General features: G+C 41.4%; 12 protein-coding genes and 3 long non-coding RNA genes across 50 annotated transcripts; 2 read left to right on the top strand and 13 right to left on the bottom strand.

The window, feature by feature from the left end:
- Positions 1 to 16,999: 16,999 nt before the first annotated feature.
- Positions 17,000 to 47,866, bottom strand: LOC116715650 (NLR family CARD domain-containing protein 3-like). Of its 3 annotated transcripts, none has more exons than XM_032556204.1 (7): positions 47,746 to 47,866; positions 46,605 to 46,724; positions 44,763 to 45,110; positions 43,605 to 43,931; positions 43,439 to 43,528; positions 41,898 to 42,218; positions 17,000 to 18,744 (listed from the first exon to the last, which is right to left on the bottom strand). In XM_032556204.1, exons 2-7 carry the CDS (start codon positions 46,645 to 46,647, stop codon positions 17,000 to 17,002), a joined length of 2,874 nt encoding a protein of 957 aa, XP_032412095.1. In that variant the 5' UTR covers positions 46,648 to 46,724; positions 47,746 to 47,866. The 3 variants fall into 3 exon arrangements, with proteins under 3 accessions (XP_032412095.1, XP_032412093.1, XP_032412094.1); XM_032556202.1 differs by having other exon boundaries at positions 46,605 to 46,792; positions 47,746 to 47,865; XM_032556203.1 differs by having other exon boundaries at positions 46,605 to 46,773; positions 47,746 to 47,865.
- On the top strand, positions 20,433 to 28,050 carry LOC116715706 (uncharacterized). Its single transcript, XM_032556329.1, has 2 exons — positions 20,433 to 21,553; positions 26,638 to 28,050. The coding sequence occupies exon 1, from the start codon at positions 20,434 to 20,436 to the stop codon at positions 21,178 to 21,180; it is 747 nt and encodes a 248-aa protein (XP_032412220.1). The 5' UTR covers position 20,433; the 3' UTR covers positions 21,181 to 21,553; positions 26,638 to 28,050.
- An 11,056-nt stretch (positions 47,867 to 58,922) lies between the features above and the next one.
- LOC116715739 (uncharacterized) lies at positions 58,923 to 59,732 on the bottom strand. Its single transcript, XR_004338232.1, has 2 exons — positions 59,325 to 59,732; positions 58,923 to 59,290 (listed from the first exon to the last, which is right to left on the bottom strand). It is a non-coding gene; the product is annotated as an uncharacterized LOC116715739 (long non-coding RNA).
- A 26,482-nt stretch (positions 59,733 to 86,214) lies between these two features.
- LOC116715503 (uncharacterized) lies at positions 86,215 to 96,348 on the bottom strand. The gene is made up of 6 exons (XM_032555914.1): positions 95,994 to 96,348; positions 91,204 to 91,327; positions 90,658 to 90,731; positions 89,236 to 89,517; positions 86,674 to 86,902; positions 86,215 to 86,245 (listed from the first exon to the last, which is right to left on the bottom strand). Exons 1-6 carry the CDS (start codon positions 96,013 to 96,015, stop codon positions 86,215 to 86,217), a joined length of 762 nt encoding a protein of 253 aa, XP_032411805.1. The 5' UTR covers positions 96,016 to 96,348.
- Positions 96,349 to 99,359: 3,011 nt separating this feature from the next.
- LOC116715666 (glutaminase kidney isoform, mitochondrial) lies at positions 99,360 to 110,650 on the bottom strand. Of its 2 annotated transcripts, none has more exons than XM_032556262.1 (17): positions 110,265 to 110,650; positions 106,558 to 106,654; positions 106,366 to 106,484; positions 104,736 to 104,865; positions 104,582 to 104,661; positions 104,334 to 104,497; positions 103,406 to 103,464; positions 102,719 to 102,751; positions 102,453 to 102,511; positions 102,302 to 102,368; positions 102,183 to 102,233; positions 101,937 to 102,113; positions 101,737 to 101,868; positions 101,282 to 101,374; positions 100,958 to 101,096; positions 100,808 to 100,871; positions 99,360 to 100,470 (listed from the first exon to the last, which is right to left on the bottom strand). In XM_032556262.1, the coding sequence occupies exons 1-17, from the start codon at positions 110,492 to 110,494 to the stop codon at positions 100,311 to 100,313; spliced, it is 1,854 nt and encodes a 617-aa protein (XP_032412153.1). In that variant the 5' UTR covers positions 110,495 to 110,650; the 3' UTR covers positions 99,360 to 100,310. The 2 variants fall into 2 exon arrangements, with proteins under 2 accessions (XP_032412153.1, XP_032412154.1); XM_032556263.1 differs by having other exon boundaries at positions 106,558 to 106,648.
- Positions 110,651 to 114,159: 3,509 nt separating this feature from the next.
- nab1b (NGFI-A binding protein 1b (EGR1 binding protein 1)) lies at positions 114,160 to 126,915 on the bottom strand. The gene is made up of 8 exons (XM_032556911.1): positions 126,458 to 126,915; positions 121,119 to 121,921; positions 120,905 to 121,038; positions 120,345 to 120,396; positions 119,194 to 119,313; positions 118,158 to 118,332; positions 117,404 to 117,571; positions 114,160 to 116,422 (listed from the first exon to the last, which is right to left on the bottom strand). Exons 2-8 carry the CDS (start codon positions 121,917 to 121,919, stop codon positions 116,346 to 116,348), a joined length of 1,527 nt encoding a protein of 508 aa, XP_032412802.1. The 5' UTR covers positions 121,920 to 121,921; positions 126,458 to 126,915; the 3' UTR covers positions 114,160 to 116,345.
- Positions 126,916 to 147,966: 21,051 nt separating this feature from the next.
- On the top strand, positions 147,967 to 153,791 carry LOC116716021 (uncharacterized). Of its 21 annotated transcripts, none has more exons than XR_004338363.1 (6): positions 147,967 to 148,204; positions 148,282 to 148,428; positions 150,769 to 150,844; positions 151,292 to 151,380; positions 151,843 to 152,063; positions 152,133 to 153,791. It is a non-coding gene; the product is annotated as an uncharacterized LOC116716021 (long non-coding RNA). The 21 variants fall into 21 exon arrangements; XR_004338368.1 differs by lacking the exon at positions 150,769 to 150,844 and adding an exon at positions 148,557 to 148,598 and having other exon boundaries at positions 147,968 to 148,204; XR_004338366.1 differs by lacking the exon at positions 151,292 to 151,380 and adding an exon at positions 148,557 to 148,598 and having other exon boundaries at positions 147,969 to 148,204.
- Positions 150,692 to 166,306, bottom strand: LOC116716018 (major facilitator superfamily domain-containing protein 6-A). 3 transcript variants are annotated; one of them, XM_032556742.1, is made up of 8 exons: positions 166,070 to 166,306; positions 163,748 to 165,212; positions 161,314 to 161,411; positions 157,019 to 157,180; positions 156,846 to 156,944; positions 155,785 to 156,074; positions 154,807 to 154,840; positions 152,123 to 152,226 (listed from the first exon to the last, which is right to left on the bottom strand). In XM_032556742.1, the coding sequence occupies exons 2-8, from the start codon at positions 165,208 to 165,210 to the stop codon at positions 152,219 to 152,221; spliced, it is 2,154 nt and encodes a 717-aa protein (XP_032412633.1). In that variant the 5' UTR covers positions 165,211 to 165,212; positions 166,070 to 166,306; the 3' UTR covers positions 152,123 to 152,218. The 3 variants fall into 3 exon arrangements, with proteins under 3 accessions (XP_032412632.1, XP_032412633.1, XP_032412631.1); XM_032556741.1 differs by lacking the exon at positions 154,807 to 154,840 and having other exon boundaries at positions 150,692 to 152,226; XM_032556740.1 differs by lacking the exons at positions 152,123 to 152,226; positions 154,807 to 154,840 and having other exon boundaries at positions 155,571 to 156,074.
- Positions 166,307 to 166,730: 424 nt separating this feature from the next.
- LOC116716019 (insulin-like growth factor-binding protein complex acid labile subunit) lies at positions 166,731 to 170,975 on the bottom strand. Its single transcript, XM_032556743.1, has 2 exons — positions 169,948 to 170,975; positions 166,731 to 168,981 (listed from the first exon to the last, which is right to left on the bottom strand). The coding sequence occupies exons 1-2, from the start codon at positions 169,976 to 169,978 to the stop codon at positions 167,900 to 167,902; spliced, it is 1,113 nt and encodes a 370-aa protein (XP_032412634.1). The 5' UTR covers positions 169,979 to 170,975; the 3' UTR covers positions 166,731 to 167,899.
- An 80-nt stretch (positions 170,976 to 171,055) lies between these two features.
- On the bottom strand, positions 171,056 to 173,146 carry LOC116715806 (uncharacterized). The gene is made up of 3 exons (XR_004338258.1): positions 172,669 to 173,146; positions 171,427 to 171,621; positions 171,056 to 171,227 (listed from the first exon to the last, which is right to left on the bottom strand). It is a non-coding gene; the product is annotated as an uncharacterized LOC116715806 (long non-coding RNA).
- Positions 173,147 to 177,198: 4,052 nt separating this feature from the next.
- Positions 177,199 to 197,211, bottom strand: LOC116716247 (aryl hydrocarbon receptor-like). Its single transcript, XM_032557164.1, has 11 exons — positions 196,789 to 197,211; positions 195,721 to 195,908; positions 191,585 to 191,700; positions 190,397 to 190,486; positions 188,240 to 188,363; positions 187,808 to 187,938; positions 186,441 to 186,634; positions 186,252 to 186,361; positions 184,850 to 184,991; positions 183,519 to 184,773; positions 177,199 to 180,561 (listed from the first exon to the last, which is right to left on the bottom strand). The coding sequence occupies exons 1-11, from the start codon at positions 196,839 to 196,841 to the stop codon at positions 180,415 to 180,417; spliced, it is 2,550 nt and encodes an 849-aa protein (XP_032413055.1). The 5' UTR covers positions 196,842 to 197,211; the 3' UTR covers positions 177,199 to 180,414.
- A 1,196-nt stretch (positions 197,212 to 198,407) lies between these two features.
- ahr2 (aryl hydrocarbon receptor 2) lies at positions 198,408 to 239,842 on the bottom strand. The gene is made up of 11 exons (XM_032556511.1): positions 239,377 to 239,842; positions 231,582 to 231,769; positions 206,704 to 206,870; positions 206,539 to 206,628; positions 204,949 to 205,063; positions 204,127 to 204,266; positions 203,850 to 204,052; positions 203,664 to 203,773; positions 203,155 to 203,296; positions 201,759 to 203,076; positions 198,408 to 200,781 (listed from the first exon to the last, which is right to left on the bottom strand). Exons 1-11 carry the CDS (start codon positions 239,433 to 239,435, stop codon positions 200,695 to 200,697), a joined length of 2,619 nt encoding a protein of 872 aa, XP_032412402.1. The 5' UTR covers positions 239,436 to 239,842; the 3' UTR covers positions 198,408 to 200,694.
- A 13,207-nt stretch (positions 239,843 to 253,049) lies between these two features.
- Positions 253,050 to 272,320, bottom strand: LOC116716100 (uncharacterized). Of its 11 annotated transcripts, none has more exons than XM_032556896.1 (25): positions 272,254 to 272,320; positions 271,496 to 271,549; positions 270,837 to 270,930; positions 270,650 to 270,730; positions 270,140 to 270,547; positions 268,432 to 270,022; positions 268,076 to 268,339; positions 266,247 to 266,675; positions 265,759 to 266,163; positions 264,995 to 265,432; positions 264,441 to 264,875; positions 264,057 to 264,338; positions 263,432 to 263,860; positions 261,757 to 262,209; positions 261,073 to 261,534; positions 260,258 to 260,686; positions 259,473 to 259,928; positions 256,037 to 256,300; positions 255,687 to 255,938; positions 255,361 to 255,609; positions 254,998 to 255,255; positions 254,595 to 254,897; positions 254,239 to 254,508; positions 253,876 to 253,959; positions 253,050 to 253,755 (listed from the first exon to the last, which is right to left on the bottom strand). In XM_032556896.1, the coding sequence occupies exons 5-25, from the start codon at positions 270,528 to 270,530 to the stop codon at positions 253,689 to 253,691; spliced, it is 8,211 nt and encodes a 2,736-aa protein (XP_032412787.1). In that variant the 5' UTR covers positions 270,531 to 270,547; positions 270,650 to 270,730; positions 270,837 to 270,930; positions 271,496 to 271,549; positions 272,254 to 272,320; the 3' UTR covers positions 253,050 to 253,688. The 11 variants fall into 11 exon arrangements, with proteins under 11 accessions (XP_032412787.1, XP_032412792.1, XP_032412788.1 ...); XM_032556901.1 differs by lacking the exon at positions 272,254 to 272,320 and adding an exon at positions 271,886 to 271,980 and having other exon boundaries at positions 259,473 to 259,705; positions 260,491 to 260,686; XM_032556897.1 differs by lacking the exon at positions 272,254 to 272,320 and adding an exon at positions 271,886 to 271,979 and having other exon boundaries at positions 261,073 to 261,523; positions 261,755 to 262,209.
- Positions 272,321 to 273,431: 1,111 nt separating this feature from the next.
- gypc (glycophorin C (Gerbich blood group)) lies at positions 273,432 to 276,652 on the bottom strand. The gene is made up of 4 exons (XM_032556907.1): positions 276,478 to 276,652; positions 275,702 to 275,801; positions 274,477 to 274,518; positions 273,432 to 274,046 (listed from the first exon to the last, which is right to left on the bottom strand). Exons 2-4 carry the CDS (start codon positions 275,793 to 275,795, stop codon positions 273,850 to 273,852), a joined length of 333 nt encoding a protein of 110 aa, XP_032412798.1. The 5' UTR covers positions 275,796 to 275,801; positions 276,478 to 276,652; the 3' UTR covers positions 273,432 to 273,849.
- A 2,052-nt stretch (positions 276,653 to 278,704) lies between these two features.
- Positions 278,705 to 280,576, bottom strand: s100b (S100 calcium binding protein, beta (neural)). Its single transcript, XM_032557162.1, has 3 exons — positions 280,437 to 280,576; positions 279,234 to 279,378; positions 278,705 to 279,157 (listed from the first exon to the last, which is right to left on the bottom strand). The coding sequence occupies exons 2-3, from the start codon at positions 279,369 to 279,371 to the stop codon at positions 279,011 to 279,013; spliced, it is 285 nt and encodes a 94-aa protein (XP_032413053.1). The 5' UTR covers positions 279,372 to 279,378; positions 280,437 to 280,576; the 3' UTR covers positions 278,705 to 279,010.
- Positions 280,577 to 286,677: the final 6,101 nt, after the last annotated feature.

Raw genomic sequence — 286,677 nt, 5'->3', positions numbered from 1 at the left:
AGGGTGTAGAGAAGTCGGTTGAGCACCCAACCCTGTGGCGATCCGGTGTTCAGGCTCAGAGCAGTGGAGGTGTGGGGGCCCAGTCTGACCCTCTGGGAGCGACCTGTTAGGAAGTCCAGGATCCAACTGCAGGTGGCTGATGGGAGCCCAAGGTTTGCTAGCTTGGACACCAAACGTTGGGGAAGTATAGTATTAAATGCTGAGCTGAAGTCCACGAAGAGCATTCTGACGAAGCTCCCCTGCTTCTCTAAGTGGGTCAGGGCAGCATGAAGTGCAGTGGATACAGCGTCCTCTGTGGACCTCTTTGCTTTGTAGGTGAATTGGAGAGGGTCCAGCTCAGCAGGCAGGCCAGCGAGAATGTGACTCTGCACCAGTCTCTCGAAGCACTTCATGATGATCGGTGTGAGTGCCACTGGACGGTAGTCGTTCAGGGTGTTGATGTTGGTTCTTTTCGGCAGGGGGACAATGGTAGAGGACTTTAGGCAGGGAGGGACAGTGGCTTGAGACAGGGACTGGTTAAAAATCTTTGTGAAGATTCCAGCCAGTTGGTCTGCACAGTCTTTAAGCACCCGTCCCGACACACCGTCGGGTCCCGCAGCCTTCCTTGGGTTCACCTTCCTCATCACCTGCCTCACCTCACACTCCTCTACTGTGAGAGCAGAGCTGCTGTGGACAGGCAGCTGTGATGGAGCTGTGGTAGGTGTCGCCTCAAAGCGGGCAAAGAAGATATTCATCTCCTCTGCCAGGGAAGTGGTTCCCTCCGTGCATGGCTGGTTGCTGGATCTGTAGCTTGTGATATGCTGAACACCCTGCCACACCTGCCTGGTGTTGTTGCTCCTGAGCTGCTTCTCTATTCTCCCTCTGTATGATGCCTTAGCTTGGCAGATGCCTCTTCTCAGGTTGGCTCTGGCAGAACTGTAGAGTGCTTTGTCCCCAGACCTGAAAGCAGCGTTCCTGGCTTTCAAGAGGCCCCGGACCTCCTTAGTCATCCAGGGTTTCCTATTCGGATAGATCCTCATGAGTCTGTTCCTGGTGACATTGTCCGTGCAGAACCTGATGTAGTCCAAGACTGCTGAGGTGTAGTTCTCCAGGTCCTGATGTGCAAAAACCTCCCAGTCAGTTCTCTGGAAGCAGTCCTGTAGTTGGTGAGAGGCATCCTCAGGCCAGATGGTGTCAGTCCGGGTTGTACTGGGGACACGTTTCCGCAGGGGAGTGTAAGCAGGGATCAGTAGCAGGGACACGTGATCAGACTGGCCAAGGTGTGCTAAGGGTTTAGCCCTGTATGCTTGTCTGATGTTTGTGTCCAGCTTGTCCAGAGTTTTATCACCCCTGGTTGTACACTTTACGTGTTGATGGAATTTGGGGAGGACTGATTTCAGATCGGCATGATTAAAGTCCCAAGAGACGATGTGAACAGCCTCGGGGTTCTGGTTCTGGTTGTTGCTGATAGTATCATGCAGGAGTCCCACGGCCGAGCTAGCGTTAGCATCCGGTGCTATGTAAACCGCAGTGAGTAGAATGGCGTTAAACTCACGTGGGAGGTATCGGGGTCTGCATTTAATTGTGATGAACTCCACGCCTGGAGAACAGTGGCTAACAACTACTGTGGAGTTTGTACACCAGCTGTTATTTACATAAACACATAGTCCACCTCCTCTTTTCTTACCGGAGCTCGCTGATTGGTCCTGTCGGTGTGCTGTGTAGCCTGCTAGCTCGATCTCCGGGTCCGGTGTGGTTGGATTTAACCACGTCTCCGTGATCAACAGAATGCAGCATTCCCGGATGAGGTTGTCAGTTGCAATCCACAGCTTCCATTCGTCCAGTTTGTTAGCGAGAGACCTCACGTTGGAGAGAAAAATGCTTGGTAGCGGTGGTTTGTGTGGCTGTTTCCTGAGCCTCGCTTACATGCCGCTGCGACGCCCCCTCTTTTGTTTACGATCTCTGCGCCGTCGCCCTGTCGTAGATACTGGGATTGTAATCCAGGGAGAGCCCGGAGTCCGTGCAATATCGACCGGAATGTTGTTGTGGACACGGAAAAGCTCCTGTGACAGACTTCCCCCGATTGCTTGACCAATGGCCAGTAAATTTTGTCGGTTGTAGGTGTTTTTAACCGCGCAAAGTGGAAAAGACAAACTTCGACTCGGTGAGCACAAAGCCGCTGCGTCTACGCGCGCCGCCATTTTGGAAAAAAAATAAATAAAGCAAAGTCAGATTATTACCTTGCTGAGATGACAAAAAATTTAATGATCCAAAGAAATTTAGTAAAACAGTGAATCAGCTGCTGAGCCACTGAGGGACTTTCCAAGGTTTGTTTGGATAAAAGTAAAATGGTTTCTGATAAATTAGCAGTTTTAAATTATCTTAATGAGCTTTTTATCTCTGTAGGCTCTCTATTTAATGATTTAAATTCATTCGGCCAAATGTAAATACTGATGAGCTGTTTTTGAATAATGATTGTAATTCCACCACTTTTAACTTTTTCCCTATTTGTACAGCTGAGATTATTAGAGAATTAAAAACAGACAGCAGAAAATCAGCAGGGCCAGAAAACCTGGATCCTTTTTATCTAAAGTTGGCTGCAGAGTTTATAGCAGAGCCATTGTCTCATATTTTAATCTAATCTCTAACAAAATCCCTAGTGTCTGGAAATCAACATTTGTTTTGCCTCTATTTAAAGGTGGGGAATCGTCACAGGTAAACAATTACAGACCAATTTATAAACTATGAATCCTAGAAAAAATCTTTTAAAAATTAGTTTCAGATCAATTGAAGGTTTTTTCAGATTCAAATTGTGTTTAACAAAATGTACAGTCTGGTTTTATAAAGAAACATGGTGCTGTTAGAAGAAGAAGAATTACTTTATTCATCCCAGCAGGGAAATTATTTCGCAGTTATACACAGATTAACACACACGACGTGAGCTGCGTCTGCAGGCAGCCAGCTGAGCCGGCGCCATTTTTGAAGGCATGCGGCAGGTCGTCGGGACCAGGAGTCGAACCCGTGACGTCCGCGGGTCTAAGGCCTCCAAATGTGGGGCGTGCTAACCCCCTGCGCCACCACAGCACGCCCCACTTACTGCCACTTTAAAGGTTTTTAATGATCTTATCCAGGCTCTTGACAATAAAAACATTGTTTTGCTTTATTTATTTATTGATCTATCAAAGGCATTTGACAGTAAATCAGGCTTTTAATTGAGATTCTACACAGGATTGGCTCTAGCATCAAGCCACCATGTTGGTATCTGATTATCTGTCAAACAGAACCCAGAGAGTTCAACTGGCTTCACTTCTTCTATCCTTACTATTATAAATGGTGTACCACAGGGCTCAGTTCTGGGTCCACTTTTATTCTCTATCTACACTGCTCAAAAAAATAAAGGAAACACTTAAACAACACAATATAACTCCAAGTAAATCAAACTTCTGTGAAATCAAACTGTCCACTTAGGAAGCAACACTGATTGACAATCAATTTCACCTGCTGTTGTGCAAATGGAATAGACCAGTGGTTCTCAAATGGGGGTACGCGTACCCCTGGGGGTACGTGGAGGTACTGCAGGGGGTACATGAAGCTTTTCAAAATATCTTTAAAAAATCAGTAGGCTCCTCATAATAAGTCTTGGGAAAAATTCTTTTTTGTTTAACCATGCAATGTTTGCAATATGGATGTATTTGTCAGGTTCACTGATATAAGTTGTTTGGCTTTAATAAATCAGACAGTGATTTTACAGCACTGTACCTCTTTTTTATTCCAAAAATGTTTTGCCCGTGTCAGGGGGTACTTGACTAAAAATATATTTTTAAGGGGGTACAGCACTGAAAAAAAGTTTGAGAACCACTGGAATAGACAACAGGTGGAAATTATTGGCAATTAGCAAGACACACTCAATAAAGGAGTGGTTCTGCAGTTGGGACCACAGACCACTTCTCAGTACCTATGCTGTCTGGCTGATGTTTTGGTCAGTTTTGAATGTTTGTGGTGCTTTCACACTCGTGGTAGCATGAGACGGACTCCACAACCCACACAAGTGGCTCAGGTAGTGCAGCTCATCCAGGATGGCACATCAATGCGAGCTGTGGCAAGAAGGTTTGCTGTGTCTTTCAGCGTAGTGTCCAGAGGCTGGAGGCGCTACCAGGAGACAGGCCAGTACACCAGGAGACGTGGAGGAGGCCGTAGGAGGGCAACAACCCAGCAGCAGGACCGCTACCTCCGCCTTTGTGCAAGAAGGAACAGGAGGAGCACTGCCAGAGCCCTGCAAAATGACCTCCAGCAGGCCACAAATGTGCATGTGTCTGCACAAACGGTTAGAAACCGACTCCATGAGGATGGTATGAGGGCCCGACGTCCACAGATGGGGGTTGTGCTCACAGCCCAACACCGTGCAGGACGCTTGGCATTTGCCGGAGAACACCAGGATTGGCAAATTCGCCACTGGCGCCTTGTGCTCTACACAGATGAAAGCAGGTTCACACTGAGCACATGTGACAGACGTAACAGAGTCTGGAGACGCCGTGGAGAGCGGTCTGCTGCCTGCAACATCCTTCAGCATGACCGGTTTGGCAGTGGGTCAGTAATGGTGTGGGGTGGCATTTCTTTAGAGGGCAGCACAGCCCTCCATGTGCTCGCCAGAGGTAGCCTGACTGCCATTAGGTACCGAGATGAGATCCTCAGACCCCTTGTGAGACCATATGCTGGTGCGGTTGGTCCTGGGTTCCTCCTAATGCAGGACAATGCTAGACCTCATGTGGCTGGAGTGTGTCAGCAGTTCCTGCAAGATGAAGGCATTGAAGCTATGGACTGGCCAGCCCGTTCCCCAGACCTGAATCCGATTGAGCACATCTGGGACATCATGTCTCGCTCCATCCACCAACGTCACGTTGCACTACAGACTGTCCAGGAGTTGGCGGATGCTTTAGTCCAGATCTGGGAGGAGATCCCTCAGGAGACCATCCGCCACCTCATCAGGAGCATGCCCAGGCGTTGTAGGGAGGTCATACAGGCACGTGGAGGCCACACACAATACTGAGTCTCATTTTGACTTGTTTTAAGGACATTACATTAAAGTTGGATCAGCGTGTAGTGTTATTTCATTTTAATTTTGTGTGTGGCTCCAAATCCAGGCCTCCATTGGTTAATAAATTTGATTTCCATTGATGATTTTTGTGTGATTTTGTTGTCAGCACATTCAACTTTGTACAGAACAAAGTATTCAATGAGAATATTTCTTTCATTCAGATCTAGGATGTGTTATTTGAGTGTTCCCTTTATTTTTTTGAGCAGTGTATATAAATAACTTATGTGACAATGTTAGTAACTTACTGCTATTATTCATCACTTTCACAGACAACACAATATTTACAGTCTGCTGTCAATGTTGTTCAAACCTGCTTACAAACTTTAAAGTTGGTTTTGAATGTTTATAAGACAAAAGCAAAAGTTTTTTTTCACACTCTAGAAAACTACCAGAAATCCCTCTATTGCTGACCACTGCTGCTGGAGCACAAACTGAGTTTGTCTGTAATTATAAATATCTTGGTTTTATTCCAGATAAAGAGCTTTCTTTTAAAAATCACAAGTTTGTTATGAACATTGAAAATAAAGATTGGGTTTTATTACCAAAATGGATCTTGTTTCTCTCAAAGCTAGAAGTAAATTGGTAGCAGCAACTTTCTTGCCTCTCCTGGGTTATGGAGAAGTTTTATATATAAATGCTTCAACCTTAAATCACTGAATATTGTGTATCATTGAGCTTTAAGGTTTCTTTTTTTTTTTTTTGTTTATTTGTTTATCAGGAGAACATACATACATTGATATTACATACATTTTGCAAAGCTTACATGACTTCTCCTATTTTTTTTTTTTTTTTTTTAACACACAACGAACATAAATCCCCGTACTGACATAACAAAAACGAGACCAAATAAGTAAAATTACATAAAAATAAAAAAATAAAAAATAAAAGGGATGAGGGGGTTGGACGGCATTGAGAGCCTAAAAGGCAACAACACTTTACTCAATTGTTCTGTAAATTTTAGCCCCATGACATGATGGGTCAGTCACATCAAGATATGCATTATAAAGGCAGAGATTTTAAGTATGTCACAAAAGGTGCCCACTTGTGAGTAAATTTTGATGAACTACCTTTCACTGTTAATAAAATCTTTTCTATCCTTAAGCATGATCTTACAGTATTAAGCCATTGTGAAGTAGATGGAGATATAGGAGATTTCCAGCAGAGTAAAATGCAGCGTCTGGCAAGGAGAGAACAGAAAGCCAAGACCTCCCCCTGCAGGGGCGACAGATTAAGTGAGGTCCCTGGAACTCCAAAAATGGCAATTAGTGGATCACTTCGGATCTGGATTCCAAAAACCCCTGAGAGTATGGAAAAGACATAGTTCCAAAATTTTTGTAAGCTTGGGCAAAAGAAAAACATATGACTTAAGTTGCAGGGAGAGGTCTGGCATCTGTCACACTGGTCCAAAATCGAAGGAAAAATTGTAGATAGACGGGATTTTGAGAAGTGGACTCTGTTTATCACTTTAAACTGTACAAGCTGTAATCTGGCACATGGTGTGCTTTGACGTATACTGAGAATAACTTTATCCCACCATGAATCAGACAGTTCAACACCCAATTCACGTTCCCAAAGAGTTCTGGTTTTACCCGATGAATCGGGCTCAATTCCCATAAGCTTTCCATATATATTGGAAAGGGGTGATTTCAGATTGGGTGTCAAAACCAGAAGGTCGACCCATGGTGGATCAACAGGAAGAGTTGGAAAATTAGGGAACAACGAAGAAACACAATGTCTAATTTGGAAATAGAAAAACAGATGAGAAGTAGGTAGGTTAAATTTCGAGGACAACTCCGAAAAACCAAGAAATAGACCATCTTTGTAGAGATCTCTCATTGTACAAATGCCTCTCTTATGCCAAACTCTGTAGCCAACATTAGTGGTCGCAGGAGAAAATAAAGGATTTTTTAATAACGGCATTTTAATAGAGGGAGACATAAATTTAAAATGGGACCTAAATTGTGACCAGATCTTAAGTGTAGAGAGCACTATAGGATTTGTAATAACAGAGGGTAGTTTAATTGGTAGTGATGAATAGATAATTGAGGCAGGTGAAAAAGATGTAGAAATCGATTGAATTTCAACTTTACACCAGATCAGATTAGGTGAATTTAGCCAATAAATCAATTTATGAATATGTGAAGACCAGTAATACATTGCAAAATTGGGTAAGGAAAGACCACCACTCGTGGTGAACTGCTGCAATAGAGAAAGCCTCAATCTGGGGGCCTTATTGTTCCACAAAAATGAAGAAACCATCTGATCGAGGGACTTGAAGAACTGTCTAGGCAAGAATAGAGGGATACATTGAAATAAAAAAAGAAGTCTAGGTAGAACATTCATTTTAATAACATCAATCCTGCCAATTAGTGAAAGAGGGAGAGAGTTCCATCTCTGAAAATCTGATGCAATTTGAGAGACTAGGGGGGCAAAATTCTGAGAAAACATTGAGGGCAGAGTACGTGTAATATTAATTCCCAAGTACCTAAACCCTGAGGGGCTCAGTCTAAAAGGAATGTCAGGAAGCCCAAGTTCCAATGCCAATGAGTTTACTGGGTAGCATTCACTTTTAAGCAAGTTAATTTTGTAGCCGGAGAAAGATCCAAATTTTTCAAGAATATCCAAAATAGGAGGAAGACTATGTAAAGGATCCAAAACATACAAGAGAAGGTCGTCTGCATATAAGGACAGTTTAAGTTCAACACCAGAGTGGATAATTCCATGAAAAGAAGAGAGGGATTTTGGCGCAGCAGAAAGAGGTTCAATGGCTAACGCAAACAAGAGAGGAGAAAGAGGACAACCCTGTCTCGTACCGCGTCCCAACGGAAAATAATCAGATTGGACGGAGTTGGTGACAATACAAGCCTGAGGAGATGAATAAAGTAGCTTGATCCAGGCCAAAAACCTCCCCCCAAAACCAAACCTATTGAGAACGGCAAAGAGGTACTCCCATTCTACTCGATCAAAGGCTTTCTCGGCGTCAAGAGAAATGATCACCTCCGGAGACGTGGGGGAATGAGCTGAAAAAATTGCATTCAATAGTGTACGAATATTAAAGAACAAATGACGACCTTTGATGAATCCATTCTGTTCATGCGAAATAATCTGAGGAAGCACCATCTCAAGCCGAGTTGCGAGTATTTTAGCTAAAATTTTAAAATCCACATTCAAGAGCGACAGGGGCCTATAAGACTCGCAAGCAGTAGGATCTTTACCCCTCTTCAACAGGAGAGAAATTGAAGCCTGAGCCAACGTGGGGGGCAACAGGCCACGCCCCAGGGACTCATTATAGACCTCGAGAAGAAGAGGGGCCATCTTGTCTTTAAATTTCTTAAAAAATTCGGCAGGAAATCCGTCCGAGCAGGGGGCCTTACCACTCTGCATATTATTGATTGATGTAAAAATTTCTTCCAATTTAATGGGAGCATCAAGATGATCAGAAACCAATTTATTTAACCTAGGGACGTCAATATTCTGAAGAAAGGCAAATAACTCATCTGAGCCCGATTGCAGTTCAGATTTATACAGATTACAATAAAATTTCTTAAAAATGTCACTGATAGAAACAGGATCGGAAACGAGATTGCCTAACTGATCCTTGATTTGTGATATTGTGCGAGAGCTAGCTTTGCGTTTCAGTTGGTGTGCCAGGAGCCTACTTGGTTTTTCTCCATGCTCATAATAAGAGGCTCGAGATCGAATCAAGAGATGCTCCGCATCAGAAGTTGTTAGGAGATCAAGTTCAGTTTGAAGATCCAGTCGTTGCTTCAGTAAAGCGAATAACGGATTAGTGGCATTTTGCCTGTCGATTTCCTGAATTTTTGTTGATATTTCTGATATTTTAGTATGGATATTTTTATTAGCATTAGCTGAAAAAGAAATAATCTGACCCCGAAGATAGGCTTTTAATGTTTCCCATAATAATGAGAAAGAAACTGTGTCGCTCTTGTTAAACGTAAGGAAATCATCGATTGTTGATAGGATAAATTTATTGAATGCTTCATCTGATAACAGGAGACTATTAAATCTCCAACAAGGGCAAGAACGAGGTTTATTCATGAAGTTTATATCAAGGCTTAAAGGGGAATGATCAGAAATAATAATCGGATAGTATTCAGAAGCTTTAAGGTTTCTAACCAGTAGCAGACGTTTTACTCATCATTGTGAGTTTATGCAGAAGCTGATTGGCTCCTTTATGGAGAAATAATCACCTGATGATCCTGATCTATAAATCTCTACTCGGCTCGGCTCCAGCATACTTTAGCTCTCTCTTACATAGATCTGTTATTTCCTATTCTTTACACTCTAATAACATTTTTCTTTTGCATTTTCCACGTGTTTGAACTGAAAAGGGGAAGCAAACATTCAGTGTTTTGGCTCCTTCAGCCTGAATCAGCTCCAGTCTGAACTCAAGTTATCAGAACTGATTTCAATGGATTTATTTCTTCTTAAAAACAGGCAACAAGATCCTATTAACCAGTGTCACTGCTTTTAAATTGTTTTATATTGTTTTACACTTGTGCTTATGTATTAATTAGTTTTAGTTTGTAACCAGGTTGCTGTGTATCGCAGACTTTCTGCCCAGGTTCCTCTTTAAAAACAGATCCAGATCTCATTGGGTTTACCTGCTTAAATAAAATAAAGGACATTGAAATCTCAACCCATAATCAGAGCAGATATTCAGTAAAACCAGCACTGCTGGGTCAGAGGTCAGAGGTCATCAGCTTCCATAAAGTGATTGACCAGAGTGTCACCGATCAAACATCCAGTTTACAGAGGTTCATTTCTTTTGACAGGTCGTCCAGGTCCAAGTTAAACAAGGCAGGTGGAAGAAGCGAACCCTGACGCTCAGCGTTACTCACAGCAAAGGAAGCAGAGAAGTTATTGATGGTAGAAATACAGAAATCAGTTCCCAACTTGGCTTTGACACCAAACTGATTGATCAGCTTCAACATGGATTCAATGTTTCAATGTTGTTTCACTGATATGGTGTTATCTGGGTAATCTCTCTTTACTCAGGACATTCAGCTCTTACTCTGGCTATGAATTCAATCTACAGAAAACAGCTTCTTTCATTAACTATCAACAATCACTAAGGATGTTTCTCCAGGTTTAATTGATATAAAAATCTATCAGATATTTGGGAGTTTAAATTCCTGCAGAGTTTTAAAAACCTTTTTGAATTCAATTCCACCCACTGACAGCAGAGATTAGAGCAGATCTACAGCATTGGTCATTATTACCCATAAATCCACATAATCAGATATAATAAAGATCAACCTTTTACCAAGGATTATTTATTTCAGGCTTTGCTTTACAGGAACCTGCCAAACTATTCAATGATTGGGACAAAATAAACACTAATTTTATCTGAGCTGAACAAAAAAGGGAGTAAAATTTCAGACACTAAAACTGTCAAAAGTAAAGGATGGATGGACTTTAAAACATTTAGAGGATTATTATAGAGCAGCACAGATGAGAGTGATAATTGGTTGGTTTATCCAACATGTGGAGCTAAATGAAACCAGAAAACTCTCCGCGAGTTTTTTTTATTTTGACTGAGTCCAAAACCTAAAAACTACTCTGGGATTTTTTGATTTTTGGGAACTTATCATGTTGCCAGAGTAGCTTTAACAATTACTAGCAGCTCAAAGAAAGCTGTAACTCACAAGTGGTTGATGTGGAACCACCATCATCTTTGGACTGGAAGGAAATAATTAAGGAAATTCATCCAATGGAGAGACTGACTTTCATTAAGACTTTCTGCTGATAAATAAAAAATATTGGAAGAAATGAACCGTCCACCTGAACCTGGCACCAAATGTAGGATCAATGTAATTATCTCTTTTTTATTGTGAATGTTCTCACTTTGGGTTTTACCCTTTTTATTATTTAATTGTCTTTGTTCAACAAGATACTTTGCAGGTTTTGTTAGTGGAGATCTGAATGTTCAATGTATTTATATCTCTAAAACTGCAAAAATAACAAAATATAAAGTTAAATAAATAAAAAATAGTCCAATGGACTTCCGGACCTGACCACCATCACAATGGTCGCATAGTGAGAGCCTCCTGGTTGAACCGGAGTAATTAGAGAAATTCTCCCCATAGAACCTAAGTAAATATAACAATATAATAACTTAAAAAGGGGGTCAAGATTGTACCACTATCTCGAGAAATAAACGCCGACTGAAGTCAGGTGGGTGAGAGAGAAAAGACGCAGCAACAATTAGCAGCTAGCGGGTTGAAGCTAACAAGCCACGAGGAGCAGCGCCTGAAAATGACCGACACTGAACTGATCCTGCGAGAACTAAAAGGGTTTCGCCAAGAAAATAAAGAACAATTTGAGACGATAAAAGAAGAACTTGCGAAGGTGAACACCAGGATGGAGGAGGTGGAGGGACGTATGGAGAAAGCAGAGGAAAGGATCCTAAATACGGAGGAGGTTATCACGGCTATGCTAAAGCTACACGCTAAGCTGGAGGACAAATTGATGGATCTGGAGAGTCGATCCAGACGAGAGAACATAAGGATATATGGGGTACCGGAGGGATCCGAGAAGGAATCGACGATGATCTCATTTGTCGAAGCTCTACTCCGTCAAGGTCTCGAGTTAAACGAAGACACCCCTGAACTCCACACTGAAAGAGCTCATCGGTCTGTGGGGCCGCAGCCGCCAGCCGCCGTGCCACCACCTCCATCATCATCAGGTTCTTAAGCTTCAGTACGAAAGAGATGATACTCCGTAAGGCCTGGCAGAGGAAGGGGTTTACATGGCAAGAAAATCACATCAACCTGGATCATGACTATCCACCTCTCATACTTAAAAGACGAAGGGAATATAAAGAAATCCGCAAAGTTTTGAAGGAAAATAACATCCACTTTCAGACCCTCTTCCCCACGAAGCTGCGTGTTGGATACGAAGACGGAACCAGAACCTACGATACGGTGGAGGAGGCATCAGAGGACCTGCTGAGACGAGGCTTCACCGTGCCAACCATCAAACCTCCGGAGACGCTCATGGAGCAGGTGCAGCAACTGTCCTGGACGAAAGTGGACCGACGAGCGACGAAGGGCGTATTTAAAGCCGGCTGGGGGTCCAGCTACAGGGAGAAGCTGCGGGCCTTCAGGAGAACACCTGCGGGCCCCTACGGGACCCAGCGGATCTTCCCCAGACCGAAGACGGCGGGAGGAACTGTGAAATATCTTCAACCAAATCTGTAACTAGTGGTGGAAACAAACTTTTGAATAATCCGGTTCATTCAGGACCTTTTTTCCTTTGGAAACTTTTCTCGGTTTTTTCTTCTTTTTTTCAGCCATGCGACTGTTGCAGGTAAGGGCCTCTCCCTCTGCACCGAAGAGGGAGATTTTTCCTTCGAGCCCCTTGTGGGGAGTCAACAGGGTCGGGTTAATAGACCCCTACCTAGGAAGTTACATGGACAAATTATGTTCAGTTTTATGTGTATTATGTTAATTGTTTGTTCCCTGCCGGTTCTCGCGGGGAGGGGGAACTGCACCAGGTTTCTGAGTGAGAAGGAGGAGGGAATCACATAGATGCAAAACGGATCTTTAAAAATAGCATCATTTAATATAAATGGAGTACTCAATCCAGTTAAGAGGGAAAGAATCTTATCAAAATTAAAGAAAGATAAAATCCAAGTCGCTTTTTTGCAAGAGACACACCTCAACGACTCAGAACATGCCAAATTAAATAAACAAGGATTTAAACATGTTTATTTCTCTTCACATGGCTCGGGGAGGCGGAGAGGAGTGGCGGCCCTCATATCCAAGGCTGTAAATTATGAGCACATTTCTGAATATAACAACAAGGAAGGCAGATTTGTTATGGTTACAGGTAAATTAGAAGGAATCGTGATAACTCTCCTTAACGTGTATATTCCTCCTGGAAGTGACTGGTCCTTTTATAAACAAATAGTCGATATAATGACAACAAAAAGTCAGGGGATTTTAATATGCGGCAGAGACTTTAATGTCCGATTAAATCTGAAAATTGACTCTTCAAATGGGAAACCCGACGCAAAAAACATTAGCAGAAGATTAAATACCTGGATGAGTGAGGTGGGGGTCGTGGACGTTTGGAGAGAAAGAAACCCAAAGAGTTGAGATTACTCTCACTACTCACATGCTCACAACGTCTTCTACTAGATTACTGCTTTATGTTCAGGGAGATCTTTTTAGGGTAGACAGCTGTGAAATGGGACCCAATACTCTTTCAGATCATGGTCCCATTTACATCTCAATCCGTCTGAATAATAAGAGGAGGTCCACTCTGTGGAGACTGAACTCTAACATTTTGAACAAATTGGACATTAGAGATAAACTAAAACGTGAAATTAATTTATACTTAGAAAATAACGATAATGAGGAAGTGACTCCTCCTATAATCTGGGACGCGTTAAAAGCAGTGATTAGGGGTAAAATTATATCCATAACCTCATATGAGAAGAGAATCAGAGAAAAAAAACTCCAGGAATTAGAAGAGGATATGAAACGATTACAGAGAGAACATGCAAAATCTCCCAAAGATGACAACACCAAACATAAGATTATAAAACTAAAGAAAGAAATAGAAGAAATAAACATTCAGGAAATCCAAAAAAAGCTTGTTTTTATAAAACAGCAATACTATGAGGTAGGTGGGAAATCCCTGAAACTTTTATCATAAAGGTTAAGAAAACAACAAGCCTGCAGAACTATACATAAAATAAGAAACAACGTAACAAAGGCAATAGAAACTAATCCGGAGAAAATCAAAAACTGCTTTCAAAAATACTATAAAACACTATATTCCCAGTCACAGACAAGCAGTGACAACCAGACCGATGCCTTTCTGGAAAATATCAATCTTCCAACGATCACTGATGAACAAAATAAAAAATTAATATCCAAAATTACAAAAGAGGAAATTCAATCAGCAATCAAGAGAACTAAAACGGGAAAGTCTCCAGGGACAGATGGATTCACTACAGAATGGTACAACATTATGCAAGACCAACTAATCCCAACATTAGAGAAAACTTTCAACTGGGTTTTAGAAAATAAAAATATTCGCCCTCATGGAGAGAAGCAGTGATTTCAGTCATACTGAAGGAAGGGAAAGACAAACTGGAATGTGGGAGTTATCGTCCTGTAAGTCTTCTAAACAATGATTATAAACTTTTCACCTCCATACTGTCTAAAAGAATAGAAGTCATATTACCAGCTTTAATACATAAAGATCAGACTGGCTTTGTCAGGCAAAGACAGACCCAAGACAACATTAGGAAAACACATTATGAGAGAAGTCACTCAGCAAAAACTAGAGGCACTGATATTAAGAGAAAGCATTTGATTCGGTCGTTTTTATATAAAGTGCTTTCAAAATTTGGATTTCATACAATGATAATCGACACATTTTTATTATTTTTTTTAACCCTCCAGGGGGTCTTTTTGTGGGCTCTAGTGTCCCTTATATGACAGTAGGCTGACAGGAAACAGGGAAGGAGAGGGGGGAAGACATGCGGCAAATGTCGTCAGGTCCGGGAGTCGAACCTGCGACGGCCGCGTCGAGGACTCAAGGCTTCCAAATACGGGTCACGGTAACCGCTACGGCACCACGGCACGCCCCTAATTGACACATTTAAATCATTATATACTAAACCAACAGCTAGAATTAAAATTAATGGAGATTTGACCGATTCATTCACTTTGGAGAGAGGAACGAGACAGGGGTGTTGTGCGTCGCCGCTTCTCTTTGCCTTGTTTATTGAGCCCATGAGTCAACTGATCAGGCAGAGGTCAGAGGTCACCATGACATCTGGGGAGCAAAAACTATCCTTGTTCGCTGATGATTTATTGTTAAGTATAACACAGCCCACACAGACAATCCCAAAACTGATGAAGTTGCTCGAAGAGTTTAGTTTAATCTCTGGTTACAAAATTAATATAAATAAAACTCAAGTATTAACATTTAACTACAATCCACCGTCTTCAATAAAGACTGTGTACAACTGGAATTGGGAGGCCGAGTCTATCAAATATTTGGGTGTTTCACTACCGAGGGACTTCTCAAAACTGTTTGATATAAATTATGGCCCACTAAATTTGAAAATAAAATCAGATTTACATAGATGGAATGTTATTCCCTTTTTAAGTTTGAGCTCCCGGATAGAATCCATCAGGATGATTATCCTTCCACAATTATTGTACTTATTTCAATGTCTACCAGTCAGAATCCCACCTAAACAGTTCTTAGAATGGGATAGATTAATAGCGAGGTATCTGTGGCAGGGTAAAAAATTAAGCTTAGAACTCTGCAACTAAAAAAAGAAAAGGGTGGAACGGGCCTTCCCTGTTTACAGGAGTACTACCATGCAGCCCAGCTGAGACCTTTAGTCTGCGTCTGTTCACCATCATATACTGCAGCTTGGAAGGAAAGAGAAGGAACGACGATAACAGGAATCCCAATAACAGCCCTACTTAGTGATTATAAATTACAAGAAGAACAGCAGATCCCAGAAGACTCCATAACAGGTACCTCTCTCAAGTCCTGGCAGGAATTGGCTAAAATCTGCAGAATAAGAGATGCATCTAAAATTATGAGGTGGTGCGCCTATGATTCAGATTTTACACCAAATAGAATTGATAACAGATTCAAGTTATGGACCTCAAAAGGCTTAACTGCCTATTATTCATTTGTCCACAAAGGGACATTTCAGAGTTTTGAAACCTTACAGACGGATCATGGACTGGAAAAAGATGATTTTTTTTAGGTACCTGCAGGTGAGACATTGTTTTAATAGAAATTTTAAAGAGGTGTTGAGAAAAAATGATTCAAGTTTCATGGAGGTATTTCTAACACTAATTAAACCCAGATCAGACAGCAGAATTATCTCTAAGTTATACAATGCCATGCAGCTATCTAAACATGAGAATACAGAATACATAAAGAGGAAATGGGAAAAGGAAATTAAGGTAATAATCTCACAAGAAGGCTGGGAAGAAATATGTCAACTTCAGTGGGTCTCAACTGGATCAAACACATGGTGGGAGTTTTGTTGGAAAAACGTCGCACGATTTTTTGTTCCACCCATTCAGAGACGATATGAAAACAACGGGGACGCCTGCTGGAGACTCTGCGGGTCTAAAGGAGCCAAACCACTTCCATGTTTTTTGGGACTGCCAAGTAATAAAACCATATTGGGAAGAGCTCCACAAACATATTGAAAATATATTCAATGTAAAAATTTCATTCAAATGTGAAACGTTGTACTTGGGCAACCTACAGTTGGACACATGGACCAACCAAGACAAAAAACTTCTAGCTATACTGGCAGCCAGTAAGAAATACATCACAAGGAAATGGCTAAAACCAGACCCACCCACCATCGATGAATGGATTGAAATTGTTTATCAGATTTATGTTATGGAAAAGATTTCTTTCTCCCTCCAAGTTGAAAAAGGAAAGTTTTATAAGATCTGGACCAATTGGACTGTGTATGTAAAACCAATTAGATCCGACTTCATTTGATTGTTCTTGTGAACTATGTGCCCTTGTATGTTATTGTGTTTTTTTTTATTGCTCGAGATGGTGCATTCCCCGTTATTGTTCAATTCTGTTCATTTTTGTTATTGTTCACAACTAAAATTAGTAATAGTCTGTAGAAGAAAATACCAGAGAGGCAGTATGGACAAAATCACTTGGATTCTCAGGTTGTATATTTATGTATGATCTTAAATGGGTAAAGCTGTAATTAACGAATGTGATGGAAATCTGTCTTTCTAAATAAAAAAAATAATTACAAAAAAAAAATAGTCCAATGGATGAAGGAAGTAGTTAAAGACCAAAAACATCCAGAAGCAGAAGAAGAAGAAACAGGAGGACAATAGAGCTGAATCAGCATTCACACAATGAAAACATCTGGACTCACCGAGCCTTTCTGCAGTTCCTCACAGCTGGAACCAGTCTCCGTCGTCCATCTGATGATGTGTTGTACTTCTTCAGGTCCAACTCATCCAGAACCTCTGATACCTGCAGCATGAAGGCCAGAGCTGAACAGTCAGTCTCTGAGAGCTCCTTCCCTGAATCCAGCAGCCGTTGGATCTCCTGATAAAATGAGACGTCGTTCATCTCCACCAGACAGTAGAAGATGTTGATGCTTCTGTCAGGAGAGATTTCATCAGTGTTCATCTCCTTCAGGTTGGTGATGATTCTCTGGATGGTTTCTGGACTGTCCTCTGTCTGACCCAGCAGATCTTCTAAGACTCTCTGGTTGGACTCCACAGTGAGACCATGAAGGAAGCGGACAAACAGGTCCAGGTGGCCATTTTCACTGCGGAGGGATTTCTCCATGACTTTCTCCATGAACTCATCTAGAGATGTTTCTCTGTATTCTTCTCCCAGAAACGTCTTGATGACCTCTGACTTCCTGCTGGTGAAACAGTGGAGCATGTAGACTGCAGCCAGAAACTCCTGGACGCTCAGATGAACAAAGGAGTAGACGGAGATGTCGCACGTCCCTCTCTCTCTTTTAAACATCTCAGTGAACACTCCTGAGAACAACGCAGCATCTTTGATGTTGATGCCGCACTTTTTGAGCTCTTTGTCATAGAAGATCAGGTTTCCCTCCAGCAGCTGCTCAAAAGCCAGTTTTCCTAGAGACTCAATCAGCTTCCTGTTCTCTGGATCTTCATCAGCTTTTCCAAAATACTTTTCCTCCTTGATTTTGAGTTGAACCTCCAGGAACTCTATGTACATCTCAGTCAGAGTCTTGGGCAGCTCTCCTCCCTCTCTGGTCTTCATCACATCCTCCAGAACTTTAGCAGTGATCCAGCAGAAAACTGGGATGTGACACATGATGTGGAGAGTTCGTGATGTCTTGATGTGGGAGATGATCCTGCTGGCCTTCTCTTCATCATCTCTGAATCTCTTCATGAAGTACTCCTCCTTCTGGGGGTCAGTGAACCCTCTGACCTCTGTTACCATGTCGGTGAACTCAGCAGGGATCTGATTGGCTGCTGCAGGTCGTGTGGTTATCCAGAGGAGAGCAGAGGGAAGCAGTGTCCCCTTGATGAGGTTTGTCACCAGAATATCCACTGAGCTGGACTCTGTAACATCAGTCAGGATCGGATTGTTGTTGAAATCCAGAGGAAGTCGACTCTCATCCAGACCATCAAAGATGAACAGAACCTGGAACGTTTCAAAGCTGCTGATTTCTTTGGTTTTAGAAAATAATTTATGAATCAATTCTAATAAGTTGAACTTTTCTTCTTTCAACATATTCAGCTCTCTGAAAGTGAATGGAAATATGAAATCAATGTTCTGGTTGGTTTTGCCTTCAGCCCAGTCCAGAGTGAACTTCTGTGTTAACAGTGTTTTCCCAATGCCAGCCACTCCCATGGTCATCACTGTTCTGATTGGTTCATCTCTTCCAGGTGGGACTTTAAAGATGTCTTCTTGTCTGATTGTTTCTTGTTTCCTGGATGCTGTTTCAATGTGTCTGACCTCATGTTCCTGGTTGACCTCTCTAGTTAACCCCTCTGTGATGTGGAGCTCTGGGTAGATCTGGTTCAGAACGGTTTGATTTCCAGGTTCAGCGACGCCTTCAAAGAGACTCTGGAACTTCTTCTTCAGAAACTCTTTAAGGTCAGGCTGATACAGACCAACAATATCTGAAGAAAGAAAGAAAAACAAACAAAATAAAAACAATTTGCAATATTCTATCAAGTAACTGGAATAATAAAGTGGCCAGTTTGGTTCTTCTTCATAAACTTCTATGAAGGAAACATAATTCAATAATTAGAGAAAACTCAATGAAAGTTATTCCAACATCAGTCTCAGGGCCGGCCCAAGGCGTAAGCAAACTAAGCAGCCTCTTAGGGCCCCAGAGCCACCAAGGGGCCCCATAAGTGGAGCTGAATTTTTTAAATAATTTCTATGTCATCACAATAACAAAAACACCCAATTTCATAAAGAAGTGATTTGTTTTTACAATATATTTGATAATGTAAGTAGAAATAATTATTTTATGGACAAAAAGAAAAACAAATTGCTCTTGGTTCCCCTTGGTGCCGCGGTAGGTACCGCAGCTTCACCGGTATCATGAGCTGCAACATGCAGAGGGGATCCAAACGTCCAAAGCTCCGGTCAGAAGATAAGTTGGCAAAACAATGTCTCAAAAAAGGACTTATCCTTCAGGGAGAAATAAAAGAGGAATAATAGAAAAAAAACAAGATAAAGGTTTGTTTATATGTTTTTTGATAATGTAATGTTTATAAAAGAGATTTGTGAAGCTGCTAATAGAAAATTAGCTTGATAACGACCTGGAACGGTTCAGTTCAACAGCCAAACATTGAAGCTGAGTCTAAACTTGAAATAAGTTGATTCTCCTGCTTTTCTCTGTATATTTCTGAGGATTTTTGGCTTCAAAAAGTCGTGTTTGATAACGTTTGATAAGAATAATTAAAACTTCTCAATGTTTGATATTGTCTAGCAAAATGTTTTCCATCAGGCTACATGGCTGCTGCATTAATGTATCAATAAGCTGCTCTAAGCTTTAGCTGGTGATATGTTGTTTGCTGCTGATTATAATCATTTTGTGGCTAAAAACAAACAATATTTTTACATCAACTTCCAAGTTATGTGAAACTTCAGTTAAAATCATTTGGAGGCTCAGAATCAACCTGGTACTGGTACCGGTCCACATTCTCAGGGGAGAAAGACTCACCTGGTGTAAATTAAATTTTTAGCTATTGGAGTTATGCTTAAGACAGGGGTCGGCAACCAATGGCTCCGGAGCCACGTGTGGCTCTTTCATCCTTCTGTTGTGGCTCCCAGTGACTTTGGGAAATAGAATATTTTATTAAAATTAAATCATTAAAAAAATTATAAATTAAAATCATTTAAAAATAAAATTCTAGAACAGCGATGGCGCTGAGGTGAGCAGACGCATTGAACCAGAGCTCCCAACTCGGTCGTCTAATTCCCCCTTGCCAGAGCTGAATTAACCCTCTAAAATCAATTATTTTATGATGAAAAGGGGAAAGGCATCAAAAAGTAACGGTAAATCAAAACAAACAGACGAGAGAACTTTTAAAACACTGTTTGACGAAGGCGAATCTGAGCAGCACGTGGCTATGGAAGGGCTTCAGGCTAGCATCGGAGCTATCCACAAAGAGATCGTAGCTATCCGTGCAGACATGAAGGAAGAGCTGAGCTGCTTTCGTGACGACTTCTCCGCCGACATGAAGAGAGATTTAAGACGTTTTCAAGAAGAGATTAATGGAAGACTAAACGAAATCGTGTCGGACATAAAAGAGAACCAGAAGAGAACGAAGGAGTCGTTAAAACGTGTGGCAGAAATGGAGGAGTGGACCGCGGCGGCGAAAGAGGTGCTGTCTCAAACTATAAGCAACCAAGATCAAATTCAAGCCAAACTGACTGATTTAGAAGCACGCTCACGCAGAAACAACATCCGTGTGTACGGGATTCCGGAGGACACAGAGGGAGACAATTTGTTGGAGTTTATGGACGGTTTCATTAAGGCAGAGCTGTCACTCCAGGATACAGATCTAGCTATACAACGCTGCCACCGGGCTCTGGGTCCCAAACCGCCGCAGAATGCGAGCCCCCGCTCCGTGGTGATCGCCTTTCTGGCATTCAGAACCAGGGATTTGGTGCTTCGTGCCGCGTGGAAGAAAAGAGAGGTACACCTCAACCAGCAGCGGGTTTATTTCGACCAAGACTACCCGACAGAGACCCAAAAGAAGAGGAAAGCTTACGCCCCTATCAGAAAACTTCTGAAAGAAAAAGGTCTCCGTTTCCAAACCCCGCAGCCAGCGAAGCTCCGAGTGTTTTTTGACGGTGGCCCGGTCACGTATAGCAGCGCGGCGGAGGCCATGAAGGACCTGCAGAAGAGAGGTCTCGCTCCCGACGGCAATAGCAACGAAGGTTATCCCACGGCAGCGCCGATGGAGAAACTGGACAGACTGTCCTGGGTGATGGCGGAGGCCAAACGACGGAGCTCCGATGCACACGGAGAGAGAGCACGGAAAAAACTCAGCGGATTTCGCCATGAGGCTGGAGACGCTGCCGCTTCTCCAAGTTAAGCGCCGCTCGGTAAAACTCATGCGGTAAGATGAGCAATCAGTGATCTGATCCAGCGTGTGGACTAAGAACTGAATATTTCTGTAATAGAGACACTGTCGGACATAATATCCCTTCATTCAATCTTCGCTAATGTTAACTAGAAATACGTTACTGATAAAAAAAAAAAAAAAAAATAGATAACACACGACCGTAGTTTTGGGAGCCGGTTTAAAGGCTCTGATTGTGCACTGAGTTAAACTCATACCGAGCTATGTCAGTGTGGCCTAAGTGTATCTGATGGCTTCTTGGTGCAGAAATGAACGACAAGGAGCTCAATCTGGCATCAGTTGTTTTCTTTAATTCTCCACCTGCATTTCACACATGGGCACCGAGGTAAAGTCAGTCTCTGGCATGAAAGAAACTCCTCGACAGTGATCCTCATGGCTCTGAGGATTACCCATTGTCATGGTATGAGGGAAGACAGGAGAAGCTATCCGGTTGAAAAGCCGTGCTCTTTATTGTTGCTTCTAACATCAGGTAACAACATGAACTCCTTCTTATTCGAACTCGTTTCTGTCCTTTCCTAGGGCTCCCCCAGTGGTCAGGAAGTGTAACTACCGTTACTCTAGATGTACAACAGAAACTAATCTCGCGACATCTCCCTTCTTTTAAAGTTAAAGATTGCAAGATCGCAAAATCTGCAAGTTATTTCAATGTCTTAAAGGATAGTAAATAGTACATTCTCTAATACAATTAATTACTCCAATTAACTCAATCTTTAACTGTCACATTTCTTTCAACAAAGGCTTCTTGTTTTCAGAACTTTTTTTTTTCATAACAGCCTTAACAAATTCCATACAAAACAATACAGGACATCACAGGGGTAGACTGCCCTCAGCCCTGATAGGGATTATTATGCCCTTTTAAACCTTCTAGTCTCTGAATCTCAGAGGCAGCTTTATTTCGCGTCCCCTGGAAGTTGTCCTCACAGGAGTAGATGGTGGGAAGGAAGATTCTGAAGGAGGGCTCGCTACTGGCTGATTTGATGGCGGTTCAGATGAAATGGCCACCTCTGTAGCTGGGGATCTGCAGTTCTGTTGTGGCACTGCAGACTCAGCCAAATGCTGTGCTACAGGAATATCGGTCGCAGGAACCTCCTGAAGGTGACGTCTGTTGCGACGGGTCACGCTCCCGTTGGCCATTTCTACAAGATAGGATCTTGGCTCTTTGGACTTGCTGATGACTTTGGCAGGCGTTGTCCACCCTTTTTCCCCATCAAGTTTCACTCTCACATTTTGACCAGGGAGAAGGTCGGGAAGAGGGCGAGCTGAGTATCTGCGGTTGTAGAAGGATCTGTAAGAATCTTTAGCCTTGGCATCCTTTAAGTAAACTAGGTCTGGGTTGACTGCGCTTGGCATCAATGTTTTTTCCAGGACAGGAACAGTGGTGCGGATCTGTCGGCCAGTCATAAGTTGCGCTGGACTGTAACCTGTTGCCGCTACCGGTGTGGAGCGGTAACTCATAAGGGCTAAGCAGGGGTCAGGTTGTTTAAGCACGTGCTTAGCGGTCTGAACAGCCCTTTCTGCAGCTCCGTTAGATTGCGGGTAATGGGGGCTTGAGGTTATGTGAGTGAACCCATACCTCTGCTTGAATTCTTGGAACTCTGTCGACGTAAACTGTGTCCCATTGTCGCTGACAAGTTCTAGTGGGATGCCCCATCTCACAAACATGTGTTTGAGCTTGTTGATAACTTGAGTGCTGGAAGCGGTGGTGAGGGAAGCGATTTCAATGTCCCTGGAAAAATAATCAACAGCAACAAGATACGTCTTACCCTCAAGCACAAACAGGTCGACTCCAATTCTCTGCCATGGACCACTGGGCAGGGAAGTTGTCATCAGTGGTTCATGTCTCTGTGTAGGTTTGTGCTCTCTGCAAAAATCGCAGAACTTCACCTTGCTTGTAATCTGTGCACCAATCTTCGGCCACCACACTGTCAACTTCGCACGCTCACGACACTTGGTGAGGCCCTGGTGGCCTTCATGTAGTTGGTCTAAAACACCAGCTCGGAGTGCTGTTGGAACTACAATGCGGTCGTGATAAAGGACCAGCCCATCTAACTCTGATAGGTGACTTCTGACTGCATAGTATCTGTGCAGTAGTGAGCTCTCTGCCATATAGCGAGGCCACCCTTTTCTGATAAACATGATTACTTTTTGAAGTTCAGCATCAGTTCGTGTAGTCTGGCGGAGTTCCTCCAGCTTTGGTGACCTGATTGGCTTGCTAGCCACCATAGTGTTGACGTATGCCTTTACTTGTGTTTCAGTTTCTGGAGTAGAACTGTCTTCCAACGGATGTCTGGAGAGTGTGTCAGCGACTACGAGCTGTTTACCGGGAACATGTTCAGCAGTGACATTGAACCTCATAAGACGCATAAGTAGTCTCTGGCATCTTAGTGGTGTTTTGTCAAGATCATAAGAGTTGATCAGTGGTACCAGTGGCTTATGATCGGTTTGTAACCGGACGTGGCCCATCCCTTGTATGTAGCGAGCAAAACGTTCACAGGCCCAGACTGACGCCAGACACTCTTTTTCAATTTGTGAATACCTCTTCTCTGTATCCGTAAGTGTGCGTGAGCAAAAGGCAACAGGACGCAACTCCCCCTCATGGTCTTGTAACAGAGCAGCACCAAGGCCATAACTGCTGGCATCGGCGCTAACCACTGTCAGTTTGTTGGCGTCGTAGTAGCAAAGGGCTGGCGCAGCTATGAGCATTGCTTTGGCCTTGTTGAATGCTCGCTCCTGGGGTTCATCCCAAACCCATGCAGTCTCTTTCTTGAGCAGATTAGTCAGTGGGTACAACACTGTAGACAGACCTGGCAGGAATTTCCCCACATAGTTCACCAGCCCAAGCACCTGTCTCAGCTGCTCCACATTTGAAGGACAAGGCATTCTAGCAATAGCATCCACTTTGCTCTCATCAGGCTTTACACCGTCAGCACTAATGATGTGTCCGAAGAACTGCAGTTCAGTTTTCCCAAAGTGACACTTGGCCCTGTTCAACTTAAGACCGGACGCCTTGATCGTCCGCAAAACTGCATCGAGTCGGCGGTCATGTTGCTCTTTGGTAGATCCATAAACCAGAATATCGTCCATCACGACCACAGTCCCTTCCAGGTTTTTAAGTAGATTACTCATCAGTCGCTGGAAAATCTCAGGAGCAGATGTAATCCCGAATGGTAAGCGTTTGAAGCAAAACCGGCCCATTGGGGTAATGAATGTGGTCAGTCTTTGGCAGCTGGGGTCCAATGGAATTTGCCAAAACCCACTAGAGGCATCCAGAGTGGAGAAAATCTTGGCTCCCGCCAGTTTAGGTGTTATGTCATCTAATGTAGGTAAAATGTAGCGTTCCCGCTTAACGCCCTTGTTCAATCGTTTTAAATCTACACACACCCTAACTTCGTCCTTGTTGCGTTTTGGAACAGGCACCATTGGGGCACACCAATCTGTTGGTTCGGTGACCTCCTCAATGATCCCAAGATTTAGCATCCGCTTTAGTTCTTTCTCCACCTTTGGAAGGAGGGGAAAAGGGACTCGGCGTGGCGTACTGACGCTGTATGGAATTGCCTCTTCCGCCAGCTCAATTTGAACTGCCGCACAGTTCAGTATTCCTATTTCCCCGAACACGTCACTGGATAACAAATAGTCACCACTGATGGCATTGACTCGTTTGACCAGTCCCATTTGCTTTGCCACTGCTCTGCCTAATAGGTTACTGACAAACTGTCCTTTAATAACCGTAATCCAGTACTGGTATTTCTGACCGTTGTGTGTGGTGGTAGCGAGGAACGTGCCCACGCATCTGACTTTTCCACCTGGACTGTACACTGCTGATCTGGATTTATGCAGTTTTGGTTTTTTCTGCAGATTATTGAAAGTTGCGTCCGTCATGACTGTGGTATCAGCACCAGTGTCGATTTTAAAATTCACTGGGCTACCATTCACCAGCAGCTCTATGTCCCAGTCGATGTCTGAGTCTGACTCCTCGATGACATTTGACTTTGCTGCTGCCCTAAGGAACAGTTCACCAATAAAGAATGAATCCTCATCCACACATATAGCATTTTCAGCTCTGACTTGTTTTAGCATTTTAGTTTTACACACAGCCTCAAAATGTCCCATTTTGTTACACTTTCTGCATTTTTTATTTCGGGCAGGACAGTTTTCTTTTCTGTCGTGCATCCTATCGCATCTCTGACAGTTCTGTCTTTTCTCGCCATACGTCTGTGCTTGTTTCTGCCGTGGTTTCACGAAGCTCCTCCTTGTGCTGCTAAACTGTTTCTGTCTCACCTCATTCACTGTAGTTTCCAGGCGCTCCGCACTTTGCTGTTTCACTTGTTCACTCTGACGTGCTAGCTGGATGGCTCTCTCCAGAGTAAGGTCCGCTTCTAGTTGAAGTCTTTGAGAAACCTCTTTATCCATTATTCCAATAACGATCCGGTCCCGAATCTGCTCGTCTTTCCCCACGCCGAACTCGCAGTGCTGCGCGAGCTCATATAAGCTCCGCACGAAAGCTTCAACTGTCTCACCGGCCCTCTGGCTCCGTTTGTGAAAACAGGCGCGGTCGTGGATGACGTTTCTTTTCGGAACAAAGTGTTCGTCAAACTTCTGCATCACTAGGGCGAACTCATACTCTGGATGTGGCATATCCTCTGTTGCAGCAGGAAACACGAAAGAGCCGTAAATAGGTTCGGCATCCCTCCCCATGGAGTACAGGAGCGAATTTACCTGCACCTCGCTGCTCTCCCTGTCGAGTTTCGACGCAACTCTGAAGCGGGAGAATCTCTGCCGCCATGTCAGCCACTCCGCAGGCTGCGTAAAGTCAAACGGCTCCGGAGGTCCAAACTTTGCCATTGTGCTCTCTCTGTAGGCGTTTAAGTCCTTAATTCTGACACCATGTCATGGTATGAGGGAAGACAGGAGAAGCTATCCGGTTGAAAAGCCGTGCTCTTTATTGTTGCTTCTAACATCAGGTAACAACATGAACTCCTTCTTATTCGAACTCGTTTCTGTCCTTTCCTAGGGCTCCCCCAGTGGTCAGGAAGTGTAACTACCGTTACTCTAGATGTACAACAGAAACTAATCTCGCGACACCCATCATACAGTAACCAAAATAAAATCATTGAAAATTACAGTGATCGTATAGTGGATTTGGTTTACATCAAAGGAACAACCAGTGAGTGTCCTTTTTAAAGAAGGTAACACAATGAATTAAAATGCTCTGAAAAATAAAATAAAATGCTGAGATTTAATTTACTAGATGTCATTTTTATATTTTAGCTTATACAAACTTGCATCTTGGGACAATGCAAAAACATTAACCATATCTATATAAAACTATTAATATAAAACTGCCTTATATTAGCCATCTGCTACAGAGATTTAGTAAAACATACCTGCATTTCACACATGGGCACCAAGGTAAAGTCAGTCTCTGGCATGAAAGAAACTCCTGCAAGGAGGAGCCATAATGTTAATGTGTGGGAAATTCCCGCCACACTTTCTCACGAACTAAACATTTCTATAACGCAACAAAAACAATATAATAGCAAAGCTAACATAACATGGATTAAACATATTTCAATAATATGCAAAAACGAAAACCATAAACATCTTTTATAAATAATGTTTCTTTATCACATCGCAGAGACACGTTACCTTGACAGTGGTCCTCATGGCTCTGAGGATTACCCATAATACCCCGCTCTTTCTAGGGTGAATGCAATACCCCGTTTTACCAGCAGATGGTGCATTTTAGCAGGATTTAACCTGAACCATTTTAACTATGTTACATCAGTTTGCACCGGAGAGACCCCCCATGGAAAGAGCCTCATGGGGATTTTTCTCTCCACCCAGGACTCCTTAATGAGTCATTTTGTTTTGGAAGTCGTTCCTTTAGTATGTTTTCAAGTTTCAGGTTCCTTGTTTTTGATTTTTACAAATGTTTTATTGTTAAGGTCACCTTGGATGTGTAAGTTAGAGGGATTTATCCATTTAAAGATTTATGCTCCAACAGCAATATAAATTTATAACTATTAATGTGCACGGGTTACAGAATCCAATTAAAAGAGGAAAGCTCATAGCTAAGATGAAGAGAGAACAGCAACAAATTATCTTCTGGCAAGAAACCCATTTAACAAAACAGAATCATGAAAAATTTTAAAAAATGGGGTTTAAAAAGACATTTTATTCCTCCCACTCAAATGGAAACACTAGGGGCGTGGCAATATTAATTGCAAATAATGTGGACTTCCAGGTATCCAAACAAATTACAGACAAAGAAGGCCGTTTCGTTTTGGTGAGGGGAACACTAGACTCAAACAAAGTAACTTTATTTAACATATACAGGCCTCCTCCAGGACATGACAAAACATTTATTGATAAAATATTTGATCTTATATTGACTGAAACATCTGGCGTGTTGGTATGTGGAGGGGACTGGAATGCACAACTGGATCCTTCCCTGGATTCTTCAAACCCTTTAAAAAAAATCAACTCAGAATCCCTGTATATAAACAAAATGATTAAAAGGATTGGCTTATTGGATGTCTGGAGGGAATGCCATCCGTTGGCTAAAGAGTTCACCTTTTTCTCCCACCCTCATGGCGTTTACTCAAGAATTGATTATTTTTTCCTATTTAGAGCAGACAGATACAGGGTCCTAGACTGTACTATTGGCACTAGGGATGTGTCGGATCACTCTGGGGTATACTTGAAACTACATTTAGACTCTCACCCTAAGACAACAATATGGAGACTTAACACAGCTCTGTTGAACGATAACAAATTTGAGGAATTCATTAACAAGGAATTTACAGAATATGTTGAATTTAATAACAGCGAAGAAATGTAACAGCGAAGAAATGTCTCCAAGTATATTATGGGATGCGGCAAAAGCAGTACTGCGTGGAAAAATTATAATGTGGGCATCAAGGAAGAAAAAAGAAAAATCTGAGCAATTCAATGACCTGACTAAACAACTAAACATTTTAGAGCAGAAACATATTGAAACCAAAGACCCTGCTCTGCTACAGCAAATAGCTGCAGTAAAAGTAGACCTAAATCGGAAGCTCAACGACAAAGTGATACTTAATCTCAAATATATTAAACAAACTTAATATGAAAATGGACCCCGAGCGAAAAAAATATTAGCCTGGCGACTAAAACAACAACAACTTGACAGATCCATCTTTAAAATTAGAAACCCCATTTCCAACCAGATGTGTTTCTCCCCAGATGAAATACATAAATCATTTGAAATATACTACAGGAACTTATATAGTCAACCCGAATTAATTGAGCTACCCTCAGTAAAACAGTTTCTAGATTCTTTGGATCTCCCCTCAATTGGCAATGAGCAAAATAAGTGGTTATCTGCAGATATAACACCAGCAGAGGTCGATAAAGCCATCTCAAAATTGAAAGCAAGTAAGTCACCAGGAGGAGACGGATTACCAGCTGAATGGTATAAAATCTTTAGGAGATCTATAACACCTTTGCTGTTAAAATGTTTTAATCATGTGCTTAAAGGAGGGGAGACTCCACCATCCTGGAAACAAGCGATAATATCTGTTATACCAAAACCAGGAAAGGATAAAAGTGAGTGTAGCTCATACCGGCCCATTTCAGTCTTGAACATTGATTATAAAATATTCACTTCAATAATTGTTAGTAGACTAGAAAATATTATCCCCGAACTGATTGATACAGACCAGACAGGATTTATCAAAAATAGACGTACACAGGATAATGTGAGGCGAGCGTTACACTTATTCGACATCATGAACAGAAATAATTTGAAATCTTTAGCAATCAGTTTTGATGCTGAAAAAGCCTTTGACTCTGTACGATGGGAATACTTATATCTGGTTCTGCAGAGGTTTGGCTTTAATAATACAATCATAAATTGTTTAAAATCAATATACAGTTCGCCAGTAGCCCGGATCAAAATAAATGGAGGCCTTTCAGGCACAATTCCTCTGAAACGAGGATGCCGGCAAGGATGTCCTCTGAGCCCAATTCTCTTCGCACTTTTTATAGAGCCACTTGCCCAAAAAATTAGGGAAGACCCAGAAATTAAGGGAATCATATTTAAGGGAAAAGAATACAAGTCATGTCTATACGCCGATGATGTCCTGGTGACCCTATCTGACCCAGATGCCAGTCTACCTAACCTCATGTCCTGCCTCTACCAATTTGGACTTTACTCAGGTTATAAATTAAATATTGGAAAAACTCAGACCCTGTGCTTTAACTACTCACCCAGAGAAGATATAAGTAATCGGTTTAAATTTAATTGGAAAACAAAAACCATGAAATATTTAGGTGTTAATATTACTAAAAATTTAATCAAAATATACAAGGCAAATTATGGTACTATAACTAATAAAGTTAAAAATAACCTGAACAAATGGGCTCCCCTGACGCTCGATTTGTACAACCGAATAGAAATCATAAAAATGATAATTTTACCTCAACTGTTGTTCCTTTTTCAATCTTTATCAATAGAAATTCCTATCAGGGCGTGCCGTGGTGGCGTAGGGGTTAGCGCGACCCACATTTGGAGGCCTCAAGTCCTCGACGCGGCTGTCGCGGGTTCGACTCCCGGACCCGGCGACATTTACCGCATGTCTTCCCCCCTCTCCCTCCCCCTTTCCTGTCAGCCTACTTCATGAAAAGGGACTCTAGAGCCCACAAAAAGACCCCCTGGAGGGGTTACAAAAAAAAAAAAAAAAAAAGAAATTCCTATCAAGCAATTTAACGAGTGGAATCGGATCATCTCCAGGTTTATATGGCAGAATAAGAAACCAAGGGTACGCTATAAAACGTTACAATTACCAAGAGATAAAGGAGGAATGTCACTCCCATGTCTGGAAAATTATTACAGAGCAGCACAACTGCAATTCGCGGTTTACTGGTGTGAAGAGGGTTATGAAGCAAAATGGAAAGAACTAGAATTAAGTCAAATTGACATCCCCCTGCAAGCTCTGCTGGGGGATAAACACCTCAAGACTATGTATGCAGATGAGTTGAGTGTTTCCACAAAAGTCCCTCTCAGCATCTGGTTTAGAGAGTTCCGAAACCCACTTTTAGAGAGGAAAACTAGATTATTAAGATGGATTGAACATGATAGGGATTTTGTGCCAGCACAACTTGACTCTACATTCAATCAACTAACCAGAAAAGGCATGACATCATACTGTGTGATTTCTTCTGGAACTGATCTGGAAAGTTTCCAACAACTGCAGGAAAAATTTGACCTTGACAAACGAGACTTTTTCAGATACCTGCAGCTCAGGCACCACTTTAATAAAAACATTAAAATATTGGAAAAAATGATCAGGACCTCATTAATATCTTTATTGATGCTTATAAAGGTAAATCTTATAAGAAGAGGCTGTCCAGACTATATGAGTGCTTAGAAAATAATAAAAAAACATCTACATTATATATTAAAAATACATGGGAAAAGGAGGCTAAAATAACGCTGACGGAGGACGAGTGGCTAAACATTTGCCAAACGAACTCCACCACCACCAGCTCAGGACACTGGAGGGAATTTTCATGGAAGAATATTGTTAGGTTTTTTATAACCCCCAAAAGAACATTTTCTCAGACCGGAAGAGCTGAATCTGGGCAATGTTGGAGACGATGTAACAATATAATGGCTGACAACTTTCATATTTTCTGGGACTGCCCATTGATTTATCCCTATTGGCTAAAGGTAGCCAAAGAGATAAAAGTAATTCTTGGTTTTGAAATAGAGCACAATTTTAAAATTATATATTTAAGTAATTTACCAATTGAACTCAACACTCAAGATAAGTACCTTCTGAAAATACTACTGATAGCAGGAAAGAAATCAATAACAAGAAAGTGGCTTAGTGGAAGCCCACCGACATTGTGTGACTGGTCAGCCACTGTAGAAGAAATACGTGAAATGGAAATGCTTACCTTCTCCATAAGACTCCAGGAAAACAAAATTCAAAAATATTGGTCGAAATGGTTAACTTACAGGAATGCGAAAGCAAGTTGAGTATCATTAATTAATTATTCGGGGTGGTAATTGAGGTTTGGCGCTGTAAAGTTTTGCAGGACTTGGTAACTATGCAAAGAAACTCTCTCCTGTTTGACTCTTCATGGATCTCTTCATACATTGTAACCTGTTCACCTGAAATCTGTCTGTAATTTAATTTTATTTTGTGTGTGTAGTATTGCTGTCCCCCTCCCTTGGTGACCTTTCAGTTCTGTATGCAGTTCATTGTACTTGTTGTGATTTTTTTTTAATTTTATTTTATTATTACTATTATTTCCTCTCCTTTTTTGTGTTGTGGCTGTATTTTGCCATGTATAAAAATCTGATCAAAAATAAAGTAAAAAAATAAAAAAATAAAAAATAAAATTCTAAATCTGAAGATTATGGTAAACTTGTAACATTAAAACCAAAAGTTTTGAACATTTTTAGCACCCAAAATATACGTCATGTCCGCCGATGCGCGACAGGCATTCCTGGCGAACCCCACATGTCTGGCAGCCTGCATTTTTTTAGCGCACTGATTTATTGACTTTTTGATCCTTGCCTGGAAGATACATCATGAATAAATCCAAGAAAAGGAAACATTCTGAAGATGGCAGAACATTTAATGCTACGTGGACAGATCATTTTGCTTTCACCGCTGATGAAACTGGTTCACCAGTCTGCTTAATATGTGGCGACAGACTGGCAAACAACAAGAAGTCAAATGTTGAAAGACATTTCGAGAGCAAACACTCTGTCTTTGCTAAAAAAATAACCCGAGGGAGAGGAGAGAAAAAAGGCCGTTTCTGAGCTGATGCGTTTGGCTGAAGCGAGCAGGAGTCACTTCAAGAAGTGGATTAAGACTCAAACTCCACTACATGTGCCAGTTTCGTGGCTACTCAGGAAATAATCAAGCATGGTAAGCCATTTACAGATGGAGATTATCTACAAATATAAATACATAACTATATATTGTTAAGTGAAATAGTCTTTTTTTTTTTAATTCAGGAGGACAGGTGATGGGACACAGAAGCAGACTCATTTTTTGGTTTGCTTGGTGCGTTCAGTGCCGGTGGATAATATTTGGATAAGTTTTGATTTTTATCTCCTGAATAAGAGGAGGACAGGTGACTGCATTCTGTTTCTGTTTCTCCTTCAGTGCGGGTTGGGTAAGTTTTGATTTTTATTTCTTAAATACAAAGACCCAAATAGACAGAAGGTATTTTGTTTGAAATTGAGCATCAACAAAGTGTAAAATGCGTTTTGTTACATGCAGAAATAAAATTTTGTGTTCTCTGCAGCAGTTCGTTGATTTCATAAACGCAACATAGTATCGATTTTTGTACATAGCATATAGGTTTTATATATATGACGTCAAAATGGGTTGTGGCTCCAAGTGCTTTCTTTTTATTGGGAGGCGGTCCCAAATGGCTCTTTGAGTAGAAAAGGTTGCCTGGCTTAAGAGAAATTAATTTAATCAAAGAAGGTCATGAATATGTGTGTAGGGCTGCACTGATTGCAGTTTTCTGGCCGGTTACCGATCTTTAAAAAACCTGACCTGCCGATTTTGATTTTGGCCGATACCGGGTTTTTTTTTGTCTGAAATTTTGCTAAATATAGGAAGAAAGTCAGTGAGTTTGCAACAGTGGGTTGAATATTGTTAACTGTAAAGGTCCTGGTGGGTCGGTCTGTCAATCAAACCTCTCACTGCAGAGCAGAAGAGGACAGAAGCTGATTTTTAAACCTTTGCTGACAAAAATAAGGTCAGGGAATAAGATGGGCTTCACTTGTAAGTATCGGCCAATCGCAATCCCCCAAAATTAAGGAAATTGGCCCCCAGAAATCAACTGGGCAATAAATGTATCCTATATTATTCATATATTCTAACTGTTGATTGCAGCCAGTCCACATTGTTAGCAGAAACAAATGGCCCCAAAACTAAATTTCGCTTAGGGCCCCATGGAGGCTTGGGCCGGCCCTGGTCAGTCTACAACGTCTGTAGTCTGTAGTCTAGTCTGTAATCTTCTTTTGTCAGCCACCAAAACCTTCAGGATGGAGCCCCATTGAGTGAACTGGAAACTCAGTCCCTGTCTGACTGTGAAGTGTCTGCAGGATTAGCAGCACATGATGCTTTGACCAAAGAGCAGGGTGGTTTTTGTGTTCAGCTAACAGTTATTTGGCAATCAATTTGATTGAATGGTTTCCACATACATAAATTCAAAGTTTTTAAATTATTTAACATTTAAATGTAAGATTTTAAGGAGCTGGCAAGTTTACTTCGAAAAAGTTAAACAAACAATTTTCATAGTTAGATTGTTTGGTTACCATAGCAACAATCTGATGTGTTTTTAACATCCGCCACAAAAACTGTTTTGGTTTCTGAATTTATGGAACAAGATTTTCAGATCTCCGCACAGCCGTGGGAAATAACTCTAAGTAAACAAAGCATCTGATAAGGTTTGATGGATCATATAACAGGAAAAATAATATAATAAAATAAAACCAGCGTGATGTGTGGCTCTGAGGCGAAGCTCCTTTACTGATGTTGCACAAGTTTTAGTAAAGTAGCTGCAGCAGCCGAACAGAAGCTGCTGGTCAGATGTGTGCTAATGCTATCTCTCCCTCAGTAATGTTTATAACATTAAAATACTTTAAACTGTTTTTGTGTTGCATAAAAATATAATGTCAACTGTTTCTAAGTTGATTTAAAGAGTTTGTGTTTGGTTAGAGTGAAACATTGTTGCTTTTATGAAGTTTGTCTGAGATTTTCCCTCCAAAATGTTTTTCTAGGACAGTGTACAGGATCTGCCTACGTTCTGCCCGCTGGCTGAATGTGTCCCCCTGCTGGAGATTATAGGTATGTGCTAAAAACACACTGTTACCTGTTGTGGTTTTATATCTTTTTATTTCAGGACTGCATTTTAGAATATGCCTCTTGTGCATCTTTTTACAATTTGAGTGACATTAATACTGTCTTAATATTAAATATACTCATTGTATTATTATCTTTGTTTATCTGGTGTTTAGTGAAATTTCTTTATTATATATTCATTTGGCTCATTATGCTGGGAATTATTTTGCATTTATTGATTACAGTGATATGATTTAACATTTTTCCTATTTGTTGCTGTTGACCTATATTCCCAGTAACAGACTGGTTTAAAACTATGGCCATATAGATGGTTGAAGTGGAAGCTGATACATGAAACTTCATGGTGTGTGAAAAGGTCAAAGGTTATGAGTTGTTTCCATCATGAGGTGAGGTCCCAGAGTTCTGCTGGGCTTCTGAAGGCGTCTCAGAGTCTGGAGGTCCGTATTCAGCAGAGATCCGCTCTATGGAGGCCGGAGACGATGCTGTGCTGCAGCTTGCAGAGATCTTGGTAAAGTGCAGCTTGATGAGCTGAACCTGCAGTAACCTCACTAAGACAATCAGCTGTTTGAGGTGAAACTGAACGTTGACAGCTGGTGATAACAGACTGATGGTTCCCTTCATCTGCAGCTGATCCACAACAGCGACTGATGCAGGAGGAAAACATGCAATGATGTTGATGAATGTTGTGATAAACCCTGCATTGCTTCCTCTTATTATGCATATTGCATTCATTGACATTGGGACTATAACAGAAGAGATAATTTTACATTTAGAGTTTTTGCCATCTTGGAAAATGTTTAATGCACTTAGCTTCCCCTAAACCAGTGCTTCTCAATTCCAGTCCTCAGTCCTGATGTTTTAGTGTCTTTATTTCAGAACAGCTGATAGAAAATGATTACATGAAATCTTCTGCAGTCATCAAATCCTGCAGAAGCCTGTTAATCATCACAGATTCAATCCAGGTGTGTGGCAGAAGGGGAACAACCTAAAACATGCGGGGCTGGAGGGCCTGAGGACCAGAATGAGAACCACTGCCCTAAACTAATGTTTCTTCAGTAAAGTTTGTCTGTGTTGCAGTTTTGGTTATTCATGCTCTTATTTTGAAGTGGCTAAAGAATGTTAAAGCAGTTCTGTTTCCTGTCTAGATATTTCGGGTTCTGAGCCTGCAGAATCAAGCGGAGGCCAATGCCAGGCTGATCAGCTGCTCCTAGCAGATCAGGGAACCCTGTTGTTTTCCCATTCATGTTTCCTTTTTCCTCATTTTTCTTCTTCTCTGAAACTCATATTGCAGCCTGAAATTTATTACAACTTTTATTTGTTATTCGGGTTCAGTACCCACACCACTCAGGGTTTCCCCCAGGGTATCATGGGCCTGGCAGCCCACCATGCTTTACATGCCCAGCCGCCAAGCTAGGCTTTGTGCGTTTTTGTTTTTATTAAAGAGAACAAAAATATTTTTGTTTAATATATACTGTATATTCTTAAATAAACCTGACTGCAAGTGTCTCTTCTGTGGTGAGCATTTTACTGGCAGGGCAGAATTATTCCTGAAAGAAAGATGCGTTTATAGTTTTTAATAGTAGATGAATTGAACAAGGAGCCACCAATCAGGCCGCTGGAGAAACTGCTTCACAAGGTGTCGCGGTTTGATCTCTGAACTTTACAGGTGGCTCATATAGGCTGACCTATATGGACATTTATATCAACCACCTGTGAGGATGAGAATCCGTGTTTCTTTTTGAACTTATCAAGGAAGAAGTCAAGTTTAAATCCATGGCTTTTGCTCTGTTCACGCAGCTCAATGTGAACCGTAAATGTTCACAGTGAGCTGCTCTGTGTTCACAGGTACATTTAGATCAGGGGTCACCAACCTTTCTGAGACTGGGAGCTACTTCACGGTTCCAGAGCAACACGAAGAGCTACTTGTTTGATAGACATAAATTTTCATGGCTCAGCCTTTATAACAATAGTATATATATGTATATATATGATTACATGCTGTCTGATCATATTAATGTTAGGGACTACTGACAATAGTTATCAGTAATAATTTATCATGGCAGATATGGTTAATTGCTATTATGTGATCAGAAGTTCTTAGTTCAGAGTTTTAAGTTTGATTCCCTTTTGGAGATTTTCTGTGTGATTCTAAATTTCCCACAAGTCACAGAGTTTGAATTGTTGCAGCAGCAGCTGCAGCTGAACAGCTGGACGTACTGGGAGATTTTCCTTTAAATAAAAAAAAGAAAAGAAAATTATTGTATTTTTTGTTATCAAACCCTCTTTACTATTAACAAAATTGTAGAGAGAAGAAAAAGTTCTTTTGTGCCAAAACATCTTGTATGTAGCAAACAGTGTGAGTCTGTGGGGGTCAAAGGGCAGCCAAAGCCTAAATCTGATTGGTCAGTTTGCTTTTTCTGTGAGCTAAAAATGATGAGTGGAGTTTGAACCTCGTTGTTCTAAGATCCTGAGCTTTTTACAGTGTGCAGTTCTGGCGGGTCGCCGGTTTATTAGCTTTTTTTGTGGTTTCGCAAACTTAAAAGCTGACGGGTCACCAGCTGGCTGACACCAGCAGCTGTCGAAAAAAAATGTCTGACAGAACAGAAGGTACAAAACTATCACTGCACCTGACCTGCAGGAGCACAACCACCTCTCCAACGCATCATGTGGCGTCGCACAAAAGCAGCACAAACCTAAACCACTAAAGCAGCGCAGCCTTTTTTTTTTTTTACACAAACGATGCTAAACAATAAAGACATGGAAGCGAAGCCTATAAACCCGTGAGATCCACGGAAAGAGGAGGATGTTGATTCCCAGGTTCAGGTGGAGTCAGACGTCCAAAGGAGGAGAAGGTGAAGCAACAATGTTTGCTTAATTTTTACTCTTCTGGGAAACGTTTCCACTAGATTAAATTGTTTAACTCGCAGTCTTAGCGCGACGCTCAGGAAGAACAGCAGATGTCAGCTAACAGGTGACCCATCAGCTCTCCAGTTCTGGAAACATCAAAGAAGCTCAGAAACTGACGACCCACCAGAACCACAACCGGGATCCAAACCGCTCTTAGAACTATGGGAGGTTCAAACTCCTGCCTAAAATTCACTTTTAGCTAACAGGAAAAGCTCCAAGCCACCAAATAAACAAACTGACCAATCAGATTTAAGCTTTGGCGTGCCCTTTGACCCCCACAGACTCAGACGTGGGCTACGTACAAGATGTTTTGACACATAAGATCTTTTTTTTCTCCACAATTTTGTTAATTGTAAAGAGAGTTTGATAATAAAACTTTCAGAAATTATTCTTTTCTTTTTTTACCTCAAGGAAAATCTTAAGGTATACAGAGCTGCTGCAGTCGTCCAGCTGCAGGCGCTGCTGCCCTCCGATAAAATCCTGCAGGCGTCTGCGCAGTTCTGAACTTTAACCGTAGAAAAGAGTTTTATGCATAAAGCAATTTATTTAAAAAAAAATTTTTATCATAAAAATTGTATCACATTTGTTTTTATATAAACAAATGTTATTAATTCAATGTAAATACATTAAATTAAATCATTTCTTTGGCAGTGCTCCCTAATGACAATGGTTATTTTTAGAACTTGCTCCGAGGGCGACAGGGTCCCCTCGGGCGGCAGGGTCCCCTCGGGCGGCAGGGTCCCCTCGGGCCCCGTGTTGGTGACCCCTGATTTAGAGCTTTGCGTTGAGCATGTGGTGAGAATGTGCAGCCTGTGTGTTTGCGTCTCAACATGCTGACTCTGTGTTTCTGCTCTGGTAAAGTTTCAGTTCCCGGTTAGCCGGTGCGTTATGACCAGCCCATTTATCGGTGCTGATTACCTTAATTTTGGGAGATCGGTAATCAGCCGATTTTTACATGTGAAGCCAATTTTATCCACCGATGTTATCAACCTCAAAAAAGTCTAAACATCAACCACTGTGCTTTTCTTTTCTCCTGTGAGAGGTTTGACTGACAAATCAGCCAACCAGGTCATATCTGCACTTTTACAGTTAACAATAATCACCCATTGTTGCCAATTTAGCAACTTTCTTGATAATATAGAGCAACATTTCAGAAAAAAAATGGTATCTGCCAAAATGGAAATCAGGCAACCAAAACAGTCTCTGTGGTGCTTAATAAAAACTCAATAGACACGAAATGGAAGAGCTACTAAAGCCACATAAATTAAATCTCCTGTTTGTCCCTCTACATCCAGCAGCAGAGATGCCTGTGCAGCGGGTCTAGCTCATCACGCAGGGCCGGTCCAAGGCTTTATGAGGCCTTGAGCAGAATCTGACTTAGGGGCCCCTCTTGCTGCAAAGAACATCAGCACCACTAACAACATTTCACCATGAATTTAGTGAAATCTGGGAGAGGGGGCCTAGTTTGGTTAACTTAGCAGTCAAAGGTAGTTGTAGTTTACTAAGATGCATTAATGAACATCTGAAACCCAAAGATTAATCTGAGAGCATCAGATTGTTGCTATAGTAACAAAACAATGTAACTATGAAGATTGTTCTTTGCATTTTCACAAAGTAAACTTGGCAGCTCCTTAAAATCTTAAATGTTACACAAGGAGGAGAGATGCTGATTCCTCTCCAGGTAACGTTCCAGGCGAGAGGCGGGGTCACCTGGACAGGTCAACAGTCTGTCGCAGGGCAACTCAGAGACAGACAGGACACACAACCATGCAGACACACACACACCTAGGGAGAATATAGAGAGACCAATTAACCTGACAGTCATGTTTTTGGACTGTGGAAGGAAGCCAATGATAGGTTTATTTTAGTTCCTAACTTGCAAAGAATCGACCAGAGACACAAATTACTTTTCTGCAGAAGAGGAGAGCTGAAAACAGACGCGGAGAACCGCTGTCAAACACTGTCTGGGATCAACTCTGCCAGATCTTTTGTCCGCACTGCTCTTTTATTAGAAAAATGAGGTTGGGCTTTTTCACATAGTCACACAAAGAATTTGACCAATGACCTTTACTACAGGATGTTCTGGAACCTTCTGTGGACATGCCCTTACAAGGGCATGAGGCTGACCGCAACCAATCAGCCCCACAGAAAGCTGACAATACAGGAATGTGCAAATGTCTCTAGCCTCCAGGCAAACATCCTAAAAATAGTTAATAGTGTATCACAGAAGAAAAGGAGTCAAGTAAACAACACACAAAATAATAATATGAAAACATAACTTTTCAAATAAACTCACAAGTAAATGAACTTAGATCATTTTTCTAACAGCCAGAGAACCCGCAGAGAACCCAGCATGCACAGGGAGAACATGCAAACTTCATGCGTAGGCCTGTCGCGATAAACGGTAAATCAATTAATTGTACGTAGGCCTGTCACGATAGCAAATTTTGCTCAACGATTAATTGTCTCAAAAATTATTGCGATAAACGATAATATTGTTTGAAGACCTTTTTACACTGATTTAATGGAAATGACGTAATTATGCATGTGATTTCCTGCCAAAGATAGATACACTTTATTTTCAAAAGAACACTTAACACTGGAACTGATAAACAAAATAAACAAAACAACCAAAAACAAAAATAAAATGGATTCTCAGTCTCCATTAACAAAAAACTCACTTGGAAAAAAAACAACTAAACAACATAAAGTAAAAGTGGAAATAAATTCTGCATTCAACCAAAAGAGTGCAGATTATGAAGTCTGTATATTATGTTGCCCTTCAGTAATAATTAGATTTAAATAGAGAAAATGGGCACATCGACTACCTGATGCAATAATTCACACTACATGATTTTTTGCTGCTATTTTTCCCCTTATGACAATCTTAAAACGTTGCTCTTTCTAAGATTGTGTGGTGTGTTATCGTAGATCGTCCTTGCCGCTCTGATCCAAATCAGGGTTTTCCCCGACTGGGATCGTTAACGCAGCCTGTTGAATGTGACAGGTAGCCAATCAGAAAGCGCAGATTCTCCTCCGTGTTTTCTGAGGGGAAATTACGGAGGGGAATCCCAAACAGCTGATACTGCGCAACCCGAAGTCCAGCGAACATTGGAGATAATATGTGGAAACAACATTAATGTTTATTCAACATGCAAAGAATATAGAAATGACAAGAGGAGGAGTTGGAGCGAAATTGCTACCGCAGTTGATAAACCCGGTAACTTTTCAGCTGTTCTTCGTTAACGTGACGTAAATAGGTTATAATGATTTTCATTCAGTCAGGACTTTACGCTGACACTAGCCACATGCATTGCAGGTAGATTGTAGTAAAGCATTGATTAATGCCTGGTTTTAAAATTAGTTCACTGGACTTGTAGCCATTATTTTGTGCCCATTGTTGGACACCACACGGCAGGAACGAACCCGATCGAACCGTAATACCTAGGATTTCTGTTGGCTAATGTGTGATCTGTCAGGTTTTGAAAATGGGCCGACAATCGGCCGACAGCTCTAAGATCGTGTAGTGTGCGCTGGGCTTTACACTAAGGAAATGAGGAAGGGAAGAGTCAGTGGAGAGCACCGGAGTTGAGCCTTTTTTCATTCGGTGTCATCAACAGAAAGAGAAAAAGGCCGGAAGAGACGATAATGCCGATAATTAAAATGACGTCGATAGTTTTAATTTATTGTACGATTAATTGATTTACCGTTTATCGCGACAGGCCTAATTGTACGATAAATTAAAACTATTGACGACCTTTTTAATTATCGGCATTATCGTCTCTTCCGACCTTTTTCTCTTTTTGTTGATGACACCGAATGAAAAAAGGCTCAACTCCAGTCCTCTCCACTGACCTCATTTCCTTAGTGTAAAGCCCAGCGCACACGACACGATCTTAGAGCTGTCGGCCGATTGTCGGCCCATTTTCAAAACCTGACAGACCCACACAGCCGATAGAGATCCTAGGTATAACGGTTCCATCGGGTTCGTTCCTGCCGTGTGGTGTCCAACAATGGGCTCAAAATAATGGCTACAAGTCCAGTGAACTAATTTTAAAACCAGGTATTAATCAATGCTTTACTACAATCTACCTGCAATGCATGTGGCTAGTGTCAGCGTAAAGTCCTGACTGAATGAAAATCATTAGAACCTATTTACGTCACGTTAACAAAGAACAGCTGAAAAGTTACCGGGTTTATCAACTGCGGTAGCAATTTCGCTCCAACTCCTCCTCTTGTCATTTCTATATTCTTTGCATGTTGAATAAACATTAATGTTGTTTCCACATATCATCTCCAATGTTCGCTGGACTTCGGGCTGTTTGGGATTCCCCTCAATTTCCCCTCAGAAAACATGGAGGATTGGCTACCTGTCACATTCAACAGGTTGCGTTAAGCTCCCAGTCGGGGAAAACCCTGATTTAGATCGGAGCGGCAACGACGATCTACCAAAGCACACCACACAATCCAGTGTGAGCCGCTGTTTTCTGCAGCTGGAGAATTTTATCAAAAAAGCAAAACAGACTCAATCTCAAAACGTTGAAAAAACTTTTTTTAAACAAAAATAAAATCCAGTCCACATGCTTCCTCATTCACAACATGTTTGCTGCTTCCAGGCTGCAGGAACGTCAGTTCTGATGGTTCTGACCCGTCTGGTGGTTCTGAACAGTAACTGGTGTCTCCAGCAGGGGACACTGTCCTAGTCAAAGTCTCCAGCTGCTTCTTCAGGACTCTGGTCCCTGATTGTCCTGAACCTCCTGATCTGGTTCCTCCTCTTCCTCACTCATTACATCACATTAACCTTTGACCTTCTAATCAGCCAATCATCGCTATTGATCACCACCAATCATCTAATTGGAAATATCCAACATTTATACCACTGACCTTTGACCTGGAGATGAACCCGTTTCATCATCAGGGTGACTCCTTTCCTGATGGAGACTCTGCAGGTGTAGATCCCGCTGTCTGCCACTGAGGGGCGGTCCAGAGTCAGACTGAGGTCTTTAGTCTTCAGTGGTTCTTTACCCATCCTGGTTCTGCTGGTCAGGTTCTGTTCTTCAGGATCATCAGAACCTTTCAGATACACATGGACCAACTTGTTCTCTCCGTCCCTCCACTCCACTCTAGAGCCTCCAGGTAGGTAGACGCTGGTTCTGCAGGGCAGCAGGACAGACTTCACCCATGGATCCACCTTCACCTGTGGAGCTGAGAGACGACAGAGAACAAGATGAGAGACAGACGGACAGACAGACGGACAGACGATGAGAGAGAAGTGGAGCAGATGATGAGCAGAGAGCTGATATCGTCAGAGTTCCTCCTGGACCAGTTTGGACCCATCAGGTCAGAGACCATGAAGGTGTTTCTGGTGAAAATGTTTCCTTGTAACTGAGACGTTCAAGTCAGAGAGAAAAATCCGACAGCAGTGTTTCATCCTCAAGGCAGTTTGGGGATGAAACTGTTCTGAAGGCAGAACTGAATTGTAGTTTCTAGCTTCACCACTAGGGGGAGCAGCCACTTTATGATTAATGTTTTGTTCAGATGTGAAATAATGTTCAGGAATCAGTGCAGATCTGTTGAAGTTGTGTCTGTAGGTAGTTTATGGTATTTATGACCATCAGACTGGTAAGATACAGTCTATTAGTGTTTAAGAAGAAAAATGTTTGTATTTTATTACTTTAGACCAAAGTGGGTCCTGGAGGGCCGACATCCTGCAGGTTCTAGTCTCTCCTGGTGGTAGAAACAACCTTTTCAGCAGGTCAATGTTCTTCTAACGAGCCTCATTGGATCCAGGTTTGTTAAACCAGGGAGAGACTAAAACATGCAGGTTTCGGCCCTCAGGGGCCCACTGTGGCCCCCACTGCTTTAGACATTTTCTGTTTGCTCATCAAGCCCAGAAGAAGCAGAGTTTTACTTTAAATGGTGAATTCTGTTATGTTTAGTTTTTCTCTTTTACTTTATTTAACTTTATTAGTAACTAATAAAACATCCAAACTCCGCCCACTTCCACAGTCCTTCACTGAGAGGAAGAGACTTTAAATCCTGCTGCTAGTTTATAAATCACTGAACGGATTAAAGATCTGCAGCTGCTGGATCAACCTGCTGGTTCTGGTTCTGCTCTACATCCAGAACCAGAACCAGTCATGGAGAAACAGCATTCAGCTTCTATGCACCATAAATCTGGAACAAACTTCCAGAAAACTGAAATACAGCAGAAACACTGAGTTCCTTTAACTCTAACAGACTGTAGAGACAGCAGCTGCTGGTTCTGGTTCTGTTCATGATGTTTCTAACTACAATGCATTTGATCTGAACATGAATGAACAGAAAGATCTGAACTGATGACAAGATGAACCGTTGACCTCTGACCCCCAGAACAGGTCACATGATGTCTCGCAGCATTCTGGGTCAGAAACATTCAGACTCACCTGGCAGGAAATAATCTTTAAAATTATATAAAACTGCAGAGACGATGAGAACCAGAACCAGCAGAACTGTGGCCCAGGATGGAAAGGGTTCTGTGGAAAAACAGAGAAAGATTGACCTCACTCTGACCTTTGACCTTCTTCAGCAGCTCTGACCTGATGCTCTGACCTTTCTTGACATATTTCAGAACCACAGTGTGTCTCAGGACGTCCTGGTCTCTGTAGACGGTGCAGACGTAGCGTCCATCGTCTCCGTCTCTGGGATTCCTCAGGGTCAGGCTGACGTCTCCGGTCATCAGGAAGTCTTTGTTCATCTCTGTTCGGCAGCTGCAAAAACTGTCCAGTTTTCTTTGGTAGATGCTTGAGTGAACCATCATAAATTCTGGTTCTGACCGGGTCCACTCCACTGATGTGTCCTCAGGAAGGTGGGATGATGTTGTGCAGGGCAGGATGACAGAATCTGACCCTTCAGTGACCTCGACCTCCTGCTGATCAACTGAGAGGAAATAAAATGATCAGAAACAGTTTGGATCATTTTCTGGTTTGATGTCATCATTCAGTTTCTGTCTGCAGGGAGAAAAATCATTTCTTTAATGATCAACATAAAATCAGAAACTTGAATCCATCAGTGGTTCATGTGACAGTTATTGATGCATCAGAGGGTTTGATCTATACATAGCAGATCTACAAAACCTGTTAGTTCTGTGGAGGCTGAAGATGAGAAACACAAATATTAATTATTCCTGGAGATTCATCCTGTAAATGTTCAGTTTATCCAGCTGGTCAAAGATCATCAGAACATAAATAATAGTGTAAAAAGTGAAAAAGGTCATGATAAATCATGTTTTATAATCTTAATAAATATAAAGTCTTTTAAGAAGTCATAAAATGATGCTGAATATTGATCTAATTCATTTCATATTTTATTTTTATTGATATTAACATGAATGTGTTTGAATGAAGCTGCTGTCATTAAAGAGCCATTAACTGCTTTACTGTTAAAGACTAAAATAGTGACTGAGGTCAGTTATGGAGACTGAAAGAAACATGAAATATTAATGAAAGCATTTCCATTTTGTTATGAATTAACAGCAGGTTTATAGGAAATAAATCTGTTTCCATAGTAACTCAGATTATAGAAATTATTGCATTAATAATAATTTCATTATAAAAATAATCCATTCATCCATTCCTTGGTTATTCTGAGTTATTCTGGGGATGGTCTCCATGGTTACAGACACTATGAACAATTATTAATTTTCTCATTTCAATAAATTCATTCATAGCGTAGAACTTTAAAATAGGGTGTGCTGCTTGTTTATCTGACCTTTGACCTTCAGATGAATCTGTTTCAGGTTATGTTCTTCTCTTCCATCAGAGATGCTGCAGGTGTAGTTTCCTCCATCAGACTGCTGAGGTTTCCTCAGAGTCAGGCTGAAGTTTCCAGTATCCAGAGCGTCAGGATTCATGGAGGTCCGGTCTCTGAAACGCTGGTTCTGGTTCTTAAGATCGTCACCGTTTTCTCTCCGTAGGTGGACGGAGTTAGGACTGAGATCACTGCGAGTCCAGATGAGGAACAGATCTCCAGGTGGATTATCAGAGTAAACGCAGGGCAGCAGGACAGACTCCGCCCCCTCATTAACCTCCACCACTCCACCCAGAGCATGCTGGGAAACTGAGGACACAAGACGAGGGTTTAGTGTGTAGAAATACTGATCAGTTATTCACTAGTGATGAAAGATTTCAGTCTGTCTGCTAAACAGCTCAGTGATACTGAACTCTGATTGGGCAGCAATGATCTCTGTTCATGTAATATGTAACTCACATTCAGCAATAAGTCATAAAACTGATAAAAGTGCATTAAAATAACTGTTAAAATTTAAAAACTGAAAGATTGAAACAGATGAAACTCAAAACGAGTTGGTAGCTTCTTTGTTGTTATTTGCAGAAATCCTGCTGTCAGTTTTCAGGTTGTTTTATCTCATGAACTGATTTGATAATAAAGATTTTTGTTTTAGTATCTTGGTGATTGTTGGGGCAGATTCTGTTTCTGTGACTTCCTGAAAAACTAAAATTCTTCTAACTTTATTTTTCTGGGATTTCTGGTCCTGATTCTTTATAGTTACAGAATTTAAACCTTCCAGTAACTTTCAGTCAGTTTCTGCTGTGAAACTGAAGCGTCTTTGTTGATCAAACAACAATTTGGAAACTTCTGTATATTCTACATATTTTTATTACTTCAATAGAACCTCATTGTGAGCGATCATCTCAAAAGGAGCTTTTACACAATTACAGTCTTAACCCAGATATCTAAAAATGTAATTCTAGTCATAAATACATTAAGATATTTGTTAAAGGATCCAGGATTAGTTCAACATGTTGCAATAAATATGTTGCAGTTTTCCTGTTGACTAAAGAATTGCTGTTTGTGATACAAAAACTCATCATCACATCCTGAATATCATCCATAGATCAGGTTTGGTTTTATAAAACCAGTAAACCAGAGAAGAACCGGACCCACCAGAACCTGATTCTCCATTAATGGTCAGACCAGCATCATGCATCAGCAGCAGAACATTATGACCACCAACCTGTGAGACCCAGGTGAATTCAGGAGAAACAAACTACAAACTACAACCACCCAGGCGGCCATCTTGGATTCAAATGAACATTTATGTAGATAAACTGAAGACAGGAAGAAAAACCAGAACCAGAACCTTCAACATCTGCAGACATTCATCACTGGTTTCTGAGGTTAATGTTTCTGGGAGCTAAAGTCCAGATTACTGGTCTGATTGGGTCTCAGTGGTTCTGATGCTGACAGAACTACAACCTGATAGAAACTGATAGAAAACATCAGAACCAGATCAGCTGCTGAACCCAAACCAGAGAAATTAGATCCAGACAGGAAACGGCAAAGTGGAGCCACTGGTTGGATGGAAGAGACCAGAGTCCAACAATAAACCAGTGAGATCTACTGGGAAGACTGGTGAGAGACGAGTCGCTGGAACCAGAACCTGAGGTTCTGATCCAGAACCAACAACCAGCTGAGGTCACCAGGGGTCAGTTAGAGAGAAGAACAAACCAGAACCAAGAAGCTCTGAGGCTGATCAGCAGCTTGCAGAGAGACTGGAGAGGATGAGGAGCAGAGAGAGGAAGGTGATCTTACCGAGCAGGAGGATCATCATCATCATCAGCGTCATCATCATCATCTTCCTCTCAGAACCACAGAGAGGCTTCCATCAGATCCCAGCAGCGGATCACCTCTGACACCAGATCAGCGTTTCTACTGGAACCAGCAGAGACACAGGAGGAAACTCCACTGCTGATTGTTCAGACTAAAGGAGAAAATGAAGGCTGGAAACATCAAGTAGAGAAACAATTCACTGATTAAAATATAGAAAACAAAACAGGTTTACTAGTAAGAGTTTGTAAACAGTTATGGAAATTATCACTGCGATTCAACCAATAAATTCAGAGATATTTGTTATTTCCTAAAACATTTAAAAACCAGAAACACTCAGAAACAGAGCGACGGTCAGAGAGGAGGAAAGATTCATTCAGGGAGTTAAATATCTGAGATCTCCAGGACTAATCTGACATTTTTATTAGTTTTTTTAAATTAGGTTTTCCTTCTAAAGTCAAAGTGTAAAAAAAAAACAGTTGATCCAAAATGGCCGACTTCCTGCTGGGTGTGTCAATCGGTTCTGATGGTTTGATGTTTTAACTCAGTTACATAGATTTAAATAACAGCAGTGGGTGGGGCGGATGTTTTTACATACTCTAGGGGGCGCTGTGTTGTTATTTCACCATAATCACTTATTATTGATCAATAATTGATTGAAATGTGGTCAGCTGTCCTCTGTCACCACAGACTGATTCAATCTGGATTTTCTGCTGATAAAAGCCCAGAGAAATCCTCTCTGATCAATAAATTATTGACTTCATATTGAAATATTTTCCATCCACCAACCAGGAACCCAGATATCTCAGCCGGGCCACAAACACTCAGAACCTACTGGTACCAGTTTGACTCCACTATGAAACTGGGAGCAAACTCAGCTTGTTGTCTGGGTTATATATCCCAACTTCCTTTACAAGCGGTTACCCGTTATTATCCTCCGCTACATTGTGCTAACTAACTAGCATCACAGCATGTTGGCTACTTCCGCTAGCCGCCCTTAGCTCCGAAACACGACAAAACTCTTCCAATATTTTTCACACATTGACGCATTTCCCTAAACATTCCTCGAACAGCACCAAATAAAAAAAAAGAACTTTGTTAAAATAAACTTGAAGGTTATTCTCACCTGATAAACAGCATGTAAATGAGCGTAGTTTCTGTTTCTCCAATTTCTCAGTTTATGAGAAACGGAAGAGAAACAGGCAGCTCAGCGTCTCCATGCGCCACCTACTGGTGAAACACCGTAACTACACCCATCGTCATTAACCCCTGTTAAATAAAATAACTACTAATCATAAACATTTAAAGAAATTCATGCTCCTTTTTTCCTATTGTGGGAACACACCAGTGGGCATCACACTACTTTAGCAGGTTTCCTCCTATTTTACATCCAAATATTTACACAACAATGAAACTTCTCACTTTCTCTGCATCAATGATAATTAATAAGTGGAATTATTGGTTTTAAACTAATGAAAATTATTTATCATATTTATGAGCTCGAAATGAAAAAACTGTCAGATTTCTGAATTTTAAAGCTCCAAATCAGGTGGAAAAAGCGTTAAATTTCCCAGGTGTTAAGGAGCCGTTGGTCTCCAATCAGAGTAAAACCTGGTTCTGATCTGCAGGATTCTTCAGAACCGATCCGGTTGGCGGGTCGTTAGCGGGCAGGAAGCGGCTGCATCTGCAGGGAGTCGTAGGTGTCTCTGGTGGCCGAGCTCAGACCCTGAAACCAGCCGATCAGTTAATCAATCAGCTGATCAGAGCGGATGCTGGACGGGTCGGTCCGGTCCGGTTGGTATCACCTGGTAAACCTGCTGGTTCTTCCGCTGACGCTGCAGAAACAACAGTTTTTAATTCAACCGGTTCCAGAATCTCACCAACCTGCCTCCTCTGTCCCACTGCTCTTGCCATTTCTTCTTGATCTACATTTTAATAATATTTTTACCTCATTTTTACTTATTTTAATATTTAAACCAACAATATTATTTTTTGCTGCAAAACTATCAGCCAACTCATTTCCTACCACAACACAGGAATCCAAACTAGTTTAACATGAGAACCAGAATTTTTAATCCTAAAAATTGAGTGAATTATATCCAATATAATATCTACCTTGATTCTGAATTTAACTCTAGAATATTTATTAATGCACAACTTGAATCTGAACAAATTAAAACCTCTCTCTCTTGTTTCCTCAATCCATTCTAAAGCCATTAAAATAGTCATTAATTCACCTGTAAACTCTGTCAATTTATCTGTTATTCTTTTATTTCTCATAATATTTAAATCTGGAATTATAAATGATATACCTGCTCTATCATTTAACATTTTAGAAGCATCTGTATATGTTTGTATAAACTCTGAATATTCTCTTTTTATATAACTTTCCACCTCCTTTTTTCTAACTGTTTCTCTTTTCTCAGAAAGTTTAAATCAACTTCAGCCAAAGATCCATGATGGAATAACAGGAATAAAAACCACAGGACTAATTAAAAAGTTATCTATTCCTACATCTTTTACTTTATTTATTATTATCCATCCAAAACTATTCATTTGTTTCTCTTCTTTTTCTTGACAAGGTTGCAGCGTAACTTATGGAGGATGACCTTCATTCTGTCCTTTAATATTTAATATTTAATATTTCTGTCCTGAGCTCCAGAGGCATCTCACCATCTCAACCAGTAGAGCTCAAACTGGTTTTCATGGCTCCACAACAAAAGTCTTAATGCCTGATATTGTATTATATCTATTTTTAATAAACGACTTGAAGCTGAATTGTATAAAATAAAACCATAATCAAACATTGATCTAATTAGTCCAATATAAATTGTCTTTAATGTGTTTAATTCTTTGCCTCTCAAACATCTCATTATATTTAAAAGTTTTTTACTTTTTTCAACTATTTTATCTACATGTAAGTTTTTTATCAAACCAGATACACAAATATTTAATATTTAATTGATCTGTCTTTTCTATAACATCCCCATATAATTTGAGATTTACATTAATATTTAATTTCCTATTAGTAAAAACAACAAATTTAGACTCTGATGTTGAGAATCTAAAATCTTATAAACTATTTAATGCCTCGTCTAGTTTCCTTTTTACAAATTCTGTATTTTTCTCCTCTTCCAAATAAAACCATCATCTGCAAATAATGAGACACCAAAAGATTTAAATATCATTAATCATTATAATAAATAGCATAGGACTTATTATATTACCATTTTCAACTTGATATTTTGAAATTATTTTCCCTCCTATTTTACTCCAATATTTCTTTCAGTTAATTGTTTTTATCCATCTATATATTTTATTTATATATTTTATTTGTTTTATTTTAACCAACAGCCCTTCTGTCCATAACATGTCATAATCCTTTTCCACATCCAGGTTATTAAATTCTCCTTATTAATCTGAGCTAAATTAATCTAATTTCATGTTCCAGACATAATCAGGATCTTTTCCACTTCTGCCTTTTCTAAACCCAAATTAATAAAACTTAATTTTCTCCTTAGATCATAAAAAATAAATTTATTTACCATTTTTTCCATAATTTGACCTAAACATGATGTTGGTTTATAACTTTCAGCTGAATTAGGATCTTTGCAGGTTTACAGACGGTTTAATGATAATATACTATAATATAATATAAATAATTATGGCTTCTTTCCATTTATCAGCTAAAATCTCTTCCTCCCACCTTATTATACAATTCTAATAATATTTCTTTACTCAAATCACTAAGATTATTTAACAAACTGTAACTGATTTGATCATTTCCAGGAGTTGATTTACTGGAATTATTCAATGTTTTATTTAATTCTAACAAAGAAAACTTCATATTAATAAAATCCTCACAATCTTCCTCATTATGAAATAAGTCAATATTTCTCTGTAATGTTATTTCACCTCCTCTTTTTTCTTTATTATTTAGATTTCCTGCACTATGTATCTTTGCAAAAGCTTTAACTAATAACTCAGCTTTATTTTTATTATCTATTATAATATTTCCATTATCTTTTATTACTGGGAAAAATATTCTTTTGAACTTCCAGACATTTTTAAATATTATTCCAAACTCTGTCTAAATCATTATTTTTCCCCAAAGATTCACAATATTTCCTCCAATAATCCCTTTAATCATTTCTTATAGTTTTATAACTTCTGTTTCCTTTTATAATTAATTAGATTTTGGAAACAAATAATTTTTAAAAGCCTTATTCTGCTGTTTAACTGCTGTTGAACATTCTGGTCCACCAAGGAACTATTTTCTTTTTTTAATGCCACTACTTCTAGGAATAAATATTTTGGCTGTATTAATAATACATTAACTCATTTCTGAATTTAATTTATTTATCGGTTTATTTATATCTACATTTTTCATATTAACTTCACTCTTCACTTTAAAACTATCCCAGTTTGTTTCCCTAATTTCCACCTCCTTCAGTTTCTTCCTGGTTTTCTTCTGTTTCTATTTCTATCCTGATAAAAATAAAATAATGATCATTTCATTGTGTTTTCTTTAAACTCTCCAGCTGCAAATATCAGCTAAAGATTGAGAAACTAATATCAGATCAATAGTCGATTCTTTACCTCTTACCAAGTCCACCTGAGAGCCAACCCCGTTATTTAATATCACCAAATCTTTTTCTTCAATCATCTTTTCTAAAGTTCCTCCATTATTATCATCTTGATCTCCCATAAATGCGCTGAAGTTCCCACACCAAACTATTTTCCCTTCCATGCTCTGGGATTGTTTAAGTTTTAACTTTTGTAATTGTTTAAAGGATTGTAATAATTTATTATTTTAATATTCTCATCATTTGTCCTAATTTCTACAGCAATAATTTCTAAATCTGACATTATTTGGAGCTGAATAAATAGAATATTTTCCGTTAAAAATATGTCCCAGCCTCCTCCATCCCATTCATCCTGTCTTTACTGAGTAACCATGAATATTAAACTGTAATGACGGCTTGAGCCATGATTCTTGAATATAAATTATATCTGGTTTTGTATTTAGATTATTAATGAAGCCTTTAAATTCCTGATCATTTGCTATTAGCCTGCCAGCGTTTCATTATTAGAATAATGTGACGATTTGAGAAGCTTCAGATTCAGATGATTTTTCTCCATCTCTAAGTTCATCATGGATTTTTTAACAAGTTAAATCTTTGGCATTAAAAAACTTTGTAGCTGCTTTTACTATGACTTTTATTTTGTCAGTTTTAGTTTTTCCTTGTTCTGAACAATTTATGAAATATGCAAGAAAAGGAATAAATTTTTCTAATGTAATATTACACTGATTATTGCCTGCCACTCTTTTCCTTTCATAATTTGTTTTTGGATCATTATCATTATTTTTTAATTCTCTCACTGCTTCAGCAGAAATAATTCTCTTATCAGTTTTAACTCTTTGAATTTCAGCCGCCTCTTTTCTTACCGTACATCCTGCGTTTGCTGCAGTATGATTTCCTCCACAGTTACAACATTTAACAGGATTATTTCCACCTCTTCACCTCCATTCCTCCACTTCTCTGTTTCCCTTTACAAACGTTCACATTTTGTCCAAACCTTTGACATTTATAACATCTTAGAGGTGGAGGAATATAAACTCTTATATTAAAGCTCATGTAACTAATCATCACCTTATCAGGCAGAACTTGATCTTTAAATCTTTGAATCCAGTAGTTCAGATCTACGGTCCATTTTCTCCTCACTCCTAAAAGCCTGTAACTTCTCCTCCTCTTATTATTTTCTTTAGCTCCTCCAAGTTTCTCCTACAGGAATCCCTGATATTACTCCTTTTACTCCTCTTTCTTTCCATCACTTCTTTTTTACACACCATTTGTAATTTTATTCTTTTGCTCAGCGTTTTTACAAATGATAAATAGGTTTCCATCCCTTAAGACTTTAGCTAGTTCTACATCTCCAATAACTTTCTTTAATCCATTTGACAAACTGATAGGACTGATAGGACTTACTCCAATCATTTCCTGTCCAGCCTTCAATTTTAATAAACTTTAAAATCTTCCTTCATTATTTTCTTTTTTCCTCAAAGAAACCAACATTTAGTCCATTTTAACTTTATCTTTTCCCCTCTTCTATTTTCTACCATAAACCATCCAATGTCCATATTTTCATCTGCCAAAGTCTCCACTACAACTAGTCATCTTGATCCACTCACAATCCAGATTAAGCCAAAAACCATCTTTAAATTCAACGTGTTACTCGCCAGATAACGTTTAATCGCTTTCACTTAAAAAACAACAACAAAAAAACGCGTTCTCTCGTTGTTCCTTCCCTGCACCTGGAGCTGATGTTAACGTCTGAAGAAATGCAGCAAAAACAGCCAATCAGAGCCAGGAGGAGGGGCTTGGCGCTGTCAATCAACCTCATGTAATCGCTGCTAAATGTGTTAATGGCAGAAAAACAATTTACTGTTACAGGAAAACTGTTTCTGGTTTTCCTTTTTCTACCAAACACTGGATGATTCAAGTCTTCAGGTTGGTGTTTTAATCTCAACCAGCCTGTTTTTGTAGGATAGTTTTGTTTACAGAGACTTCAGGTTTCATTTTATTTGTTGTTTTATTTATTTTAGATATTTAAAATGTCTTCCAGTTCCAGTGCTAAGTGGTCAATAAATTAAAAGTTTACTGAACTTTAAGAATGTGTTCTTGCATTATTATTATCTTGAAAATGGTCTTAAATAACAATATATTGATGGTTTGACCCATCAGGTTAGTAGAACATGGAAACATGTTCCACCTGGTTCTGTTCCTGCTCAGGTTGGTTCTGGACCCACCTTCTCCTTGATGAACATGCCGGTGATGATGAGGCACTGATGACACACACACCATCAGTCAAGATCTCACTGCAGCTGCTAGCATGTGTGTGTGTGTGTGTGTGTTTGTGTGTGTGTGTGTGTGTGTGTGTGTGTGTGTGTGTGTGTTTGTACTTGTATGTGCAAATGTGAGGTTTGGTTTGTTTGTTCTGCAAAATAAAACTATTTATCAAAGGCCTTTATTAGTTTTCATTAGTTTTTAATTTAGAAATTTAAATTTGATTAAAAAAAATCTCTCCCTGAAAGATGTGGAGCAGAATATAGAAAAAACAAACTGTGTTAAATAATTTCTGTAATTTGTGCATCTTTAATCTTCCATTATTCTAATGTTTGTTTGCATATTGCTAGTATTATAAATATGATGCTTTTATGTAGCTTCCACTGATTTTGTTGTTCCAGAAGCTTATTTAAAATAAAAAAACCTTGTACATAATATTAAATATTCATGATAAAAGAGTAAAAACCCTGGCTCTTTATGATTTACTAATAAAATAAACTCAGTTTTTCCCAGAATTGATAGAACTGGATATCAAGACAAAGATCAACAATAAATTATGGTGAACAAGATGTTTCACTGACTTTCTTTCTAAGGTGGTTTCCTCCAGAAACTGTCTCTCTACCGCCCTCTGGTGGTCACAGCTTGTAATTACACACTAAAATCCTCCTGGTTTCTGACAGGTAAAATAAATCAAGCTCCTCTGTCTTCTCACAGAGCTAACTACACAAATACACAGCTTGGTCATATAGAAGCGATCATTAGCAGCTTGTGTAACATTCACTCCAAACATTCTCTCACTATGGAATAAATGTTTTTGCTGTAACTTAATCAGTTTTAACATATTTTAAGCTTTGATGGTGGTTAATATATATTTTCTTGTTTCTGTTTCTAAATGTACATAGGATAGGAAAGAAAATAAGTATCTGCAGACAAAAAAAATCTTCTTTATAAAAATCTTTAGAGTCAAAGCAGAAGAAGCAGATTGTGAAAAATCAGCTGCATCACTGACCGGATTCTTTAGCGTTCAGAGTCGTGATCTTCTTGGTCGAGCATTTGAGCACCCAGGGTGGAGAAGACTCCTTCAGAGGGCAACCTGTGTCTGGGGTTGTGCTGCAGCAGCTTGGCCTCCAAGTCTTTAGCTTCGGCACTAATGGAAGCAAGTGGAGGGTAAAAAAAGAAAAAAAGGCCTTCCAGTAACTGTGGCTGCATCAGCACCTCCTCACACACACACACACACACACACCCACCCACACACACACACACACACACACACACACACACACACACACACGCACGCACACACACACACACACACACACACACACACACACATCTCTTCCTCCTCACCTTGCAACACAAAGTTACACCCTTGCATTCAAATAATGAAACATGTCAGATTTATTTAATTTTTCCTGCATGTATTCTAACGTTAGAAAAACGTATCTTGAACGAGAATATTAAATAAAAGTACAAGAAGTAATAAAAACTTTAATGTTAATCCTCAACTTCCGGTTCTAGCTTCTCTTCTGAAGGTGAGCTTCTATGATTGTCCTGCAGGTGGCGGTAAAAGCACCTGAAGTTGGTTTGCCAGCCGCCAGTAAAACCCAGAAGAAGAAGAAGATCAACACCGGTTCTGTATTTCATTTAAAACCGATCCGCTTTGCTCGGTAAGTTATTGGTTTCATATTTATTTGTGTCATATTCTGACCAAACATCTAGAACCCATATAGGTTGTTAGTTGCGCTTTAATAAAAGTGTAATTTTGTGCTTTGTCTTGCTTCATAAAGACAACATGGCGCCACTCGGACTTCTCAGCTTTGATTATAAGTTCTGGTTATGAGTTGGGAAAAGTCGAGCTGTTTTATTATTAATGTCGCAGTTTCCTCTTGTTCGCGTTTGACGTCTTAAGGCGGGAAAAGTCGGAGAAAGTCACTTTACTCACTATTCAGCTGAACCCGGAGGAAAGACACCACTTACTTTATTAGACAGTCAATCACAGAACTGCGCATGTCTCACGTCTTTAATAGTCGCACAATGATGACGTCAGTGAAGAGCACACCACCGTAGGCCGGGTCCTAGTCCTCACTCTGCACCCTACGCCTCTATGAAGTGTGGACTAGTCAAAGTCACAGTGTTTTATTGGAGTGTGTAAAAATGTGAGAATTGTGACGTCACTTCTACATCCAAAAAAGTAAATTACAAATAAATAATAGAAATAAATAACTTTCTATTTCACTCCCACAAAAGATTTGACATTAATTTCATAATTATGTATTAAATTTTCCCTGTAATGAGTTTCTGTAAATGAAATTTAAAATTTAATATCAATTCCTGTTTGTTTTGTGTCTGAGTTTTGGAGACAATAAACATTTTTTTATTGCAACTTCATTCATGTTTTTAGAAATATTTTCAAAATTGATTTTGTACAAGAAATTTATTCCACTTTTAATTTTTAATGTGATCAAATTTGGTCAAATTGGGATGAAGAGTTAAATTATGATATTAACAATTTAAACAATTTAAGTTTTTATTCACATTTCCTTCCTTCCTAAAAATCACCTCAGTTTTTAAAGTGAAATTATTTTAATGTTTAAACGTTGCAACATCACAAAATCCCAATCTTTACACCAATATATTAATAACTTAATTTAAGATTAGAAATTCATCTCATTTGTAACATTTTCTGTTTTTCTTTCCTCAGTTAGTTTGTGACGATTCTTTTTTATTTCTTCTTTTTTCTGCTCAGTTTATGAGAACTTGATAGTAAGAAAAGAACTTTGAACATGAACGGTTCTGAACTGAACTGGTTCTGTTTCAGATCAATTAATTCGTTCTTGTTTTCTCCACAGTTCAGAGTTTCAGGATGAACTGAAGACAATCTGCTGCCGTTTCTCCTGGTTCTGGTCCTGGTTCTGGTTCTGATCCTGGTCCTGGTTCTGGTCCTTTGTTTAGTCCAGTCGTCTGCAACCTTTACAATCTAGAGACATTTTATTTTATTTTATTTTATTTTCCAGTTTAATAAAACGGGTCCAGAGCCACAAAACCACATTTTAAATATTTACTTCATTTAATCTGTTTTAACTGTTAAAGACAAAATATTTAATTTTACTTTTTCTACATTTTATTATATGTTTATATTTGAATTTAGTTTTTATTTTAATATCAAGAAAAATAAATGTAAATAAAATGAAGATTAATCAATTATTAAAATAATAATCAGCTAATTTGGTAATCGATTAATCAATAACTTCAGTATTCACTCAAAAAGTTAATTTGCTGGAAAAAAAACATTCAGATGTAATTAAACCAAAACTGAACAAAAAAATCTATAATTTTACATTTAAGATGAAATAAAATCCTGTTTGTAAATATTTTTACTCAGAACTCATTAAGCTGCAGTTTTAGCTTCACCAGGTTCTAATTATGTAAAAAAATAAAAATCTCTTATTAATCACCAATTATTAATTGATAAAATAATCAATAGGTCAGTCCTCCACTCTATTGATAAAACCTAGAAATGATCAAGTGATCAATAAAGGAATTCTGTCATTAAATGTTTATTTTCTTATTTAAAAAAGAAACTGAATTATTTGTTTATTTGCATCTTTTATTTCTAATATTGTACAAAAAGGTTTAAATGAAAAATATTGAAAATGTGATTTTTATTTGTATCAGATTTAGTTACTGAAACATTTTAATGTCATTTTATTGTGAAAATTAAAAACTAAATGTCAGTAAAAACAGAAAATGGTTCAAATCTTCTTTGTTTCTTGTTTAAAGTTGAGTTTGTGATGTTTAGTCCTAACGAGCTGCAGGCTGCAGAGCTCTGCTTTAACTAGTCTAACTAACCTTCATCACTGCTGAAGACTCTGGAAACTCTCCTGTTTGGAGAAAATGCGGCTCCGCTCGGCTCGTCGGGCTTTAACTGTTCCCTCTGAGGTCGAGGCCCAGAGAAAGTCTTTGTGTGTAAAGATGAAGAAATAAAGCTTCAGCGTGTGAGAAGCCGAGTCCTGCTGGCGGATTTAGCGGCCAACAGACGAAGGTCCGCCGGAGCTGAACGAGAGTCGCTGAAGAGAATCTGGAAAGTCTTTGGTCTGAAGATGAAGATGAAGAGAATGTGAAGCAGTGAAGCTCCAAGCAGCCAGCAGTCCTCTGATCAAATCATCAGCACTTTTCCTCGCCTCATTTCTTCCCTCGGCTGGTTTTTCACCAAAATTTTACAAAGTGTCAAAATGTGGTGATTTTTTTATGACAAATTTACGCGGAAATCATAACTTTTTGTATTGAGCAGTAGCTCAGAGGAATAAGAAGTGGACTGGGAGTCCACAGGTTGCAGGTTCGAGTCCTGAACTTGACCAGTTTTACTTTAATTTTTCCTTTATTTGAGTCAAAACACAACAAGATCCCTGCTGGACTCGAACCAACAACCTTTAGATAAGCAGCCTGTATTCCTGCTCTCTCCGCCACTCGCTCATCTACACTAAAATACTTTTTTTTTAAAACTTGTCTTCTGTTTTCTGAGGATTTCGGTGAAAAAGGGGCGTTGCCAGCGACGACTGAAGGCGTGGCTTCAGAATCGTCTCTAATCCAGGAAAAAAGGTCAGAGTTCAGATCCAGAAGCCACAGGTCCAAGCTGAGCTGATGAATCAACATGTTCAGAACAACAACGGAGGAGATCTGGAACAATTTACTCCACATTTCACTTCATCTGCAGAAACACTTTTTCTTCTTCACTCGGAAACTTGGGACTTTTTATTCGTCCTCACATGTTGGGAACTTTTAAGGTCATTGAAACTAGAAGGAAAATATTGATTTTCCATCCAGTGTTCAGTTTGAAATCTGTAAAAACACAAAATGTTTCCAGGATTTTAGTCCAGTTTCTGTTGCAAATGAAGGAGAAAAGTTCAACTTTTATTTCTCTGCAAATTCATGAAACACAAAAATAAAAATTTACTTTTGAAATTTAGTCTCACCTGGTTGGAAATAGAGGAAAATAAAATGAAATAAGGTTTAGTTAAAACACAACCAACCCTAATTACATTTTTAATTTTTATATTAAAAAAACATTTGAAAATATAAAAAATAAAATAAAAAGTCTGGAAAGTCAGAAGCGTTTAGAAGCAGTTGTCTTAATTCCTGAATGAAATTATGACTAATTAAATAAGAGGAATGCAGATTGTTTTTCATATTTAGTTTTTATTTGGATGTGAATAAATAAATAAATCCAAAAACATGACTGTCAGGTCAATTGGTTTCTCTAAATTCTCCCTAGGTGTGTGTGTGCATGGTTGTTTGTCCTGTATGTCTCTGTGTTGCCCTGCGACAGACTGGCGACCTGTCCAGAGTGTACCCCGCCTCTCGCCCGGAACGTAGCTGGAGATAGGCACCAGCAACCCTCCCGACCCCATTAGGGACAAGGGTGAACAGAAAATGGATGGATGGATGGATGGATGGATGGATGTGAATAAATATCTGCTGGTGGCGCAGCGGCATAAAAACACATGAAGAAGAACCAGAACAAACACGTTACATTCAGAAAGAAACTAAACGTCACATGATCCAAAGAGCTGCAGCTCGGACCGCGCCGCCGCTTTGTGCTTCCTCCGCCACCATCGACCCGACTACCGGCCGGTTCTGACCCGACTACCGGCCGGTTCTGACCCGATTCTGGAATGATCCTCCTTTTTTTAAAGTTTGGATTTGGGAGAAAAAACAACAAAAACATGATTGTTTCAAACTTTCAGCACAAAAACAGAACCGGACACTTCAAGTATGAGTCAGAAACAATCTGCATCGGAAAGACACACACACACACACACACACCTACACACACAAAGACACACACACACACCCTGACACACACACACACAGACAGAGACACACACACACCTCAAACGTGGCATCAGCAGGGAGAATATTCAGGTTTCAGCCAAATCTTGGACCAGAACTTCACCCAGCAGGTCTTACTGGTTCTGGTGAAGGTCGTTGCTGTGGTAACCCTTCCTGCCACCTGAATATTGGTCCCTTCTGACTGCGGCCCGGTCAGAACCGGTCCATTCAGTCTGGCAGTGTCTCTTCTGATATGTACAAACGGCTTCGTGTTCAAACAGAAGAGAGAAATAAGAGAGGAAATAAAGTTTTACAGGAAAACAGTTTAACAGCTGAACATATTTACACGTCTTATATACAGAACACACCACCGGGTCAGGGTCACACCATCAACGCCTACTCCACTTCCTGTTTCCAGAATAATTGATTGATTCATGGTTGGACGCAGAGGAGGAAATAAAAACCGATTATTTTACTGGGAGAACAGATAACAAACATGATGAGGAGCTTTTATTCTGAAGGAGCCTTCAGGAAGTGACAGCAGGCCATCCAGGTTCTTCTTGGCACTCTGTGGGTCGGCGGCGACGGTGGCAGCGGCATCCTGACGGCTGCATCCAGGTTCTTCTGAATAAATTGGTGTTTCATATAAACTCAGCAAACATTTTGAATTTGACAGAAGTTGACTTGTAATTGAGTTTCCAATTCAGGAAGTGGCTAAAAAGCCTCCTATTGTTTCTACACCTTGAGCATCTTTAGTTTGTTAAAGTTTGAAAGATAAAATATTTAAACTCTTAAAATGTGGTCAAGATTATTCTACACCAATAGCAGAATACTTGAAGTTTGTGATTAGTGAGACTTTGACCATAAATCCAGGTAAAATCCAGGAGTTGGTAAACAACCTCTCACTGCCTGATGATCATCTTTCTGCATGGAGTCGAGCCACTAGTTACCTCTCTGGTTTTTACCTCTTCATTATAGTTTGTAGTTTATGTTTCTAGTATCTTTCTCCAGTTCACCTCTTGTGGTTTCTGGGCCTCCATGGTTTCAGGAGCCTTGTTGGTCCCAGATTCTCCTCCACTCCTCTGTTGTCGGCTGCAGCTCTGCTGTCCTCACATTCATCTGACGGATTTTTCTCCAGCAGCATTTGGATCTCAAACTCTCCACTTCCTGAAGAAGCTTCTCTGTAAAATAACTCCTTACTGAATTCTACATTTAGTAGAAATATAGAATCATCTGCAAGGATGAAGCTCAACCACACCTTGAACCAGGGAGCTTCTCCGTGACCTCAGTGACCTCTGACACAGTTTAAACCACTCTTTTTCTATATGGAGGACGTGGTGACTGTGGTCCAGATGATTGTGGTCCAGTTACATCAAAAGCCCTGAAATCAACCTGGACTGAAGTTTTATGAATCAAAAGACTAAAAACTTGGTTTTAAATATTCTTTCCTTAGTGTAAAATAATCTGCACCTAGTTTGAAATCTAAGAATTGTAGTTTTTGAAGTAGATCCCATTAAAGATGCTCAAGGTCGTGACCTTTACTCATTTCCTGTATTAAAAGCTGCAGTCGGGGCATCAAACATCAACATCATTCTGACTGTTTCCTGGATAATTTAACTTTTCATAAATATTTTCCTACCTTCAGACCGGAAGCTCAGCATCTTATCGTCTAAACCAGATTGTAGAGCTTTGATTCAGCTCTGTTGGAGCTGAAGCTCCAGTTTAGGAGCCACAGCTGCTGCTGGAGCCTGTTAGCTTCGTTAGCATCGCTAGCTCCGCTCAGAGTCTCTGCGGGCTGTTTTCATCTCTGTGGAGCTGCTTCTAGTTCACACTGACAGATAAAACATTGATTTCATGTTAAAGTAGAAAGAAGATTTAAGAAATAAAGCAGCAGAAACACGAAGAAAGCAACAAGGGCTTCATTAGCCAATCAGGAGCGGGAAACTAGCTAACTGCTAACTTAGCCTTCTGCCCCCTAGTGGACCCGAAGTGTAACTACAACAACAAGAGTAAAGCTAGAGAGCTGATATGTGAAAAGCACTTCCTTTGGGTTCTTTCAAAGTAAAACACAAGGAACTAAATTCTCCTCAGTACATTTGAGCTCGTTAGTTTATTATATTATCAGAAAGCATAAGTGTGTAATTTTATTAGGATGTTTTATAAATTATATAATTGGGCACTAAAGCACAATTATCATAATTATTCTGTTTTCTAGAAAGAAAAATCATAAATATTCTCCTGACTAAACAGGAAACTCAGCATCTTGGCCAGTTATTTATTTCATCAGTAAACATTAATATGTAATTTATTTAGGATATATAGATGAGTTATCTGTCTGTAAATAAAACATCTATATATTAAATCAGCTGTCAGTCTATTAGACAGACCATAACAACATTAATATTTATAATGAGAAAGATATAAACGTGATCAACTTAACAGAAATCAGAAACCAGCTGCAGCTCTACAAACTCACCTCTATATTCAGAGCGGGGAATTTCCGCCCTCTGGTGGCCATAGTGGGAACTACAGTCCTGATAATGCTGCATTATTGACATTTAATATCCAATTAATGTGGAGTTTAGAGAAAAACTAACAGTCTTCCTGAGTCATATTGACAGTTTACTGACTCAAATATTATCCTGACATTTTTCAATTCACTGTTTGGAGTTATATATATAATAAAAACAGTTTTAAATCATAAAATAAAGCTGCTGTGTTAAACTCTTACAGTTTTTTCTGATCACTGAATAAAATTCTGCAGTGACTTTTATTTAACGACAGTAATGTAAGCTGACTTGATCTAACTTTATAACAATTAAAATTATAATAAAGATAAACATCCGGTTGAACAATTTCCATGAAGAATGTCTGTAGTTATGATAGTTCACCACCAGAGGGCAGTAAGAACTCAATCAACCATCATAAAACTGATAAACTTTTAACTTTTCACTAAATAGTTTCTAATGACAACAGCTATATTAACTTAATCCTGTGAATAATAATCTATGTATTTCATACTTGTATGTTATTAGAGATGGAGATTAATGATTAAAATAATTTAGACACAAAATGAAAAACAACTACTTAGAAAGTAACAATTTCTATTACTTTAGATGAAAACGTAGCTGAAAAAAAAAACACAACTTACATTTTATTCTGTAAAACTCCTAGAAATATTAACTGAGGATAATTTTGAGATTCAAAGTCTCAAAAAGCCACAAATATTAAGAAAAGCATATTTATTAGTGATAAGTTTCAACCAGCTGAGATCAGAGCATCAAGCTGGATAAAACCACCTAAAGGACAATTAATAAAATTAAAAAGTCAAAAAAGAATTTCAAAAAATATCTGAGCAATATAGTAAACAGATTTTTTAACTTTTATTTTTATTTTTTGGAAGATAATCGCTTTCTCCCGCCCTCTTGTGGTCACACACTGTAGCTACACACTAAAATCCTTTATACTAGTTTAATAATAAATTAATGAGTGATGATCAGTGAACTGAAGGACAGTCGCTGCTGTTCAGCATCAGAGTTTAAATCTGCAGCTGCTGATAATCAGTTTGTGTGTAAAACAAGCTGCTGCTGGAGCCTGTTAGCATCGTTAGCATCGCTAGCTCCGCTCAGAGTCTCTGCGGGCTGTTTTCATCTCTGTGGAGCTGCTTCTAGTTCACACTGACAGATAAAACATTGATTTCATGTTAAAGTAGAAAGAAGATTTAAGAAATAAAACAGCAGAAACACGAAGAAAGCAACAAGGGCTTCATTAGCCTATCAGGAGCGGGAAACTAGCTAACTGCTAACTTAGCCTTCTGCCCCCTAGTGGACTCAGTGTGTAACTACAACAACCAGAGTAAAGCTAGAGAGCTGATATGTGAAAAGCACTTCCTTTGGGTTCTTTCAAAGTAAAACACAAGGAACTAAATTCTCCTGTAAATACATTTTAGCTTGTTAGTTTATTATATTATCAGAAAACATAAGTGTGTAATTTTCTTAGGATATGATTTAAATTATATAATTGGGCTCTGAAGCACAATTATTGTAATTATTTTGTTTTCAAGAAAAAATAAACATTTCATAAATATTCTTCTGACAAAACCGGAAACGCAGCATATGTATGTAAATAAAACATCTATATATTAAATCAGCTGTCAGTCCTTTAGACAGACCATAATATTATTAATATTTATAATAAGAATGATATAAACGTGATCAACTTTACAGAAATCAGCTGCAGCTCTACAAACTCACCTCTATATTCAGAGCGGGGAATTTCCACCCTCTGGTGGCCATAGTGGGAACTACAGTCCAGATAATGCTGCATTATTTACATTTAATATCCAATTAATGTGGAGTTTAGAGACAAACTAACAGTCTTCCTGAGTCATATTGACAGTTTACTGACTCAAATATTATCAATTCACTGTTTGGAGTTATATATATAATAAAAACAGTTTTAAATCATAACATAAAGCTGCTGTGTTAAACTCTTACAGGACAATTTTTCTGATTACTGAATAAAATTCTGCAGTGACTTTTATTTAACGACAGTAATGTAAGCTGACTTGATCTGACTTTATAACATTTAAAATTATAATAAAGATAAAGATCCGGTTGAACAATTTCCATGAAGAATGTCTGTAGTTATGATAGTTCACCACCAGAGGGCAGTAAGAACTCAATCAACCATCATAAAACTGATAAACTTTTAACTTTTTACTAAATAGTTTCTAATGACAAAAACTATATTAATTTCATCCTGTGAATAATAATCTATATATTTCATACTTGTATGTTATTAGAGATGGAGATTAATTATTAAAATAATTTAGACACAAAATGAAAAACAACTACTTAGAAAGTAATAATTTCTATTACTTTAGATGAAAATGTAGCTGAAAAAAATTACATTTTATTTTGTAAAACTTCTAGAAGTATTAACTGAGGGTAATTTTGAGAATCAAAGTCTCAAAAAGCTACAAATATTAAGAAAAACATATTTATTAGTGATAAGTTTCAACCAGCTGAGATCAGAGCATCAAGCTGGATAAAACCACCTAAAGGACAATTAATAAAATTAAAAAGTCAAAAAAGCTTTAAAAAAATATCTGAGCAATATAGTAAACAGATTATTTAAGTTTTATTTTTATTTTTTGGAAGAGACTCGCTCTCTACTGCCCTCTTGTGGTCACACGCTGTAACTACACACTAAAATCCTTTAACAAGTTTAATAATAAATTAATGAGCGATTAATAATTTCCTTTGTCCTTTATACTAGTTTAATAATAAATTAATGAGTGATTATTAATTTCCTTTGTCCTTTATACTAGTTTAATAATAAATTAATGAGTGATGATCAGTGAACTGAAGGACAGTCGCTGCTGTTCAGCATCAGAGTTTAAATCTGCAGCTGCTGATAATCAGTTTGTGTGTAAAACAAGCTGCTGCTGGAGCCTGTTAGCATCGTTAGCATCGCTAGCTCCGCTCAGAGTCTCTGCGGGCTGTTTTCATCTCTGTGGAGCTGCTTCTAGTTCACACTGACAGATAAAACATTGATTTCATGTTAAAGTAGAAAGAAGATTTAAGAAATAAAACAGCAGAAACACGAAGAAAGCAACAAGGGCTTCATTAGCCGATCAGGAGCGGGAAACTAGCTAGCTGTTAACTTAGCCTTTTGCCCCTAGTGGACTCAGTGTGTAACTACAACAACCAGAGTAAAGCTAGAGAGCTGATATGTGAAAAGCACTTCCTGTGGATCCTTTCAAAGTAAAACACAAAAAACTAAATTCTCCTGTAAGTACATTTTAGCTCGTTAGTTTATTAATCTATCAGAAAGTATAAGTGTGTAATTTTATTAGGATATGATATAAATTATATAATTGGGCTCTGAAGCCAAATTATCATAATTATACTGTTTTCTAGAAAAAAATAAATATTTCATTAATATTCTTCTGACTAAACCGGAAACGCAGAGAATGTACGTAAATAAAACATCTATATATTAAATCAGCTGTCAGTCCTTTAGACAGACAATAATATTATTAATATTTATAATAAGAAAGATATAAACGTGATCAACTTAACAGAAATCAGAAACCAGCTGCAGCTCTACAAACTCACCTCTATATTCAGAGCGGGGAATTTCCGCCCTCTGGTGGCCATAGTGGGAACTACAGTCCTGATAATGCTGCATTATTTACATTTAATATCCACTTAATGTGGAGTTTAGAGAAAAACTAACAGTCTTCCTGAGTCACATTGACAGTTTACTGACTCATATATTATTCTGACATATTTTAATTCACTGTTTGGAATTATATATATAATAAAAACAGTTTTAAATCATAAAACAAAGCTGCTGTGTTAAACTCTTAAAGATCGTTTTTCTGGTCAGACTGAATAAAATCCTGCAGTGACTCTTTTTTTAACGACAGTAATGGAAGCTGACTTGATCTGACTTTATAACACTTTAAATTAAAACAAAGATAAACATCCGGTTGAACAATTTCCATTGATGATGTAAATAATGAATAAATCCAGAAAGACGGCAGGGTGACCGATGGAGAAAGTCCTGATATGTGATGAAAATCGACTGTTTCATCTCATGTAGATCTGAACATATAAACTTATATCCAAGCATCATCATAGGTGGAGTCGTTGGTCCCGTCCGTATTAGCGCTGAATTTTCCTGCTGCCCTGAACACATCTTCAGTAAAACCAGCCTCACTGAGGCCAATAGACCAGCGCTACGTTGCAGGAAAACTCTGAAGCTTCTTGGCTGGTTTTGGCCTCTAAACTGAGACGCTCTCATATGAAGTGAAATGTTGCACATTATAGGTGCTGGAGATGACCTTTAACCCCTCGCTGTCCCAGGTTTTAGGTAGTGTGGAGGTGAAGAGCCAGACTCCTGATCTGCTGTGAGTGACGTGACGCTCGGTGGAAGTCCTGCATCCTGTTCCATCTTCATGTTGGAGACGTGAGGCTTTGCTTCTCCTGTCTGGGATTTGATGGGAAACGAGTCACAAGATTCAGATGATTTCACAGTCGTCACTTTGACGATGCAAACTCTGGTTCCTCTCAGTGTTTGGTCTGTCAGAACGCTGCTCAGGTTCCTCCTCAAGGTTTTCCTGCTTTTCTTTAAAGTTGTACGACTTTAAATCCACACAAATAAACCATAGAAAGTCGGTTATTATCTCATCTTCTAATGCAAATTTTCATCCGTCAACAAAAGCTGGAAAACAAAACTGTTCTCCTGGAACAACAGCTGTTCAAACTGATCCATCACATCTGTGAGCAACATGGAGTTTATCTCTGTTTCATTTCAACTTTGACCTTTTGTTCCTTCCTGTTGCATCAGAAATTTCCCGTCCTTAAAGTGAATCAGACGGTTTGAGTGAAACCAGGTTTCAGGTGGACTGAAGTCGTCTTCACTGTGAACTTCATCAACTTTCTGCTTCACAACAAAACCTTTCAAAGCCAAACACACATCCAAGCAGCTGAGTCACAAATGATCCAAGTTCAAATCTTGTGTTTCTTTTCTCTGGAGGATCTGCTCAGGACGTCTGGATCTGTTCTGAAGTGGATTTAATGCTACAGATCCGGAGGAAGTTTTAGTGTTTGGCTCTGAATCTATAGAGCTGCTATCATGTCTCATTTTAGCTCAAGTTTTTTCACCACAACAGAATAAAATCACATTTTGCCCCATTAACATGCTCTTTAAAGCTTTTTAAATGAAACTAGTACTTCATATTTCTGCTGAATTCAACTCTTCTAACTTGAACTCAGAGTATTTTTCTCTCTTCTGTTCCTGCAGATCATCAAACAGATCAGATGAAAAATAAAACTGAAAATCTTCAACATCCTGATCGACGTCTGGAAACTATTTGAAATAGAAACGTAAAATGTTCTGAGGTCGGTGACCGCCTCGTCCGTCGGCCTGTTGCTACACCTGCACGTGAAACCAGCAGAAACGCTGTCGCCATGGAAACGCTACGGGGACAGCTCTGGTCCAAACATGGAGGAGGCAGCATCATTGTGGAAAACTCCCTGCTGGAGCCAGCGTCGTGACGTCAGAGACATTATTGGGGATGTACCACGCGCCTGCGCGTATGCATGACTCTTGACTTTCAGTGTGCTTCGCTAGTAGACACATGCAGTTCTGTTCCAGCACCTCACTAAAATGTTGAATTCTTTGTGTGTACGTGTGCGTTGATGACAATGTAAGTACATAATTCATTTCATCCGCTTGTGTTTCTTACACGCTGTTTAGTTCGGCAACCGTGTAACCTTGGTTACCGCGAGCTCCAACGTATTTTGATGAGGAAATGTCTATTTCTTAAATGCCTGGCTAAACGCTCATTTCTTGGTTTAACGTTACAAGAATAGTTCAGTTTGAGAGTTGTCTGGCAGTACTCTGAATTGTAGTGTTATTTCTACTGTTCTGAAGACGTTCAGGACGGTAAACTAGCTTCCAAATGTAGCATCGAGCGCTTATGGAGCCGGTATGTTCGAGTGGATAAACATTTTCTCGATCTTGCGGCGGGAAGAACTGCTTCTACCATTCGTGGTCTTTATGCGCCACCCTGTGGTCATTAAGTGTACTGCATCTATATGCTCTGTATATAGTACACACTCTGAGTGCCTAGTTCTCACCTATATTATCCTGTTATTACTTGTTACTTGCAGTAATTCTCTTCCTTGTTACATTAATGTTACTGAATTGCAATTACAATTATATATATTGTTAATGTAACTGGATGTGTATATTTGATTCTACCTGAAATCGAATATTTTGCATACGTTAGAATTTGTATATGCATACGTGGAATTTAGATGTACAATATTCTAATTACTCTTTCTGTATATGTTTATCTTGCAGAGACCACACACACACACACACACACATACACATATGTTTATCAATAAATCCCATAACATCACCTAAAGTCGCAGCTGTTCTCTGACCGGAGCACATAGTCAGTGAGGGGGCGACTAGCCATCAATGTACACGTCCGTCACAATCATGCTGAGGGGAAGCTGGTCCCAGTTGATGTGAGTCATTTTGATGCTTTTCAAGGTCATAGTGAAAGTAAAAAGCTTCAACATATAAAACATTATTTTATTAAGATAAATATAGCCTTCTCAAAAATAAAAACACTTTTTACTCTGAAGAATTTTAAAGAACTCATAAAATTATAATTAGTTTTATTATAATGAAACTATTTTGGATAAAAACCAAATTAAAAACTAAAACTTTTCATAATAATGACAAAAAAGAATCTGAATTTGTAATAAAACCTTTTTCTATCAAAATAAAAGCCAATAAAAAGAGAAAAGTGTTTAAAGCCATAAAGTAGAAAGATAAATAAAGCGTACTTCTTGAGGAGGAGTCGGTCCAGCGCTCCGTCTGAGGTCGTCTCCATGGCGACCTTCAGCGTCTCCTTGACCTCTTTGAGCCGAGGGTCTCCGGTCCGACGCCCCGTGGATTTCAGAGCCTGAAGGCAGAGACGGCGAGGCGGACGGCGTCTCCGTGTCCGTCCTCTGGAGACTCACGCTGGGACGTCCTCCTGTCCCTCTGCCATGGTGGAGAACAGCAGATCCTCCAGGACGGCAGGACGCCGCCTTCCTTCTCCTGCAGGAAACACAGAGAGGCGGCGGCATGATGCTGCCACCGCCGGGCCCCCGAGGGCCGCCGGTGTCTGGGTGCTGCAGCAGCGGCCGGAACGAGCTGCGGCGATGAAGGCCTGGAGGAGTCTTCGTCACTCTGGGAGGTTTCACCAGCTGCGTTTCCATGACAACTGTCAGCAAATCTCAGTCTGTTTTCTGCTAATGTCAAAAAAACACAATTTCACTGTTGCAGTGTTTCCATGAAATAAGAAATGAAATTAAAACCACATGTGAATAATTTATCTCCAGAGAAAAGTCATTAATATTCATGGCAGACACGGATGGAAAGTTCAAACTCATAACTCAGCCATGGTGGCGCTAGCGCTCATCATCTATCAGCCAATCAGAGGAGACGTCAGCGTCTCGTTCAGGCCTTGGAGCGATAAGCCCCGCCTACTGTGGAGCGGCTACCTGTGCTGCGTTTTGGGAAATTGTATTTTGACAGAAGAGCGGTGGATTCAACATGTTGGAACGACTCTCAGCTTTTTCTCACCTGATGCTGTGAAGCTCTGGAGGAGCCAGAAAAACTAAAACAAACCATCATCCTCCAAACACTTCCTGCCGTCTTCCTGGTTTCCGCCCAGCAGTAACATCCGGCTGTTGATCACGTGACTCGTGGTGTGAAAAAGTGTTTCGATTGGCTGAAAAACCTCCTCATCCTGCCGCTAAAACTTTCATCCAAACCCCTCAGTGGGTTTATTCCGTTACATTTCTCAGTTTTTATAGTTGATGGAAACGGAGCGACTGTGGAGGGACACAAACGATGAGGGCGGGAATCGAACCAGCAACCCACCGACTGCAGGATGAACTCCTGCTGCTCCTGTTCTGATTTCCTTCACATTTGAGTTTCATCCACCAGAACATGATTTAATCCTGTTCCTGTTATTCCATGTAACATTCTGGAATAAAACCAGGGATTTAATCCACACAATGTTCAGATTTTTCTCCTTCCATGTTTCCAGCTGGTGGCCTCAGAGAACAGAAGATGTTTTAAAAGCAAAACTTTAAACCAGAATGAAAAACTAAAGCAGCATCAAGCTGCATTGTAGCTGAAAAACCCATTGAGCTTCAGTGAAGCGGCTGAGATGAATCGTTCTCACCTCCATGTCCAACTGGAAACTCCTGACAGCAAAAACTGCAGAAAGTTTTAATCCCGTCGCCACTGACAGGCTGAACCAGATTCTTTGCTTCTCATTCCTGCTGCAGCTGCAGAGTCTCTTGTTCTTTCTAGTTTCCTCCATATGAATCTAGGAGAGAAATGTTTCTAATTAGATGTGACCTCTGACCTGAAGAATCCTCTGCAGACGAAGCACATCTGCACTTTTTTCTTCTTCTTCTGTTTTTATGGAAGTTGGTAAAAAACTTAAAGTGTCGCCGACACGATAAAACCACTGACATGATTTACAAAGATGAACTATTGACCTTTCATTGTGTGGACACAAAAACCTCCATCATGTGACCTGAAGGCCTCTGATTGGTGGCCTCTAGTGATGTCATCAGAGGCTGCTTGTTGCTCTGCAGGAGACAAAGTGTCTAAAGAGATTCTCCAGAAAGATCCGGCTGCTGCTGCAAAGAATCAGATCAACTGGGAATAAAGTTGGAATTTCAGTTTTCAGCTTTTCTTCAGCAGCTGAACCAGAATCTGCAGTTTCATCCTGGAAACCAGTTTTTCCTGGTTCTGCTCAATTCTTCCTCTAAAACCAGATGTGAGTCTCTGAGGTCAGAGGTTTCTGACATCAGGAGGAAGAGCAGCAGAACCAGTAAAGATACTGGAACCAGTTCAGCTCAGCAACTGGAAACTGCAGCTTCAAGAGAGTTTGTAGAAATCTGCTGTCAGTTTGTTGGTTCTGATCAGCAGGAAACTAGAACCCGACCAGAACCACAGCTCCATGAAGCCAGCAGCTTGGTTCTGAAGGAGAACTGGGCCGAGTTCTGGTTCCTCCACAGAGAGAAAAACCAGAGAGGAAAACAAGAAGTGAAAACTCACCTGATCCAGACTCTGCTCTGCTGCTGCATGGAGTCGGAACCGGTTCTGATCCAAACCTGACTAGAGCTGAGGCTCTGCCCCTTGACTCACCTGAGGCTCCGCCCCCAGACTCACCTGAGGCTCCGCCCCCTTCCAGGTGACATTAAACTCCTTTCCTTCCATGTTTCCTCTCTTTGTTTCCATGGTGATCTGAGCTGTAAAACTTTAGGTCAGATTTGAACTTTTTCAGGTTTTTCTCAGTTTTCTGCTCATTTCCAGCCAACATTTTATTGCAGGAAATCATTTCAGGAAGGAACCAGAAGATTCAGGAGTCTGGGAGATGAGACTGTAACCGACCTGAACACTGAGGCCCCAGAGCGCCCCCTGCAGGATCTGCTGCACCATTAACCAGACAGAAATGAGTTTTATGCAAGTTATTATTCTAATTCAATAGCTGATTTAATTAATCGAGTTTTGATTGAAAAGATTGATTCTCATCTGTTTTATTAAAAAATCATCTTCAGTCTGAATACTGCAAAAATAAACTGCTGGCTAAATTAGTAGCTTAAAGCTGAAATCAACTTGAGATGTTTCTGCTTTTACTAATTTAAGCTTTTAAACTAAATGTGAAAACTAAAAAAAAATTAAAAAAGCAAAATGGCATGGAGGATTAAAATTAAGGTTCAGTTATTATATGTGTACACAGTCAGCTGCATAGAAAAAACACAAAGATTTTTAAAAAACTTTATTTGGTTATTAAACATCCAGCAACCCACATTGCATTAGAAGAAATATGAAAATCAAACATGAACCAATCAGCACATTATCCCAGTGATTCTCTGAGGTTTGAATAAACCAGTAAAATCCCAGTAAAGAGCCTGATGTGACACATCGAGTCCTAAAGTTCTCTAGAAAACTCAAAACATGAAATATGGAGTTAAAAAAGTAAAAACCAAAACAAACTGAGAATCAATGATGATGCAAAACTTCAAGATTTACTTTATAGAATCAACATAAAAATATATAAAATCTTTTTTTCCAGGTTCCAGATGTTCCTGAAAACTGATCTAAGATCAGAGTTTCTGTGGGACATCCAGTTCTAAACTGGTTAAACTGGTTTCTGTGATGGAAGCTGAAGTTTCTCTGCAGTTTCCAGTAAAGCATCTTTTTCTCTGTGGAGCTTTAAGGAACATTTTCATGTCAGCAGAAGGAAGAAGCAGCAGAGAAAAGAGGTTTGAAGTGTCTTTCATGGCTTCAAAGCTGAACTGAAAATGATTCCCATGTTTCCATTCTCAGACCATTTCTGGTTCCAGGATGAAAATGAATCAGAGAGAAAAAAGATCAACTTTCCAGTTGAATCCAGTTCAGATCAAAACTCCATGAAGCCTCTAAATGGAGCCCAGTTTGAATTGGATCTTTATTGATCCAAAGAGACAAACAATATCAGACACTAAATGACAACATGAGGAAATAAACAGGAGGGAAATCTTGGAGGTCAGAGGTCATCATCATGATCCAGTCAGAGTCTCTTTAGACTCAAACTGCTGCAGCTTCAACCTCTGAGGATCAGCAGGACACTGAGACCATTTTCTACTTTACTGAGGCCAGAACCTGCAGAGAGAAGAAGGAAGGAGAGAGCAGATCAGTGAGTGTTTCCAGCCTCTCTCCAGCAGCAGTCAGTGACGCAGCACATCCACTAGATGGTTTCCAGGCTGCAGTCAGACTGATCTCAGAGCTGTGACCAAGATGAACCTGATCAGTTGTTTCCTGTTGAACTGAGAGAACAAACAGATCTGAGATCAGATCTGCTGCTGCCACAGTTTGATGGATGAGGACCACTGTCTCTAGACATGTTGGACGGCTGGACGCTGGAGTCCAGCTGGACTTCCTGGAGACATGGACACAGCAACAACACTCATCTTCACACCAACACAAACAGGAACACAGCAAGCTGCTGCTCCTCTGATTGGCTGATTGCTGTCTCTGTGTCCAATCAGGAAGCCTGAACCATTCTCCTCCCACTGAGAAGCTGCAGCTTTACTGGGAACATTGGATCTTTGCTTTGATGCTAACTGGGTTTAGTTCAATATGCTGACAGCAGCTGGACTCACTACAAACATTTACTTACCAAACAGTCTTTACAAGATCCTTCAGCTGCTGAACATCTGAATCCATCAGTTTGTTTCCTCTCAGGTTCAGTTCTGTCAGACGGGTCGGGTTGGACTTCAGAGTTGAGGCCAAATCATCACAGCTGATCTTTGACAAACTGCAGTCCCACAAACTGAATAAAGAATAAAAGATGTGAGCTGAAGCCAACAGGATGCAGGTAAACCAGTCCAACAGAACCAGTTAAAGATTCTCATCAATATTAATACCAACAAGCTGCTGCTTCAATAAAGACCTGCTGACTTCAGAACCAGAACCAGAACCAGAACCTGGTACTGGGTCATGTTGTGTTGGATGATTTTAGTCAGTAAAATCATTCCAGGTTCTGATCAAAATGTTGAAGCATCAATCATTGATTATAGATTTGTTCCTGTCAGATTCCAGGAGCTGGAATTCACTTTTCTAGACTGGGTTGAATGACCTTTGACCTGCTTCACATGAGGGGGATTTCTACACACTGGGGGTCCGAATGCTGTCCTGTTCTGACCTCAGATCAGCAGGTCCAACTCAGTTACACAGAGGGACTAAATTAAACTCTGGATCCAAGTCCAGGAACAAACTCAGAAAATATTTATTAGAACAGAAGAAATTAATTTGATTTATGATCAATTATATATAATTATTCACAGAAATATCAATAATTATAGAATTAAAATACTCCAATCTCTCCAGTCTGCAGCCTTCCGTCTGTAGAAAACCACAGAATCTCCCAGGTTGGTTTTGTACGAGATCAGTCCTGTCAGATGGGTCGGGTTGGACTTCAGAGCTGAGAACAGAGAAGTCCAGCTGGTCTCTGATAAACTGCAGCCCCTCAAGCTGAATAAAGAATAAAAGATGTGAGCTGAAGCCAACAGGATGCAGGTTAAAACTGAAATATGAACAAATAAATAATAAAAATGTAGAAAATTAATTTCCCTGAATGTAAAAGAAACATGATGAACTGATTCTAACATCTGATCCAGTCAAACTGGTTTAAAGAGTCCAAACCAGCAGATCCAGAACATTTGATCCAAAAAGAAACTCAAAGTTTTTCTAAAAGTTTCTCAGGATCTTAAACTCAGTCGATGTTTTCCTCTCTCCATGTTTCCTTCCAGGCTCTGTATTAGCCGACTGCTCTGTACCATCATTTATCTACTGAGATATTTTATGTCTCCAGTTTTTGGTCATTAATCTATTAATGATGTTTTCTTGCTGGTTGTATTTTAACTGCAGCTCATTGCTAAGTATAACAGATGTAAACGGGTTTATTTCAATCCGTCTAATTCAGCGTTTTACAATATCCATTACAGCTCACATTCTGAAAGTTGATCAGTTTCTCATTTTGTGCTGATTCAGTTACTGAACTATCAACTAGAAAATATTTAGCCTTTTCTCTGTCAGATTGATTTGGGTCATTTAGTTCAAGTTCTGAATCCTTCATCAGAGACGGCTGCAGAAATGGGAACATTATCATAAAGGATAAACCAGATTGTGAAGATGAATCATTTTAAATCTATTTTCCAGGTAAACCACATGAGAATGATTTCAGTGAACTGCTGAAGCTTGTTGCATACAAAGCATTACAAAGGTAAGATCTCACTTCCTGTCCTACAAAATAAGAGCTGAATCAAGATGTTTGAACAAAATGACTTTAACACCATAACCTTCACAAAGTCAGTATTTACTGCAGGACTGTTCATTAATTATCTTTCTATTATTTATGTCTCCTTAATGTCCAGGAACTCTGCCAGAAGACTGTGGTCATCCTGATAGAGTCTGACTGTCAGAACAAACTCAGATTTTCCTCTGGAAGCTGCTCTCAGTGGTTTGGAGGACGACTGACTTGGAATTTGCTCCATTAGTGGAATTGACACTAAAATGGAAACTCATCATTTGCTTCCATTTTGTTTTGCTTCCTGCCAACATCAAACTCCTGCATGTGCTGCAGCTCCATATGAGCAGGCAGTCAAGTCCCCAGAAAGCTTCCCTGTTTCTAGGAACCATTTCATCCAGAGTTAGTCGACTTTCTCTGTCCACCTCTGTCAGACTGTGAACCTTTAGTCTGAGCATGTGGAGAACCTCTCCTAACACACCTGCTTCAGATTCATGTGCTGCAGTCTTTGCTGGTTCTGATGTCTGGGAGCAGAATACTCATGTCCTGAAGAACCTGCAGCCTGTTGAGCTCAGAGAAAAACTCAGTTGTCTGGATTTTTCAGACGAAGCTGAAGTTGGTTTCTGATTGCAGCTTCTGATCCAGGAAATGGATAAAGGGCGATTCCACCTAATTTAATCTACTATCAGCATCTTTAATCTACTAGAGTTAAAACACTACAACACCTCGACTCTTTAAACCTGGACTGGATGATTATCAACTAATAGCAGAAGATTTAAAACTAAGTGTGAAATATGTGGATCTTCAATAAAGGGAGATTTCATTCTCTCTCTTTTTGCACCTTGACCTTTGACCTGCTTCACATGAGGGGGATTTCTACACACTGGGGGTCCGAATGCTGTCCTGTTCTGACCTCAGATCAGCAGGTCCAACTCAGTTACACAGAGGGACTAAATTAAACTCTGGATCCAAGTCCAGGAACAAACTCAGAAAATATTTATTAGAACAGAAGAAATTAATTTGATTTATGATCAATTATATCTAATTATTCACAGAAATATCAATAATTATATAATTACATACACCAATGTCTCCAGTCTGCAGCCTTCAGTCTGTAGAAAACCACAGAGCTCCTTCACTCCAGAACCTTCCAGGTTGGTGCTGATCAGGCCCAGTCCTGTCAGATGGGTCGGGTTGGACTTCAGAGCTGAGAACAGAGAAGTCCAGCTGGTCTCTGATAAACTGCAGCCCCTCAAGCTGAATAAAGAATAAAAGATGTGAGCTGAAGCCAACAGGATGCAGGTTAAAACTGAAATATGAACAAATAAATAATAAAAATGTAGAAAATTAATTTCCCTGAATGTAAAAGAAACATGATGAACTGATTCTAACATCTGATCCAGTCAAACTGGTTTAAAGAGTCCAAACCAGCAGATCCAGAACATTTGATCCAAAAAGAAACTCAAAGTTTTTCTAAAAGTTTCTCAGGATCTTAAACTCAGTCGATGTTTTCCTCTCTCCATGTTTCCTTCCAGGCTCTGTATTAGCCGACTGCTCTGTACCATCATTTATCTACTGAGATATTTTATGTCTCCAGTTTTTGGTCATTAATCTATTAATGATGTTTTCTTGCTGGTTGTATTTTAACTGCAGCTCATTGCTAAGTATAACAGATGTAAACGGGTTTATTTCAATCCGTCTAATTCAGCGTTTTACAATATCCATTACAGCTCACATTCTGAAAGTTGATCAGTTTCTCATTTTGTGCTGATTCAGTTACTGAACTATCAACTAGAAAATATTTAGCCTTTTCTCTGTCAGATTGATGAGGGTCATTTAGTTCAAGTTCTGAATCCTTCATCAGAGACGGCTGCAGAAATGGGAACATTATCATAAAGGATAAACCAGATTGTGAAGATGAATCATTTTAAATCTATTTTCCAGGTAAACCACATGAGAATGATTTCAGTGAACTGCTGAAGCTTGTTGCATACAAAGCATTACAAAGGTAAGATCTCACTTCCTGTCCTACAAAATAAGAGCTGAATCAAGATGTTTGAACAAAATGACTTTAACACCATAACCTTCACAAAGTCAGTATTTACTGCAGGACTGTTCATTAATTATCTTTCTATTATTTATGTCTCCTTAATGTCCAGGAACTCTGCCAGAAGACTGTGGTCATCCTGATAGAGTCTGACTGTCAGAACAAACTCAGATTTTCCTCTGGAAGCTGCTCTCAGTGGTTGGGAGGACGACTGACTTGGAATTTGCTCCATTAGTGGAATTGACACTAAAATGGAAACTCATCACTTGCTTCCATTTTGTTTTGCTTCCTGCCAACATAAAACTCCTGCATGTGCTGCAGCTCCATATGAGCAGGCAGTCAAGTCCCCAGAAAGCTTCCCTGTTTCTAGGAACCATTTCATCCAGAGTTAGTCGACTTTCTCTGTCCATCTCTGTCAGACTGTGAACCTTTAGTCTGAGCATGTGGAGAACCTCTCCTAACACACCTGCTTCAGATTCATTTGCTGCAGTCTTTGCTGTTCTGATGTCTGGGAGTAGAATACTCATGTCCTGAAGAACCTGCAGCCTGTGGAGCTCATAGAAAAACTCAGTTGTCTGGATTTTTCAGACGAAGCTGAAGTTGGTTTCTGATTGCAGCTTCTGATCCAGGAAATGGATAAAGGGCGATTCCACCTAATTTAATCTACTATCAGCATCTTTAATCTACTAGAGTTAAAACACTACAACACCTCGACTCTTTAAACCTGGACTGGATGATTATCAACTAATAGCAGAAGATTTAAAACTAAGTGTGAAATATGTGGATCTTCAATAAAGGGAGATTTCATTCTCTCTATTTTTGCACCTTGACCTTTGACCTGCTTCACATGAGGGGGATTTCTACACATTGGGGGTCCGAATGCTGTCCAGTTCTGACCTCAGATCAGCAGGTCCAACTCAGTTACACAGAGGGACTAAATTAAACTCTGGATCCAAGTCCAGGAACAAACTCAGAAAATATTTATTAGAACAGAAGAAATTAATCTGATTTATGATCAATTATAAATAATTATTCACAGAAATATTGATAATTATAGAATTAAAATACTCCAATCTCTCCAGTCTGCAGCCTTCAGTCTGTAGAAAACCACAGAGCTCCTTCACTCCAGAATCTCCCAGGTTGGTTGTGAACAGGTCCAGTTCTGTCAGATGGGTCGGGTTGGACTTCAGAGCTGAGAACAGAGAAGTCCAGCTGGTCTCTGACAAACTGCATTCCTGCAACCTGAATAAAGAATAAAAGATGTGAGCTGAAGCCAACAGGATGCAGGTTAAAACTGAAATATGAACAAATAAAAAATAAAAATGTAGAAAATTAATTTCCCTGAATGTAAAAGAAACATGATGAACTGATTCTAACATCTGATCCAGTCAAACTGGTTTAAAGAGTCCAAACCAGCAGAACCAGAACATTTGATCAACAAAGAAACTCAAAGTTTTTCTAAAAGTTTCTCAGGATCTTAAACTCAGTCGATGTTTTTTCTCTCTCCATGTTTCCTTCCAGGCTCTGTATTAGCCGACTGCTCTGTACCATCATTTATCTACTGAGATATTTTATGTCTCCAGTTTTTGGTCATTAATCTATTAATGATATTTTCTTGCTGGTTGTATTTTAACTGCAACTCATTGCTAAGTATAACAGATGTAAACGGGTTTATTTCAATCCGTCTAATTCAGCGTTTTACAATATCCATTACAGCTCACATTCTGAAAGTTGATCATTTTCTCATTTTGTGCTGATTCAGTTACTGAACTATCAACTAGAAAATATTTAGCCTTTTCTCTGTCAGATTGATGTGGGTCATTTAGTTCAAGTTCTGAATCCTTCATCAGAGACGGCTGCAGAAATGGGAACATTATCATAAAGGAAAAACCAGATTGTGAAGATGAATCATTTTAAATCTATTTTCCAGGTAAACCACATGAGAATGATTTCAGTGAACTGCTGAAGCTTGTTGCATACAAAGCATTACAAAGGTAAGATCTCACTTCCTGCCCTACAAAATAAGAGCAGAATCAAGATGTTTGAACAAAATGACTTTAACACCATAACCTTCACAAAGTCAGTATTTACTGCAGGACTGTTAATTAATTATCTTTCTATTATTTATGTCTCCTTAATGTCCAGGAACTCTGCCAGAAGACTGTGGTCATCCAGATAGAGTCTGACTGTCAGAACAAACTCAGATTTTCCTCTGGAAGCTGCTCTCAGTGTTTGGAGGACGACTAGTTAGTTAGTTAGTTAGTTAGTTCGTTAGTTCGTTCCTTCCATCCATCCATCCATCCATCCATCCATCCTTTTCCAGGTCGGGTCGCGGGGGTAGCAGCTTCAGAAGGGAGGCCCAGACTTCTGGGGGAATCCCGAGGCGTTCCCAGGCCAGCTGAGAGACATAGTCCCTCCATCGTGTCCTGGGTCTTCCCCGGGGCCTCCTCCCGCCGGGACGTCCCGGAACACCTCACCAGGGAGGCGTCCAGGAGGCATCCTGACCAGATGCCCGAGCCACCTGAACTGGCTCCTCTCGATGTGAAGGAGCAGCGGCTCTACTCTGAGTCCCTCCCGGTTGACTGAGCCTCTCACCCTGTCTCTAAGGGAGAGCCCAGCCACCCTACGGAGAAAACCCATTTTGGCCGCTTGTATCTACGATCTCGTTCCTTCGGTCATGACCCACAGCTCATCACCATATGTGAAGGTGGGAACGTAGATTGACCGGTAAATCGAGAGCTTCACATTTTGACTCAGCTTTCTACTCACCACAACAGACCGGTACGTCACCCGCTTCACGGCAGATGCTACCCCTATCTGCCTGTCGATCTACCGCTCCCTTCTTCCCTCACTCGTGAACAAGATCCCGAGATACTTGAACTCCTCCACTTGGGGCAGGACACCCTCCACCCCCCCGACCCGGAGAAGGCACTCTACCCTTTTCCGGCTCAAGACCATGACCTCAGATTTGGAGGCACTGATCCTCATCCCGGCCGCTTCACACTCGGCTGCGAACCGCTCCAGCGAGAGCTGCAGATCATGATCTGATGAAGCCAACAGGACCACATCGTCTGCAAAAAGCAGAGATGAGATCCTAAGGCCATCAAATCGGATCCCCTCAACACCTTGGCTGCGCCTAGAAATTCTGTCCGTGAAAGTGATGAACAGAATCGGTGACAAAGGGCAGCCCTGGCGGAGTCCAACTCTCACCGGAAACAAGCCCGACTTACTGCCGGCAATGCGGACCAGACTCTGACACCGGTCATACAGGGACCTGACAGCCCGTATCAAAGGGCCCGGTTCCCCATGCTCCCGGAGAACCCCCCACAGGGTTCCCCGAGGGACACGGTCGAACGCCTTCTCCAAGTCCACAAAACACATGTAGACCGGTTGTGCGAACTCCCAGAACCCTCCAGGACCCTGCTGAGGGTGTAGAGCTGGTCCAGTGTTCCACGAACAGGATGAAAACCACACTGCTCTTCCTGGATCCGAGGTTCGACTATCTGACGGACCCTCCTCTACATGACCCCTGAATAGACCTTGTCAAGGAGGCTTAAGAGTGTGACCCCTCTATAATTGGAGCACACCCTCCGGTCCCCCTTTTTGAACAGGGGGACCACCAAACCCGGTCTGCCAATCCAGGGGAATTGCCCCCGATGTCCATGCAATGTTGTAGAGTCGCATCAGCCAACACAACCCTACAACATCCAGAGCGTTAAGGAACTCCGAGCGGATCTCATCCACCCCTGGGCCCTGCCTCAGATCAGCAGGTCCAACTCAGTTACACAGAGGGACTAAATTAAACTCTGGATCCAAGTCCAGGAACAAACTCAGAAAATATTTATTAGAACAGAAGAAATGAACTTGATTTATGATCAATTATATCTAATTATTCACAGAAATATCAATAATTATAGAATTAAAATACCTCAATGTCTCCAGTCTGCAGCCTTCAGTCTGTAGAAAACCACAGAGCTCCTTCACTCCAGAATCTTCCAGCTTGGTTCTGTACAGGGTCAGTTCTGTCAGATGGGTCGAGTTGAACTTCAGAGCTGAGAACAGAGAAGTCCAGCTGGTCTCTGGCAAACTGCAGTCAAACAATCTGAAAAAAGAATAAAAGATGTGAGCTGAAGCCAACAGGATGCAGGTTAAAACTGAAATATGAACAAATAAATAATAAAAATGTAGAAAATTAATTTCCCTGAATGTAACAGAAACATGATGAACTGATTCTAACATCTGATCCAGTCAAACTGGTTTAAAGAGTCCAAACCAGCAGAACCAGAACATTTTATCAATAAATAAACTCAAAGTTTTCTATCAGCCTGGATGAGTTGAGCTATTTCTGCTGGTTCCTGATCATCAGCTGGAGACCCGACTTGGTAACTGGATCAGAACCACTCAGTTTATTCATTAATGGCCTTGGGTTCTTATTAAAGCTGCTGAAAGCCAATGGAGGCCATTATTTCCTAAGGAGACGTGACCTGATGAAGCATCATCACAGAGACGAGGCTCCAACTGACTGACAGCTGTCAGACTGAAGAGGACGGTTCCTCTCTGACCCGGCCCAACAGAACCACAGCTTCAGGACAAAGCTGAGGAACCTGCTGCTGCTGCAAACCTCACTTTCATTCATTTCATCTAGATTTGCTTTTCTACAATCAGTCATTTCTTAGATTTGGTCATTAATGATGATTTGAACTTGTCAGTGTTTGTGGCTCGACTCTGGAGGAACAACATTTCATTCTGGATGTAAAGATGAGAATCAGAAATGAGAAATAAAACAATCTGAATCTTTACCAAACCAAACTGAAACATCTCCATCATTAATTTACATCATTTGAATTATTTTACTCATTTTATTCATCAGTAAAAAACATTTTAAAGTGAAAAACTGAAAAACAAAGTTCAATAATCTCAAAGTCTGAAATAAGAAAATAATTCATTTATAAGGTAAAATGTTTTAGAGATTTTATGCTGACATTTAAACAGATTGTTTAAAAGAAAATATATTAAATTAACTTATTAATTAACCTAATGATTGAAGAATCAATGAATGATTTTACTGGATAAATAAGGAAAACAAACCTCAGAATCTTCACTTTACTGACTGAACTCTCCAGGATCTCAACCAGAGGCTTCAGATCAGAGTCTCCACCTCCCAGTAAGATGTCACTTATTTCCAGTTCAGTCAGATCTGGGTTGGACTTCAGAGCCGAGGCCAAAACTTCACATTCAGCCATTTGGATCAAACAGCCACCAAGTCTGTGATTAGAGAAGAAATAAATTCAGTTCTAATGAAATCAATCTGGATCATAAACAGACTAAAATATGATAACAGTGATGTCATCATCTGATCAACATCTGATCTTCAATTTACTGAGTTTGACCCCTGTTATGTTTCTTCTCATATTCCACTTTCATTTTAGTTTTCCCAAGGGACTTATTCTTTCACCTGTGTATGTTTTTAGTTTCACTGAGGTGTGCTTTAGTTTCAGATTTGGAAACTTGTCTCTGTAGTCTTCATATGAGATCAGTGAGAGGGCTGACCCAGTATCCAGTTCCACCTTTAATGTAACCCCTTGTACTTTAGGTGTGAGCCATATTGCATCCTCATATTTCTCCTTGTCTTGTATTGTATGCAGCTCAAGACATGCCAAATGTTCCTGGGAAGAAGTTGAGTCTGTCTCATTTACTTCATGCAGTTTCCTATCTTTGTTCCACATTTTGTTTTTCTTACATTATTTTGATCTGCACATTTTCTGTATATGTTCCTTTTAGTTGCATTGGAGACATTCTTTATCCTTAAAGCAGCCATTAGCAGCGTTATGTGACTATTTGCTGCATCTGTAGCAGGTCTGTAATTTATCATTAGGCTGCGCACGCATTTTATTGACAGAACACGGTTCCATGAATTTTCCCTGAAGCTCTCCTGCATCTTTTGCTGCAGTTTCCATAGATATAACTATTTCTAATGCACGATGCAACGTCAGATTATCCTCTGTGAGGAGTCGTTTCTGTGTGCTTTCATTGTGCAGCCCGCAGACGAAACGGTCTCTCAGCGAATCTGACAGCCCCTCCCCGAACCGACAGTGCTCCGACAGCCGCCGAAGCTCCGCGATGAACTCCGAAGTGGACTCGGTTTTTAACTGATTTCGTTTATGAAATCTGAATTGTTCGGCTATGACCAGTGGCTTCGGCTGGAAATGTTTTTGGAGAACCTCTGTGATCTCCTTGAAACTTTTGTCTGCTGGTTTGGCTGGTGTGATGAGGCTGCGCAGCAAGTTATACGTTTTCGCTCCCATTACGCTCAGTAACACAGCGACTTTCCTCTCATCCTCTACTTTGTTAGCCAGACAGAACTGTTCAACTCGCTCCACATATGTTGTCCAGTCCTCTGTGCCGTTTTCAAAAATGTTCATTTGTCCAACGCCTCCCGACATTTTCGTGTGGTGTTCGTTACTCACTTTCTCTCTGTAAGTTGTTAGCTAGCAAGCCACATTAGCATCCAGACGGAGGGCTTCCCTGTTCTCCTTTTCTTGTCTTCTTGTCACTTTCACAAGGCTTTTCCTCTCTCTGTCGTTACATGCACATCGGGGATCCGTTTAAATCTCGTCGCCAGTTTGTTATGTTTCTTCTCATGACTATATAAACTCAACAGAACCTCAGTGAAACGTGACTTAGTTTATTAGACATTTGTCCCCAAGAACATTGTGAGATCAATGTGCTATACCACATTTGGTATTCTTCCACATAGAACACAAAATAGTGCCATTGCATAATGTATTGTTTTATCACATACATAACAACCCCACAGAGAATCTGTGCAGTTCCTGGTTAAAGTCCAGGTTCTGGTTCTGGTTCTGGTCCAGGCTTCATGTCCTCAGACCTTCAGCTGCAGTCAGATGTTGAAGATCTTCTATCATCTGTGAAGGAAAGTTCAGTTTTCTCTGCAGCATCTGATGGAGCTGCAGCATCAGAGCCTCAAAGGAGCTGAAGCAGCTGATGAAGAGGCTGACTGAGCTGATGAAGGAAACTACTGGAGATGATGGAGAGGAGGAGGAACTGCTCACAGCTCGGACTTGGACTAGACCGTTTGGCTCCTTGAGATCTTCCACCAAGCAGGAAGTGAGTTAGAAATGAAGTGAGCAGAGCAGGAAGTCCAGCCTGCTGTGGACCTCTGGCATCTCTGGGTTTGTTTAGCCAATATCTGCTGCAGCATCTAGAATCATCATCATCATTAATAATAGTTGTATATTCTATAGAACCATAGTTCCCAGCAGCAGGTTATTAAATGCTGCCACAGAGGAACTGGGAGCAGACCAGTATCATGATGCTCCCAGTTCTGTCTCCGTTCATCTGCTGGATTTGATGCTTTAACAAAGTAGAAAGTGGACAGTCGTCAACCTGCTGCAGCTAAAAGCTTCAGATTGTTCTGGTCGTCCTGCAGAGCAGCAGCAGAACCGGGCCTGCTGCTCCTTCAGGTCTGAACCGTCCTCTCTGACTGTTGGTCTGAGAGGAACTGGGACAAACTGGTTGGAAGAGGGAACCATGTCTCTGCAGTGGTCTGTCCATTGTCTCAGAGGAACAAAGGTTTGGAGGTTAGAAGAAATTGTTGCTAAACTCTTAAAGAGCTGAAGACCAAAACAGAGCGTTTGGGTCCAGCAGCTTCTTTCATGGTGAAGCAGTGAAAGTTCTCCAGTAACTAGAAGAGGCTGGGATGTCTAAAGAGTTGAAGCTCATGTCTCTCCAGGTCTTCATGGCTAACAGCTTCAACAAAGGCTGCAGATGAAGAGTTGATGAGGAAAATGGTTCCAGTTCTGGAAGCAGAGTTCTCAGAGCTTTGGGAGGATCTGACAGAAACTAGGACTTTTCTGCAACAAGACAACAATCACCACATTTTGGTCTCATTTACAAACTCAGAGGAAACTAGAAACTAGGAAGAGGTGAGGATGATGACGGAATGAAGAAGATCAACACTGTTCACAAAGTTTCTAATTAATGCAAAGGTTTATTTTAATGGTTCTAATTTTCATTAAACCTAAACAATTATTTTATAAAAACAGTCAAAGATCCTAAAAGGAGTAGCGGCTCAATGAGTGAAGAGAAGTTTAAAATGTTTCTCTGGCTGATTGGATCTTAGAGAAAATAGATTTTCTAGAGTTCTGAAGGTTTTTATTCATTTCAACATGAAAACTGATAAAGTGTTAAATATTTTTAAAATGATCAAAATGTCTAAAAACCAGAAGCTGCAGCTGTCCTGGATGAGCTGAATGTTTAGATGTTTGAATGGCTGAAATAGTCCAGAGGATGAAGGAAGAAGTTAAAGACCAAAAACATCCAGAAGCAACTTGAAGAAGAAGAAGAAACAGGAGGACAATAGAGCTGAATCAGCATTCACACAATGAAAACATCTGGACTCACCGAGCCTTTCTGCAGTTCCTCACAGCTGGAACCAGTCTCTGTCGTCCAAAATCTGATGTGTTGTACTTCTTCAGGTCCAACTCATCCAGAACCTCTGATACCTGCAGCATGAAGGCCAGAGCTGAACAGTCAGTCACTGAGAGCTGCTTCCCTGAATCCAGCAGCCGTTGGATCTCCTGATAAAATGAGACGTCGTTCATCTCCACCAGACAGTAGAAGATGTTAATGCTTCTGTCAGGAGAGATATATTTAGTGTTCATCTTCTTCAGGTTGGTGATGATTCTCTGGATGGTTCCTGGACTGTTCTCTGTCTGACCCAGCAGGCCTCCTAAAAGGCTCTGGTTGGACTCCACAGTGAGACCATGAAGGAAGCGGACAAACAGGTCCAGGTGGCCATTTTTACTGCGGAGGGATTTCTCCATGACTTTCTTCATGAACTCATCTAGAGATGTTTTTCTGTGTTTTTCTCCCAGAAACGTCTTGATCACCTTTGACTTCCTGCTGGTGAAACAGTGGAGCATGTAGACTGCAGCCAGAAACTCCTGGATGCTCAGATGAACAAAGGAGTAGACGGAGATGTTGCGCGTCCCTCTCTCCTTTTTAAACATTTCAGTGAACACTCCTGAGAACAACGCAGCATCTTTGATGTTGATGCCGCACTTTTTGAGGTCTTTGTCATAGAAGATCAGGTTTCCCTCCAGCAGCTGCTCAAAAGCCAGTTTTCCTAGAGACTCAATCAGCTTCCTGTTCTCTGGATCTTCTTCAGCTTTTCCAAAATACTTTTCCTCCTTGATTGCAAAGTGAACCTCCAGGAACTCTATGTACATCTCAGTCAGAGTCTTTGGCAGTTTTTCTCCCTCTCTGGTCTTCATCACATTCTCCAGAACTTTAGCAGTGATCCAGCAGAAAACTGGGATGTGACACATGATGTGGAGAGTTTTTGATTTCTGGATGTGGGAGATGATCCTGCTGGCCTTCTCTTCATCATCGCTGAATCTCTTCCTGAAGTACTCCTCCTTCTGGGGGTCAGTGAACCCTCTGACCTCTGTCACAATGTCAACAAATGTTGCTGGGATCTGATTGGCTGCTGCAGGTCGTGTGGTTATCCAGAGGAGAGCAGAGGGAAACAGTTTCCCCCTGATGAGGTTTGTCACCAGAACATCCACTGAGCTGGACTCTGTAACATCAGTCAGGATCGGATTGTTGTTGAAATCCAGACCAAGTCGACTTTCATCCAGACCATCAAAGATGAACAGAACCTGAAACGTTTCAAAGCTGCAGATTTCTTTGGTTTTAGAAAATAATTTATGAATCAGTTCTAATAAGCTGAACTTTTCTTCTTTCAGCAAATTCAGCTCTCTGAAAGTGAATGGAAATATGAAATCAATGTTCTGGTTGGTTTTGCCTTCAGCCCAGTCCAGAGTGAACTTCTGTGTTAACAGTGTTTTCCCAATGCCAGCCACTCCCATGGTCATCACTGTTCTGATTGGTTCATCACTTCCAGGTGGGACTTTAAAGATGTCTTCTCTTCTGATCGTTGTTTCTTGTTTCCTGGATGCTGTTTCAATGTGTCTGACCTCATGTTCCTGGTTGACCTCTCTAGTTAACCCCTCTGTGATGTGGAGCTCTGTGTAGATCTGGTTCAGAACGGTTTTATTTCCATGTTCAGCGACGCCTTCAGAGAGACTCTGGAACTTCTTCTTCAGAGACGCTTTAAGTTCACGTTGACACCGAATATCAAAATCTGAAGAAAGAGACAAAGACAGGAGAGGAGACACTTCAGCTGAACATAAGGAAAACAATAATTTTTTGATATTCTCAGAGACAATTTGTGCATCAGCTTTAATGAATGAGAAAAAAGTAAATCAATAAATAAAAAGTTCAAATTTGATAAAAACACTGCATGGTAAGAAGAACTATAAACCCGGTTCTTTCTGCAGAGCTGGTTAGAATTAGTTTTGATCATTAAAACTCTTTCACGGTTTTCTCTGGTTGAAGGTTTCAGTTAATCAGACATAGCTCCCACAGAGCGACCTCTGACCTTTCAGATTTATCAAAGTGTTTAATTTGAAATGGCATTCTTTTTGAGCACTGTCTGAAAGCTGGAAACAAAAAACCGAACTGGCCACTTTATTAGGTACACCTGTCCAATTACTTGTTAATGGTTGGAGGTGATAGAAAGGCAGCTGTAGCCGAAATGAAATCATTACAGCCCATCTTCAACACATTGAACCATGAAGGGAACCAAGATTAGTTACAATAATAGACTTATCTGAGAAACATTTATTTCAGATGTAAGAACAAAATCTGATGAAAAATCTGACACTACTCCAGTTTAGTTTACATTTTGTGAAAAGGAAGTTGTGCTCATGTTTTTGTCTGACGTTTCTGTATCATTTATTTTAGAGGTTCTTGGTGCAGCGCTCCCTACAGGCAAGGAAGGGAACAGGTTTTTCAACTAGTTTGGATCATTTGACTCAATGCAGTGTGAACGAGAACTTCAGTAGCTGAAAATGATACAGAATTTTGGTCCCAATCAAACTGAGTCTACCAGACTAACACATGTGGAAAAAGCCTTAAGATCAAAATTTTACACATTTTCTATCGCACCTAAAGCTAAAGAGATTCTCAGTAGCTCATACTTTTGTCCTTGATCTTCGTTGTGGCTTTGTACGTATTAATCGTCTATCCTGTGCTGTGACCACTAACCACCTTTCTATGATTGTATATATGCTCATGCCTTCAGGAATATTTACATCAATGGTTATCTGAATATATTCCAGATTTGAATTTGTTACTCTGAGGAACAGAAAGCAATAGAAAATAGGGAAATGATGCAGCTGTGCTCAGCGTTCTGTTTGCACAAACATGAAAGACCAAACTATGTAATATTAACTGTTTTTGTTGGAGAATTGAAAGGTGGCTAAACTCCTAAATATATACAAGTAAAGGAAATGACTCCGGACTCGGGTTCTCTTGCTGCTTTAGGCCATGGCGAGTTGGGAGATTTATTACTCTTACAACTTCATCAGTACAAAAACCAAAAATCTCCTCGTATTCCTAACATCACCCTTTTTTATACAATCTCATCTTTACTGATGTGAGTTGGAAAGTTTCGACCAATAGCATTGCAAGCCTAGATTTATGGAAGGATCCTTACAAAGCCCTAGACTGATTGTATGTTGGACCTCCTTGAGAATATTTGGGCCTCTTGATCTGCTCCATTTCAGATTTGCCAAATAAGCCAATTTATCACAGATTGTTGTTCTTATCTGTACAAACTGCATCCTTTCCCAAGTAATATTTGGTCCAACTTTACGCTTCGCATGCAAGGGAAGGGAGGGTGTCCGGTCAGTTTGACCCAGAGAGGTGCCAAGAATAATTTCACAAAAACAATTCCAGAAATAGTATTTCCTCTCTTACATTTTTTGATGGGTTTAAAAGAAATAAAGTTCATGTGTGACTGTTGGTTTATATCTTCTTACTATATAACCTAAATTCAAAAGGGCTTTCAAGTGTCAGAATGTAGTTATATTTATAATGACATAATCAGTTGATCTGAGTCTTTATCATTATGTTTGGCTCAGCAATTAATTTCTATAAAACAAAGTGAAACATCTGGTTTTATTTGAGACCATCAGATCCAGAACCTGGAGGTTCTCCATTGCTGAGTGTCGATGCAAACATCAGAGTTGACCACAGCTGCTTCTGTTCATTTAAAAGTAAATCTACAGAAGCATTCATTTTGTCTCTGTTGGCTGTACAAGCTGTACAAAACCTTTTCATTAAGTCATTCAGGGTCCATCATAATCCATATTAACCTGTCAATTTCTAAACTTGAAAATGTCATAGTGATGACATATTCAAATGCATTTAGTTTTCATTCGGTTTAATTAATATTCAACAAGCAGAACCCAGAATCTATTGTCTCATCAAGCAGATTAATATATTTAACTTTTTCTCTGTGGTGACAAATTTTGAAATCAGAAATATTTGAAGAAAAATAATTTATCGTTTATAGTTGAATCAAAGACAGCAGAGGCTGTAAAAGCAGCTTTAATGAACTGTGTGTCTCACCTGGACCAGAGGAGTCAGAGGACAAACGCAGCTGGTTGGACAGAGTCGGATCTCTGTGATGAAGACGTTTGATCATCAATCTGCAGGCTCTCTGTCCTTTCTTCATCACAGCATCTATGGTGTCGCGGGCCTTTTCTGCTCTGATTGGGTTCTTCTGCAGTATACCTTCAATCTCTGAATGATTAAAGACGCCATCTGATAGAAGGTCATCAAGGAGCTGTTTCAGGATTTCCTCAGAAACTTTCTCCACAAACTCAGGGCGAACCTTAAAAAGTTTTTCCTCTGCAGGCAGAAACAGAAACAGGATTCATTCAAACTGACGTCTGAGAGAAAAACATGATGCAGATCAACTATTCATGTTGCTCCATCCAGAGATTCCCCTCAGAGTCTGTTGATCAGCTCCTCAGGTCTAAACCTGTTGTTGTGTTTCTGCCTCATATCTGAGTGATGACCACTGATTCTGTCTACATGAGAACAAATGAAGCTTCTGGTTCATCATTTATTTCCTCACTGCAGGAAGAACAATAAAACAAACACATTCTAAACATAGAGCTGCACTATTTTAGAAAAATCAGAAAATTCTGATATTATTGGTAAATATTGTGATGAAAATATTGACTGATTAACAAACATTTTCATCACTTTTTTTCCTTTCTTTACCATCATCACCAAGTCTTCATCTCAGTCTCTAAGCTTCAGGATCTCTGTCACCAAATGTTGGAATAACAGACACAGGAAGTCTTTGCATCTGAGATAATAAATTAGCCATATGTCATCCTGTATTGAAGTTCACAAATCAAATATGTTTCAATAAACCTCACAGCTGGTTTTAAATATTTTGCAGTTAAGACGAAACTAAGAACCTACAGCAGGTTTGAAGTCTTTAAGTATTTTAGTTTTTGAAGCAGATCAGCTTAAAGATGCTCAAGATAGTGAGAAATTACATGGAATTGCCCTTTAGTCGTTTTCTGAAAACACATAAAACACTTGAATAATATATTAATTGCTTAAAAGATTAAATGTCAAAATTAAAACCTGGATCTGCCCACAAATAATCAATTATTACACAACCATTATCTGACTGATGATCTCTTTATCCATCCTGTCTGCATTTCATTCCTCTGAACCCTGTGATGTCTCATCATATTGATCCTATAAAGTGTTTCACTAGAGCTGGTGGCATGGGTTATGGTGCAAAGCGACCCTTCAGAATAAAATCAATTGTTTATTTTTCTGAACAGGCTCCAATTAAATGAGGACCATGTTAACCAGAGTTACCAGCACATAAGTTCCAGTTACACCAGCTGAAATAATTGATCACCAGGAGACTTTTAAACCTTAAATTTCCAAATCTCAACTAAAGACGTGGATCTGGTCCGACAGAGACGACAGGAGGCTCTGATTGGAGGAGTTCAGTCTCACCTGGAGAACAGCTGCTCTGATTGGCTGTCGGCCGTTCAGATCCAGTTCTGGGTCTTTCTTCACACTTCCTCCTCCTGTAAAGACATTTCTTCATCAGTGAAATATTTCACTCTCAACAGGCTGGAGCTGAACATGTTCATGAAGGTCCATCACAAACTAGAGACCAGAAACTGGGTCAGAACAGAACCTGAGATCATTGATGATTTCTGGTTTGAAGTTCTTCATTGTATCATATCTGGTATCATGACTGATACCAGTGTTCCCAGTCTGGAAGCTCCAGTGCTTCACTGGGTTTGGAGACAATCTGAGTCGTTGCTCCTCACATTGTTGGTTGTTTTTGTTTTCATGCAACATTTTCATCATTGATTCATTCAGACTTTCATTCAAACTCTGATTTACTGACCAACATCCTTCATGACTAACTTTAAATTAATATCTCAGAAAATTAAGTTACTGTTTATTGAAACACTGAAGATCAACCAGTTAATATCATTTATTTTATATCTCTATAGATTCACATGAATCAGTTAGAAAATGGTTTCTTACTTTCTGTCTGATGGTTCAGGTTCATTACTGAACTCTGGAGGTTCTGGTTTGGACCGGTCACTCCTCACAGATGGACTGATGGGTCCTGGAGGTTCTGCTCTGTCCTGATCTTCCATCTTCTGGCCTTTTGGAGAGAGAAACCAGAACCAGTCAGTCCAGTGATCCGGTTCCAGTAACTGTCCTGTGAAGCAGAAAGCTGGTTCCCATCATGTGTTCAGAGGATCAGAGTGAATCATTTGAATGAATGAGTGAACATTTCCTATGAACTAGTGAACTTATTTAGCTCCCAGTGGACTTGAACGCATCATGACTCTATTGTAGCTCTGTATGGAAGGAGTCAGTGAGCAGAAGGTTCTGAGGGAGCAGCAGCTCAGGTCGGGTCCACAGCTCTCCTCCAGACAGAACCGGGTCCAGCTGGGATCTCAGCAACATGTCAGCCTCTGTGTGCAGCTCAGCAGGATCTCCTCTCAGCTCAAGAGACACAAAGCAGCTTTCAGGGACCACAGCATCCAGCTGAGGTACCAGCTGGACCCACTGCAAGGAATCATGGGTAAACAGCTGCTTCAATAGGGGGATGAAGCCCCCAAACACTCAGCGAGGCCTGAAACATATTTAGTCTATTGATCTGATTGAACTTCAAAATAAAGAGACACATTAATGCAACTCTTTTAGTTAGAAACTAGTTTGTTACAACTGATCTAAAATGTTTGTGAAATTATTTATTTTATTATTATTGCTCCATTTAAAAGTTTTGTTATTTTTAGGGTTGAACCGACTGCAGTTTTCTGGCTGATCGATTCCGATTTTGCAGATACTGATTGCTAAACACAGCAACCTTTCAGGTAAGAGTCAGTCTGGATCTGGATGCATTTTTCCAGCAGAGCTTTGAGAGACAAAGAGTTTTTTCCTGCTGAAAGGAGCAACAAGAGGAAAACCTGGAAAAAGATCAAACTCAGTGAGGAGGAAGAGAGGAAATCTGTGGACGGCTTAAAGCCGGTTCTGATCCACAGACAAGAGAAACATCAGTTTCTGCTGAACCCCAGACTGATGAGGGACGGAGTGATGTGATTCACTTCCTGCTGATTTCAACAAGCAGAGAAACTAGTTTACAATGTTTTAGTTCTGCTTTTTAGGTTAAAACACCAGAGAGAGTCGCTGCAGCAAGAACTGATGGACTGTAAAAGTTACATTAAGTTCTCAGTTTATTTAGATTAAATCTGAAAAGTTCATTATTGCTCCACACAAACAGATCAGCTTTAGATGCTGCTGTCATGGTAGATCATAGCTGATCATTCACCAGGTTAACTGCGCAGTAACTGAGCTGTGTGTTTATAGTGTGTTCAATATTTCTCTTTTTGTTCCTTATAGTCGCATAATGTAACCTCACTTAGCATCACTTTAGAAGCAGCAACGTCTCACAATAAAGTTTTTCATTTGATCTAATTCCTTTCTAGATCAGGCCTTCAATAAAGTAAACAGAGCGCTGCTGCGGGGACCAGGTCCTATGAGAGCCGAGCGACCCAGGCCGAGGTGACTGAGGCCCCGGGAAGCCTCGGTGGGTTCATCGGTTAGAAAGGCTCCAGAGAGCCGAGAGACACGGAGGGACCCGGAGCGGCAACACTTACCTCTAGTAACAAGTCAGCAAGTTATTTCCATCCTGCAGCTCAAAATGGAAGCTGATCTGAAGAAGAAGACCAAAGTTAACTGAGTTTCTATTTCCACAAAAAGTCACATAACTTGTGTTTTCCTCTAGAGCCAAAGTTTGATTCATCTGAATAAACATTAATAGTTCAGTTAGATTTAACAGAGTGAAAAAACTAGAGTGAAGATGGAAAAGCTTCAGTATTTCTGTTTTGCTGTTAGTGAAGCAGATCTGAAGCTGAGCAGCTTTTTTCATGGATTCAGCAGAAAACCAGCAGAACAAACTGCAGTTTAACAGGCGTTTGATGGAGGATTATGAGCGCTCACTGCCCTCTGGTGGTGAACTATCGCAACTACAGATATTCCTCTTCATATTAATTGTAGTTTATTTGATCTCATTTTCACTTTTATCAGGCCAAATCAAATCAGCTTAATGTTAATGTTAAATAAGAGTCACTGCAGGGTTAGTACATGGAAAATAAAGCTTATTCTATAAAAATCCTCCAAAAATGAGTCACTGTGGGTAATTTTGAGACTCAAGGTCTGAAAAATTATAATAAAAATGTGTTTGAAATAAAATTCAATCATCTGCAATAAGAGCATCAAGCAGAATGAAAGCGGCTTATAGAGAAAAATTTTATATAAAAAGTTAATAAAGTTTAAAATATTACTAGTTAATATTACTTAGTTAATTGCAGTATGTTGTATAACTGAATTAATCTGTGAATAAATGTATTACACATATAACAATATTATGTTGCTGTTGTTAATGTCATGTAAATATTTTTATCTGTTTTTAAAGACTCTCTATCGAAATAAGAAAATTATACAGTGATGGTGCAAAACTTCTGCAGAGTTTAATTTCCTGCTTTTGAATAAAAGTTTCAGGGAGGAAACAAGAAAAGTACAAATTATTATTTAATATGAAAGCTAATTGAGAAAATTAACTCTTTTATATCACCCTTAATGTGAAAGTGAATGTGGTTTGTAAACTCTCTACCACAGTACCAACCTTTTTATTACCGCGGACCGGTCAAGAATTGGTAATTTTGCTGCGAGGCGGGACGTCAGATAATGCTTCTGCATGTTGGTGTTCCCGCTAAAGCCTTTTTTTTTTTTTTTGGCTCCGATTTTCCCTTTATGACAATCTTACAACCTTCTGCAGAGTGTGGTGTGTTACTTGGTGGTGTGTTACTTGGTGGTGTGTTACTTGGTGGTGTGTTACTTGGTGGAGTGTTACTTGGTGGAGTGTTACGTGGTGGTGTGTTACTTGGTGGTGTGTTACTTGGTGGTGTGTTATGTGGTGGTGTGTTACGTGGTGGTGTGTTACTTGGTGGTGTGTTACGTGGTGGTGTGTTACGTGGTGGTGTGTTACTTGGTGGTGTGTTACTTGGTGGTGTGTTACTTGGTGGAGTGTTACTTGGTGGTCTGTTACTTGGTGGTGTGTTACTTGGTGGTGTGTTATGTGGTGGTGTGTTACGTGGTGGTGTGTTACTTGGTGGTGTGTTACGTGATGGTGTGTTACGTGGTGGTGTGTTAAGTGGTGGTGTGTTACTTGGTGGTGTGTTACTTGGTGGTGTGTTACGTGGTGGTGTGTTACGTGGTGGTGTGTTACTTGGTGGTGTGTTACTTGGTGGTGTGTTACGTGGTGGTGTGTTACTTGGTGGTGTGTTACTTGGTGGTGTGTTACGTGGTGGTGTGTTACTTGGTGGTGTGTTACGTGGTGGTGTGTTACTTGGTGGTGTGTTACGTGGTGGTGTGTTACGTGGTGGTGTGTTACTTGGTGGTGTGTTACTTGGTGGTGTGTTACTTGGTGGTGTGAACGTCGTTTATCGCAGCCTGTGGGGTTTTTCCTGACTGGGAGCGAAACGCAGCCTGTTGAATGTGACAGGTAGCCAATCAGAAAGTGCGGTGATGTAAGAACGGAGGGAAATCCCAAACCGTTGACATGGCAACTTAGAGTCCGGTGGATATGAGAGGAGATATGTAGAAATATTTATTACTACATGTAAAGGTCATTTTTATACATGTTTATTATATGTAATTATGTTTATTCAGTTAAAATGTTAACTACAAACAAACATAACTCGCCTCCAAATCATAGAGCAGCAAATAGAGCGGCTGCTCCGCCATCTTTTATCAAACGCCTTTTCTTTTTTATCTCTTAAAATGAGCCACAAACTATCACTGCTGCTTCTACATCGTCATCCGTGTTTGATTATTCTAAATTCACGTTTGGTCTGTTGGGGTTTTACTGGATTTTCATGTGGAACCGGTTCTGTGCTGTGTTGCTCCTGCCGTGTGTCTGGACTCACGAACCGACCGAACCTGTTGGACTTTTATCGGCTCTGTGGTCTCAGAGGTTTGGAAAATCGGCCGATAATCCTTAAATCATGTTGTGTGAACCAGACCTAAAACTCACAAGCTCTACTCATCTCATCTCAACCACTGCTAATGCTCTGACTCTGGTCACTATGGTAACGTTTACATAGCCCTTCAAAATAAGACACAAAATACAGATGGGCCACAAAAACGAACATTTTACTTTTGTGAACATTTTAACTGATAACAACTAATGGAGCCCTGAGCTTGTTTCTCTGCAACCAGACGGTCCATCTGGGAGAGATGAGAGACAATGGCACCCCAAGTGTTGCTTACACACAGAGTGCTTGGTCTCTAGTGGCGAAGCTTCACTGCCTCAGTAACATCCGGTCATCATATCATGCAGAGCTTGGACTGTGGGAATCACCTACCGGTCCGGGATAAATCCATCCTCCTGTCTTCTCTGGGCCTTTTCCCTTCATAAAGAAACTTTCCAAAGAATCTGATCTGTTTCTGACTCATTTTGCTGCTTGTGGCTCCATGTTGGCTCACAAGACGTAACCGAGAGAATCCGGTTAAAGGATTTTCAAAATAAAAGATCCTCCAGACTCAAATAATACATAAAACGGAAATATTTAATTTCTTGCGCGGCCCGGTACCAATTGGTCCACGGACCGGTACCGGTCCGCGGCCCAGGGGTTGGGAGCCACTGCACTAGAGGGCAAAAACCGCCCTGTTCCGATGTAAATAGAAGTTCAGTTCGCGGCTACACAGCTAAAACATCAACATCATCAGGATAATTTAACTTTTCATAAATATTTTCCTACCTTCAGACCGGAAGCTCAGCATCTTATCGTCTAAACCAGAGTTGTAGAGCTTTGATTCAGCTCTGTTGGAGCTGAAGCTCCAGTTTAGGAGCCACAGCTGCTGCTGGAGCCTGTTAGCATCGTTAGCATCGCTAGCTCCGCTCAGAGTCTCTGCGGGCTGTTTTCATCTCTGTGGAGCTGCTTCTAGTTCACACTGACAGATAAAACATTGAAGTGAACCCAGGAGAAGAATCTGTCTTCATTTATCTCACTGGGAACCAGTTAACCCGCTGGTCTGAAGCTGGAAACCAGTTAGCTACAGACTCGTATGATTTAGAGCAACGAGTTTATTCTCTTCTTCTTCTGTAGCGTTTTCTGGCAGTTTACAAACTTTGTGTATTACCGCCATCAACTGGACGGAGATGTAATTCAGAAATTCATTTTTCCTATAAATCTTCAAATCTTAAAATAACTAAATTATATACATACTTATACACTCACACACAATTACTAAATCCTCTCAGCTAATTTTGTATCTTTTAAATATTTAGTGCTTGAATTATATCATGTGATTGATGCTTCCCTAATTAATTAGCCATAGTTACTGAACTCCCCATTACCCTTTCCAGTTCTTTCCTCTCTTTTATATATTTTCTACAATAAATCAACACATGTTCTGCTCTACATCATATTCACTTTCTCTTGCCTTAACTCCTTCTTTAGCCAACTTATCTACTTTTTCATTACCTACAATTCCTTTATGTGCTGGAACCCATGTGAATTGAATATTTATCTTTTGTTGCTTTATATATCAAATAACTAACTTCATCAAAAAGATCTTGACAGCTTCCAGGTTTTCCACTTACAATACTGGTTAAGCAAGACATTGAATCTGAACAGATAACTACCTTACTGGCTTCACCTCCAGCAGCCATTGTAATGCCAAAATAATTGCCAACATCTCTGCTGAAAGAATTTATAAATTATCTGTTGTTCTTCATTTTATAAAAACATTTTGTTTCGGAACATAAACTGCTACTCCTGTTTTACCATTTTCCTCTTGTGATGCATCTGTATATATTTGTGTCATATTTTCATACATTGTTTCTAAATACTGCTGAATAATTTGATACAAACCTCCAAAGGACTGTTCTATTTTGTGGGTTTCTAAATTTACTATTGACAATTCAAATAACCATGGAGCAATTTTAGATGTAATTACAGTTTTACAGCATGATATATTATTTATCCCCAAATGATCTGCATAAATATTTCCTTCCCATCCAAAACTCCTAATGTTATGGCCATACTCCCAACATTCTCTGAATATCTGTTTAGTAGGATGATTTTCCTCATGTCCTTGTGATTGTAACCAATAATTTGCTGACAGTTTCATCCCTTAAGTCCAGAGGCATTTCTCCAGTAATCACCTGAAGAGCAGGAATTGGAGACGTTCTAAAAGCACCACAACATTTCCTGAGCGCTTTAGCTTGGATTCTATCTAAATCTAATAACAAAGAATTTGCAGCTGACAGATAAACAATACATCCAGAGTCCAACACAGATCGAATTAAAACATCATACAAATTTTTCAAAGACGTGCTTGTCGCCCCCCAATCATTCCCAGACAGACATCTCAAAATATTAATACCTTTTTTACATTCATCAATAATCTTTTGTATATGTATCTTAAATGAAAGTTTTACATCAAACCATACTCCTGGGTACCTTACGATATTTACCTGCTTCAATTTATGCCCATATAATCTAAGATCTGCTGTAGGATTAACCCTTTTTCTTGAAAAACATATTACTTGTGTCTCAACAGACAAATGAAACCCCCAGTCATGTGACCATCTTTTAACCTTATTAATTGCTGATTGCATTCTATTTTTTAAATGACTAATATTGCCTCCTCTCACCCATAATGCCCCATCATCTGCATATAATGCTTTACTAATTCTAAAATCTATGGTATCAAAAATATCATTAATCATTATATTAAAAAGCAATGGACTACATACACTACCTTGTGGACTTCCATTTTGTATGGCATAAATATTTGAATAATTTACCCCAACTCTTACTTCTATTGTTCTATTCTTTAAAAAATCCTTAATCTAATTAAACATTTTACCTTTTATTCCCATTTTATCCATCTTAATTAATAAACCTCCCTTCCAAAGCATATCATATGTTTTTTCAATATCAAAAAATGTGGCTAAGAGAATATATTTATCTACCTGAGCTTTTCTTATTTCATTTTCTAAACAAACAATTGGCTTTCCAGTTGTCCATCCACTCCTAAAACCAGTCTGATAAGGAGATAAAAGACCTCTTTATTATACAGCCAGCAGTCCTCTGATCAAATCATCAGCACTTTTCCTCGCCTCATTTCTTCCCTCGGCTGGTTTTTCACCAAAATTTTACAAAGTGTCAAAATGTGGTGATTTTTTTATGACAAATTTACGCGGAAATCATAACTTTTTGTATTGAGCAGCAGCTCAGAGGAATAAGAAGTGGACTGGGAGTCCACAGGTTGCAGGTTTGAGTCCTGAACTCGACCAATTTTACTTTAATTTTTCCTTTATTTGAGTCAAAACACAGCAAGATCCCTGCTGGACTCGAACCAACAACCTTTAGATAAGCAGCCTGTATTCCTGCTCTCTCCGCCACTCGCTCATCTACACTAAAATACTTTTTTTTTTAAAACTTGTCTTCTGTTTTCTGAGGATTTCGGTGAAAAAGGGGCGTTGCCAGCGACGACTGAAGGCGTGGCTTCAGAATCGTCTCTAATCCAGGAAAAAAGGTCAGAGTTCAGATCCAGAAGCCACAGGTCCAAGCTGAGCTGATGAATCAACATGTTCAGAACAACAACGGAGGAGATCTGGAACAATTTACTCCACATTTCACTTCATCTGCAGAAACACTTTTTCTTCTTCACTCGGAAACTTGGGACTTTTTATTCGTCCTCACATGTTGGGAACTTTTAAGGTCATTGAAACTAGAAGGAAAATATTGATTTTCCATCCAGTGTTCAGTTTGAAATCTGTAAAAACACAAAATGTTTCCAGGATTTTAGTCCAGTTTCTGTTGCAAATGAAGGAGAAAAGTTCAACTTTTATTTCTCTGCAAATTCATGAAATACAAAAATAAAAATTAACTTTTGAAATTTAGTCTCACCTGGTTGGAAATAGAGGAAAATAAAATAAAATAAGGTTTAGTTAAAACACAACCAACCCTAATTACATTTTTAATTTTTATATTAAAAAAAACATTTGAAAATATAAAAAATAAAATAAAAAGTTTGGAAAGTCAGAAGCGTTTAGAAGCAGTTGTCTTAATTCCTGAATGAAATTATGACTAATTAAATAAGAGGAATGCAGATTGTTTTTCATATTTAGTTTTTATTTGGATGTGAATAAATATCTGCTGGTGGCGCAGCGGCATAAAAACACATGAAGAAGAACCAGAACAAACACGTTACATTCAGAAAGAAACTAAACGTCACATGATCCAAAGAGCTGCAGCTCGGACCGCGCCGCCGCTTTGTGCTTCCTCTGCCACCATCGACCCGACTACCGGCCGGTTCTGACCCGACTACCGGCCGGTTCTGACCAGACTACTGGCCGGTTCTGACCCGATTCTGGAATGATCCTCCTTTTTTTAAAGTTTGGATTTGGGAGAAAAAACAACTAAAACATGATTGTTTCAAACTTTCAGCACAAAAACAGAACCGGACTCTTCAAGTATGAGTCAGAAACAATCTGCATCGGAAAGACACACACACACCTACACACGCACACACACAGAGACACGCACACACACAGAGACACACACACACACAGAGACACACACACACCTCAAACGTGGCATCAGCAGGGAGAATATTCAGGTTTCAGCCAAATCTTGGACCAGAACTTCACCCAGCAGGTCTTACTGGTTCTGGTGAAGGTCGTTGCCGTCGGTAACCCTTCCTGCCACCTGAATATTGGTCCCTTCTGACTGCGGCCCGGTCAGAACCGGTCCATTCAGTCTGGCAGTGTCTCTTCTGATATGTACAAACGGCTTCATGTTCAAACAGAAGAGAGAAATAAGAGAGGAAATAAAGTTTTACAGGAAAACAGTTTAACAGCTGAACATATTTACACGTCTTATATACAGAACACACCACCGGGTCAGGGTCACACCATCAACGCCTACTCCACTTCCTGTTTCCAGAATAATTGATTGATTCATGGTTGGACCCAGAGGAGGAAATAAAAACCGATTATTTTACTGGGAGAACAGATAACAAACATGATGAGGAGCTTTTATACTGAAGGAGCCTTCAGGAAGTCACAGCAGGCCGTCCAGGTTCTTCTCGGCGCTCTGTGGGTCGGCGGCGGCGGTGGCAGCGGCATCCTGAGGGCTGTACTGGGTGTGGTAGTCTCTGAGGATGGTGACCACGTCGTGATGGCCGAAGTGCACCGCCTCATCCATCGGCGTGTTGCCCCACCTGCACACAAAACATGGCAACACCGTCACCACGGAAACGCCGCTGAAACGCTTTCAGATCAAATTAAAGTTTCAGGCTAAAAAATAACAAAATGAAGGAAGGAGGAAGTAAAGAAACAGCAGAGAAAGAAAATGAAGAAGAAAGAAAGTAAGAAGACCAAAGTAAGGAAAGGAAAAAGGAAGTGAGGAAGAAGGGAGGAAAGAAATTAAGAAGGAAATATGGTGACAGGAGGAAGGAAGGTCAAAGGAAAGGAGGAATGATGTAAGCAGACAGGAAATAAACATGGTGAGGTCTGAACTGGTCCTCAGTGTCTCCGTGTCCCTGGAGACGCTCCTACCTGTCTTTGGGGACTGGGTTGACCTTACAGGCCTCCAGCAGGAAGCGGACCACCTCAGCGTGACCTGGAACACACCAGCAGAACCTCAGCCTTCACAACACACACACAGCAGCAGGAAGCAGCCGCCTCCACTTCCTGTCTGGGCCCAACCTTCAGCCGCCGCCACATGCAGCGCCGTCCGGGAGTCGTAGTCCCTCTGCTCCATGTCCATGGAGGACAGAGCGAAGCGGCGCAGGGCCGACACGTCTCCGGTGTAGGCGGCGAACAGCAGGTTGATCACCGACTTCACCTGCAGAGGAGGAAGAGGAGGGAGACCTTCATCGTCTGCGGCCTGCCAGCAGCAGGCGCTGCAGAGGAAAATCAGCTCCTATATCTGAAAAGCTACTTGTAAGTGTTTCGTTTGCAGAGTCCTAGAAACTAGACTGAAATACTTGGTGGTGGTCAGTGTTGCAGCAGCAGCAGCAGCTGACCCACCCTCTGGTCTCCTCCCTCCCTGCGGGGGTCCAGCTTCTTGGCGAAGTGCCTCAGGTTGTCGTAGTTGTGAAAGTTGCAGAGAGAAACCAGGTCCTGCAGGAAGAAGAGCGACCCGGTTTCAGGATCCAGCAGGTTCTGCTCACCTAGCCTAGCATGAAAGCTAACTAGAACGCTAGTTTGGCTGGAAAGTTTGGTTCGTTTGGGGAGGTTTGAATGTGGAATCGGACCAAAGAAGCGAACTCTGGTCCGCCTGTAAACACCGGTCTGTTCGGTTGAAGGAAACTCAGAAATGTTGAGATTAATCTGTAGAATTTTTCAAGTTTGAAAAGTCAAAAATCTCAGAAATTTTGATTAATTAAGTAAAAGCAAATGAGGTCAATAATTTCCATTTTTGTTTTGGTCCCCAATCGAACAGAGTCAACTCGCCTATCAGAACCCGAACAGAACCAAGTTACCGTGCAGAACTGGATCCCTCTCACGCTGTTTCCCAGTTTGTCCAGTGGAGGAGACCAGCACATGATGCCCATCACGTTGGGAACCACCAGCAGAATCCCGCCGGCTACGCCAGATTTCGCCGGCAGCCCCACCTGGAGCAGAACGACAGTGAGCTCCCGTCTCCATGGAAACCAGCTAAAGCTTCGCGATCGATACTGACGTGGAAGGCGAACTGGCCGGAGAAGTCGTACATGCCGCAGGAGTGCATGAGGCTCAGCGTGTTGCGGACCGCCTCGGGGCTCAGCACGCGCTCGCCCGTGATCGGACAGAAGCCGCCGTTGGCGAGCGTGGCGGCCATGACGCTGGCGCTCTCGCAGGTCACCTCGATGGAGCAGAGCTGCAGAGGGCAGCCGGGTCAGGGTGCGGCTCCGGCTCCCACCGGGCCCAACCAGAACCAGAGACTCACCTGGAAGTAGAAGTCCAGGATGGAGGTCATGTCGGTTCCTTCAGGGAAACACTGCGGAGGAGAACCGGATCAGAACCGGACCAGAACAACAAAACTCCCTACAGACCAGCCACCCTCACCTTCTTCTCCTTCAGGTAGTAGCCGATGGCGAAGTTCCTGTCTCCGGACTCGCGCTCCGACTGGAAACTGGGTCACAAACAGAACCAGGAGGGTCCATTATTGCCGGCAGTGAACCGACCTGAGACCAGAAGGTTCTGCTGAGGAACTCACGTGGCGTTGCTGAAGCCAACGTACTCGTTTCCTGCCAGCTTGTTCATGAAGTTCATCACCTGCAGAGAGGGAGGAGGACAGGTGAGAAGGAAGGAACAGAAGAGGAGAGGAAGGAAGTGTGAAAGGTGGGGATGAGGTAGAAAGAAAAGAAGGTAGAAATGAAGAAAGGAAGGAAAAAAGAAAGGAAGGAAGGAAACAGAAGGAGGGACGGAAGAAAGGACTGAAATCTGGGGATGAACAGAAGCGACGGTTTCCCTCGTACTCACGTAGTCGAACTTCTCGGCGTTGCTGGCTCCTTGCTGAAACACAGAGAACCCGGTCAGAACCAGAACCAGAACCAGGCAGGAAGCAGGTGGACGTGAACAGACATCAGCTAGAAACTCTATGGGGTCAAAGGTCATTCAGTGTGATCAGTTCAGGTTAGAGGGGGAAACTCATCTACTCCAACTGTGATGTTAGCCTTGACTGCAGCTCTGCGTCTCCATGGTTACTGGAGTAAGTGATGAGGACAGAGCAGCTGAGGAGAAAAACGGAGGCGTTACCACGGTGACAGACCTGCAGGGGATCAGCACCGCTAATCCACCTCGTTTGCTTTAGCCGCTGCCTTTATCCCTGAAGTTCTCTGAACCACTGAGGAATTACGCAGGAAGTGGAGGAGTCACTTCCTGTAATGAAGCGGCTCTCTGGGGCTCCTGCTGACTTAAATACGACTAGGATCAACAGGTGGCGCTCTTGTGTTTTCCAGGCGAGCCCAGAGAGCAAATCCCTGAGTGAGAACGAAGCGTTCAGGTTAGCAGAACCCAGAGCAGCTCCGTCTCTGCTGCCGCTCTCTGCTAATCCCCTTTTAGCATGATTCTCCAGAACCTTAATCTGGTCGGAAAATAATAATCTGCGGATCATTTCCGTCTGACTGCAGAGGAAGTCAGGGGTCGGTCAGAAACGCCGGGGCTTACCTTGATGAGGGAGGTGCAGACGATGGCGCCGGCGTTCACCATGGGGTTGTGGGGTTTATCTGCAGGGAGGCGTTAGCAACATTTTAGTGCTGCAAGTGGAAACGAGGCATCTTAACGAGCTTAACGAGTCAACATCTGCAGGATGAGGGAAGAAACAGAACATTTCTGACAGACTCAACATCTGGTGCAGCTGGAGGAGGTTTAGAAACAGCTGCAGGAATCCACTGGGACTAAAGTAACAATTTAATCTTTATTGTTTTCTACCTACTTATTATTTAGCTCATTTTATTGATTAATTGTGACAAGATTAGTCAACATTTAGCTTTCCATACACTCTCTGAATAATCACCAACGTTAATTATTAAAAGTGTGATTTATGTTGATGATCTTATTTTGAAATTCAACCAGACGTTGGGAGGAGAACGCTGCTAATGTCGGATCGCTAACACAACCGGCCTCCGTTCTTACATCCATGTGCTTCATCAGAGAAACTAAATAACTAAATCAGTCTGATGCCAGAGAAGGAAGTGAGCCGTAAGATGAATGACAGGTGTTAGTTTCGTCCAATCAGGTGCAGCCCTATGATGATTTGCTCGTCCAATCGTGTTGATTTTGTTTGTTTGTCCAGAAGTTGAGGCTCTTGTGAAACGTCTAAAAGTCACATGAATTGATTAATAAAATACAATCCAGGGTCAGAGGAGGAAACTTTCTGCGAACCCTTCAGAGAACAAAGACGGGATTCAGAGAGAGAACTCCTGTGTTTTCACCAGGCCTCTTATTACTGCTGGATCACATCTCCGTGGTAACAGAGCGATGACATGGATCCTCGGTATGTGAGCCAGCTTCCTGGGTTGGCGAACGGACACACGCTGACATATGAAACAGTAGACCTGTGTGTGTGTGTGTGTGTGTGTGTGTGTGTCCTCACCGTCCTCGTTCAGGAACAGCTTGTTGAACCTCAGCCCGCTGGGCTCCTTGCCGATGAAGCGGTGCACGTACTCGGTGCCGTGGTCGTGGACGGCGATGGCGTACTTCAGCGGCTTCACACACGACTGCAGACAGAAGGGGACCTTGGTGTCTCCCACCGTGTGCCTGGGAAGACGACGGCTTTCTGAGCGTCAACAGGTCACACACTCACCCGCCTGTTACACACACAACTAAAAATCTGAACAGTACCGTTGTCCGTCCACGGTGCACAGCGCGACACCCCAAAGGTCGGGACTGAAGCGAGCCAGCTGGGGAATGTAGTCCGCCACCTGCAGGAGGAGACCAACGTAGCGGCTTTATGTAAAACACCAGAGGCATGATGATGCGTTTCCTGTTAGCTTACCTGCCCTCCTGACAGTTTTTTGCCGTTGTCATAGATGTCATTGATGTGGGTGGAGAAGGACTGGAAGTCTGGGACGACGAACTTCTTCCTGAAGGCCTGAGTCAGCAGGACGATGTTGCTCTGGACACACCTGATACCAGAAACATCATCAGACACAAATCCAACTGGAACATGATGAAATGACGTTTGTTCAGGTTTCAAAAAGAAAATAACCATACTGTTTTTCTATTGTTAAAAAAAGTAGAAAATGTAAAAATGTTTCTGGATGGTGATTCTGTCAGCAGGAAGCTCAAAGAGTGAAGTTCAAACCCTCAGACAATTATTAATTGATTAATGATCAGACTTTGACCGGGTTCTTCACAGAAGCCACCATCTGTTTTTATGGTCCTTCTAAAACAATAGAGAAGTTAAGAGTTGGTGTTTGGTGATGTGAAGCTCCAGGCAGCTCAGACTGACACATTTCTCTCACTCCTCCTCGTTCCTGCTGATCCTTCTCATGAGGCGATTACAGCACCTCTCTCTTCAGCTGGCAGAGAGAGTGCTGCCTAATCCCCGCAGAAACAAACACCAGCAGCTCACGTGCTCCGCTCCGAGTCTCTGACAAGCTGAGCTCTAGAAATAAGCCGGCGGAGCAGGAAGTGATGGATGGCGGCCAGCAGCAGCCGGCTCTCAGGTCTGCTCCCTGCTGAGTCGTCATATGTCCCGGCTCACCATGCTGCCGCCTCCCAGCTGCTCTCCTCTTGCAGGAGGGGTCCTGCTGTCCCAATGTTTACACAGATCCAGCTTCTCCTCTCATCGCTCTTCTTCTTCTTCTACTTTGCTCCATCCAGAAGCTGCAGCTGGCGCGCAAACAGAGGAGTCCTGAATAATTCAGCAGATCCAGTGACCTTTTTCAGCCGCAGGGACGAGTGCAGGACTCCGGGCTGCGGTTAGTATTTTTAGGTGGACAAAGATGAAAGATTCATGCTGGCAGCAAAACGATGCAGCAGAGAAATAAAGAAAGAAGTGAGGCTGGAGCTTCCTGCTAAGTAAACCAGGCTGCAGCCCAGACACCAAAAACAGACCAGACTGGAATATGAAAAATTAAATTAATGATTAAATTAATGATTAAATAAATGATTAAATTAATGACTAAATAAATGGGTCACATATGATTTGGAATAGAAAATAAAGTTTGATTTGTAATTACATTTTAAATTTTTTTTTTAATTACTGAGACATAAACAAAAATCCTACATGATGAAAAAACTGAATATACAGTTTTATGAAAAAAATAAGGCTTATTTAAAAAAAAAAATTCTTTAAAAATAAAAAACATTTTAAAAGAATCTATTTTTTCTAAAATAAAATAAAAGATAATTTTCTTTTGAATAAAATATATTCAAAATTATTAAAAATGTAAAAAGCTTTTACAAATAAAACATTATTTTATTAAAATAAAATACTGCATACTTATATTACAAATACTTTTGCTCTGAAGAAAGTAAAATAAAAATACTTTTCATAGTAATAGCCTAGAAGCAAACTTTTAAAAACAGAAATAAGACATTTTTTGTATAAAACCAAATTTAAAAAGGAGAATAAATTGTTGTTTTTGAAGCCAGAAAGTAGCAAAAGAATGAAAGCGTACTTCTTGAAGAGGTGTCGGTCCAGCGCTCCGTCTGAGGTCGTCTTCAAGGTGACCTTCAGCATCTCCATGCACTCTTTGAGCCGAGGGTCTCCGGTCCGAAGCCCCGTGGATTTCAGAGCCTGAAGGCAGAGACATGAACGATCAGAGCAGCGAGGCGGACGGCGTCTCCGTCTCCGTCCTCTGCAGACTCACGGTGGTGAACTTGTGAGCCGGGATCTTCTCCTGTCCCTCTGCGATGGTGTAGAACAGCAGATCCTCCAGGCTGGGCAGGATGCCCGCCTTCCTTCTCCTGCAGGAAACACAGACATGCAGCAGCATGAGGGAGGTGGAGGCATGATGCTGCCACCGCCAGGCCCCAAAGGGCCGCTGGTGTCTGGGTGCTGCAGCAGCAGCCAGAACAAGCTGCAGCGATGAAGGCCTGGAGGAGTCTTCATCACACTGGGAGGTTTCACCAGCTGCGTTTCCATTACAAATGTCAGTAAATCTCAGTCTGTTTTCTGCTAATGTAAAAAAAACACAATTTCACAATTGTGGAGTTTCCAATAAATAATTAAAATCATGTGAATAAGCTTGTTGATGCGATAAGTCATTAAAAATCATGGCAGACATGGATGTAAACACTTAATATTCATAATTCAGCCATAGCACTAGCGCTCATTATCTATCAGCCAATCAGAGGAGACATTTCCGTCTCGTTCAGGCGTTGGAGCAATAAGCCCCGCCTACTTGGGAGCAGCTACATATACAACGCTTTGGTGAAATTGTATTTTTACAGAAGAGCGGTGGATTAAATTTTTCTAATTGCACAATTCAATAGTTAATGGAAACGCAGCTACAGTGGAGGAAGCTACGTGTTAGCAACTAGCTGTTAGCAGCAGAAACTTCCAGCAGTTTTCTCCAGCTGCTGGCTGGCGTTCCCACCCCACACCAGATCCCCCATGGAGGAACGTTACCATGGCGACAGCAGGATCTCTGCTATGATTCATTGCAAAGAGGATTTAGTCCGGCCTCACCGTTCCCTGCAAGGTATCATGGGAGCTCTGACCTGCATGTTAGGGGAAGCAGGCAGCCACAGCTTCAGCTTCACGTTTCCAGTTTTTAATGGTCCAAACACAAAGTAGGACTCATTCTACTGGGAAGAGTTAGTGGGAGGAAACCAGTCCTGGTTTTCATCCCTGACCTCCACCTGGCGTTTTGAGACACCTCCTGTAGTTCTGCAGAGTAGCTTATTTATCTCCAAAGGAATCTAATGTTTCTTTTTCACAGCAATTCAGAATTATTAAATTTTTATTCACTTCCATGTGTGAAACTAAATCATTTGTTTTCAATAACCTGCAGTCTGAACGGTCATTTCATCCGACTTTTACATCATTAATGTGACACATGATTCATAATTCTGCACCAGAAGAAGCCAGAAGCAATAAATCAGGATGTAAACAAAGGCTGAATATTATAATTATGAAATTATTGATCATCAAGATCTATTTTAATGTAGCAGTCAGTCTCGCAACACATCTGAAGAGGCCTCTGACTGAAGACTGTTTCATTTGTTTAGCTGCTCTTGTCTATGTAAAGTTAGAATAGAAACAGATTTGAGGTTGTAGCTCAGGCTTTACTGAAACTTCTAATAAAAACAATACATCGTTACCATGGTTACATATCACAGCTGTTCAAAAGTTAAAGGTCAGGAGCAAAAATCTTTCCAGCTGAAATAAGAATAAGAGTCCATTCTACAAAAACAACAAATCAGAGCTGACTATATGGAACAACACACATTCATGTGTCAGAATGGCCTAGTCAAAGCCCAGAGCTAAATCCAATTGAGAATCTGTGGTAGGACTTGATGTTAACCAATGCTCTCCATCCACTATGACTGACACCTGCATGCCACACTTATCAGATTTATTTCAGCAGGAGTCGTTTTCCCTCCAACAAAATGTCTCATTTTTGATCAAAACAAGGAACAATTTCTGTTTGTTTGAGACAGAAAATGAAGAAAAAGTCTCAATAAAGTGAGGAAACTGGAAGCCTGGAGATGCTGGCAGCCTGCTGGCTGACCTCTGACCTCATTAGCGAAGCCTGCAGGTCAGAGTGGGTGAGTGGGAGGGGGGTTGAAACGGAGCCACTGGGGGAGGTGAGCTGTTTTCAAGGTAAAAGCAGCTTTCAGGAGCAGAACGTCTATCTACTGCAGAACAGAACCACCACAGAGTGGGAGAGCAAATCTTAGAGGAAATAAAAGAGAAACATACTTACAAATGCAAATCAAGCAGACCAACAACATGGAGAGAGATGTGCAGAGGAAGAAGAGTGAATTAGTGCGACACATTAACACGTCGTTCATCAGCAGAAACACAACATGGACGCCCAGCTGCTCACTGCAGATATCAGCCTGTTGGGGGCAGCAGAGTGTTCACCTCTCTTTCCCATTTTGAAGAGACATCTGGACTCATTTCATACAGTAAAAGCCTGACGCTGTCAGAGACAACGACCTTCATCCATCCTCAGTTAATCTCTAATCTGCAGCCTGGACGTTTCACACATGCAGGGGAAGCTGCAGTATCCAATCATGTTGTTGGAAAAATGTGTGGAAGGAAAAAGTGCACAGGTAATAGTGATTAGATGCACCATTAATACTGCATTAATGGTGCATGTATATATGCATAACTTTATTGATATATTTAGAATTTCTAACTGCACTTTCTGAACCGTTCAAAAGGTTTGATGCAGTTTATTTTTACATTGTTTTATCAGTTTCTTTACTTATTTTACATTGTCAGTAAGATTGCTAATTACACTGACTGAACAAATTAAAGTTATTTTTACATGTTTGACCAAGTTTATGAAACTATTGGTGTATTTAACTGTGCTGTACTGCTGCAGTTATCAAATACATTTGTAATTTAGTAAATGTATGTCTGTGTTTAAAATTTTTTAAACACAGACATACAAATATATGCAAAAAAACTTAGCTAGCTAGTTAGCAATTGTATATTAGCAGTTAGTAAACATAATCTAACTTTTGCCCAACAGGAAAATATAATAAAATATACGAGATTAAAAAGTCATGCTACAACAAAATTTAAAACCTGTGATTAACGTATTTAAGGCTAACTTACTTTCTAAAAATGAATTTAAGGCCTTTATTGTACATAAATGTTTTAAAGACTTTTTAAGGATCTGTGGATATGAGAATTACAACACCTCAGAGATTCAAGAGTCCTAAACAGATTGAGTTTTGAACCAGAGACAACATTAACTGTTCTACCAGGACCAGGACCAGAACCAGACAACTGCTCCGTGCATTTCATTTGAAAATCAAAGTCCCTGGGTCTGGACCGGGATCTACCAGAACATTTTAAAGCAGCAGAACCTCATACAGAAAATGCAGTCTGGGCAAAAGGAGCCTCAACCAAGCTGATATAAATATAACAACCAGTGTGCAATGAATCCAGATTATTTATAAGTTTATTTTTGGTTGCAGTATTGAAATGAATGAACTTGTCGGTGATATAATGAGTAGACGCAGCTGTAGTAACAGGGCTGCTGGCTGGACCCGGACGCAGTCATGCCTGACCTTCATCAGTCATTGAGTTGGTTGTTTGTGTTGTTATTGTTTGACCAGCAGCTCCCAGGTTGATGTCTAACCGAGTTTCCTCCGGGATGAAGCTAAACAGGATGATGATGATGATGATGCAGAAGCTGCTGGTCACGATTCATGGCTCGTTGCACCTCACATGCTCCCATTTCCGGACAAGCCTGTATATATTTTTATCGCTTTAGGTTGTTTTTTATCTTGCCTGATCAGAATGTTGTCACATTTATCGATACTTTAAAATATATTTAAACAATAATTTAACTGAGGGGATTAAAAGGTTCAAACCATAACCCGGATTACTCACTTATCTCCGGAGGTGTCACTGGTGGCTTCGCTGTGGCCCTTCGCCGGGGTGCAGAAGCCCCTATAACCGGCCTTCCTGCCGGGCTGCGGGGCTCTCCAGCCGCTGAGCGGACAGGCGAAGCCGAGGGCAGCCGCGGCCGCGGGCGGAACTGTCATAGCGGCTCTGACCGGCCACTTCAGTTGGCTCTGGAGCAACTCCTTCAGAGCTGCCGTCGAGCGAAAAGGCAACATTTTATGTTCGCCTTTAAAAACCGAACAGGTTTTCCGGATTGTATGGGGTCCAGAAGGGTGAAATAAACCTGGAAAAGTGAGTTGTTCCTCCTGGAAACCGCCTCTTAACGGTTCTGCTTGCGACTCTACGGCTCTGAGTATCCACAACCTACCTTTCTCCCGGTGCGGCTACTCATTGGACAGTTCCGTCCCTCGCTGGCCTCTGATTGGCTAAAACGTCTGTCAATCACCATAAAGCCCCACCTACTGTTTGACCCAATGTTTTCATCCATAAATCTGTCCACACAATATTTATTACACCTGTTTACATACGTACATAAATCTTTATCTGCTTAACAATTTCAACAAATAAAAAGATTACAAAAATACACTATATCCGGTTAATTAATGTTTTTATAACCAGGTGTTCTAATCTTAAACCCAAATAAGCACATTACTTTCTATAATTTTTTCCTCATAAACGGATAAGCAGAAATTCAAATTTGATTTACTTTTCACATTTATAACAATAAACACAATAGTAGCAGCCAAGAGAAGAAAAAACAAGATTGCATTTTAAAAAATTGCTGTGAAATCAAGCCTTATACTTCCATTATCTTAATTAGACTTACTTTTATCTTTAATTTTCTAATTGCTGAAGGAGGTCATCTTATCCCGCTCTCGCCACCTTGTGGGCGTTTTTGATTCTGCATCCTGATGCATACATTTCTCAGACCCTTTCTGGGATTTAAGTGAATTTAGCGCCATCTCCTGGAAAGAGCAGAGAATTAACCACTTGATATTCATCTGCTCTGTTGCACAGCAATAAAATCCAGTTGGAACGAATTTAAATGTTTATTCTGACCTTTAATAACCTGTGTGGGTGATATTTGACACCCATAAACAAATGGCCTACTAAAGCGATTACTCACTGGAAACTATTTGCTGATCCCACTTTCTGCTCTCTCTCTCTCTTCACTCTTATCAGCGTTTATCTAAATGTCGACATACAAACTCCACCCACCTGGACCTCCAAGGAGGATAAAACAAACCGATCAGAGCTGACTCCTCTGAACCTGGACATAAAATATTCATGAGTTTGACCTGAAAACAAAGACAAATAAAGGGGACTTCCAGTAAAAATTACAGGAATCTGCATTTTTGATCAACACGCAGTCAAAAACAAAAATCCCTTTTTTGTGCAGATGCATACGAAGACGTGACCTGGCCTCGGTTTATGCGCATGCAGAGACTTTTTCTGTAACCTATAACTGCTTATCTTTCGACTGATTAGCATCTGTTTGATGCTAAAGTTTTAATGCAATTCAAGTTTTCCATTTTGTCACATTAGAACCACAAAAATGAAAGTATTCAAGTCTCTTTGTCAGAAATATTTGGCTTTTGGAGCTCAGAAAAGTTTTTCTGGAAGCTTTTAGAGATTATTCTCAAAATTTCCGTTTTTTATTGTTTTATTATTATTATTATTATTGCAATTTTTTGTCCTGTGAATCTTAGAAATCTCCTGGTTAGATCAATTTTCTTTTCAAATTTTTGATCTTTAGAGCCCAGAAGATTTTAATATTTTTCAAGAGAACTTCTGAGTTTTTCTACTTTATGAGCTCAGAATATCAAGAATATCTTAAACATTTCTCTTTATTCTAAAAAAAAAAAAAAATCTGAAATTGATCTCAAATTAGAGCTTTTTTCCTCCCAAATGTTCAACTTGGTGACCTTAGAAAACTTCCACGTTTTTTTATTTTATTTTATTTTGTGAGATTAATCTGAAAATTTCTGAGTTCCTTTCTTGCTTTTTTTAGCTTTGGATCTTAAAAATTTCTTGTTTTTTATTTAAAAAATAATAATTTTAAGATTAATCTTAAAGTTTGAGTTTATCAACTTTTGACGTTATGAAATTTCCACGGTTTTTAGAGATTTTTTTTTCTTCGCGAAGTTTTCAGTTTTTTGCTCACAAATTTCACAGTTTTTCTAGAATATTTCTGAGGTTAAGATAAGTTTTTTGGCGGAAATGTACTCCTCCGTGATTTATATATTTTTCTAGCTACAATCCCCCTAATTTGCTGACGTAGAGAGGTATTATGTCCGCACTTTTTAGTTTGGTATAAGTATGACAAAGAAAATTGGTGGCATTTTTAATCTAAATTTTGAATGTGGTGTTTTCGACGCCCTGCAGCTCTGAGGCAGTAAACAAAGGAAGCAGAGCGGGATCCCAGGCGGAGCCGCCCACCGCCGCTTCCTGCTCCCTCCAAACCGGCTGATGGCTGCACATCCCTCCCACGCTGCTCAGCGGCTGGCTGGCTTCCGCCCACCACCGGTGGAGCCGCCGCCCACCTCCAGCCGTTGCCATGGTTACACATCCCCATCATCATCATCATCATCATCATCTGTGACTTGTGCTGGAAGAGGAGGGAGGAAAGTGGAGGAGGAGCGGCGCTCGGCGTGGGCGTTCATGAGCCGAGCTACTCTCCAGAGAAAATCTGTCTACGTATGTGTGTGTGTGTGTGTGTGTGTGCGTGTGGGTGTGTGTGTGTGTGTGGATGTGAGAAGGAGACCTGCGTCAGAGTGAGTCATGAGCCACTTTCACAATGTGTTGATGTGACGCTGATGCAAATCGGCCGCTCAGGGATTCATCTGCAGCTCATCCTCCCAGCAGACTCACCTGCAGCGGATGAGTCCAGAAGGCCAAACATGGCGGCTTTCTGAAGGATAAATCATATCACTTCTTCAGATTTGTTTGGTTTTTATGATCATTATTGACTTCAGTCCTCATTAAGCTACACATATCTGTTATTCATACATTTTATAAAGTTTTAACCCCTTTAAAAACCTCCCTCTTTATTTTTCTAATCCAAAATAATCCTTGATTTATAGGATTTTTCTACCCTGGCAGACATTGATTCCGTTTCATTTTTCCATTAGAAAAAGGGGTTTTGTTCCTATAGACAAAATGAGTCGATTTAAATGAAAAACATAAACATTTTGTAATGTCGCAAATTGTCTCCTATATGCTGTTTTAAGGTTAAAAATATGATCAGAATATTCTCTTCTGAAGTTTTGAAAGCCCAGTTCAGCTATTATTGTCTTACTTTAAAGAAAATCTTCCTTATAGATGCTGTGATGTATATCTGTCAAGTTTTGATCAAATGTCTTCATTTTGTGGAATTTCCTATGAAAATAATTTGCTCTATTTTGGTCCCTTAAACACAAATGTGGCCCATTAAACTTTTTAAAGCATTTTTTAAAAAGAAGTTCCATTATTAACTTTTTTCTTAACAATACATGGTAAAAAACCCCAAAACAAACAAACCCAGGGTTTCACTGAAAATAAAAGCATTTTTTAGATTAAAGTCTCTTAAAAGGTTATACAGAGTAATCACATGGAAATGTAGAGTTACAGACAAAAAGTCTGTAAAAAGTGACTTTTAGTGAAAAGTTGTTATAAGGTCATTGAAAAGTTTGTTTCTTTCACCATTGAACTAGAAGAAAACAACATTTAAAATGGAAACAGACAGAAAAAGCAGAGTGAAAACATTACAAAAATAAAATAAAATTGACCCAATAATGCATAATCTGATCAATTTATACTTTTTACATCCACAAAGTAAAATATAAAGAACAAGAACCAGAAGTGTTAGAAGAAAATCAGAACCAGAAAACACACCAAACCATAGAGTTCAAAAAATAAAGTTTAATGTTTATGTGCTGTATAACAAATAAAATATATTAGTGTTTAAAAAACAGGTGCATAACTGGGTGAAAGCCTAATCTATCACTTTAACAGAAACAGTGATCAGTGAGACGACATGCGAGCGTCCTGCCATCGCTAACCTGCAGAAATACAGACAGACGAAACGTTTCCCAGAAGGTCCCACCCTGGTGACAGACACAGTTACTGAGCACATGACAAAAAACGCATTAGGATGCAAATAGACTTATTACTTACATAAATATTGCATTGATCTCTGAGCGAGACTAAACTATGTGCAGGGGGTGAAACAGATGTATTTACACAGAGAGAACACTGAGCCGTCATGTTTCTACGTCTAAACATCAACAACACGTTGGAAATCTGCACACATGGCCAGAAAACACTGTTAGAGCTAAGGCTAAAAGCAGGTTCTTATATACCAGACACCATTTTTTCCTTAGTGACAATTAAGATTTCTTTTTTTTCTGTTGTAGCTCTACGTACATGAACACTGTGACACCAAAAATCTACAGCAAAGTTACACTGGACAGAGAAAACCCTGGCTGACAGATTAGGCTATTTGTTATATTTACAAACTGATGCTTCAACAACAGCAATAAGCTTTTTTATTTCTTTTTATTCTTTTTTTTTTATATCTTGCAGCCGCTGCAACAAAATCCCCCAAACCTGCGATCTTGGCTTGTTTTTCTGCATCCTCAGAAACAGGCAGGAGTTCATTCCTGAAGGTTTCTCCTCTGACAGCAGTGTTTTTCTAAATTACAACGTGAAACGTTCGCTGCTGCTGATCCACAACAGCTCCTGTACATCCTCTTCATAAATTACCTGCCATAAATACACACGAGGCAGCAGCGGTCAGTCCCGCCTCGTCTGAAGGAAACGTTAAAAACTGACAACCTGCCGCCGGGCTGCACCTTAACTCAGCCTCCTTACTTCATCCTCTGTCCCGCCACCCTCTACAGCAAACACCTGGATGGAAACTAAAGTTATCAAATCCATTACAGATGTGTTCATGATTCAAACCGCAAAAACAAAAAATAAATATTACCTACTATTATTAGTTTCTAGTGCACATATCTTAGTACCAGGCATCATTTGTCACAATAAAGTCAAATTAATGAGGTTTAAAATCTCCCAAGATAGTTAAGTTAATTATTTTCTCCAGTTTGTTCAATGAGAGCATCAATAAATATCAATAAATTTGAAAATATGAATAAATAGTTACTGTGTGCAGTTTGGTAGTAAAAGTATACTGCTTTATGTGACTATTGTCTTAAAGAAGTACATTACAAGAGTATTCACAGCTATAAAGTTACAGAAAAAATAAATAGTTTAATTTAATTTAGTTAATCAGGACAGAGCTCATTAATCAACTTAGTTGTTGAAGTCGTATTTAAACTTGAAGTCATATTTAGCACACTTGAAATAAGACAAAACTAACAAAGTTACAAGTAACTTTTCATTAAATTTTAGCAAATTGTTTCAAGTGAATATTTCCTAAATATTAATGAAAAAGTTTAAGTTCCAGTTCCAGATTATATCATTTAACTCAAAACATTTCTGCCAGCGGATCCAGTATTTTCCCATCAATCTTAAGGATTATTCACTTACAACAAGCTGCTTAAGTTAATTTGGTCTTATTTCAAGTGTACTCAGATATTTGCACTAGAAACTAAACCATAACTGCCTGGTAAAATGTTTGCAGTTCACTCCCAAGACTGATTTCGTGACCTTTGCCCTGAATGAGCGCAACAACAGTGTGGATTTAGCAAGCCGATCATGTTTGCGACACGATTGTTTAAAAACAGAAATTGCTAACTGCATCAACACCAACCGATGCTTCGGCCTCCACAGTAGAAGTGGAGTTAAGATTCAGGCCCTGGCACAGAAAGCAGAGGTACCGAGTTTAACTCACATCAACATCCAAAGAAAACACAAAGAGCACCGAGGGGCTTCCTGATGTGCTCTCCAGGTGCTTTGGCAAATACTTTTAAAAACAAAGACAAATTAAAATAAATGCTATTCATGAGGCAACGTTGGTTGTTAAGGCTCTGCTGTGGCTGTGCTTGCTTAGTATCTATAGATGGGTGATTACTGCATACTGTCGAGTAGAATGAAGAGGGTGGGTTGATGGAGAGGCGGGAGGCACTATGTGGAGTCTTCTGGCTCTGATTTGATGATTTTCTTCTCGGCGTTGCCGGACGCTCGCTGTGACGTCCCGTTTTCTGGAGACAAATAAAACGCAGCATCATCAGCGTACAGAAAACGTCCTGATGGATTCCAGGCTGGTTACTGCTGAAATGTTGCTCATAATGTTACGACTGATTTAGCGTCTAACAGTAGAAAATATAACTCAAACGTTTAGTCACTTGTTGCTATGGTGATTCACACCTTTTCATCAAATTCAGACAAGAAGTTAAGACTCAAACAAAAGTTCACGATGTGAAAACTATTGATTTTATCCAAAAAAATTAATCTTGAGAATACATCTTAATTTGACATTAATGTAGAAAGTGGAAACCATTTTAGCACAGAAGCTAACATCAATGTTCTCCCTTATTTCCACTCTTGGGGTTTCAGCCAATCAGCACCAAGGAAAATGAAAGCCGCTCCTGGATTGGCTGCTTTTCTAACCACCAGATAACAGTACATCAGCTGGCAACTGCTACTTGGTACTTTAGCTTCACAAGCTGCATTTCTTTTTAAATATTTTAGATATGCTCTATAAAACAAATATCTGTGAATTGGTCAATTTTCCACAGATAATTTAGAAACATGTTCCACAGAAAACTAAAATTTTCTGTGGAACAAATTGAAGATACTTTTTCTGCTGATAGGTGGATTTCACCCAAATAATCTGGAGTTACAATTCACAGAAGTATTTGTGAACAGGCAGAGATCCGCTGTACAAAAAGTCTTTTAGGCTAAAAATCTAGAGTGTTTCATTGTGTGCTAAGCTCTATAATCCCTGACAAAATCCCAAAATATCTTCAAACTTAATTGTAATTCAGGTAAACTCTGAAAGGTGCGACTGAAATATTGAGCTACATCATGTGAAAGATGCTGTTAGGCTTTAGTTGTTTGACAATTTTGCAAACATAGTTTATGTTTACAGTCGTTTTTCTAAGACGTTGTATGATTTGATGTGTTTTTTTAAAAGACAAAAATAAGCCGGTTTAATTTAAAGTGAATCTACTGTCACCAACCTGTTGCTGGTGTTTTGGCCTCGTCTGTGCTGCTGCTGCTGTTGTGGTTGTTGTTGTTGTGGTTGTGGTTGTGATGGCGCTTCAGCTCATTGGCTAGCTGCTTGCCCAATGGGAGGTCTCCTTCCTGCATGTTCTGACTGACCACCCGCAGGTTGATTGGTCGATCATCTGGAGGAAAATGACCAGGAGAAAAGACTCAGTGTTTCTATCTATAGACAAAGTCACGAAAAGTTCAGGAGAAAGAAAAACAGGAAGAAAAGTAGAGCAGAATCAGAGAGAGAGAGAGAGAGAGAGAGAGAGAGACGCCCCCCTCCAGGCTTCTGGCTAGAGGTAAACAGGCGTGGGCGCCATAATTACAGGTGCATTGTGGGATTTGTGGGAACAGCGTTATAATGAGCTGTCGGGAGTGGGTGAGAGAGGAAAAAGGATGAAAATGAGACGAGGCCTGGAGGAGAAGAAAGATCCTGAATAATGATGCGTCTCCTCTCCTCTCCTCTCCTCTCCTCTCCTCTCCTCTCCTCTCCTCTCCTCTCCTCTCCTCTCCTCTCCTCTCCTCTGTTTGTGAACTGCAGGCAGAAAAACTGTGGAAAATCTGCACCTTCCAGTCAGAAGCTTCACGTCGACGTGAATTAGATTTAAATTCAGCTCAAAAAACAACAAAGAGTGAAAACAATGCGCTCTATCTGGGCACAGGGGGCAGCAGAGAGCCAGGAGAAAGTGTCAGAAATGAGTGAAAAGTGCTGAAAAGTCCTACCATGGCTGTCCCGGCTGAGGTCGGCGGCGCCGGCGGCTCCGTTGGTGCTCTGGTGGTCGTTGAGGTACTTGAGCGCAGCGGGCGGGATCCTCCAGTCCAGAGCCTGCAGCCGCTCCTGGACGGCGGCGTCCTGCAGGATCTCCATCTGCCTCGCCAGCAGGCGCTCCAGCTGCATCTGACGCACAGAAACCAGGCGTCAGCTGGGAGCCCGGCGTTCTGATGGGCTTTTATATGCTAATTCATGCTAATTCTGGTCTAAAACTGGCCAATCAGGACAAAACGAGGCTCCTAAGGGGTTTTCTTAAAGAGACAGGCACCAGAATGAATCTGTCACTGTCTCTTTAAATCACAGCAGGACGTCTTTCACATCCAACACAGCCATGAAATCTCTTCTTCTTATGAAAAATTTTATAATCAATCTAAAAAATAACAATACATTAAAAATACTTTAACATTTTTTTGCATCTTTGCTGCAGGGTAGTGGCAGTGTCATGCTGTGGGACGCTTTCTGCAGCAGAGACGTCTTGAAAACCCAAACTTAACGTGTTTAATCAGGATTTTAAGAGCAACAAAGTTTAGCAGAACTGCAGAGGAAACTGATTTATTGTTTATTTTTATAAAAAAAAATCTAAAAAGGCTTTATTTAAAGAAAATTTTTCTTTTCTTTTCATTTTTCCAATCTTTAGTCAGAGGCCATTCATATTTGTTGTAATACAGACTGCTGCAGGAGATGTTTCCTGCTCACAGCCATCATCATCTATAAGAACTGAAGAATTTTGAATTAAGATTTTATTTTCTCTTCGACATCAATAAAGGATTTTTGAATGTGAATCTCAAAATGATTAACTTCTCTCTGTTGCTCTGTCAGGTTAAAGCAGGTAAAATTAACTCAAGTTTTTGGTTAAACTGTGATAATATGTGAATAATCTAAAGGTTTTGTAAAAGCAGAAGGAAGTAATCCAGCAGTGAAATCTTCAGTCGTCTGTCTGGTTTCTCTAGCTGAAGCGTTCCTGGACGTCGTCCAGGTTGGTCCTACCTGCAGGTTGCGTCCGACCGTCTCCTCTCCTTTGGACTTGGCGCAGGCCAGCTGCTCCCTCAGCATCTCCTGCCTCATGTGGATGGCCTGCAGCGCCTCCTGGATGTCGAAGAAGTTCTCCTGCAGCACAGTTACGTCCCTTCAGTCAGTAAAATAAATCTCCTTTTCCAGTCAGTCTTTATTTTAACTATCTGCAGAAATAAGAGCCTGTCTCTTTAAATGAGAGGCTTTAAGCAGATTTAAACAGGAATCCCCTGTTTTGTGTGAGCAGGTGTCGGCTCATCTGCGCCTCTGGATCCCTGTGGAGCCGCCACATGTTTTCCATCAGCGGCTCGCTCTGTGAGAGGAGCCATTCAGAACCGGCTCCGGGCCGAGCGGCGCCGGGAGAGCAGCGCTCAGACCCGGCTTTGTACTCGGCTCCAGATCGATGCTCTCAGAGGAGCTGCAGCTGCCAGACCCGAGTCCTCCGAAGCCTTCAGCTCCGTTACTTTGATGATTCACTTCATGATTCCACATAAACCGGATCAGTTTCAAACAAAAACATTTGCAGCACAAAGTGAGAAAAATTTAATTGTGTCGACCTAAAATCTCTTTTTTCATTCTTCTAATTAAATGCAACCGCAATCAGACTTCAGTGTGAACGGTTTACGACCCGGAAGCACAGAAGAAGAACGTAGACGTCACACAGCAGCGCTTTGTTTCCAGAAGGAGCAAAAAGTTACACGCAAGTAAGAATAAAACTAATTCAACATATTTTAACTCAAATAAAAAAGTATTTGGTAAAAGGGCGACTCAAGCACTGAATAATCATTTAATAGTAAAAATTACATCATCAGATGGACTAAAGTACAACATTATGTGAAAATTTTGGTATTTTAAGAGGCAAAATTTAAATAATTCATAGAAATAAAAAAATCAGGCAACATAAACATTTTCCAAATCAGTTTCTTTCAGTCTAAAACTTATGAAAATTTAACAAAAACTGCAGGAGTGTCTCTGAGTTTGGTGAATTATTCACTAAAACATGAAAATCCAGAAATTTTACTCAACTAAGAAAATGACTCAAGTAAAAAGTAGAGAGCAGAAAAACACAAATAAAAGTCGGAGTCTCTGACCCACATTAATCAGACTGAGTTGGACGCTGAACTCACCTCGGTTTTGATCCTTTTAGGCGACGGTTCGTCTCTGTCTCCACACCGAGATCTGCAAAGAAAATTACTGTTACCGTTCTGGACCCGGTTCTGGTTCTGTTAATGTCTTAGAGGAAGGATGGAAAGCCTGTGTTGGAAGCAAGTTTGAGCTGCATTTATATCCTAAATAAAAATATATAAAACTTCGAAATCTCACAAATGAGATATTAGCATTCATGAAAAATAGTAAAAAATTCTTGACTTGAAAATTTTCTAAAGTTGACATTTCGACGTAAAAGTTATACGTTTTTTTAAAAATTTCTCAAAATTTCAGAGTTTTTCTTGCAAATTTTCCTTTTTTGGAGCTCAGACATTTCAGAATTATAAAATTTCTGAGATTAATCTAGAAATTAACTGTTAACTAACTGTTAGCTATTTTCAACTTCTGGAGAAGAGAAAAGTTTTTCTAGAAATTTTCTGAGATAAATTTGGAAAGTTTGGAGTTTTTGGTGAAGTGAAGTCCTCCTAACACTGTGCTGTGCTGCAGCGCCGGGTTTCCAGCCCCTGTTCTCGTCTCTTACTTGCTGGTGCGGTAGGTGTATTTGTAGGTGACCTCTCTGGAGATCTGCCGGGCGAGTCCGAACAGCTCGTCGCGGCGCGTCAGCAGAGCCGTGTCCCTCATGCAGAGCTGAGCCGCCGCCTCGTTCACCGTCAGCTGCACAGGAAACAAATCAGTCGGGTTACACGGATGAAGCGCCCCCTGCTGGTCTGCAGGTCTCCGGTTCGGTGAAGCACCTCGTGCAGCGTCAGGTGTTTTCCGTCCCTCCGCTTGGAGTCGAAGCGCCCGTAGATGGCGCTGTACTTCCGGATCTCGTCCTCCCTCCGCGGGTCGTCGTCGCTCATCTCAAAGATGTGTCCGATCATCTTGGCCAGCTTCTTGTTGTTCTTCAGCTGCTCTTTGACGTCCGCCGGGTCCGTCTTAGGAAGTCCAGGCGCCATCCTGTCCACGCACTCCAGGACCGACTGCACCGCCGCCGCGTCCAGGGCCTCCATGGCGTCTCTGGGGGACGATGGCGAGCCCAGATCCGACGGAGACAGGCTGTGCTCGCTGTCGTTGCTGTGGCCCGACCAGAACCGCACCTCGCTGCTCCCCTGCAGGGGCGACCCGGTGGAAACTTTCTCTCTCGCCACGTCCAGCTTCCCCGGGTCGGAGCAGGCGGCAGCGATGGCTTTGGGGATCTTCACGCTGGCGGTGTTGGAGCGGTCCTGGGCGCTGAGCAGCGTGGGGGAACCCTCGGGCAGCTTGTAGACGGGGATGCTGCAGACGGGCAGCGAGGTGAGCGGCTGGTTGAAGATGGCCGGGTTGGTGACCCAGTCCCGCAGCGCCTTCTGCAGGCGCCGCACATGCAGCGGCTTGCTGGCCATCCCCACCAGAGCCATGATCTCTAGGAACTCCTCCTCACCGGCCTCGCAGAGCTGCTGCACGTCGTCGCCGCCCTGCTGGATGAAAGCCTCGTAGTAGTAGAGGAGGTTAGCGCGCTGCAGGATCCTGTAGAGCTGCAGCTCACCCAGGGTTCTGGGCAACACCGCCGCCATGCCTGAAACACAGAGGAACCCAGAGTCAGCAGATGGAAACACCTGAGATAATCTGAAAAATAACCTCTGAAGAAAGTAGAAACATTTATCATGTTATTTCCTATTAGAGGACAAACTTTGAAGACTTAATAAAATAGAGAAATTAAACTGAAGGTGGAAATTGAAATAAACCTCAACTTTGTTTGGTTAGCTGGCTAACTGCTTTTAGCACAAGCTAAATGTGTTCTTGCGTGTTTTGTGTTCAAACACTGAAGCAACGTGGTCACTAAATGAGAAGTGACAACTATGACTTTGAAAGACTCAACAAGATTAAAATCTTCAGAAGTTTCATTTATTTTACTGAATGTTGAGGTTGGGGTTGGTTGTAAACCTCCAACCTCTTTACTTCTATTTTTTGTTTTTATGACACTAGACAGACATATAAAAGCCAAAGTCCTGCTCAAAGGCTTTCCCAGCCATCTGTCAGTACAGTTGGATTTGGACATTAAAGTGAAGAAAATGTGTGAAAATATATTTTCCTGATGTCATGTCAGCATTATTTACAGGATGTTTCTGCAAATAAGCAATTTAGGAAACCAAAGGCAAAACTCTGGTGCTTTATTAAAGCTAATAGCTCCTCAGTTATGATGCTTCCTGTACAGTTTCTATGGAGGCAGAGCTGCAGCACAGCAGAGAGGAAGGGGGCGGAGCTACAGGTCAGAATATTCACCTTCTTTCTCAAAAAAGTAAAGAAATTTCAAAAGGAAAGATGCCAGAAAAGTCCTTTGCTGATTGGAAGGACTGAATGCACCTGCTGAGCATCAAATGTTGAGGAAAAATCAGATAAAATTAGCTATTGTTGCAGGACTAGCTAGCATTTATTTATGATAGTGTTATTTTTTAGCGCTAACCTTTTAGCTAAACTGAGGAAACACAGATATATTGTTCCTAAATCAAAAATATCCACCATTTTCCTCCCTGAAAGTGTCTCTACATCCATCAGGTTGGTATTTATCCTCAGAAATGTCGCCGTTAATCTAAACTTTTCACAGAAACCGTGAAGTCACGGCGGGTTCCTGCCACTTTAAGCTGATGCAGGGAGTACAGGCTTGGCTTTGAGTCTTCCTGGGTGCATGTGAGGCCCTGCGGAGGCTGGGCTGACTGAGGAGTGGCAGCCAGCCGGCCCGGCTTGCAGGGAGGACCACATGCCTCTCTCCACCCCTGCAGGATGTGTAGGTGGTGGGCCTGCCTCGCCCAGAATAGGCCCAGGGAGCCAGGCAGGCGTCGACTCACAAAATGACAGACAGAAGCTGCCTGAGACAAAACCAAACATAAATAAATATCTGCAGGATTGTTTCCTCAGAAACTTCTTGTTTTTAGCCCACAAATTAGCCCGATTTACACTGGACATCATGTAAACCTATTGCGACATGCAGGTTTAATCAGATGTAAACACTAATCTCTACATTTATTAGTCCGCAGTGACTCAGCAGTGAGTTTCCCAGTAAATCTCTGCAGCTCGGACCTGTACGGACGTCGACCAGCAGCACAAAGGCGCGAGGAAGAAACGTGAAGTCAGAGCGAGTTCCTTATCTGCAGCACGAACCGAAAAGCTTCTGGAACACCTAAAGCAAACAGACGTGTGCAAACTGATGGAAGGGAGGATCTGAGTGGCTTTTGTTCAAACGGACTCAAAAGGTTCCCGGAGTCGAAGATCCGCCGCAACCTCACCCTGAAATAACAAATAGTAGCTGGTGGCCAGATGGGGCCAACAGACGGTCCTGGTTTCACACCAGAACCAAACGGCTCAGCCGGATATCAGGACTTTCACTGCGCCGTCCTCATTCTGTCGTCAGGAAGAAAGTGCACCCCCCTCAGCGCCTGAACAGCTTCTAAGATTTAAATATATACGTTACACATATTTAGCCCATAAATAGAGCATTGATTTATTTATTTAAATTAAATAAATAAGATTTGTAATATTTGTATAGATGGTGTTTATTTTCCTCTGTCAATATTTATTTTACCAGAGCCATAAGTTAAAAATATATATATATAGTTAATCCAAATTTTAAGAGTTTATGAAAAACTAAAAGAAAAGATTTGTAATAACAGCATAATATTTGTTTATAATATGTATTTGATCAGAATAATTTTAAAAAGGACAAATTATAAAAGTTCATCTAATTAAGTATACCAAAGACCATACAAAAACATTTTAATATTATTTCAGTCATTTTTTAAAAAGAAATTAGGGCCAAATTATGAAAGTTGAAAAACCTAGATTTGTAGAATAAATTTAGAAACTATTTTTTTCTTTATTAATTCTTTGAATTTGTCAAACATTATATTTACTTAAATTTTATTCAATAATAATAATAATAATATCTCTTGTTTGCTCTTAAATGTATATAAAACTGTGAATATCATGAATAAATGAAGAGGTGACCGCAGCCCCCCTGTGGCCCCCTCTTTGCGCCGCCCCTGGCTGACCTCCAGATTTCAGCAGCTGCTTTCTGATTTTCCCTCTTCCTGCTGCTGCAAACAGTTTGCAGCATCAGCAGCAGCATCAGATCTGCAGGTTGGTCTCACATGTCCAACCGTCTAACATCAGTTTGTCCTTCAGAGTCACGTTCACCTCTGACCTCAAACTTCCAGACTTTCCAAAACGATCTTCTACAATCAGAAGCACCGATTTTCAACTAATCAGTGATTTTCAGCTTTTTCCGTCCTGACAGCCGCATTACTCACCGGTTATTCCGTCAGTAGCAGAAAACTTCCATAATCGTTTTATTGTTTAGCTGAAAAACATTTGTTATGAACCGTGAAGTGAAAAACAGCAGGTTTGAGTTTTTCCCCCCCATCAGATCAAACGTTAAGCGAAGCTTTGAGTCTAGAAAACAAAACGAGGACATGCAGGACGTGAGCAGATTTGATAAAGAAGAGGTGGAAAATAAAGGAACGTGAAATGTCACTTAAAGAACATTAGCACTGATGATAAAAACACGTGGGCTAGCGGAGCGTCTTAAGGCGCTCTCGTCTTGTCCTCCTCCGCCGGTTTAGGAGTCACTCACTGCAGATAAACATTTTTTGGACTCTAAAGCTTAAGGCGATTTATTTCACAGATGTTAACCGCATCACGATTGTTTTGCACGGTTTGGGTTTTGTTAATGATTAAAGTTTCATTGAGGAAACATCCAGGTTTGTTTGTTTCATGTTGTGTTGATTCTGAATGTTTTCCTGCCATTTCCAACCAAAACTCTGGAGCTACATTCATCTGCTGACCTCTGGGTGAGCAGCAGGTGAGCAGCAGGTGAGCAGCAGGTGAGCCGACAGTCTTCCTCTGAAACCACAGCAGCTCTGGTGAAGTCAGGTGAACTCTGACACACACAGGTGAGGCTCCCTCCCTGTAGAGAGGATTCCTCTGACTTCGCTCTGATTCCGGAAACAAACTCGGACATTTCTCAACCAGAAGGCGTTCTTGGAAGCTCATCATGACACTTGCATAACACCTTTTCAGAAATGGACTCTAGTGGATGTGCACTGCTTGTGCTGTGGGATTTAAACACTGGTTTTCATGGGGTGTCCCACAAGGCTCTATTCTCACCCCCGTTTTTTCTCTACTTGATGATTTTTCCAGAAACATCAAGTTTCCTATTATTTTTCTGCAGATAACAGCCAGTTTGACCCTCAGTGGGTGTTTCGTGTTGCCCTACTGGCATCAGGAAATGGATTTTACTACATTAACTCAGGAATGGAGTCACTGGATGACAAAAGGAGGAAATTGTGTTGAACTTTCAACTCTGAATTTGAGCAATAAACCAAAAACAAAAGTCAAATCCGGTGACGATTGTTGGAAATAAAGTCGATTCTTTCTCTGTTCCTATAAAATGATTCCTTTGGAACCGGTGCCAGATGTTAAAGTTTGATTTTTAACAATTAAAAAGTAAATTTCTCTCCACCGGCTGCCAGCTCTTACTGAACTTCCATGGGGTACCACAAGGCACCGAACTCGGCCCCCTTCTTTTTTATGCTGCAACTTGGCAAATTTTGTGCGAGTTTGTGCCGTTATATTTTTTTTATAGTGAGTTAATGCATTAAACGTCTGCATAGTTTATTAAACTATCTTTAAAGTGCTTTCTAAATAAAATCAGTCGGATGTTTTGAGCTTGTGCCTCTATGAGGATGTGTGATGTGATCCTTAAATACTCACTTTGTCTGTAGCAGCTAAAAATAAACCAACAACACACAAAACATCAAATATGTCAATAAACTGGAACATTTAGAGTCCAGTTACGTAGAGATAAAACATTGAAGACGTAGAAAGTGAATGATTTATGTTGGTGCTCAGTGTTTTAACCAAAGTTTATCTGTTTTATCTGATTTAAATTGACTTGTACTCTGTTCTCCTGCAGACATGTTTACATTTTACTGCAGTTCCTTCACATGGCTGCATTTCTCCAGAGCATTTCTATCTTTGCAGCAGAACCGGATCACAGATTCACCATCATGTGCAGCAGAATGAGGAGGAAGCGTCGTGGTGGATGAAGTCTTCCTACCTGCTGAGTGTTTGGCCCCTTTTGGCGCGCCCTGGTCCGGATCCTCTTCCTTTCCTGTATTCCTCTTCGTGCTCTTCAGTTTTCACCAAACACAACAACAGCCCGTCGCTTGGCGCACAGCAGAGAGAAACAAGGAATCCCACAGAATGAGATCCCGCAGGAGCAGCGCAGCGCGCAGACCGGCGGAACCTTCAACTTCCAGGACGCAGCGGAACCAGCACCGAGGCAGAGGCTGTGCGTCTTCCGCGTGTCCTCTCCTCTCTGCGTGAAAACTTTTTCCTTCCTCTGGAGCCGAGAGAGAAGAGAAAAGAGCGCAGAATGTCAGCGCGGAGCTGCGGAGCTTTGTGCGTCTCTTCCCTCGGAGTGTGTGTTGCGTGTGTGCGTGGGGAGTGTGTGATGAGTGTGTGAGTGTGTGAGAGTCCTCTCCCAGCGTCTCTCCACTCCCCTGCACTCTTCTCAAAGGTCAAACCACACGAAGAGGCGCGCGCAGGCACTTCCGCCTGAGCCTACAAAATAAGAGCACCACAGGCTGGAAACGTAACAATAATCCAGATTATCAGAGCAGAATGAGGCAGATTGGTTCACTGATGCTGCGTTTTAAATAATAAACAATCCATCCAGACCTGCTGTCATTTAGTACTAACATTACAAGGCAAAATAAAATAAACTTATCAGTGTTTTATGAATGCAAACACTAAATACTCACAGAGCAACATCAGTCAGTCAGTCAGTCAGCAAACTGCTAGAAAAGCAAACAAACATCTTTATGTTGGATTTATATTATTATATTATTTATACTAAAGGAATATCAGATGTTATCATAAATCTTATCACCCAAATATCTACAAATAGATGTTACTGATGCTCTAGGCAGGATATATCTCCAGCAGCAGTCAGTCATCCAACGGTGAAGAAGAGGCCTCTGACTGAAGACAAAAAAATGGATGAAACATATTCGAATTTGGTTTGTAAGAAAAAATGGTTACACATCTCAACAACTGTCTGAAAAAAAAGTAAGAAAGGGAATCCTTACAGCTGTGCAGCTTTTTAAACGGGAATAATCATAAAAACATCCAACAACTCAACCAAAAAAAAAACCAACAAAAGTCTAAAAGGAACAAATAAAACCGATAACAGAGCTGCTTCGACCAGGAGAGGTGATTCTAGAGAAAAATGATCTGTGTAGATCCCAAACATAAAAAACTGTAATGTTTTACAACAAAAATACAAAGTTTATTTTCTTGCTTTGCTTCTCAACAAAAAGGAGAAAAACAGGAAAAAACTGTAAACTGGACACAGTAAGTGACTCTTTCTTTGAAGACGTATTTTGATGAATGTTGCAGCCATTTTAAGCTGAAAGCAACAAAAGGAAAGAGGCCACAGAAAAAAATATTAAATATTAAAACCTGGAAATTTTTCATCATAACAATAAGTAGTGGGTCTAACCGACTTTTATGTTTCACTTTCCAGTATTAAATAAAACTTTATGTTTTTTAGCACAAAACTTCTTCATTTTATTCCCGACTGCCCCGTGCTTTTATTTTGTTAAGACTTCCTGTTGATAATCCTAACCGCGTGCAGCTTCACGCAGCAGCTGAACAAAGTGGGATATTCCGCGCGGTCGCCACTAAGCCTGCTTCTCCTCTCTCTCTCTCTCGCCCACGCTGCTCCCTGCGTGACGCAAATCCGCGCGTGGGTGGACACACGGGGCGTGGGAGGCTTTCTGCACGGAATACCAAACACAGGCAGGTTCGACACCCACAGAGACACGCAGAGACGCTCCCTGACGAAGAGCAGAGAGGAGACGGTTTCATCAGCACTAAATATTGTGTGAGCTGATCATCAGAGAAACGTTCAATATTCAATATTCAATATGCTCGATCTGGGGCCTCTGTTAATATTTACGTTGTTATTTTACAGCGTTAATTATATTTAAATCGGACATTTTCATATTTTAAATATTTAATAACATCAGTTATTGTTGTTTTGTCTTCTGCAACCTCAGCTACACTTTGCATTTAATAATTACGGAGGTTTTTATGTGACGGATCAACATGAAGCCGTTTAATACTGAAAAGTGTGGCGTGCACTTATATTCACCCCCCATGAGTCAATGCTAACAGGACCTCTAGTGTTCGTCTCTAGCCATTTAGAAACTCAATTTGTATCCATTATTTCACGTCTTCACACAGATACTCTGTTAGATTTAGGTCTGGACTTTGACTAGGCCACTCTAACATGAGTATGCTGTATGTTTGAGATGGTTGACCTGCTGGAAGGAACCTCCAGCCCGTCTTTTTATGAACTCTGACCCGTTCCTCTTTCCTCTGAGGAAGAGTTCATTTGATTAGCATGGCAGCCATTTTGGATGCTGAGCTCAGGGTTGCTCAGCTTGTTTGCTGCTGGATTTTGAATGTAAAAATAGATTTTTATCATAAATTCAAAGCTCCTGGACAGGACTCCTGACTTTAAACTCTGGAGTTTCAGACATTTGCAGATGTTTGATAGTTTCTGCATCTGGAAAAATCACAAAAATCAGTTTATAGCTTTTTATTTTAACCCAGAAACCAACTGGACACACAAAGCTTTCACTCTAAGTCACATTTCTGACCTTGGATTTTATTTCCACCTCTCCATTTGATTACTTTCTCTTTTTTTTCCCTCAGCGTTTATTAAAGCAACAGCCTTGAACTTTGACTGAATCGGCTCTGCATCGTTTCAGGGTCGTTTCTCCCACTCTGTGACGCAACAACATTATGAGGCCTAGTTGATGAAATCACATGCATGATCTGTTCTAATCAAGTTCAAATGATCTATTGAGCTCATTCTAAGGTATAAATGTCTTTCTGTGTTGAGTTGCAGCTGAATTGTCTCGACTGAGGCTGAGGTTTGGGATTTTCACCCGTTGTCTGGGCTTTGATTGGTCCACATGAAGCGTCTCTGGACCAATGCAGCTCAGACGTGGGCGGACATAAGATATGAACTTCTGTACTAATAAAAAGTTTTAGATTTAATAAGAAATGGGAAAAGAAATGAAACCTCTCCCCAGTGAAACATGCAGCTTTGTGCCACAGTGTAAGCACACACTATATGGAGTACTTTTAGTGCCTTTAATGTCGCAACTCTTTTGAAAAATAAATACTGTAAATTGATCCAGATAAAATGTAATTACAGGAAAGACCCATTTAGTAAAAATATACATGTGTTTATATATTTGTTATTGATTAATTCATTTTAAATGATAATTCAACAGTAATGTTTAGGCAGCTGGAGTGGCAGAGAAACACAAACACTAACTATATCATGTGTTTATGCAAGTTATGAAAAACCAAATAAAACTACTTTTTATTTGGAGTTTTTGGTTCTTATATTAGGAATTCATTTTTGATCATTTTTATAATTTATTGTATTTGTGTGTATTTTTGCAATTTAATGTAAACATCCATAGAATAGAAATAAATTGTGTTTTTTTCATAGTGTATGAATATGGTTTAATAATTTAATTATTGGTGAGGCTGTTAATGAACAACAATAGTATTTTTTTTTAAAAATGCTCCAATTTAGATCCCCAGAGATTTATAGCAACAGACCGTAGATTTATGGAAAGTCAATTAGTCATATAATTCCATAGTTCTGTAAAAGTTCAGGGGAATTTAATAAGTTAGAATAATTGTATTTGAAGGCTGGTCAGCAGGTGTTCGGTCATAAATGTTAACTCCATGTTACCACAGCTTCCACCCAACAGAGGGCGCTCACATGTGTGTCAGTTACTGAAGCCCTCCACACCGAAGCAATGCAACAATGAACACAAGAGTTTGACGACGCTGCAGTTTGTGAAACTAAATTCTGGTTCCAAACGGATCTGGGAGCTAATTGTCGTGTGTATGGAAAGCCGTATGATTATATAATCACACTTTCTGCAACAACCATAAAATTTGTTGCTAAAGATTATTAAGCACCACCTGGTGTTCAGAGTGTCATGACAATGTTGAGCTTTTCTCATTTTATTTATATTTTCTTTTTGGCGCACGGTGGAGATGTACGGAAGACAATTACGGCCACACTAAAAAAATGAAAAAACTAGAAAAATAAATGAAATAAAATAATTAAAATAGCAAGTTTCCAAAATAAAATCATACAGCTTTATTCTGGTAATATTAAGACTTTGTTCTTGTAATATGAGGAATTTATTTTCATATTATGACTATATTCTCGCATTGTTTCAACACTATGCTTGTAATATTATGACTTTATTTTCTTATTATTCCAAGTTTGATGTCATACCAGTTTATTCATCATCATATTACGACTATTATATATTTTTTATTTTACCCTAATACTCTGTTGAGGAGCTGAATATGTTGTTCCTTGTTTTTGTGTAAAATAAGTTAAATTAAAACAAAAATTTCAAATCTGTTTCATTATTTCTATTTTTGCAGGTAAAAACATCAGTAGAAATGTAAATAATACCTCATTATGTTCTTGTTTTGCCTGTGATTTCATGCTGCATAGGTTGGGTTAGTTTGGGGTTCTTCTGCATATTCATGCTAAGATGCAGTAAGTTATTTTCCCCATGACTGTCTGTCAGTATTTTGCGTCAAGCATGAAGAGAGCAGTCCAGAGGAGAGACTCGTTCACCTGAGGAGTTTTGAGGGACATTCCAGAGTAAGAAGAGACGATCACAGAGTCATCTAGAGAAGATTTGCTGACATTTGGAGGAAAACACACTGAGGCTGCTTTCTGGCAGCAACAAGCAGAACCTTTTAAACATGTGAGGTGGAAAGTTTCCTTCTGTTTGTGATTGAAACACTCCAGCTGCTTTCAGTCCAGCTTGAGGTCAGAAGAATGACCTTTTGAATGATAATATTTCGGTATAATGCCAACTGAAGGAGCCCCATTGGGTCACGCGTTAGCCTCACACATGTGCGTCAGTGAAACACGCCCGTATGCAAATGCTCCACTCAGATTTCACAATTTGAAGTGACAGGACATGCAAATGGTTTCCAACACAGGGAAGTGGGTAGCAGGAAGCTCAGAGCGCTGCGTGAGCGTCGCAGCTCTGCTGATCTGATCGAGAGTTTCCCCAAAGTGACTGAGCTGCTCTTTGCTAATCAAAACCAATCCAGGCCAGAATGAGGCGGCCGAGATGCAAACGTGGTTGTTACGCACAAAACCCACCACCAAAGATCTGAATTATGTCACTGTAAACACGTCCAGGTGAGGCAAACATCCAGCTGCAGTCAGAAACTATGATGATGATGATGATTATTACTCACCCTTTGTGTTGATTCTGCAGCACTTTTATCGCTGGAACAGGGAGTGTTCACACTTTTCTCCTCTCTTCTCACGAACAGGTTAACGGGTGGATTGCTGTTTTTTTCACGCTCAGTTGAAACTGAATAAAATGCTGATGGAAAAGTCACAACTTCCTGTCTGTGAAGCAGACAGAAAAGGTGGAAAAACTTTTTAAAAAGAACATTTTTACAGCAGAAAATGAAAAACATTTGGGTTTTGCACCAATTAAATGCAATAAATCATTTAATTTCCAAAATAAAATAGTTGCAACTTAATATTTACATACACTGAGTAACAAAGGAAGGTGATTTTTATGCCTGACTAACAATCAGAATGAACGTTTCCAGTTTAATGATACCTGAAGCTGTTATATTATTTGTTGAATCACAATTAGGATAAAGAAATTATTTCAAATCAGAAATTTGCACATTTTTCCTTCGTCTAAAGTTTTGACAGCGATTCAAAAACGATGCAAAGTCGCCTCAGTCCAGCTGGTTGAGTCGTTTTATTTTTAATTATTTCCAACAAGTTAATTCCAGACGCAAAACAAACTGTTTGTCTTTTAATAAACACAATTAACATTCATTCTAGATTCAGTTCATTTATTAAGCTTGGCTGAATGCTTCAGGTGTTTTCAATAAAACTGACCCAAATCTTGTCCTTTTTCTGGATGATAAACTTCATGTTCTGATTTTAAATAAACTGATCTAAAAGAAACGTTTGCAAACTGAATATGTTTCTTTTAAAAAGGTTAATCATGTAAAAACACTTACATTTCGGATCTAATGTGATTTGCACATTGCTTTCCAACAACCAAACAAAAACAAGGTACTAAGGTCAGTGAGTATTTAAGACGCGTTGTGTTAAAGCTTCAGCTTCCTGTCTGGAGATGTTTCAATATTTCCACATAATCTTCTGATGTAATGAAACCATTTCTGTAAATCTGAGGGAAAAGTTTGAATCTTGACTGGATAATTTGTAGAAATGATAATCTGGAAGTCAGCAGTTGTTCAGAAACGACTCCAAGACTCAACAAACTCGTGTAATTTACAGTTTTCTTAGCTGAATAATAATAAATCTCTTTATCCAAATATGAAGCTAAATTAACTTTAATCCTGTGGTTTGTAGAAAACAAAGACTTGTGCTAAGGGATGTTACATAATCCTTCCACCTGGGAAAATCCCAGCATTAATCTGGGATGGATTGAAGGGAAACGGTTCCTCACAGCGTTTACTGGCAGGGGCGGTCCTCGCCGGTTTGGGGCCCCGGGCCAACAACATTCAACCAACCATGACGCCATTTAGATTTCCAACTGCCGGCGCAGAAATCCTAAAAATATATTTGACCTTCTCATTTAAAAAACGAGGAAATATGAAGCAGCAGGTTTAAGAGGCGTTTAACTGAGAATAAAAATGGCCGCTTATAGACACTGCTAGGATATATAAAATATATATGATATTGGTAAATCGGCCCAAATGTTCAGTTTTGTGGGAGCAGAGTGATTAGCAGGAAAACTTAACTTTAAAAAATAATGTGAAGTGATTGAGGAGCTGCTATGCTAATGTAGCAAATGAATATAAACAAAAACATATATTTCCAATTTATGAAATAATCATATTGGGAGACCAAGCAACACCTCTTCCAGTTTTTCATTCCCATGTTGTAGTTTAGTTTTTGAAGAATTAAAACCTTAAAAACTGAGACCAAATCTGTGGCGCCCCGGACGAGGAGCCGCCCTGGGCCGCCGCCCACATCGCCCAGAATACAAACCGCTGCCACAGATGCTGCATCAAGTTGAAAGTTATTATCTCTGCTAATTCCTGAAGCATCAACTTCAAGGTTAAGAAGCGGGTCAAAGGTCACGGCTAACACAGAGCTCAGGAATACCAGAGATTAGACGCTAATCGAGTCGATACGTCTGGAGCTGAAGCTCCTCATCAGCAGAGAAACTCCGACTGAGCGAAAGGAAACTTGTTGCACCAGAAAACGTTCTGCTGTCACAGCAGCGACTCCAACCCATCCACCGTCACCTCCACGCTGCCTCGTTCCCCAGCAGCCAGTTATTTTGGGGAATTAGGCCAGACGCCACCGGCGCAAACCCCTCGGGGAGCAACCTCCCACCCTCAAAGCCCCCTTCCTCTACCCACCCACCTCCAGCGCCATTACCCCCTGAACGCAGCAGAAAACACCACAAAGACCCGCAATTTACACACACACTCCTCAGCTCCTTTTATGTGCTTTCAAAAAGCCCAGGAGAGGAGAAAACCAGTATTTGGGAAGTGTGTGTGTTTGTGTGCTTTGGTTTGGTTTGAGGTGTGTGTGTGTGTTTCTCTGTGCGTACGTTTCACATCCTCTAATTAATTTCAGAAGGAAAGTAAAACAAATATCAAAGCGACAGCGTAGAATCCTGAAAACATTCTGTGGCTCATTTTTACTGCCTGAATCGTATCAGTTTAGTTTCAGGAAAAAGAAGAAGATAAAAGTCGCCTGAAATTCTCACCATGAAATCTGGTTTTACACAAATCCATGAAAATTACTGGTAGAAATCCTAAAAAACTTGGCATCTATGTGAAGAAAACTGCAAATTTTACAAAGTGTTTGGGTCTAGTTTCTACTTTTAAGGAATATAGGAGGAATCATTGTTTTAAGTCAATGATTCCTTAATGTTGATGTTAAATTCTGATTATTTCACTCATAACGAGACATTTTCCATGTTAATAGTGAGATAATCTGCTGGTGAAACTAATACTTTTCCATGGAAATTGAGTAATTATTAACTCATATCTTGTTAGTATTCTGGTAAATGTGTGTAAAGTGTGTGTTTGTGGTCACTGCAGGGAGATTTATATGTTTGTTTTGGGTAAAAATGATTATTTTGCTTTTATTTCCAGGAACCAAAACTGAGTTCAGGCTGAAGCAAATAAAGGAAGTTAAAGCTGGTGAAACGTTTTCCAGGTAGGCAGGTAGGATTCCAGTCCGCCCACCTTCAGCCTCTAAATCCACGTCTGGATACTCCGTGTGTGTGTGTGTGTGTGTGTGTGTGTTATGCAGATATGACCTTCTAACTGTGTTCAAGGATCAAACTCCAAAGAAAGCAGGAACAGGAAATCTTTACCCTCTCTCCTCCGTTCACCTACACAAACTGAGCTCAATACTCCACAACAAGACGCAAATAAAGCAGATAAAAACGCCGACAGGAAGCGGGATGTTCGCCCACACTGGGAGGTGGCTGACACCCAGGCTGCCTGTTCCCACAAGTCCCAGTTTCCCCTCACCGTAGCGGCCAGCCTCTCTTCAGTGACATGAAGATCAGGAGCCTCAGCTCAACACATTTGCATTTATCAGGCTGACAGTTTGTTCATTTTGCCCTTGAATGTTCACTTCATTCCTTAAAAATCTGCCTGACATTTTGGCGAGAGCGCTGGTCTCTGTCTGCCTGTCTGACTCAGAGTTGGATCGATATCGCTGTGATTTCTGCCCTGCATGCCGGACCGGGCAGCCGGGCAGCCGGGCAGCCAGGCAGCCGGGCTCCGTCTGACCATAATTAGGAGGAAACGGCTCAGATCAGAATCCCATAATCCTTCAGTCTGTCTGCACTACTGACCTGCAGTCAATAAAACACGATTTTCCTTCAAAACCTTTTATTTGTGCAACTGTTTGGTACTTTAAAAAGGTAATGATTGAATTAAATTAATAGAAAGTTTTGGGTTTATTTTTACTAGAAAATTAATTCTAATAATTAGAAATATCAGCATCAGATAGAAGAGAAAATATGCAATAATATTTTATATTCAGAAGCATTAATGCGTTGGCTGAAGTTCTGCTTTGTTACTGTTACACTTCAAAACAAACACTGCGTCCAATCAAGAGTTACTACACTGTAAAAACACTAAATCTCACCAAGTATTTTTGGTTTAGTTTCCAAATCTTAGTTGACTTGAAAAGACAAAACTAACAACTAAATTTTCAGTGATATAGGAGCTTGTTTTAAGTCAATAATTCAATAATTATTTAATATTTGCACTCAAAACTAGACCAAAAATACTTGGTAAGATTTTGTGCAACTAAACTACTAAAAGGTGAGAAAAGTTTGACATTTTTTAGCAAAAAAAAAATCCACTGAATGACTGAGATTTATGGATTTATAGTCTATTTGTGGCTCAGTATTCTCATATTTATGAATTTTTCCACATTTGCAGAAAATGTATATCTGCAGATGTTTGTGTAGAGAATTTAAAATGCAGTTTGGCTGCAGATTATTGCGGCTAGTTAAATGCTAGTTACTAAAGTTTCATCGGCTTCAGCTCTTTGTCTGGAAACGGTTTAATTATCTTTACTTTAAAATCACCCAGAACCTGAACCTGGACTAGAGAGTTCAGGTTCAATAAAAGATTCATTAAAACACAGTTTGGTATTAATGAAACATATTAGTCATAATAACTCACAAATGAATAATTTCTAATTACTTGAGCACGATTTCTATCAACATTCACATTATTTTGCTTTGTGGTTCGTTTGCCAAACACAGGATCCGTCGTCTGCCTGGTTGTTTAATTTACTTTTTGAACAAAGTCGTTTATTAACTTTTAATTGTTCATAGATGTGGTGTCCACAGTGTGGAGTGAGGGCCGTATTCGGCCCCTGGAATGATTATTTTCTGGCCTGCAATTCAGGAAAAGAACAAAAACACTTTAAATTTTTCACCAAATGGAAAAAGTCACATGCAACATAAAGTAATCGTGTTTTACTAACAATATTTTAGCTTCCATCCCAGTTCAAAAGGAAGCAGAAATAAAAATATTTTACTCATTTTAATCAAACTGTGCTTCCTGATCAACAAACATTTTGAAATTGTGCATCTAAAACGAAAAACATTTATTTTAGAAGTAAAGACGGTTACAGATCTACAAAAACTGAGTTACTTATTCATTTATTAAAATGTTTATTATTTTTAATTTAAAGAAAAACAGCGATGGATTGTGGCTCCTGTTCAAATGCAGCTTTTCTTTACTTCATATTATTAAAGCAAACCTCTGACTGCTGACACAGGATTTCAGCAGTAAAACAGAAGAAGCTGTCTGACCCCAGTTAACTGTCTGAACATCTGTTCCTCTTGCAATCCATCAAATTAAAGCTCAGAAACATGGAATAGTTATTAGTGTGACGGCGCTACATGTCAGCCGGGAAGCTGCTTTAATTGAAATTAGCTCATCCGATCGGCTTTAAAACCGTTTCCATCCTCCAGTTTTAGTCGAAAACCGTTAAAACTGTGAGAGCAGGAGCTGCAGTTTCCACATGACAGCAGCAATCTGCTTTCATGTCGTCCTGTCAATCTTCCTCTGAGAGTAGGCGTCACTTTCTTTTCTTTCTTTTTTTTTTTTAGTCCACCCCTCCCCTCCCCAAACCCGTGAACAGAGGATGTATCTCATTTGGCAGGGAGCCTCTTCATATTTCACTTTTCACGAGATGCCTGTTCGTTTAATTTCTGCAGCCTCTCTTTCCCTGCAACTTTCTTCCTTTTCCCTTCCTCCGCCGTCGTCTTCTTCTTCTTCTTCTCCCCCCCGGAGTAGAAACACATTTCAATGACACGCCCACGCCTGGGCCTGTCAGCCCCTCACCCTGTCAGCGCGCCCACGCCGCTCTGCTCCCCTCGGTCTCCTCCCCTCTCCACCAACCCACATCCTCAACACTTTGCGCTCAGAAAAAGCAGCTCCTTTCATCCAAGTTCCTCTTTTTCGGAGGACAGATTTAAAAAGAAAGAAAGGAAACAGAGGAGGAACAACAGAGGGATGTGATTCAGTCTCCAGGCGGTGTTGTGCCTGTCATGAAGTGTCCCCTTTCATTTGAAAGGAATACAAGTGTGATGGAAAAAGCAGCAGAATAATTAAAAAAAGAAAGAAGGAAAACAAACGCCTCTCGTCTGGTCTCCACCCTGTGTTGTGTTGCTGTTTTGGGTGGCAGACGGGCGTGGATGTGACCTCACCAGGAATACAGATTAAAAAAATAAGACATTGTGAAATCAGGAAGGTTGGAGCAGCGGAGCAGGTTCCCTCTCTAATAATCGGAGTGTATTCTCAGAGTGTGTGTGACGTGCAGCGCCGGAGCCGGTGTGTTTGCTCACAGTCTTACTTTGTGTCTGTTGAGAAAGTGTGGGATGGTATGAGCGGCTTATGTCTGACTGAACACGTGTGTGCCTGCGTGGGCAGGGAGTGTGTATAGGGGTGATGTGCGTGTGTGTGTGTGTGTGTGTTTGTGTCTCTGCACACATTACACTGTTGTGGGCGTTTTGGGCAAGGATGTGTGTGGGTGTAGTGAGCGTAGGCGGGGGTTATGTGACATACAGATAGAGACTGCAGTGTTCCTGCAGTGTGTTTATGTGTGTGAAACTTTACTGCAGAGTGTGAAGAGCAGAAACAGCTATAAGGCCTCCTGCCTACAAATGTGCCAGCGTGGAAATCTGCTGCCTTCCTTCGCCTGCGTCTCTGACTACTTTAGGTTGCAATCACCTCCGAGGATAAGACGCTCTGAACGTCACGCCAAAGAGCCTGTTTGACATTTTATCTCCACAAACTTTACTTCTTTTCTGCTTCAGAAGCAACAATATCTTCCTGAAGTCTAGATTACAAACGCTTTATGAATCAACGGCCATTTTGTTTAGAAACAGAAGAGCTTCAAAGTATAGAAACGGAAATATAGAATGTATAGAAACATGGACCAAGCAGGGGGCCCTGTGGTACTCCGTGGCCTGAATTTGACTATAGATGCATCATAAATCTTTGACCATTATCTATTGAAATACAAGAACATCAAACAAAAGTTTAAAGAAATGCTTAAACGACAATATATAAAGAAACATGGACCAAGCAGGGAGCCCTGTGGTTCTCCGTCTCAAACTCAGTGCTCAAAGGCCTGCCATGTTTCAGATGTTGCCTGACAATGTTAAAGGCTAAATGGAGAAACATTGTTGTGTCGGAACAAACAGGAGCTTCTTAAAGAGACAGTGGCCCAATTTCAAGGCGTTAAATTGCCAAGTCACACTGAGTCGTACTTTTATACCAGCTGAAGGTAACATCTTGATTGTGACATAAAATGGCCTGGAAAATACGCATCACCGGCCCTTTAAACGCCTAATGGTTGACCCCAGGTACAACTCATCCACTTTCACAAACTCTGATAACTGTGACATTTTTAACGGTACCACCATTAAAGTTTGACTCATCAGATAGTGAGGAGGAAGCCATGATGAATCCTGAGCTTTTCCATCCCTCCTGTCCTGAACCAGTGAATAAATCCTCACTTCTTTTAAAATTAACGTTAAACTGTTAAAACTGAAGTTTCTTTGGTTGATCAAAATCTGACACTTCATAAGTGACTCATCCTCTAAAGTGGGCTCAGTTGGTGGCAGAAGGTGTTTGTGGGTAAAAAGATCACAGTGCAGTGGAAAGGTTAAACTGCTTCAGAGCGTCACAATTAACACCAAACACTGAAATATTAAAAAGCCTTTTCGCATGTCGGCTTCATTTAACCAGCTGCATCGTTCTGTGGTCTGACAACGTGCTGAATCAACATCCTGGAATATATTTTGACAGTTAAAGATTTGACACAGAGTGTCAGAGTAAAAAAATGCAAGAATATAAAGATTCCCACCAGCTCTGTTCAGTGACCTTTAACCCAGAAAGTCCGGTTCGTTTGGGGACGTGTGAAAGTGTACGCTAACTCTGAAGTGAACTCTGGTCCGCTTACAAACCTGGTTCAGTTTGAATGAATAAATAAACACAAAGCGCTCCAAAACCAGGAAATGGATTAAGGCGCAAGGCATTCTGGGTAAATACAACCAAAACAAATCGTTAGCCTAGCGCTAGCGGAAGAACTGACTCGTGATCTTTCACCAAAGAAATAAGCGCTAAAATGTTTGTTTATATTTAGTGAAGAAGGAAGTTGAGCTCAGTGTCTTTTTCAGAGATTTTCATCCAGTAGTTCTTACTGCAGCGCCCCCACAGGCGAGGAGGGGAACAGGCTTCTTGATTAGTTTGGATCGTTTCACTCTGCAGTGAGAAACAGAACTGAGTTTACCGGATAAACAGTGGTGAAAACTAAAGTTAATGCCACAAGTTTGAAGAGTTTGATTGAACTCAGCTGACTCAAAGCATTTTGAAGCTGAAATGTTAAAATCAAACTGAAGCTGTAGGTGTAAACCAAGAGTCATTTGGAGTTTCTGATATCTTAAACCGTGCAGCAGGGGGTTTGCCCTTCTGGCCACGCAGCGACCCTCGCCCTGCTGACGTCTGGCTGAGGCGGAGGCTGCGCTGCCTTCGCCACCACACTCTGTACGCAGAGAGAAAACCACAGGCCGTATCTGCAGGTGTGATCAGCCTGAGCGGCTGCAGAAAGGTTAGGGCCGCGTATCAGATCGCCTTCAAAGAGATGCCACAACAGCTGAGGAGTAAAAGGAGGGAGAAGAAGGGAAAACTGATAGAAATGATGAAACAATGAGCACTGCAAGGGTGTGAGCAAAGTTGCGGCAGGCTTTGAAGTGAAGCCACACATTTTGCATGATTATTGCTGGTAAAGTTTTTGATCTGGAGCCAGCAGGCACGAAAAACAACAGCAGCTTGGGATTAGTCTCCCTCCCCCCCACTCACACGCCTACCTTTGCCAGCATAAGTCCCTGACTCAATTAGAAAAAAAAAAAAACCTCTGCAACTTTAGGGCTCCTCACGCACAAGTACCCACATCACCCTGCCCACGTCCTGCAGCATCACAACCGGCATCGCTTTAATCGCGGCACAAAGAGCGCCGGCTGGGGATTTGTCTTGGTGGCATTAAGACGAGATGACAACGGAGACGCAGCGTCCAACGCCGCCAGCAGACAGAGGCTCGTCTCCTCGCCGGCTGCAGACGGACCTGATCAACTCATTATTGATTAATCGGTCAGTCTAAAGTCGATTGAGCTGATCGACTAATTGATAAGCTGTCATTTTCAAAAGGGCTGACTGTAGATGCAAAATCTTTCATAATATTCTAAGTTGTTTTAAAAAAACATTAAATTTTAAGATTATTTTGTGTCAGCTGTATTAAATGCGGCGTATCAGGGCCATACGAAGAAAAACAGAGAAAACGTACAAGACTAAAGTCAGAATATTAGAGAAATATAAGAATAAAATCCTAGTATTAGGAGTCAAAGGTCAAATTATGACAATAGCTGAAATAATATAATATAATTTTGATGTTATTGTCGTAGTTTAGTCAGTATTTAATACTCCGTCATAAATACTGACTGAATAAACAGATAACTGTGTTTTTCTCACATTATTAAACATATTTATAAAATATAACAGGATGCTGAATATAAAAATAAAAGGTGAAACTTAAGGAGCTTGTTGAGTTTATATTTTGAAACAGAATCTCATTAAACACATTTTTCATCCCATGTTGAACTGTTTGTTTCTCTTTCCTGTTCTAGTGTGGCCGCCATCTTTATTTCTGTACCAACTGGTTCGCTTAAGGATGACCAGTGGCGCCATCTTCTGGACGGCGGCCAAACTACAACACTGAAAACAAAAGTCTAAGTGGACGGCATTAGTTGATCAGTTAGAACTTATTTTAATCTAATTAATGGACATTTAATGATAGGTTGATTAATTATCTGCATCCGTTTCTGAGGCGGCAGTGCAGAACCGGACCGACCCTTTAACTGAGGCTAAAGATGGAAAACCAGCTCAGCAGTTTTAACCACATTTCATGTTGATAAATTCAGCCAAACCACAGATTACAGTCAGTGGTGTGGAAAAAATCTCACATTCATGGAAGGAATTTGTTAAATAAAGACAAATATCAGTTTTGTTTGGAGCTGGAGCCCAAATATAGAAATATAGGCTGTTGGATGAAGAGGAAACGTCTGGAGATGAGAATCTGCAGGAGGTGATGGGGCGCTCATTAAGACGACAGCGGTGTGATTAAACCGGATCTCCAGCAGAGTTTAATCTTCTCACTCCTGATGATTACAGAACAAAACCTACAAGACGCGTCGCGAGCCGAAGACCCGGTTCAGAGGCTGACGAGGATGAAGATGCTCCGTCTGCTGCCACAAACAAACTGACTTTTTACACATCTAGCTGGAAATGTTTCCGTCTAAATCGTCTGAGATCGGGTTGCTGTGGCAACGGGTCCAGAAGGGAACCCGCTCAGCCGCACTCTCCAGTTTCAGATGTCTGTCGTTTAGCATCGACCGATACGATCCGATATGAAAAAATTAATTTGATAACTCTGCACCAGTACCGATAAGTTAAATACACTAACAGTTTCACAAGTTTGGTCCAAAATGTAAAACTAACTTTAAATAAAATAAACAAACTGAGACTAAAACGTGTAAAATTAACCGTTTAAGATAAAGACGTTTTATGATTGGATTTGTTTCTTATCTAACAGAAAGTCTGAAATTTGTAAATCGTGTTTTGCACACATTTGTTTTGATAACGTAGCTATTGAGTAACTTCATGGGTAACTTCAGAATGGTCATGCTTCCATGAACACGCAACAGATTTTCCTTTCATGTTTTAATGTTTTCTGATGAACCAGGATGAGGATTAAAACTTCCTCTTCCTGCCAGTCGCCTCTCAGGTCTGTGCTTTCATTCATTTATGAGTCTGAAGCAAATTAAACTTTATAATTTACAGACACAGACTCTGGATGTTCCCCGTTTCCCAGGCAGGGCTGTGACTTTTATTACTTCCTGGTTGAATCTGTGGTCTGGGAAGTGAAGCTCAGTTTTTTACTGGAAGGAAAAACAAAAAGAGAGAGATGGAGATGCAAATGGAAATGCAGATGCTCTGACAGATGAGTAAATGTGGCGCTGCAGGACGAACGCGCTGCAGACGAAGCTCACATCAGGAGAACATCGAAAGGCCCTGCAGGTTGTTAATGTCCAGACATACTGAATGTTACTGATGTCTGTTTGAGACATTTCATATGAGAAAACTGATAAATCAGATGGAAAAACATTAATTTGAATATTTAGATAACTCTTTTAAAAGATAAACACACTGCAGCCATTCAGAAAGAAACATTTACACTGAAAAACATTAAATCTTCTAGTATTTTTCATCTTGTATCTAGTGAAAATATCTACACTTAAAATAAGACAAAACTGTCATGCAAGTAACTTTTAAGCAAGAAATAGGAGCTTGTTTAAATCTATAATTCCTTAATTGTGATATTAAAAACTATCAGTTCCTCTGGCAGAATATTTCACTTATAGGAAAATGTCTTGTTATGGTATTTATGTATATATTTTATTTATTTGGAGGAAATAATGAACTTTGGTATTTCTGTAAAAGCACCATAATTTGTCCTGCTAAAAACAAACAAATGCTGTAAAAACGAGGTTAAAATAACTTGAATACATAAATGTTTCAATACAAATAATAAATACAAAACAAGGAAAACATTCTGCCTGTGGAACCAATACTTCTTTCCATTGATATTAAGAAATTATTGACTTATAAAAGCTCCTATATGTTTCTGAAAAGTTCCTTTTAAGTTTGTTTTGTCTTATTTTAAGTGTAATAATAAATTTGCACTAAAACTAGAGGAAATTTAGTTTTAGCCAGTAGTTTGTATTTTTGCAGTGTAATTAAGCTGTTTGATTTTTAACCTTCTCTGCCAAAAAGCAGAACCAAGAATTTAAAGAAAATCTGATATTTTTATTTTTTCTCCAGTTTATTTCTGATTGACTGGATAAATGGGAAACAGATTGTTGAGGTTTCACATTTACCACGGCTGCAGTCCTGCTTGAATATCATGTTATGTTCTTCATATTTTCAGGAAAAACTGCAACCCAAGACATTTTAAACCGTCCAATCAGAACAAGCCTCCTCCTCTAACTGATCTCCTATTGGCTGTACAGGAAGCATCTCTGTCTTTGCTCCCTTTACTGACCTTCCACTGAACTAGAAAGTGTTCACAGTGCAGCACCCTGCTGTGAAGGCTGCGGGGGCCGGAGGAGGGCCCAGCGGGGCCGAACCGGGCCGGACCGGGCCGCCCACAGAGGGGCATGGCTTGGTGGGCGTCATCTATGGACTGATTGATCCCGGTCAGGACAAAACGAGTCACTGTGCTCCTGTTCCAGCCGAGTTCTGCTCAACATCCCTACTACTATAAAAAGTACCTTAAAGCATGAATGTTTTTATCTAATTAACGTTTTTCAATGTTGATTAAATGGGCTGTTTTTTAGTTTTCACCAAACAGTTTTCAGCAGGATGTAAGAGCTTATTTATAGTCAATAAATCCTCAATATTGATGGAAAAGTATTACTTTAATTGGAAAATTATTTCACTTTTCCTCTGGAAAATATGCTGGTTGTAAATTAAATATTCTGCCAGTGAGAACTAGCACTTTTTAAATCAATATTAAATAAATGTATTTACTTAAAACAAGTAACTTTTAGGTAAGATTTTTATTTTCCTTTTCTTAAATCTTGTGAGTTTGAGTTGAAACCTGGACAGAGCAGTAAGTGCACTGCAAAAACACAAAACCTAACCAAATATTTCTGGTGTAGTTATTAGATCAGATATATTAGTACATTTGAAATAAGATGTCCAAAGATATTTTCACTTAAAATTAGACCAGAAATACTCACTAAGATTTTGTGTTTTTTGCATTTGGAGAATTTTGCATCAAATTGTTGTCAAAATGCAGAAACAGAAAAAGGTTCCAGATTAATCTTAATGTTAAGATGAAGAAAAAGATGGAGAAAATGTTGTATTTCACAGCAGATGGAACAATAATATTTTTATCTTCTAACTTTCCATTAATTATCGCTGCAGTGAGGAAGAAGTGGAAAGTGTGAAACGAGGAGCTAAACTTTGTGCCGCTGCGACGCTGGCGTCTCAGCAGCGTCTCCTTTCAAGTCCAAGCCGTGTGGCAGCAACGCCGCCTGGCTGCTCTGGGTTCAGTGTGGAGGTGTGTGCTGGGAGAAGGTCAAAGGTCACGGCTGTAACGCATGCATCCTTCAGTCCTCTGAACACATCAGAGCAGTTTATCAGCTGCGGGGGAGGCGTGGGAGTGACGCCGTCTCAACAGTCAACCAGCCTGGAAACTTTAAGGGTGGAAACTTTCACTTACTGCCAAGAACCAGCAGAAGTTTAATTAACTGTAATAATAAACTGAGTTTGTTTCAACCGTTCCAGCAGAAACAGATAATGAGACTCACATCTTCCAGGAGCAAACGGTGTTTCTTTTTAAATAATGTAAAGATACAATTAATTATTATTTTAGTTAGCAATTAATTGGATAAAATAAACTGCGATTTAACCACTTAAGTCTTTCTACAATATTAGAAATAAAATAAAATAAACAATTTAATTAGTTTTTTAAACGAAAAAATAAAAATTTTATTGCCTAAAACGCAACAACAACATTCATCTAGTGAAAACTTGATCATTTGTAGCAAAGGATGAAACTGCAGCTAAAAATAAAATCAACAAATGAAAGGTTTTGTACATTTTCTGCCCTGAAATGTTATTTTTTTTAGTGTTCACACTCCAGTTAACGATCAGTCAAAACATAAATTAGTTGACGATTATCTCATTAATCCAATTAATCATTTCAGCCCTGATATAAAGTATAAAATTGGTTTATTTTCATATTATTTGAACAAAGAAAAAACACAAAAACATCTAAAAGTCAATAGTTTGATGATACATAAAACCGAACTAATAAAAAGAATTGATATTGATGATATTGGTCCAATATTTCCTTGGTATGCAGCGTACCGCATGTCAGAGGCAAAATCTCAACAAATTTATCAAAATCAAACGTAAGTTCAGAATAAACAAATATGGCCGACATGAAAGAAGCAACAGCGATGGTTTCTGAGGCGCCATGGCGGCTGTTTCGTCCCTTCCATGTTTCCGTCACCTCGCTTCCTGATTGGCTAAACGTCACACACACACACTGAGATATCAGGCTAAGATAATCCACCATGTTGAATATCCAGTTTTATTCAGATCATTCCTACAGAATGAACCAGGTAACCTGAACACACCACAGGACTTTACCTGAGATTATCTTCAGAGCAACATGATGAAACATGATAATCTGAAAGATTGTCGGAAGGGAAGAATCGGGTCAAAAACTGGTGTAAAAATCTTGATTCAGCCTTTTTCAGGTAATAACTGAGGCTGAACTATTTGGCTATTTTCCATCATTTCTCTGAAACATGACGACTTCCTGTACCGCAGGAAGTCTCTACAGAGGATCATCGTTCCTCTCCTCCCGGACTGAAGGAGCTCTTCAGGACTCTAACAGACTCCAGGTCAGTTCTGACTGCAGGTCAATAACTGATCAGTTCCTCACTTCATCAATGTTTATTCCCACTAAACTAATAATGACATCACCGGATAGATGCAGGAAGTGTTTCCTTGTTTCTCGTGTTTTTTCTAAACCAAACAGTTCTTGTTTCGGGATTTCTGTCACTTCCTGGAGATGTTGACTGGTTGGTTGTGATTGGCTGTTTTCCATGCCAGGAATACACTGATTGGATAAAAACAACTGGTTGGTTGTTCACTGGTTGTGTGTTTCAACATGAAATTTAAAACCTTTTTGACCTTCTTGGTGTTCCGTATATGAGGAGCAGGAATGTTAGACCAACTTTAGCTCTGAACACCAATAAATATTGTTTGCTTACATAAATCTATGCTCTCACATCAGCTTCGCTTCTCGTTTTTCATGCAGGTTTTGAGCAAAACTGCATGAAAAAGTGATGCATGATGTGAATCCTGCTCATCTGATCACAGCGGTGAGCTGCTTCAGATTTCACAAAACTAATCAATTTTCATCTACAGAGGGAATAAAAACTCACTTCCATGGAAACGTGCTCTCTGTCCTCCGCCTGACAGCAGCTTCTGCTCCAGATGTTGAATCATCTGGAAAACATGAGAGGTTTTCATGTTAATTAGCCCCGTTAGTGAAACTTCACTCGTCCTAATCCGTCGTTAACCGCTCTGCGGAGCAGCTCTGCGGCGCTTTATTGATTTGTTGTGATTAAAAATTCATATCCCTGATAAGCCCTGTGTCTGCCCTGTAATCCAAAACAACAAACTGAAACCCGTTTCAGCTGTTTTCAGTTACAAACAAACGTCAAAAATCCTGAAGAAACAGCAGCGATTGTGACCAGTGGATGAAAATGTTAATTTGCTCCCCTTGATAATGATGCATGTCGTAGCCAAATGTGATTAAACAAACAGAATGGGCTTGTAATGTGCTTAAGACGTTGTTTTTTAAATACATGCCAAAAGCTGCACAGCGGGACGCAGCAGAACAAGCAGAGGGAAACCTGGAAGACTAAAACCGGAGCGGGACCGGGAGCAGCTCCCTGAGGAACTCCGGATTAAAGATCCTGATTCACATTAAAAGGGGATTATTTAAAGAGCATCATGTGATTTTAGTTTTTTTTTAAAAGAGCCAAAAATAAGGGGAAATAATTTAAAGCAGCTTTAGAGAAATTAAGAAATAGATTCTGGAATGACAGAACGAGTCGGAGAGGATTTCCAGGTAGCGCTGCGGCGTCTTCTCCATCCTCTCTGTCCTCTCCGTCCCCTCCGTCCCCTCCGTCCTCTCCGTCCCCTCCGTCCCCTGTGTCCCCTCCGTCCCCTCCGTCCTCTCTGTCCCCTCCGTCCCCTCCGTTCTCTCCGTCCCCTCCGTCCCCTCCGTCCCCTCCGTCCTCTCCGTCCCCTCCGTCCTCTCCATCCTCCATGAACAGTTAAGGTCGTGCGAACCGAGCCAGCAGGGTGATGGCAGAGCGACCATGACAGCTGTCTGCTCTCATACATGTTAGTTTTCTGCAGAAACTCTGCAGCCTGATGCACAAACACACATGACTGTAGAACCAAAACATTTATTTCAACATGAAAAACAACTTAAGTATAAAACTATGAACTCTCCAACTTGGAGCTGATTTGTTTTTTAAACTGGTGATAATTGAATCTTCTGTGAATCGTTGCTGAAACAGAACAGGGATTGTGTTGTTCTGATTAAAAGCTGTGATGTAAACAGTGCAGAACGGCGGCACCACTTGGGAAATTCATGGAAACTAAAAGGAGAGAGTCTGTTCTAAAATAAGGCTCCAATTTCTCCATCCAAGACGAGAACAAGAGGCGTGCAGCCATGTGATGTTCAGTCTGCAGCTTCCTGCCAACAACATGACTCGCTGTGGTCTTCAGTCTGACTCAAGCATGACTCTGCTGGGGGGTCCGGGCTGAGGGAGGGGCCCCGCTCGGCTGTCTGCTCTCCTGCCCTCCTTGGTTTAGTCATTTATCTCGGTGGTCTGCAGGTTTCTGTTACCAGCAAACGCTTCATGCAGCACAGCGAAGCCCCCTGGGAGTCAAAACACGACGTGATGTTGGTCTGCGGCTTCAGCAGCGTCACGAACAATGTCAATGCTTTTTTTCTGAGGTCAGTAGATTTAGTGATCTGATGGTTTATTTACTGATACTCATGCTGGGTCGGTAAAGTCTCCCTCTGCATTCCAGGTAAACCGTATGACGGAGTTTCAGCTCTACTGGAGGATTTCTGGGGATTGGATCCTGACCGACTGTTAAATCCGGGTCACCTGGTAATAAGTGAACCTGGGCTGGTTCTTATATTACTCTGTGACCTTCTGGCCTCTGAACATGTAGGTGTGTGCATCCTTAAAAAGTCTTAAATTAATCACAGAAATGTTAGTTGGCTTTAAAAACATTAATGAAAAGTCTTACATTTTGTACATATTGTATATTCTCAGTTTTTTCCTTCATCTGACTTTTAGGCAAAAGTTTGAGTCCCGCTTTGTGTGGCTGTGAAGATTCAGGTCAGAGTTCATCCTGATCTCTAGTTTCCAGCTGTAATAACTGAAGCTGTGTGTTGACTCTAGATCGTTCCTCTTTAGGTCCAAAGATTATAACTTCAGTTTTGTTTGTTTTGATCCCAAAGACAGGCGCAGATCTACAAAAGAACAGCTAAAAAAGTCAAGATAGCCTAGTCAAAGTCTTCGAAAACTGAAAACAAATGTCTGCAAATCTACAGTTTCTGTAGAGTCATGGTCAGATCCATATACATTAAGATGATAAAGAGCAGATCTATTCTATGATGTTCTAACAGACTTAACAAAGGTTGTACTTTATTTTTACCAAGACTTTGCAGCAAGATATAAAGCAACAATCACCAGTTTTTGTCTCCAGCCTCTGAAAACCTTACATTTATTGTAAACTTTGATCAAAATTATGGGTTACAAGAATATTTTGCTTTCAAGAGCCAAACAGAAGGCAGCAGTGGCAGCAGGAGGGAAGAATTAAGGCCTAATATTCAGAAAAACATAAAGAGTTTTCAGGTCTTGAGTGTTTGGGTGGCAACAGGGAGTCCTTGAACGCCTCCAGTAAGATCTGGTAAAACTTTAAAACTCATGTTTGATCGACAAACAGAAAGACCTTGATGCCACAAAAAGCTTTTTGTGATGGAAAAGAAAGTCTTCATCACGTCTAAAGGGGGTCTGGGGGGACAGCAGGCGCTGCCGCCACCGCTGCTCAACACCCCCACCCTCCATGATGGAGTACCACTATAAATAGCCTCAGGTTGTATCTGGGCAGGAATAATCTCCCTGCGCTTTAATAAGGGAGGAGCAGGTAGATGGAAGCGGCTTCTGCTTTCACACATCTGGACATGAAGGTGGAAACAGCAGGTTGGTTGAGATGAAGCATCAGTTGAGGTAACTCCCTCACATGTCAGAGATCTTCCGGGTCGCCTGAATTAAAACGTGTGGCATTGTTCTGAGGAAGACCTCCGATGGAAACCCAACACCATTACTGTGTTCATTACCGCGGAGCAGAGCAGCAGCGGCGGGCCGAAGGCTTCCCTCCACGGATATCAGACAGCCTGAGCGTGCCAAGAAGTTTGATTTTTGTATTTTTTTTATGACAGCGCATAGTCTAGTTTTTGAGGAAGCCTATTACTGTCCTCCCACACACACCCATCAGCAGCAGGCACACCAAGACCTCAATAACCCTCCACACACACACAGGGAGGCTGACTGGGTCCATTTAGGCCTGCAGTGACGCCTCCAGAGCGCTACTGCCATCAAGTGGCGGCGCACCGGAACTGCATCCGCTGTAACTATGGAAGCACGTTGAGAGACTGTTACTTGCCAACCGCTAATGAACGTTAAATAAGAGTTTGTTTTATTTTAGAAGAAGAGAAAATATCTTTCCATCTCTTTAAAGCTCCACCTGCTCCTCTGATTCTAACAGATTTAAGGTTTAATTTAGTTTCTCACCTCTGATTGGAGCTGGATGGTTTCTGGAGGAATCAGATCCTGGAGCAGCTGCTGCTCATCAGCTCTGACAGGTGGCTCATTTCAGCCGTTTCTGAAACTTATTTGTGGAACATTTTAGTTGGACTTGTTTGTATGTGTGGATAAAATCAGTAAGAAATATAACATGGATGTGTTTAATACTTATTTTCTCTGCCAGAAATCAGAAACGCAAAAAAAACAAAACATTTTTTATAATTAATGTTGAATCTGTGAACGTTAATCAAACATTAAAATAAAAAAATGAAAACTTATTTTAGCTCCAACAAGGTGTTGTGTTTAAGTTACGCTTTACTTTCTAACCACATGATTACTGACTGATCTCTGGCCATTTACCCTTAAATTTCTTTCAATTTTTATGTGAAAAGGAAAATTTTAAAGGTTTTCAGCAGCAGATTATTTTGGACTACAGACGTAAAACTTGTTATGGACTCATAATTCCATCAGAGTGCAGGAGTTGGACCCTTGTGGAAGCAAAAAGTAGTTATTTTATGAGGATTTGAAATGTTTTTATCTGAAAATCCTACACATCATGCAAGATGTTGTTGGATTAAAACAATTCTGCAAATCAGAGTAACAGAAAAAAACAGAGTCAAAAGCAGAGTTTTAAAACGTCTTTTATTCCTCTGTACACCAAGTAAGTAAACAGTCTTCATCTTAAGGCTTTCCTCCACAGAAACGCTGAATACTGGGAATCATTTGGCAAGAAAATCAAACAGGAAGCTGCGTTTGTCTGCAGGGTGAGAATATCGGTACGTTAAAGACGCAGATTCCTCAGTGGGAGTGAAACAGTAAAGGTCTCTGCTGCTCCTGACTTACAGAAAGAAGCTTTAAATAAAAAAGAGGCACTTCTTCTTCTTCACAGCTCCTCCGGTGTGCTTTTATATACAAACATGCAGAAAATAAGTCAGTCTTTGTCTACAAAGGCAAAAAGAAAGTTTTAAAAGAAGTGATGAACTCTGAAAAACTCAGTTAGATTATTAGTTGGTTTTTTTGCAGGTCTGGATGCATACAAATCTGATTTTAGAGGAATTTCTGCTCATATTTAATACATTTTTGTGCTTTGCCACTAAATTTGATTTATTATTCACTAAACTGTCTCATCTACTTGATTTATTTGTCCTTTAAAAAAATCAGCTAAGGCACTTTTCCTCCCAAAAGCCAAATTAATGAACCTTTCTTATGTTTTCTATCCACAGTTTACTTCATTTCTAATAAGGAAATATGTCAGAAAATACCTGGAAGGATCACAGTGAGGATGGATTCAGCACAGATTCGCTCCAAACATGTAAATGTTTAAACATCTTCCAGTTTGATTTGTTTTTATGAAGTTAAACGCAGCCAGCAGTCTTCTTCCTCTTCCTCTTCCTCGTTTAGGATCATTTAAATCAGGAATGAATGGATAAAATGGAGTCTGCAGCAGGTAAAATAGTGACCACTCATAGCTACTCCACAGAACCCCAGTCTAGAAAAAGCACAAAGTGTTTTTCATTTTAACTCAGAGGAAAATCCCCACAGGTTGAAACATCCTGGTCAGATTTGTATATTTTCAGGCCTGCAGCCAAACTGCTTCATCAGCGATTAAAGGTCAGAACTCACATTATTTATTAGCAAAAAAGAACAAAGTCGTATAAAGTATTAAATTAGCATCCATGATCCAACCAGTAGGTTGAAACCAGTTTGGTGTTTTTAGCAGCCAGTCTGCAGAAAAACAAAACCGTTAATCCTCTTTTCATCACTTCTTTTAAAGGTTGAATACGACCCAGATGAATTTACTGAAACATCTTCCAGGAAGAAGCACATTTCCAGGTGAACGTCCTTCACAGTCCAGCGGCAGTAAATACAGTGCAAAGGGAGGAGAAGGTGGGTTGGATTTATTCACCTGGAGGAGTTTAAACCACAACAAGCACCTCCGCTTCAAGTTACTGCTGGAAAAACTGAACCAAAAGAGAAAAACCTCCAATAACTTAAGTGAGATTTTACATAAATATATAAATACGGTGTTTATAGTCTGGTGTTGATGTTTAACACTTCATTCAGGAGGATCCGGGCGGGCGGACTCCGGCTCCTGGCTCTGCTCTCCGTGGGACGTGGCCACCGCCTCGTACTCGGCCGCCACCGGGCCGCTAGGAGCCTGGCAACGAGAGGAAAACAGGATGACGGCGGCTGGAAGGTGGGCGCTTCCTGCAGGGGGCGCCAGAGCAAAACAACAAACACAAACCAGCAGCTACTAGAACCCGTCTACCTGGAAGAACACGGCACAATCCAACTCAGACCGGGTAAATAATCCAGCACCAAACCGTCACTCAGTCTGCCCCAACGGGCCTTCATCACATGATGATGAGGAGGATCTGAGGGGCGTTTCTGCTCCAGCTTCATCACATGATGATGAGGAGGATCTGAGGGGCGTTTCTGCTCCAGCTTCATCACATGATGATGATGAGGAGGATCTGAGGGGCGTTTCTGCTCCAGCTTCATCACATGATGATGAGGAGGATATGAGGGGCGTTTCTGCTCCAGCTTCATCACATGATGATGATGAGGAGGATCTGAGGGGCGTTTCTGCACCAGCTTCATCACATGATGATGATGAGGAGGATCTGAGGGGCGTTTCTGCACCAGCTTCATCACATGATGATGATGAGGAGGATCTGAGGGGCGTTTCTGCTCCAGCTTCATCACATGATGATGAGGAGGATCTGAGGGGCGTTTCTGCTCCAGCTTCATCACATGATGATGAGGAGGATCTGAGGGGCGTTTCTGCTCCAGCTTCATCACGTGATGATGAGGAGGATCTGAGGGGCGTTTCTGCTCCAGCTTCATCACATGATGATGAGGAGGATCTGAGGGGCGTTTCTGCTCCAGCTTCATCACATGATGATGAGGAGGATCTGAGGGGCGTTTCTGCTCCAGCTTCATCACATGATGATGAGGAGGATCTGAGGGGCGTTTCTGCTCCAGCTTCATCACAATCAACCAACCTGATTCATTCCAGCCGTTCAAACCCAAACATGATGCAGAATTATTGGATTATTATTAACTATCAATAAGTGATGAGACATGATCCCGGAAAATGTAATATATTGATAATAATACAAGTTTGTCAGAAACCAATAAACCACTATTATGTCACAGTCCATCTTATTTTCAATCTTGTAATTGTTAATGTTATTTATTTTTCCAAGAGTTTAGATTTTTTTATTTTCCATCACTTTTTTCATTTTGTTTTTGTCTCTTTTTTTCTTATTCTGTATTAATTTAGTAACTTTACAGAACATTTTAATACCCAAAAAGCTTTTATTTTGTTTTTGTTGTGTACTTAGTTATTTTAACCTTTTTGTTTCCTCTTTAACTAAATCAGAGTCTTCTTCAGTTTGGGACAAACTTTTTATTTCTTCCCTTTTTTAACCGTTGTTTCTAATTTCCTCTGTTCAGTAAAAAAACTGACGTCTCCCAGAAAGAGTCCTGATGTAAGAAACCAGTTCAACTTTACTGTTATGACTTCAATAAGTCTGATTGGAACAAACCACTAGAGGGGGTGAAACCACAGAGAAGCACGGTGGTGGCAGCATCATGCAACTGGAAGTTCTGCCTTGCAGGAGGACGAGTCTTTAAGCTTCTGTTCAAAATGAGAAATCTGACTTTGGAGCATCTTTGTTCTCAATAAATTTAGAAAATAAATATTAAGGTTGCATCAACTATTTTAGTAATCAATTATTCCGACCGTTTATCGATTATTCTGGTGATCGATTGCATAAAAAATGTTTTCATTCTGCATATTTTTCATTTGAAGCCTTTTTATAACATTATAATTACATTAAGAGATAATTAAATTTCTCACATGAAGTTATAAAGATTTCTGGGTCGATCAGATTTATTGATGAAAATGTTTTGATTTTTTGTCCAGTTTTGGTTTAATTAAAACTTTGACTGCAGTAATTAAGCATCTTATTTACTCTAGAGTTAATGATTAATCGATTACTACATTAGTTGATTATTTTAATAATTGATTAATAGTGATTAATTGTTTCAGCTCTAGTCTGATTTATGCTTTTTCTTTCTGAAGGTTCCTGTTCTGTAAACCATTTAAACTAAACATGTTTAGTTTAAACAGTTTTCTCTCCTGAACCAGGTTAAATCCTCCATTTGTTCTCTGGCAGAACAAAACCCTCCCAGTGATCGACTCCTGTCTGTCATTTTGGTTTTAATGTTTTCTCAGGTGAAAAGAACGGAGCCAGACTCCCTTCAGTTGTTTTGTGTTATTATATAATTAGTTCTGCTTTATTTTTGAAGAGCTCATTGTTCTCCGTTTAGCGTTCGTCTCCGTATCCTCGTCATGACCTCACCCAGAGCTCCAGGTCTTGTTTGCCTGGTTTTGCTCCGATTCACGTGAACTTAATGCTGACTCAGCGTTTCTGGTATTCAGAAGATGTTTCACAGAACAGAGCGACGGACGGACGGACCGACTGCCTGAGCCGACAGGAAGGTTCTGGAACCAGCTAGCAAGAAAAATGTCTAAAAAGCAACAAGCTAACCCATCCTGACGTCAGCAGTGAGCAAAACATGAAGGCGTACCCCAGACATCATCCATCAGATGTGTTAGACGTTTGCATGCAGAGACACGCCCACACACACGCCCACACACACACGCCCACACACACACGCCAGCCCGCCGCCACCCTGCACACGGTAGTTTTCCACCAACACGCCTCACCTTTCTGCAGGCAGCCGATGAGAGGAGGAAGAGTCTGGTTAGTGAAAATTAAACCATGAAGAAGAAACATGGAAACAGTCACACAGTGGCTACGTTAGCTCTGCTAGCTCTGCTGCTACAGACGTTAGCATAACACCACAAACTTCTGGGTTTTATCAGCTTCTCAGAGTCACATTCAGCTCCTGATCAAAACTTTCTGGCATTAAACACATTTTAAGACTTTTTAAGGCCTTTAAATACATAAGTTGAAGACTTTAAGGATGTGTGGACATCCTGTTTTAAGGTCAGTTTGTTTTTTATTTGGGGAAGCAGCTGGTTAATGAGGGCAGAATACAAATGTATGCCACACTTTTAAGATTTCTGGTGGTAAAGTATTTCCTGTTGGTCTGTTACCTATGAAATACCCTGAAGTTTGTGGTGATAAAGTGATTAAAAGGTGAAAACGTTTCTGTAGCAACAGATGCATCAGTAGATAACAGATGAAGGTTTAGTGGAAAACAAAAATGTTAAAAACAGGATAATTCACAAAACAAGAAGGAAAAACTGAAATAAAATAAAGACTCAAGATGTCAGGAGTTTCATGACTAAATGTAGAAACTAAATAGAAGAAACTTTTTGTTCTGTTTCTATCAGGTTGGCAACTAAAAACAATCCTCAACTTTTAGTGCTAAAGTCTGAATTACAAACTTTAGCTCATCATGTTCACTTAATCCTCCAAAAAATGAAATTATCATCAGTGAATGAAACAAACATGCAGCTGGAGGTAACAGAGGTTTTTAAGTCTTTAATTAAAATACTTTATTGTTCATCATTTGGACAGACATACAGACATCACCCTAACTACCACTGCATGTAGTTTATTAAATATTATTGCTCTATATGAAGGTTAACTGGCATCTTTCTCCTCTCTGGCTGCAGTTTTATGGTGAATACACTCTGGTGTCTGGCTGATGTGCTGAACACTGTGTTGGTGTTCACCTGCAGTGGCTGATTTTCTGCAGGGGGGGCGCTGTTCTTCATGTTCATCATCTCTCTGATCTGGACCAGCGCGAAGGCGATGGTGACCCAGGGGGCGCCGGAGAGCATCCAGGCCGGCCTGGTCACGTCCTCCTGGTCCTCCTGGTGTTTGGTTTTCCTGACGGGCGCCGTGGCGACCGGCCGAGGCGCCACCGGGCTGCCAGGGGCGCTCTGGCTCTGGACCAGGTCGATGGTGGCGATGGGGACCGGGCTGGAGGGAACCGGGATGTTCTCCGCCAGAATCCTGTCCTCTGAAGAAAAACAAATAAAACATCTGTTTACAGTTTTGTTGTTAAAATATTAACAGAAAAAACATCTTAAAGTTGCTTCTGAGTCACTTAAAATCAGTTTTCTGCAAACATGGTTAATAGTAAGTAATTTATTATTTTCTTTCTCCTTCAACCTTTCCAGACATGTTTGCTGTGTTTTCCGTTTGTCTGCATCAGGATGTTTGTTATATTTTAAAATGTTTCTACATTTTTTACACAGTAAAATTCAAACATTTTCAAGGTCAGTTTTAAAACTTTTCCAGCACCATAAACACATAAAAATAAACCCAATAAAGAGTTTCAATTCCCGATTACATCACCTCTTCTATTACTGCTCTTAATATTTTGTGGTAATATTTTACTTCTGTATATTCTGGTTTGAGAAATTTACAAAAAAAATAAAATCTCTTTTCTCTTTCCATGTTTCTGTCATTTAGCAAATAGAAATAATTTTGCTGATTTTAACTGACCAAAGTAAGAAAAGTTTCATCTGATTTAACTTCAAACAGTAATAAAAATGTTTTTTTATTATCTTTATACATCTGTAAATGTTTTCCAAATGTAGGTTATTAATCAAATGTTAGATTTCACTCCACTACCAATCTGTCCAGCTTGAATTTAAAACTCTTTCAAGGACTTTTCAAATGCCTACATGGAATTCAAGCGTTTTTAAGGATTTAAACCACCTGCACAAACCCTGATTTTACAGAAATAAATGTGTTTTTTTTAAAAATATGTCATGTTTTCTGTCACCTTTCCCTTCGATCTCTCCGGTCAGACACTGGATGAAGGAGAAGATGAGGAGGATGACCAGGGAGGCCATGCCGATTCCTCTGAATGTGGCCGCAGCGCCTGCAGGAAGCAAATCAACAGTTAAATCGATCACATCTCTGATCGGTCACTTCCACGCGGTCAGAGTCTCTCACCAAAGTAGCTGACGAACACGCCGCCCACCATGGCGCCGCAGCCCCGGCCCAGGCCCAGATGGAGGCCCTGCAGGATCCCCTGAGCCGACGTCCTGAGCGCCGGGGGGACGGCGGCGCTCAGGAAGGAGATGCAGGCGGCCCAGACCGAGGCGTGGGTCACTCCTGGAAACACAGCGGACGGGCCGGACGTCACAAAACAACAAACACAGTTCAGACGGTTTTGCAGGATTTAAAACAACAACAAACAATATTCTACATTTTTCTGGTTGATTTTATTTTATATTCTAATTGATTATATTTGAATAGTTTATTAAACAAAGTCTGCATTTCAGTAATCATCACTGGACGCTCAGGGTCTTTTTCCTAAGAAATTAAATCAAATTAAAAGTAAAAACCTGGATGAATATTTTGTGTTTCCATTTTAACATCTCAAATTGTCTGAACTTTTTCTAGAGGCAGTGAAAATTTCACCTGACATCGATTTTAAATCTGCATCTGCTGCCTGAACTGACAATGCAAATTTAGGATATTTTTGAATTGTGATGAAGGGCCACACAAAATCGTTCCAAGGGCCACAATTGAGCCCCTTGGCCGCACTTTGACCCCCCTGGTTTCAACTTTTCAGTTCCTTGTGAACTCTACTTCCTGTTTACAGTTAGAAGGTGCTGCTTCATGTCACCACAAAGAGACGGTGGCCCTTTAAGAGCAGGTTGCTCACGTTTACGCCACCTGATCACTTCCTGTGGCGTCCCACAGGGAGCCACTTTCAGCTCCCTTCAGTACATCCATCAATTGACCTACTCTGCTTCCTTAAACAGGGTAGGACAGAAAACATGTTCATTACATTTTTTAGAACAAAATCATTCTTAGATAATCAGATTTGAGCTGTTTTAGAGCCTCTGTCTCTTTAAATCTAAATGACATCGCTGGGTGGCAGCAGAGGGAGGGGACCCTGGCGGTCCGATCCTCGGTTGCAGAAACTGGCTCTTGGGACGTGGAATGTCACCTCTCTGGTGGGGAAGGAGCCGGAGCTAGTGCGTGAGGTCGAGAGGTTCCGGCTAGAAATAGTCGGTCTCACCTCGACGCACGGCTCTGGTTCTGGAACCAGTCTCCTTGAGAGGGGCTGGACATACTTCCACTCTGGAGTTGCCCAAGGTGAGAGGCGTCGGGCAGGAGTGGGCATACTTGTTGCTCCCCATCTCGGCGCCTGTACGTTGGGGTTTACCCCGGTGAACGAGAGGGTAGCATCCCTCCGCCTACGGGTGGGGGGACGGGTTCTGACTGTCGTTTGTGCTTACGGGCCGAACGACAGTTCAGATTACCCACCCTTTTTGGAGTCCTTAGAGGGGGTACTGGAGAGTGCTCCTCCTGGGGACTCCCTTGTTCTGCTGGGGGACTTCAACGCTCACGTGGGCAACGACAGTGAGACCTGGAGGGGCGTGGTTGGGAGGAACGGCCCGCCCGACCTGAACTCGAGCGGTGTTCTGTTGCTGGACTTCTGTGCTCGCCATGGATTGTCCATAACGAACACCATGTTCAAGCATAAGGGTGTCCATATGTGCACTTGGCACCAGGACACCCTAGGCCGCAGTTCGATGATCGACTTTGTCATCGTTTCATCGGATCTGCGGCCGTATGTCTTGGACACTCGGGTGAAGAGAGGTGCGGAGCTGTCCACTGACCACTACCTGGTGGTGAGTTGGCTCCGGTGGTGGGGGCGAAAGCCGGTCAGACCTGGCAGGCCCAAACGTGTTGTGAGGGTCTGCTGGGAACGTCTGGCGGAATCCCCTGTGAGACGGAGCTTTAACTCCCATCTCCGGCAAAACTTCGAACACGTCCCGGGGGAGGTGGGGGACATGGAGTCTGAGTGGACCGTGTTCCGTGCCTCCATTGTCGAGGCGGCCGATCGGAGCTGTGGCCGCAAGGTTGTCGGTGCCTGTCGTGGCGGCAACCCTCGAACCCGCTGGTGGACACCTTCGGTGAGGGATGCCGTCAGGCTGAAGAAGGAGTCCTATCGGGCCTTTTTGGCCTGTGGGACTCCGGAAGCAGCTGATGGGTACCGGCGGGCGAAGCGGCATGCGGCTCGGGCGGTTGCTGAGGCAAAAACTCGGGCGTGGGAGGAGTTTGGAGAGGCCATGGAGAAAGACTTCCGTACGGCTTCGAGGCGATTCTGGTCCACCATCCGGCGTCTCAGGGGGGGGAAGCGGTGCAGCACCAACACTGTTTATAGTGGGGATGGTGTGCTGCTGACCTCTACTCGGGACGTTGTGGGCCGGTGGGCAGAGTACTTCGAAGACCTCCTCAATCCCACCAACATGCCTTCCACTGAGGAAGCGGAGCCTGGGGACCCTGGGTTGGGCTCTCCAATCTCTGGGGGCGAGGTCGCCGAGGTGGTTAAAAAGCTCCTCGGTGGCAAGGCCCCGGGGGTGGATGAGATCCGCCCGGAGTTCCTTAAGGCTCTGGATGTTGTAGGGTTGTGTTGGTTGACGCGACTCTACAATGTCGCATGGACATCGGGGGCAGTTCCCCTGGATTGGCAGACTGGGGTGGTGGTCCCCCTGTTCAAAAAGGGGGACCGGAGGGTGTGCTCCAATTATAGAGGGGTCACACTCTTAAGCCTCCCTGGCAAGGTCTATTCAGGGGTCCTGGAGAGGAGGGTCCGTCGGATAGTCGAACCTCGGATTCAGGAAGAGCAGTGTGGTTTTCGTCCTGGTCGTGGAACACTGGACCAGCTCTACACCCTCGGCAGGGTCCTGGAGGGTGCATGGGAGTTCGCCCAACCAGTCTACATGTGTTTTGTGGACTTGGAGAAGGCGTTCGACCGTGTCCCTCGGGGAGCCCTGTGGGGGGTTCTCCGGGAGTACGGGGTACCGGGCCCTTTGATACGGGCTGTCAGGTCCCTGTATGACCGGTGTCAGAGTCTGGTCCGCATTGCCGGCAGTAAGTCGGGCTCGTTTCTGGTGAGAGTTGGACTCCGCCAGGGCTGCCCTTTGTCACCGATTCTGTTCATCACTTTCATGGACAGAATTTCTAGGCGCAGCCAAGGTGTTGAGGGGATCCGATTTGGTGGCCTTAGGATCTCATCTCTGCTTTTCGCAGACGATGTGGTCCTTTTGGCTTCATCAGATCGTGATCTGCAGCTCTCGCTGGAGCGGTTCGCAGCCGAGTGTGAAGCGGCCGGGATGGGGATCAGTGCCTCCAAATCCGAGGCCATGGTCTTGAGCCGGAAAAGGGTAGAGTGCCTTCTCCGGGTCAGGGGGGGTGTCCTGCCCCAAGTGGAGGAGTTTAAGTATCTCGGGATCTTGTTCACGAATGGGGGAAGAAGGGAGCGGGAGATCGACAGGCGGATTGGCGCAGCGTCTGCTGTCAAGCGGGCGCTGTACCGGTCCGTCGTGGTGAAGAGAGAGCTGAGCCAAAAAGCGAAGCTCTCGATTTACCGGTCGATCTACGTTCCCACCCTCATCTATGGTCATGAGCTTTGGGTCATGACCGAAAGAACGAGATCGCGGATACAAGCGGCCGAAATGGGTTTTCTCCGTAGGGTGGCTGGGCTCTCCCTTAGAGATAGGGTGAGAAGCTCAGTCATCCGGGAGGGACTCAGAGTAGAGCCGCTGCTCCTTCACATCGAGAGGAGCCAGTTGAGGTGGCTCGGGCATCTGGTCAGGATGCCTCCTGGACGCCTCCCTGGTGAGGTGTTCCGGGCACGTCCCACCGGGAGGAGGCCCCGGGGAAGACCCAGGACACGCTGGAGGGACTATGTCTCTTGGCTGGCCTGGGAACGCCTCGGGATTCCCCCGGAGGAGCTAGAAGAAGTGGCTGGGGAGAGGGAAGTCTGGGCCTCCCTTCTGAAGCTGCTACCCCCGCGACCCGACCTCGGATAAGCGGAAGAAGATGGATGGATGGATGGATGGACATCGCTGGCCATGCCCCCAACTCAATATTTACACTTGCACATGAAAATGGCTGCAAGTAGATGCACAATTATAGGACTGTTGATCTTTGAAAAGCATTAATAAAGCCTTCTGCACAACCAATAGGAAAGCAGCCAGTGGTTTCTGGATGGTAAGTCAACAAAACCCAAATAAAAGTATAAAAACATTCAAAAAGTGAATTTTGCAGGCAGGTCTCCTTTAAAACTGGCCTCCTGTGTAAACTGATGTTGCCTCAGCGTCTGCTGCCATGAGGCGTGTCTGCTTTCTGCTTCCTGAGAAGATCCTGCTCCGCTGCTGTTGACCAAGTCACCGCCTGATAAACGTCCTGTTGGGTAAACACAGGCTGACCCCGCCCCGACTCACCCTGCAGGACCTCCATGGGCAGGACGATCCAGGCGTTCTCCAGGTAGGAGATGTACAGGTAGCGCGCCGTGTTGCAGGCCAGGCCGATGTACAGAACCCTGAGGGAGACAGACAGACAGACGGATCCACAGTGACTCACTGGTTCACACCCATCACATCCTGCAGCTCGTGATTGGATTACTTCACTGTTTGTTCATGGAGGTTTTATTGCAAACACACACACACACAGATGACAGACGTCTTCATAAACAGCAACACATGACTCTACTTCAATCAAGACTTTATGAACAAACCGCAGTTCATGCAAACTAAAACCAGGTAATAAGGGACAGACGGCAAACAAGCAGATCTGATTCAGAGTCAACAGCTGACAGACGCTCTGGATGTGATCCCAGAGTTTGTTTTATCGCGCCAATAAACGCTGATCTGGGGACAGGAAGAGCTCAAGATGAGCCTTTCACTGACAATCAAATTACTCTGAAGAACAAAACTTCACTTTGAGCTGCAAAATTCAAGACAAAGTCTGCATATGTGTAAACTTTTGTCATTTTTATGCAATTTATTCAGAGTCAGAAATTAAAACTGACTCAACCAGTTCATCTGAACACTGCAAAACCTTACCAACTGTGTTTGGTTTAGTTTCTACTGCAAATACAACTTGTTTCAGCAAAAACAGGATTTTTGTAAATTATTCTTTAATATTAATAAAAAGATACTATTTCCTCTAGCAGATTGTTTCACATGACACTGAAATATAAATAATCTGCCAGTGGAACTTGGATTTTTTATATACATTAAGCTCCTTTATCTTGCAGAAAAGTTACTAAATGTTTTCACCAGTTAAACTTTATAAATATTTACTGGTTGCTTTGAAGTGAATCTGTGAAGTGAGGAGGAGAAACATGTTTTCTGCTCCTGTTTCAGGCCAGAGGAGGTGCAGGGAGGAAACTGGGGCGCAGTTTCTGTTTCTAACTGCGTCCGGAAACTCTGCATGCAGCGGCTTTGATCCGACTGAACCTCATGTTGGTTTCAGATTCTCACTCAGAGGAGCTGCTGAATCAAAAACACGCTTCTAGCTGACAAACAGATAATGAAGCCTTTTTTTTACTGAAGTACAATCTCAGAAATCGTTTGTTGTCGTGGTAACGTCTACAGGCGGTACTGAAACTGGGGCCGACAACAACTGCTGCTGACAAATTGAACACCAGGAATGAAACGGTTAATCTGATTAATTGACTACTAAAACAATAGTCAGCTAATTTTTTAATTGATTAATTGTTACTGGATTATGTGCTGAGATACTCAGAGCATTAATAAAGAGAAAACATGTACACTTATATTTAAGATAAAAAACAAGCTGACATAAGTTTAGGTTCTGTAAAAAAAAAAATATATATATTTTCCCTATTCAGTTATTAATCAATTATTGCAAAAGATAAAATGATGAGGCTCACACTAAAGGGAAGCCATGTTATTAAATTCAGGCAATAAAATGTTTATGTCCTTATTTTAAAAAGGATTTGAATTATTTGCTTTTTTAATACTGTAAAAAAAAGGTGGTCAAATCTGTGGAAAGTGTCAATTTTTTTACCCAATTAATTTATCATCAGAGTAATCAATTACTAAAATAAACATTAAAAATTATAACTAATTGGTAAAAATGTGACATTAATTACACAGAAATGGTGGAAATGTGCAGCTTGAAGACAAACAGAGAGCTGCTGCTTCAGTTATTGATTAACTTGAGTCTCTTCAGCGTCGCTCAGCAGAGCTTCTGGGTTTTATTAGGTTACTTCCTCATCATTTCCCCGTCTCATTATAAACCCAGTCCAGAGAGCGGAGCAGAACCACGGCCCGGTTCTGAGAGCTGCAGCCTGAAATCCAACCCGTCGCTCTCAGATGTCCCTGCTGGACAGAAAGCCGGAGCATCAATGGCAGCTTTGTCTCTGCGCTCGGCCACAGAACAAAACCGGGTTCTGATGCTGCTGGATCCGCGCCGCCGCCGCCGCCAACGGCTCACTGTGGGGAATCTCTCCACATCAGGACTGAATATCAGGCAGACATGTTCACCAACCAGAACAGAACATGCTCTTCCAGAAGCAGCAGGTAAACTAAGCTGGAGAAAAATCTAGAAGTCATCTGGTGTTTGGAGAAATTTAACAATCAGCTGCATCGTTTTCCTCCAGCATTAATTACACTTTTCTTCCCAAAATAAAAAAACAAGATTCACTTTAAGTAAAAGTGAATTAATCACTTAATCGATTAATCACAATTAATTATTCAGGCCATCATCAATGTTGGGTTTTTGGGTCATTAACAGAGGGACGTGATTCCAGACGCCGTTGATTTGTCGACTAAAGTGTTGGATTTTCAGACTGTAGCATAAAAAGCGTCAATCGGACACAGATGGAGTTAGAAGTTGAGCGTTTCCTACCTGACGTGACCAACAAGCTCGATGAACTTGTGGCTGGTGAAGTAAGCTCCGAGTTCGGAGATGTGGCTGAGGATGGAGCAGACCCCGAACAGCGTGGTGGTCCCCTTCAGGTCCTCCAGGTGCCAGTACAAGAAGCTGAAGACGAAGCCGTAGCCGAAGCCCATGAACCAGGCGACGAAGAGGACGGAGCTGTAGCGCACCGTGCAGAGCAGCCTCAGCAGGTCGCCGTAGTGGAACTCCTGCGTGGCCTCGGACACCGCCGGAGTCTGGTCCGACGAGCCGGAGTCTGGTGAGGCCTGGCCGCTCGCCGAGTCCTCCACCACCTCCGGCAGCTCCTGCCGGTACTCCTCGCCCTTCTCAAAGTAGAACTGAGTCGCCACGATGAAGGCCACGCCCATCAGCACGCCGAAGACGATGAAGGCGAGGCGGTAGTTGTGCAGGCGGTACTCCGGCAGGATGCAGCCGATGCCGTCGATCAGGACGGTGATGTGCGTGTGGTCGATCCAGATGCCCACCGCCAGCATGGCCAGGCCCCAGCCCAGGGACCCCCACATCCTCTGCAGGCCGTACCGGTCGCGGGCCTTCCCCAGGTACTGCAGGGTGACGGTGTCCACGATGGTCACGGCGGGGGCGCTGAAGAACTCGCCCACGATGATGACGAGGAGGATCAGCAGGAAGATGTTCTCCACCTGGTCCTGGTTGTAGATGATGTGGTAGTCCGTCTTGGCGGTTGTAGTCGGGGGGGTGGTGGTGGTCTGTAGGGTGGTGTTGGGTGCAGCCTCAGTGGCGTTGATGGACATCGAGTTGTCGATGCTTCGTTGTTGCCGGTAGGGAATACTGAAGGAACTGTGCCAGACTTCAGGAACTTTGGGGAACTCCATGACGCTCCGCCGGTTTCTGGGGTGGTCGGTGGAGTTGCTCGGGTCGGTGACGTTCCCAGGAGGAACAGTGGTGGTCGGTGGGGGAACCGTTGTCATAGAAACACACTTCATCTCCGCTGGTTGGACAAACCCAATGCCACAGTTAAAGACCAACCAACACATGACGGAAAACAGCAGCACCACCTTCCCTTTCTTAAAGCGGTCCGCCACTACGCCCCAGAAGGGGGCGCTGCAGAACTCTATAAAGTACCGGATGCCAACAAGCAGGCCGCTCCGACTGGCCGACATGCCGAGCTGTTTGTAGTAGACCGCCAGCAGGGGGTGCAGCGAGCCGTAGGCGGCGTAGAAGAAGAAGTAGAAGACTTTAGAAATGAGCAGGTGGCTGTTGATGCGGAGACACATCCTCTCGCAGCAGTCCACCGGGTCAGGCTGCGGCGCCGGCAGAGGCTCGGACGGCGCCGGAGTGGACACGCCTTCCTGCTGCGCCATGGACAGGGTGTTAAACGGCTCTGCCAACACATACTTCCTCTTCTGATCCTCCTCATCGTCCGTCAGGATGGCAACCTTGTCGTCAGCTGGCATATCTGGAAGATAAGAAAATGAGGAAGAGAATGAGAAACGGCTGGACGTTTGGTTTTTACAAACCAAATGATAAAGAGTTGGGAGATCCAGCAGAAACTCAACAAGAAAACTAAAAGCCTTCTGGAGATCATCTGTTGTGGCTGATAAATCATTCATCAACACTGAGCTCAGACATAAAACAATATGATTAGAAATATAACCGTCTCTAGAGGAACATCAGAGTTTTAAACAGTTCTCACATTCTTCACTCGCTCAAACATGAAGCCTGACCACCGCCTCCAGGCACAACAGATGGAAATCTGCTAAACTTGTGGAGCAGATTCTTCAAATATTTCTCGCTGAACATGGTCAAAGTATTACTAACAGATTTAATCTTAGGACGATGATTTGATTCTGATGTAATTTAGGTGTAAAAAAACTAAAAATAAAACGTTTTTCTGGTTCACAGATCAACTCAACAATAACATAAACCAGAAACCAACTCCGTGTCAGTTTTCTGATCTTTGATTTGAATTTGGGCCTAAAAAATTCAAATAGTAGGACCCGTTGAAAGCCCTCGGACCAGATGTTCAGACCCATTGTGTTGTTCCGCGGACCGCCTGTCTGTCACTGGAGGTCATATGCGGAAGTACCTGACATTTGATGTAAAACAACGTTTATTTTCAACATGCTGCGATTCAAATCAATGAAAAAATTACGAATTTACGGACAAATCCTCACAAAAGGTCGGTTAGGGATTTATAAGGTGGTTAAACAGGAAGTGACTCTTAATGTCAAGTTTTCTCCTATTAGAAGTCTAGTTTAAACATTTAAATTCGCCTCCAATAACAAATAAAAGACAAACTCATGATTTTCTTACCTGCTCAGGTCACTGCTCCCATTAAACTGTGACTGCGCAGAATTTTCCGGAATTTCTCTGTTGTCCCTGGGACATTGTTTTCACACAAAACCCGCTAAAATTAATACTAAAAATGAGTGAAAACTGTTTAAATTCGCGACGACGTGTCCATGTTTGCGTTCCGTGGAGAAATTAAAACGTTTCTCCGGTTCGGATCCCTTTTGTTGTGAGAACAACAGCGGCTCGTCGAACCGGAGAGTCCACCTGTCCCGAAACGGACGTCAGCCTCAAAGCTAGCCACTAGCATTTGGAATTTCCGGTAAAATTCCTTCAAAATAAAGCTCACAATTATTTACATTTGAAATAGTCAACACATTTAAAGCTGTATATTGTATGAATATTTTGTTCAAATACGCTGAGACAATAATAATTAAACCCACTGCTCACAAATGAACAATAAAAGTGATAAAATTACATATAAATGCATTAAATCAGCTACATCCGGTTGTCTCAGTAGTTAATTTCTGTCGCTTTAAATTTCGGACCGACACGCCTAAAACCGGCTCTGCTGTCTCAATTAAAGGGAAACTTCCATTAACCTTTGTATTTACGTCTGAAAGCAAAACTGCGACTGACTTTAGAGACAAATTACGCAAATATCTGAGCTTCTGCACTCCAGGAATCAATGGGAGAAAATGTTTAATGACAATAAGCATAAAATATACACAGACAGCTTCATAGTCACAATGAAACAAAACGGTTTTATTGTCAGTATCTCCGAAAATACTGGCAATTTACACCGTAAATTAGTTTTACCGTGTAAGAAAAACACAAATTCGGTTTAATTTAATTTTAATCCGGTTTTCTTTCTAAATGTTATTTCACAGACGATAATCACCGAAATCTTTAAGTTATTAAATCACTAAAAGTGAGTTTCTTAGCAATAGATTTTTTTAAGTGTATGAAAACAGATCTATTTCGAGACGTTTTGCATATATTTCACAACTTCATTTGTATTTAACTCCTACATAAGAGCATGGTCTAGACTCCAAGCAAAGGCGTGGAAACAGGTCTGTGGCCATTCCTGATTTCTGTGAAAAGGAAATGTTCCTGGAGGGCGTCAGAAACCTGCAGGAAACCTGCACAACCACACCCAGCTGCTTAAAGCAAATGACCTCGTGACATCAGATGATCTCTAGCTGCAGTGAGTCCTCTTCACCTGCAGAGGGAACCAGAATCCACTCATACAACTTGGAAAGTTTTCACGGTGGAGCCACAAACTCCACTGATTAAGTGAACACATGGACATGATCAGAAATGTTATTTTTTGCTATTTTCTCCACTTTTTGTTCAACAAGAATATCAATAAATATGAGTAAATTCAAAAGTACAATTAAATGCATTTATTGAGTGAATTATAGTGAAATGAATCACACATTTTAAGTCAGTTATGTTCTGAATAAGTCTATTACAAATGAGAATGTTTTCAAGAACAATATCCTGTGTAGAAAACTAGTTTTTTAATCATAATTTTTATCGTTATCACATTAATATCACAAAATAAATCCATATCGTCCTACAGTATCAGCTCTGTTTTGAAAGGTGTTTCTGTTCAGTCTGGATGAATATGGAGATTATTTTACAGGCTCTCTGCAGGGTTGCACTGCCCTTTGACCCCCCAAGAATTTAGATTTCTTGTATTGTGATTGGTTAGGAGAACGCCGAGGGAGGGGCTTGTCCATGTAAGAACCGGCATTAGCAAGAGTTCAAGGCAAACAAATACCGCTGAGTTTCACTTTAGGTGTAAATGAACATCCAGCAACAGTTTCCAGGAAAATAAACCAGTTTGCTTCAGAAATCCGAGTCATCTGAGAATTCCCTCTGCTGCGTCCAGTGCAGCCCCTTCCTCCTCTTCTTCTTCTTCCTCTCGCCCATAAGCATGGCGGCCAGCACGGTTATCACCACGGTGATGGTGATGATGAGCACGGTGACGGTCTCAGCAATGCACAGCTCGGTGTCCACCTCCATCAGCCGGTGGTTGTGCAGGACGGACGGCTCCCTGCAGGTCAGGTTGTAGTAGTCGTCCAGGAAGATCCTCTGGATGCTGCGCAGCTTCCGGAAAACCCTCTGCAGCTCGCAGTCGCAGTTCCAGGGGTTTCCCTGCAGCAGGATGTGGGTGCTGTAGGTGTGGATGTTCAGGAAGGTCTTGAAGCAGACGGTGGACAGCTGGTTGTCTGCCAGGTTCAGTAAGGTCATGCTGGTGAGCGGGTTGAACACCGCTAACTCCATCTCATGGATCTGGTTGCCGGCGAGGTTGAGGACCTCCAGGGAGCGCAGCATAGAGAAGGTGCCGCTCCGCAGAGACGTCAGCTGGTTGTCCTGCAGGTGGAGCTGGCGCAGGCTGCTCATGGAGGAGAACGACCTCACCTCCATGCTCTGGATGCTGTTGTTGGTCAGGTTTAACCTCTGCAAGCCGTCCAGGTGGAGGAAACTCCGACTGTCCAGGCCGGTCAGCTGGTTGTGGGACAACTGCAGCTCCCGCAGGAAGGTCAGGCCGACGGAGAATCCCTCTGTGAGGAAGGAGATCCGGTTCCAGCTCAGGTCCAGCTTCTGCAGGAACTCCAGCTGGGCGAAGCCGCCGTCCTCCACCAGGCTGATGTTGTTGTTCTGCAGCAGCAGAACCCTCAGCTTGCGGTTGCTGCTGAAGACGTGTTTGGGGACGACGGAGATGAGGTTGTTGGACAGGTCCAGGAGTTCGGTGGAGGGCGGGACCTTGACGGGAAGCTGGGTGAGGTCATCATGCGAGCAGGTGGTGAACTTAAGGTCTCCATGGCAAACGCAGCTTCGATCACAAGTCCAGTTCAGAAACACGCAGGACGACTCTGCGACCAGCAGGAGGACGAACAGGAAGTCCCTCATGACTCCAGAGAGATCTCAGAAACAAGAGAAATGAACCTTTAGGACAGAAAAGAGACAAAATCAGAAACCTTATCTCAACTAAGTCCTGTTGACAATTTAAAATGTTGTTTTGTCCCCTCCTGTTGTTAAAAGGACGTCTGGATCAAAGTGAACTTAATCTGCATTATTCAAAGATCTTTGTTTGGTCTCATCTGAGTGAAATATAAGAAACAACCAGCAGATAAAAACAAACCGAGTTTCTGCAGCCACTGATTCTGAGCAGCTATTTAGATAGAAAGTTTGTCGGTTTGCAGATGATGTAGTGATTTCTTATGATGATAATTTATCTGTAAATTAAGCAAAAATCTTTCAGAACAATAAAAACTCAATGAAACAACCAGAAAACTCTCTGGATTTAATAAAATTGGAGATTCATTGTAGAAATTGTTGAAAATCAAAGTCCAGCTGTAATACGAAACACTTTTTCCAACCAGGTGATGAAGACACGTTTGTTCTTTTACTGCATTAAAATGGAGATGGAGTGAAAACATCCAGTATCGTCTGAGTTCATCTGCAGGAAGCAACAAGTTTTCTAACTAGAAAATGTTCAGCTCCAAGCATCTAATCATCTCCAGCTTCAATCTGATTCGACTGAATTACGAGGCAAAAACCTTTGAAAGAAGAATTCAGATGAGTTTCAGAGTTATAACAGATTTATAAAGGAATAAACCGATGAGAAAGATTAGAAAAACAAGAAAAATCATTTTTCTGAGCTATGCTTCTGATTATTCATCTACAGGTAAAAGTTTTCTTAAAATAGGAAAACTTTAGGGAAGACAAGAAATTGTTTAATTTAGATGCAGTTCTTACAGATCCAACAATTCACACCCAGAATTCATCAACAATTAAAGATAAAACATTAAAAAAGATCCAGAGTTCCTGCTGCGTCTGTTTTCCAGCCTCTGTTCCCCAGAAACAATAAAACAATCCTCAGGTCTTACCAGCAGCTGCTCCCGGTCCGTTTGTCACCATCCGCCCAGCAGCAGGTGGAAACTGGACATGATGGAGGCGGGGGAGGGCGGCCTGTCACGGCCGGAGAACCCGACGAGCGACGCGACAATGGCAGAGGACGGAAAAGAGGAGGGAGAGCTCGTCAATTATTCACCAGGCAGGCAGGCAGGCAGGCGGCGCCATGTGGGAGGGGTTAGAGAGGACAGCTTTCAGAGATTGAAGGAAACTGGGACAGGAGCTGAGAATTAAAAGATTTCATTGATTGCGTGTTTATATCCTGCTTTATTTCTCTTCAAGATTGTTTAGTTACAGAAAGGCTAGAGAAGTTTAATGTGATTTAAAGAGAGAAAGATCTCAGATTTCAATCAATAAAACTTCAAAGTTGCAAAAGCAATGGATAAATTAATCTCTGCAACAACTTTCTAAAAGAGTTTTAAACTAAACATCTTATTGAAACTTTCACAAATTAAACAATTGTTCTGCAGTCTCGTTTATGAACATTTCCACTTGAAACGTGCAAAATAAGACTTTTAAAATAGAAAAAAATTATTTATTTGTCTCTTGTGGGAGAAATTTGTCTTAGAAGAGAAGACAAGGCTGCAGGACAAAGACAAAACAAAACTTCACGCAAAGTCAATGACAATAAATACGTAAAACTATCACAAATACTGAAATTCTTAGTGTTTGATTTTAGAAAGACAAGCTGTAAAGTAGCATCTCTAGGTTTCACTGTCATCGAAAGCCAACTGTAGAAGTTATACCAAATATTTTTGTTATGAATTACATGATTTAATGTAAATTTAGGGGAAAAACAGGAGCCGAGAACTCATCCTTGAGGGACACCAGAACTCATCTTGTTTTGGAGCGTAATGACTCCAAAACGAAGTCTGGATATTTAATGCAGGAGTTTAAATGACCAAATCAAAGCCTGGATGTGGGTCTAAAATAACCTGACATGAGTTTTTTCTTCAGTCAGCTTCAAAAAGCAAGTACTGTTCAACATTTAAAGCTAAATATATATATATTTATATATATATATATATATATATATATATATATATATATATATTTATACATATGTGTGTGTGTGTGTGTGTGTGTATTTATTGAACGGAAATGGACCAAGCACAGAACCTTGTGGTACTCCACAAGTAACCCTGGAGTGTGAAGTGACTGGAGTTACTGGAGTTACTGGAGTTACTGGAGTTACTGGTCCCAGTCAAGCTCATGTTCATGTTGGGTCACATCAGGATCTGATGTCCTCAAAGGTCTGATTGTGAGAGAATGAATGAATAAAATGACATTTTAATAAACTTTATTAATAATAATAATAATAATAATAATAATAATAATAATAATAATAATAATAATAATAATAATAAAGCTGTCTCTGCATTCTATCAGACTTCTTTAATAGTTTTTCAGAATACAGATTGGTCCCAGCCATCATCGTTGGGGTTTTGTTTTACCTCCGTTGCTAGGCAACCGGTTCTGGTTGATGTAGAGCAGAACTCCAGCCTGAAGCCCTCCGGGTCGACAGCAGACCCACTGTGGAGTTTCCTCTCTCGGGTGTTGGGTGTCTGCAGGGTTCGGTTTCACCGCTGCGTCCGACTGATGATCCACAAACCGTCTCCACTCCCCGCGCCGTCACTGCTGGTCCAAATCTGTGTTTACAGTCCAGATGTGTCCAGATGTTTACAGGGTGGAGTGTCAGCAGCTGTCAGATCATGAGACAGCAGCAGGATTAAGGTAAGATGGAGTTACTGAAGCACATGAAAGCTGCTCCAGACTCCATGAAGACTCTAATCCCTGCACTGCAGGATTACTTTCCACTTCTGCTGAGATTATCAGAAAACTGGGAAATCCTGCCATGTTCACAGACAGATCGGGTTTATTAGGGTTTAAAACATCAGATCATGGCTCAGGTTTCAGATCTTAACTGGATTTATCGCCCTGATTCTTAAAGACACTTTTTCATCCTGATATTCTGCTGCCAAGGTGTTGAAAGTGACCATTTTCTGCCAATAATCCCATGACTGGAGCGAAACCTTGACACTGGATTATTGTTAGATCTGAAAATGTTGCAGATCTGCTGGTCAAAGCATCAAAAAGCATTTTTACTCTCAGGTCAGTCAAACAAAACTTTAGAGTCACAAATGTGACATTAATTTATTTTTTATTGTAATGATTTTTTTTATGTAGAACAGAAAAAAATCAGATTATAATCTAACGACAGACACAGATCTGGAAGCATGTCACTTATTTCAATGATAATACTATAGAAATAACTTTTAAAACTGTTTAAAAAACAGCTTTTTTATTTTATTATATTTAAATTTAGATACAATAGCTTGTTCTTTTTGATTTTTAGCAAAAACTATTAAAAGCCATTGTGGACGAGAGCAACAAGCAAACAAGTTTTCCATCATTTTCAGATCTTTCCAGGTTCCTTTGATGGTAAATATGAAGAAAATAAGAGATTAAACTGATAATCAATTAAAATCTGTGAGATGAAAACAACCAGGATCCGGTCGCCATGTTTAAAGGTGCTGGATTCAAACTGCAGTTTGCACTAGTGACCAGAAGGGGGCGACAGATGCCGCCAAAAAACAAGAGGAAACTTCAAACCAAGTCAAAATAAGTCAATCTTCTCCAAATGTTTCAGGATTTATTTCTAAATGAGTTTATCTGATGAGTCAAACCTCATTTACCTCAACCAGACCTGCAGCTGCCAATCCAGCAACATCTGTCCTCCCAAATCAGCTGCACTCTGCTGACGGACCCGCTGCTGACCAGCAGTGTGTGAAAACTCGTACAGTTCGTGTGAAAGTGGGAGACGGCAGCAGTGACGGCCGTTCACACCCGACCGTGGATCCGTCCTGGCAGCCGAGGCGGAGCGGGGGGACAGATTGTCCCTGTCCCTCAGTCAGGACTGAGACCCTGCAGAAAACACACACACACACACACACATCTGGTTTATTATTACTGTAAAGTCCTAAACATGTAGCTGGTCCATTCACTGTTTGCATGAATCAAATAAAGGCCCAGATTTCAGAAAACCAGAATCAGAAGCAACATGGCCACCACTCTGAAACACCTGAGATAACAGACGGGAACCAAGAATATTAAAAGGTGTTTGAATAATTTTGATTTGATTTTAGAAAATTAAAGTTCATAAATAAAATCCTGGAAGGAAAGAATTTCCTGAATGAATTAAAATCAACATAAGAGAAGCAAGAAAAGAAAAGAAAAGAAAACTTCCTGCAGAAAATAAAAAACCTTTTAAAATAAATAAATTTGTTCCTAGAAAATAAAGTAATTACAATTGCAATAAAAACTAAGAGTTGGACCCGAGAAAATAAAAGCCTTGGACTAAATAAAACCTCATTATTTATACAGAGAAACCATCATGAACTGGTTCCCAGCAGCTCACACGTTACCAGAGACCCCTGAGTGGGTGTGAACCCATTTATCAGAATAACCATCATCACTCCATCATCTTCATCATCACCAGCTCCACTGGGATCTTCTGGTTTCCTCCCATTTTAACTCACTTCAGATCCGACCATCATCAACCAGCAGGAAGTCTGGAGCCAGACTGGAAGGACTGGAAGAAAATGACAGATGAGTGAAAGATTACTGGTTTAATGCTGAAGCCCTTCGAGAGGCTCTTGTGTTTGAGTTGATAAAGAAACTGGTTGATGAAGTGTGTGTGTGTGTGTGTGTTGGAGACACACACCGAGTCTCCGGTGGTCTGTGTCAGTGTGGATCCATCAGACCAGCAGCAGGAGGTCATGACCTCCAGACCAGTTTCCTTCTCCCTCTTCTTTTCTCCACAGGTTTGTTATCTAGGTCAAGGTTGTGTTTCTGCTCTCCACTGCAGACGACACACACACACACACCCCCTCCTGAACACACACTCTGTGTTTTCTGCAGCCAAGCATGAGATCGGCCCCTGAGACGCCAGAGCTTTTATGTCAGGCGGAGCTTCTGCAGCTTCCAGGAGAATCTGTGAATAATTCAGCCTCATCATGTTGAGTCGGCACAACAAACACAGAGCCGCATTACAGCCGCATGTTTCAGCACCTGTTGGCCCAACTGCACAAACTGCAACCGGTTCTGATCCAGAGCCGACTGTGATCATCAACACAGAGGTGTGTGTGTGTGTGTGTGTGTGAGCAGGCCGTCAGTCAAACATGCGATCCGTGACGCGACCCGAGCGCCACGCTGAGGCGGCAGGTCCAGCAGCGACACTCAGTAAAGGTCAGCAGAGGCGAAGGCAGAGCGCTGCAGCTGCACACACACACACACACACACACCCACACACGCACACACCCCCACACACACACACACGCACACACACACGCAGGTCCTCTGCGACCTTTCAGACGCTGCATGTTGAGTCCAGCTGCAGCAGGTTTTGTGGAAACACTGAAAGTGGATCTGATGGATCTCAGATGGAGTGAAGGAGCCGAACGGATCGGATCGGATCCACCAACCGACCCGATCAGAGTCCAGACTCTCCATCCAGACAGTCGGTTTGTTCCAGATCTAAAAACACATTTTAACCTGAGAGAAAAACAAAAATCACTTTTTAAAATGATTTCTTTCATTACAGGAGAAAAACTCCAAACCATGACAGAGTTTGGGCCAGATTAATTTATTCTTAGTTATGAGAATAAAGTCATAATATTTGCAAAATAAAGTTGCTATCCTGCATATTAAGCAGGTTTCTGAAGCTTAAAGTTTTCAGTTTATCCATAAAATAGAACAAATATCCATTTATCAAAGTAAGTTTTAGAAAGTTTGTTTTTATAATCGCTTTTCTCAGCTGAAACAGTTTTAGACTGAATGACCTTTGACCTTTTCTTTTCATTTTCTGATGTTTATAAATGGTAACAGTTGTGTTTAACAGATATCAGTGCTGTAAAGATAAAAATCCTTTCTTGTGGTTTTTCACAGATATAGAATCAGGTCTGGGATCTCCTGGTTGTTTCTTCCTCACCTTCAGTCGTGTTCCAGGCTTCGTTTCTCTCGTCTGGACGTTTCTGTGTCAGAGCCCCTCAGGCTGGAGGCTTTTAAACAAACACATTACGTGTCGGGGTATTTCTGCACAGACGTGGACATTTTGCAGCTAACCTCGGCTCCTTGTGTCGTTTCTCCTTAAACTCCACGTTTGCTCCGTGGCGGAGGCCGACAGGAGCCCAAATGAAGCCGCTGTTCATTATTCATCGACCTCTCATGCTGTGCAGCCGGGTGTTTTACCTTGGTGGTTGTTGAGGTGGAGCTAACGCGTTCTGACAGCCCGACGGGAGCAGGCTGGCTGCACACAGGGAGAGGAGAGAGTCCTGCTGCAGAGCCACACAACACCAAGAGACAGAAACGGAGATCAATCCGTGTCCCATGGATCAGAGCTGCAGGGCCAGCAGTCAGCAGAAAACTCACTGGAAGAGAGAAACGTTCCCCATTAAACCATTTGATGCTGAAAGAAAAAGAACAGCAGGTTTTAACGGAGCGTCGTCCTGAAAGCAGGTCAGCGCCTCCACAGGAGCAGCAGCGGCCATATTTCCATCAGCAGAAGGCCCGAGTGGTTAAAGACGCTCGTTAAATATTTCAGATCTTTTCTTTGCAGCAGCAGCGACTCTGAAAGCAGACCGAGGTGTTAAACACTCAGATCAGGTTTATTTGGTCACAGATTCAGCAGCTTCTCCACCAACAGGACGAGTTAAAGCCATCGTCTCCGTTTCTGCTTCAACATCGACACCTCGGCGTTTCCTGGCCTGTTCCTGTCTGGGATCTGTGTCTTCCTCTGCAGCTGCTGGGAGGAGGCAGCAGCTAAACTGGGACACACAACATCTTCCTTGGATGATTGATCACGTCACAAGAGGGAAAAGTTAACCTGCACAGAACCGCAGGAGAAGACAAACTCTCATGAAACATTCAGGGACGCAGCAGACTGCTTTCCACTCCGAGACGAAGCTTGATCTCTGACTTTATCACACATAATAGTTTACACTTTGATTTTTATTTCTTCTTTTGCTGTAATTAAAACAAGAGTTTATGGGAAGTTCACTGATGTGTTTAAATCTGTGAAAATGTCAAACTTATTCTCTTAAAGCCGTTGCTGTGCAGAGCTTCGTATTTAGCTGCATCATCTTCTTTTTTTATTGCTGCTAACTTTTTGTATTTTTATTGTTTCTTTAGATATTTGTTGTGGATATATTAGTTTCTACAGAAAGTAAACCTGATTCAGTGGTTCTGTTCTCTGTCTTGGATAAATCAGTTGACTGAGTTTCTGTCTTATTAACGTTTTATTTTCAGTAGAAGATGCAACAAGACAACTAAACTGAAGAGCGGCTGTGTTCCAGGTTAACCTTTAACCTCTTGGTTTCTATGGTTTCTGTACTCTGAAGGAACTGAAACCATTCTGGTAGAAATATTTACAGCTCCGAGTCTCTCCCGGCGGCCATGTTGGTCTCCGGTGGGCTGCCCTGGGAATCAGTGTGTGTTTGTTTGCTTTCGGCTGTGTGTGCGTTCACACATCCGCGGTGCAAAAAGCCGAAGGAAAGCAGGGCAGACGTTGTGTTTGCTGAAGCAACAGCAGCTAAAAGCCTCCTCAGGCTGTTGTTGCTGCGCTTCACTTCAGTTTTCAGACTCGGGGATTTTTTTAAACCAACCAGACGTAAACCAAAACAAAAGGTTGCTGGCATTTAAGTTTCACCGATTTAATCCTCACTGTTGGTTTAAAGGCCAGAGTTTGAAACAAAGAACCTGATTATAGGACGGACAGACAGACGGATGATCTTAAGGAAACTGTTTTGTGATTTATTCTGGGGTTAATCAGGTCAGGACAAACTGTTTTTCTGAACTGTTTGCTTCGTCATGGTTTCTGTGCAGACATAACGCTGACTCACTCCTTAAATTTAGGAGCCTCTTTGTGCCTGAAAGATTCTCATTTCACAGTCAGATGGTTTATCTGGGATAACAAATAAACCAGGAAGTGGATTAAAAAATGTGAAAAGCAACAAAAATCCAAACAACGGATTACAGGAAAGTTTTGACTATGAAGAAAGATTTATTATTTTCTTAATTTCTCACCATGATTTCTTTCTTTTGCTTCCTTTCTTGCATTGAAACACGTTTTTTTTTCCAGGGGTGAGTTTCAGCTGGGTTGGGAGCTTCGCTGACACCTGGTGGGCAGGTGAGGAACAGCAGTTGGTTGCAAAGAGGCAACTAATGAGTGTGGTTGAACAAAATCCTTTATTTCCAGCATCTCAGAGAAAAACTGCATTATTTTTTTCTTTTTCACAAAAGTCTGACAAACAACTACGAGCTTGAGTGAAGAAAAGTCGCAAAATAAATGAGCTAACATGGACAAAACGGCGTGAGGAAAGTTTGGTTTCATTAACAGCCGGACAAAGTGGGTTTGAACAACATCAGAAAACACATTTTAACACAGAAAATGCTCTTGTGCCCTTTTTATTGTGAAACACTGAATCGTGAGCTTCAGCTCAGTCTTATGGCACCATTTTGTTTCAGCTAAAGTGACAAACTCCCCAAAACATAAAACCAGAACACTAACAATATTTCTACATAATAAAATGCTTTTTTAGTCCCTTCAGTGCTGGGGAGAGTTTGTAAGCACAGTGATCGTAAACACCTTTCCAAACACGTAACACACACACACACACACACACACACACCATACTGTTTTAGCTTCTTTGAAAACGATGCTTTGCTTTATAATTTGTCTTCATACAGCATTTGATCTCATAAGTGCTCTTAAATAATCTGCTTTATAAGAAAAATGACTAAAGTATAAAAACAATAGAACCAAACGAGGCAGATCAGTAAATGCCTTTTGTTGTCGTATTGATTGTCGTCTGCTGGTTGACCTGAAGAACCTACTTCCTGTTAGATAAAAACTCTGAGAACATTCAACACCGGATCTACTCCCTGTTCAGTTCCTGACTGAGTTTTGGTTTCTGACTTGGTGCTAAATGCTAAACGCCGACCCGTCTCGGTACAGAAAGAAGACGGCCGGGTAACGGTCTCTGCGGTTCCTTTGGAGCAGCGTGTCTGGTCTGTCACAGTGGGAGGAAGGAAACATGGCAGCAGCTCTTCTGCAGCGTTAGGCTGTTCACACCTGGAGCTACTGTCAGTCAAAGGGTCTGAATGGTAGTTTGAACCCAAATAATTACAAGTTGTTCCGGTGCAAAGATCTGAAACCAGTCCCAAACTGTCCCGTCCGATGAAAGGAGGAACGTTGGTGGCAGCAAAGACGTTTTCCGCTGGAACACCAAGGTTTTATCCACCAACGTGATTCTGAGTCCATTCTGGTTCCCAAAAGTGATTTTGAACCACCAGTTCCTGAATGCCAAACCTGGTTCCAGTTGGTCACTGGTAATACCTGGTTTGTCAGGTATGATGTCACCTGTGGTCCAGTCCAACTGAAGACAAAAGCAAAAAGCACAACAGCAAACAAGGGGCAAATAGGGTGTTGGAATATTGCTGCTACGCAATTTTTCAGAGTTGTGTAATGGAAAAGGGTTCAGCTCTTGGGTTTCAGAGGATTGTGAACCAAATCTGTAGAAACACACTACAGAGTTGGACTGAAAGGATGTCAACCAAGATGGAGTTCCTGCTGCAAGAAGCCATCCAGACAAAGGTCTAAGGTCAAACAAGGGAAACGATTCAACTGTTTGGTCACAATAAAAGGTTTGTTCAGAGGAAGTTGGATTGGATATGGGAACCATCTAGACTCAAACTTATGAACCACTAAATTCTTTCAGTACTCTTCAAATCAAGACCTGGACAAGGTTTGGTGTTCCTCCTGGTCAACGTCCAGACTGACTCAGACCGGTCCAGACTGGTTTAATGCTAATGTTATCCTTTTGGAAATGTCTAAAGCTCTGATCTTAACCAAGGCACATCCCAGAAACGTCCAGCATAAAAGGTACAGATGGTTTGGTCATCTTTGTTACAGATCTGCATATTTGACCGGACATTAAGATCTGATGACCAGAAGCAACTTGGGAGTCAAGTGGTGACCTAGTTGAACCCCAGGTGTGAACCGCCTCCTTCTGGCTGTTTGGTACCTTCAGATTCACTTGGATTGGAAACGGTAACCAACAGAGACTCTTTACTTAAGAGAGGAGGAGCTCTGGTGGCGTTGTCTTGGTTCAGGATTTGGTTTGAGCCTCCAGCTTTAACCGCTGAGAAAGTAGCACCAGAATGAAACACAGAAACATCTTGGTTTTACACACAGTCAATTCAAAAAGAAAGTGCACCCTGTTTTAGTTTTCAGGATATGCTTTTCCAAAGTCAAATGTGAGGACGTCTGTCCAATGCTGACCAAACTGGGTCAGCAACCAACAGTGAACCCAAAGAGAGGTGCTAATCTACAACAGAACAGCTGAAAAAGGAAAGAATCAAGGTGTTAAAATGGCCTAGTTAAAGTCTACACCTCAACCAGTGCTGTGGTAGGACCCTCAAACCTCAATCAACATACCCTAAAGTTAAAAGCGGGTGTAATTACTTTCTTCCTGAACAGAACCCGTAGACACGGTCAGTGTTTTAAGTGTTGTAAATTCAAATTAAAAACAAACAAAGCAAAAACCGTATTTACAGTTAGGTCCTCATGTCTGCCGAGGCTGTGAGTGCAGTTGGGTTTTCTTCCACTCGACAGGTGTTTGTTTCCAGAACAAGGCATTAACTGGAGCTCCGCCCACACCTCCAGTTTGGAAACCAAACAAAAAATGCTTTTCAATTTTCTCCAACCAATCCAGTCGTCTCTGACTGCGTCTCTACAGAACATCTAGGTGATCTCATTAGTCTTCTGCTTAAATCTCTTCTTAATTTAACCACCCAACACCACAAATAATGTCCTTCAAAACACTAAATATACTTTCATTTAAAATACTGCAGATTGATTTAAAATCTCCAACAGTGGTCTAGTTTTCTTCTGATAGACCATAAAGTTGCTGCCGTTTATCTCCTGCCTGTGTTTGTACCACGTGACGACATTAAACTCTTGACTAAAGCTTCTTGTTTAGACGATTTAAATGCTCTTTGACTCTGAGCTTTGCAGATTATCTCAGACTGCGCTCATATTAAACTAACATCTGTTTGCATAAGAGGATAATAATCTTAAAAGGTGGAGTAGAACCAGCAGTAACGAGGAGAGAGAACCTCAAACCTTCCCAGCAGTTCCTCTGGGTGGAGGACGTCTGAATAAGGACGTCTGAATAAGGACGTCTGAATAAGGACGTCCTCCACTCAGGACGTCCAGGCTGGAGAATCCAGCCCTGCTTCAATGAGCAGGACAGATTCAGTGAAAAAGGTTTTCTGTTGAGATGAGACATCAGAACAATGGTTGTGAAAGTGATCTGGTCCAAAGTTCGTGGTCTTTCCCTAAAACGCTGACATCTGTCCCACCTCTGCCCTGCTTTGTCCGGTCAGAGGAAGAATCCAGACTTCTGGGGGTCCTGTAAGTCGGAGACTTCGTCAGGGCCCGTCACAGCCTCCACTGCGTTTCTTCCAGGAATTAGACACGTCCGGACGTACCCTACACTGGGGGCGCTGAGGAGGCAGCCGTTCTCCACCTGGAAACAAACCACACATTGCTTCAGATTAATTTCATTCCTTATCATCTTCTCAAACGATCTGCTTCCTTCTTTTTATCATCTGAGATTAAACAGAGTGAGAAACAAATCTGGAGGGTCTGAGTTGATGATTCACACAGGAAACTAAAAGTCATATCAGATCACACCTGATCTGCAGGATGCAAAGATCCTCAATTATAGTTCAATCAATGCAGCCCAGACGACACCAGAACCGTCCAAAGTTCTGGTCGACCCGGAGGTGTTCACAGACAGAATCTAAAGAGCTAACTAAAAGTTACTCCTTTTTAGTTAAACTACTTGAAGAATCCTTAACAGTCCATAATCAAAACTTCAACACAGTGAAGTTTATTCAACTGAACGTTTCTGACAGCCAAGTAAATTAGAGCTTACAGAAAAGTAATTTAGAGGAAACTAAATGTTTTCAAAGTGTCAAAGCGCTAAGTGGAAGCAGAAGTGTTTCTACCGATGCTAAAGGTACCATGGTTTGTTCTTCATGGTACCAAGGTACCAAGGTACCAAGGTACCATGGTACCTTGGTACCATGTTTCTTTAGTTTAGGAACCTCAGGGTTTCATATTTGCTTTTTGCAGACGATGTTTTGTTGTGTTGCTCATCCTGGATCCCTCCTTCTGCTGGCCTGGTGCCATGATTCTCAACCGGCTCCTCTCGTCTTCAAGATGAAGAGTTCAGGTCTTTTGGTCAGGAGCCACAGGAGGACAGAGAGGGACGGAGACAGACTGAGGTTTTGTCTGTAGCACAGGGGGCCCTGCTAGCCTGCTCCAATGAAGAGCAAGGCAGAACTCACTGCTTCATTCATGACCCGACTCTCCTCTACTCATCAGATAATGGATGGATGAACAGATGCCATCTTCAACTATAAGGAGATGACAACATGGAGGCCAGTAGCAAAGTGAGGGTACAGACCAAGAGCCCAGCGAGACAATATGAGACGCTCTGGTCTGGTTAAATAAGAGATAACGTATCTCTGTGTACAGACAGTTTGTACAGACAGTCTCTGCACTGCGAGCCGTGTCTCTCTGCACGGCAGCCTCCCCCCGCCCCGTCCTGTGTTTGCAGCATTAGGTAATGATGACAGATAAATTGTAGGTCAGCGGCGCTCATGCCTGACTGGCCCCCATGCCAGTATTTTTCTTTCAGCGACAGCCACTGACCCCGAAGAATAACAGAGGAGGCTGAATAGGGCGGGATGGAGGGATGCCTGCTGGGCTCGGCCGTCTCTGGGGGCCGGCCGCGGCTCTTCCCGGCCTTATTCTATTCATTATTGTACTCACTTTCCTCTCCTGTCCTCACTCATAACTCATTCCGTCTTTATCCCGATCTGGCAGTTTGTTTTTTCTGTTCAAACGCTGCTGTCATGCTCGGAAAGACACGACACAGTGAATGGTAACAGGGAGGCCCAGCTGATCCAGGACGGCTCACAAAACTGGAACATCATGAATTACTTTATATCACACCAGCTTCATGGTTTCCTCTTCCTGTTTGTGGATTTGCAGCCAAGCTAAGTGTGACTGCCTGCTGTAAGATAAACCACAGGGTTTACTGTTTTAAATCTGTTTACTGTTTTAAATCCTTAATGTTATAAACTCATATTTTAAATAAGAAAGCTCTGGAACTGCTTTCATCTTTGAACTTGATTTGTGTTTACAATGTCTGGATCTTCATAGTCCTTACTAATTTCATTTTCCTGGCTCAGTAAGCATCTCAGCTTTATTGGTGAAAATCCTAAAAATTAATTGCTTTAACTGGTTCTCATAAAGTTTTAAAAACATTTTCTGAGCTGCAACAACATTCAGAGAACTTAAGGCTTCATTACTTATATTCACTCCCTCTAGAATGACGTTTCTCAAATTCAGATGACACTCTATGCTGATGACGCTCCGCCTTATATTTATGTGATACCAGTAAAGCCACAATCCCCTACAGTCACTGAGTAAATAAGCTATAACAACAACGAGTAAAAGGGCAATAAAAAGACAGAATTAATTATTTCTGGTCCATAAAATGTCAACAAGTTAAAGTTCAGCAATAAGTGACACAAATGTTGTAAAAAAAAAACTAAAATCTGTTTAAATCAGAGTCATTGGGATCTTATGTGGCCAAACTTTACCACTCAGAGAGAAACTCATTCAAATCCAGAAATCATTTGACCCATTAAACGCCTCAAGTCTTTACAGACCCGTTCACTTAGTGTCCACCAGAACCAGAACCAAAGGAAGCCAGAAATAAATGTTTAGGAACTTTATATTATATTTAATCAAGGCTGAAACCTTCAGTGTTTACTGCCAACCATCCTGTGTATGCATGGTGCTGCCCACACATTTCAGCCCAATGAGACGAGAATCCTGCAGGGCAGCACCGGATCCAATCAGCACAGCCAGATTTGGATAAATCCAGCAGAAGTCAAGATTATTCACCAAATGCACATGCTGTGCTTCCACTGAACAGTCAGCACAAAGCAAGCTGAGCTTCCTCTACAATGTGAGGCTCCTGAATTTAAACTGACTCAGTGCTGGCCCGGCCCATCTCCTCCTCATCTTATTTACACGACATGTCCACTTGCATCATGGCGGTTTACTCTGAACTCCACATCGGCCCCGGGCCTCCAGAGCCGACTCGGAAATCAAATAATCCATTTTCCTGACAGGGAAAGGGAGCAGCACAGAGCTGCAGGGAGGCAGATCCAGCAGCTCTTGGTGTGTTGATGTTCAGTTACATTTCAGAGCAAAGAAGAAGAACCTCGGCTTCATGGGGCAAAACCACGGAGTACGAAGGATGGACGGAAAAATGAATGGACCAATTTAACCTTTAATTTACCAGAATAAAAACATATTGAGATTAAAAACTTCTTTGGTGGGTGGGTGGATGGATGGATGGATGGATGGATGGATGGATGGATGATGTTAGCATCTTCTCACCTTCCCGTCTGCTGCGGGGTCGAACACGCTGCAGCTCAGGTTTGGCAGGCTGAGCCGCTGCTGCTCCAGATGTGCCGCTCCGTGGGACAAACAGGAAGCTGGGTTCTGTTTCTGCTGACCCAGATGTGCCGCTCCGTGGGACACACAGGAAGCTGGGTTCTGTTTCTGCTGGCCCAGATGTGCGGGCGTGGCCGCTGTGGTCATCCCATCCAGATGCTGATGAACATCCAGCGTTGCCTCGCCGTTCAGCAGAGTGGTGCGTACATCTAAAGAGTAACCTGGGACGCTAGTGTTCAGGTTCAAGGGGAAAGTCGTGTTCTGGTTTGGAATGTAAGATCCGTTCTGGAAGCTTGATGAGGCTGTGCTCTCAGTGTTTATCTGCAGTTGCCATGGTGACTCTAGATGTGGGTGTAGATGCTCAGCGTCCAGCTGTGGACCAGTTAGTGGAGTCTGAAGATGGTGGTCCACCCAGAGACTGTCAGATAAACCAGCAGGATGCGAGGCAGCCTGGATGTGCTGCTGCATCTGCTGCGACAGCTGGACGATGGGCTGCCTGAAGGTGGGGGGGTCCAAAGAGGCTTCAGGCATCAAACATGGCTGCTGGGGGGCGGAGTCAGGGTCTGAAGACGGGACTCCGTTCTCCAGCTCACTCTGCAGAGTGTCGTGGACGTAAGTGAGGATCTCGTTATTGGTGAGAAGGTCGGTCAGAGTGGGAACGCGGTTGGGATCCAGCTCCACCTGCATCATCCGCTCATCCAGCAGGAGCAGCTCCAGGTCGTCTGCGTTTAGGCCCAGACTCTCCAGAGCACTGAACAGCTCACTGTTAGAGCAAGTTTCCCCTCCATCCAGTGACAAAGAGTCCAGCGTTGACAGAAGAGGGTCAAAGCCGTCTCCGTTGCATGTCCCCATCTCCCGGTTGGAGACAATATTCCAGGAGGTGCTGCTCAACAAGTTATCGGACTCAGCAGGCCTGCTGCCGGGGTACAACTTTCGAGACTCTGCATCCGGCTGGCAGACGTACACAGACTCATCCTGACTCATCAGCGCCCCCAGCAGTGAGTTGGGCTTCAGTTCATCCGAGGAACTCTTGTCCACTTTGCCCTTCTTGGACTTGCTGCCTCTGGCTTTGCCGTGGGAGGAATCAGGGAATCCGTGCAGCGGGTGGCTGGTTTGGTACAGGAGAGCCTCTCCGGTGGCAAAGGTGAAGGGAAGGTGCATAGATCGCTTCCTCAGGTGTTCTCCTCCTTCCTCCTCCCTGTGGTTGAAGGAACAAACATGTCAGTGAAGGAAAACTCACAACAGAAGCAGCAGAATCTCAAAGGAGCACTAACGCCAAAGGCCTCTGGGTGGCGATGATGTAGTCCTGCTTCCCGTTCTTGTAGACAAGTCGGGCGTTGGCCTGGACCCACTTCCATCGGTTGTCTTTGGTGAGCAGCCTGAAGACGGTCAGCCCGCTCTCACCCGTCTTTATCACTGAAAGCACATCAGAGAACATGTAGAAGCTCATGATGTATAGGAGCTGTCAAACTTTTAACTTTAAGTTATGAACAGGTTCAGTGATTCTTTAATCTGTGATTCAGTTGTACAGCTGGATCAAAGGGGTCAGAGAGGTCAAACCTTCAATGGTCAGTCATTGGATGTCTTACTGGCGCCCAGTTCATTAAAACAAACTCTCACCCCCTCAGATATTCGATGGCCCAGCTGAGTAGATCATTGATGAGGCCAATATTTGGTCATAACTGTCAAACACTGAGCCACAGCAGACATGAAGGTATTCTAGTATTTTGGTCGACTAAATGAACCGAAGCAACAAAATGAACCATCAGAGAGTCGGAGGTTTTCACAGCTGGTAGTCCAGCAGACTTGGTTCAACTGGAGGTCAAAGTTACAGCATTTGTTACATTTTCAGCAGCTGCAGTTCTTTCATTCTGCACTGAGTCAAACAAACCAGTTCACCCTCTCACCTGTGGGGGCGCTGCATCAAGAACCACTAAAAGAAATGACCTGAAAACCTCTGAAGAATACATTGAACACAACTTCACAAAATGTGAACTAAAATGGAGTGGAGTCAGATTTTAGTCTTTATCTTCGGCAAAAGACTTCAAGCCCATTTGTTTTGGTTGTATTTACCCAGAATGCCCTGCGTTTAGTCCACTTCCTGATTTTGAAGTGGTCTCCGTTCTGCTTGGCGTAAACATATGCATCCAAATGACATTATAGTTCACTTCCTCTAATAATCCACTGACAAGAGGAATTTAAGGGTGGATGTTGAGAGAGCATCAGCCTGGTTCCAAGTAAAGCTGAAAAATGAGGATTATTTGTTAACGGTGATTAGATCTGTGACCTTGTTTTGACTCGTGTTCTGGGAGATTACAGGGATAAATACTAAATATTTCCTTCTGCTGCATGACTCCCACCATGCTGTGATGTTGTCTGTAGGCAGTAAAAACATTTGTCTGGTATAAAAACAAACTTCTTCCACCCCAAGAATCATTGAGCGGTTGCACATCTGAACACAAAGCTACATCACTGACATTCCCAGTAGTGGGATCTCTGGGATGAATGTTTTGGAACATGTGTGCAGGTTTTCTCTGCCTGATTGCATGTGTAACAGTATGTGCACCGGACGACCCGGTTGGCGTTGACTAACCGGGTCGTCCGGGACTTCAGTGAAGTGAGTTCCAGTCATTTGCACCAGCAACCTTTCGTCAAGCGGCAGCAGCTGGGACTTACTTCTAATGTGGTTTTCAGCGCAGTACATCATGTCAGCGGCGTGGATGAACTGGTAGCCGGATCCTCGCACTCTCAGCTCAGCCTCGGTGTAACCCAGAACGATTTTCCCTCTAAACGGCCAGAAACCAACACAAACCGTCACACTCAGAGCAACCAGAGGCCAGACCTTCAGGTTACGTCAGGACGTACTTTGCGTCGCAGGCCATCGGCGTAAAGTCGAGTTTGTGTTTGGTTCTGAAGATCATGTTCTTGGTCCGGATCTCCAGGATGGCCGGAGGCTGCAGCGGCGTTGCCACGGCGAACAGGGCGAGCTGAGGAGGGATGCTTCCACTCTGCCGACTCTGACCGTGGAGGAACTTCAGTCTGCCCTGGATGCTCAGCGGCTGCGAGGAAGTCATTTCATCATATCATTATCTCATCACCATCATCATCAATAATCCATGAATCCAAATGAGAGCAGAGCAGAACGCCTTCACATCAGATGAGTAAGAGCTGCTTTTTCTCAGCCCGTCGAGCACAATCAGTCATATTTACCTAAACCACTTTACGTAGAGTGAAAACATACTAGCAGGAATGGTTTCGCTCTGGTTATACACAGTGTCAAGTCTAAAGTCCCAAAGCAAATTGTAAATATTCATTATTACACCACGTTTAAGAAGCAACCTGTGCAAATAAAGTGGAGTAGAAGTCAGCAGAGCAACTAGAAGACTGGAAAAGGGTAGCAGTCAGATGGAGATGTTGTCCTGAAAGATTAGCTCAACTTTACCAAGCACATCCTGCTAGACCAGCAGAATCAAGAAATCCCTTTATTGGACCCGACTAAAATCTCACAAAACAGAACATCATGCAAATGTGTTCAAGAACTGATCTGATTAGAAACAAAGTTACTGACATCAATCAGTCTGGACAGACAGATGGCTGAGTTACTGATTCCCAAACTCTGACAATGTCCAGTGATCAGTGTTTTAACCTCTTAGATAACCCGTCTCTAGTCTCTGACCACTACAGCTACATTCATCCAATCACACTCATTCATACTCATATATGCAGATTGGTTGGCAACTTGGGGTTAAAATTTGAACCCACAACTTTCTGATTGCAAGAAAAATACATTTCAGTCACAATCCATGGATGCAACAATGGAATAATAAATCAATCTAGGAATTAAAATATATTTTTCCATCCTTCTGCAGACTTGATTCCAGAGTGAGCAGGAACCGTGGAACGACCTCAGACTAACAGACCATGGTGGGTGTAAGAAGCTGCAGCTGTGGATTCAGATTACAGAGAAGCTAAAGCTAAAGTCCGTCTTTGGGGGCGGGACCACCACGTCTTCACACTCAGTACCAGAAGGTCAACAGAAACTGGCCTCTACCTTCTGATCCCCTGGAGAAGCTGTGGCTTTAACAGAGCAGGTGAGAGGATAAAGCTTTTCTCCCCGGGACTCTAAGGTTTCCTTTATTGGAACAAACAATGGCCTCCATTTCTATACACACCCACTCAGCTCCGGATGTTTAACATCTTCCTGGTGAGGCAGGTGGATCTTTCCGACTTACCAGGAAGCCGGAGGAGTTGTCCAGCAGGCAGCGGAAGCGGCAGACGAACGCTCGCTCCAGGAAGGAGGAGTTTTCCGGTGGAAGCTGGTCAGGGTTGTAGCTCACCGGGCAGGAAGACGTCAGATCTTCACCTGAGCAGATACAGTTTGGTTAAAAAGTGTTGAAGAAGTGGCAGTTTATGGGAGGACAGGCTGACCTACATCTGCTGCTGCTGTGTGAAGCTAATGCAGAACGACAGCTGTTAAACTCCAGTGTACAGTAAGAGCATCTGAGAGCATACTGCTGCTGCTGCTGCTGCTGACGTCTCAAAGGTCACCTCTCCTCGCCGCTTCCTGACCTCACGTCTGACTCCTCTTAAGGTTTTAGTTCAGCCCGTTTGCACAGAAAGCAGAATATTTGTGGGAATGACGGTGAGTGTTTGAGGAAACTGACCTGCTGGGTCGGTGGGGGGCTCCAGGCTGACAGGCGGGTTCAGGGCCCAGTGCAGGTTCTTCTTGAACTCCTGCTGGTCTTCAGTGTGGATCAGCTCAAACACACTCTGGTGCATCACATCAGTCTGACGGGAAACAACACAGCCTTCAACAGATCTGCAGATTCACACTGAAACAGTTGTGTATATTCACCCAGACCCTCAAATTAAAGGTACTGAAGGTTCTTCAACATCTTCCAACTCGGTTCTGATCAGTTAGCGTCTGATTTGGGCTTCTAAATGCGGAGTTGGTGGTTTCATAGCAAAGTTTTCAAATGTACAATGCAAACCAACAACTTTCTCCACATCCTTTAACTTTACTTCAAATCAGCTGCTAGGGAAAAAGAAAAGCAGGTTCTGGAATCCACCAAACATCCACCTCTACCAGACCTCTGTCTAGACTTGTCCCCGATGTTTTCATTAATAATGACTCTGGTGGTTTTCCAGAACCACAAGGTGTCGAGATGAACTTCACATTCTGACCCAATAAGCTCCACCAGACATTTCAAGACAGCAGAGCGTTGGAGTCCGACAGCCTTGAAGTGAAGCCAAAAGAAACCAAGTGTCGCTTATTATTTAGTTCAGGTGGCTGAACTGAAGCCAGAAACCTGCTGGGACCGTCCAGAACCAGCATGACCCGGCACTGGACGTGAGCGGACCGGCCTCCCAGTGGGGAGGAGTCACAGCCGGGTCAACAGCAGGAATTTTGACAGACAGAAGTGTTGTGTGAAATTCTCCTTAAACATTCCTGTTGGCCGTTTCTGGACCCTGTCGGTTCACTCAGATCAGCACAGAGAACCCAAAGAGCTGAACTGGGTTCTTGTCATTCTTCCATCTGAAGGAAAACTAAAAGGTTTAGTGTTATTTCTCCAAGTCTGAGGTAAAGAATGGATGCATTCTTCACCTAAGATGATCCCATTATATTAATCTCCACTGTTAAAGCAGATAAAGTGTCTTCAGCACATGATCCAATAACTAACTTTAAGCTCCGATCAGAACTGAGCTCACTCTCATCAGTCTGGGTTCTTCCTGCGTCAGGTTGGGGTGGTTTGGTCAACAGGAGGAGACGGGCCTCAGGCGGGCGGGTGAAGAACCAGGGGTGAAAGGTGATGATCACACCCCGACGCTAACCGTACGACCCGACTGTACGGTCCCATCCAGAGTGTGAACGTAAACCACAGCTTCCAGTCCAGAGTTAGACGCTGGCGCTGGTTGTGGTGGTGTGAGACGGGCCGGCGGATCCAGGCTAAATTTGTAAGCATGTTGTCTGAAATAAGATTAGGCTGAAGGAAGCAGCGCTTTGTTGTGACGCTAACTGGATTACGCCTCGTGGCCCATATGTGGCTCCTCTGCCCACTCAGGAACATTCAGTCACTACTGTGGATTTAACACCAAATATTTACACACAGTGTGTAAAAAGACACAAAACCATAGCGTCAGACTAAATAGACTTTTATCAAATCAGGAATTTATTAACTTCTCAGTATTTGAGAGAATTACCTTTAATGTCTACTGAGGTCAAATATTTTGGGTTTTCTTCCTCTTAGTCTGACTGAGTTTTGGCCAAAAGCACCTGATAGATCTGCTGCAACCAGAAAAGCCTCCAAAATATCTACTTTACCGTCTTTAAACCATTTTGCATCTGGTATAACGTCATGCTGAGGAACATTAAAGACCTTCTGGATCCCAGAACCAAACTTTCTTGGCTAAAATCTTGAGATTTTGCTTTACTATTTCCACATAATGATCTGTCTCATGATGTCACCATGAGGTAAGAGCACCAGTCCCTCTTGCAGCAACATACAACATGATGCAACCACTTCCGTACTTCGCAGTTCATAACTTTGTGAGTTTAAATCCAATTCAAATCATTCAAATTTTGTTGTCTTTAAATAGAACATAGCATCAGTATAAGTCGGCCCAGATTTCCTTCATTCTGGGATCAAATGATACTCAGATGTGAAACCAATCTTGTTTTCTTCTACAGAGGTCTGATAATCAGTCACTGTCAGGTGATCAACAGCAGCCGCCCATTTTAGAGACTTTGTTTTCAGACAAACAAAACCAGCATTAGTGGTTTGACCACCAGAACCGAGACGTGATGCATGATGAGTGAGTACCTGATGGAAGCCCAGGTAATCCTGGATGGTGTGAGAGCAGAAGAAGATGTTTCCTTCAGACGTGACCACCAACACGAAGCCGTTCAGAGCCTGCAGAGAGAACAGCCTCTGCTACTTCATCATGCCGTGATTCTGCTCACCGTGGTGTCAAGAGACCAAATTAGGTGAAACGCATGAAAGGAAACATGAATCTGGTTCTCTGGATGTGGAATAATCCCGTCTTTAGATCAGCTTACTCCAGTGTTTTGTTTTCATTGGATGGGAAAGGCATAAGCGTAATCTGTTTGCAACCTCTGATTCACCCTGTGCTTTTTTTGACTCAATCAGACTCCGGTTGGATAAAAAAACCTTCAGATAAGAGAGAAGAAATGGGCCAGCAGCGGATAGAACAGGATAAAAGACAAACAAACGGCAACAGAGGAGATGAGACTTCAACCCCAGGCTGACGGGGAGGAGGAAGCATCAGAGCGGAGGTCAGGTCAGGTCAGGAGGAGGTCACCGATGGATGACTAACACCTCCATCGCCATCTTCAAAGAGCCTGAGGCTTCTGAGAGGAAGTGATGACACCGTCGCACTGATGAAGATCATGTTTACAACCATCACCAGAACTAGCGCCTCACCCGATCCGACACATTCGCTCCGCTTCTCATTTCCATCTTTTTTCCCAACTCTTGGTTTGAGCATCAGACTCACAGGCTGCTGAATAAACGAAGAGGGTCAGAAATATGATTTTTATTCTTTTACAGTGAAATTCTTCTGGCTTTAGTCAAATTTTAGTGAAAATTTGTACAATTTGTAGCAACGGAAAAACTAAAACTCCTCCAAAGAGCACCAGTTCTGATCCAATGTGAAGGAAAAACTATAAAAACAAACCATGAAATATTTACATTTTCCTACTTTTTCTTTTTGGGAAGATTTCTTGTAACATTACGACTTTCTGTAAAACATAAAATCTTATCCTGGCCCTCATATTTTGTGACAGTTGAGCTGAATTCAAAGTCCAAATAAATAGATGCTGTAAAGCAAGATGGCCGCCTTGGGATCCTGATTTCACTGTATAATAAAAAAACTAAATACTTGTGTTCCTGCCCTGCTGTGCAGAGCCGCCGCTCCTCCATCAGACCAAAACAAGCAGCACAGCTTCACCAACATGTTGTTGAGACCCTGAAGGTAACAGACGAACCAACCTGAAGCAGAAGCTCGCCCTCTGATATGGCGCCCTCAGCGGCTCCCGGCGTCGTGCCGCCGCCGTTTCCATCGCTGCTCTTGCTGATGCCGTTGGGAGGCTGGTGCTTCAGCGCCTCTGCAGGAGGAAACAGAAACCAGTTAGAGACGCTGCACCAAAGGTTCCTTTGGGGTTTTAGAGTCGACAATAAAAGGGAGCGGGAGATCGACAGGCGGATTGGCGCAGCGTCTGCTGTCAAGCGGGCGCTGTACCGGTCCGTCGTGGTGAAGAGAGAGCTGAGCCAAAAAGCGAAGCTCTCGATTTACCGGTCGATCTACGTTCCCACCCTCATCTATGGTCATGAGCTTTGGGTCATGACCGAAAGAACGAGATCGCGGATACAAGCGGCCGAAATGGGTTTTCTCCGTAGGGTGGCTGGGCTCTCCCTTAGAGATAGGGTGAGAAGCTCAGTCATCCGGGAGGGACTCAGAGTAGAGCCGCTGCTCCTTCACATCGAGAGGAGCCAGTTGAGGTGGCTCGGGCATCTGGTCAGGATGCCTCCTAGACGCCTCCCTGGTGAGGTGTTCCGGGCACGTCCCACCGGGAGGAGGCCCCGGGGAAGACCCAGGACACGCTGGAGGGACTATGTCTCTCGGCTGGCCTGGGAACGCCTCGGGATTCCCCCGGAGGAGCTAGAAGAAGTGGCTGGGGAGAGGGAAGTCTGGGCCTCCCTTCTGAAGCTGCTACCCCCGCGACCCGACCTCGGATAAGCGGAAGAAGATGGATGGATGGATGGATGGATGGAATAAAAACTCACCTAATAAAGAGCTAAAATTATACCATGAGCTGTTCAAGGAGCTGGTAGAAAAGTGAGACTTTCAGCTGCTTCCATCCACAGCATCATGTTTCACTCTAATGTCAAAGTAAACCAACATCAGCTGGTTCCTTTCCATCAGATCCTTCTTGTTTCACCATGAATCTAAACACCAGCCCCCAGTATGATGCTGCCACCACCAAGCTTGCTACCATGTTGAAAGCTACAGGATTTTGTTTCCCAGAGGTGTACATCATTATCCAGCCCATCCAGTTTATTGCCGTTTATTAATTTTCTGCAAAAACGTCGAGTTTAGGTGATGCTTTCTCCCACCTGCAGATGGCAGTATTTCTCACTGCTGTCTCTGTTTTACTTGATGTCAACTTATGTTAACCTAAAATCTGTGATTAATACGGCGAGTAACAAAAACTGACATCTTTAAAGAATAGAAATGTTTGTTTCCAATCCATCTGCTGGTAATTTTTCTCACTTTTTGTTCTAAATTTAGATTTTTGTTTCGTTTGGTGCAGAAGGAAGTTCTGTTCAGTGACTTTTTCACGTCGTTGGTTCAGAAATAGAACCAAACAAAAAAAAACTCATGTTTGGTTTTGAATTAATCAAAGTCTTACATACAAATGTTCAGGTTTTCTTTTATTAAGGTTCCTTGACTCCAAAAATGAATCATAAAACAGTAAAATCTTTAACTTGTCATCGTCTTTGACGCCTGATTGGAAGTGGAAGGTAAAGGTGAATGTTCAGAGACGACGGCAGGTTTTAAAAGGACTGAAGTGGCTCCTTTGTGCCCTTTGACCTTTAATACGCTCAGCATGCTTTCTGATGCAGCAGGTTTAGACATTAATAGAAGAGGAAGACTTTGAGAATCCAGAGGTCAAAGGTCAAGCTCTCTCCTGAACCTGATCCAGATTCACCACAGAGGTTAAAACATCTGAAGTTGATCTTTTTATTTCAGGCTCAGTCTCGCTGCGATGGCAGCATTTCATCTGGACTGTCACTAATTCAGAGCTGGAGGAGGCAGAACGGGCTTTTCAACCGCCTGACGTCAGGAACGGAAACCGAGGGGAAGAAAAACCGCCTGAGGCCGGCGACGGCGCATGGAAGGGGACGTGTGTTGGCACAACGGAGAGCGACGAGCATGAAAACATCCGTTAAAAACGTCACAACAGACGGCGGCTAGCAGAGACACAGCAGCCTGGTGAGGACAGAACGTCACCGAAGGACCGAACCGAGATCTGAGTTCTGCAGATGAACCTAATCTGAGCGACAGTTCATCAGCTGCTGTTTGAGGGGATGATGACACACACCATGACCTGAATAACCCCCATGCTACGCTACGCTACGCTAACGACGCTGCAGACCGGAATGAATTATTCAGAAAAGAAGAGCAACTAAAACTGCTCCATGTTTCTGTCTCACGTTCAATTTAATGTTGATTTAACATACAAGCAACATTTAGTTAAAGCTCCATCTGGACCTCATGAGTACGTTTCTGGACAGGTGAGGAGGGGAACAGGTTGCTCAGAAGGTTTGCAGTGATAAACAGAACAGGAAGCTGGAAACGGAGCAGGAGTCATTTCGGTTCCAATCTAACACTCTACCAGATTATCAGGTGTGAAAACAGTTTTAGTGTCGACTCATCCAGAAGTTCTTCTCATCACCTCCGACTCAACGTTTAACTCGCACATGAAAATGACTGCAAACAGATGCGCAATTATGCAACTGCATATATTTGAAAAGCATTAGTGGAGCCTCCTGCACAACTAATGAGAATGCAGCAAATGGTTCCTGGATGGTAAGTTAACAACAAAACACTTGTCTTTTCCAGCAGCCGTTGTACAGACCATGCAGCGCTAAAACCAGCTAAGTAAATGTGCTGGAGCTCCACTGCGGTTGCTAGGTAACGGGCTGGGCTTGGATGGGGTTGCTAGGTAACAGCGCAGTTTCCATGGAATGTGACTCAGCAATCGGGAAGTTTTTGAAACGGCTCATTTTCCAGTCACCAAAAAATTTAATTTATTGTAAAAAACGGCTGGATGGTTGTTTTTAGGAGCTCAGACTGATTTTAGAAGCAGTAGAAACTCGAACTGAGGTACAAAAACGTAGAAAATATGAATATGAACATAACGCTTTAACTTTCTGACTGTGACCTCATGAGAAAACCTCAGATTCAGATTCACCGACTCCTCTGATCTTCCCAGGTTCATGTTCCAGCGCTGCAGCTTTCCTGCAGGATGCCGGCGGAGAGCAGACTGTACTTTGTTCACGCCGCGCCCCCCTCCCTGTAAAGGCCCATAAGCCTCCCCTGAGTGGATTATCCCCCCGCGTTTCTGTTCTTTCATCTCCTCAGCGCCCGCAGTAATGGGTCCGTCTCCCCAGACCTACATTACTGGCTCAGCCTTCAGGACGGGGTCGGCTCCGGGCCACGGGCGAGAAGAGGCCGAGTCCTGGCGGGTTTCTCCGCTGGCTGGATGGATGGAAGGAGGTCGAGCAGAGTTCAGACACTTAGATGGAGATGGAGGCTCTGACCCAGTTCTGACATGGAGGGCTGGATGTGTGTTCAATATAAACCCACGATTAAAATGTTCCCCACATGAAGAGCCGTTCTGGTTGAGAACGTTGGAAGATCCGGTGGTTTTGGGAGGATTTGGACCTGAAAACATCTAACCAGGCCGTCAACGTTAAGACTTTAACTCGTGATTAATCCAACAGGTTTAACCTTTTTACATTGACCTAAAGCCTCTTACAAAGTTTACAGCAGTTTACATTTTGACATTTCAACAATAAATTTGCTTCATAAAACACGCAATTTAAAAAAAAAACTAATTTCGCTGCTTGGATGAGGAGCTTTTGGTTTATTTAGTAAAACTTCACTGAAAAGACTTTTTTTTGTCCCACAAGTCACATGGTCAACAACCAGAAGTTGCCACTGGCGCAAACCATGAAGAAGAAGAAAACAGGAAGTAGTTGTAGGACCAGTTCAGCGTGTTTTAATGATTTATTATGGGAACAAACTTTTTCATGAATTTAAATGCATTTCTTATTGTAAAATTGTTTCGTTTTTTTTACATTGGCTGAACAGTGACAAAGTTTTGTCACATTTGTAATGGAAACTCAGCTGCTGTCTGATTCTGCAGCAACAATGCAGAATCCCAAATGTCTTGGATGAATTATTAACATCCACACTTTAAGACTCACAGTGGAGCCAAATCTAAGCTAACGTTGCTGGAGACTCGGTTTTTGTTTTCACCGAACAGAACCAAGGCGGTCCGATTCTGAAACTCTCGTCTCGACCAGCTTCGCTCAGCGCGTCTCTGCGCGTTTCTCACCTGAGAAGAAGCTCTTGGTGCGCAGGTAGCTGACGCTGAGCCTCAGGATGGACAGCTTGTCCAGGCTGGAGATGACCTCCTCTGGGAAGGGCAGCAGTCTGGCCAGCCGGTCCAGTTCTGAGTTCAGCCGGTCCCGGTGCCGTTTGGATGGGTTGGTTTTGGTTCCCTCAGTGGAAACGGGTTTAACCCTGGAGGTCAGGAAATACCAGCATCATACTTAGGAACAGGAAAAACTAAATGTTGCACAGGAAACATTTAGTGAAGGTCAGAATATGTAGTGACCTCTGATGAATGTCGGCTGGATCAGTAAAAAAAGAGAAATCTGTAAAATGATCTGTGATTTAAAAAAGACCCTGATTCTGACACAACGACTGCAAAACGAGGAACAAAAATCTGAAATATTAGGAAAGAAAAATTATCCACAAGAAGCAAAAAATAATCAGCAAATGGACGAAAGGATTAGACAAAAAGTGAATCCAAACGAAGAGACAAAAACATATTATATAACAAAAGAGCATTTACAAAATGACAAACAGGAATAAATAAAGAATAGATCAATTTAGTTAGAAAAAAACTCAAAATGGTCAGAAAAGTCACTGGAAAATAATCACATAGATGTTTGAAACAATCTCACAACTGTCATAACTAAAGAGGAAAAAAATCTACAAAACGGTAAATAACTAGAAAGAGGTAATAAATACACACATCCAGATTAAAAAAACTTAATTTCCGGTGCAGCGATCATTAAATAATCAGAAATCTATGATGAAAACAGTCATAGTAACGCTGTGGGGCCTCCTGCGCCCCGGGGCTCTAAGATCTCTAGATTTGCTCCTGGATAATCTGATAATTAAAGACGAGATAATTAACTGTCTGACCAGAGTGTCGCTCCCGCTGCGGCCAACAGGGGGCGCTGTGCGGCCCCATAAATCCATTACAGGGCGATAATCCCATGTTTACAAACTGTCTGCCGCTGCTAAACAGGGACGACTTAAAGTGTAACTAATACGTCTTACATGTCCGCAATTAGTGACGGACAGCCTTCATGTGCGCACTTTTAGAACTCACCCTCTTTGCGCCGGTTTTCTGCGCTTCCTCCCAGCGTACATGTTTGCGTTCATTCAGGATCAGTTCGGAGTCGCTGAAGCGGGATCCGTCCCAAACAATCCGCCGGCGCTGCAGCGACGTCTCTCAGTTTCCACTGCGCTGGTTTCACTCATTCCGCACCGGTACCGTCAGAAACAGCGCCAGAAGTCCGACTGCGGCGGTGATTAATGCGCAGAACCGGGGGTCCAGCCGGAGCGCAGGTGGTTCTCTCTGTTTGCGCGCAGTCAGGAAGGTTTCTGGCGCAGTTTTGTTGGTGTGCGTCAGATCCAGGCGGCGCGTTAAAGCATCCCGGAACCTGGTGAACTCATCCCGGCGGAGTTCAGGCTCCTGCCTCCATCTGCGCCTCTTCCTCCTCTTCCTCCTCCTCCTCCTCCAGGACCTCTGCTGCTCTGTGGCCGGAGCGCGCTTCCAGTGATCTGATAAGACCTCGGGAGCGCGCGCGTGACGTCAGAGTAGGAATTATGCTGAATTAAACTTTGAAAAATGACAGAAATGTTTCAGTTTCACTCAGTCAGCAGATCGCCTCTTTTAGACCGGAAGTTAAATCACTTTAAAGTAAAAGTTTACAACTTTCACAGTGCAGCCTTCCGAGTCCCTGCGGAGAACGTTCTCTAACAGAACGTTCTCTAACAGTTCCCTGGAGGTAAATCTCCATGAAACGTTTTGTTAAAGTTCTGTTCAGGTTGATCTTTAAGAAGCGAACTTTGGTTCCGAAAGCGTTCACTACTGCAGCGCTGCCTTACTGGGTTTTAGACAATAAAATGATTGTTGTTTTATTAAATAAATAGTTAAATTCTTTAATTTGCTTCTGATATTACAGAAAATATGCAGAAGTGGCAACTTTTTATCGATTACTAATAATCAATTACTAAAATAATTATTGGTCACAGACGTAGATTTGACTGAAAACTAGGAATAGAAGACAAATAAACATGTAATAAAATAAAATAAGGTCTGGTTTATTGAATATTGAAGAAAATATTCAAACGTTACGTTAAACTTTACAATCAAGGTGCTGCTATGAAGACGTCAAGCTGTTATTGTCCAACATAACTTTATTCCTGGAAACTTTTCCATAAATAACTTTCTAAACTACCAGGTGATGCACGGTGGTGGCAGCTTCATGACTGGTGCAGCTGGAAACCATTAAAGGTTGAACTGGGAGCAACACTGATGCCACAACTGCCTTAAAGTGGCTGCACTGCCACCTGGTGGACACAGAGACCATCACACTCAACTGGTTTATGTACATTTTAGATTACTTTTTAAAAAAATAATACATTTTTTAAAGTGTGTAAACCTGCAAAACAAAAGTTTAAATCACTTTAGAGTTGTGTTGATATCTGGACAATCCAGTGTACGAGGTGTACTTGAATGCACCATAAAAGCGCAGTGTAACCATAGGTAGCATTTACATGTTCAAACCAAATTTTAAATAAATTTAATAGTTGTGTAATCCCTCCTGAATGCGCCGAGCGCTTCAACAGCCGGATCTGGACTGCAGCTCATTTCTGCGATCCAGATCCGAGCCGGTTCTGGTTCGGATCGTTTAGTATTTGAAATAAAACCCCGAGACTATCTGCAGTGATCAGATCACCTTTAATATGTCGGAGATTTACAGTCTGACTCAAACACTCAGATACAGATTTAAAGGTCAAATATTGAGACACAACGAAGCAGAAAGACAAAAATACACGAGAGCAGGAGGTTACGTATGAGCTGTGCAGAAAATATTCAAAACAACAGAAGGTCAAATAAAGGCAATAATTATTACAATACAGGATATATGACAGATTACACATATGAATGTATGTACAAACACAGATAGATACTGCATAATGGAGGCTTCCTTAGGTTTGAAGCATATAGGTCAAATATTAAAGACTTTTCATAGTGTAAGAGCGAGTAACAATATATATTTATATCTCTATACATAGAATACTTTATGAAACAAAGGCACTGACTGAGGATGAAGCGCTTCATGCTGGGTTTGGATTTCTAACTGAATCTGAGCTCCAGACGTCACCGACGTTCGGCTCCATGAGGAAACGTTCAGGGAGTTTCATTCATTTCCAGAAGCTCTTCAGTAAAAACTGCTGAATGCAGGACAACTACATTTCCCAGAGTTCCATGTCTGACTTGTGCAAAACATTTAAACCAACAGGAAACCTGGAGCAGGTCGGATAAACGTCGCGGTGAGACCTGAGCGTGTTTGTGGTTAAAAATGTTTAAACCACAAACAAATGAACGTTACGGAAAATGTTAATTACGTTACATTCCCTTTGGTATCCTCAGGACTAAAGCTTCTTACATGGCTTTGGTTACAAAAGTTTGGTTTCATTCAAGTCTGTTTCCTCTAAAATCTGATGAAAACAATTCGTTTTTCTTATTCTGGAAGAAGCGCTACTAAAGTTGGCTCAGTTTGGGCTGAACTGTTAAAACTAGGTCAATTAAAAGGCATCTATGAATGATTTTCCATTTACTTTCCTTATTTCATATATACATTAGCTGCCTTACACTGTCTTACTTCTGTGTTTTGCTGCTGGACGGGTTTAAGGTTGTGGAGACACAGAGGAGGATGTGAGCCTTGCTAAAATAAACTTTTATCTTTAAATCTAGTGCAAACAGCGCAGCGAGAGTTACTCTTTAAAAATTAAGTGCTAAAGTTTTAATTTGTGCCTGTTTAGTTTCATAAAGTGGCTCCAGGAATCTAATCCTAAGTGTTTCTGTGTTTTGGCAAATCAAACACCTTAAAGTGAAACAAATCTCAAAGTTTGGCTTTAAACTAATAAAGTAAATTTGGTGAATTTTACAATATTTTCCCTTTTTTTTTTCTTTTTAAAGCTCCATCAGTTTAAGGCACCGTCTGTATTTTAACCCCCTGACAAGAAAAGAGCAAAACATCAGAAGAAACAAATAAAATAAACTAAAATGAAAGGAAGAGAAAGATCTGGCTCAGAGACAAAGCTTTAAAAAATACAAACAAGCAGCTGATTTCACTGAATCGACTCGACTTCCAGGCTTGTAGTAGGATGATGACGTCACTCTGCTGTGCGTTTACGTTCATGGTTTTATATTATACCCTGTCTGCTTGCAAAGCAAATCTTCCCCGCTGCGGGACAGTTGAAATGAACTCAATGGAGACGGATTAGAACAGCAACCAAACAACGAAACAGCGACCGTCGACCCGGCGCGGCGTTCGGGTCGGAGCGGAACATTTGTGCGCTGAACACGACAGCGGGAAAAACTCGCGGCTGGTTCAGTGTTCTCGTCATTTTCTTTTTTTTTTTTAAAAATGGGAATAAAATGAGCAACAAATGGGTGTGAGCGCAATACCACCTCCGGCCTCTAGGCGTTGAAGTCGTTTAGATTAAGAATCACTCAGGTTTGTAACTGCTGCCCCCTAGTGGTGAACCGAACCGCTCACATTCTGTCCCGTTTTACTTAAATTCACTTCCAACCTCCTCAAACTGCCTGTGTGCGATAAAAAGTGTTTTAAATAAATGTTTTTAATGCTTTATGAACACTCCACACGACTTTCTGCTGCTTCTCACCGTTAAATGTGAAGGAAAAATGACTCAAAACATTTTTCTTCCTTTTTTATGGTTAATTTGAAAACTCCTGATTCCTATATGAGGAAGTATTACAATAAAATCATCCAAATTGCTTAATAAGTCCTATAAAAGAGGAGATATTTCCCCAGTCCTGATTGTCTTCTCGAACCAACATCACCAAACCTGAACCAAAGCTGAACTTGTCCTTCGCCCGTTCTTCAGTCTAACCCTCGTTAGTCGCTCCAGTCTTTACGGTTTTCCACGGATGAGTCCGAGTTTCAGTCCGGGTTGGAGTCCAGGCGTCTCGGCGGTCCTATTTGTTCTCTGTCAGGCAGGTTTTCCCGTTGGGCAGCAAGGTGAAGGGGAATCCTCCGTTCCCAACGATGGGACGGTTGTCCATCTGTGGAGACAAAACACATCAACTCAGAGACCTGCAACGATCCGAAGTTTAAAAAACTGAGCCATCGGTTCAGGAAACCTGTGGTAAACTTTGTATTTTCCTGATTTAACAGAATTATTTGGGTAATAAAGCTGAGAGATTTAATCCAGATTTAATCTAGAAAGATTAGCAGATGTTGACCACCAGGGGGAGCTAAATACCTTTCTATCTAGTAGCTGTAAGTTTCATAGAAGAAATGTTTTCATTTATTGTCATGATAAATTCATATAAATGATTTTTAAAAACCTCAAACTGTATGATTTTTATCTTATATCTTTACTATTTTACTATTTAATATTCTACTACATGAATGTGCATCAATAAATATCAATTAATTTGAAAATATGATTTAATGCAGACACTGTGTGCAGTTTATTGATAAAAAACTACTTTATGTGACTTAATGTGTCGTAAATAAGAGTACTACTAATAACAGTAAATGTTCAGCTCTTAAAAACAATCCTAACTGACTGCTGTGGTTTTAGTTTTTATCCTCATTAAAAAAAAATCTTAAAAGAAAATCTCTTTAAAGTTGAACTGAACATCAAATGAATCATTAATCATAAATCATTGTGTCCTAATAACTGTAAAGTCTCTCCAAAGGGCTGATGGGAAAGCGCCACTATAAGCCCCGCCCCCTGACTTTCATCAAATAAATTTATGGTGGAACCATAAAAAAAAAAAGTTAATACATAATTAAATCATTTTCTGCATCAGCTGTTAGAGGTTTGAATTTAAGCCATTTAATCACATTTCTCTATAAATTATTTAATTAATGATTTCATAAAGTATTTATTTAATTTTGTCCCTTCTGAGGTTCCGTACCCTGGTGTTTCAGATCAGTGCTGCTGTATAAACAACCAGTATTTCTTTATTTATTGATTCTCATATTTTTGTGCTTGTTGTCCTAGTCAAAGTTTGAAGGAGAAGGAGTCAACCTGTGTGTTGTCACTGAAGTGTAGAAAGTGTTGCTGCATCGTCTGGCCGTTGGACTTGACCTGGTAGGTCAGCGCCGCCTCTTTATGCGATGGCAGCGCCGCCGCCACAGCGCCGCCCGCAGGCAGCGCCTGGTAGCAGCAGGTGGCCTTGGCCGGCATGTGGAAGAAGTCCGGGTCGGTTCTGGCCTGGCCGTGAAGGACGCTGTTGGGCAGCGGCGCGGCGGCGGTTCTGAACATGCAGTCCAGCTGGTTGGGGAACAGGCCGGGCTCGGGGGTTCTGAAGGCGTTCTGGATGGTGGGGTTGGACTGGAACCCGGACAGCGGCGGCTGAATGTCGGCGCCGCTTGAAATATTCGGGGCGTAGGGTTCTACAAAGTTCTGGGCTGGGCCGGACTCGCCCCACTGGGAGCCTTTAAAGATAAACACTGGGTTCTGGTCCGGGTCCGTTAACTCTGTAGGGCTGCTTTTAAAAACCTGGTGCTGACGACACGAAGGGTTAAAGGTCATGTTTGAGGAGCTGCCCAGCTGAAGGGAAGACGGAACCGGAACCTGCAGGCCGTTGAGCCCAGCAGAAGTCATGGGAGGGAAGTCCAGGTGGCTGAGCTTGGCTGACCCAGAGAGCGGCAGCTGGATCTGGTTCTGGTTCTGGATCTGGATCTGGTTCTGGATCTGGATCTGGTTCTGGTTCTGGACGGGCCAGCTGAAGTCCTGCTGCCCAGCCAGCTCCGGGTTGCGGTTCTGGATCTTGTCCAGGCCGCCCTCGCTCTGCAGCTGCTCTGCCACGTAGGTCAGGATGTCGCTGCTCAGCAGGTCGTTCATGTCGTCCTGGAACACCTGGTTGCCGGCGGTGAAGTTCATCAGAGAGTTCTCCCAGCTCTGCAGCTCCTCCGGCCCGACGTCCACCGCCTCGATCAGGTCCGCTTCGCCGAACAGCTGCTCCAGCGTCTCCACCATGTCCTGGATGGTGGGGTCCATGCGCAGCAGCGGCACGCCGGCCGCCGGCTCCGCCTGCAGCTCCTGGGGGATGCTGACGGTGGCGTGCGTGTCCTGGAACACCACGTCGCTCAGCGAGCTGATGCTGTTGGGGTTCTCGTGCTTGCAGTAGGCCGCGCGGCCCTGGCTCCGCAGGCAGTCCAGCAGGGAGTTGGAGTTGCTGGGTTCTCCCTCCATCTTCCGGAGTTTGGGCGCGGAGCAGAGGTCCGGCACGTCCAGGTTCTCCAGGCTCAGCGGCAGATCGTACAGCTGCGCCTCGCCGGTGGCGAAGTTGAAGGGCAGCTGCAGCTGGCGCAGGCGCAGCTGCTCCTCCCCCTCCTCGTTCCTGCGGAGCGACAAAAACAGCCGGGTCAGGAGCAGACCCACGGACAAGTCCGAGTCTCCGGACCGGACCAGGACTCACGTCAACGCTCGCTGCCGCGCCACGATGAACTCTGGCCGCCCGTCCTTATAGAGCAGCCGGGCGTTGGCCTGGACCCAGACCCAGCGCCGATCTTTGGCCAGCAGTCTGAAGAAGGTGAAGCCGGTTTCTCCGGTTCTGATCACTGCAGACAAGAAACACGATTTAAATCACCAGCATTTATTACAACGGATCAAATTCATCAGGAAACATCGACTGACATAAACCAGGTATCAATAAAGTGGATCAATATCTACAAACATTCACCTTTATTTATTAAAATATGTCCATAATTGACTAAATGTATCAATATTTATGAAAATTATCAATAGTCACCATTTTTAAATCAAAATATTATCAATATTTATAATTATTATAAAACTTTTTATCGATATTTATCAATTGACCTTTTACTTTGTTATTTTAGAATATTTCCAGCCTCTAGAGGAACATCTGGTTCCATAATGATCTGAATTATTCTGGAATTTTTAGTAATTTTTAGTTCTTGTTACTTCGTAGATGCTTGTCGGCGCAGTACATCATGTCGGCGGCGTGGATGAAGCTGTAGCCTGAACCCTTCATGCTGATCTCCACCTCGTTGTAGCCCAGAACGATCTTCCCTCTGCGGACACAAACACACGTCAGCTTCCTGCAGCGGCGGCTCGGCGTTCTGACGGCCGGTCGGTGTTTTAACTCACCTGCCATCGATGCCGATGGGCGTGAAGTCCAGCTTGTGTTTGGTCTGGAAGATGAGCGTCTTAGTGCGGATCTCCAGGATGGACGGCTGCTGCAGCGGCGTTGCGATGGCGAACAGAGCCAGCTGAGGTGAAACCAGCGACCCGTTCTCAGACACCCGGTTCTGACCGTGGAGGAACTTGAGCCGGCCGCGGAAGTTCAGAGCCTGAGGACAAAGAGACGCAGCTCAGAGCGACGATCTGCATGGCGGCTTCAGGAAGAAAAGGAGGAGCGTCTTACCAGGAAGCCAGACGAGTTGTCCAGGAGGCAGCGGAAACGACAGCAGAAGTTTCTCTCCAGGAAGGACGAGTTCTCAGGAGGGATGGTCTGGAGGTCGTAGGCCACCAGGTTGGTGCTGATGTCAGCGCTGTTCTGCTCACCTGGACAGGAGAGGGAGCAGACAACACAGTCAGGAAGCTTCAAACTAGATTTACACTTTAAAAAGCCTGATGTTTTTCTGCAGAGCACCGTGTAAAAACAATAAAACCTATAAAACAAACTAAAAGAAAGAAGAGAAGCAAAACAGGAAAGTGAGCAGCAACAAGAAGGACTAAAGAAGCAAACATTACTTAAAACGAGAACTTAAAAGAAGCAGAACCAAAGTAAACAAAACTGAAATCAGAAAAAATAACAGAAAAACTTGTCAAACAAAACCTGCTTCCATAAGAAAGAAAAAAGAGATGCAGAAAGGACAACAAAGTGGTTCTGAGCTGCATCTCCGACCCACAGAGAGAAAACTCTGAATCATAACCATAAATCAGAGTGAAATTTATGTAAAACAAGGAAATTACAAGCAAAGCCAACATAGAAAACCAAACAAAACAAGGCTGGTTGGAAGAGCAGAACGGAAACTGAAAAAACTAAGAAAACATTTTAACTAAACACAAAACAGATCCGAAGCTGAACAGACGAGTTTCTGCTAAACAACAAAAAAATCAACTAAAAGCCAAAAATAAAGATGAATAATCAATGCAATCAATGGAAAGTCATTAAGTAAGTACTGTGTAAACACTGAACAGCCAGCAGAGATGAATGGTTCAGGTTGTCCTGTGTCAGACTCACTGGGACTCTCGGATCCGTCTGTGTCGGGGTCGAAGGAGAAGTGAAGCTGGCGTCTGAAGAGCGCGCGGTCGTCTGCGTGGATCAGCTCAAACACGCTCTGATGGACGACGTCCGACTGAACGACAACGACACAAATCAGTCAAATGTTTCTGAGAGTCTGGCGCCCCCTGGTGTCTGTGTGCTAAACATCTAAAACACAGGTTGGTTCCAGCTTTCATCTCCTCCTCAGCAGAGCAGCTCCAGGAGAGCTGAAACTAATCACCAAAGCAGCTGGTTCGCTCCAGCAGCTGCTGCAGACTTCCTGGATCAGCTGAAAACACACACCGTGTTGTGTGTGTGGGGGTGTGTGTGTGAACCACGTGTTTCCCCCCCGGGAACAGGTTTTGTCCCCCACCCCCGGCCTCAGATTGCAGACATGTTTAACCCCGGTTCAATCGGATGTGTTTACGAGTCAAGAGTTCAGAGCCGACAAAGAGGTTCAGTTCTCACGCACTCTCATGTGATTCAGTACGAGTGTGTGTCGGGGTGTGTGTGTGTGTATGGGGGTGTGTGTGTGTGTGTGTGTGTGTCAGTCAGCGTGTCGTCCAGCTGAGACTTCAGCTGCCACGCAACTAAAAGCAGAGAAAATACTTGTTTTTAGGTTCTGAGGGGAACAAACAGCCTAAAAGTTGTTTAAAACTTTAATCTGAACATTTATTTACCAGAGGAAATAATAATTAATAACATTTGGACTTTGCTACGCCCCACTTGGACTTTAACTGAGCCAAAAACTGAAATTAACGGTGAACACGTGAGAAAGCTTCTCCTGTGAGCTGATGAGCACGGTGGAGGATGTGTGGTGATCAGGGCCGGCTGACTGACGTCTTCCTGATGATCCGAGACGTTGCTGTGAGGAACGGCGTTCCTCCAGGGCGTGTGCTCGGCCTGCTGCTATTCCCAACAGTAACTTGGAGTTTCACAGAAAAATGAGTGAATTTTCCACTGAAAATTTTGAGTTAAGTATTATAGAAATAATCTGCAAATGCGCAAATTTATTATGAATAATTTGGAGTTATGCTACATTTTAAAAAAATCTGAAAATTAGTAAATTTTTCTAGAATAATTTGAAGTTAGGTTAAAAAAAAGTGCCAATTTCCACAAGAAAAATCTGCAAATTTGCCACAAATAATTTTATGTGAATAATTTTTGTTAAATTTCACAGAAAATCCGCAAATTGGAAAATTAATTGTGAATATTTTGGAGTTACGTTCCACAGAAACATCTGTTCACTGAGAAATGCTGAACAATTCGTTCCTGTGGGAGGAGACTGTTGGTGGAGTTAAAGTAGCAGCAGATATTAAATAAAAATCTGCAAATACATGAACCATAAAACCAAATCAAGACTTTATTGTCTGGTCTGAGTCCTCAGTGTGCAGCTGAGGTCTGGAGCGTCCGCCAGTCAAATCTGATCCTTCTTAAGGTTTTATTGTGATTTTTGTGAATGTTATGTGAAAACAATGACAAAGTTAATGATTTAGCAGAACATGAGGGTGACACACAGGGTGACACACACGTGCTTGGTGCATGTTGACGGTAGCTGCTGTGTTGTACCTGGTGGAAGCCCAGGAAGTCCTGGATGGTGGGCGACGTGTAGAAGACGTAACCTTCAGCCGTCACCACCAACACGAAGCCGTTCAGCGCCTGCAGGCAGAGAGGAAGCATGGTTGCTTTCTGAGCCAATCACCTTTGAGCTGCAGCTCTGAAGCAAAGCCAAACCTGCAGCAGCAGGTCTCCCTCAGAGAAGCTGACTCCGTCGATGGAGGTGGTCACCGTGGAGAAGGAGGCGGAGAGCGACGGCGGCGCGGCGCTCTGGACGTTCCCTCCAAACAGCCGCTCCCGCTCGCTGCTCCAGCTGGAGCCGTTCGGGCCGGCTTTCATGACGGCTGCAGGGGAAAAATACAAACATCTTTAATGTTGAACTCAGTTCAGGTGATGGAGCAGAAGGAAGAGCTTTTATCTGTCTGCATGTTTCTATCAGGGCGGAGCAGCCTGATCCTTCCTGCATCTCTTCCTCTTCCTCCTCTTATCACTCAGACAGAGCGACTCAATAACAGCGGAGAAAATAACGGCTTAAAATATCCTCAGAGAGGAAGCAGGCGGGCTGGGAGACGGAAAGCAGCTCAAATGGATGATGGAGGAGGGAAGCAGAGCTGGAGTCTGAAACTACAGAGAAGGAAAAGCTGCAGCTGCAGAGTGAGAGCTCTGAAATCCAACGCCGCTCCTCCAGAGGCCAAACGAGGAGAACAGGCGGAGCCACAAAATTACCCGTTGGACTCATCTGATCTGAACTCAGCAGGGAAGGGGACTTTTTGGGGGAAGAACGGCTGCGTGTGAAGTGGTGGACGGAGGCCTGCGAGGCTCACAGAGACACCCCATCGATCGGGAGGCAGATCGCTGCCGATGGAAAACAATCCTGAAGGAATGAAATGTGTAATTTGGAGGCAGTGGATGGAAACCCGGAGATTATAAGTCCTTTAAAAAGCAACAGAGATCAGCCAGAAAACCAGCACATCCTCACAGTGATTAGGTCTGACAAGCTCAAACTCTGGCGGAGGAAACGCTTCACACCGAGGCCTTCGTGACTCAAAGGACAAAAATCTGGCTTTTAAAAGTCCAGATCCACTTTAACAGATAGATCCAAAGGAAAAGACACTGACATATACGGCAAATAAACTCTTTAAGCTGATGATTTTGCCAAACTTAAACAATGGAAACTCATTTATTTACATTATTCAATCCGGAGCCGTTCATTAAATGCATCAAAATGGGATTCAACTGGGAATAAAGCACCACTGCTAAAGGACCACTGGGATTCCCGGGGGTTCGGTACCAAAACCATCCACCGCCACCTTACAACTGCCTATTTAACACCAAATATAACTTGGTATGCATTAATATGTACAGAAGCTCTGAGGGGTTCAGCCAATCAGCAATCAGGAAAATGAAAGCCACTCCTGGATTGGCTGTTTTAAACCAGCAGACAATAACAGCTGTTGAGTCGCTTCCACAGCTGATTTTTCTTCTGAATATTTTAGACGTGCTCTGCACAAATATGTGTGAACAGACAAATTGAGAGTTGCATTACACGCAAAATAAACAAATTGATACATTTTCCACAAATAATTTGGAGAAAAATGAGCAAATTTAACTCAACAAGTTAAATTTGTAACCTCATCGTTTAAAGCTTAAATAACTTTATCCAGTAGGTTTGTTAAAATAAGCAGAAACATTTTGATTTAAACTTCCTGTTTTGGTCTCAGTGAAGGGAAACCAGCAGCTCTGACTTTTTCTTTCAACACTGGAGCAGGAAGTTGGACCAACGTAAAACAGAAAAATTTACCTCTGAAGTTTTATTAGAGGTTCTGCTTCTTCTGTTTGGGAACATTTAAAATCAGACCAGTAATTTATACCAAGCAACTCAGTTTGAGGTTTTAATTCAGGCCTGCTGCTTCCTGGTCCTCCGATAGAAACACTGGAGCTGTGGCTTGTAGAAAATGGGGGAAATCCCCATGGCAACCGGTGAGTCAGCATTCTCTGAGTCTGTGGTTTTAACATGACTCAGCACTTTGGTTTTTCTTATCTTAAACAACATCAAACATGTTTCTGAAAAATGTGTTTGTTTCAAGTCAATAATAACTCAATCTTGATTTCAGAAATATTAGTTCGATTGGCAGATTATTTTCATTGATAACGTGGAGAAAGTGAAATAATATGCCAGTGGAAAAATTATTTTTTAAAGTCAATTATTGACGAGTTCCTATATCTGTCTGATGAGTTACTTAAATTAGTTTCCTCTGATTTCAAGGGACAGGCCTATACATCAGTGGGTATTAATCGATGCATGGCATCCATTTTGTTTCCAGTTTATAACAATAACTTTATAAACTTTAAATACTTAAATATTCTAAAATCCTAAAATTAAAAAAACTTCAATAATTTGGGCCAAATCAAAGTTTTGATTGAATTTGTTCCTCCAAAGAGACAGAAAGATAAAGGTGTGAGAAATTTGTATTTTCTTCTTCTTCCAGGCTTTTAGCTCAGCTGGGCTGAGTTTGGACGGAGGATCTACTGTATGAAGAGAGAAACCTGGAATCAGTCCCAAACCTTTCCCTTGTAAAGCGCACAGAGCTCCAGTAATCCCAGAAAACGTGATAGTGGCCAGCTACAAAGGCAGGAACAACCAACCAGATGGGCTGCTCTAAAACCAACCGCAGCACAAAGGAGGGAAGCGTCCCAGAATCACCCTTTAAATCTCCTAACTGGGAGTTTCCTGCTGCAGGAGCCAACTTTAACATTTTATACCAAGGAATCCACATTCATGCGAGCTTACACAACTCTGTGATCCACAAAAGCAAAATATGAAGAGGGACACTTTCTGAATTATGACACAGCCGGAGCCGAATACCAAGGCAGCCGCAGGAACCGAGACAGAAACTCATTAGAGACGAGAAGGCCTGTTAGGACGACAGAAAAAAGTGACGCTCCTTGTGATGATTTACGCTGCTGCATGTTTCATTTACTCTGCTTAATGGAGCTGCACATTCCCAGAGCTCAGCTCTGTCTTTTCACGACCGCCCACCGACACCAGCTCACACCCAGTCCACTCCGAGCCAGAAAGGTCTCCCCAACCTAATCATGACTGAGTGGCAACACGCCGGCTTCCTCTGGAGCGACAACATACACAGATCACATAAAAACACACTTCTCTTTAATCCCATGCTCCTCCGCTCCGACTCGGCTCAGAGGGAGTTTCCTTTCAAATGTTTTACTGCTCCCAGGACGCGCTCCGCACGCCATCATGCCAAAACTCAAGAGCAACAATCGATTTGATGCTGTTTCCCCTCAGCGGTCCTCAGGCCGTCTTCCCACTGCTGCAGCGCTTCTACATGACTGGATGGGTTCAGGCCTGCTTTATGTGTTTATTTACTCAGAGCTGATTTTATAGAGCTGAAAACTTGCTTTATGGATAATTTTCACCAGCATGACTCCAAACGCCTAGAAACAGCTTCAATCACTGCTAATTAGGTCATTTCATCAGAAATCATTGAAATTTCTGATGAAAAACTATTACTGTATATATTAATGATAAAATGAACAAGATGTAATGACAGAAACATATTGTTATTTGGTACTTTACTGAATTCATAGAAGACAGACAGAAAAAACTCCAGACTGATTTTAATATTAGAAAACTTTGCTGCAAAACGTATAAAAAAGATGAACATGGGTTTTCTGAATCTGAATATTAACAGGTTTTTGCTCTGGAACTGAGTAATCACTATCACGATTACTAAGTAATCAATCTTTTAGATTATTATCTGAACCGAAACCAGCTTGTTCATTTTTAAAACGGTCCGTTTTAACACCTTTCATGTTTCAACTGCAGAACAGAGAAAAGAAAAATGACGCTCAAGAAAAAGCCACCTTAAGAAAGTCACTTCACAATAAAAGTATTGGAAAATAGTTGTAGTTCTCACTTTCCTATAGCCCTGGCTTACAAGGGGTACCTCAAGGCTGTGTACTCGGACCCATGCTCTATTGTTTGCTACTGGCTTTAAGTTCATTAACTTAGCAGTGATACGCAAATCTAGCTCACTCCTCACCCTTAAATAAAATAAACTCAAGCTTTTGTTTTGAATAGTAATCGTCATCCAAACACACTTTTCAGAGTTTGGCTGATTACTGGTGATGCTCAGGAAACAAAACCACATGAGTTATTCGCTGTATTGTCACAAAACTGAGCTCAGAGCACAGGAACGCCTGATGACACACCAAAAACTTCCAGAAATCAAAGAGAGACGCATTTCAAACAGAAACCCAACACGACCGAGCGCATTCAGTGAACGAAGAAGTCTGAAAAATAATGAGGAGATGCAAACAAACGAGGAGCAGCTGGATGTGGTGCGCGAGAGCGACGACGTGTTGTTTTCTCCATGTCTTCGGTTTCGCCGTTGCCTCACAGTGGTTTTGGTCTGGGCATGCTCAGAGCGCTGCGCCTCGACACAGTCATAGCTGGAGGCCATTTGGTTTAGTGGTTCTGTGTTATTACAACAACACTGAGCTATTTTAGGCCTGACAAGAAGAATAGAGTCTGATCCAGAGGAGAGAAAAAAGGTGTGAGTAATTAGCAGAAACTTGGTCAAACAAAAAGGAGACCAGGTGAGGATAAAATACAAAGAATGAAAAGATTCTGATGGAGGAGAAGAGTGCAGGTAGAAGTAAAAAGCGAGGACAGTGAAAGCAGCACAGGTGTTTTTAGGAAAGCCCAGTTCTCCTTCTGCTGGAGCAGAAACTGACTTCACGCTCCAGAGCCGCCATTTAACCAGAACCAGCTGACCTCCAGAGCCGACATAAAACACGAGAAACCAAATCCTCTCCTCCTCTACGGCCCTGTGATGAAGAGGAGGCCCCGCAGCGCTGGCTGCGTACGGCTCCGCTCCAGACTCATTTGGCTGATCAAACAGACCCGTCTGGTCCAGAACTCTGACAAAAACAAGAACTGATCCTCCGGTTCTGTTGGCTCCACACAGTAATGACAGAACTAAAGAGAATTCAGGAACATTGAAGGAAACTCCAGACCAGAGGTCTGCAACCTTTTAAAACTAAAGAGCCATTTTGCTCTCAGGTCGGCCAAATAAAACTCCCTTACAGCTGCTAATGTCACAAAGACGTTTACTTTAGGAAATGTCTCCAGCATTTCATTTCTATTTTTAGGATTTAAAATAAAGATGGACATAAAAGAGGATGTTGTTTTTTTTCAAACAAGCATTCCACTAATACCAAAGAAAACAGACATAAATGCATATTTTTGGTACATTTATGAAGTTATTAAGAGTAATTTTGTAAGGTCCAAAGCGTCGCAGGCTGCAGACTCCTGGTCTAGAAAAAAAAACTAAACATGCGTTTATGTGTTTTGAAGGTTTTCAGCAAACAAAACTTCATGTTTTTCTTAAATTAGAAACCTGAGAACAACTAGGACAGATTTCTGGACAAAGCATCTTCATCTTCTGCCAGTCCGAATATTTTCTTATTTTCTCCCAGTTTCAAACATCTTCAGGTTCTCAGACTTTCCAGCTTTAGCTCTTCATCTCACTTCTTGCACTTGTTGACCCCGACTGCAGGCCTCCTCGCCTCTCCCTCTCCTTCATCCCTCCGTCTTCCAGCTCGGGCTCTCCTGCACTTTGTGGTTTCTCTTTGACTTTGAAACCGGAGCGCTGAAAGGAGCCATTGTTCTTCCTCTCTTTGGGCTGCAGGATGACGGAGGCGGGGGTATGACAGGAGATCAGGATCACTGGCGCTCGCTCCATGCCTTTTGCTCTCACATGAGCGGGGAGCGCAGGTCTGGACATGAACGCCGGTAGGTTTCAGATTGTGAGTTGGTCTCTGGTTGTAAATCATCTAAACATGCTTCATCTGCTGTGACTTCCTGTTTTGCTCCCGTCCCTTTGATCAGTGACAGCTGCTGTGATCTGCACCACCAGAAGCCATTAAATGGTCAAATATTTCTTACATTTTTCTCCACATGCATGGATTTTCTGTTTAGCTGCTGATCCGAGGTGAAGTTCCACACCCACCCGTGACGATAAATACCCCACAGAAGCATCTTACTAGAAAGAACCCAGAAGAACAGGCACCAACAGAGATCAGCTGCTGATGCTGCAGGTTTTTCATTTTCCCTCTCAGGAAAAGAAAAAAACAATAATAAACAGCAGAATTTAAAGTTTTAACTTGACTCTTCTGCCTGAAAATCTCAACCACTCGCTGAATTATACAGCTACAAACCTGGAGGCCCGACAGTAAATGACAGGGTAGCGTTTGTTCTGCGTTGGTCCCGACTAAATATACGCTCTGGAGGACAACAGGGTCAGAGGCAGATGGAGAAACCCTGAACTGCAGCTGAATGCAGCCGTCTGGACATCAACATCTCAGTATTTTGGATTATTGGACTCAGATCTGATAGGAGATTCTGAATCAGGTTCTCTTCTGACCCGAGGGGCTCCACAGGGCGCAGTTCTTGGGCCCAATTTTAATTAGCTAGCTTTATTCAGTCTTTTTCTGATACCTCTGATCAACTCTATGCAGACGACATCCAGTTGTATGTCGACAGGTTCTCTTTTGTCTGCTACATGAAACTCTACAGATAATCAACATTTACAGCTAAATGTTGATATTTATTTATCTTGTTTTTATAGGTATTGAGTTTACAGCTGGAAGCAGCTGATTAGCATCTCAACAGCCACATTAATAGCTGAACTATGACCCCAAACTCCAGAGGGCTTCATGGATGCAGCCTCCACACTGGACACGGATTATATCCCCAACATCTCAGAGGAGCAGCAAAAGCAAATGAGGTGGATCAGCAGTGTTGGTGTTACAATGGAAAATGGTCTCAGCTGTCTGGACGTTGAGCTGTTATCATGTCATGAGTAATACAGTAACTGCCTTAAGTCAGAGGCTTTTTCAGACTTGTTGCAAGACTGACTGCTACTGGAGATCCTTCCACAACGACAGCATTTAATTTCCTTTTAGAATAAATAATACTACTAATAATTTGCGAGTACGTTCTTCTGTATTATATTAATTATTAATATCTTACCTTCAAGATGCTAATGCAAACCCAAACACACTCAGTGGAGGGTTAATCTACCAACAGGTTGCAGGTGGATCTCGGACGCTGTTTACTGGAATAATCCGGCTCGCTTTGTTTTCTGACAACAGTCTCACCCACACCTGACCTCTGACCCCAGACCTGCAGCAATAAGGTTGAATGTATACACTCGTCAATGTGACTTTCGGGTCAGCCGTACAGATCGTACCCGGCTGTCAGCGGGCAGCTCCAGGTCTGGGCTCCTTCTCCTTCACAGAGACGATTTCATCACTCAGTGTCTTTCCAACAAGGAATTAAAATTCCTGGCTGCTGTCAGAGTCAGCTTCACGCTGCAGGTGTGTCCCGCCCTCAGGGGCCAGGCTCCAGTTTGGCAGCTCAGTTTTGAAGCAAGATGAAATTAGAAGCTTTGCTGATGCTAACTTTCATGCTACGTCTGTCATTGAGTTTAAAAATCTTAAACAATCTTAAAGAATCTTGACTAGAAAATGTCCTGGTATCTTTCAAGTCAAACAACTGAAGAATTTGATAAAATATGTTTTATGATTTTTGTTTTATTATCACTTGAAGCGTCTGGCCTCAGAAACCAAGATGGAAAAGTCAAAGGAAGGAAGAAAGGAAGGAGGGAAAGAACGGATGAAGAAAGGTTGCAAGGAAAGAAGAAACTAAAGAAGAAAAGGAGGGAAAGGAGAAAGGAACAAAACTGGAATGAAGAGAAAAAGGACTAAAATAATAAAATAATAAAAGCAACAACGTAAAGAAGAAAGAGAGGAAAAAAGAAAGAGAAAGAAAAAAGAGAGAGCAAGTCTGAGGTTCAGGAAGGCTCTTTGTTCACTTCAACACAACTGTAGGAAATTCGGATAATTTACCGTAGTTACTGCTCACTTTCAACATCTACACACACACCCCCCCCCCCACACACACGTACACACACCCGCACACATACACACACACACACACACACAGCTTCGCGTGCGAACTTTCAACCCCGACATCCTGAGTTGAAAATGGAGAGGAAGGAGACCGTCGGAGGAGAGGATGACGAGAGAGAGAGAGAGAGAGAGAAAACATTCAGCATCATTATTTTGGGAGCACACACACATGCAAACACACACACATGCAAACACACACACATGCAAACACACACCCACACACACACACTGCTAGAGCAAATGTGAGCAGCTGCCAAAAAGTCTGATGTCTGGCTCTCCACTGGTTTGCATGATTACATGTTCTCCAGTTTGGAGCTGCTGAATATTATAATGCTGATTGGAGGAGGAGGAGAAGGAGGAGGAGGAGGAGGAGGAGGAGAAAAGGATGGGAGGATGAGGAGGGAGCAATCGGGGCTAATCTGTAATGGAGTTGGAAACATAATGTAGCTCCGGCGCTCTTATCGCTGTCGTGCCATGGACTCATTGAGGACAGGAAACACAGCCCCCCAGACACACACATACACAATCACACACACCCTCTCACGCACACACACACACACACCCTCTCACGCACACACACGCACTCTGAAGTGAGTTTTATAACTAATGAGAGCAGGAGCTGTAGGTAGCTGTGAGGGCTGCCGTCTGTCCAGCTTCAAGGTCTGCTGTGGGTCTCACTTTCAGCCGGCCTGACTCATCTGAAAGCTCTGCAGTCAGTCTGACATTTTTCAGCAAAACTACATTTAAACACTTTTTACTGGCAGATACATGAAGTGTGTGTAATTTGTGCAGAAAGTTAGTCTACTTTAAAGACTAGACTCGGTTCGATTGGGACCAAAATTACAACATTTATTACATTTTCAGCTGCTGTGGTTCTTTCTCTGCTCCGAGTCAAACCAACCAAACCCTTTGAGCAACCTGTTCCCCTCCTCACCTGTGGGGGCGCTGCACTACGAACCACTGGAGGAAACAACACGAAAGAAGACAATGAATGCAACTTCCTTCATCATGAAATGTAAACACAAATAAAGTTGCATCGTTTATTTACGAGACATTTCTGCTGCTAGTTCATGACTCTTTCATTTGTTTTGCTTGTATTTACCCAGAATGCCATGCGAGGTAGTCCATTTCCTGTATTTGAAGCAGTCTCTGGTCCACTTGGCATTCACATCTACATTCAAACAGCACCAGAGTTCACTTCAACCGAACAGAGAGTGAGGTTTTCCGGCGGACCAAAGTTCATGTTTTCAGACCAGCATTTTATTTATCATACACTCTCCAAATACACACATTTCCATGAATGCAACAACAAAGCTGCCAGTAATCCAAGAGATGTGTGAACCCAGTCACAGCCTATCCTCTTTACTGGAATAAGTAGGAAGACTAGTGAGCTAAAATACAAACAAAGCAAGTGAGAAAGAAGAATGTTCATTTGCAACACAACCAGATCTAGCTAATAAACATTTAGTAAATTACTTCCTGTCAGGAAAACAAAAACCAAACACCTACTCAGCACATTCCTGAGTCCATTTGCTGCTCAGCCAGTAAAAACCAGTCAACCTTCTGGGAAATTAACCAGAAGTTAAACTACTCACTAGCTCAGCATGAAGTCAGTCAGTAAAACAATAGTAGCAGTCAGTAATCTACAGATCTATAGATCCACCAGATCACACTCAAACCATGGTGTTGAACATGTTCCTGTGTGTTAAAAACTCAGACGACAGCAGACATGAAAGCCAACCCCAGCGCGAAACGCAGGAGGAGCTGATCTGTTTCTGGTTTCCATGGAGACTCTATCAGTTTGATCGGCTGTGTCTGATCATGTCGGAGCCGCAGACTCTCTCTGTTCGTCAGCGTCCCTCTCTAACACGCTTACAGCGGAGCAGGCCTCTCTGCTTTTCATTAATGTGGACCGATCATTATCAGTGATCACTGTCCAACTCACTCACAGCCGTCGCCATGGAAACATCAGGCTTTGGGATGGTTAGCTAACAGCAAGCAGCCCAAGCTACACATGGAGGCGATGATCACTTCAGAGATCTAGCTAATAAAAAAGCATATTGTTCGGTATTAGAGGAGTAACGTAGGTTTCAGTGATGCTAGCAGATGCAGCTCCAGCGCCGTGGACCGGGTTCCGTTGGATAACGAGGAATCGGTTCCTCTCCGTCTATCAGGATGAACATGCAGCGGCATGACTCTGTGTGATCAACCGTTTCTGAAATGTTAGTTTCATGCCAAATGTAACAAAACTCGGTCCATAGATGGTTTCTCAGAAGTCTCGGGGACAATCAAGATGTTTTTGGGTAAATGTGGGACGGACCTGTGTGTTCTTCTGGGTCAGAAATGGTTCTGCTGTTGGAACTCTTCTAGGGAAGCCATTTTTGCCCAGTTTCTCTTTTTAGCTGTTGAATCATGACCTCTGACCTTAACCAAGGCCTCCAGAGCTTAGAATATGCCTGATCCATCCATTGGTGTTGATTCCTAATATACTGTAATGTAATCTCTGCACTATGTCTCCTACAGCCCCAATTATGTCAAATTAAATTGTCTAATATAAAATGGAAATTTGTTCCATCCTCTTTTACGTCTTGACAGAAACGAAATGTTTATAGATTTATATTTATAAAGAATATAAATTTTACATATAAAAACATCCGCCACGTTCCCAGCTTTAATGTAAGCCACATTTTATAGAAATTAGATAATAAATGATGGCACTATGTGACAGTATGGTTCTGATTACATGACTGGATGCACTTTGTTTCTTATCTGTTCTCTTGCAGCCTACTTCATGCTGTCAGACAGGTCCTACTGTGTTAACTGCTTGATTCTACAAGTCTGGTAAAAATCTGGCTTTTTACTCTTCAGAAGTGATTTTAAAACCACAACCAAATACAGAATAAACCAAGAGATGTGGCTTTTTTCCTACAGTAAAGTGGTTTGAGATGAGGTTTGCTGTGATTGAGGTTTTATTTAACCAAACTGATGTGAGTGAGATTAAAGTGACAGTAACGGAGGAGAGAAGCTGCCTCCAGGTGTTGGCTCACAGCAGAAATCAGCCCTGGATGGATTCCTGACGGCCTGACTCTCGGCTCTCAGCTGCTGCTTTGCATGTGGGATATGTTCAGGTGGAAGCGACATTTCCCGGTACCGCCGGGCCGTTGTGTGCTGCTCTGCTCAGCGCGCTGCGGTGTCGCTCTCAAATCTATTGAATCAGAGGAAATCCCAGCCGACCTCAGAAGCTTCCTCCCTAAGCTCAGCGGTGGGCGTAGAAAACCAAGCGGAGCTTCCGCAAACTGACATCACCAACGATGTGATTGAGCCGTAGCCGCAGGTTACACACCCATCTTTAAGGTGAGGCCAAGTCTGAACAGCGAGTCATAAGAATGAAGAACCTGTGATTAATTTAGCTTCCACCAGTGTGAAGATGGTTTGAGACAAACGGTTCATCATCATCGGTTCACCACCAGCAGCAGCCTGCAGCTTTAAAATCCTGAAACGAGCCTGTTGCTTCTCACCAGCTGTGGGCGCCACGAGGCGGAAGTGGTGGCGCCGAAGCTGCCACTGTGGTGAAACACACTCTCCATGAAGGCAGCCGATGGTTCATCATTTCCACTAACGCTGCCTGCTTCCTACCAGAGAGGGACGGCGGACGACAGTTCACAGCTTCAAGGAAGTTAAGCCTCCTGAACGGGGAAATGTGAGAGTTCTATGCAAATGGCCGCCTGTCATTAAAATACCCAGATGATTCATCAGAAACTCAGTTACTGATAAACGCGACAAAAAACGTCTGCAGCAGGTTTGCTGCTTCTGTAAGATTCATACAAACGTTTTATCACCATCCTGCAGAAAGAACAAGGGCTAAAGGTTGTGGTTCTTATTACATTTATAAAATATCTATTGTTAAAAATCATATAAAAATATAGAAAGAAAAATTTCAAATTATAAAGATGTATATTATTACAATTATATGAAAATATTCTTACAATCAAAATATATTTATTTAAAAACTAATATTAGTTTTTAAATAAAATGTAAGAAATTACTTTAAAATGTTATTCCATTAAAAGATATATTATAAAAATGCTTAATAAAAATTGTTCAAATACATCAAATTAAAACTATATTTAAATATTTTAATCTATATTTTAAAAACTTTAATTTCAAAATATTAAAATATATACAGTTAATATTAAATATTTAAGTATGTTGCTCATGCAACATGAGCAAAATTATAATATTTTAATATATTTTTTTAAATTATTACTAAAATATCATTAATAATTAAAGTGATAATGTGCATTTGTCCATTTCCAGATGGTTTCTCATTTATTGTATAATTTATATGCAAAAATTGCAGAAAAATCATTCAATATTTTCTGCTCCTAAACTAAATTTAGCCTGATTTAAATGATACTGTATCAGGTTTGGTTTATTATGTTACCAATTGATCTTTCCTTCCTTATTTGTATAATATTTGTTTACAGAGATACAAAAAGCAGATCCAGGTTTGGTTGAATCATATGGATCCAATATTTCAGTTTCTCCATATGAACAACAGGTTGGAGCACCACAGGGTTCACTGCTTGGACTAGTTCTGTTTTCTGGTGAAATTATTAGACAAACTCAGAGCGGAGCAGGAGATGAAGCAGCTCCCCTCATGTTGCTACAGAAACAGGAAGGGTGGGGACAATCTGCACACGTGCATGTCTGCAGTCCTGATACGACGACGAGCACCAAGAGCCAGCCGAGGATTAAACAGCGAGGACGAACGGGAGTCTTACCTGCAGGGTGAGGAGGAGGAAGAGGATCATCAGCCATGAAAGAGAAAGAAAACAAAAAGCATCATTAGAGACGAGCGCGGCTCACATTTCACACAACAGAAATCAGGTTGTTCAAGTTGTCAGAGAGCGAGTTTACATGAACGACAGTAACCTGCTAGAGTCAGGAAGCTGCGTTGCGCCTCAACATCGTCCTGGCCTCATTTCTGCTTTCTCCTCGCCGGTTAGGAGGACTACGACTCTTTGACTTATGAAACACAAGCAGACCTGCACGAGCATTTACACACAAAAGCCACTGAAACACGGATGGTGGGCAGGCGGAGCTCAGCTACTGACTTCAAGACCAGGAAAGCACCAAAATATTCACTCTTAACAGAAATGTGATGGATTTCCTCATAAAAACCTTTCAATTGTTCCCTAATGATGGACACAACCAGACCCAAAACAATCACTTTCATTTCCTAGTGTCTAATCTTTGCATATTATTGTGATCAGCGCAGCAGGAAGAATCTCCTTCTCCTAAATGGACTTGATTTGCTTTAAAATGAAAAGTTAGTCGACATAAACTGGTCTAAAAGAGCAACCGGAGCGCCGGGATGTTGCCATGGTAGCGAGCGTGACCACAGGCCTTTCAGATTGGGCCTGGGAACGCTGGTTTTCCATCAGCAGGTCGGAGCGGTGACGGCAGACGGCCGCAGTGGAAAGAAAGTTTTATCAGATTTAAGGACCACAGAACATAATATGATCTAAAATATTAAGGAAGAAATGTTTCCCAGAAGCAGAGTCAGGATATTGCATGAAAAAAATAGCATTTTGACACTTTATATGGTTCTTAGCCTGTTAAAAGCATCATTCCTGTGTTTGGATTAACAGCCGTGATTAAATTAGAGCTAAATCCAGCTTTAAAACCAAAACCAGGCTTAAAGGATCCTGCTTCATTCCATCCGTCTAAATGTCCCACCTTCCGCTCCAACAAGTGTTATTTGCAGATCCCAATTTGTTGGCCCTAAAAATAAACGTTGTGAGACTAAAAATATTCTGCAGGACTGCGGCACACATGGCTGCTGATTGCTGCAGCTGCTGCTCCATGCAGCCTCAATAGGAAACACATGAGTGTGTGAGCAGCCGCAGGGGGACGGCGAACCGCTGCAGCTACATTTGCATCCTCAGCTCTGCAGCCTGCACGGCGGAAGGCGGACATTAAAGGGTTAAAACGCAGCGGTTACCCAAGCGCAGGCTTTGTTTTGGTGTTTGGACCCCGCGGCGAGGACGGCCGGTTTGCCGACATGTCTGAACCAGATGGAAGGAGGCGCCGGCTCCTCTTTCATCTGCAGGAGCGCGGTATGTAAACAAGGAGGCTCTGGGGCCGCAGAGCGCAGAGACGCAGGTTTCTGGTTCAGTCGGTCAAAACTTCAGCTCCTCCACAGACTCACTGCCACACACACGTCCAAACAAAACCTGTACCACACTGGGCCGGTAAAGACTCAGAACAAGAGTGTGTTCTGAAAGAACAAAACTCACAGAACAGTAATTAAAACAAAACTGGAAAAAAATATTCACATTTTGCATTTAAGATGCAAAAAAATAAATAAGTGTATCTAAAAATATGTTCTACACATAGCTCATCACGTTTTAGCTCCTCCAGGTTTTAGCTCCACCTTATTAATAAATTAATCCTACAAATAATCAGATTTATTTCTATAATTCTATACTGTATTGATATTTAGTCCAATAAATATCAAAACCTCAGGCTTCAGAAAGGCCTGATCTATTTTTTTATTTTAGACCTTTTTAGCTGCAGATGCATCCTTTGCTACTAATGATCAAATGTTCATTAAAGGAATGTAAAAACATGTCTTTTTCTATTTATTTATTTGCTTATTTGAAATATTTTATGTATTTTTAAACACAATAAAATACTCTTATGTGGTAAAATGAAAAATCTGAATAATTGTTAAACAATCAGTAGTTGCAGTTCTTACTGACATCCTGTTGAAAGCCTCTGAGGTCAAATGAAGCTAAAACTCAACGTGTGTCTCAGAGGTTTTCCTGTTTAGGAATTTTGAGTAAATCTGAGTCCAAACCAGCAGAATGAGCTCCTGCTCAGGATCACAGCGTTAGCCTGATGCTAACGTAGCAGCCTGATGAGCCTCAGACTGAGCGATGCTTCAGCAGGAAGCTCCAAGGCTGTTTATCGCCCTGAAGACTCTGGTGTGAATCAGCGGCTGGAGATAAGCTGAGTGTGTGAAAGCGCCGTGTGTTTTCTGGCAGCTCCTCGTGTCTTTAACGATCCACACACACTCGCCCGGCTGCCTATATAAACTCTCATTCATGAGGAGAGAGGCGCGGCAGTCGCGCTGCCAGTAATTTTCCACCATAAAAATCCGACCAAACTGGATTCCCTGTCATTAGAACGGCGGCGCTGCGTTCACAGAACCTCAGTGGCTGCTGGGAGATCCCAGTCAGTCCGTCACAGCAGCGCAGGGTTCGCCGCTGTGCATGCTGGGAGTGGGAATCAGCAGCAGGTGCATAGTCGACCTGCGCAGGCGACAGGAGATAACATGCACTGAAACACAGCAGCTTATTTCAGTCTGCGCTTCTATTTTTCATAAATATGAAAACTGTGACTGATGTTCTTCCCTCAGGTTTCCTCATATCAGCCAGTTTGGCTGAGAAAAAGACCTAATCTAATCTGCTGTCCATTACTAGAAAATGTCTCAGAGTTACCTCTGGATGGACTCGGTTACATAAAACACATCCGTCTCCAGATTATCTAATGAAAGGAAACGCTCTCTTTGACACATCTGGGTGGACAGAAGGGGAAGTGGAGTCAGGAAGCAGCTTGGTCTTCTGCATCCTGACTGGACAACAACTTTTCATCTCAAAACCGTTTCGCAGATAGTGAAAGATTCAAGCCAGTTTGGAGGAACCAGTGTGAGGAGTCACCAGCACGGTAGTGGCAGCAGGATGCTGTGGACATTCACCTCAAATCAGCAGCTGGACGGTTGAAATGTGAAAACTGTGGAGCGCTCAGGACAAAGATCCCTAACACACATCCTGACTGATTCTGAAACCACTAAAGCTTCTAGAACGGCCTAGTTAAAGTAGAGAATCTGTGGACTAACGGCTCGGTCTGAGCCACGCTGCAGCGCGGCTGAAAGCCAGCAGAGAACGTCCACATTTTCTGCCAAAAACACTAAATTGTTTAATATTTTGCTGTTTATGCTGGAATGTAAATAAAAACATTTCTGAAGGTGTAAATATGTCGAAGGGAAGAACATCAAGTCCTGGGATGTCTTTGAAGTGTGAAGGATGTTTATGATTCTATCCATCCATCCATCCATTTTCTGTTCACCTTTGTCCCTAATGGGGTCGGGAGGGTTGCTGCTGCCTCTCCAGCCTCTTCCAGGCGAGAGGCGGGGTCACCCTGGACAGGTCGCCAGTCTGTCGCAGGGCAACACAGAGACATACAGGACAAACAACCAGGGAGAATTTTAGAGAAACCAATTAACCTAACAGTCATGTTTTTGGACTGTGGGAGGAAACCGGAGTACCCGGAGAGAACCCACGCATGCACAGGGAGAACATGCAAACTCCATGCAGAAAGACCCCGGCCGGGAATCGAACCCAGGACCTTCTTGCTGCAAGGCAACAGTGCTACCAACTGCACCACTGTGCAACCCACAGATTCTAATATTATATTATTAATATAATATAATAATATAATATAATTATGATTCTAATAAAAATAAATTAAAATGTGGATTTTATTGAATTGGAGTGCTTTAAACACAACAGAGAGAACACGTTTAGTGTCAGTCAGAGGGAGAACTGCAGCGATGAAAGATCAGGTTTTAATCTGTGGATCTGAACTTAGCACCAGTTCTTGTTGAGGGTTAACTTGCACAACGCTGGCAGCCGATAAGAGGAGAGAAACACTGAGGAGGACGAAGGACAGCCAGCTGCTGATAAAGGCTTCGGTTTGGTTCTGGTTCAGTCCAAACCCGGGTTTGGCTCCAGCTGACACCACCAACCTCGCCCCAGGCGCTTCCTCTCTCCCTCACTTCCTCTAGCAAACACGACTTCCTGAGACGAGTCGACATGATTTACAGGTTTCCCTGTGAGGAGGCGAGCCGCCGCCGGCACCGCTGGCGCTCCGGATCCGTTCCGGTCCACACGCACCGCGCTGCGAGGAAATCTGTGTCTGCTGCCACTCTCCACAAGCGCATGGCTTCCGCTTAACCAAGCTCTGGGTGAAAGTTGCTCTGCGGTTTTGACTTTCAGTGAAAACAGAAAAACTGTTGGTTTCAAACACCTCAGAACTGAATCGAACAACAAATCTGATCCTGAGCGTCAGCTTGGAGCGTCCAGGGGATTCAGAACGCTTCTCCATGAAGTTGGTGAGAACAGTGCAGCAAAATGAAAATGCAAAGCATTTATTTGCATGGGGTGAGATCAAAAGGCAGATAAGGCCGGCCGCAGCCTTGCGTCTGTGTCTCATGGTAATTAGCTACTTAAAGCTCAGCTGTTGGACGCAGAGACAGAGTGGAGACAGAGCTGCTGGTTGTCTGGCAGCGAGACGCGAAGGCAGCTCGTAAAACGAGAGGTGGAGTCACAGTGACTATCAATCTGTGTTTGCTCTGAATTAAACCGTTTGTTCAGGGAAACTTTCACCTGAACAGAAGTAGAAATGTGCGAGGCGTTGGGAGCTGAATGTTCAGCTTTTTGGCCACGTCATGTCACTTCCTGCGCAGCTCCAGGAACTGCTGGAGCGACGACACGATGAGCAGGTTGTGAAATTTCTCAGGAAGCAGAGAGTATCACCGCGCTCATTCCAGTCAGAGTTTGCGCTTGAGACATTCTGAGACTGTGGGCTTTTACTGCAGTCAGGGGATTACTTTCAAATATTGTCAGAAAAAAACCCAATTCTACTTCAACTCAAAGGAAACTTTTGATTTTTTGTTTTTTTAAGAGAGTAAAGGCATCTGATAAATTAAGCAGCAATGCCCTAAAATCAGGAAAGGGTTTTTATCATCTGTATTGACAGTCGTAGAAAACTCCAGATCTATTTTCAGCAATTCCTGCAATATTTGACATGTTCTTAATGTCTGTCTGACCCTTGAAACAAAGCAATTCTTTTCCATGTTGTGCATCAGTGTACTTTTACAAACTCATGTGTAATTTAAGGATAGATTGCTGCAAAGATCATGACTCCATGCAATCAACCATCCACTGCTGCAACATGCAGTGCTCAGGAGGAGATTGCTGCAACACGTCTATGGAATCAACTGTCCAGTTTCACCACATGCTCAGTCAGACAGAGGGATTGCTGCAACTTCATGCACTGTTGCACCATGGTCGTTGAGGAGAGATTGCTGTGAAGTGAACAGGTCGATGGAATCAACATGTTATGTTGATCACGGGGATTGCTGCAAACGTTTTGATGCAATCTCAAGGGCTTATTTAGGAAATCATTTGTTAACTGGATGTGACGACTACAATCCAACTGATGGAGGTCAATTAGATTCTGATAAATGAGAGAAATGACCCAGATCAAACCAACATGGCCGACAGTGACCGCCTGCTGCTAGCTGCTGATTGGAGTCAAATAACCACACTTCCTCTTTAAGATGACTTTAAGGTGTTGCTTGTGAAAGAAAGTTGATCGGGCCTTTACGAGAGATGACTAAAACCAGGAGTTGAATAAAACATTTTCCTTTCTTCTACCGAACTCTCAGCGTGAAGTTGTTTGCACCAGTTTTACCGGTGTAAAGGTTAATCAGGAGGACGCTTATCTCAACAGTCAACTTCCTGTGAGTCAGACGATCCCTTTATAAACAAGTACAGTTGTGTTTTCTGACACCACAAGCTGCTTTCTTTAACAGGCTGCAGATCTGGAGCTAAAAACAAACCCTTATCTCACTTCTTACTGAAGGTTTTGACTGAGTCATGCATTGAGCTCCTCTGGTTGATTCTCAATGGATAATAAAAAAACTGTTGTATAAAATGATCTGGAGACTAAAGAGCCAATTAGCAGATTTTAAATCAGTGCTGGCTGCGGCTGCAGGCCTGCGTGTTTCTGCTGCTCTTCCTCACATGCCTCTGCAGGTTTCTACACGACGCCCGGCTGCCATGTTTTGGCTGCGCTCCTCCGAGCCAAGGGTCTGCAGGTCCGATGCTATCGCTATCACCTCCATCACTCACATTACCACAGGAATAAAGCGCCTCCACCTCTCCTCCCATCCCTTGTTTTATTCTGTTGACAGAACCGGTTTGCTGCAGTCGTTTAAAGGTCTTCTTATTGGACTTTGTCTCCTCTGCCAATACAAATATTGGTGTTCAGACTCCAGCAAAAACCAGTTCTGTCTTTTTATTTTCTTAATCCTCTTCCTCTTCCTCTGCCCTGAACAATAGACCACACTGGATGAAGTTCCTTCAGCAGCAAACAAATGAACGACAAAGAAACTGAGGCAACAAATTGATAGAGAGAATAGAAATTTCAAAGAAAAGCTTTTGTTGATATTTTGGTGAGTCTGTAAAAGTCTGCAGTCATTCCTCATTTATTTCAATTTGATTTTTTAAGAGTATGATAGCATTTTTTAAAGGGTCAGCTTTAAAACAAGGAAGCAGATCAAATCAGACCTCAAATCTGAAAGTTGTGATCTGGCGAAAAACTAAATGATCCATCCAACATTCTGGAAAATTAAGATATATATATATTACGGAAAAGGAAGGCTGGGGTTTGAAAATCAGTAATACGTCATCAACTGGTCTCATACTCAATAATCAATGCAGAAATGAGTAAAAAGTTGGACTATTATTTATTTTTAATCATGAAAATCAGATCCAGAGAGTAGCTTATTTAACTTTTGATATTTTGGCCCAAAGATGCTGCAACGGCTAAATCTATAAATACAGGTAACGTCAGTTTATAAACTCTGTCCGGTTGGCTAGTATCACCAACTTAACACCTGCTGGCAGCATTTGGAAATGCGTTTTGGTTTCAGAGCGTGTTCAGGAACCTGGAAGGAAGGATGTTTGGTTTGCTGTAGAAACGCAGATCACAATGGAGAAGATCAAACATGAAGAAACGAACCTCTGAACGATTCCTGAATCAACTCAGACAAGTTCACTGACAGCTACTTCACGTATTTGCATTTCAGTTTATCGAAGATGAGTTAATTTGTTTACTGGCTAATAAAGTGTGTTGCCTTTTACGCCCCCGTCCTACTTCCTGTTTTAATTGTGAACAAACCCGCCTCGATTCTTCCTGCCAACCCTTGTGAGCTGTAAAAATCCACCAGAATCCAGACTGTATCCCCTCACAGCGTGCGGCTGCTTTAATTCCTGTATGAGAAAGAAGCCGACATGTGACGGCCGTGGCAGCCGTCCAGTAACTCAGCAGTTTACCAGCAGGGAAGCCACTCAGCTGACCTCTGATCTGGAAAAAGTCCCTAATATTCCTGGACTTCTATAACCAGCATGAATCCTGAGACCAGAATCTCTTCAGTGTGGCTCATACGGCTCATCCAGGACGTAGACGGGTCCCGACCGAATGTTGCTAACGCAGGCAGAGAACCTTAGCAGCTGCTGCGCTGAAAATGGTTGGTGTTTATGTAACGCCTGCTCCAAACCGGGCTGTTTGCATCTGTTGACACCTCATGATAGCCTGTCAGTCAAAGAGCAGGGAAAAGCAGAAGTTGAAGCACAGTGGGGACACTGTGTTCACACACACACACACATACACCACTCCTTTGGGTTTGTCTTTAAATGATCAACACAGTGAGCCGTTTTCTAAAAGCAGTTTGAGAAAGTTGAATGTTTTTATCAGTGAGAAGGAAATCATGACAACAAAGAGCCAACCTCCATCTGGAAACCTCGTGAGCGACAGCGAGGAAGGGTGTGTGTGCAGTCAGAGGGAGAAAATCAACGCACAACAAAGAGAAAAAATGTGTGTACACAGAACTGAGAGTGTGGGTTTCCTAATGCGCAGGGAAGGAGGGAAGTTCAGCTGAGCTATTAAAAGACCACAAATTACAACTCAAGGCAGCAAGAAACATCCTCAGCGCCGCAATCAACACTTCAGAGGCGATCCGACCCGACCCGACCCGACCCGAACCGATCCGACCCGATCCGATCCTCTCCACGCACTCCTGTCATCCTGCTCATGGTGAAGGTGTTTGCTTCATCCAGAATCGATCCGCGTTGTTCTGCTTCAGCCATCTGATCGGTTTAACCCTGTCCTGCTGAAGATTTGTTTTTACATCTTCCGGTTTATATTATCCATATTTCTGGTGTTCTGGTCGGGCTGTGGACAGTTTTCCACTCTGGGTTTTGTTTTTTGTTTTCCTCTCTCAGCCACTCAGTGAAGTCCAGTTTTTTTTTAAGAATTCAATGACCGGTTTTATCTTTTTAATTAAAACTGATTTACGTCTGAAGACATTAATTGTTTTTATCTCTGTAATAACATCATAAATAAACAATATTTTGAAAAAAAGTAAAGCAGTCTTCCAACGTTGCTGCATTAAGTGACGAGGATTTATTTCTTTACTTTTCACAAAGGTTTTCATCACTGGCTGGATTTAGCAAAGTGTAATCCATGACAACAGAAACGTTGCTAATAGAAGAACATTTCTGTTGACTTCTTTGTCTTTAAGCTTCTTTGCATATTTTTGAATATTTCACATTCATTTGTAAATCCTCCTGTTTTCCTGCTCGTCTCTTTTCTTTGCTTTATGCATCAGTTGAGACGTTTAGGCATCTTTCTCCGTTCCTTATGTTCTTCCTGAAGATTTCTAAACTAAGTTTCTTTGATTAGTCATGAGCTAAATTTCCTTTTTGTCGCTTTGTTAGATTTTCAGAAATTTTTCATGTATTTTTTTTTTAGTATTTTTTAGTTGTTTCCGGTTTTAATTAACCATATTTTACATAATTGCTGTTCTCTGTCTTTCTGGTTTGTCATCGATGTCTTTCTAACTTCATCTCTTTCTCCTTTGTTTTGTTGGTATGTGGGTCGTATCTGACTTTTCTCTGGTTGTGCTGTAAAATGTTTCCATCCTTTAGCGGTTTACGCACATTTCTGGAACGGGTTTGGTGAGTGTGTTGGAATATTTTCGTCTCTTTCTGGTTGTTTTTAAGGATATTTTATGTCTTTCTGGCACGTTTCAATCTGTTTTTCGTTCTTTTCTGCAAACTTTCGAAACATTTTTGGTTCATTTCTGATTGTTCATCTAATGGGGAACATCCTTTAGTGATTTTTGACTTTTTCTCGGTATTTGCTGCTGTGCTGTGACTCTTTGTGTACTTTTTGAGTACAAGGGTCAGTTACAGTTGGACCCTTAGGGGCCCCTGGTGTTGTCCTTGTTTAGTAATCCATCCCAGGGCGTGGTGTGTGTGTTTAGATAACACATGAACAGGAACATGGTGTGTAGGTCATCTACCAGGCTGTTTCTAGTAGTGAAGTCGTTCAAATGAGTTTTTCCGGTCACCAGAAAGAAGACAGACGGAGACAGTGAGGATAAAACGGAGCTCTGTCTGAACATGAAGGAGGTCTGCCTCAGAAACTGGAACAATGGCTACGTTGTGCGCTTTGGATGTGAGATCAAACCCTCGGGTGTTTCCCAGCAGCCCCCAGTCCCCAACCTGCAGCTCCGCCCCACGCTCGGGGACAAGTCGGAGACATGGAGGACATGGAGGACACGAAGGACGGACAGAGAGCTCCTCTTTCTGGAGCGAACGCTGGCCTTCCCATGAGCCTTCACACAACCAAGGTTTCGCCTTCGGACAGCCTCACCAATGAGACGCATGTGAAGGCTACGCCGCCGACATGCGGCGTTAAACATGGCGGCCGTTTACAGCTCTAAGTGCTGAAACAGTGTGTGGAAAATATGCAGCGTTCCCCTGACGCCAAGGGTGAGTTTACCCTCCGGAGGATCAAAGCACTTCCTGCTTAGTTACTGTCCTGGTCCCTCATCGCTAAGTGGGGTCCTGACAAGCATCAAGAAACAGGAGGGGAGGGGGACCGGCCAGCCAGGAAGACATGGGAACGTCTTCAACACTCATGATACTTTCTGGAGCTTTTCCAGAATTTACAGATTACATTCTGGACCTGACAGGTTACCGTCTCCATCCTGCAGGTGACTTTTCCAAAAGTTAAACGTCACTTTGAAGAACTTACAGGTTACTTTTTCTGAAACATTTTAATTATTTTGATCTTTTTTCCAGAATTTACCTAAACTTACATGTTACTTTCCAAAACCTAAAGGTTACTTTCTAGATCTTACAGGTCACATTTACAGAATTTAACAATTTTCTAAAATAAATATTCTAGAATCTGGTTTTTGATTTTATTTAACTGTGTGGATCTTGTAGTTTTTCTTTCCAAACTTCTGTAACTTTCCAAAACTTTGACAAAGCTTAATTATTGCTTTCTAAAACTTGCAGGTAATTGTGAAAAAGTAGTTTATATATCTTATGAAATAAATCTGTAAGTTTAGTGAAATCAACCTCCAGAATAGCTTTTGTCAGACTTTTTAAACGTAACGTATATTTTGCAAAATTTCAGAAAGTAACCTGTAACCTCAAAGTTATTGATAACCCTGGAAGATTTAGTTCCTTTTTATTTAATTATGATGTTTGTTTCTGATAAAATTTTAGACAAACATCTCATAAAGGATAATAAAACCGTACATAATGTTAAATCTGTGGAGGAGTCACATCCAGTCAAATCAAAAGAATTAGAAAGACATCCTGAACTCTATCAGAGCTTTATAAACTTAACTTTATGAAGTGACTTTCAGCTGTTTAAAGTCTGATGTTTTATTGTTTTCAGTTAGATCTGACCTTGTCCTTTTATCTGGTCCACCTTGAATTGTTTCCTGCCTTTAATGTCTGTTTTTATTTGACTCTTTGCGGGTCTTAAAAGCTCCCATGTGAACACGGCTTGGCTTCAAAATTACAGGGGAGGGAATGAACCTGCAGAATAATAACTTATGGCAGAAAATTATTGTCATTACACCTCCTCACATCCAGCTAGCTCCACTCACATCCAGACAGAGCGCCGTGACTGCAGCGGCCCACAGCGCTGCATGAACCGCGGCGTCGGCCTGACGGTAACCAGACACCCAGCGCTGCCAATAAATGATGATCCCGAGGCAACAGACTTGACTGTGCGTTTCCCTTGGCAACGGGTCACGAGAGGAGAGAACCGAGACCCAAAAGGTTCTGTTTTGCAGAGGATGGGGCGTTAAGTCTTCAGAGTGAAGAACAAAAGCTCCAGTTGATGCAGCAGCGGTTTCATTTTTCTGTGATGTGGTCATGCTTCACCTCCTCCAATCACCATCTGCTTCTCTGCAGCACAAATATCTGCAACCGGACGGTTTCCTTCATGTTTCAGACGGCAGGCCGCCTCCTCTGCCTCCACCTCACACCTGCCGCTGCTGAGGAGGCCAGATGTAAATGTACGGTGAGCCGGAGGGGTCAGATTTAGCTCCGCTCCGGCTGGATGTGATGTGATGTGAGCAGCAGAACAAAGTCAGGAAGTTTCCTGGAAGCTCAGCAGCCAAACCCTCCGCGATCTTTGGACGACACGCGATGATGACAGAAATAGAGGAGGTTTTACTTTCAAATAAATAATCAGCTGAGCCCCGGAGGACACATTTGTCTTTTCAGAAGGAGTTAGAAAGTATCGTTCTTCCTCTGCTTCGCTAACAAAACAAACACTTCCTCTCCTTCAGCTCCAGCTTTCTTGGAAAAGATCTGGGCTCAGTTTCTTCCACATGGCAAAAGCACAAAATCTAACCAAGTATTTCTGTCTAGTTTCTGGAGGAAATGTTTTAGTACAATTGAACTTAAAAGCTACTTTTTAGCAATAAATATAAGTTTGTTTTAGGACAATAATTTCTTAATGTTGATGAAAACGTTATTTCACTTATAAGAAGTACTTTTTCATCAACATTAAGGAATGATTTACTAAAAACAAGCTCCTATGTAACTGAAAAATTACTGTAAGTAGGTTTTGCCTTTTTTAAAGACAAAACTAACTTGTCTTTAAGTTAAAGACATGGACTAAGATGTTTGCAGAAACCAGACAGAAATATTTGGTGAGATGTTGTGTTTTTACAGTGCACTGCAGGCAGTTTTTAAAACGAACACCAACATAACCGCCTGCCAGATCTGATGAAAGTCCTGACACAGATTCTCAGGTTTATTTAGATCTGGGCTTTGACTAGACCATCCACGGTATCTCAGGCTGCGTTCTGAAGACCCAACACTCACCGTTAAAGAAGCTCTTGACCTTGAGGTAGCCGACGCTGAGCCGCAGCACCGACAGCTTGTCGAGCCGCGCCCGCACCTCCTCCGGGAACGGCAGCAGGCTGGTGAGCTTGTCCAGCTCCCCGTTGAGGCGGTCCCGGTGGCGCTTGGACGGGTTGGACTTGGTGCCATCGGGCGGAGGCGGCTTGGGCCTGCGGACAGAGAGACCAACAGCAGTGAGAGTCCGCTCGGTTCCCACATCGGAGCAGAGCGGCTCTCCGCTGGGAGCCGGAGGTCGGCTTTGACTGAGAAAGGTCGTGCAGACCAGAACGAGCGCTGAAGGTGCAACTGAAGCGGACGTCTGCGTGCGTCAGAGAGCCACAGCTGCTTCTAATCGTCGCTTCGCTGCAGGAGGGAAAACATGCAAACATCTCTGTGTGCAAAACCATACAGACGAGAACTGGGGGCACCGATCATCATTTATCGTGATAAATCTCAATTCATGGTGAGAATTTTGATTCAGTCTCATGATTAATTAATGTCAGATTTATTAGTTTTACTATTTTCTCCGATTTTGTTCAACAAAGCATCAATAAATACAAACAAATAAGTAGGAGTGTTTATAATAATAGTAAATAAATCAAATCATTATCACAATATTACCACAAAACAACAGGCTCGGCCCTCTTGCTGCCCTTATCAGTTTAAAATCACACACCGCCTCAGCTCTCCGCAGGGAGGCTGCTTCAGCCCCGGTTACCATGGGAACCAGGTGAGCGGGAATGAGGTCAGCTGTTTTCCAGGACTTGTTTACCGCCTCCTGACGGAGAGCAGATCCAGAAGCTGAGCATTATCTGCTCATTATGAACTGCCTCTTTAAATCTCCATGGCAACCACAACACACATGCTTTTCTTTAAAGACAAAAAAAATAAATGAAACAGATTTCCCTCAGGCTTTTCTGGGTTGCATGCGACCCTTGACCTCACAGCTACAGGTGGGGCTCACACAGAGGTAAATCAGCTTCGGAGGAGAACGCTCTGAAGGGGTCAGAGGTCAGCTGAGGCTGCAGCAGAGCAACAAGTTCAGTAAGATGTTAGTGGGAGGAACTCAAAATCCATCAACCTGTTAGCTGTTATGCTTCAGATTCAGCTTTTTTAGTTGACAAAAAAACACAAAACTCCTCAAAAAGACGAAGAGAAAAGCTAAATAAGGAATAAGAAGAGCCAAATATCTGGCTAAGCAATCAGTGATGATAAACAAACCTTGATTAAAGTCCATTTTTTACTTTTAGTAAAACTCTGACATGCTGGTTTTAAGTTAAACAGCTTCCAGCTGCTCTGCAGAATAATAACGAATAAAACAAGCGGAGAGTTAAATCTGCAACGGCGCCACCTGTGGAAGGAAATCTGTTGGGTTTCTCCTGGGAACTCAGACAGCAGCTCTGATTGTTCACTGCCAGACGGGACGAGTTAAAAAGGCAAATTAAAAATATATTTAAAAAATAATAATTAAAAAGACAGAAATGAACATGCATTACAAAATTTAAATCTTAAAAATTGAGGGGAAAAATACCAGAAATACTCAATTGTCACTATGATCAAACAAGCTTCTCTCTAAAACTGAACCTGAAAATAAAGGAATAAATATATTTATTTACTGCAATTTCTTTCTTTTGACAGTAAACTGTGTTTTGTGGGACGTTGTAAATGCTACAGCGTAACTGAATGAAGTTTCCTGACATTAAATATTCACATTAAGAGAAGAGATGATGAGAGAGAGAGAGAGCTGCTGTAATAAAATCAACCATTGTTTCAATCTCAAACAAAAACAGATGAAATGGTCGCCATGGAGACGTTTTGAAACGTCTTAAATCTCAGTCAGGAGATCTGTGAGTCTTACTGTTACTCAGAGTTTCTCAACCGGTTGCCAACGTTTATAAATCATGTTTTCACATGAATAAGCTTCTTCTGACTTCACCGTTTGATCCAGAGACTAGAACAAACTGGCCACCTACAGACGGTGCGTTCACTGGCTGGCAAAAGATGGGAATTCTCTGCTTCCACTGGTTACGCTCATCAACCAGTTTCAAGATGGCTCCCAGTGAGAGTGTATTTTATCATCCATGATCATCTGATTCTGTCAAAATATCGGTGTTGACGTCGGAATCGGCCGATTTTATGAGAGGAATCGATCTCATCCATCAATTTTATCAATCGCTGCAAAGATCTGAGAATCAGTGCAGGGCAGTGAGTTGGATATTGGGATTGGCCCAAATTGTTACATTGGTGCGTCTCAAGGCCAATATGTTTCAAAATAAGAGGAAAAACCAGGAGCCCCGTGTGAAACTAACAGAGTGACCAACGTGTGTGAAGGTTAAAGACACAGTTCAGATTTCAGAGCCAGAAAACCCACAAATCCTGACAACACCAGCATAAATCAGTCACAGTCGGGCCTTCAGCTGGTTTCTAAAGCAGAATAGAATTTGAAATGCTTTTTTTAAGAGTGACAGCGCTTTGGAAGGTAAAACTTTATAAAATATAACAAGCTGTATAATATATGAATGATGAAAAACCACAAGCCAAGCCAGGCCGATGCTACAAACTGAAAACAGGTTGCTTTCTCTACAAAACAGAACTTTCATATTAAATGTTTATATGTAGGTTTTTTTTAAACTTTGCATCTATAAAAAACCACAAGGCAAATTTTCACAAATACAAATCTTGATTACACACAAATTCTTATCTATAGAAAGATAAAATCCTAAACCATTTAATTTACAACGACATCGTCTGATTAACGAGCACAAAATATTTATGACTGACATAAACTGCTGCCATCCACTGCTGCTTTCTGAAAGCTACTCTGAGGAAATGTGGACACAATGCCGGTCAGAACCTGAGCAGAACTGAAGTGTTTTTGTCACTAGCTGTCATCTACCACACAACTTAGGTCTTTAACTCAACATTTCTCCTCCAGAATAAATAAATCACAATGTGTCACACACTCTGTTTAATGTGCAGCACTAAAATGTGTATTTGTGTGAAATAAATGTCTAAAAGTGTCCTTTCCTGTCTTGTTAATAAGACATCTGTTTCAAATAAAACTGTGGTGCTCGACATATCTGGAATCAAGGCGAGATGACTATCGCTGCATTCCTGACAGCGTTCCCTGTAAGAACAATGAGCAGCCAGTGTTGTTGCTCCTCGTCTTATCGAGCAGATCTGTCCTGGAAGGGGCGTGTGAGCTGAAGAAAACGCTCTGCATTATATGGGAGAGAGTGTGTGTGTGTGTGTGTGTGTTTTAGACTTGAAGAAACTCTCTCCTGCGCTTTCACAAAGGCACTTTGTCCGTGACGGGGCAGCAGCACCTTTTCAGAACAATAGAAACTAAACACGGCGTTCTCTGCTGCAGTTATGATCCAGAAACAGGAGGATCATTTGAGCTCATGTCAGAAAACACCACACCTGAGCCAATAAAATACCTGCAACTCAACACTCAGAGTATCACAAATATCAGCAACAATCACACATATTGGCTTTAGTCGTGCACTAATAGTCTGTTGATGATATAATGCATCTTTTTACAGAAAAACATGGAAACTATGTGAGGAATTTACTGGTTTTTCAGCCTAAAAGCATCCAAATAGTTTCTGCTTTACTGGCTGCTTCTTTAAAAACAAAGTGAACTCAGAAAAGATTAAACCGCCTTTAAAATCTCTGTTCAAATCCTCCACACATTGCCTTCCTTTTTTATAGCATCAGCTCTGAAGCACAAAGAGTCCTTTTTGCTTGTGTTTGGTCAGAAAGCTGAGGGCCTGATTTCCATCACATGTCAGTCATGAGAGACAGAGGGAGACGCTGCGTCTGCTGCAGCTGTCCCTTCACTTAACACGTTACACTCACTGCAGCGTGACCTCACCACAAACCCAAACCAAACACCAGCATCTGACCGCCAGGCTGCACAAGAACCCGCTCCAATCAGCGGCCGAAAGCGGGACCCCTCAGGGCGTTTATTAGAAATGTAAACCAAGAAGTTTTCAGACCTTATCTTATCTGAGAGAAGTGCTGCAATAAAAGCAAACAACCTGCTTCCTCCTCTGACCTGAACCTTGTTTTTATGACTAATTGTGTTGTTTTGCAGAGCTCTATGTGTTTGCGGAATGAAAACAGCAGATAAGTATTACTAAAGAGGCAGATTTTAATGTGGCTGAGCTCTGTGGTTGATCTGGGTAAGCCGCATTTGTTCACAGACAATAAAAACCGGCAGACGTCACGTGACGCATCCGCAAAACAATCAGAACCGTCCTGGATCAGGTGCTAAGCTAACCTGTAAACACCTGCACAGGTACTGGGCTCTAAACCCACTGGATCCCCTCAAACAGAAACACACACACACACACACCTCTGCTTTACCTGCACACAGCATTCAGAAAGTCCCAGTGTCTCTTTTGGAGTCTTTCCAAGCCAATAAAATCTCGTCTGGAGCAGAACCACTGATCTCACCTTTGACATAAAGAACACACTCGTTAAAGTGTTGCAGAGAAAACACCTGGATGGAAACCCGTCTGTAGCTGGAGCAACTTCAAGAAACATCCAACCTTTCAGCTCAGTAAAGTGAACCGTTTCCTTCAATGTTCTGCTTTTGTTGCTTTTTATAAACCGTCCAGATAGCGTCAGATTATACCTCCTTAATAATAATAATAAGTCTGACTCGGTTAACCTCTGATAAACTCGTAGTATCAAACTTTGAGCTCTTCTAGTAACAACTTCCTCCTGTTCCAACCTCAGTCTCACCTTCTCGTCCAACATCAGTGTCCGACCTCAACAATAGGCTCAAAGAAAAAGGGTTACAAATCTGTGGGAAGCCTTCACACACACACACACACACACACACACGTAACCACAACCAATAAATGTGGTTAATGCAACTGTATTGTGTTTAAAATCATGGCAGAAATACTTCAGCAGCTTCTTTCTCCTCCAGATCGATTGGAGAGGATCTAAATGACAAACCAAGAGTCTTATCTCCGTAAAGGACAGAAAAGTCCGCTGTCAGAGAGGAAGTGAGTGAGCAACCTCAGAAGTATTCGGCTGCTGTGATGAATGTGTGGGAGGAAGCTGAGCAGCCTGCAGAGCCGTGACCTCAGCCTCCAACATGTTAGGGATGAACTTTCACACCGTCTGCCACATCTGGAGCCTCTGCCTGCGTCCAGGTGTCTGTTCAGGCTTCACCTTTCTGCTTCGTGATGCTGGTGCATTTACTCACACAGAAATCACCACAAATGGAAACTTTTCTGCTCATGTTAGAGCGAGTGAGCGCAGAACTCGCCCAACCAGCTCCATTTCCCTACAAATAAAGAAAGATAAACTCCCTGGGAGACACTTTTCCTAAAACCCCGAACATGGCAGACTTATGTAACGTTTGCGTGACACAAAACTATGTTAATTTGAGTCGAGGGAGGGAAGAAAAAAACACCCCCACCTCCTCAACAAAACACACAAAGACATAAGGAAAGACAGGAAAAAAGTATGTTGTGGCAGTCAGAGGAGGAGGAGAAAAAATAGTGAGCGAGTCTCAGATTACGCCATCCTCCCGCTCTCCCTCCTCCCTCGTGGAAACATTGCGTGAGAGCGCTCTCGCTGCACGTCCTGATTATGATTAATGCAGGTAGCGCCACACACACACTGAAACCGCGGTTCTGGATGGGGTTCTGCCACGGATCTGCGCTCAGACGGTTCGGAGAGGCTCGCGTTTGCTCTGCTTTTGTTGAGAAGTTGAACTATAAACCATTTAGATGAGAGAGGAGGAAACAGAAAGGGGTTAAAGCAGCCTGGAGCGGCTGGAGGACGGCTAAAAATGACTTTTATTACACTCTGAGAAGCTGATTTATTTCTGCACATCGATCCCTCATTTTGGTCCATACAGACCGATTAGGATCACAGTTACCGACGACTATCTGTTGCTTTGCAGCATTTTGTTCACTAATAAGGAAAAACTTTAAAGTTATGAATATTTAGCAAAAGAAATACACAATTTCCCTGTTATTAAAACACAACACTACAGCCTGGGTTCAAATTTATGTAAGAAACAGTTTATTTTAATCCTTAAGGAGGCAAATCAACTTTAAGTTTGGTTGATTTAATTCATTGTTTGGTTAAAAATATTAGTTTTGTTATTTTCAGATCCATATTTGACTACAATGGATCTACGTCTCTTTGAGGTTCAGTATTCACAAAATTTGCAGATTTTTTTCTGAAATATTCTGAGACTCAATGCTACTAACATACTATATAAACCAGGAGCATCATTCATTTCCTTGGTGATGATTGGCTGCAAGAGGTAAGGAAGACTGTAGATGTTAGCTTCTGCAGTAGAGCTAAGATGCATATTAATCCAAAGTTGTGTAAATTTGGCATTTGAACTATAAAAACAGGAAGTTACGAGGTCTAAAGTATCCACTCGGGGTCCACTGTAGTGTGGAAGTTGTGGATATCAGGATAAAGCTGGAAAAATGTTTAACAGAACACTAAAGTTTGTGTTTTTATAACTTTAAGATGATTACACAGTTTAGACCAAAACCAAATTATTCAAACCAAAAAGACGGATCAGAAATAGAAGGTCCTGATTAGCTGGCCTGAAAAACACTAAATTAAATCCTCTCTGGACGAATAATCAAACAGAGAAACAGTTTTAGAGAGTTTTCAAAAACCTCTGACATGCTGCAACAAACTGATTCCTTCTGGTGCAAACCTAGAACATCTTAAGACACTTTAAAGAGAAGAACAGAAACTGAAGCCCTGAATAATCAATGTATCCAAACCTGCACACCACTGCACCAAAGTAAAGACGCTTGGCCGTAACATGCAGCATGTCAGACCTCAAACCAACTGGGAAGCATGGTGGTGGAGGGGTGGTACTGTGGGCTTGTTTTGCAGCAACAGGACATTTCTGCTCCAACCAAACAGGTCAAACACAAACACAGCAGCAGACACGGTAGAGACGCTGGCATGTCACCTGGCTGTGGTGCGTTTGGCAGAACAACAAGTCAAATCTGTTTACATAAGGAGAACCAGCGGCCATCTTGGCTTATTGAAGCAGCATGGGAGGCAAATCCAAATCCAGAGGAACTAAACACACCAAATGGTTTTCAATAATGGCTCCTTATATTCAACAGAGGATTACTGTGAGTGTTTATGGGTTTACTGAAATCAATGCAGGGTCCACGGAGTTCACATGAACAAAATGAGCGAATCTGTTGACAATGCTGCAGCAGAGGAAGGAGATGTGTGTGAATGTGGGCGTCTGGCTGTTAACAAAGAGATCCAGTTACTTCATTCGGACAAAACTCACCTGAAATATTCAAGGTTTATCTCACGTTACGCTCACGGACCCTTCAGAGAGTCCTCAGCGGAAATCCAGAGAAAAACACAAACAACTAGAAAACCAAGAAGGTTTCCCCCTAAAATGCGGAACCCGGCCATGCGGGGATAAATGGATCGAAATGATGGTTGGGATATTTCCCAACTTCACGACACACAGAGTACAGCAGGGTTTATTACAGCTGTATGACTCTGTAACAACAGGCTGCAAAGCGCTGACTGGTCTGGATGTGTTTGTAAAGCTGCGCCTTCTTGTTTTTAAAATCCAAACACATATAAACAGATTTTAGAGCCAAGTTGTTATTAAAACAATCAGATTCACTTCCTTAGCGGCCAAGAAAAGCATAAAAACTGGGAAAATGTGTTAAAATGACCATTATTAGAACGTAACCAGCTGTTAATAAAACAATTTAGCGAAGTTATTCTTCGGTCAACTTACGTTTTCTGCACCGGCTTCTTCCGTTTCTTCATGGCGTACTGCGCCGTGCTCGGCAACATGGTGCGGCGACGCAACAAAGTCCAAATAAGAACAAAGTAGAGCTATCCCGGCTTTAAAAACACCTCAACACGTCCAGACCGGTTCGGAAAAGGTACATTCCCCGAAAAAAATCAAAATGAAACCGATAATAACTGCGAAAGATTAGGGAAATACTCGACGGCTTTGCTCTGTACAGCTCGGCTTGTTGTTACGGACGGCGGAGACTTTTCCGGACTTTTCTCGCTACGCCGACATGGCAACACGTAGCAAACCGTCACAGCTTGTCATGCTTGGGTTGTTCGAGCGTTTCCACTCCGGTATCATCCGAACAAAAGCCCGAACTCTGAGCAGTTTAAGGGGTTCCCTCGGAGGGTTGGAGACCTCAGACTGCGGCGGCGGCGCCCCCGTTGTGATTTGACGGAGCGGAGCAGCGGCGTAATGTGTCACTGTAACATCAGAGCGGAAATATTTAAGGTAGACCGACCGCAGCCGCACAGGGAATACACAGGCGCTATCTCCCTGGAAGACCTTAAGAAGAGTTTTGTAACAATCACACTTGGACAACTGTTCAACTTCGAAAATCTATACTTTCATAACAATAAAAACCTTATTTGATGTGTAAATAAATAGTTATAGCTTATATGTAGTACAAATCGTTCTTACTTTTGGTTTTTGTCACATTTAAAGCTGCTGTATGTAACTTTTATTTAAAAAAAGGTTTTTTACACATTTGTTAAAACTATCACCATGTTGTGACAGTATAATATGAAACAGATAATCTGAGAAAACGTCTTCCTCCCTGGGCTGCTATTACCGCTCTGCTCAAAAACAACCAGTCAGAGCCAGGAGGAGGGTCTTAGCGCTGTCAATCATCCTTGTGAACATGTTGCTACATGTGTTAATGGAGGATAAATAATTTACTTGCCATCATCAGTAGCCATGCTAACGTGTATTAGCATTCATGACAGGCTCTGGTGACAGGGAAATGCTACAATGTACAGGAGAGAAAGGTGGGCTTGATTGACAGCGCTAAGGCCCGCCTCCAGGCTCTGATTGGTTTTTTCTAGTTAGCATTGGGAGCACTGGAAGATTCCAGCGAAGCTTGATTTTTTATTTTTTTCCACAGATTGTCTGTCTCACTATACTGTCATGACATAGTGAGAGTTTCAACAAATAAATAAAAAATATATTTTTAAATATGTTTTTAGTTTTACTGCAGCTATAAATGTTTTAAGATAATCCGAACAAAAATATGAATCAAAGATGACGTAAATAAAAGCAAAAAGTAGTTTTAAAATGTCTTTACTTGAGTCATAAAATCATAAATTAATTAAAAACTACCTCTTGTCATTACTATTCTGTATTTATTGAATTTTTTGATGATTTGAAACATTTAAGTGTAACAAAAAAATCCCTACATGTACTTTTTTCAGCTCCTAAATTAAAATAATTACCTGATACTTTTAAACAATAACAGTATTAGTCCAAAGTAGAGAAGTTTAGTAATAAGGCACAGCCCATCACGCCAAAACGCAGTGGGTTTTTGTACAATTCACAGATTTAAACAGTTTTTCCACCTGTTTTGCTGAAATGAACGATCCCTCTGTAAGATAATGATATTAACTAGATGTTTCCTGTCACTGGTTGAGCTAAAACATTCAGTTTCTAAACAAAAATATACATTTTTCCACCTCACATCTTTTACATTATGATATTCGTAATGACTAATGAGTCTAATGCAGCTACTGAAGTCTTTACTGTCTGAGGTGTGTGGGGTTTTCTACAATCAGTCTGATTTTATGCATTAAAAGAACAAGTTGGCTTCGCAGGCTGTAAATGAGTCATTCTTTCTGGGGACAATCAGCAGGTGAAGACTGAACTTCTTCCCCTGTGGCTGAACTCTTCCTGCGTTGGCTCGAGGTTTGCAATCACGAGGTGCCTGCTCATATTTATTTAATGTTTGGGTCGTTTGGCAGTCACTCACCGTATCCTCCTACGCTCTGTCACACTGAGGTGCGCTGGCTTCTGCAAAGCTATAAATGTGAAGGATTCCTGTGACGTTCCTTTTATTCAGTGCAGCCAAAGTCGGTGTGATATATCACTGTTTTTGTTGAGAAAAACCTGCTTCAGCACGCCAAAGACTAAATTTACAAAACCAAAAGGCAGACAGACTCACATCTCGGGACTTTCAGGGTGAAAAACAAGAACCTTGGTATTCGCTGGTCCTCACATCTGACATGTGTGAAGTAGTTTTTGCTTGTTTCTGATTCAAGACACCTTGTAGTGATGACTCAGGTGGTGTAATGTTGCAGGTATTCAACACTGTAAAAGAAGAATTATCACATATCAGGATGCAAACAGTCCTGACAGAAAAGCTTGTGCAAACAAAGACGGCAAATATGTGCAATAATCTATAAGAAGACAGAAGAAAAAGCTGCGATAACGTCCAGTCAGTGGACTCAGACTGGAAACCTGAGGCAGTCCGAGGCAGACGGCTGCGGTTTGATGTCTGCTTGGCTACAGAACACGAAGAGATGCAGTGAAAGGCGCTGAAGCAGAAACAGCCTTGAGATCATTTGTGCTTTGGGAGTTGATGGCCCTATAACATTAACCACTGAGCAAGGTACAAACATATTGTCATTAACCAGGCGAGCAAAGAAACACTACAAGGGAAAAGAGGAAAAGAAAGAGTGGAAACAGGTGGAAGAAGAGATGAAGCAGGTGATGACAGGAACCAGGAAGAGCTTGGACTGGAGGAAGAGTCACGTTCAGGAGCTGGTTGTTGAAACCTCCTCCAGCTCCTTCCTGCAGGTTGTGGGTCTATCCAGAGGGGATTTCCTCTAACTCCTTCATGCTGGCCCAGTCATGTCAAAGGATCCACAGACTGGGAACCAGTAGCTCACCAGTAAGGACTCGGCTCTCTGGGTAAGGCATCAGGTTTTCTCTGTTCTTAATCCATCAGACAAACATTAGCGATGGAGGAATTTAAAACTTCAAAATACTCGACTTCAGGAAGCAATCGTCTCTCAGTCACCAAAGGTCCAGAGCACCAAGAGACAGCGCTACCAACCGCACCACTGCCCAGTCAAAGTATTTTTCAAATAATTAGAAATAAGTTAATACTTTTCTGAATATTTTCATCGTTTCTGTGATGTCTTTAAAGGAGCTTCAATGGTCACTGGTGGTTGAAATCTGCTGACATGGAAACTTCAAGCAGGAACTGAAACTTTAAGATTCAAAGGTCTGTTTAGTAATAATGTAAATTTCTTCAAACGAAGAATAAGTAACTTTGGCCCTTCCAGTTTCAGTTTTGCTGCTCTGGTCACACATCATGACAAAGCTGATTGATCTGGACAGCTCAAGCTTTTAAATCGTCTTTTCCTGTAATTAGAGCAAATAAAAGTTCTTACAGGAATAAGTAAAGTCTTTGGCTGACAGAGAGACTGAAGTTTCCCTCTGATCAGAGCTTGTCCCTGGATTAGGGAATCTGCCTGTTTCTTGTTGCTGGGATTAACTGTACAGAGAGCAGATCTGTCTGAGAAGCCAGCAGCCTTTGTTTCTCATCATTAGCCGCCCAGATCCATGACTAAACGGCACTATTTCAAACACTGGCAGCACCAAAATGTTAACTTTCCACTGTGCCACCGCAGACCACCGCAGCATTTTATTGCGACATGCAGAGGTGGCATTTACATGGCAGTAAAAGCTCCAGTAGGTCTGGGTACAACTTGTTAATTATCTCCAACGTAAAGCTGCTGAGGCTTCATATTAACAGCTTTATGTCAATGCTCATCAATTTTAAGAAAAGGTAACCCAGTTATTCCAGGAAAAATGTAATTGTTGATTATTCAGCTGTATCCAATCTGCTCTGAGCGGCTGGAACGGCTTTAGAGAGTTTGGTTTGGCCAGAAGATCTTCTTCTTCTTGATGCTTCCTTGTTCCTTTGTTTTTGATATTCAGTCATGTTTTCTTACTGTTGATTCATGTTTAGCTGTAGTTTTTCTTATTCTATCATTTTGTATTATTTCATTCTGCGGATTAAACTTAGAGGATCCAGTAATCACCTCCCCAGCATTTCTGAGCCAGCCAGTTTCTATGAGTCTGCTGTTCCTCTTCCTCCTGAGTTCCTTCTGTGAGTTTTGCTTAATTTTTCCAATAAATCTACTTCCTGTAACCAGCAGTGGACGATCCTGGTTGTAGACTTGCTCGAATGCAAAGGAATTTAGGTCAAATAACTAAATACAAGACCTTGAATAAAATCCATTGCTTTAAAGTGGTAGAGTCGTTTAACCCTCCTGGGTCCTCTTCACATAGCGTCGGCTGTTTTTATGCAGCCTGCAAAAGCTGAAAATCTGCTCCGTATTAAAAATAAACCTCAGGCTGGTGGCATATAAAACCTTTTTTTTAAAGCAATGTTTGTGTTTTCTGAACTGCCAACTCATCTCTGCTGCTTTGTGTTTGGTTTATAAAACAAACGATGGAAATGTGGAGCAACTTTCCAGGCTCACAACGTCTCAAATTAACTTCTAGAAATGAAGCTGGTGAATCGGGATGTGATTATAGGTTGTTGAAGCAGCGGGCCGGTTCTGGTTCTGTCCTGGTGAACAGAAAACCCAGCAGGATGAAGATCTGGTTGAACCAGGCTGCTGGTAAATTAACAGCAGATGTTGCTGAGTTTGGATGTCGAGTTTCAAGTTGGACTGGACTTTATTCCTGAGCGACAAACAAAGGCAGCATTTTTCCTCCTGTTCTTACATAAATAGGAAATTTAGCTTCTACTTTGGCCTTAATGTTATTTAAAAGGTCATTTAAATTAAATTAGGAAAAGTCAGGAAATAGGTGCCCATTTTCTACAATGAAACTCAATTAATTGCATGTTGCAGGTTGTTTATATCAGTGTTAGGATATTTTTGGGAAACTGCTAAAACAAGAAGAGTTCAGCTAAATTAATTACTAATAAAAACCAAACCTTGTTCAAAAATAAAGACTGTGCGTCTATAATATCCCGACATTTAGCAAAGGAATCTTTTTAAGGACCAAACTTTAGGGATGAATTATTCTTGAATTATTTAGGAATTTAAGTCTAGAAATAAAAACACATGATGAGTTAAACCTGCAAATTATTAGAATTTACTTAAAGTCTGACTTATTTTTTCCATCTGGTTTGTCAAGATGGAAACCAAAAAACTAATAAACCGTTTAAAATGTATTTCTACAAATTAGCATGTTAACTTGCTAGCAAGTTTGCATTTGTTTTGCATTTGATGTGAAATAAACCTGAGGTTTATAATGTTAACCTACGATTCAGACGTTAGCATTAGCTCTGCTACTAAACTAACTAAAGACGGTTATTAACTTGAAATATGGTTAAAAAAAGACAAAATGTTTGTTATTACTTCAATATGGTTGATACTTTCTGCTATCACACATCTCAGAAATATGCAGACAGACCATATAAATGGAGTTTCTTCAGTTGATACATTAAAATAAAAGGTAACAGACAAAAATCTTTGGGCAACAGGATGTTGAATATGAAAATTTGTGATTTTTTCCCCTCAGCTTTTCCTTGTATGATGCTTTATTTGTGTGTTAAGTGTTTATGCAGATAATGCATCAAAGACAGGAAAAGTTGCATCTTTTTGGCCCCTTTAGCTTCCCATAACTGGGTGGCAGATGGTTGTTAGCCTTAAAGCTACAGTTCAGTTTGTGACGTGACGTTCTGGGCAGGAACTGCTCTGAATGACCACTGTTCAACCTTCCGAGTTATCAGACAAAAAAACAGTTGCATGTGAATTTGGATGAGCCTTTGAAGTCTGTTGGATGCAAATCCAAATCAGAAGATATTCAAATGGTTCTGAAATGGAGAGGGAAGCTTCCAGGTTTCCACTGTTCGGCTCAGAACGACTTCCTCTTCAGTTCAGGATGAATTTGCACCAAAACGGAAAGTTTTCGTTCCAAATACAAGATCAGGATGTCGTTTCACAGACAAGCTTTAAAAAATCCAATGAATCAGGTTGGATATGATTTGAATTTTGCAAATTCTTCTTACTTACTTTCACTATTTCATTGCTACAAACCTGATCAAAGAGGAGAGTTTGAATAAAACTTTTTGCATAATCTGACAAAAATATCAACAGGATACAGAAATAATACTAAAACCACAACATTTATATAGAATTATAGTTTATAATTTATGACTAAAACTAATTACATGCTAGCAATAGAAACAGATTCCTCCTGCTAGCAGATGTCTGTGTCAACATGTTATGCGTTTTATTATGAAACATGTAAAAACATCTGGATTTGATGAGCAGATTTCAGCTGCAGCAGCTGATTCTGACGGTATGAAAGGATCTATGAGAATTTTAATCTTTTGCAGATTGTAAACGCTTGGCGGAGTGATGCAGGAGTTTTAAAGTTTAGCAAACATAAAACATAAAAATACTCATAAAACTCGGTGAAAACGTAAAGGAAGAGCCAATAATTCTAGCTTTAATGTCAAATTTAAATGCTCCGGAGCAAACAAATTTTAATGTCTGACAAAGAAAACCTGAGTAAATATCACTTGATCAAAGTTCAGACTTTGACTAGGTCATTCCAAAACCCTACATTTTTGGCCATGAAGAGATATTTTGTGTTGCTTTTTACTTTATTCAATCTTTAGTGAATATAATCTACTAGGATTAATAATAAATCTAATTATTTAGCATGTTTGTGATTGATATTGCCTGGGAAATGTAAGTTATTCTTTCTGAAACTGAAACTATTATTTATGGATGTTTTATAGCCTTTAAAACGGTTTTAATCTAAGAAAGGCAGCAGCTAATACAGACTGGTAATGAAAAATAAAAACAAACTTACACATAGCGAGAAGAAAAGAAAGGGAAGCAGGGAGGAATGGGATCCAGCAGGAGAATCCATCAACCAGTTAATAGAAGTTTAAAACTGGGAGAAACGGAAGCAGCTGAGAGGGGAGACCTGGCAGGCAGACTGAGGGAGAGGAGCAGAGGAAGAGCAAAGACAGGAAAGTTAAATACAATAAATAATGATATCTGGGTTTAGCATAATAGAAACACAACCCAAAATAATCCCAGGATACGACAGAAAATCCCCAAGAGATTAAAACCCAGGACTTTCTTGAGCTTCAAATCCTTCTTGACCACTTTGAAAAAGGTTTTATTCAGCAAAACAGGTCATTATTTGTAGGTACCACACGTAAAATGAGCATAAAAATGAATAAATTATGGCATAAAATAGATGGAGAAGCTGCAGTTTGGAGATTATTGGGAAAGAAATAAGACAGAAAAGATCTGAGATGTTTAAAATGTTCCTAAAGCTGAAATAACTCGATGCTGTCGGATCAAAATGTTACCAAACTGTGAAACAACCTCCCAGCTGGAAGTAAATGTGTGAGCGTGAAAGTTTCCATCATCCAGCGCGAAGCTGTTCTTGTGCTCTGTGGGAAAACGTCTTTGTTTGGTGATCCTGGTCTCTGATGCACTTCTGGAATTCCTGATGCGGAGAACGATATTCCGGAAACAGAAATATGAGAAAATTCACAGCTCAGAGTCAGACGGAGATAAACCAAAACATCTGATCTCCTGCTGGTGTGAAAACATCTCAGCTTCTTCTTCCTCAGTCAAACCCAGAAACAGAAAAATAAATCATTTATGGGGAATATCACATATTTTATCCTCCCACTTCATTCCTGGGACATCAAACCGCCGCCTGCATCAGAGCCGCAGCGTTTTCATTGTTTCTGATTCAAATATGTGGAAACAAAACCAGACGAGCGTCAGAGAGTTTAGTTAGAACAAACCGAAGATGTTCAGATGGAAGAGCTGTTCTGGTTCCTACTGGTCTTACTGGTTCTGTAATGGGCAGCTCCCAGTAGGAGACTGAGCTTCATGCTGGAAAACAAAACTTCATGTCATTTCTGTAAGGCTGCAACTATTAATTCAGTTATGGATTAATCTAATAATTGGATTTTAAAACATGGGAACATTCTGCTGATTTTTCATTTGAGCATTTTTATACAAGATTAGAAATATTAAAAATGCAAATAAACTTTGTATGGCCTAAAATGCAACAACACAGCTAAATAAAAACTTCTAACATCAACATGTGAATTAATCAATTAACTTAATGATAAATAAAATTAATTGGATCATTTCCATTTTGATGATTAATATTTTTTAAAGAAAATTTTGTTTATGAAAACATGAAAATACATTTTATTTATTATTTTTGGTTGTTTTATTCCAGTTTCAGACTTAAGTCGTCTTTTCAAAATGAAAGTTTATTAATATTACTTGAAACTAGTTTTTAAAAAACCATATTATTATTTATCGCAATAATTTCTGGGACAATTTATGTGGAAAACTCAGCATTTCTGCTTTAATAATGATTAATAAAAGATTTTTTAAATATAATTTGAAACAACTTATATGCCACTTGAGTTTTTTGTAGAACATATTTAACCTTAAATGGAAAATGTTCATATTTTTTGTACCATTTTGGCTTCATTACTGCTCACAATATGTTGTGTTTTTTTCAGCAAATGTTCTTTTTTTGAGTGTGTAAACTCCAGTTAACGATTATTTGACGAGTTGATGATCAGTTCAGTAATCAATTAATCACAATTTATTGTTTCTGTCCTATTCCAGAAAAATATGAATCTTGAATCCATCAGGTGGAACCGAATGAACTATTAGTTTAGTTCTGCTTCGTTGTTTTGGGAGTTTGGTGTGAATCCGTTTTAGTTTTCATAACTTCTGACTCATCGGATTAAACACTGTAGTCAAAAACAAGATGGCGTCACAGCGGTCAGAGAGCCGGGAAAATATTAGATCATTTTTTATATGATTCATGATCAACTGAGTTCACTGAGAACCGCCGGCAACTTCCAGGAATAATTTTCTGTTTCTCTAATTACTGGAGAGATTTCTGGACCTCTCCTGTTTAACTCTTAATGTAGAGGTCTGGACTTTGACTAGACCGGAGGTAAGCAACCCGTACAGTCCAAGAAGTATTTTTTAATTCAGTGAAGCTCAATAAAACATGACAAATATTTACAACAGGAAATCTGTTTCCATACTTTTATTTATTTATGTATGCATAAAAGTTTTGATAAAATATGATTTTTTTTTTTATTGGCTGTTGATATTATGTAAAAAAAAACGCAATTAAACCTCACATAATTTCCAACCTAATGATGAGAAATAATTCTGCATAAATAGTTACTAACCCTAAACCATACATTTATTTTATTTTTATGTAAAAACTTTATTTAATTCTTTATTAGATTTTAATCCAGTTATTAGGAGCTGATGTGGAAGCTACATTTCTTTCTACAGGTTGCAAACTTGGACCAGACCGCTGTAACACCAACAACTGTTTTCTTTTTCTGCCATTTTGTTGTAAACTTGTATGGAGTGCAATTAGGGACAAAATTAAGAAAATTACTCACCCAGCAGTGCCTCCGTTGTGTCCAGCTACTGATTTGATCAATGATATTTTGGCATCAGTAACAAAATGTCCGCTGCTAGCCACTCCAACGTTAGCATTGGAGTGGCTAACGGTTAGCATGTGTAGTTCTGTAAAAAAAAAAGTATGACAATGGATGTAATTTATGTCTTTTGCTAATATAATATGCAAACCATTTTTCTTAAGTTTTATTTTTAAAAAGTGAAAATTCCAGCCTGCATGCTAACATGCTACTCATGCTAACATGCTATCCATGCTAACATGCTACTCATGCTAACATGCTATCCATGCTAACAGACAGCAGAAGCAGATCAGAAACTGATCATCTTAAAGAAAATATAACAAAAAAATCTGATAAGGCCTAAATACCAACTGAAGTTAAATCAGTCGAATTAGAAGATTGCTAAGTTTTATTTTTATTGTTTATATATTTTTTGTTGCTTTCCTTTTGTGATTTGTGGGTTTATTTTTTTTTTTATAAATTAGCTTGATTAATGACAAGTTTACTCTTTGATGCTAATTGAAAAGAAATCAATAAACTCCTGAGATTTTAAATGTATAAATATAAATTCATTCAATGGGAAAAGAAGGTAAATAATGCAATATTGATACATGTATCAAATAGACAGTTATAAGTGCATTTAGATGGAAATTTAAGGAGGTTTTCTCCTTAAGAAGCAGCTGTTTCAGTCTTTTTCAGAGTTTTTTTTAACTTTGCCAGATTGACGGCAGCAGCAGTTGTTCCTGAAACGTCCTTGCTGATGTCTTCCCATCCTGGCATCGCGTTAAAAACAACAGACTCGTCACGTCAAACTCTCAGCTACTGTGTCAAAGCTGAAAGAACAACAACATTCGGGTATATCACGGCAATTAGTCCCGTTTGACCTCGAAGGCATGACTCACTTTGAGTCTGAGAGCAGAACCGTTTGGCAGCCGGGTCTGTCAGCGAAGTACACACTCGTGCAAACACTCCCCCTCCGAATGAGAGTCGGTGAGGATCGTTCTCACGCAACGCCTCGGCCCTCCTCGCATTCACTGGGAGTGTGTTTCACCCGCCGTCTCAAGATCCTGGGACGGAGCGAGGCAGCCCAGACTGTTTTTACCCCTGCAACACACACACACACACACACACAGGCAAAATGGGATTCTGCTCGCCATCTGGGACTGATTAGCATCCCTACTTTCCAACAACACACACACACACGCTTTAAAGGATGTGATGACGGCTTAAACCCAGTCACCTCTTGAAAACATCTCCTTTCTGAACTCTCAAATCATTTCCTATGAACGGCTTTGGCGCGGCGTTTTGTGCCACTCCTCGTTTCCTCAAATCACCGTCAAGAAGGTGGAGAAAGAAGAGTTCACACAGCGCCACAAAAACAACATTAGCAGCAAAAGCCTCGTTGCGTGACTGAGAGGCAGCAGGTGGATGGTTCAAAACAAAATCCAGAAATTCATACAAGAATCTGGAAAAAACAAGGATTAAAATATTTATTTCTATATAAAGGTAACAACCAGCAGAACTACAAACATCCACTTAAACTATTAAACGGCAGATAAAAACAGAGGAAACTGAACACAAATGGGAGCAAATATCAACAACCAGATAAAAAGAGATGGTTTTTCAAAATGGCTGCCAAACGTACTAAACAAACTTAAAGAACTACAACTCCCAGCAGAGATTAAAACATTTACCAAGGTGGCTGTACAGTATATAAATATGATTAATTACATTTAACCTGCATGGTTTTCACAGCAGAATATCACAGGTTGCTAATGATGCTAATTGCTAATATTAGCTTCAGTGCTAACAGCAGCAGTTATCTCTCTAAACGGCCACAGGTTAAAAAAAATCAATAAATGGATCAAAAGTTATATTTTAAGTGTTTGTTTTGTTCCTGAAGTGTTGCTTTTCTACATTCCTCTTGCAGTCAGCTGTGCTGCGCAGCTAATGTTACATCAATAAAGGAAGGAGAAGTTTTCTCAGAAATATACAATGAACTTTGACCTTTGGCTTGAGGAGCCACAGCTCTAATATTCTTAAACCAAATAGAAAACATTCAAAACTGAAATGTAAATAAACCAATGAAGTGTCTGTTTCCATGACAACAAGAGTGTAAAATAAAATAACTTTTTAGAGTTCAGATGCTTAACAACTTGTTGACTTTTAAATAAAGACCAAGGTTATAAATGTTGACATTATTTGATTGTTTTGGATTAAAGGTTGGAGCTGAAAAACGACCCGGATCATCATGAGCCTGAATTAAAGTTTACAGTCTAATAAAATGAAAATCATTGCTTTGCAGTCAGTCCCAGATGGAGTTTGATTTCCGACAGAGTAAAGCTTATTAGTTTTCCTGAAAGTTGTGTGAAAGTTTGGAGACTGTCAGCAGGATTAATATATTTCTTTCTGAAGCTGATGCTTTTCACAGAGTTTAATGATCTTGTGGGAAATTAGTCGCTGCCAAAGCTTTTGGTCTTGTGGAAAACACGGCGGCGAAGCTGCTGGGAAATAACCCGGCTCTGCAGGAAACCTTACCGTCAGTCCCATCTCTGGTTTCTCTCTTCAAAGAAAACTCGACTCGTTGTTGATTTTGGCTGCGGCTGATCTGCTGTCAGGGACAAAACTGTGAGCTCAACTATTTGACAAACAAGTTTTTGAGTCGCAGATTCATAATCATCCTGCTTTCGAAGTGAACGACCCAAACTGCAGCCTGGAGAACATCACGACCTCTGCTTAGAGTAGATGATAATTATGAATTTACCAACAGAAAAACATTTCTATGAATTTTAAAATCTTGACACATATGAACCAAACTTAAAAACGGAACCTAAAGATTTTCAGTTCAGTTTTAGTTCCTCGTCCTCCTCTAGTGTTGATGCTAACAAATATTCCCAAAGTTTATCACAAAATTTGTGATTAAAATCTTAATGGATTTGGTGTTCAAACATAACAAATTCATTTTAGTTCATATTAAAATCATTAATGTCCTCAAACAGCCAGAAAACGTTGATAAAACCTGTTAGTAAATTGCTAAAAATATGCCTCCATGCCACCAGGGGGCCCCCAAGAGCATCACTTATTCATTTATTATTTTGTACCTTAAAGATTGCACATTTTCACCTTTTTCCACATTTGTTTCAAATATTTAAAACAGTCATTTATATAAACTTGCTAACTTGTTTACTGTAAATTCATAGTCTGCAGATTTTACTTTTAAATAGTTAAATTAATATGCAAAACAAAATAACAATTAATTAGAGCGTCTTTGGTTGTTTGCTCCTGTAACGTAGCAAACCTGACATCACAGTGTCATGTAAGTAATTACAAATTATGCTAATTAGCGTTGCCTCTAAATGATGAAGAATGTGGTGTTGGCATGTTAGTACAGGGGGCCTAATTACAATTTCTTTAGGGCCTCATAAAACCTAGAACCGTCCCTGAGTTAAAGTATTAATTAAAAGCTGCACAATTAAAGAGAACTGCTTCACATTTCTGCCCTTTGGTCCCCTTTAAGCAGTGGTGAGCAACTCCAGGCCTGGAGGGCCTAAAAGTCTCCTGCAACTTTTACATGTGTCTCTACTTCAACACACCTGAGTCAAATAATGAGGTCATTAGCAGGACTCTGGAGAACCTGACTGCACTGAGGAGGAGATCCAGCTGTTGGATCCAGGTGTGTTGGACCAGGGAGACGTCTAAGAGCTGCAGGACACCGGGCCTCAAGGACCTGGAATGCCCATCCCTGCCTTTAAGGGTAACTACAGCGGTAATTAAGAAATCATAAATATTTAAAACATTTTTATAGTAGAGATGGTAGAGAGCAGAAATCATAACATGGAAATTATTACCATGTTTTTACTAAAAGAAGAATAAAATAACAAGCAACAACAGTTGTGATAAAGATTTGCATTGTTTTTAAAGCAGAGCGCGGCACATGCTGCCATCTGGTGGACGCATAAGGTAACCACAGTATTGATTAGACCGTTTTCAGGACATCAAACCTGATCCTACATTGAATCTATTAAAAAGTTCAAATTAGGTTAATATAATAAAGATAGGAAATCTCATAAAAGTAATTTTGGGGGGATTTGTTGAGTTCTCCATGAGAGTGCAGTAAATCCTTGTAATCAAGCACAGGGAAAGAAAAGATTATGAATAACTTTATTGATTCACCAAAAGCCAAGAACCAACATTTTAACATAATTATTAAATAACGACATGATAAATAAATCAGATGCACAAAATCTATCTGAATATTTATCTGAGGTCTGGTTTGTATCTTGTGGAAAAAGCAAATTGCACAATATAATTATTCAAAAGTTTAAAAAAGAATGTAGAGTCTGAATAAATAAAGCATCCCAGCAATAATCCTCCCTGATTTAAAAACCGCAGCATCTCTCCAAAATTCACTAGATTCAGTGTAGACCTAAAGTTAGCACATAAATATGTCATAAAATTGCACATCATCAGAATAAACTGAAAATAAATTACCGCATGATCTAAAACCTCATTAACCTTTTACATTTGTAAAGTAAAGTAAACAATACTCCCTTATGTGTACAGAAAACGTACATTTTAAGATAAAAAAAGTCAAAAAAAACTATTTAAGATAAGATAATTTTTAAAAACTGCATTTAAATTAGTGTTTTGGTGCAATATCCATGTGCAAACTGGCTTAGTGTCAGAAGCCACTATGTCCATCTGATGGTCCAGAAGAGACGGTTTTTAATTGGACCAGAGACACGGACTTCCTGTTGGTCACTTAACCTGCTGATTGACAGCCGCTTCAAGAGATTTCAAACTTCCTGTTGTCCTTAAAAGGAGTTTTGTTGATGATGTTGTTGTTGTTAAGACTACAAAAAGAGCAAAGCAGAAAGCAAACGATTTGAGAAACACCAACATGGCTTCCAATGCTCAGAGATCAGCCAGGGATCCTCCATCCACTGATGGAGCTCTGATGAATGTTTGCTCACCTCACAGAAACAATGAAAGGGTTGATGGCGACCAGGTGGAGTAACCAGCCAGTGGAGGCATCAGTGATCTGATTGTGACTCAGACTGGAACACAAACACAACACAGAACATTATGTTGGGTTCTACTGGGAACATGAACACCGGTTATACAACAGAGATCATTCTGAACCAGGGAGGCCAGTGACAGGTTCCACATATCCTGCTGGACACAAGTCTGTCCTCATCATAAAGACACCAACAGGGACAGCAACACGGCATGTTAGGCTGAAGTATTACTGCATCAGCTGCTCCACTTTGACTGGATTAAAACCGAGGGAATGTTTGTGTTTGACTCCCCCAGATCCAACAGTCTGGGAAACTTACTCCAGGTTGTGGACTTTGTGCAGATGTGTGATGAGTTGGAGCAGCAGCTGGTCTGTCAGCTGGCAGTGGCTGAGGTCCAGCTCTGTTAGATCTTCAGAGTAGTCCAGCATCAGAGACAGAGCTCCACAGAGCCTCTGATCCAGTGACCTGTGACTCAGGTCCAGTTCTCCTCCCAGGGCTCTGCACAGGGACGTTGCTCGTCTCACGGTGTCCCTCTGATTGTTCGCGGCAAGCAGAGACAGAAGCTGGACCGGGACCGTCTTGTTGACTCTAAACGGGAAACACAGACCAAACAACATCAACGTGAAGGTCTACAAACTTCTCACTGCTTCGGCGTCGGCGGCTCTCTTACTGACCTGAGACGGACTCCGTCCAGGACAGGAAACAGCAGGTCCAGCCCGCTGTCCTCCACCTCGCAGTCTCTCAGGTCCAGCTGGGTGTCCCTGCTGCTGTGTCTCAGGACGGTGGAGACGGCCCCGCAGTCGGCGGCCGTCAACCTCAGAGGCTCCGTCTGATCCTCCTCTGGTAGCTCCACGCAGGAGGAGCAGGACAGATCCAACCTGTGCCGTAGAGTCCTCAGCAGGCCCGATGCTGCCCCCTGCTGGCTGTCGGAGGCGGCGCAGCAGTGGATGAACCTCAGCAGGAGATTCCTGTCCACACTGGTGGGAAGAGAGGAGAAAGAAAACCAACCAGGTCATGAACAGGAGGGAATGGTTCATCGTGGGACGGAGGCCTGAGGAGCAGGTTCTGATATCTGACCTGAGATCAGAAACTGTGTGAAGCATAGAGAGGATGGACTGGATTCCCTCTGCTGGGATGGAGCTCCACAGCAGCTTCAGTTTCACTCCGTCGCTGTGTCTGAGGATGAACAGCAGAGCATCGCAGTCCTTTGAGTCCAGCTCTGTGCAGTTCAGGTTGATCACAAGATCCAGTGACCTCAGCAACCAGGATATCATGTGACTGGGGTGAGTCCTGAAGATCTCCCTGATGGAAGTCCTAACAAAGCTGGGACTGAGCCTGAAAGCAGAGAGAGGATTCACCACAACACTCTGTTACTTCCAGGAACCACAGGCTGCTGATGGAAGATCAGACCAAATATTTATTAGAAAACAAAACCTCCACCTTTGAATCACCATCCTGTGCAGGAAGGGCAGCAGCTCAGCAGCTCTCTCCTCCAAGAATCGGTTCTTCTTCAGGTTCACGGTGATGGTCTGACCTGTCGGCTGCTGCAGCAGGAAGTGAAGAAGCTCCCAGCTCAACTGGCAGGAGCTCAGGTCTCCACCGACCTTATTCAAGAGGGACAATGTCCTGTCCTGGTCCTGGACCTCGTGGAGGAGAACCAGAAGCTGCTGGAGTCTCTCTTCACTCAGTCTGCAGAGATCACAGATTAAACTCTTACTGTGTTTCTGATCTGTTTACTTTCTGATAGACATGATGAAGACGTTCACCTGAGTGTGAGAGGACCATCGTGAAGCAACAGACTGAAGAGACTCTGAACAGGGAGTCCGGACTCGGTCAGGTCCAACCGTCCCACTGTCCAGAACCTCAGCAGAGATGCCAAACTGCTGCCGACCTTCAGCAAGACTCTCTGTGGCTGAGCTTTGGTGGAAACAACAGAAAGCTCTTCTAGGACCAGAGGAAAAGCCACTCTGCCTCTTCTCACCCACTGAGAGAAGAACAAGACCAGACTGTTGGAGAGTCTGGATCAGAGAGAAGAACAGAGATGATGGACATCAAGAACTGATGGATCAACAGCAGACAGGAAGTGAGAAAGAGACGTTGTTCTTCAGGTTCCTGCCTCAGACTGTGGAGCTGTGTTGTAGATCTAAACAGGACTGCAGCTCCTCTGACGGACATCCGGCTGTCTGTGAGGATCAGATCCACTTTAGATCCAACCAGGGGGAGAACTTTCCCCACAGAGCTGCAGGTTTTATCATTCAACTCCCCTGTTAGAAAAAGGTTGAAGTTCAGAAGCTGCAGGAGAGAAACCAGCTGCTGGATCTCCTCTCTGGATCTCACTGATAGAGATGAACAAACACTCTGGAAAAACCTTGGCATACACCTGAAACAGAGAAACCATGGAAAGATAAGAAAAACAAAACTGTGTTATTCTAGGATAAATCCAGGAGTAATAAGCCAGAGCAGCCCTTCAACCACTCACCAAAATCTACCAGTGAAACCGCATCATGTAATAATGAAGAAACATGTAATAACTGACTTCAAAATGTAATAACTCCAAATTTTGTTATAATCAACACAAAAATCCTTAAAACATCCAGTGACAGATCTTTTTTAAAAAACGTTTTTCTCATTCTAGGTGCAAATTACTAAAACAACTTTAATGCTGTTGCATGTCAGTTTATTGACATTTCACAGGTTTATGCTGTGGAAGTGTTCATTTGGTGCCATCTAGTGGCAGAATTTAGGTATTATACTTAAGAGTCCCTCGCTGCTTGATGCTGGAATTAAGAGAAGACAAGGCTGGCGATAGAAAACATGGTTCTATTTCATCCCTCCTGACCGCCAGAGGCGGTGCTTCAAGCACCGAATGGTCATTCTTGCACATCCGCAGGTCGAATACTAATGAGAACAAAGTCACCTGTGACCTGCTGGGGACCCACGTGACTCTATATAGTCACATGGCACCCGGTGTTTAATCCCTGTTGTTCTTCTTGCACACAGGTGTGTTGAGTACAGATGTGTGGTCGTATGAAGCTGGTTGCTTCTGTGTGTACCACTGTTATCTTAGCTGCTTGTTGCTGGTAGCCCCGTGACCGAGTTTGGTTGGAGCTGCAGGTAAGTCTCGCCATCCAGGTGCTGCACAAGCAGTTTTCATCTTTACCAGATCTCGGTGTGGAACATCTTCGGGAGGCGCTGTCGGATAACGCTTGCCTCAACTGTTGCGTCATATCCTGGTCGGTCAGGCTGGATTGGTTGGCTGCTCTGGAGCAGCCTACCAACTCTGCGGGAGCTGCGCAGCATAGTCCGTTGCCACAGGGAAAAGCGATGTGCAAACGGCCTACTGTGGCTGTACCTTTGGTTCCGGCGAAGCGAGACAGACGGACCAATGCAGGGAGGTTGTACACAAGAGTGGATCATCTCACTACTGAGCTGGCCCAAATGAAGGCCCTTCTCCAATCCTTACAGGCTGATGGTGATCGTGGCGCGGCTCTCCCTCCCGAGCAGGATGAAGTATCAGTCAATGATGACAATGCTATTTCGGTGGCGGCCTCTGGCACCCAACCTTCTCTGCAAGGCCTATGACTCTGGGGCCCGCTTGGGCCGGATTGGGAACTCTCTCTCCCATCTTATGCTGGCCCTGTCTTCTTCCTTGGAATCTGTTCCACTGGACCACGCCACACAAGGCCTGGTTGATGCATCTCTGCAGGCCTTTGCTCTCATGACGAGGGAGCTTGGGACAAGGTAGCAGCTGGCAGGGCTTCACAGACGTGATCGCCAATTTCACAGGTGCCTGCAGCACTTGGGCAGCTGCAAGTCCTTCACAGAGGTCCTCACACCCATCTCCTTCTTTCATTGAGCCCCAGAGTCTGGTATCAGGTCAGAGATCGGTACAAAGACCTGCTCCAGATCAGGGAAACTGGGCTCGAGACCAAGCTGGGGAAGAGTCATCTCATCCCTTTCGAGTCGCACAGTCTGGCCGGCGTCCTCCCAAGCCTTCAAAGGCAGATGATGCCCGAGGGCTGGCGGTCGGTTATTTTACCCCGAGACAGCTCGGCTTCTGGCCTGCCCACACCCCGGAATTGTGGGTGTTGTCCACCCTGTCCCGGGGGTACCGTCTTCAATTCCGCCACCCGCCCCTGGCTGGGTCAGGATGACTGTGATCCGCGACCTGGTGAAGGCACAGGCACTGAACCAAGAAATCTATATCTTGCTGGCCAAGGGCGCTATAGTGCCTATGGACACCGGATGCCGCTCTGAACCACTGTGCCCTGTTTGTGCCCTTGAGGCATATATCAATGCCACGGCATCCTTCCGAAAGACAAATAGCCTTTTTGCTTGCTACGCTGGCTCACGGAAAGGTCAGGAACTTTCTAAGCAGCGACTTGCACACTGGCTTGTGGATTTGATTTCCAAGGCTTATGCCTTGCAGGACCGGCCACTGCCGGCAGCAGTGAAGTGCCACCCTACAAGGGGCATGTCGACATCGTTTGCTGCCATGACTGGGGTGCCGTTGGACGTTATATGCCATGCGGCCTCCTGGAAATCACCTAGTACCTTTACTTGGTTTTACAGGGTGAATGTGGCTGCTCCCCATCCCCTTCAAGGAATCCTGGAGCAGCATACCTCTACAGCACATTAGGGTGGGTGGTGTAGTGGTTGTCCCTTGAATGTTGAAAATTCCTCGTGACCTTGTTGACATAAGTCATCCAGTGCTTGAAGCAGTAGTCAGTAGGGATGAAATAGAACGAAGGTTACTACTGTAACTACGGTTCTATGAATCCCGGATGACCGCCAGAGTGCTTGGTCCCTCCGAATCTTTGCTTCTCGTGAGAAGATTAAGGGATTGAACGCCGAGTACCATGTGACTATATAGAGTCACGTGGGTCCCCGGCAGGTCACAGGTGAATTTGTTGTCATTAGTACTCGACCTGCGCATGCACAAGAATGATCACTCAGTGCTTGGAACACTGCCTCTGGTGGTCATCTGGGATTCATAGAACCGTAGTTAAAGTAGTAACTTTCGTTTTCTCTCAGTAACATGCAACTTTTTAAAGACTGAGTGGGTCTTTGAAAGCACTGTTGCCATGAACTCAAGTCTGCAACTAGCAACATATTAGGAGCAGCACTTCTTCATAACCTTGTGTTGTCTGACCATTTTTTAAAATTTTGAGTACTGAGAAAATTTCATGTTCAATTCCCTCCAAATCTCAGAGAAACATAGCTGAAGGCAGCAATTTAATCTCTAAACCTTGATGTTCTTGTTCCTCATTGCATGCGTCATTAGACAATGTAATTAGGTAATTATCCAAAGGAGTTTGGCTCCCCAGCTTATTTCAGAGCTGGGGAGCTTATTAATCTGAACACCAGGAAATTCAAGAAAAAATTAGTCTGTACATATCTAGAGGAATCCAGTGTTCATTTCATAAAATTTAGGTTAATTATATAAAGCAACTGAAATACGACGATGTGATATGAAACATTGTATTGAAGTTGGTATTGGGCTCTAACAAGTACTTGAAAAATTAAAACAGTTTGAAGTAGGGTGACTGTACCTGAGCTGTGAGATAAAAGGCAGACACTGCAGGAAACTCCTCACTTCACTCTGCTCATATGAGCAGTCTGTCAGCATCACTGGTTTCTTCTCTGGTTGGAGTTTCATCACTTCCAGGAGGATGGAGGTCTTTCTCTCTGAGAGCTTGATGGTCCAGAAAAAAGGAAATGACTGGAAAACTGACTGTAATGATGGAAGGAGACTCAGACCTGATTTAGTCTCTCTGTCCTTCATCTGGGAGTACAGATCCAGCAGGAAGTCACTCTGATATTTTCTGTATCCATATTCAAAATTAGCCATGCATCTGTCATCTAAAGGGAATGTTTTATATCTGCAGACTGATTCTAACATCTCCAGCATCTTCTCTCCTGTCTGCTGTTCTCTCTCTGCTGCTGCACAGAACAGATTCACTAACAACCTGGTTTGTTCATGAAGATCTGAGCTTCGAGGATCAAACCTGGAACAACAAGGAGACATTTAGTGATGGTTTGATCTTAGCTGCATAAATTCAACATTGGTTGTTACTAGGCATGTGGATGACCAAGGCACATATGATTTGTGGTTGACTTCATGTAGGAAGAAGTTACTTTCTTAACTTTTTTTAATCTAGTTGCAAAGGAGAAGTTATACACACTACCAATTAAATCAGAAGGGAGTGTATTTATGTATATATGGATAAAGATTCATGTAAATGTTACATATGGAAAACTGTTAACTTTCACAAAATATTCATGATATTCATTTTCATAACTTAAATTTAAATTAGATTAAATATAATGACTGTACCTGAGCTGTGAGATAAAAGGCAGACACTGCAGGAAACTCCTCACTTCACTCTCTCCATGTGAGCAGTCTGTCAGCTCCACTGGTTTCTTCTCTGGTTGGAGTTTCATCACTTCCAGGAGGATGGAGGTCTTTCTCTCTGACAGCTTGATGGTCCAGACTTCAGGAGCTGACTGGAAAACTGACTGTAATGATGGAAGGAGACTCAGACCTGATTTAGTCTCTCTGTCCTTCATCTGGGAGTACAGATCCAGCAGGAAGTCACTCTGAGATTTATTATTATAATACAAAGGGAATGTTTTATATCTGCAGACTGATGCTAACATCTGCAGCATCGTCTCTCCTGTCTGCTGTTCTTTCTCTGCTGCTTCACAGAACAGATTCACTAAGAACCTGGTTTGTTCATCAGGATCTGAGCTCTGAGGATCAAAGCTGGAAAAATAAGAAAATAACATTTACCAGACACTACTGATTGGATAACTTGTAAATTTATGTTGTGTATGTGATGAAATAAAAACTCTCATGACTTGTATTTCTATTCAGTCCTGGTGTTAATGTTTCACATGTTCATCTCAAACCATCAAATTTTCAATCTTTTCTGGCACAGAAATGTGTTGTGTTGAGAACAATGTTTTCTTTAGAAATTGACTGATTTATAAAGAAATTAAGACATGACTGCATGTCAATAAAGTCTGAATTTTATACCAAACAAATCTTACAGTTTGATATAAAATATTGCCATGGATATGTTGTGTATGAAGGTTAAATTGTTGTTGTCAGAACTATAATCAAATCAGTGTGAAATAAAGTGACTGTACCTGAGGTGTGAGATAAAAGGCAGACATTTTAGGAAACTCCTCACTTCACTCTCTCCATGTGAGCAGTCTGTCAGATTCACTCGTTTCTTCTCTGGTTGGAGTTTCATCACTTCCAGGAGGATGGAGGTTTTTCTCTTAGAAAGGTTGATGGTCCAGAATAAAGGAGCTGACTGGAAAACCGACTGTAATGATGGAAGGAGACTCAGACCTGTTTTAGTCTCACAGTCCTTCATATAGGAATAGAGATCCAACAGAAAGTCAAGGCGATCTTTGATGGCATCACCATCATTATTCGTTTTTTCATTTTGAAAACTAAATGTTTCAAATTTGCAGACAGATGCCAACATGTCCAATATTTTCTCTCCTGTCTGCTGTTCTCTCTCTGCTGCTGCACAGAACAGATTCACTAACAACCTGGTTTGTTCATCAGGATCGCAGCTGTGACCCTCACCATTATCCAAACTGGAACAACAAGAAGGAAACATTTAGCGAAGATTTGATCTGAGCTGCATAAAAACAACCACACTGCTGATAGAACCCATCTTTTACATGTCTGTCCTCAATGTGATGAAATTATAAGCTAAAACGTGTTTGATCAGAGCAGCTCAGCATTGTTTTTACACATATACAGGATAACAGTACAAATACAACTGATTAAAACAGAGTGAAATAAAGTGACTGTACCTGAGCTGTGAGATAAAAGGCAGACACTGCAGGAAACTCCTCACTTCACTCTCTCCATGTGAGCAGTCTGTCAGCATCACTGGTTTCTTCTCTGGTTGGAGTTTCATCACTTCCAGGAGGATGGAGGTCTTTCTCTCTGAGAGGTTTATAAACCAGACTTTGGGAGCTGACTGGAAAACTGACTGTAATGATGGAAGGAGACTCAGACCTGATTTAGTCTCTCTGTCCTTCAGCTGGGAGTACAGATCCAGCAGGAAGTCACTTCTATCTTCATCATCAGCGTGAATGTCATGAAAAGGGAATGTTTTATATCTACAGACTGATGCAAAACGTTCCAGCATCTTCTCTCCTGTCTGCTGTTCTCTCTCTGCTGCTGCACAGAACAGATCCACTAAGAACCTGGACTGTTTATCAGGATCAAAACTGGAATCATCCCAGTCATCCAAATTGAAGCTAAAAAAAGTAAAGAAAATTGATGATTTTATCAATTTATGAGAAAAAAAAACCCCACACACCATCGATGGACTCCATCTTGTATGTGATGGGGTGCGAATGCTAGCTGCCTTCTCAGTACTTTGACACAGACTGATATCTAAAGGTTGTTGCTTCAAGTTGAAGAGATTGATGTTGAGGAAGACGTACAAAATGTTGTAGTGAACCCATGGTGGAATATTTTAAATGGAGTTACAAGTTGTCTGTGAATTACGTTTAAAAACAGGAAAAAATGTAAAAGTAAAAAGTCTTAATACTGTGCAGCCACCTGGTGAACAACAATACTAATTACATGTATAAACAGAAAGAGGCCCCATAATCCTCTACAATCTAACTAAATTTCATTTATACACAGCTAAAAGAGTTACAATTGGAATTTAGTTAATGAAAGTAATAATAATAATAAAACAGCAATATATATGCAGTAATAAAACAATAGCAAAACAAACAAATATTGAGAATTAAAATTTAAGTCAATGTTTATCTTATGTAATTATTAATAATCCTGATGAATAATTTCTTATTAATGACATTATTAATAAAGTTAAAGTGTCTTTAGTTGAATTGGGGCACCTTCCATAAACTGGAACCATAATTCAGAACCATTGGCAAAAACCTTTAACCACAATAATCACTGACTCTCTTATTTCTAATTACGTCTGGGAATTTATGAACAAAACAGCCCAACTTTACAGCTGAATTATTGACATAACTTCTTTCTCCAACTACAAACAAGCAATCAAGCTACTGATGAAAAATATCTGGCCTGTGTCTTGACTTGAGGCTCCCTCATACTGCAGACTCAGCACTCACAGTTGAGATTTCCCAGTCGATCGTTCAGATTGATTACATTCTTCATGACAAATGCCTTCATTTCTACAATCTAAATGGATACTAGCAGGTTTTATGAGCCAGTTGGGTGCAGTCCCATAAAGGCACAGTGGCCTTTATACGACATATATTGGTCTCAAAGTAATTAGTGTTGACCCCCAGAAAAATAACATTTTCTTTTAAAAAAAGATAAATCATCATAACTCTTAAAAATAATAAATAGACTATAGCCAGCACTGGGTGTGTTCATCTGATAGGGGTACCAATAATGGGCTTGTCATTAAAAGCTATTTGATGCTAATTAGAGATCGAAAGGTTCAAGTTAAAACAACATGGAGTAAAATGACTGTACCTGAGCTGTGAGATAAAAGGCAGACACTGCAGGAAACTCCTCACTTCACTCTCTTCATATGAGCAGTCTGTCAGCTCCACTCGTTTCTTCTCTGCTTGGAGTTTCATCACTTCCATAAAGTCTGAGGTCTTTCTTTTTGAGAACTTTATGGTCCAGAGTTTAGGAGCTGACTGGAAAACTGACTGTAATGATGGAAGGAGACTCAGACCTGATTTAGTCTCTCTGTCCTTCACCTGGGAGTACAGATCCAGCAGGAAGTCAACCCGATATTTATCACCAGCTTTAAAAGGGAATGTTTTATATCTGCAGAGTGGTGCCAACATCTCCACCATCTTCTCTCCTGTCTGCTGTTCTCTCTCTGCTGCTGCACAGAACAGATTCACTAAGAACCTCCTTTGTTCTTGAAGATCTGAGCTGCCAGGCGCAATCCTGTAAGAAGGAAACGATTAGTGATGATTTGATCTGAGCTGTGCCACACTGTAGTCTGTTTTGTCTTATTTCAAGTGTTTGTATTGCAAGACATATGCAATACAAACTTCTTCTTCTTCTGTTGCATTGTATTGGACGTTGCTAAATCTCGCTGACATGGATCATTTGATCCAAAGGCAAAGAGCAGTTGACTTACCTGGGTCCGTGTGTCCGGCTTGACTTCAGCTTCAGCACTTTGAAGAGAATGACGTTGGCTCTCTGTAATGGCAGGACACTCAAGCCTGTTTTAAGCTCATAAGAGAACAACTCCAGCAGGAATTCAGACCATTTCTGTTTAAGAGGTGCTTCTCTATAAACGTATACTGATGCCAACATATCCAGAGTCTTCATTTCCTTTTGCTCATCTTTCTCTGCTGCGCAGAACAAACTCCGGAGAAACTGGATTTCTTCAGAAGCCTCCGATACCCAGGGCTCAAAGCTAAATAATTCACAATAATATTTGTTTTTAATGATTAAACTAATTATATGAAAATGAAGAATTACTGAAAATAATCCAGATTATAAAGAAGAATGACTGTACCTGAGTTGTGAGAAAAAAGGCAGACACTCCAGGAAACTCTTCACTTCACTCTCTTCGTGTGAGCAGCCTTTCAAAACCACTTGTTTCTTCTCTGACTGGATTAATAGTTCTCTCAGCATTAAAGTATTTCTCTCTGAGAGGTCAGTTATCCAGACATTAGCAACAGACTGGAAAACTGACTTTAACAAAGGAAACAAACTCAGGCCTGTTTTCGACTCACAGTCCGTCACCTGACCGTACAAACTCAACAGGAAAGCCTTCTGTGCTTGCTCGTTCATATCCGTATCGCTCACAGGTATTATTTTAAACGTGCAGACTGATGCCAACCGGTCCAGCATCTTCTCTCCTGTCTGCTGTTCTCTCTCAGCTGCTGCACAGTACAGAGTCACCAAGAAGCTGGTTTGCTCATGAAGTTTCGAGCTCTCAGGAACAAATCTAGAGCAAGAAGAAGAAAAATATTTACAACCAACTTTAATATTTAACCATTATAACATACTGTCTAATTATTGAAAAGCTATCCTGTTCAGAAAGAAACTGAAATACAGTGGTTGTACCTGAACTTGGATATATAAGGCAAACACTTTATGAGGTTCCTCACTTCATGTTCTTCATATGACCAGTTTGTCACTTTCACTTGTTTCTTCTCTGGTTGGAGTTTCATCACTTCCAGGAGGATGGAGGTCTTTATCTTTGAGAGATCTAAAGTCCAGATTTCAGGAGCTGACTGGAAAACTGACTGTATTGATGGAAGGAGACTCAGACCTGTTTCAGTCTCACAGTCATTCATCTGGGAGTACAGATCCAGCAGGAAGTTACGCCTATATGTTTCGTCGATGGATCTGTTATTGAATGGAAAATGCTTGTATCTGCAGACTGATGCTAACATCTCCAGCATCTTCTCTCCTGTCTGCTTTTCTCTCTCTGCTGCAGCACAGAACAGCCTGGTTAAGAATCGGGTTTGCTCAACAGAGCTTGACCAAAGAGGAACCACACTGCAACAAAAAGAAGAATAAATATTATTTATACACAGCTATATCTGGAAGACCTATTTCCACATCACTGTAACTCAAAAGCAGTAATTAATCATAAATATAATCTGTAATCTTAAATGTCTTTTACCATTTAGCCAATCAATCCCTACTGCCTTTTTGAATTTTAGCACATTTGCTTCACTTTGAGGCAGTATATTTAGTAGAAAAAGCTAATTTAAGAAAGCAAAATAAAAAAATTACACTGTGAGTTTTTTGCCCATAACTCATTGGTATTATTGAAACTCTGTCTTAAATATTATAAGGTCAGTAATATAGGACTTATTTACCTGAGTCGTGAGATATAAGGCAGACAATGTAGGAAACTCCTTACTTCAGCCTCTTCATGTGAGCAGCCAGTCAGATTAACTTGTTTCTTCCCTGACTGAAGTTTTAAAACATCCAGTAGCATGGAGGCCTTCGTCTTTGAGAGCTTAACGAACCATATTGCAGGATCTGCTGACTGGAGGACTGATGTGAATGATGAAAACGTTGGGCCTGTTTCAGTTTTAGAAGAGTACAGGTCCAGCAGGAAGTCACACCATTTCCACTGGAGTGGGGTTCCTCTATATGTGCAAACTGATAGCAGCTCCAGCATATTTACTCCGTTCTGCTCTTTCATTTCTGCCGCAGCGCAGATCAACATTTCCAAGAACCAGATGCTCTCTGATGACTCAGTCGGTTCAGTCACAAAACTGATAAAAGACAAAACGAAAGTTAAGAAAAAAAAATCTGCAAACCAAAAGAGAAAGTATTAAAGATTAAAATGGGAAAGTACCTGAGCTTTGAGAGATAAGGCAGACACTGAAGCAAGTTTCTCATTTCACTCTTGTCATGTGAGAATCCAGTCAGCTCCACTTTCTTTTTCTCTGATTGGAGTTTGAGCATTTCCAGGAGGGTGGAGGCCTTTCTCTCTGAGAGGTCTATGAGCCAGTCTGCAGGGGTTGATTGGAAAACTGGTCGCAGGGTTGGAAAGTCAGTGGAAAGCCCTCTGCTAATTGCATGTTGATGTAAATCAACAAGAGTATTCACCAAGTCAGTTTTAACCTGACAAACTCTCACGAGCTCAGGCATTGCAGTATAAAACTTTTGTTTGCTGTACAGTGCTGTTGTGAAGCATAAATCCAGGAACATGTTCTTCTGATCCTTTTCCATTGTGTTGTTGCATTCTTCCTGGTTCATTGAACCTGCAGATCTGTAGGTCATCCTGAAGGTTCATCAATTAAACATCTTGATTTAGTTTAATGTTTCCCAATCTGATCTCATGCACATATGAATTAGCTCATGTTATAATCTTATTAAAGAGCATTAAATGGTGACATTTATGTTTGAGCTGCAAAAACAATGTACATTGTGAGAACTGCATGGGACTTTTGGTTTGACAAGCCGCCATAGTCCTTCAAAAAGCTATTGGTAATCCAGTCAACCCTGGATATTCACAGGTACCACAACCATCCATACACAGATTAAAAACAAAGCTATACAAAGTGTAGAGTTACGCAGTGAAACACTTGAACAGGTCTAAGCAGCACGTCTCTACAAAACATATGGGCGGTCCAAGCAATCAATGCAAAGAAAAAATAATGGCGCTCTGCTTTGAAAATGTCAGCCAATAATGCTTCATGTTGGATCGTGGTTAGGGACGTTAGCTTCCCAACTTGCATTTTATTCAGTCTAACGTTCAATGAGATACCTCTAAAAGAGTGACTATAATTCAGCCTGTGTAGTCATGAGCCAAACCTGTTTGACTCGTACAGTGGTACAGTGGTCTCTGAAAATGACCCCTCAGACAGGGATCATATAAATGTCGATACATGTAAACCTGCTCTGCAGGAGCACCTTCCAAATCAAGAGAAAGATGGTCGAGACAACAAAAAGTTGGAGGAGGACTACCGGGCATTGTGACAGTCTGCAACACCAACGCGCAGCGGGCTACAGCGCCCAGCTCAATGCATCAACTATACCCCTTACTATACTCATCTTTGTTATCATGGTTACTGGTGGATAAAAACCTATTTAAAATACAGGTAAGATGCAAGTAAATTCTTTCTCCATACAGAAAACCTTGAGCTTGTCAGGTGTACCAGACGAGTGGCATCATAGCGAAGGGTCTGCTTATCCTTCAGTGATAATGAAGCGTTCTGAAAATGGTTTGTATTTTTTTTTTTCAAACGCAACACACCAGATGAATTAAAAAACAACGTCCATCAAACCTCCACAATAAAACCTTTTCACATTCAACTCAATTTTGACTTTTTTTTTTTTTACACAAACTCCTAGGACAACAAAGTATTATTAAACTAGACCCGTTTCAGCTCAAACAAACACAATTTAATACAGAAAGCAATCTCTGTGTGCTGCTATTAATATGGGACAGGAAGTAAACAAATGTAAACATACATCCAAGTCTCAATTGTATTGCAGCAATGCCACAGCAGCTGTCTTATTTCCGGTATCTAACTAAATCTGCTCGAACTGAGACATACATGCTTTGAACTGGAATTATGGCTCTCATGTTAAACCACCAATCATCAAAAATTAGAAATGTAAAATCAACATATGCAACACATTTTTAAATATGTTTTAGAAAAAAGCAAATGAACTGACCTGAGAGAGTTGATGCATGGCAAAGTCTCTAAAAGAGAGTTACGCAAAATCGGGCACAGAGGATCTTTTCTGTCCCCGTAGAGGCAAACATTCACCTTTGTTGCAATCGTCTGCAAAACTTTCACAGCTCTGTCAAACAGCTTTTTTTTACCCACAACTGGGAGGTGTAGCAGGTTCCCACTGAGACCCAGTAAGGTTTGGTAATCCATCTCTTCTTCACTGAGAAGAAAGATTTTCCACAGCTGCTGTTTGAGAGTATCGTACCTGTCATTAAAAGGCAAATGCATGATAATGTTTATTTAGAGTGCTCAGTCATAAAGTACACTAGTAAGTATTAAAAGCATATCCATTCATACCATTCAACATTTTGAAGACATCCAAACAGATGTCTCATTCCTTGTGCTGTGATCGTCACATCCTGAAGGTTCAGACTTATTTTCCTTTCCTTTGACTGAGTGACCACATAGGCCACAGCACAGCAGGAATAAGGGTCCAGATTCGCTCCACTGAGGTCAAGATGGAAGTCCAGTTTGGCCAGAAAGGAAATGCAGACTTCGGAGCTCTGTGACTCAAACAAACACTGGTATACAAACAATGTGTCTACATGAAGCTCACTGATATTAGCGACAGCCTGATGGAAAAATGTGTCAATTATCTCTGTGAAGAACCATCCAGATGTTTCCTTGATCTCCTCAGCTGGAATCAAACAGCTCATCAAACGTGGACTCTTGTCATTCAACAAACGGCACATGAACGGGATCAGATGCTTCATGTGTTTCTTCTCCTCAGTGAGGCACTGCTGGAAAACCTCCCTGATCTTATCAGGATTCTTCAGAAGCCACAGAGCTGCAAAAAAGTCTTGAATGGTGTAATGGAGGAAAGCATAGAGAGTTTTGGTTTCAGTAGGAGGAACTTTTACATCAAGTGTTTTCAGGAAGGAAAGGACGCAGCTGTCTTCACAGGAAAGTTCTCCCAGGTTCACAGTTTTTCTTTCGGTTGCATTAAAAGCAGCTTCGGCCAGAGACAGGATTCCGTTTCTCTTGGTTTTGATGAACTGATTGAGGTTCCTGATCCTGGTTTTGTTGCTGTTCATCTGAAGACCAAATCGAACAATATTGATGTATATTTCAGTCACAGTTCTGGGCTGCAGAGAGTCTTTAGATGAAAAGCTGGCAGCCACCATCAGTGCATACATTGGAACATGACAAAGAGTCAACAGCTCCACATTTCTAAAAACCTTCCTGTGAGCTTCACCCAGAGTTGAAGACAAATATGTCTTTATTGTTTCTTCACTGAAGCCTTTCACCTCCACTCTGAGCCAGTCTTCAAGACAGAGGTCCTTCCCATCATTTGGTCTGCAGGTAATGATGATTTTAGCATCAGGTAAGAAATCTTTGTCTACAAGATTCTTCACAATTGATGAAGATAAATCAGTGACTCCATCCAAAATGACTGTAACGTTATCAGAGTTGCTCTTTATATCATGTAAGACTTCATCTTTGCCCTTATCTGGTTCACTGCATGCAGTGAAAAGAAGATCCTCCAAACTCGTGATTGGTGGGATGTTGGTTAATTCCCTCATATCAAAGTAAAACATGTAATCCAGCTCCTTACTGTCTCTTTCTGACCACAGTCTCAATATTTCATGACTCAGAGCCGTCTTTCCAATTCCAGGTTTCCCGACCAGGAGGATGTTTTTATCTGCTTTCAGCAGGTCACTGGGGGAGATTTCTGTCCTTAACTTTTTAGGACGGCACATATCTCTTTTAAATCTATTTATTCTTGTTGGAAAATTCTTCCCTTGAATATCTAATATAAGTGACGTGTACAACAGTTCAGGTTTCTTTTTTTCTGCAAAAAGATTTTCACTTCTTTTCCAAAAGTCCTTTGATATTTTTTCTGCTTTTGATTTCAACTTTGCTTGATATCTGTAGCATGGCCTTGATTCTGAGATTAAAAAATAAAAAGAAGAAACATTCATATTGTAGTTGGTAGCATTTATGTCACAAATGCCACTAAGGAATCAGTACAAAGATAAAATATCAAAAACGTGACAATAATTACCCTGTATGTAGTTTTGATCCGTTTCTGGATCTTCTGTGAAGGAAAAGCAGCTGATCCAGTGGTGCAGGTCAAACTTTGTAGCCTCAGTTGAAGCTTCATGACTGATCTTAAAAATAGGAGTTGGTCTCTCTAAGGTTCTCCTCCTCGTCTGGTCAATAATCCTCAGAAACCTGTAGCAGGCTGCTTCACCTTTTCTAGTGACTGAGTCCAGTATTGCTCTGGTTCTATCATAGTCATCTTTCTCTGCCTTTATCTTGCTGACCTCTTCATCAGTGAGAACTTTTTGCTGATACAAGTTCTCAAGAATCACTGACAGATTCCTCAGTTCTCCAACCAGGTAAACTCTGGCATTGGCGATATAATCTTTTGCAGACTGTTTTGAACAAGCCATGACACTTGACCTCTCTTCTGCACATAAAGAATGTAGAATGTAGAAACATTTACGTAAGATGGATACGTAATTTAGAACTTACCCAATGTAATTTGTACATTAGGAAATGTAGGACTTACCTTTAAGGTCTACATTAAGGGTAAACTGCCCTTAAGGTCTCAAATGATGATAAACTACCAATGGTTCATTACCTTCCAACACTGAGAAAACAAGAAAATTAACAACTACATACAAACCATCCAGTAAGATCAGCATTTCACTGGTAGAATTTATTTTGCATATTTTATAACAAATCTTAAACATCACCTGTTCTGACCGTCAACACATGATATTCATTGGTGAAAACAGGCCTGGACTACATGGTGTAAAAACGGTGTGATTTTTCTCATTTTCTCTGGACCTAGAGAGAAAAAGATTTGAATTTCAATGAAACATCCTGGAGGTTCTCACATACATGCTACATTATAAACCACAATAGAAAAAGAGTTAGTCAATGTTCTCATTGAGCACAGGTCTGTTGGTGTCAGAGAAGCAACGTCAGAGGTGTGGCCATTTTTTTACTGCGTTTAAAGGGTAGGAAAATATATATAATTTCTGTAAATATCAGTTAACATTAACTTTAACCGCTAATATTATAGCAAATTTCTCCAAACTTGTATCGCTAGTGTTAAAGTTGTCTGACAGACGAGGCATAACTGTAAACACAAACCACTGCTACTAATATGAATTTTTGATACCTGTTTCACCCTTTCAATAAGCTGGTACACCCGGCACAGGTTGCCAATACATCATGTTTTACAACAGAGACACACAAACACACCTAAAGACAACTGAGGTTAACCTGCAACATGAGGCCAGAGTCCCCAGAGAGTAACCTCACATGAATGGGAAAACATGCAAACTCCACAGCAAGAAATTAAAAAATAAAACCTTTTGGAGGACAGGCAGCAGTCCTTTCTACTTACCTTGAACATTTTCTTTCTGCCATGAACGAAACTCATCTGGTGTTTATATGGTACCTTTAACAAAAATGAAGTTATTGTTATAAAATTAGTCCACTGTTAGACTGAAATAGCATCTATCAAGTTTATTGTCGTCTAACTAAACAAAGTTAACTTTCACTTTTACACATGAATGTTTTCATTAGATCAACCAAACTATTCGCATAAACCCGTGAAGTTATTCAAACTGTAACATTTGCTAAAGCTACTTGGTTAGCAACACCACAGTATAGCAAGGTAAGCTAACATCAAGCAAACTTTAAACTCCTGAAAATACTCCATGTTTAAAAGTCTCTGTTTGCCTTTCACACAAGACGAAACGACTCCCGTTAACATCCCAATAAACACCTTTACCTGCCTTTACACGGAAGTTCTGCAGTTCTCATTGAAGTTAGTTCATCATATGACAATCTAGTGTTTTGAAAATGACGTAGAGAGTCGACCGGAAGTAGAAACCCTCACCTGAACCTCCTTTAAGACGCACAGAAATGAGTGAGTCATTTCAGCAAAGCGTTTCTTATGGGCTTAAACAACACATACATTAAATAAATCTATCCAATTTTACAGAGCTAAAGTAAAAAAAACACACACCGTGTCCTATCAGACCGAAAAATACTCGTCTATTTTCAATAAAATGTGAAAACAAGAGCTAACATCTAAATATCTAAACGATTTAGTGAAAACAGGGGAAATTATAACCTGTGGACGCTGTTCAGTCTTACCAGTGTGATTTCTTTATTTTCTCTTTGCGTGTTTCGTTCTGACAATATTACGCTTTTACTTTCACTTTGAAGACTAAACTTTAACATCCACTAGAGGGCGCTATTGGACCAAACACATACCGAGCCATTCGCCTCTTCCTCCACTTGGTCCTCCTCATCTTCATCACCTCTTGTGATTTCTACCTTCCCATCAATTTCAACGGTCAATTTAAAAATGCTTAATAACGTTACTCATCACTGTTTTGGCTGGCAGTTGGACCGTTTGACAACATGGCGACATTTCTGTGACAATATTTAATTAAAATTTATAAAAGCTAAATAACCTAGGGTTTTATTACTACATTGTTTTTATATTTAAAATAATAATTTCCCCCAAAAAATGTCTATTGTTGTAACTAATGGTGGATACCCTTTAAGAAAACATAAAACATCCAAAGTGTGACGCTATTTAAAACTTTAATAAAATGTATCTATTGGAGCCAAATGTGTGCATTTTTGGTTTTGGTCACTAGATGGGGCTGTCGGCTCCAGTATATGAACCAAGAGGTCAGAGGTCGTTGAGAGGTGTTGAATCCGGAAGGGCATACAAGTTTTTGACCGCTGTGGCGGAGTCATTGTTAATACTGTTCCCGTGTATCGTGGAATAAATGTATATTGATCACATATGGTTCATCTGATTGGAACAAATTTGGACAAGAAGAAGAAGAAAATCTGTGGGATTGACTTTACACGCGATCAACAGGTACAACGTTAGCAACGTTAGCAGCGTTAGCCGCTCAGCGCGTCATAACAAGCAGCAACAGATCAACGCTTCACTAGTTCAGTATTAAACTGATAGTATCAATATCGCAATTTATATTGGCGATACTGGGGCTGTATTTACTTGATATTGGATCTATACCAAAGTGTGAAGTATTGCAAACCTCTACTGTAAGGTTATTAAAATGCTAACATCTTAAATCTTTTTGGTATCTGAGAAAACGCTGCTGTGAATTCAGGGGAAAAGGTTCGTTTGCTTGTCTGTCGTGTTTCTTGTAGATATTTGTATTCACTCCTTCCCTTTTTCTGTCACCAATAAACAGCCACACACAACTTTTTATACATTTTCTTTTAAAATGATTATTTTAAATCAAGAAAACATTGTGGAGAAAGCACTAAAATATAAAAATGAGCAGGAAACCATTCCCCAGATTTACTGAGTTCTCACTGGCATCTACACAATTTATAATCTCTGCTGTTCCTGTAAAAATAAAAAATTTAAAAATCCTTCATGTTGCTTTCCTGGACAGCCAAATGTGTCTCAAACTAAAGCATTCAAATCCAAGACTTACTCTAAGTGAACTTATTGAGTTTGAACACATAAGAAGTAATAAAATTTGTTGAATAAATCAACAAATTACAACTGAACAGCTGAAGGAAATTACATACAATCAGTTACGTCTCATCGGTGTTTCATAGGGATTGATGCACAATTACTGGCTTACAAAATAAGATGTTTATTTTTTTAAAAATGCTAAAATATGTTTTTATCTTTCTGCTTTTATTTTAAAAAATTAATCTCAGCAGTCCTTAAGTTGAAGTTACGTTTGTCCCTCTTCAGTCCTCTTTGTCCGTCTTCAGAGGTTCTTTGGACTGAAGCGCCACGTCAGAGCCGACAGACTCATCATCTTCGTTGTCTTCCTCGTCATCATCCTCCGTCTCGTTGGTGACATACGAGCCTTTTTGTCTGGACAGACACCACAGCAAGACGGCGATGGTGCAGAGGAAGACCAGCAGCACCACAGTGATGATACCTGCAAGGAAACATGAGAACAGTAAGGTGTTGAATCTCAACACAAAGAAAATGTTCCATGATTTTTTCTTAAGAAATGTATAAAATGTTGCAAGAACTCCATGAAAAAGTATCAAACCTGGAATGAAACTAATTGAACGTTAAAAATCCAATCTGATCAGGTGAACTGGAAATCAAACTTCCACCAACAGTTTGATTTATTCCAGCAGAGACGAGTCGTAACTCCACTCAGACTACATCACGGTTGCATCAGAAAGAAATTAATCTACAGATTATGATAAATTATATCTTCATCTATATTTAAGAGGAATTAGCTTTTTAAAATGTCATCAATATTTGCATAAGTTGTTTAGTTTTTTGACTCAAAATGAAACTTTTTACTCTTCAACATTTCAGAAAATGGAACCAAAACAAAAGTAAAACTTTCTCACCTCCGATTAAGGCTGCTAAATCCTCTGTGCTGCTGTAGATATCTGTAAAAATAACATTTATTTAATGTAAATTCAAAATGAAATAGTCTTTACTGTAGTTCATAATCTAAACATTAAATCATCAATCTAAAAACATTTATTTTACATGTTTTTATTGTAATAAATTAATTTCTCAGGGGCATCTCTGCTGATAGCCCATGTTGGACCCGTTGCCCCCTGCTGTGGAAACCGCCGCCTGTTGCTATCAGTGTTTTGACACTCATCTCCACGGCGACACGCCCCAGAGGTGTAACACTGATAAGACACTCCCTGCTGTAGCCACATAGACTTATGCATTAACTGCATTTGATGAGCTCAGATTATTCTGTTTGCTAAATGCTAAATGGTTAGCAGCAATTAGCATCTTTTAATTTAGCAGTATTTTCATGTTAGCAATATTTAGACCTTATCCTGGCAGCATTTAACTGCATTTAAAGAGGTGAAATTATTGTGTTTTAAATGCTAAGGTTAGTAGCAATTAGCTTAGCAACTTTTAGCTTAGAACCATTTAGCTAGTCAATGCTTGGATTTTAGCTTAGCCACTTTTGGCTTAGTAGCTTGGAACAGATTTTTATTAATCAGCATTTAGTTTTACTTTTGTATCACTTTTCTGTGTAACTATTAGCTGGGCAGATTTTAGAGGGTTTTATTTGACTAATAATTAGCTTAGCATTGGTTAGATCAGCAATAGTAAGCAGAAAAAAAATGTTTTTTTCTGCAATCTGTGTTGTCATAACTAAACACTTTAAGATTTGACAGGAAAATTAAGCTAAAACATTTTCCAGTTGAAATATTACAGCTTACTAAAAGGCAAGTCCTTTCTCTTTTCTGTGTTTCATTACATCCTTTTCTGTTATAGTGGCTTGATTTCAGGGTTTTCACAGTTATTTTTTATTTGCACTAGTTTTACAAGTAAACATATCAAATTATCCACTTAAAGGTTCTGCAGCTACTTTAGTGTCAATACTAAATAAACTCTTTCTGCATTTATTTATTTTGACATACGGCAGTAATGAAAAAACTAGCCAAAGGTTAACGGGAGAACAACTGATCAAAATTAAATATTTAAACATCACATTTACACTGACTTACAGTCAGAATAGCAGACAGAAGCTGTTCACATTCTCACAGTTTTATTAAATGTGATATATAACAGATGTTGCCATCTGTAAGGAGATGGACGCACCTTTTTTTCCGATCTTGGTCACAAGATCTGAAACGGTTGAATATTCGTCAGTTGATGGTTGAGTCAGAGGAGAGGGAGTCGAGTAAGAGTTCATCTTGACCTGGAGAGGAAATAAACGGGTTTCAGTCGGAGTTTGATGGGAGAGATTTTCATTTCCTTTTAAAATAACGTAAATCAAAACCATTGTTTTCCTTTTTATGAAATTAATTTAATAAAGTGATTTGGTTTTTGTCTTTGATCTTGTTTTGCAGCTGTTGTAAGAAAACCTGAACTTGTTTGCACTAAATTTAGCAGATATTTATATATTTTGCACGCAAACCTCCAAATTTCTGTAAGATAAAGAATAAAACGCTAACATAGATGTTCATATTTGTTGCCTGATAACAAAAGTTGTTTAGTGTGCAAAGGAACAATTAAAAGAATTGAATGTTTTTCACCTCCTGAGTCACAAACCCTAGAGAGACAGTAAGGTTAACTGAGAGCGTTGATGTTTGTCACAATGAGAGTCATGCTTCACTTAACTCTGACAGCTGCACAACATTAGGAGAAAAACAAATGAGCCTCAGTCTGAAAGCTGTTTTTTCTATCAAGTCTTGACTTTAAGATAACAGCAGAAGTCTTAATATATCAGTAACTTTTTACTTCATCAACATATTTAAGAATGATAATCACTTTCATGTTATAAAATGATGAAAACTGAAGCTAAAACTATTAGCATTTAGTTCAAACATCAACAGAGAATGTGATGCAAATAGAAAATAAAGCCAAGAACTTACTATTGATCAGGCTGCAGCAGTTTATGATCCAATAAGAAGAAACAGAGAAGGAGAAAAAAATGTTTTGGACAGTCAGACTCTCAGCTGGGTGTGGTGTTGCTCCCCCGGGTCCAGATCCGGCCAATCGGCGCTCTGACTCCGCCTCTGTGATGCTCCACAGCCTGCAGATGTGTAACTCTGCAGCTCACAGCTTTCTTGCATCATCCTTGTTTATTAATCTGCAGCATTAATGTCAAGCCTCCCTTTGATGCAGTGAAATGTTGATTCTTTTAAAACATTCCCAGGAGAAAAAGTGTTTCATTTCATTTTTCTGCAACAGATTTTCCTGAAGTCAAACTGCAAGAAAGAGAATAAACTTGGAATAAAGCAACTTCTGATCACTTGTTGAACTAAATGTAGATGCCAAAGAAACGTCTCAGCATTTGATGGTAAATTTCAGAACGCAAAAATTATACTCAAGTAAGAGTAGCACAACTTCAACATATTTTTACTCAAGTAAAAGTAAAAAGTAGCAATGCAAGAAATTATTCAAGTGTAAGAAGGTGTTTGGTGAAATGTCTGCTCAAGTACTGAGTAACTGATCAAATGATCAATCATTAAATATGTAAAAATTACATCATTAAATGAACCAAAATATGAAGTTAATTAAAAAAAATTCTATTTTATGGACCAACATGACAATAATTCATAGAAGTAACAAAAATAACAGAATCAGTCAGAAGAAAATTATTCCAAATTAATTTTGTTTTTCAATTTAAAACTTATGAAACTTTGAGAAAAACAGCAGCTGTGTGTGTGTGTGTGTGTGTGTGTGTGTGTGGGTGTGTGTGTGTGTGGGTGTGTGTGTGTGTGTTTGTGTTTGTGGTGGATTTTTAGTAAAAACATGTTTGTTTTTCATTCAGTAGGTAGAAAATCCAGAAATTTTACTCAAGTAAGAGAAGAGATACTTCATAATAAATTGACTCATGTAAAAGTTAGAAGTACAGCATAGTAAAAATACTCCTAAATGTACATTTAAAAAAAAAAAAAAGTTGCTCAGGTATAGGTAAATATAACTACTTCCTACCCAACTCTGTAAATATTAGCATAATTTGGGGTTTTAGTTTAACTTTTTCATCTGTTTTGAATTATTATTGTGCCTTACTTTTACAAAGAGGTGTAAACATTTTAGTATTCATGCTCTTACATAAAATTCCCCTTTATGTATCACATTTAGATTATTTCTGTTTTTACATTTTTCAGAATATCATGTAATCTCAAGGTGTCCAGCAGGGGGAGCTCCTGATCCCCACACGGTGAGTTCTGTCCTTGAATCCAGATGAAGAAAATAAACGTTCATTTATGATGATTAATGTATAAAGATTCAATCTGAAGTCATTTCTTCCCAGGAAAACATCAGCATAAACATAAAACAAATAAAAATATGGAATTAATTAAATATGGTGCTTTAATAAAGAACAAAAACTAGAAACTGCAGGGAGAATCAAGAAAAAATGCTAAATCCAGAGCTTATATAGAAAGCCGTTTAACTAAAAATAACTTTTAAAAATACTTTTATTGATAAATAATTAAGAATACTTCATCAAATAAATAAATGTCCCCATGAAATAAAAACAAAATAAATACATTGTTTTCCATTGGGAGCTTATTTTGTCAATCACAGTTTTATTTATTTATTTCAGAATTTATTTGATGAAGTATTTCACCTCTCATTTATTTATTAATTTCATAGTTTTATTTTGTGAGACTTATTTTGAAAAGCTACTTCATGTTTTTCATGGACTTTTATTTTTATAGCATGTGAGCTAATGTTTAGTTATTTGATTTTGAATGAAACAGCTCTCCATAGAATATCAATAAGATATTTTAATAATCCTGCCTTTGGTTTAACTTCATAACATTGAGCTGAAATGATTCATTCAGTTTCACATATATTTGAATTTAAGTAAAATCTTAAACCATATAATTACATCAAGCTCTCAAGCCACTTAAAAAATTAAATTGTCTTTTTTTACATTGATTTTCATGGGAACAAAACACAGCTGGAAAAAATAATCTGACTTTACTACATTTTTCAGAATAACACTTATGAGGAAACTGGAATAACAAATATTGTTCATTAAGCCTTGATAGCTGTGCATGCTAACATCCTGGCATTTCCAAACTAGCAGTTAGCTAAATTATGACTCTATATTTAATTAATTTCTTCTAACAGCTGAAAAGAAGCAAAGTTATAAAAGTATAACTTTATTATAAGTTGAAAACCAGGAAAAAAACTCAAGTTTTGGTTGACAAATATTGGTCAAATTTGGAAACATTTCCAAAACATTTTTACTTTTTTCTTCTGAATGTGATGAAGTTGCTTTCAAAGCAAACATTAATGGTTAAATCTGCTAAACAGAAAATTGCTGTAAAGTTTTAACTACTCCATTTTATTAGTTGCTACTTGTACTGGAAGCTAAAAGTGTTGCCTCTCGTTGCTAGGTTTCTATTTCTTTATATTTCGCTGTCGCTCCTCTTCGTCTCGCCCTCCTCACTCCTCTTCGTGCTCGAAGAACTCGTGGCAACAGACGGTAACCACGGAGACGAATGTCATGAACTCCTGGAAGTTGCACTCAGAGTCGCCGTCGGCGTCCAGACTCTCCATCAGGCCGTCCAGCGTGGACTGGTCTTTGACGTGCTGCAAGGTCAGAGGTCAGAGGTCAGGAGCCTGCTCTCGTTTCAGCTCTTAGAAAGAAAACAAGCGTTTGAATCACCGCCATCAGGTCTGGCAGCTCGTCGTGAAGAAGATCCTTCAGCTCGCTCTTCTTCAGTTTGTGCTTGTCTCCTTCTCTCTCGGAGTATTTCTGGAAAACGGCGATAATGGTGGCTATGGAGGTCTCAAGGTCAGACATCGTTGACCTTCAGCCCCGAGGAAGAAAGGAAGAAAAACTGTTAAACTTTTTAAAGTTATCAGGATTAATCTGTATATATAATATATACAGTATTTGTTGTATATTAATATATATGACACCATTCTATATCATACATAATTAAAGTTGGGTTATACATCACATGATATATTATTAAATTTGATTCAATAAGATACAATATTCTTAAGTACAGTAGAACATGATGCAATATTACAAAATATTTTGATACAGGATATACAATAATATTATACAATGTAATATTATACCAATTAATTACACAGTATATATTTTTTACACAATAAATTATACCATTTATTATAACACAGACATGATAAATGTCTATTTTAATGTAATATTTTAGGTTATGAAAAATAAAATATCACATAAATGAGACAATATAGTGTGGTGTAAAATAATAAGGTTGTTATTTTACAATATTGCACAATATGATACATTTATATAATTGAATAAAATGTAATAAAAATACAAAATAAACAGTTTTGTACAATGAAAACAGTGCAACGTTATATTAATGTGCAATACATATTAATACAATATTTAACATTCATATAATATGATAGAATATCTTACATTATAATATAATAAAGTACAATACCACACAATGTTTATGTTAATTTGACACAATATGATATTTGATTTATGACACAATAAAAACCCAAAATATACAAAACAACATGTTGGTATACAATAAGATAATTTCATAATGTAATGTAATGATATCATTATATTTGATACAAAGTAAAAATAATAAATAATACTTTAGAAATAATTGCTTTGAACTCATTTCAGACGCAGCGGCTGTCTTCACCAAAGATAAATAAAAACAGATTAGAAACAGAAGAATCAGATACGGAACAACTCTCATATTTAAACAAATTAAAATCAAAAAAGTAAAAGTTTGGGTTAAAAAAAGACCTTAAAATGTTGATATATTTTAAAGTATATAACATTATTTACCTGCTCTGCAAGACATTAATTCTGTATATGACTCCAGTGTTTTGCAGTCTAAAGGTTTGTTGTGCTTACCGTAGTTCAGATGCAAAGTGACGCTGCGTTTCCAGACAGTGGAGGCAGCCGCTGCGCTGCAGGCTTTAAACAGACCTGGGGTCAGCCATGCTGTCGGTCAAACCGCTGACCAATCACAGCCCAGCGCCTCCCCTCACTCCACTGCCTCTGCAGAAACAGCCTCAGCTTTCTGTCAGAGGCGTTTAGACCTCAGCAGCAGAAACGCACCGATCACAGTTTTCTGGCCGATCATCGATTACCGATCTTTAAAAATCCTGACCAGCCACTTCAGATTTTGCCCGATTATAGTTTTTTTGTCTGATATGTCGAAAATACAGCAAAAAAAATTGTTTGGTTGTAACATTGTTACCTGTCAACACGCAGACATGACCTGGTGGGCGGGGCTAACAGTCACACCTCTCTGGGTAGTAACTAGTTACATTTAGGGAAAAATTTTACTTTTAGGAGTATTTTTACTACGCTGTACTTTTAACTTTTACTTGAGTAATTTTATTATGAAGTATTTCTGCTTTTACTTGAGTAAAATTTCAGGATTTTTAAACCCCTGAATGAAAATTAAACATGTTTTAACCAAAAATTCACCATAAACAGACACACATCTGCAGTTTCAGTTAAAGTTTAATTATTTTATTGAGATAAACTGATTTGGAAACTGTCCTGATTTTGTTGTTTTTTGTTACTTATTTATATTACTGCCATTTAATACCAAACTTTATATTTTGGTCCATCTGGTTCAGTACTTGATTAGACTTTTTACCAAATAATTTGGTAATTTTACTTTTAGTTGAGTATAAATATGTTGGAGTTTTGCTCATTGTTTTGGGTTCAACAGAAAAGAACAGAGGTTGACTTTTAAACTTCTGTGAAGCTGGTTGATCAACGATCTCCCAAGATTTAGGAAATCGGTTCAAATTAGCTGGCTAATGACTGTTTCTGTTTCCCTCTGATGAAAACAAAAACAGTCATATTTTTTAATCTCTCAGTTTGGTCCAGTTCTGGTCGTGTTTGAGCCACAAAGGCTGGTTTCAGAGGAAGTGGCTGGCTGTGCATATTAATGAAGTCTCTCTTTTCACAGCTCCTCTTGGCCAGACGTGTGCCCTCCACCGCCCACAGAGCGCAAACTAACAGCCACACGTTTTCCTCAACAAACTGGGAAAATATTCCCTATTAAATCTGGATTTTGACGTTTTTAAATCGACGTTCTGGTGATGTGTGGGCATCGTGACAGAGCAGGTATCAGGCTGTCTTCTCCAAACAAAACTCGCCTTTGTTTGGTGATGAACGCAGACGACTGCCGGCCGCTTCATTGTTCGCCTCAAACAATCCGACTCTGTGCAGGAAACTGGACCAACTTACTGGAAACCAGCGCCACACGTTCAGGCCCACTGGTTTCCAGCGTCTCACTTTAGCTGCTGTTTAGTCTGGCTGAGAGAAAGAAACACAATCAGTGCAAATCTGTCACTTTAACTCACTTAAATTTTTCTTTTAAATAGAAAATTGGAATAATAGAATATTGGTGTGTAAATTGTCCTAAATCAAAAATTATATTATGAAACAATAAAGAAATAATCAACTCATTAGAGTTCTTACTTCAAATCTTTGAAGAATCTTGAATTAATGAGCTACAACAACATTTAGTTGATCAGTAAAGTATCGTTGAATTTAACTTTTAAAAATACATGACTGGAAATACTCACTTATTTCAGATAAGCTGCTGCTTTTTAACCATTTTTTACATAATTTTATGATTGTGCCTCCTGGTTTTTCCCGTATTGTTGCTCATGTTGGTTAGTTTTCCTCTCAGGATTAACTGGTGACTGTTGTTGAAGTTTGTTTTTTTATCTGGCAGCTCAGTCCAGTTTCTCCTGACACCCTTCAGCTCCAGCTCCTCTTTGTTCCTCTGTGTTTCGTGTCTCTTTCAGGATTTTCTCTCCTGGGAAACAGCCGAGGCCTCCTGGGAGCCAGCCGGGCTCCATGAGCTCAACCGTCTCCACAGCAGCCAGCTGGCATCTCCTGCCAGGCTGGAAAAAGCTCCACCGGGTCGCTGAGTCACCAGACAAAGCCCGCTGCTGTTTTGGGTTGTTTTGCTTTTTATTCTAAGATTAGAACATTCTACCTTTCAGTCGTTTCACCAACATTTTTGGAGGACATGAGGCATGCTATTTGAGTCTGACAGAAAGAATAAACCTTCTACGAAAGATAGAAAAGACCTTATATGTTTCTACCAGTAGGGGGCAGCAGCGTGTTGAACAATACTTTATAGTAAAATCTTTAAATATACTTTAATTTTTATCATTTTATAGATAACTAGTTACGTTCTGAGTTAGTTTTATGAGTTTTTTTCTTTTGTAACTAAATGTGATCAAATCATCGAACAGATTAGTTTGCATATTGACTTTTTATGATTTGTTTTTGTAAAACTGATGAAATTATGTTAAAACAGATCCATATATAGTAGTTTTAATTATTTGTAGAATAAATATTTAACCGGGACAGCTGTAAATAATCTGTGATTTGAAAACGCATGACTGGAAATACTTAGAGAGAAGTAAATTAATATTTTGTAAACATTTATTTCCCATGTTGGCCTTTTTATTGCGATTAATGTAAAAAAAAGCACAAAAAAAACGTCAAAATTTTTACAAACTTTGAAGTTCTGTTAAAACAGAGCTAATTCCTTTAGAAGAAAATAAATGAAGTATTTTCTTTTAATACATTTTAACTTCCTGGAATGAAAGCGTTGTTCTGCTTCTAACCGCTAGATGGCAGTGTCTGACATCCAGCTCTTATTTACGGTCGTTTCGTAGCTTTTGCAGATCATTTTGGATGGATTTCAACAGTGTTGTATAAAGTACTGAAATCTCAGAGTCAAGTAAAAGTATAAGTACCTCTCCAGAATATGACTTTGGTAAAAGTCGAAGTCACTGACTGAAATGTTACTTGAGTTAAAGTCTTAAAGTATCTGAAACTTCTTGTACTTAAGTATGGAAATTACTGTAAAAATGGATGTACTCAAGTAATGTAATGAAAAGTACAAGTAAAAAGTAAAACAAAGCAAATGCAGTTTGAATGACATTTTTTATATTTTGGTAAACTTGTCAAATACACTTAAAATAATGTACACAACCAAGTGCAGGCAAAATTAAACCTGCTAATAGATATACCTGCAGGCATCATTTAGTTAAGAAAATTAGGTGCTTTACCTATAGCACAAGGTTAACTTAACCTGCTTTACAACTGAACCAGCTTCTTAGTATACCCTCCAGGACAGAAAATACAAAGTTTTTGTAAGCCTCAAGTTTTCCCTTCAAGTCAGTGCTGAAAATGAGAAAAATAAATAGTACAGAAAATGCGGCCAACATGAAGAAAAAGAGCTGTTACGATTACTCTACTTCACAAATCAGTGAATCAGTCAATGCTACAGTCAGTAGGTGGTGCACACAACTGGTCATTATGCAAAAGAAAAAAAGAATTGGGAGGGAAATGCAGCTTATTGGCATCTGTAAACCTGGTTTTGAACTTGCATGCCTTTCCTATATTCGTTAAATTTAGTCTAAATTGCTATCGCTATGGCTTCTGTCCCCCCTTGAACAGAGGAGTCTAGGTAGCCTGCTACAGTCAACATTAGGCCTAAGCTAAATACACCACGTATGGAACTGAAACAATGCCAAACAAAGTTCATTTATGGTCAAGATTTCACAGTAGTGTCTAGTGACCAAGCTATAGTTACTGAAGCAGGAGGATTATAACCATTTCATAAGACGTTACCTCGATGGTAGGGTGACCAGACGTCCTCTTGTTCCCGGACATGTCCTACTTTTCAGACCTAAAAATCGTCTGGGATTTTGGTCAACTGCCTCAAAACACATTACAGCTTACAGTGCATTGTGATTACATTGCCACTCCGTTCCACTACTCCATTCCAGGTTCCTTTGTATGGCAAATTAATCACGCCCTTCTCCCCAAATCCAATCACGTTGCATTATGTGTGCGAGTGTGTGTAGGAAAAGTAAAGATAACACCCCCCCCTCTCATCAAAACCTAAATTGAGGTATTCAGCTGGATAATGTTCAGGTTGGCACCTTAACACTTGCTTGTCAACCTCTCTGGATGTCCACTCAAGGCATTACAACACCAAATTATTATTTTCTTTGCAGTTGTGAAACGTTTAAAACTTCCCATATTATTTCATTCCTCATAAATCATTTGCTTACTTAAACAAGCCACTCTAAAGAGAAAACTGTTCTCTGAATTTAGAAAACTAAAACTACATCAAAATCTTGCCTTATGCGATGATCATGACTTCTCTACTGTCAGACAGACCACAAAACAATCCTCACTCCCTCCTTGCATGAACTTCCTCTCACCTACTTTTCTTTCCAGCTTTTAGATAATTCATTATTTTTCATTTTGTTTACTAACTCATTTATTTATCTATCTATACTCTATATCTTCAAAATCTTCTTTTTATTTTCTTTCTGTATTTGGTTGCTTAAGAGGAAAGGAGATCAGGCTTTTTCTGTTGTTGCTCCTCTTCTATGGAACAATCTACTTTTCCAAATTAGATCTGCCCACAGCCTGGATCATTTTAAATCGCTTCTTAAAACTCATTTTTATTCCTTGGCATTTAATTGAACTAGTGTTTTGATACTCTGTTTTTATTCATTTGTGTTATTGTCATTCTTGTGCAGCACTTTGGTGCAGTTTTATGCCTGTTTTTAAAGTGCTATATAAATAAATTTGACATTGCTTTTTTCTTATAACTCCTACCTGAGCTCCTCCCTGCTCTGCTGCCTGATCTGCTTCACTCTTCTTGCTCTCCTGTTTTATCCTAACTTTTCTGATTTCCTTCTTCTCTCTTTTTAGCTCCTCCATCCACTTTTCTAACTCGCCCATTCCTTCACTACTCATATTTTTTTTGATTTGATTTTTGTTTTCTGTCATACTTCATCCTATAACTCAGTCAGTTTTTTTGAGTGTTTAATTGGCCCTGAAAGTTATATTTTTCTATCAATTTATTTAAATTCTTTACTGAGTTAGGGTTTGGTCTTTCCATAAACTTCCAGTCCTTACACTGGAGTTTATCTTTCGTTGTTAATTTGCTATTCCCTTTTCCCATTTTGAGCAATTTAGTCAATTTCGTTCCAGTCTTAAAAACACATAGGGTGGACTCTAAAAGACTGGATAAATTCTTAGCAGGACGGTGATCAATCCCCTGTTGTGGTAATTCTCTCTTCAACCTTTTCAGGTGGGAAATTCTTGCCTACATGCATCCACCAGAGGTTCACCGTTTGCACTCCTGCCGTTTGGTATGAGGACAAATACCTAGTGGTATTTAAATTCCTCCAAGTACATACACACTCACACTCACACTCACACTCACACACACTTGGTATTACGGGTTTTTCAGTTTACGCGGACTCCGCCATCCTTCTGTTACGGATTTTTCAGTCCTTCTGTTACCAATCAGTGCCTAGGATTCATGGGGTTTTACACCCCAAAGACCCTCAATCGTTCGCTCACTTTTTAATTTAAACGCTACTCACTTGTCCCCCCTTCACGGACGTCCCGTCAGCCGTTGGTTTCCAGCAGGCGGGTCGGAGACACAGTCCTGGAAAAGATGTGAGACTCCTAGGGGCCTGCCGTGGCCACGGTCTTCTGATGTCCGTCTCTCCCGCTGGAAACCGCAGGCGTATCGGACTCCAGCTTCGAAGGAGCAATTTATCCATCCATCCATCTTCTTCCGCTTATCCAGGGTCGGGTCGCGGGGGTAGCAGCTTCAGAAGGGAGGCCCAGACTTCCCTCTCCCCGGCCACTTCTTCCAGCTCTTCCGGGGGAATCCCGAGGCGTTCCCAGGCCAGCTGAGAGACATAGTCCCTCCAGCGTGTCCTGGGTCTTCCCCGGGGCCTCCTCCCGGTGGGACGTGCCCGGAACACCTCACCAGGGAGGCGTCCAGGAGGCATCCTGACCAGATGCCCGAGCCACCTCAACTGGCTCCTCTGGATGTGAAGGAGCAGCGGCTCTACTCTGAGTCCCTCCCGGATGACTGAGCTTCTCACCCTGTCTCTAAGGGAGAGCCCAGCCACCCTACGGAGAAAATCCATTTCTGCCGCTTATATCCGCGATCTCGTTCTTTCGGTCATGACCCAAAGCTCATGACCATAGATGAGGGTGGGAACGTAGATCGACCGGTAAATCGAGAGCTTCGCTTTTTGGCTCAGCTCTCTCTTCACCACGACGG

Source organism: Xiphophorus hellerii, chromosome 24, assembly GCF_003331165.1.
Source record: "Xiphophorus hellerii strain 12219 chromosome 24, Xiphophorus_hellerii-4.1, whole genome shotgun sequence".
NCBI lineage: Eukaryota > Metazoa > Chordata > Actinopteri > Cyprinodontiformes > Poeciliidae > Xiphophorus > Xiphophorus hellerii.
The sequence above is the reverse complement of the archived record's forward strand: the minus strand, read 5'-3'. Positions and strand labels throughout refer to the sequence as shown.

Bases quoted from the DNA above. Each gene is read 5' to 3' on its own strand.
- LOC116715706 (XM_032556329.1), top strand. From the start codon at position 20,434: ATGGAGGAGTGGACCGCGGCGGCGAAAGAGGTGCTGTCTCAAACTATA.
- gypc (XM_032556907.1), bottom strand. From the start codon at position 275,795: ATGAACTCTTACTCGACTCCCTCTCCTCTGACTCAACCATCAACTGAC. The intron at 274,519-275,701 runs GTGCGTCCATCT...TTATTTTTACAG, and splicing joins GACCAAGATCGGAAAAAAAG to ATATCTACAGCAGCACAGAG. The intron at 274,047-274,476 runs GTGAGAAAGTTT...GTTTCCTTGCAG, and splicing joins TTTAGCAGCCTTAATCGGAG to GTATCATCACTGTGGTGCTG.
- LOC116715650 (XM_032556204.1), bottom strand. From the start codon at position 46,647: ATGATGATGATGACGCTGATGATGATGATGATCCTCCTGCTCG. The intron at 42,219-43,438 runs GTGAGTCTGAAT...GTCGTCTCTCAG, and splicing joins TAAAGATTATTTCCTGCCAG to CTCCACAGGTGAAGGTGGAT. The intron at 18,745-41,897 runs GTCAGTGGTATA...TTCTTTCTTCAG, and splicing joins GGTTCATCTCCAGGTCAAAG to ATATTGTTGGTCTGTATCAG.
- LOC116716100 (XM_032556896.1), bottom strand. From the start codon at position 270,530: ATGGCTTGTTCAAAACAGTCTGCAAAAGATTATATCGCCAATGCCAGA. The intron at 261,535-261,756 runs GTACAGTCACTT...TTGTTGTTCCAG, and splicing joins CCTTTTATCTCACAGCTCAG to TTTGGATAATGGTGAGGGTC. The intron at 255,256-255,360 runs GTGGAGGTTTTG...CTCTGCTTTCAG, and splicing joins CACAGGATGGTGATTCAAAG to GCTCAGTCCCAGCTTTGTTA.
- ahr2 (XM_032556511.1), bottom strand. From the start codon at position 239,435: ATGTTGCCGAGCACGGCGCAGTACGCCATGAAGAAACGGAAGAAGCCG. The intron at 231,770-239,376 runs GTAAGTTGACCG...CTCTGTCCGCAG, and splicing joins AAGAAGCCGGTGCAGAAAAC to GCCCAAGCCGCCTCCGCCCG. The intron at 203,297-203,663 runs GTAACAAGAACT...TCTTGTCTGCAG, and splicing joins CGCCGACAAGCATCTACGAA to TGATCAGAACCGGAGAAACC.
- LOC116715666 (XM_032556262.1), bottom strand. From the start codon at position 110,494: ATGTTGCCTTTTCGCTCGACGGCAGCTCTGAAGGAGTTGCTCCAGAGC. The intron at 104,866-106,365 runs GTACGCTTTCAT...TTCTGGTATCAG, and splicing joins GACCGACACCTCTTCAAGAA to GTGTGTCCAGAGCAACATCG. The intron at 101,097-101,281 runs GTGGGTCAGCTG...CCTCCTCTGCAG, and splicing joins GGGAGGGAGGAGACCAGAGG to GTGAAGTCGGTGATCAACCT.
- LOC116715503 (XM_032555914.1), bottom strand. From the start codon at position 96,015: ATGCTGAGCTTCCGGTCTGAAG. The intron at 90,732-91,203 runs GTAAGAAACCAT...ATGTCTTTACAG, and splicing joins CCTGAACCATCAGACAGAAA to GAGGAGGAAGTGTGAAGAAA. The intron at 86,246-86,673 runs TAAAGTCCCACC...CACGACCTGCAG, and splicing joins ATCAGAAGAGAAGACATCTT to CAGCCAATCAGATCCCAGCA.
- LOC116716018 (XM_032556740.1), bottom strand. From the start codon at position 165,210: ATGCCAGCTGACGACAAGGTTGCCATCCTGACGGACGATGAGGAGGAT. The intron at 161,412-163,747 runs GTAGGAAACGCT...TGTCTCCCTCAG, and splicing joins GAGCTTGTTGGTCACGTCAG to GGTTCTGTACATCGGCCTGG. The intron at 156,075-156,845 runs GTGACAGAAAAC...GTTTTTCTTCAG, and splicing joins CGGAGAGATCGAAGGGAAAG to AGGACAGGATTCTGGCGGAG.
- LOC116716019 (XM_032556743.1), bottom strand. From the start codon at position 169,978: ATGGTGACAAACGGACCGGGAGCAGCTGCTG. The intron at 168,982-169,947 runs GTAAGACCTGAG...CTTGTTTCTGAG, and splicing joins CGGACCGGGAGCAGCTGCTG to ATCTCTCTGGAGTCATGAGG.
- s100b (XM_032557162.1), bottom strand. From the start codon at position 279,371: ATGTCTGACCTTGAGACCTCCATAGCCACCATTATCGCCGTTTTCCAG. The intron at 279,158-279,233 runs GTGATTCAAACG...CTGACCTTGCAG, and splicing joins AGCTGCCAGACCTGATGGCG to CACGTCAAAGACCAGTCCAC.
- LOC116716247 (XM_032557164.1), bottom strand. From the start codon at position 196,841: ATGAACGCAAACATGTACGCTGGGAGGAAGCGCAGAAAACCGGCGCAA. The intron at 190,487-191,584 runs GTTGGTTCGTCT...TTCTCTCTGCAG, and splicing joins AGGGCGAGCTTCTGCTTCAG to GCTCTGAACGGCTTCGTGTT. The intron at 184,992-186,251 runs GTAAGTCCCAGC...ATGTGCTTTCAG, and splicing joins CGCTGAAAACCACATTAGAA to TGATAAAGACGGGTGAGAGC.
- nab1b (XM_032556911.1), bottom strand. From the start codon at position 121,919: ATGGCGGCGGTGTTGCCCAGAACCCTGGGTGAGCTGCAGCTCTACAGG. The intron at 121,039-121,118 runs GTGCTTCACCGA...TTTCCTGTGCAG, and splicing joins AACACCTGACGCTGCACGAG to CTGACGGTGAACGAGGCGGC. The intron at 120,397-120,904 runs GTAAGAGACGAG...TTTTCTTTGCAG, and splicing joins TACACCTACCGCACCAGCAA to ATCTCGGTGTGGAGACAGAG.